Source organism: Leopardus geoffroyi, chromosome X (genome assembly GCF_018350155.1).
Source record: "Leopardus geoffroyi isolate Oge1 chromosome X, O.geoffroyi_Oge1_pat1.0, whole genome shotgun sequence".
In the NCBI taxonomy this organism is placed as follows: domain Eukaryota; kingdom Metazoa; phylum Chordata; class Mammalia; order Carnivora; family Felidae; genus Leopardus; species Leopardus geoffroyi.
Genome location: NC_059343.1, coordinates 126084005 through 126370982, shown reverse-complemented (window position 1 = coordinate 126370982; position 286978 = coordinate 126084005). Strand labels below are relative to the sequence as shown.

Sequence of the window (286978 nt, the reverse complement as noted above, 5' to 3'; positions counted from 1 at the left end):
CGGCCAGGAGGAGATCAAACTTTCACTCTTCGCAGATGACATGATACCCTATATGGAAAACCCAAAAGATTCCACCAAAAAACTGCTAGAACTGACCCATGAATTCAGCAAAGTTGCAGGATATAAAATCAATGCACAGAAATTGGTTGCATTCTTATACACCAACAATAGAGCAACAGAAAGAGAAATCAAGGAATTGATCCCATTTACAATTGCACCAAAAACCATAAAATACCTAGGAATAAATCTAACCAAATAGGTGAAAAATCTATACACTGAAAACTATAGAAAGCTTATGAAAGAAATTGAAGAAGACACCAAAAAATGGAAAAGGATTCCGTGCTCCGGGATAGGAAGAACAAATATTGTTAAAATGTCAATACTACCCAGAGCAATCTACATATTCAGTGCAATCCCTATCAAAATAACACCAGCATTCTTCACAGAGGTAGAACAAACAATCCTAAAATTTGTATGGAACCACAAAAGACCCCGAATAGCCAAAGATATCTTGAAAAAGAAAATGAAAGCAGGAAGCATCACAATCCCAGGCATCAAGCTACACTACAAAGCTGTAATCATCAAGACAGTATGGTACTCGCACAAGAACAGACACTAGATCAATGGAACAGAATAGAGAACTCAGAAATGTACCCACAAATGTATGGCCAACTCATCTTTGACAAAGCAGGAATGAATATCCAATGGAATAAAGACAGTCTCTTCAGCAAGTGGTGCTGGGAAAACTGGACAGCGACGTGCAGAAGAATGAACCTGGACCACTTTCTCACACCAGACACAAAAATAAACTCAAAATGGATGAAAGACCTCAATGTAAGACAGGAAGCCATCGAAATCCTCCAGAAGAAAGCGGGCAAAAACCTCTTTGCTCTTGGCCACAGCAATTTCTTACTCAACACATCTCCAGAGGCAAGGGAAAGAAAAGCAAAAATGAACTACTGGGACCTCACTGACAGAATGGGAGAATGTATTTGCAAATGACATATCTGATAAAGGGTTAGTATCCAACATCTATAAAGAACTTATAAAACTCAACACCCAAAAAACAAATAATACAGTGAAGAAATGGGCAAAAGACATGAATACACACTTCTCCAAAGAAGACACCAGATGGCCAACCGACACATGAAAAAATGCTCAACTTCACTCATCATCAGGGAAATACAAATCAAAACCACAGTGAGATACCACCTCACACATGTCAGAATGGCTAACATTAACAACTCAGGCAACAACTGATGTTGGCAAGGATGCAGAGAAAGAGGATCTCCTTTGCACTGCTGGTGGGAATGCAAACTGGTGCAGCCACTGTGGAAAACATTATGGAGGTGCCTCAAAATATTAAAAATAGAATTACCCTATGACCCAGCAATTGTACTACTAGGCATTTATCCAAGGGATACAGGTGTGCTGTTTCAAAGGGGCACATGCACCCCAATGTTTATAGCAGCAGTATCAACAATAGCCAAAGTATGGAAAGAGCCCAAATGTCCATTGATGGATGAATGGATAAAGAAGATGTGGTATCCATACACAATGGAGTACTACTCGGCAATCAAAAAGAATGAAATCTTGTCATTTGCAACTACATGGATAGAACTAGAGGATATTATGCTAAGCGAAATTAGTCAGAGAAACAAATATCATATGACTTCACTCATATGAAGACTTTAAGAGACAAAACAGATGAACATAAGGGAAGGGAAGCAAAAATAATATAAAAACAGAGAGGGGGAAAAACATAAGAGACTCTTAAATATGGAGAAGAGAGGATTACTGGAGAGGTTGTGGGAGGGGGAATGAGCTAAATGGGTAAAGGACATTAAGGAATCTACTCCTGAAATCATTGTTGCACTGTATGCTAACTTGTATGTAAATTTAAAAAATAAATTAAATAAAAAATTTTAAATAAATAAATAAATATGGCTTTGCTAATTTTCATCATAGTTTTTTATTTCATTTATTTCTGCTCTTATCACTATTATTTCCTTTTCTGAAACTTATTTTGGATTTACCTTGCTTCTTTTCTAGCTTCTTTAGATGAAGCATTAAGGCATTGATTTTATGCCTTTCTTCTTTTCTAATATAAACATTTAAAGCAATAAATCATCCTCTAATCACTTTGCTACCTGCCGGCCACTAATTTTGATGTTTTATTTTTATTGTTATTCTATATGAAATATTTTCTATGTTCCTTTGTGTTTCCTTCTTTGACCCATGGGTTTTTGTAGAAATGTAATGTGAAATCCAGATATTTGGAGATATATTATTGCTATTAATTTATAATAGAACTCCACTGGGGACTCAAATAACTTATTTTGTAAAATTTCAGATTTTCAGATTTGAGACTTGTTTTATGGCCCAGCATTTGCTATATCCAGGTGAATGTACAATGTGCCGATGTAAAGAATATATTCTGCTGTTGTTGGGTATGATGTTTTATAAATATCAATTAATTAAAGATGGTTAGTAATGTCATACAGATATTCTATATATTTAATTATTCCTTGTCTATCTATATCAACTGCTGAGGGAAGGGTGTTAAAATCTCCAAATATAATTTGGAAATATCGATTTCTCTCCCTGTTCTGTCAAATTTTACATATTTTGAAGCTCTGTTGTTGGGTACATACAAATTTATGAATTCTTTGTGGTTCTGATTGACCCTTATATTTTTGCCTTTTATCTCAGGTAATAATCTTTGTCTTTAATTCTACTTTGTCTAGTATTAATATAGTCATTATCACTTTTTATGCTTACTTGTTGCATGATATATCATTTTGCATCATCTTACTATCAACCATCTGTGTCTTATATTAAAATTGCATCTCTTGTAGACAACAATAGCCTTGCCCATTTATCTGTTCTAACAAGTTCTGCTTTTAAGTGTTTAGCCCATTTACACTGAATATAATTTTTGTATGGTTGGACCTAAATTGGTCCTTTTACTATATGTGCCCTCTATTTTGTTCCTACGTTCCCTCTTTCCTGCCTGAGTTAATCAAAATCTTTTTAGATTTCCATTCATCTGTTATATTTTTGGCTACACCTCCTTGCATGGTTTTCTAGTTGTTGCTCTAGATATTAATATATACCCTTAATTTTCACTATCTACTTAGAGCTAATATTGTACATAAATGTAAGAATCTTTCTACCAAACAGATTCAATTCCCCTTCTAATGCATCCTTTATGCTATAGTTGCCATATGTATTACATCTAAATATGTTATAAAACCTATAATGCACTATTACAGTTTTATTTTTAAAAGCCATATGTACTATAAAGAAATTAAGAGAAAACATTCCTTAATATTTACTCAAAATTTTGCTATTTCTGGTGTTCTTTATCTCTACCCAAAGATCAAGATTTCCTTCTACTATTATGTTTCTTCAAATTGAAAGACTCCCTTTAGCATTGCTGTTAGTGCAGGCTGTTGATTAATTCTCTTAGCTTTCACTTATCTCAAAATATTCTTATTTCACCTTCATTTCTGAAGAATATTTTTCTCAGATATAGAGTTCTGGGTTGAAAGTGGTTTTTTTTCTTTATTACTTTAAATATGTTGTTCCAAATAATCCTAAAATTTGTATGGAACCACAGAAGACCTTGAATAGCCAAAGTTATGTTGAAAAAGAAAACCAAAGCGGGAGGCATCACAATCCCAGACTTTAGCCTCTATTACAAAACCAAGAGAATATAGTATTGGCACAAAAACAGACATATAGACCAATGGAATAGAATAGAGAACCCAGAATTGGACCCATAAATGTATAACAAAGCAGGAAAGAGTGTCCAATGGAAAAACGACAGTCTCTTTAGCAAATGGTGCTAGGAGAACTGGACAGCAACATGCAGAAGAATGAAACTGGACCACTTTCTTACACCATACACAAAAATAAACTCAAAATGGATGAAATACCTAAATGTGAGACAGGAAACCATCAAAACCCTAGAGGAGAAAGCAGGATAAAACCTCTTTGACCTCAGCCGCAGCAATTTCTTGCTTGACACATCTCCAAAGGCAAGGGAAATAAAAGCAAAAATGAACTATTGGGACCTCATCAATATAAAAAGCTTCTGCATTGCAAAGAAAACAATCAACAAAACTAAAAGGCAACCGACGGAATGGGAAAAGATATTTGCAAATGACATATTGGATAAAGTATCCAAAATCTATAAAGAGCTCACCAAACTCCACACCCATAAAACAAATAATCCAGTGAAGAAATGGGCAGAAGACATGATTAGACACTTTTCCAAAGAAGACCTCTAGATGGCCAACAGACACACTAAAAGATGCTCAACATCGCTCATCATCAGGGAAATAAAAATCAAAACCACACTGAGATACCACCTCACACCAGTCAGAGTGGTTAAAATTAACAACTCAGGAAACAACAGATGCTGGCATGGCTGTGGAGAAATGGGAACCCTCTTGCACTGTTGGTGGGAATGAAAATTGGTGCAGCCACTCTGGAAAATGGTGTGGAGGTTCCTCAAAAAATTAAAAATAGAATTACCCTATGACCCAGCAATAGCACTACTAGGAATTTATCCAAAGAATACCGGAGCGCTGATTCATAGGGGCACATGTACCCCATTGTTTATAGCAGTGCTATCAACAATAGCCAAATTATGAAAAAAGCCTAAATGTCCATCAACTGATGAATGGATAAAGAAGATGTGGTTTATATGCACAATGGAATACTACTTGGCAATGAGGAAGAATGAAATCTTGCCATTTGCAGCAACGTGGATGGAACTGGAAGGTATTATGCTGAGTGAAATAAGTCAGGCAGAGAAAGAGAGATACCATATGTTTTCACTCATATGTGGATGTTGAGAAAGTTAACAGAAGACCATGGGGGAAGGGAAGGAAAAAAATAGTTACAAACAGAGAGGGAGGGAGGCAAACCATAAGATACTTTTAAATACAGAGAACAAACAGAGGGTTGATGTGGGGGCAGGGAAGGGAAAATGAGTGATGGGCATTGAGGAGGGCATTGAGGAGGGCATTTATTTAAATAAATAAAAATAAAAATAAAGATGTTGTTCCACTGTTTCCTGGCTTCAACTGTTTCTAAGGGCAGTGCTGAGAAAAGTCTTGTCAATGTACTCCCATATGTAATGCTTCATTTTACTCTGACTTCTATTAAGATTTCTGCCCTGGCCACACTGCCATAGTGATGGTCTGGGATTTAAGTCCTCTCACACTGTGACCCAGCTATTAGAAGTTATTAATATACATTGAGCTCTGGCTGTGCATATGCGTTCAGCAATTGAATGTGACCTCAAAACTCAGTTGTGTATGTCTGCCTTCATTGAAATAGAAAAGATTTTTCTGTTGTTTTCTGATGTATGCATGTGACTAGAAAACATGTTCAGACCCTGAGGCTCATGGAACCTGACCTTTCTGGCAGGATGCTTTAATTACTGGTTTTGATTTCCGGCTTAATTTTTAAAATCTATTTGGCAGTTTATGGCCCTTTTCTGACCCTTTGTAAAGATTTTATCATTTCTAATAAATATCTCATAAATCAATAAAAAAAGGTTTTTCTCATTAACCTTTGTTTTCAGTAGTTTGACTACAGTGTGCCTAGGTGTGGTTTTTCTTTGTATTTATCCTCCTTGGGGTTCATTGAACTTCTTAAACCTATAAATAATCTTTCTCCAAATTTTGGAAATTTTCACCTCTAATTCCTTCAAGTAGCTTTTCTTCTCCATTCTCTCCATCCTCTCCTGGGATTCTAAACACCCACGCGTTAGAACGTTTTTATTACTGCACAGATCACTGCTCTTTTTTTGATCTTTGTTCCTTTTGGTGTATCAGAATGAATCATTTCTATTGATATATCTTCAAGTTTGTGATTCTTCTGTCATCTGCAATCTGTTATTAAGACCATCCAGTGGGGCACCTGGGTGGCTCAGTTGGTTAAGCATCTAACTTAGGCTCAGGTCATGATCTCACTGCTGGTGAGTTCAAGCCCCACGTCAGGCTCTGTGCTGACAGCTCAGAGCCTGGAGCCTGCTTTGGATTCTGTCTCCCTCTCCCTATGCCCCTCTCCTGCTCACCCTCTGTCTCTCTCTCTCTCTCTCAAAAATGAATAAACGTTAAGAAAAATAAATTTTTTTAACGTTTATTCATTTTTGAGAGACAGAGCGCAAATGAGGGTTGGAGAGAGAGAGATGGAGATACAGAATCTGAAGCAGGCTCCAGGTTCTGAGCTGTCAGCACAGAGCCCAACTTGGGGCTTGAACTCACAAACTGTGAGATCATACATAACCTGAGCCGAAGTCAGGCACTTAACCTACTGAGCCACCCAGGTGCCCCAACATTAAAATTATTTTTTAAAAAAGAGCGTCCAGTGAATTTTTCACTTCAGACATTGTATTTTTCAATTCTAGAATTTACAGTCTGTTTTTTTTCAATAGTTTCTTTTTTGCCTGTTAAAATTTCCTATTTTATAAATTTGTTATTATTCCCTTGGAGCATGTATTTTTTGCATTTACATTTTTACATTTTACGTTTTTACATATTACACCATACATTTATATTTTACATTACACACTTGATTGTGTGTAAATTATAATAAACACAATAGCCAAAGTGTTAAGTAGTAGGGTTGGTACATATAATCCATTCATTTATTTATTCATGTATTCATCCATTCGAAAAGCATCTACTATGTACCTACTATGTCAGGCGTTGTTCTAATTCCTAAGAACTTGGAAACAAACTATAAATGGTCCCTGTTCCCAAGGAGCTCTCAGAATGGTAAGGAGAAGCAGGCATATAAATAAATTGGCTAATATGATATTATGGGTGGTGGTGGTAGGGTGCATACAGAGTATAACAGGGACACCAGGTGGGCCAGTCTACCTTGGGAGGGCAAGAAAAGCCCTTACATAGAAAGTGACCCTTGGGGCGCCTGGGTGGCGCAGTCGGTTAAGCGTCCGACTTCAGCCAGGTCACGATCTCGCGGTCCGTGAGTTCGAGCCCCGCATCAGGCTCTGGGCTGATGGCTCAGAGCCTGGAGCCTGTTTCCGATTCTGTGTCTCCCTCTCTCTCTGCCCCTCCCCCGTTCATGCTCTGTCTCTCTCTGTCCCAAAAATAAATAAACGTTGAAAAAAAAATTTATAAAAAAAAAAAAAAAAAAAAAGAAAGTGACCCTTGCATTGGCATAGAGGAGCTTGAAGAACATCGTAGGAAAGTGTCCAGTGTGCAAATGAACATTGGGATTTGAAAAGCAGAAGAGAATTTAGTCCTGGATACCCAGGTTTGGTAGTCCAAACTTTGAGCTTTGAGGTCGTTGTGTGAGGCTGAGGGAATGGCTGAGATTCCTCCAGATGGGATGACAAGCAGCCTAAGAAGATGAAGGTGAAATAGAGTTTGTCTGAGCCTTAGTCAATCAGGAGACCGAAGCAGATTGGGTTGGAACTGAGGACCAGTCTCCAAGCCTGAGATGCTCCGAGTATGTTTATCTTAATACTTTAAGAACACAGACTTTGGACTCAGACAGATCTGAGTTGTAATGTCAGCTGTGTGGCCTTAAAGAGATTGCTTAAACTCTATTTGCCTCAGTTTCTATGATAATAGAATGGGTATAACAACAGTACCTGCCTCAGGGTTGTTTAAGAATAAGATAAGATTTATAAACAGTGCTTGGCACATATCAAACAATCTTCAAATAGTAGCTGTTGTTATCAATTCATTAGTAAAATGGATGTGAAAGATAGGAACAAATTTTAATTTCTTTACAACTAGATTGGAACACAGATGCACTCATTTATTCAAGAAATATTTATTGAGTACCTACTGTATTCCAGGCATGGTTTTTTGCTGTACTTGGGGAAAAGAGTATCTGTGACCTTAAGATCTTAACCTGACATTAAGAACTCAAGGGATCTGAAACCTGAATGGGGGAACATGTATTATTTTTACTAAACTAACTAAAATTTAGCATTTCCTTCGATTATGAATGTAGACAACAAACCATGGTAGCATCACAATATATGTGACTTTGTCACCACCAGAAATATTTTCACATCACATTATAGTTATTGCAGATATCTAGAAATACTTACTAGAAATAGCATTACTTCAAAGTTGGGGAGTTGGTAGACCATTTTAGATATTGTTAATTTATCTTGTTAATGATGAAGTACATATATCACTGGAAAAATTTAATAATGAGTGTGCTTTATGTCCATAAGTGTATTTATAATAGCTTCTTTGAAAATATTGTCTGTGAATTACAACGTCAGGGTCATTTCAGGGTCAGTTTCCCTTGAACATTTTTTTTCTTAAGTATCACCACATTGTCTTATTTTTTTTTTCTAGTAATTAAGCATCATATCCCAGACGTTGTCAATAATGTTTTCTAGTGGCTCTGGCTTCTTGTTTTCTGCTATATTTCTACAGAGAGGTGTTGTTGTTGCTGCTGCTGCTGCTGCTGCTTTAGCATGCAGTTAACTTCGCTAAACTCAAGCTCCAAACTCTGTCTCTCCAGCGTTGGGCATCAACGGAAATTTCTGCTCCATTCTTTCCTTGGAGTCTGCCCTATTCATACACCCAAGGATCACCAAAGATTTGGGCAAAGCGTATATGCCAAATTTGGGTTCCCTGACTGTGGTTCTCTCCTCTCCAGGATTTTTTCTCTTGCTTTCCCTCTGAAATGGTCACCCTGAACTCTGTCCCCTGGATCTCTGAGTTTTAGCCACCCAGCTTGGCACCCTCTATGGCCTGCCCAGGAAACTCATATTCTACCAATTTTTAAAGGAAGAAATAATGCCAATACCACACAAACTCTTCCAGAAAAGTGAGGAGGAAAGAATACTTCCAACTTATTCAATAAGGTCGGCATTATCTTTACATCAAAACCATACAAAGACATGAAAAGAAAACTACAGACTGATATTCTTTATGAACATACTTGCAAAAATTCTAAACAAACTTTTAGCAAATTGAGTTCAATAAGATACAAAAATGATAATATAATATGACTAAGTAGCCTATCATGTGAAAGCAAGTTTGGTTTAAACATTTGAAACTTTATCAGTGTAATTTAGCATATTAATAAACTAAACAAACTAAAAATTTTTTAAAAACATGATTTATGTCTTAGTCCATTTGGGCTGGATACCACAAGCTGGGTGCCTTGTAAACAACAGAAATTTATTTCTCACAGTTTTGGAGACTGGAAGTCCAAAATCAAGGTACCAGCATGGTCACATTCTGGCGAGGGCTCTCTTCCTGGTTCATAGCCAGAAACTTCTTTTTATGTTCTCACATGGTGATGGAGCAAGGCATCTCTGGAGCCTCTTTTGTAAGGGCATTAATCCCACTGGGACCTCCTTACTTCTCAAAGCCTCCACTTCCTAATACCATCATCTTTGGGGGCTACGATCTCAACATGTGAGTTTTGGAAAGATACATTCAGACTCTAGCAATCTTCTCAATAGATGCAGAAAAAGGATCTGACAGAATCCAACATCCATTCCCGATTAAAAAAAAAAAAAAACTCGCAGAAAACTAGAAATAGAAGGGAACTTCCTCAACTTCATAAAGAACATCTACGAGCTGCAGCTAACGTCATCCTTGGTGCTGTTAAGACTGTGCTTTCCCCCCAAAATCAGAAATAAGACAGGATGTCCACTCTTACACTTTCTGTTCAACATCATGTTTGAGGGCTGAGCCTGGGAAATTAGACAAGGAAAAGAAACAAACAGCATCCAGCCTGGAAAAGAAGATATAAATTGTCTTTTTTCACCAAAGACAAGATTATCTATGTAGAAAATGCAATAGAATTATCAGGAGTTACTAGAATTAATATTTGAATTTAACAGGTTTCAGGAGATAATATCAAAATACAAAAATCAATTGTATTTCTATATACTAGCAATGAACAGTCAGAAATTTAAAAATTTTTAAATAACACTACTTAAAGTAGCATCACAACTATGCAATATTTAGGAATAAATCTGACAAAAGATATAAAAGACCTGAACACTGAAATCCAAGACCAAACTGAGAGAAAGAGACCTTGTTCAGGGATCAAAATATTCAATATTGTTAAGATGTCAATCTTCCCCAGAGTGCCTGGGTGGCTCAGTGAGTTAAGCTTTAGACTTTGGCTCAGGTCATGATCTCACAGCTCATGATTTCAAGCCCTGCAACAGGTTCTGTGCTAATAGCACAGAACCTGGAGCCTGCTTCGGTTTCTGTGTCTCCCTCTCTCTCTGCTCCTCCCCTGCTCACACTCTGTCTCTCTCTGTCTCTCAAAAATAAATAAATATTTAAAAAAAGATGTCAGTTCTCCCCAAACTAATCTACAGATTAGTCCTAATCCAGTCCTAATTAAAATCCCAGCAGACTTTTTATTTTTTTCTGGAAACTAACATGATTCTAAAATTTATATGGGAATGCAAAACACCTGGACTAGTTAAAACAACACTGAAAAATACAAAGTTGTAGAACTTAAATTACCTGATTTCAAAGATTATAAAACTATACAAATCGGGATGCCTGGGTGGCTCAGTCGGTTAAGCATCCAGCTTTGGCTCAGGTCATGATCTCACGGTTTGTGGGTTTGAGCCCCGCATAGGCTCTGTGCTGACACCTCAGAGCCTGAGGCCCGCTTTGGATTCTGTGTCTCCTTCTCTCTCTGCCCCTCCCCCACTCACACTCTGTCTCTCTTTCTCTCAAAAATAAATAAACATTAAAAAAAACACACAAATCAAAACTGTATGTCATTGTTGTAAAGATAGAAAATACAGCAACAGAACAGCAAAAAGAGTCTTGAATCCACACATTTACTGATATTTAATACCGGCACCAAAAAAAGACAGTACAGAAAGATAGTCTCTTCAACAAATGATGCTGGAATAATTGAATAACCACAGGCACAAAAATGAACTTTGACTCTTATCTCACACTACATACAAAAATTGACTCAAAATGGATGAGAAACCTAAATAAGTATACAACCTAAAACCATAAAACTTCTAAAAGAAAACAAGATCTTTATGACCTTGGGTTAAGTAAAGATATCTTAGGGGCACCTGGGATATCTTAGGGGCATCAGGTCATGATTTCACAGATTATGGGTTTGAGCCCCACGTAGGACTCTGTGCTGACAGCTTAGAGACGGGCCTGCTTTGGATTCTGTGTCTCCCTCTCTGCCCCTCCCCCACTTTGTGTGTGTGTGTGTGTGTGTGTGTGTGTGTGTGTGTGTGTATGCGCGCACGTGCGCATGCATGTGCTCTCTCTCTCCCACTCTCTCCCTCAAAAAAAAATTAAAATAATTTTAATAATAAATAAATAAATCTTAGATGTGACACCAAAAGCACAATCCATAAAAGAGCAGACTGATAAATTTAACCTCATCAAAATTAGAATTTCTGCTCTTCAAAAGACACTGTTAAGAAAATGAAGAGACAAGCCACAGACTGGGAGAAAAGGCTTGCAAAGCATATACCTGACAAAAGACTTGTATCTAGAATATATAAAGAACTGTTATAACTGAATAGTAAGAAAAGCCACCCAATAATAATAACAGAGCCAAAAGGTTTAAGCAGACATTTCACTAAAGAAGATGTATGATGGCCAATGAGGACATGAAAATATGCTCAACATCATTAGTCAGGAAAATCTAGATTAAAACCAGAATGAGATTATACTATACAGCTACTGGAATGGCTAAAATTCAGAAGACTGACCATACCAAGTACTGACAAGAATGTGGAACTGGAACTCTCCTACAGTACTAGTGGGAATGTAAAATGGTACAACCACTTTGGAAAACAATTGGTAATTTTTTAAAAAGCTAAGCATACCTCTACTGTATTATCCAGTCATACTATTGTTGGTAGTTATCCAAGGAAATATATGTATGTATAAAGGAATATACACAAATGTTTGTAGCAGCTTTATTTGTAGTTGCCCTAAACTGGAAACAACCCAAATGTCCATCAACCAATGAATGAATAAACCCATTATGGTACATCCAACAGAACATTGATTTTATGATTCCATTTATATAAAACCCTAGAAAATGCAAACTACCTTATAGTGACAGAAAGCAGATCAGTGGTTGCTTGAAGACAAGAGGGGCAAAGGAGCAAGAAGAGACAGGAGAGAGGGACTACAAGGGACACAGGAAACTGAGAGTAATGGATATGTTTATTGCTTTGATTGTGGTGATGGTTTCATGGAAATATATATGTCAAACCTCATCAGATAGTACAGTTTAAAGACGTCCGGTTATCTTATGTCAAATATACCTCAAAAGATCTGTTTAAAAAAAAAACACCTACAAGAGTAAATAATAAAAAGACAAATGACCCTATAAAAGTGGGAAGTCTATTTGAATAGACACTTTACAAAAGAAAATATAGAAATGGCCAGTAAGCACAGAAAAACATCATCCTCAACATGATTAGTCATCAGGGAGATGATAATTAAAATCACAATGAGTTGCCACTTCACACCCACTTAAATAGCTAAAAATAAAGGTTGACATCCCTAAACGTTAAGGAAGATTGGAAAGAAAAGGAACTCTTGTACATTTCTGGTAGGAACATAAATTGTACAACCACTTTACAGAATATTCTGGCAGTTTCTTATAAAACAACTATCATATGATGTGGCAATTCCCTTTCTAGGTACTTATCCAAGTAAAATGAAAGCAAATGTCCACACAAACTTGTAGACGAATGTTCAGAGCAGCCTTATTTATCATAGTCCAAAATGGAAACCGCCCAGATCATAAACTGGTGAATGAATAAACCAACTTGGATATATCCAGACAATGGAATACTACTCAGTAATAAAGGGAAAGAAGCAATAACACATTCAACAACATAGAAAAATCTCAACATCATACTGAATGAAAGAATCCAGACGCAAAATAGTACATACTGTATGATTCCATCCATATGAAGTCCTCAAATAGCAAAAGTTACCTATGCTGGAGAAAACTTAACACTGTGGTTGCCTTTGTGTGGGATTGTGGTGGTGACTGACTGGAAACGGGCACAAGGGAAATTTCTAGGATGTTGCATCTTCTGTATCTTGACAGGAGCTTGGAGTATGCATTTGTCAAAACTCACTACATGGGGCACTTACGATTTGTGTGTTTTTCTGTAGTAAATTTTACCTTCCCCAAAACAGTAAACAGGTATCCATCTCTAGTTAATGCTATGCATGCTGAGGTGTTTAGAGGTGAACCATACTGATGTGTGCAGCGTGCTCTGAAAGGTATCAGTAAATTAAGGATGACCTTACAATCAAACAAGTAGAGCATAAGGCTAATTGTAGAATATTGGTGATTGGTACCTGGGTACAGATCTTTGAATTGATCCATATGTTGCAAAGCTGTCATAATAAAATCTGAAGGAAAATAAGAAAAAAGTTGTTAACATCTAAAATGGTTACAAGAATATTTAAGAAGTCGGTTATCACTGGGGTGCCAGGGTGGCTCACTCGGTTAAGCATCTGACTCTTGATTTCGGCACCTGTCAGGTAAGTTCGAGCCCCGTGTAAGGGCTCTGACGGCACAGAGCCAGCTTGAGATTCTCTCTCTCCCTTTCTCTCTCTGCCCCTCCCCTTCTCTCTCTGTCTCCTTCTTAAAGTAAAAAAAATAAACCTTAAAAAGAAGTTGGTTATCATTATCACTAATAAAGCATTAAATGCTTATTAATAAGGAATAAAGAAAAATGTTAAATCGTGTCCTTCAGACTCAATTTCAAGTGCCCAGCTTCACCCCACCTGTGTGGCTCTTTCTTTCCCTTGGCTTACTACACTTCAGCATTTTCCTTTTGATCCTAGGATATACCCAATTTGTTCTTGACACATGGTCTTTGCGGTTGCTGTCCCTTTTGCCTGAAGATGTCCTTCCTCTCTTCCCATGGTTGAGTCCTTGTCATTGAAGCCTCATATCAATGGTAGCCTCACCCAATTCCTCCACCCATCACTCCCAAACGTCACCTTAAATGATGCTCTTTACGGTTCTTATCACTCTTACGCATTTTATGTTGATCCTTGTTAATTATAGTCTTCCTTAGGAAACAAGAGTCTTCAAGGAAGCACTAACGGGCTTAGCACACTGCAGGGCAGCAGCAGCTTCCTAGATTTCTAATGACTGGCAGCGAATTCTTCTGGAACTGGCTGTCACTACTTGCAGCCCCCCCCCCCACCCCCATCGAAGAATCCTGTTGGTTTTTCTTCATAGTATGACCTATTTTGAAATTAACTCAAATGCCTTTCCCCTCTACCCCTATTCCCACATGGGTGCGCGCCTACACACACACACACACACACACACACACACACACACACACACACACACGAGCTTTTGGCGCCAAATACGCACCCCCTGAGGGCAGGGATCCGGCCTGGTTTTGCTCACAGCTGTATTGTTACTGCCTGGCACAGTAAGGGCTCACAACGGCATTGGTGACTCAGTAAGGAGCTTTGACCCCTCACGTGAGACCTGGCTTTGCTCTGCTTCGCTTTCGGTTCCCGTCCCCCCACCGTCACTAGCATCCAGAAGGCGTCCGAGGGGGCAGGGTTCTTTCCATTGCTTCGTTCCTTCTTTCATGGGCTGGTTGCTTCGTTCGATCACTCATTCATTCATTCATTCATGCATTCATTCATTCACTCACTCGTTACCACATTCATTCCACTCCTCCCTCCTCCACTTAGGAATCAGGCCCGCAAGCGCAGATCCCCCACAGTCGCGCCCGCCCCTCCCCCTGGGTCTCAGCCCCGCCCCCGCCCCGCCCCGCCCCCTCTCCGGGCCAATTGGGGCTGGCTGACCGGGCGGGGCCGGGGCCGGGGCGGGCCTTGCTCCCCCACTACCCCCGGCTGCGCCCGCGGCTCCGGAAACGCGCCGCGGGGCTGCTGGGCTCAGCCGGGCGCGGGCGGCTCCGTGGCGTTTCCTGCCACGCCGGGCCTGCCTGGGCCGCGCCAACGCCGCTCCGCCGAGGTCCGCGCGTCGGCCGCCACGGGGCCGGGGTGAGCGTGAGGGCCACGGGAGGATGTGCGCAGGGCGCGGGAGGGTGTGCAGGATTGGGCTGATCGTTTGGGCCACGGGAGGATTCGCAGGGGGGCGGCCTGGGAGAGTGCGCGAAGCTAGGGTGAGTGTTCCGCAGAGTGTGCGGTGGGGGGCGGCCAAGCGTTTTTTGGGGGGCGCCTCGGGGCCCGCTCGGCCCTGAGGCCATCCAGAGTGAAGGACGAGTCTCATATGGCGGGTACGAGGAGGCCCGAAGGCCTTCTCGCGGGGGCCGGCGCTCGGAGCGGGAATCACGGATGTGCCGAGGCCTACGCTGCTTTTGAGGGGACACGAGGAAGTGGGAACTGGTCGTTATGGGAAGGAGGGGACCCCTGCGCCAGCGCAATGGAGGCTAAGGGGGAGGGGGCGTTGGGAAGGTTAAAGGGCTTTTACCCGGTCTGGGGGAGGGGCTGAGACGCAGTCAGGGGCGCTGGATGGATGAGCTGAGGACGGTTCCTGCTGATGGAGTTCCTCCTTTTCTTTTGGGTGGGGGTTGAGCCTCAGGGTGGCTGGGAGGGATGGGGGACTAGCCCAGAGTCCAAGAACTGTGAGGGAGCGCAAGGGGGGGCAGCCCTTGCTGGGTGAAGATGAGCTCCAGGCTCTGGGTCTGAACAGGGCTTTTTCTGTCACCCTTCTGGGGGGCCATATCTCCTGCTCCTGTGCCCCCCCCCCCTTAAACTCCTTTGCTGCCTCCTCTAGTCTATATTTGGGTGATTAATTACATGTTTTTTTCCATCCTACCCTCACAAACACACGCTTGCCTGCGGCCCAAAGCCCATGGTCCCATTCAAACACCACCGCCCCCCCCCCCCAAAATCCTGGCCCTCTTCCCGGAGGTCCCACCCTGTTCCAACTGACGCCCTCCAGCCAGCGTTGGCCTAGCCTGGCTGCCAACCCCCTCCGGTCTCTTTGGTCAGTGAAATATTTTCTCTTAAACCTCAGGCCCGACATTTTTCCTTTACCAAAGGATTTCAGATGAGATTGCCAGAACAGCACCCCCTCTGGGTACTAATGCTGCCTCACCCCATTCCCCATCCTCCCTCCCCCATTGAGCCTTTAAGTAGAAGCAGCTTGCACGGTGCCTTGCACAGTCCAGTCCATTCCCCAAAAATGTCCCTGGATCTATGTTTAGAATCCTGATGAGCAGTGATTTTCAGCCTTCTTTGGGTGAGAGACCCCTTGGAAAATCACTAGAAAGTGTGAATTCTCTTCCGAGAAGTCTGACAATCAGCAAAGACAGTGGGATCCCATACTGGAGGCTCACAGGCCAGAGTCCTGTCTTCTGAGTGCTGGAGGTGAGGAAGACTCCAGATTCTAGACAGGCCCAGACTAACAAAGCGCAGCTCCACATTCCAGTCCCAAGAGTGCTGGTTGAAAATGCAGATTCCTTGGCCCCACCCACACCTGCTACTCTGCCCTTTGAGTTCTTAGCAAACCCCAAGCCAGGGTTCTAACACACTGATCTAGCCCTGCTCCTAACCTGCCTGGGCTCCCCAAATGAGCAGCCCCCATACCCATGTAGAATCTCTCATATCCAGGGCAGTGTAACCTAAATGAATCTAAACTTCACAATTTATTTTGATTTTTAGTAAGATGCCGTGCGTCTTCTTGGGGAAAGGGCAACATAAACCTTTCCTCAGTTAAGTACAACAAACACTACAAAATCCCCTTCTGGTCTACCTTCTGGCTTTTTATAGAAGGAAAAGAAAACAGAAACCTAAACAGAGAGGGACAGGTGCCCAGGCAAAGTGAGAGAGGAAAACTGGAGAAGATGGAGACAGATGCCTCCCACCCACGCACACGGAAAAAGACACACACAGACACAAACATCCCAAGAGAAACAGACTTTCCTGGTGAAACACCCTCTCTTGGCCCTTTAGGATTCTGCCACTTCTAGCAACAGCGCGCTTGCACGGTACAGGCTGGGCCCAAACAAGGCCTTCATGGCCACATCCTGACGAGACAAGTTGAGAGCATGTGAAGGCCAGGCTCAGCTCCAGCCCAGAGGCTCGGGTCAGCGTCCTGGCCTTGCCTGGCCGGGGTGGATCAGGATCTCGGCAGTGTGTGTTGTCTCGGTCTGTCCTTTGGTTAAGTACTCATGACCCAAACAGACACGTTCTCGGAAGGTGCATCCAAGTCTGCTTCTGTCCCCCCAAATTATTTCAGTCTAACAGGTGGGACCTTTCCTGCCTGACTTATCGCTCAGAATTGTCCCAAGACACAATGAGCCATCCTTGTATGTCTCTTTTGGGTAAGTCTGGGTGTTTACAGACCACGTCTGCTGGCCTTAAAGCTCGTCATGCTGTTAGGGTGAGGATGCCCACGGTGAGGATGCAAGATGGTGTGAAATATTCTTTGCATTCTAGAAGTGCTTGTATTTTCATGTATGTCAGTGTCACTAAACCGTCTTTGCCCACAGACAATTCTCAGTCTAAGCAACAAGACTCAAAGGAAAACAGATCTCTAATAAGGAAAATTGGGAATCTAGGTAATCATTTGAATGGGACAGAAAGCTGCAGGCACCCATTTGCATTAGATGCTGAAGAGCGAGGTCTCTTGTCTGACCTATAAAGACACCCTCCAGGGCATTTTTGCTCTGGCCCAGAACTGAACTGAACACCATGAGCTACCTATTGTCTTCCAGGGCCTGAGGACATTCTGCTACAGGTCCTTATTTAGATGTTCCAGGGAGTCCAGGTATTTCTGGCACCCCTTAGAAGTTTCTAGAAGCTGCCAGATAGATCTAGTTTGGGTGGCCTTGCTACCTCACCCCTGCTCCACTGCGCAGGGAAAAACAGTACCTGCTAGGGAGGTTGCATGGCTGTTTGTGCCACGGACTTGGTCAAACACTGATCTTTTAGGCTCAGAAGCGACCCTTACTAGTAGCCAGACATCCTGAGGAGGGATTCTGAGCTCAAATGCAACCAGAAGACACCTAATTATTCACTACCTTTTTTTTTTTTTGACATGGGTTATTTTTTGTCTCTATTGAATTCACCTCTTAATTTCTGTTCTTTCATATCAGAGAGGAATGATTATTCTGGTTCTCTGAATGTTGCTGGTTCTATACAGAAAATTCTACATAAGTAAGTTGACTAAAATTTACATTGCCATCTAAAGTACATATCAGGGCTATTTCTGCACTCACATGAGCTCTCATGTTGTAGAATACATTATTCAGATTGTCAGGCACTGGATTAGCATTGAGAGGATTTCCCTGTGCTCATCAAGCAGCTGCATGCAGTGTCTAGGGTGGAATCTGCAGTCAACCTTTGATAGGGCCTTCACTCTCAGGGAGCATATAGTCATTAGACCACACTTCAGATCACACTTAAAGAAGAAAGATAATATTACTTATATTAAGAGGCAGAGATTTGCCCCATGTCAGGCTCAATGCTGACTGCGTGGAGCCTGCTTGGGATTCTCTCCATCTGTCCGTCTGCTACAGGTCCTTCGTTACGTTCAGTAACTGCCTGTTCTCTGGATACAGCCTGGTATTAGAAGGCTGCCTATTTCTTTTCTCTGGTGTGGCTCCAAAAGTCTTAAATCTTAGGAGCTGGACCTTAGGCAAGTTACTTAAGCTCTTGGATCTATGACTCTCTTCTGTGTAAAATGGAGGTGGTAATAACTATAGGTTGCAATAATGAAATTATGTGAAGGGAAGGAGAAGCACAGTAGCAAACACATAGTAGGTGCTCTGTAACTGAAGGTTTGCACCATTTAACATGCCCCTCCCCCCACAGTTTATCCTGTGTCCACTCAGTGCCAGGGGCTCCTAGAGATGCTGGGGATTCCAGGGGTGACCAAGAAAGAGCAGGTCTCTCTCCTGTGGGAGGTGACATTTCTCCTGGGGAGTCAGGTAAAAACAATTTCAGAGGATTTTTAGGTAGTGAAAAGTGTTATGAGTACATCATGATAGGGCTGGAGAGTGAAGACACTTTGAGGAGGTTGACACTTGAATGAGGCCTAAATTCTTAGAAGGAACCTCCTGTGGCATGTTAAGAGCCCTGAGGGGCATCACCTTGGCATATTTAGGACAGAATGAATGCCAGAGTGTCTGGAAGGAATGACTAAGATGCGGGATGAAGGATATGGGCCTGGTGGCCTGAGCCAGGGTCTTTTTAAGGAGTTAAGGCCTTAGGTCTTTGGCTTGAGGACAGTGAGACAAGTTTATAACAGGCCATCTTTCTCAGAAGGTAAATGTGAGCTATTCTGTCCATTCCACTTGTGAGCAAAAGCTCAATGTCAATGGAAGTGAACTTTTTCAATGAATTATATAAGTAATCTCTGACCAGTTTGTTTTGTATTGGAAGTCAAAGTCAAACCAGACATCAAATATATACCAGGAAGAATCCAACTGCCCAGAGGGGGCCCTACCCAGGTGACAGTGGGACATGGAGGGCTTGGCTGCTGGGTACCTAGGGCTTCACTCACACACCAAGGAACCACCCGTGCTGGGCAGTGGGTTAAAGATGGGAATGGGGCTTCTGTGGACATTTAGACCAAAGGAGGCCTTCTGCTCTCACCCGTGCGTGGCACTGAGAACCTGGGGAGATGAGCCCAGGAAGTCCCAATCCCATGGTCCTATCTCTAAGCTTTCTGGAACTGCCCACACATTCCTAGCAGCCCTTTCCCCTGTATCTACCTTGACCATGTCAGTATCTCAGGATGTTGCTCAGCTCCCAGGGCCATTCCCCATTGTCTCTCTGGCCTTAGCCCTGCCCTCTTGCATGCTTAGCATCTTTCTTATCTAAAGTCTACCCAAATCTTTTAAAATTGTTATTCTTTTCTGATTACCAAAGAAATACAGCTTGGTCACTAAAAATTCACATGTTGCAGAAACAGAAAGCAGAAGACCATTCTAAACCCAGACTCTTCTCCAGTGTGGCACATGTTACAGTATAGGTGTGCTCATTTCAGCTACAAGTCACTCTGTTTATTCCTTTTTTTCTCCTAAAATGCAAATATATACTTAGCAAGTCACTCCCCTTCCCTTACGCTCTTTGGAGTTTTTAATAAACAGTTACTGTCGGTCTACATCTTCTATGAAGGATTTGCATTTTTGTAATCTGCATGTCATCCATATTGGCCACCTGTTGATTTTTTTTTGCATTTTTTTTCTTGTTTTCTACCACTTGTTGATTTTATGTTCAAGATCTCCAGTTTTCTTCCTGCTCTGAGTTCTAGGACTCTTCAGTAAGGTCTCCTGAACACTGCACCACATTCACCATTCACCCTCTCTTCTTATTTTGGTCCTTGGGATTATTTACACCCATAGTATATTGTTTTCCATCGTTTTATTTTTCACCTATCTATGTCTTTACATTTAAGGCCTTTATATGTAAAGCTTCTTATAGACATCATAAAGTTGAGTATTGTTTTTTTAATGCAGTCTAATTAACCTCTGCCTTTCAATTGGAGTGTTTAGTCCATTTACATTTAACTTAATTATCCATGTGCTTGGATTTAAGTTTGCCATCCTGTTGTTTGTTTCTTTTTGTCCCATCTGTTCTTTTTCCTTTGTTTCTTTACCTTTCTTCTTTTGGATTTTTTTTTTTTTAGAATTGTATTTTATCTTCACTACTGGCTTATTAGCATGCATGAGAGTCTTGGAGGGCTTCCTAAAACACACAATCATATGTTTTACTTATACATATGTTATAAAACCCCACACTACCTTAATATTATTATTGTTTTAAATGGTCAGTTATTTTTTTTTAAAGATTTAAAAATAAAGTAGTGGGGGGTCCCTGGGTGACCCAGTCAGTTAAGCATCCAACTCTTGGTTTTGGTCAGGTCATGATCTCACAGTTCATGAGTTCAAGCCCTGCACTGGGTTCTGCACCAACAGTGCAGAGCCTGCTGGGAATTCTGTCTCTCCCCTCTCCTTCTGCCCCTGCCCTGCTTGCTTTCTTTCTCAAAATAAATAAACTTTTAAAGAGTAAATAAATATATATAAATAAAAACAAATGAGGTAGAAGTGTTTTCTACTTCCTCACATATTTACATTCCTGTTCTTCTTCATTCCTTTGAGTAGATCCAGGTTTCCATCTGGTATCATTTTCCTTCACCTGAACAACTTTCTTTAATGTGTCTCATAGTACAGGGGCGCCTGGGTGGCTCAGTCGGTTTAAGCACATGACTTCAGCTCAGGTCAAGATCTCATGGTTTGTGAGTTCAAGCCCCACATCGGGGTCTCTGCTGTCAGCACAGAGCCTGCTTCAGATCCTCTGTCCCCTCCCCACATCCCACACCCCTCACCCCTCACCCTCCACCCCCGCTTCTCTGCCCTTCCCCTGCTCACGTGCTCTCTCTCTCTCTCTCTCTCTCTCAAAATTAAATAAAAACATTTTTAAAAAATATGTCTCATAGTACAGGTCTGCTGGTGACCAATTCTCTCAGCGTTTTGTCTCAAAAGATTTTATTTGCCTTCATTTTTAAAGGGTATTTTCCATGAATATAGGATTCTAGGTTGGCAGGGTTTTTTTTTTTTTTTCCTTTAGCACTTTAAAAATGTCATTCAGTTGTTTGATGGCTTGCGAATTTTCTGATAAGAAGTTACTCTTTGTGCTTCTGTAAAGAACAGGTCGTCCCCACCCCCCACCCCCCACAGCTGCTCTAAGATTTTCGCTTTATCACACTAGTTTTCAGCAATTTCATTATGGTGTGTTTTGGTGTATGTGTGTGGTTTTTTTGGTTTTTTTGGTTTTGTTGTTTGTGTGTTTAGTCTGCATAGGGATTGGTTCTCATCAAATTTGAGGGAAAAATTCCAGCCATCATTTTTTCAACTATATTTTTATCCTTTTCCCTCTTTTCCTCATCTCAGATTCCAATCACATATGTGTTAGGTGCTTTTCTGTTATCCCAGGTCACTGAGACTGTTTTTTAAATATCTTTTTTTACTTTCTGATCTTCACTTGGGATAGTTCCTATTGCTATGTCCTCAAGTTTTCTAATATTGGAGGGGAGGGGATTCATTGTCTAATCTGCTGTTAATCACATCCAGTGAAATTTTTATTTTAACTATCATAGTTTTCACCTCCAGAAGTCCCATTTGGATCTTGTTTATATTGCCCATTTTTTTCACTATGTTTCTGTTTTTCTTTCAATACTTATCCATAGTTAAACTAGCTGTTATCCTTGTCTGTAAGTTTCATTTTTGAGTGTTTCCTATTGACATGATTTTCCTTGCCATGGGTCACATTTTCCTGCTTCTTGGCATTTCAGTAATTTTTTCTTGGATGTTGGACATCATAGAGATTATATTGTTGAGTGTCTAGATTTTGTTGTTTCACTTTGAGAAGTGTTGGACTTCCTTTTTGGGAGGTAGTTATTTATGGAACAGCTTCATCACGTTGAAGCTTATTTCTAAGCTTTTCTAGAGCAGGTTCAGGGTAGCTGTGACTCCAGGGGTCAGTCAGTCGTACTACAAGGCCTGGCCCCTCTGATTCTATACTGAATGCCCTCGGTGATCACGGAGGACTCTCTACCCTGGCTGGTTGGATACTGAACATCTCCCTACCTTTGTGTGTCCTGGAAATTGTTCAGCTTAAAGCTTCCTGGTCATTCTTTTCGTAGTCTTTGGGAGTTTTATTATGCACGCATGTTAGGAAAAGTTCAAGGGGAGCTTTCTGCTGATTTTTTGGAGCTCGTTTTTCCTGCATAGCTCCCTCCTTTCTGGAACTGTGTTCTGCAGCCTCTAGCTGCATCAGCTGCCCCAAATGCTAGTCTGTGTCTTGATGGAGCCACCAAGCTCTGTTTGAGTCCCCCCCTTCCCTACACTCTCAGTCTGGCAGTTGCCTCTAGGCAGAGCCGGGGCAATGATAAGGCTCATCTCCATTGTGTTTCTTCTGTTGGGATCATGATCCAGCACTTCCTGCTGTCCAGTGTCTGAAAACTTGTTTCACAGCTATTTTGTCCAGTTGTCTACTTGTTTATGGCAGGACATCATTTGTTCCTTGTTACTCTATCATGACCAGAAGTGGAAGTCTCTGTCTATCCCTTTTAATATAATATCTAATTTTATGCCAAAGTCTTTCTAGAGTATCTGGGTTTTCTACTCCGTGAGCTACTGGAAAAATGCCTCCTTCTCAGTCAGGTCTGGATTGAATTGAATTGACTTGATATCAGAACAGAAACCATAATCCTGTTTCTTTGAACTCACTGAAATGGGAGGCCTATGATGCATACACGTTTGTGGTATCTTAATTACAATATTTCACATATTTTGCAATCTGGGAGAAAAAGGTAAATTGTACATATCGTTCAGATCTTTTATTTAGCAGCTTGGTATTTGAAGATCTTTTCTTTGCAGCTTCTTTTTTTCCAGCAATTTTGTTCAACTTTTCATTTTGTCAGACATACCACAGAAATGGTCTGGTCTGCATCTCTCTCGCTGTCACCTGGTTCATTGTTTCAGTTGAATGGGGTATGGCCTCTAAAGGGCCTTGCTTCTGATCAAGAAGACATAGCTTCTCTTGCCTCCAGTGGCCCAATCTGGTTTTTCTGTTGCCCCTACAAAGTTGGAAAGGTCTCTCACTTCTCACTTAGTTAGTTCTTCTGATATTCTTTTGGGGAAGCTTCGTTCCTAGGCAGTGTGAGCACTGACCTCTTTGAGGCTGGCTGCTAAGGAAACCTGTGGCCGGCCTGTCTCTGAGAGTCAGTCTCGCTACCATTCGTTCTGCATCTGTGTCTATATTCTCTGGGCTGTTCCTGGGCCAACATTCATTCGTTTTGTTTGGGTTCTCTCTGGCCTGCCTGTATTCTCTGCTAGCCTGTTTTCTCCACTGTTTGGGGTCTGTTTTCTTAGGCATACCTGTGGCTCCAGCTTGTCACTCAGCTGCTGTGCAAGAGAAGACTGAATAAGATTTAAAACCAGGGAAGAGGAAATCACTAGTCTTGTCCTAGGTGAGCCAGAGACAGGGCTATTGTCACTCATGGCTCTTTTCACTTTCCTTAGCTCTGCCTGCCCCCCCAGGGTCTTGCCCTTCCCCAGGATGGAGCCCCAGGAAACCAGGTCCTGGCAGGCCCTCTTGAGATCCTTGAGGCCCAGGTGAGCTGTGCTTCCCCCTGCCTGGCTTGGGAAACTGTCACTGCTCCCTGAGTCTGCCTTAGCCTCTACCTCTTTTCCCAGCATGACACACTACAGGACTTGAACCCCTGCTGCTGCCTTCCATCCCTCTGCTGTCCTCCTCAGAGTCTACCAAGAAACGGGTACCTGCTGGGCTTGTAATTCCCATTACGCTGGTGCAGGAGCTGCATTTCAATCCAGGAAAGTGATTGAACTGGGGTCTCTTGGGAAGACAGTGGGAGGCCAAAGCGAAGGCCATGGCCCAGGTCTTCTGGTGCTTGGTTAGATTCTCTTTCCAGGATTTCTTGACGCTTGTGCTTAGATCTCCACGCTAGCGATGCACATCTACTCCAGACCCTCACCTCTTATCCCTGCTGTTACTAGTGCTGCCCCTGCCTCATTCTAGAATGCACAGAAGGACTGCTTATCCCTGGGAATTCTTACAGGATTCAGTGACATTTGATGACGTGGCCCAGTACCTCACAAAAAAGGAGTGCCTGAGACTGGACGCTGAGCAGAGGACACTGGCATACTACAGGAATGTGAACTCCGTGGGTAAGGATGCCCCTGGCCCTCCACCAGCTTCCCCACAGCTTCGTGGTCCTGTGCAGCCGAGTGAGGGTTGAGGAGCACCTGGATTACCCCTGCACAACCTTGCCTTCTGGGGGCTTATGCCCCCCTACCCTAGGGATCAGCTGTAAGAAAACGCAAAGGGTCTGCCAACCCTCACCATTTCAAATTGGCAGGGCCCCCTCCCAACTCCTAAGGGCATGGAAAGAAGCCTCCTCAGGTTTTTACTGGGAAAGAAATTAGAACAAGGTGGCCACTATCATTTGGAAAACTTTTTTTTTTTTTTAATCCTAAATTGCACAAAAACTGAATGGCCATTTTATTACAGTTTGTTGTTGAGAGAGAGATTGGCACGGCAAGGCCCTATGCCCTGTTGAGGGCTGCACATGGTGGGAGGGGCGAGACTGCTGAGTCAGTTTGGGAGTCGTGGAACAGTAGGACTTTCCATTTGCAGGCACTGAGGAGTGTGAACAGGCAGAAAGGGAGGACCAGCTCTTCACAAGTCCCTGGCACTCCACCCAGGTGGGCCCAGACTCTGCCTCATCCAGTCTCTGGCAGGAGCCAGCCCTTGGGAAAGGGCAGGGATGAATGAGTTGCCTGAGGGCACAACCAAGCTACGTATGCTTGGTGGATTAAAAGAGTTTCGACTTTGAAGGCCATGTGCCCCGCTCCCTCCCCCCCCACCCGGCTGTGTTCTGATGGCATCTTTGGCTGCCACCAAAACCCTTTTCCTTTTCCGCCAGCAGGAGTTCCTGTTTTGATTGCCGCCTGGCTCCTCACCTGATACAAGGCCACATGGTGCTGGCATCTGAGCCATCCCTGAACACAGACTGAGGTAAGCATTCTGCTGAGTGCAAAAGAACCCTGGAAAGTGCGAAGAAACTGTGGAGGAGGCCCCTGCCGAGCCTTTGGGGAGGGGGTGTGGCTGCTTCTCAGTCACAGGAGGGGAGACCTCCTCAGCACCCCTTTGGTAGGGGGCGTCCAGCAGTGACACCTTTCTGCCCCTTTTCCTCTGTAGTCCTTGCTTCTGGTTGGATGGGCACTGGCCACCTTGCTGCGTGGTCTCTGGGCCCTGTGCTCAGCAGCTGTCTCGGGAGGAAGGTGATTGTTGACCAAGGAAAGTAACCTCCTTCCCTCCTCCTCTGCAGAGTACAGTGTCTTGCGGTGCCCGTCTCCAAAAGCATCTTGGTGACACAACAGCAGAGAATGGGTGAAGACGCTCAGCCCCAGGAGATGGCGTCCACCAGCTCCCCGATGGCCGGTGCACCCAGCCCTGAGGTCAAACAGAGCAGAGACTTGGAGGGGAGTGGGGGGAGCCCCCAGAACCTGCCCATAGAACATCACTTTGCATGTAAGGAGTGTGGGGATGCCTTTCGGCTCAAGGTCCTCCTGGTGCAGCACCAGAGAATTCACAGCGAGGAGAAGGGCTGGGAGTGTGGCGATTGCGGGAGGGTCTTCAGGGGCGTCTCTGAGTTCAACGAGCACCGGAAGAGCCACGTGGCTGCAGAGCCCCAGCCGGGGCCCAGCCGAGCGCCGGAAGATGCCATGGAGGAAAGGGAGCAAATGGAGAGGGAGGCGAAGCCCTTCGAGTGTGAGGAATGTGGGAAGAGATTCAAGAAGAACGCGGGCCTCAGTCAGCACCTGCGCGTCCACAGCAGAGAGAAGCCGTTTGACTGCGAGGAGTGTGGGCGGTCCTTCAAGGTGAGCACCCACCTCTTTCGCCATCAGAAGCTCCACACTTCCGAAAAGCCGTTCGCCTGCAAGGCATGCGGCAGGGAGTTCCTGGATCGCCAGGAGCTCCTCAAGCACCAGCGCGTGCACACCGGCCACCTGCCCTTCGACTGTGACGACTGCGGCAAGTCCTTTCGGGGTGTCAACGGCCTGGCCGAACACCAGCGCATCCACAGCGGGGCCAAGCCCTATGGGTGTCCCCACTGCGGCAAGCTCTTCCGGAGGAGCTCGGAGCTCACCAAGCACCGCCGGATCCACACGGGCGAGAAGCCCTACGAGTGTGGCCAGTGCGGCAAGGCCTTCCGGCAGAGCTCCAGCCTCCTGGAGCACCAGCGCATCCACACCGGGGAGCGGCCCTACGGCTGTGGCGACTGCGGCAAGGCCTTCCGGGGGCCCTCCGACCTGATCAAGCACCGGCGGATCCACAGCGGACTGAAACCCTACGAGTGTGACAAATGCGGGAAGGCCTTCCGGCGGAGCTCCGGCCTGAGTCGCCACCGGAGGACCCACAGCGGAGCGAGACGCTGCGAGTGCAGCGAGTGTGGCCGCGTGTTCAAGAGGCGGGCGGCACTGCAGAAGCATCAGCCAACCCACCATGACTAGACGAGGCCCCGAGGCCCACGGCCCCACGGCCCCAAGGCCGGTGGCGGCTTCCCGCGGGGGGCGAGTCCCTAGAGGGGAGGGCAGAGTCAAAGGAGATGACCAGTTTTGTAGCACTTATGTCTGTTCTCGTCCGGAAGGTTGAGCCCAATTTATACCGTCACCAGCAATTTATAAGTGCACACGTTTCCCATTTTGCCTGTTGAGAGTTGCTTCTACGACATTCTAATTTATTTTGACTCGTTTAACTGGCAGGAAGTACCCTCAAGGTATTTGACACCCACGGGCCTTGAAGCAGGAGAAGGAGAGAAGAGACACCTGCCTGCGGGGGTGAAGGGGCTCGCAGGACCTCTTCTCCAGGCCGCTCCCTCAGGAGCGACTCAATGACGGCCTCCGTGTGACGGGACCCCAGCTCTCCTGGAGAGAACAAAGCCCCAGAGTCGTTTGGCCTACTTGAATTTATAAATTTTTAGGGATGTAAATAGAATACTCAAATGTCTTATAATATTTAATTTATTAATTCAGTTATACATGCATATTGTAAATCACATACTACATAGAATAATATATTAATTTAGAAAAGCCGCCTGTTTTCCCTCACTCCGTTCCACAAGATCATTTTATCCTAAAGCCTCACACGCAACTCTGACCTCACCATCTTCCCCAACCTCGCAGCCCCCTCTTGAGTCATCCAACAGTTTCAAAGCACATCCAATGGCTTCAACTCATCCAAGCTGTGTGCCATGTAGCACTGTGACAATCCCTGCACAAAGCTCTCGCTAGAAGTTTCCTCCCAAGCCATAAGTACCTGTTCACATAACATTAGGACGATTGTTGGTTTCTTCAATTTGTCCTGTAGCCCTACAACATAACCACTTGATGTGTTTGCCTTTTCAAATGACCTTTAAAAGACTTTTTTGAAGCATCTATAACTTGTCATTGTGAGGTCATACTCTTAGGAATAAGTACTGAATCTGGGTTACGTTTCTTTTGCATCCATTTTTCTTGAACCAGTTCATTCCAGTGACTTCCACGTGTGTCCAAAACTAGCATCGGTTGGGGTCTGTTCCAGGCTAATAGGTCTTGTCCTCAAGCAGCACTGTTTTCTTCAGAATTAAATAGCTGAGGGCACCCCCGTAACAGGGACGTCTCCAGGACTCAAGTATAAGGTGATGCCTCTTGTTCGGGAATGGTAGCCTCTCATACAGAGCCAGCCCTCTGTTTCGAGCTCTGTAAAACAGGGGCAATCCCAGGACTACCCCTAAGGTTATCATGGGAACTGTGATGCCACGCCTGGCCCGAAGGCACACACTCAGTGAAGGTCATCTCCTGTCATCACCATAATTATTGCCGTCATCCTGTGACTCATTAGTACCAGAACTGGGGATGGACCCAGGCCTCCTGACTCCTAGTCTCATCTTTCTCTCGTGCAATGACTTAAATACTGTTCCTGTTTCCTTGCATGCAAACCGTACGTTCATCTCCTTTGACCAGTTATCAAGTTACCTTTGGACATAATGACTTTATACAGCAGTCCTTTCTACATCGATTGTGATGGTCTCTTTTCCAGTTTTATTGCTTTGCTCTTTGGAGCAGTTTTATTACATTTTTGTTGTGCGAGCTCTTAATTTTTACATACCCGGGCATTCACTGTTGTCCGTGAAGCCGTAACTTTCATTGCTTCAGTAGTTAGATATGATGATGTTTTTTTCTAGAATTTTAATTACAAGTGAAAAGTTGAAAGCCCTGCCCCACCAGAAGGTGGATGCACCAGGTGGGCAGGCTGGATGGGAACGGGCCCTAGAAGCAGGCTCTCTCCTCATCCACGATGCGGACTCTGCATGTCTGTGGGCAGTACTTGACTATCCAACCTGGCCACTCAGACACGCGAGAGAAACTTCCATCTCGGATGGCCAGAACATTCTGACTCTTCCTCAGTATAGCCCTACCTGGCAGCAGCAGGGCTGGGCCTCAACTAGATCAATGGGGCGGTCCAAACGTGGTCTTGGCCACAGCTGGCTGTCCTCCAAGCTCCTGGGAGCTTTGGCCATGCCCAGCACGGATTCAGTGCCTGAGCAGCAGACCCACCAGAGACACATCTCCTCGAACACAAGAAGACTCACTTGACCGATGCTGTCATGTGGATTGCATCCTCCTCCTAGCGAGTGACTCTGGAACTAGAAAGAGGTCAGTTTGGTGGCTTTTGCTTTGGGCAACTAGGGGGAAATTCACCCACGTGTTCTGATGTTACCTCCTGCAGCCACACCCAAGGAGCAGCAGAGCAAAGGTTCGGAGAGGAACGGCGCCCCTCCGATGCCCGGTGTGGCCTGGTGATAGAAGCTGGCCACCACAGGCCTGAGCTGTGACTTGCAGCAGCCATGCCCGGGAGGGGTGACAAAAGAAGGGTTTGGAGGGCACCGATGCCCTTCTGACGGCCTGTGTGGCATAGAAATAGAAGCTGGTCGTCCCGGGGCCAGGCTGTGACTTCGACAGTCTCCCCCAGGGGGAACAGCAGCAAGGGCTGGCCAGAAACCTGGCCCCCGGTGGCCTGCAGAACCCGCAGGTAGAAGCCAGCCATGCTGGGGCTGTGGTGTGACTTCCCAGCAGCCGCGCTTGGGGGGCCTCTCGAGGGCCCACAGAGGAAGCATACGCTTCTGAGGGGCCTGCCCAGGCTGAGGCCGAGCTTCCTGGCAGGCACATCTGGAACAGCTCCTCAGGCCCCCATCCTGGGAAGCAGGGTCCCATGGCGACCCCTGTGACCTTAGCCAGAAGGTCCTCTGGAATGGCCCCCCGGGCCACAACGGTGGCTCTCTGTGACGTCTCCAGCCTGACCCTCAGGCTGGAGAGAAGCCAACAGCACCTGTTACATAGCAACTCCTTTTGCTCTGTGGGCTTCAGTTCTCGCAGTAGTTGTGAAACTGTGTCTGCCATCACCGCTTCCTTCGGCATCAGTTTTCTCTTTTCAAGCTGTCAGGACGTGTTTGACACCACTGTCATTCGGGAAAGAATTTGACATTCACGGGGGGCAAGTCTGGCAGCTTTCACTGGGAGTGCTCTGCCATTTCTTGCTTGTTCGCTAGCCATATGTCAGGTTTTATGAAGGATCCAGATACAGTATTAACTCAGAACCTAGTATTGTCGTCACTGCTCCCTCTCTCCCAAGCCAGGACACGGCATCTTGGCATCCTGGCCACCTGTCCTGCCCTCCTTGACTTTTTTCCATTCCCCGTTCTATACTTTTCTCCCAAACCCTCTTCTAGAGTTAACACTAAAGACCGCATCTTCTCTGTCACTGTGTTTGCGGGTGAAGTCTGTGCTCTCTCCGGCGCAAGCAGTCTGTGGCTTTAACGTGTGTCCTGTAGTTGTGCCAAGTTCAGTTTTTGCCTCTGGTAACTTGGGGGTGGATTTCCTTGGCTTCTGTAGGTATACTGCTACATCAGATGCAAAATGTGATCAAGCTTCCTATTGTGTGGGTTCGTCTATGCATTTGTGTATCTACCTCATTTCACTTTTTCTTTCTAATCACCCGTATTTCTTTTGCAAGGGAAATGAAGAGCAGTTGGGTTACATAGAATGCCGACTCGCATTAGAAATATATCCTTTTCTTATATTCTGAAAGAAACCTTCCATTGCTTTTATTAAAGTTTTGAATACTTGCTGAAATTTTTAAATGAAAGTTCCTGTTTACCATTTTTGCTGCTTATTAAGATTAACTGTGTTGATTAGTTGTGTCTTACCCACTTCTGCATTTCCAGAATGAGCCCCACCCAATCACAGAGGGTACCTTTGTCTCACAGTGTTGGCATTCCACGTGCTCTGGGCTTCAGCCCTGTTGTGTGCCCTGTGGCCCTCACTCCCCTTCCAGGCCACACTAATCAAACCAGAACTGAACACTTGACTCAAGGGCAGCACCTGGTCATCAGAGCTGGCTGGCAACGACAGGCTGGGCCTTTCGGGTTCTCTGTGAAGTGCAAACAAGAAAAACGAGAGAGAATCTTCTCGTTGGTATTGGAAAGAAGAGGGAGCCACGCAGCATTTAGGGGAGTTGATCCGATAGGTGGCACCAGCTTGAAGATCCTGCTAAGCACTCCAGAGCTATCTCCCTGAGGCAGTCCACACCCCATCATGTTCTTGGATTTCTGGCAACTGCCCTCATGAGTTCATTTGTGTCCCCACCAGAGACTCCCTTGACCTGAGCCAGCCTGATTGGGTCTCTGCTTTTTGCAATCTGTCAAGAGTCAATTGCCTTTTACCAGTTGGCTGCTTCCTGAGAAGAATCACATGGCTGGTTTCCCTCATGTTCTACCCGACTCGAGTTCCTGGCCCGAGTCCCACCTGACTGTTGTAGACACCTGTTTAAATGTGGTACTCTGTTCACTCAGATGGGGAAAACCTATGCCTTTTAGTCTCAATGAGTTTGACCAATGCCTCTGTCCGGGTGTTCCTGTCCGGATCCCATGTGTGCCCCATGAAATGAGTTAAGTCAACACCCACCCTGTTCTTTATTTTGGAAGTGTCTCGCTACTTCCAGAAAATCTGTGAGATTGGGGAATTGAGAATTTCTCTATTACTAGTATACTTACATTCTGTACTTCTCCTCATGGTATCAGTTTAGCTGTTTACTTTGGAAACTAGAAATGGTCTCTTTTAACTTGGCCTTTAATGTTATTTGCATATCTAAGAAGAGTAGCTGTGTCCGCCCCAGTCCACGGTTCATTTGTTGGCGCTTTTTTCTCATCCCTCCCTGATCTCCTTAACTTGTCTGTTTTATGGCACTTACTATAATCAGCCTTGCACTAGAGCTTCGCCCTCCCCACCCTCTCCCACCTGTTAGATTGTGAGCTCTTATAAGACAGGGGTGACCCTTCATGTCTGATTCCCCTACCAGATCTAGCACAGTGCCTTGCATCAAGTAGATTTCAATAAATATATGTTAAATGGCATTGGTCTTCCTTGACTTATTTTGTCAGAGTTTCGGTTAACAGCTCTTCCCTTGCTCCTTTCTCTGCCCTCTAAAGTTCTTGCCCCACCCCCCACCCCCACTTACTGGATGCCTGGAGGGGACAGGAGGTGCCCTGATGAGGAAGGGCTGGTTTCCCTGGACATTTGAGCTGTCCCTTGGCAGAAGAGGCCTGTCATTCAGCCAGGTCCCTTCTCCCACCCTGGCTCGGGCTCTCCTCAGAGTCTGAATTCCGGGCGGGAACAGAACACCAGGCTGGACCCTGAGCTCCTCCCTTAGGGACCAGAAATAGAGTGATGGAAGTGGCTACTAGGACTTGAGGATCGGCCAGCCTCTCTGGTCTAGGTGAGGGTGGGAGTGAGGAGGTCAGTCCTCTTGACCAGTGGCTGGCCCTCTCTCCAATGATCATTGCCTCCAGAAAGGCAGGTAGTGAGGACAGGCCCCTGGCTTCCTGACCCCCCATCACCTGCCAAATACAAACAAGGCTCACCTGTGGAGTCAGCTGCCCAGTCCCAGAAGGGCAAGCACCCAGGAGCCCCACGAGCACTTGGGTTGGGATCTCAAGGGCCATGGTGTGCTGTAACAGCAAGGAGAAACTGTTGGAAAGGAACACGCCTTCCCCCGCCATCCCAATCTCCCTGGAGGTGCCCAGGCAAGACCCATGTCATCTTTCCCCCAGGGTCCCATCCTCATCACTCTATCAATTAATTTTCCACCCCAAATGCAGCTTCTTGGCAGGTGGTGGTGATACGACCACACCCCACTGCCATCCCAGCCATCTCTGCTCACAAGCCAGTTGTTTGGAGAGAACCATTCATCTGCTTTGCTGGTTTCATGATGTACTTGCCACTGAGAAGTCCATCTATGTTTCCCTCAAACATGTGCAAGGTCTGTTCAGGCAAACTTCAGTTATGCAAAAGCCAAGGCCACAGATCTGTTTGGACAACTAACACTGGGCCCAGAGGGTAGGGGATATCCTGGGGCTTCTTGTAGGGGGTTGAGAATCTTCCTTTCTGACCCTCTCCTAGGGCCCCCTGACTTCTGGAGCCCTGTAGCCTCTCCAACAACACCCTCCTCTGAGACCCCCAATAACTCTTTTGCTTACCTGAGAGTTGACAGTCCCCAGACGCCCACCTCCCGGGCCAGGCTCCTGCCCACGACCATCTGCCCCAACCCACTTCTATCCAGCTCACATCCCACCTGGGAGGGGCCGCTAGCCTTGTTGTAGTCTGTTTAGGCTGCTATCACCAAAATGCCATCAAGGTGGCTTATAAAACAACACTCATTTATTGCTCACAGTTCGGGATGCTGGGAAATCCAAGACCAAGATGCTGGCAGAGCCAGCATCAGGCGAAGACCTGCTTCCTGCTTCATAGATGGCTGTCATCTGGCTGTGTCTTTACATGGCGGAAGGGTGAGCAAGGTGCCTAAGGCCTCTTTTATAAGAGTGCTAAACCCATTCATGGGGACTCTGCCCTCATGACCCAATCACCTCCTAGAGGCCCCACCAACTGATGGGGTGACATTGGGGGATAGGATCTTAATGTATGAATTTTGGGGGACACAGACATTCAGAGGAGAGGGTACTTGGGCTTCTCATGGTTTCATGCACTTATTAGTTTGATTTATACATTTGGTGAGCTGTTTCGATTTCTTCCCACTGAGCCCATAATATTGCTCACATATTTTAAATATTGCTCATACATTTTAAAATATATAATAAAAAGGACCCATCGGGGCTGGACCGGCCCCGGCTCCCCGGGGCCCCGGCCTCCCAGTCCATGGCGGTGCCCATGATGCTGCTCAACCTCGTGGACCAGCTGGGGGAGGCGGACGAGGAGCTGGCGGGCAACTACGCGGAGCTGGGGGACTGGTGTGCCCAGAGGATCCTGCAGCACGTCCAGGTTTGGGGACGCGTCCGGGGGACGGGAGGCGGATGCTGGCCGCCAGGACGGGTCTCGGGGGGCTGGGGAGCGGGGGACCCCCGCTCCCCACCCCCTGCAGCACCTCCTTGGCTCACGCCCCACCACCGCCACCCCAGCTGGGCGCCGATGGTCCCCTTTACGGATGGGGAGACACGGAGGCCGGGGAAGCGCAGGACCCTACACCCTGGGGAAGGAGGAGGGCCCAGGGGAGCTGGGGGGGGGGGAGAGAGACGCCAAGGGCAGGAGGGAGGGTGCCGGAGTCCCTGGTGTGTTAGAGGGAGCAGGAGACCCGGCCAGATCCAAGTCTTCCCAGGCCTCTGTGTGTTCCAGGACAGCCACTTTGGTGGTGGTAGCAGGATATCCTGCTTGGAGATGGTCGGACTTGGCAGGTGCCTGGAGGATGAACTTCAGGAAGGTGTGGGAGATGCATTTGGCCAACTGTCACTATCAGGGAGTGAACTTCTAAAATTCAAGAAGAATTTGGAACTCTGTCTCCGAATGCTACTGTTGTTATAATTTTGTCGTCCACTTTCACCCTCCGACTGTCAGGGTCGGCCTTCCGCGACAGGGGCCATGGTCTCAGCTGCCGGCACCTGTTTCTCGGGTTCCCGCGCCATGTGCTGTCAGGCTTTACGCCGGCAGCTGCATGATGCCTAACGCTTTTCAAGCAGCCCACCGGACTTGGGAAGAAAAGTTTCAGTAGCATGTTTTCCAGAAGGAACTTTGTGCCTAGGATAAACAGTTTGGTCAAATCTCAGAAAATCTTTGTGTTTAGTGACTATAGCAGTCCTTGTGACAGCAACTAGTTCCCTAAAGCACGTTATAAAGTCTGGTGTGAAGCGTGTTTAGTCGAGATCAAAAGTGTTTTAAGAGCCTTGTTTTTCCCTGAAACTTGGTTCCTTTCTTCATGTGTTACATTCTTTATTATTTCAAGATCAGAGATGATTTATCAAAGAAACAGTTGTATACAAGTTGGGAGATAGTTCCTCCTGGAAGTTCTGCTTTATTTCATCCTGGCAAAAATGAGAATTCTCCATAGGACTTTTTCCGAAAACACTCGTGGCCTACGTGGAATCAAACAGCTGAATGAGGCATCCCATTCTGAAAGTCGTTCCACTCAGTGCTACGATGGGGTCCTCAGGGAAGTGGAGGGTCCCGGAGCAGCTGAGTGAAACTGAGGGCGGGAGCGAGGGGGCCAGAAACCGAGGGCACGTTAAAAAGCAGGAAACCCAAACCACTATGCGAGTCTACCAAACCAGCGAGTGAGGAATTATTCTGTGTCATATTATTATTAACAACACATAAACACTCTCTATTTTATATGCTTTTAAGTTTATTGTTAAATACGCAAGCAAAACGTGAATATAATTCTCATTTTAAAACATTAAACAAATAGGAATAAAACAAAAGCTCCTTTTAGCCATTCTCTAGGCCCCTCTCAATTCCCCCTTTCCCGGAAGATCCTTCCCGACATTTCCTGCATGTTTACATGCATATATGTACGGACACACTGGAGAGTTTCTCATACTATATGCTTATTCTGCAACTCGCTCTCTCTCCCAATTCCCCCTTTCCCAGAAGATCCACAAGGAAGCGTGCCTGGGAGAGAGTTTTTAATTATAGCTCTGTACTCCACAGCATGGATAGAGCAGACTTTGTTCCCAGCTTCCCCTCCTCGATGCACATTTAGGGGTCCTGCGGGGTTTCGCTGATGGGCACAATGCCGCATGGACACTCTTGCCCCATCACACACACACACACACACACACACACACACACACGAACACTGCTGTAAGATTGAGTCAGGGAGGGCAGCGCTAGATGGCTCCAACCAAGAGACCACCAATGACGCAGCTAGTGGCTTAGAGAAGACTGAACATTGTTACTCGCTCTCATAAGGGTCAGCCGAGCACTCCAGGTTGAAGGGACATCTCTGTTCCACGCCGTCCCTCAGGAAGCCCGGTGCTTCTCAGACCATTTGTGGTGAAAGACCAGTTTATGTCCACCCACCCCCCCAATCCATTTTGCCCAAGGCTTTTGTAAAATGCAATAAAGATATCATGGTGATGTTGAGTTGCTATAAAAGCTTCACAACACTTCCTCCTGATGGACTCGCCTCATCCTGGACCCTAAGGGCACCTTGTGGCTGAGCAGTGGTCCAGGAACCACGCCCAGGAGCTCAGCTCGAGGGCATTGCCTTGACTGCTGGGTCAGCTCCTGCACAGGTGTATCTGTGCTCTGGATCCTGGGAAGCGCAGGGAGGACAACGGTGCGCATCCAGGGTGAGCACTTGTCCCCTGAGCAGGTGACGGAGAAGTTGGACACATCACCCCTCACTCTTGCATTCCGTTGGTGAATTCTTACCCCCATGGCCACCATACCTGCCCCCAAGGGAGCCTGGGAAACAGTCTAGCTGAGCCACCCAGCACCCGGGAAGAACAGCCTTGCACAGAGACAATGAACAGTCTCCCCCACAGATACCCAGAAGTGGGTTCAAATGGTACAGGCATTTGAAAAATACATACTGTCAAACTTCTCTCCAAAAGGGTGTGTACCAAGCATGTACGAGAGTTCCCATCCCCCCCCCCCCCCACACACACACAGTAGCCAATAGTGATTGCCAGAAATTATATCTCCTTGTCATCATTGGCATTTTTCATGATTACTAGTGTAGTTGGGGTGGCCATCTTTTCAAATATTTATCGTTCATCCATACACTTCCGCAAACTGCTTGTTCTTATTCTTTGTCAGTTTTCATATTGACTTGTAGGGATTTTTATATGCTTGACATGAACCCTTCATTTGTTATACATGTTGCATATGCTTTCCTCCACACTGTCACTTATTTTTAACTTAATTTATAGTGCTTTTATTGCGATGCAAACGTTGTAGTTTTCCTCTTCATGCTGTCAAATGTCTCGCGTTTTTCTTCTATGGTGTCTGCTCGCTTCAGCATCTTCTTTATCCGAAGAGTAGAAAGATATATTTCTCTAGTTTTTTTTAAATAATTTTTTATAGTTTTATTGTCACAGTTCTTCTCATGTTTAGATTTTTTAATCCCTTAGGAATCTCTTTTCATCTATGGGATCTGTTTAGAATCTACTGTTTTGCCCAACGCCATCCTTTCCCCCTGTTAACTAAAATGCCAAATTAATTATGTAGAATATAAGCGCCACACTTTTATGAGAACAAAGGCTTTGTTTTATCTACCCCTGAAACAGTATCTGCCACATCCTAGACAATCACTGTTCGTCAAATGAATTAAGGGATGGATGGATGGATGGATGGACACTAAAGTGCCAAATTTTCTTCAGTGTATTTCTAGAATTTCTGTCATTCCATCAATTAGTATGCTGATTCTTGCATCAATGCTATTTCAATTACTCTAACATTGTAATATGTTTTGATACCTTTCTTTCAAATTTTAGGGCCTAGCTTGTGCATTTCTCTTCAGAGTGGATTTACAAACCAGCTTATCAGTTTCCATTAAAATCTTCTTGGGATTTTTATTAGGGTGCATTGAAGTTATAGCTTAATTTCAGAGGAACTGACATCTCTCAAAGTTGAGTCTTTCTTTCCAAGAACATGATATATCTCGTCTTTTATTGAGGCTTGCTTTTATGTCCTATAGTGAGTTTTTGTATTGTTCTTCACATCTGTCTTAGACATTTTAATACATTTTAGTCCAAAGCATTCAATAGTTTGTGTTGCTCATGGGATCAGGAGGTTTTTTGTGGTTTTTTTTGGTTTTGTTTTGTTTTTGTTTTTGTTTTTGTTTTTGTTTTTTTGTTTTTTATTTTTGTGTTTTTGTTTTTGTTTTTGTTTTTGTTTTTGTATAACATATTTGTCAGTTGCTAATTGCTGGGAAGGTAGAGCTTGTGAAAAGCTCGCGTATGATTCCCAGGTCCTTCTTGAAGATTCTCTAGACAAATGAGCATAACATCTCTAAATAATTAGGTTTTTCTCCTCCAATACATTCATCCTGTATTTCTTTCTTGTTTCACAGTAATCAGGACGACTCCTTTACGGAAGAGTAGCAAGGATACTATGAATTGGTGTTGAATTTTATCAAAAGTTTTTCCTACATCAATTGAGATAATACATTTATGTTTCCTCTTTAACCAGTAATAAGGTGAATTACGTTAACAACTCTGTCAGTATTAATTTAGCATTGCATTCCCGGGGAAAACCCTACTTGGGCATGATAAGGGATATGAGTTAGTGTCTTTTCATAAGAAAGATTGGTCTACACAGAACTTTTACTCTGCTAGCTCCGTCCAATTGGTAGTCAGAGTTATGATAGCCTCAAAGAATGTGTTGGATGCTTTCCATATTTTCCAGTGCAGACAAGGGTTTGGGCAATATGATTACCTGTCCTTTTAGGTTTTACTAGAATTTAACAAAACCACCTGGGCCTGATGACGTTTTTAAAGGATAGATCTTTGACTATCTTTAAATTTCTTCTGTGGATATTGGTTTATTCTGACCTTACACCTCTTGACCTATTATTATTATCATTTCTATTTTCCCTCAAGGTACCCATCTTATCTACATTTTCCAGTTCATTTATATAAAGCTGTATACATATGTGTTCTTTTCCAATTGTTTAGAAACCTTGTATCTGCCTCTAAAGGTATAGCCCACCCTGTTTCTTACGATACTTATTCATTTCTTCACATTCTTTTCTCTTGACCAAAATTACCATAAGTTTGTGCGTTTTTAAACTTTGCTTGCTTAACTATTCTCTAGCTTTTTGCAGTGTATTTGTTTCATTAGTCATTATTTTCAGGGTCAGTGGCTTTCCTTTGGTCAAGAGCTTCTAACTTTAATGTTTTGGATTCAATTAATATGATTTCTGCTTCTGAACTTGTTGGGATTTTCTTTGTGACTAAATACATAATCACTCTTGGATAATGTTCCATATACCTCTGAGAAGCATCTGTATTATCTGATTCTAAGGGCGGTTATATATACACCGTATATCTCTTACATGGAGCTCATGACTTCTGTTACTCAAATCTTCCATATTCTTACTTGTATTTCGTCTCCTTGGTCTGTTAATTCCTGATAGGAGTACAGTAAGTCTTTTCTGCCCTGATGACGTCCAGTTCTTTTTGAATTTCTTTCAGTTTTTTGCTTCCTATGTTATGGAGCCATGTTGGGCACTAACGTTTGTCCCTGTCATAACTTCTTTGGCCTTATGTCTTTTCTTTACAAGAATATTTATATTTGTCTATTTGGAAGAATTTTGCTTTGGATTCTATTTTACAGGATAGTATTGCTCTACCTGCTTTTTTCTGTCAGTATTTTTCTAGCATTTTTTAATCTATTTATTTTGACCCTTCTCATGATTTCTTTTTTAACAAGACTCTCAGTTTGTTGGGGGTAACAATGTGCCGAGTTTCCAAACGACATTTCCCAGCCTCCCTTCTAGATAGGGACGACCAATGAAATGAGAGCGGAAGTCGTTGGGTAAGGGTTCTGGAAAGTTTCTTACAGTGATCTGAATTAGTGGGAACTTCCCCCTTGTGGTCCTCTTTTGCCCCTTTTTCTTTCCCCAACCTGCATATACATATTCGATGGCTGGAGCTTCAGCAACTCTCTTGTTACAGTACGGAAAATACTAAAAGAATCATAAAGACTTCTTTTGAGGCTCTTGAGGAACTAACCAAAGCCAGTCTACTTTCAAACATCTCAATACATGAGAAAAATAAACTCTGTGTTGAAACAACCACTGTGGCCTGTCTGTTATTCCATCATCACTGTTCCCGTGTTTTAATGCCTGTGGAGGTAACCAGTGTTATTAGTTTCTTGTGTACCCTTCTAGAGATAGTCTTTTTATTTTTGTTATTCTAAGTGTACTTTTTACTTTACGTTATGAACATTTTCAGACATACACATAAACAGCACATAGTATAACTTGGTACCTCCATGTACCCATCACCCAGCTTCAACCACTATCCATCAATATTCTATGCATCAACCCGCTTCAACAACTATCCATCAATATTCTATGCACACACACACACACACACACACACACAGACACACACACATTCTTGTTTTATACAAATGCCAGCACATTATTCACATTCTCCATTGCCTTCTTTTTTATGTTTTTTTTTTTCTTTGTGAGAGAGAAACAGACAGGACGTGAGCAGGGGGAGGGGCAGAGAGAGAGGGAGACACAGAATCCGAAGCAGGCTCCAGTCTCCGAGCTGTCAGCACAGAGCCCGACGCAGGGCTCGAACCCACGAACTGTGAGATTATGACCTGAGCTGAAGTCAGGCGTTTGACTGACTGAGCCACCCAGGTGCCCCACCGTTGCCTTCCTTTTTAAAATTAACATGTATGATGGAGATGGTTCCATATCAGTACATAGTTTCTTCATTCTCTTTAGTGTCTATCAACATTTCTTTATCATTTCCCGTGTATCCGATTATATCTGTAGAACAAATTCCCAGATGTGGAGTTGCTGGGGCCAAAGGTGTATGTATTTGTCATTTTGATGGATGTCGCCAAAGTACCTGCATAGAAGTTGTGCCACAGCTCCAACCCCAATTAGCAGTGCAAGAGAATGCCTGCTCTCTTTGCCCACACCTTTGTCAATCATGTATACGTGCAAACGGCTCTACTTTTGCCAACCTGATAAATGAAAAAGGGATATCTCATTGTGGTCTTAATTTTGATTTCTCTTATTTAGAAGTCATTTGTATTTCTTTCCTGTGAGCTGCATTCACAGCTTTTGCCCATTTTTCTCTCGAGTTGTTGGCATTTTTCTTACTATTTTGTAGGAGCTATTTATATCATAGAGAACTTAGCCCCCTTGTCTCTGATATGAGTTGCAAATAACTTTCCTGATTTATCGTTTTCTTTGGCCTTTGTAACAGCAATCTTTGTATTAAAGAAGCTTTTTTGTTTTTGTGCATTGAATGAACCGAGCTTTGCTCCTTTGGTCTTCTGAGGTCTGAATGGTACTTTATATTTTTTAATGTTTATTTATTCTGGGGAGGGGGCAGGGGGGAGGGGCAGAGACAGGGAGACGCAGAATCCGAAGCAGGCTCCAGGCTCTGAGCTGTCAGCACAGAGCCCGACGCAGGGCTCGCACCCACGAACCGTGAGATCATGACCTGAGCCCAAGTCGGCGCTTAACCGACTGAGGCACCCAGGTGCCCCTAAATTGTACTTTAAAAAGTCTTTCCTCCTCCCACATCATATTTTAAATCTCACATGGTTTCTCCTAGTATTTTTATCGTTTCACTTTTTTAATCTTTAAGTCTGATTTATCTGAAATTTAGTGTGCTGTATATCGCGAATAGGGATCCAACTGTACACTTCGCCAGGTGACCACCCACCTGTCCCAACGCCATTTACTGAGAATCCATCTCCCCCCCCCCCAGGGAACTGAAATAACATTTTACCATATACTAAATTCCTGTCTGTATTTATGCGTATTTTAGAGTATCTATTTTTTTCTATTTTTCTGTCATTTGATTCCTACACCGGTACCACACTGTTTTCTAATTACTGTCCCTTTATTATGTTTTAATATCTGATTGGACCAGTGCTTCTCTCATAGTCTTCCTTTAAGAACATCTCTGGCTATCTTCACGCCTTTAGTTTTCTATATTAATGTTAGAAGCATCTTGAAAAGTTCCAAACAACTCTGTTGTCATAAAATGTTTTAGATCATATCTCATTTATAGCTTGATGTTGGGAGATTTTCCACCTTTATAAAGCTACAATTCTCTAAGAACAGAGTAGACTTTTGCATTAATTTAGGCCTTTTTATGTCTCTGAGGAACATTTTAATGTTTCTGTACGTAGATCCTGCATAGTTCTTAAATTTGTTTCTACATACTTTATTTTCCTTTTTGTTAAGCAGGGACTTTTCTTTTATTATGCCTTCTAACTTGTCCTTTGTCTCAATGATTTTGTCCTGGCCCACTTACTGTATTCCTCTCACAAGTCCTTGTAACATTTTTTAAGAGCAGATTCTCTTGGATTTTCCGGATATAGAAGACATATCATCTGCAAATAGCCATCATTTTAATTCTGCTTTTTCATGTTTTAACCTGTCAGATTGTGAGGTACAGCACAGACGCAGAGACAGGTGTAAATCCTATATGGTTTGCATGCATTTCCTGTACTTTACATAAAAGAACACACTCTTGTAACCATCCCCAGATCAAGAACTAGAGCCCCACTCTCCAGCCCCAGCGTGTCTCCCCACAATCGACTCCCTAACTTCTATGGTAACCCTTTCCTTCTTTTCATCAGAGTTTTGCCACGTAAACATCCATCCATCCATAAATAATATGGTTTACTTTTTGCCTGTTTTTAAACTTTACATAAATGCAATTCTAATACACGTATCCTTCTGTGTCTTGTTCCTTTCACTCAGTGGTATGTCCTTAAAATTTAAACATGCTGTAGTGTATAGGGAGTTTATTCCTTTGTATTCTAATAGAGTATTCCATGGCATAACTTTACCATAGTGTTATTTATCTATTCTATCCCTGATGGATATCTGGGCTGTTTTCGGCACACAAATTCTGTGGCAAGCCATTGTATTAGTTTCCTGTGGCTGCCATAACAAAGCACCACAAACATGGTGGTTTACAAGAACAGAAATTCATTGTCTCGGTTCTGGAGGCCACAAGTCCAAGATCAAAGTGTCAGGAGGGCTGTGCTCCCCCTGAAAGATCTAGGGGAAAATCCCTCCTTGCCTCTTCCAGTTTCTGGTGGCCGTGGGAGTCAGTCCTGGGTGGTGAAGTCACATCACTTCCATCTCTGCCTGTCCGATCACATAGCCTTCTCCTCTTCTGTCTATCTCTAATTTCCCTTTGCCTTTCTCTTGTGAGGTATCCACTTGTCACTGGATTTAGGGCTTACCCACATATCCTAAGATAATCTCGTCTCAAGATCCTTAAATTAATCGCAACTGCAAAGACCCTTTTTCCAAATAAGATCACATTAACAGGGTCTGGGGGTTAGAATGCACACATATCTTTTGGGAGGCCACTGTTGAACCCGTCGCAACCATTTACACTTGCTTCTTGGTGCCAGGGTACACAAGTTTCTCCAGAATTTGTACACTTGGTATTGAAATGCTGGCTCCTCGAAGAAGCACGCCTTCATTTTTTCTACAAAACGCCAGCCAGTTTCCCAACACACACTCCCATCAGCAGTATGTGAAAGCTTGCCTGTTCCATGGCCTTGCCAACTCTTAGAATCATCAGACTTTTTAGTTTCCACCAATCTGGTGGGTGTGTACTATCTCCCGGTAGCATTAAGCTCTGTAATGATAAATGAAGTTGAGCGCTTATATTTGTACACCATTTGGGTTTCTTCTACTGTAAAAAAAAAAAAAAAAAGTCTGTCCAAGCCTTTGATCCATTTGTTATATCGTGCTGTTTGTATTGGTCTTGTTATTTTGTTCCTTCAATCTTCTCCTTATTAGAACGTTCTCAGTTACATGCATTTCCCTTCTCTTCTCCAAACCTTCCATCAGAATCTCTCCTATGGCCCACCTGAACCGAAACCTGGACGAAAGGGAATTCTGGGAAGTGTAGTTCAGTTGACACATTACAAAGCCATCCCAACCCCTTTATGTGACTCTCCTCAAATTACTTAGCTTGCGTGTGCCGTGTGCTTCCTGTCAGACCGCTTACTGATTCATGTGTGTAGTAATGTTTTAATCATTCCATAAACTATTTCCTAATTTCCGTCATGTTGTTGTCTTTGAACCATAGGTTATTTAAACATTTATTTCTTCCTTTCTAAACATGTGAGGGTTTTTCTCGTTATCTTTTTGTTACGAGTGTCAATTCTCTGCTGCCAAAGACCCCTGGGGAACCCGTCCGTAGGTGAACACGTTGGGCCAATTACTCTGCACTGAGGGAGAGCACACCATGCAGAACCGAGGGGTATCCCAGAAAGAGTGTATCAGACAGAACCTACTGTACCATCTGGGCTTTGTGTGATCTTGGGGAGAGTCCAAGGAGGCAAGGGTTTGCTCCAGATGCTGTCAGAAAGCAAAGGCAATTCTGTGATCGAAGCTCTCAATAAATCTCCTTTACCGGGAGGGCAGACTATAGCAAGGCTAAAGCTGTGAATGGGACACCAGCGGCAGGCAGCCATATTAGCCAAGCAGGAGGGAGGTGTTTGGTATTTGTGGGGTGCACATTGACCTTGGCTTTATCTGTGCTGAGAAAAATGTACGAAGTAGCCTTGCTTCATCTCTTTTCATCATGATCTCAGAGCAACCTTGTCTGAGGTTCGGTATTCTGTGAGACTGTTGATGTCCAGTACGAGAACAACATCGCCTGGCTGTGAGCGCTCGGCCAGCGTGTAAATGTCAGAAGCTGCTGTTTTGTTCTTTTTCCCCCCTTGCTCATGGGTTTCCAGCTCAATTACACTGTGGTCAGAGGTCATGCTCTGAGTAATCGTGATCCTTTGAAACATCTGGGGACTTGCTTCAGGTCCCAGCACATGGTCAGTTTTGTGTAAAGTTTCCGTGTGTGCCCAAAAGAATGTGCAGTCTGCAGTTGGGTGCAATGTTCTGTACTTGCTCATTAGATTAAGCTACCGATGGTTCAAACTTACACCCTTACCGACATTTTGTGTGCTTCATCTGCCAATTACTCAGAGAGGTACGTAAAGGTCTCCCAATTCCACATATGAATTGGTATTGCTACAGAAAAAAAAATATATATATATATATATATAGAGAGAGAGAGAGAGAGAGAGAGAGAACCCAAATATGATCAGCCCTCTGATTCCAACTACTAATTTACAAGAAATATGAAGTTCAGAGGAACTCTGCGTGCACAGAGATGCATTCAGCAACATTCAGACCGTGGAAACTCTATAGTCCAAACAAAACGACTTTCTCAACAAATAAGTTGCAAGAAAAAGGTAGAGCCAGAAGGAGAACGTGCAGATTAAAAGACACTTAAAATCATCTCGTTCCACATACGGACCCCAATTGGTTCCTCATGCACACAAACAAAGGAGAAAGGGAAAAAATGTGACCACGTGCGGGATATAAAACCAATACACAGATTTCTGTATATTTCTATACGCTAACAAAGAAGAAGCAGAAAAAGAAATTAAGGAAACAATCCATTTGCAATTGTGCCAAACATAATAAAATACCTAGGAATAAACTTAAGCAGGGAGGTGAAAGACCTATACTCTGAAAACTGTAAAACACTGATGAAACAAATTGGAGATGACACAAAGGGATGGAAGGATATTCTAGTCCATGGATTGGAAGAACAAATACTGTTAAAATGGCTGTATTACTCAAAGCAACCTACAGATTTAACGCAATTTCTATTCAAGTACCAGTAGCGTTTTTCAGAATAAAGAACTCAGATATAAGCCCCCGATTATATGGTCAATTCGTCTTTGACAAAGCAGGAAAGAATATCCAATGGACAAAAGACGGTCTTTTCAACAAATGGTGTTGGAAAAACTGGTCAGCTACAGCAAAAGAATGAAACTGGACCGCTTTCTATCACCAGCCACAAAAACAAACTCAGAATGGATTAAAGATCTAAATGTGAGACCTGAAACCATAAAGCTCCTAGGAGAGAGCAGCGCAGGCAGTAACTTCTCTGACAGCGGCCACAGCAACTTCTTTCTAGGTGTCTCCTGAGGCAAGGGACACAAAAGCAAAAATAAGCATTCACGTATTCGTTTATCTCTTGACTATTGGTTTGCACTCAGAAGTTCCCATTTTTCAATGGTTTGTAATCCGTTACTGTCCTTTATTATCCGAGGCTCAAACTGTCCCAGATTTAGCCAGTGTAAGCTCATTGAAGCTACTTCCAGTGTCCCCTTTACACACCACTATCATTTTTTGAGCCCTTCCGTACTTTCTGCCCCAGTTCTGAGATTAGCCACTTTTCTGAGGATCCCTGGTTTCTTCCAGTGAGGAGTAGTAATAGGGACCAAGATGGGATTGCTTGGGTGGGCCTTTTCAGCGGCAGGAGCGGAGAAATGTATGCATGTACCTCAAAGTATACACACATACATTACTTACATTTACACATACATATGCACATATCCACACATACACGTCTATCCCTTCATTCCAAAGCCCTCCCCACAGGCGTTTTCTTGTTTTCAAGTTTTTCTTTCAATTCTAGTTGGTTAACATGTATGTCCACAGGCTTCTTTCTTGTCTTCCTCCATTTCATATTTGTATCTCCATTCTTCCCCCGTGAGAACCCTGGCTCCCAACATTTACTCACTTGCCCAATCCTACAATACATCAGAGATAGTTTCAAAATTGCTTCAAACTCCCCAGTGCCAAAAACAAACCCACTAAGAGCTTGGAATCTCTGGGCAGTCCCTCTTGCCTCTGCAACCTTACCCAAGACTGAGAGTAGATCATCAAATAAGCTTTAAAAAGAGTTTGGGGGGGCGCCTGGGTGGCGCAGTCGGTTAAGCGTCCGACTTCAGCCAGGTCACGATCTCGCGGTCCGTGAGTTCGAGCCCCGCGTCGGGCTCTGGGCTGATGGCTCAGAGCCTGGAGCCTGTTTCCGATTCTGTGTCTCCCTCTCTCTCAGCCCCTCCCCCGTTCATGCTCTGTCTCTCTCTGTCCCAAAAATAAATAAACGTTGAAAAAAAAATTTAAAAAGAGTTTGGGGTGCCTGGGGGGCTCAGTCATTCAAGCGTCCGACTCTTGGTTTCGGCTCAGGTCATGATCTCACGGTTCGTGAGTTTGAGCCCTGCATTGGGCTTTTCGCTGTCAGCACAGAGCCCGCTATGGATCCTCTGTCTCACTCTCTCTCTCTCTCACTCTCTCTCTCTGCCCCTCTCCCCTCTCAAAAATAAATAAACATTAAGAAAAGAGTTTTCAAAAGTAGCTTTTACGAGTTGCTTGGTGTTTTCTTTCCCTTTCAATGTGATTATAGTTTGCACTCGATAGACAATTAGGTTCATTTGCTTGCAGTTTTAAGCTTTTTCCCCTTCCCATTCCCATTGATTTTTCTGCCTGAATATGAAGAACATTCACATGCTCACAAAAGTCGAAACGAATCAAAAAGGTATACTCGGAGAAATACAACTCCCTCTTGTACTCCTGCTCCATTTTCCCCATCCCTTGTAGGTAACCAACTTCTTTGTTTTCTGGGTTATCCTTTCCGTGTTTCTTTTTGTAATGACTAGCAGATGTGTGTGTTTCTCCTTACTTCCCCGTCTTTATGACACAAAGGACACCACACTATAGATGATCTTTCCACTTTGCCCTTTCCACTCAACGATGACCCCTATAAAACCACTCCATATCAATTCACAGAGAACTTCCTCATTCTTGCTTATAGCTGCTCAGTCTTCTATTGCATGTGTATACCATAGCCTGTTCAATCGCTCTTCCATATTTAGACATGGGGGTAGTTTCCAACTTTCCAATATTTTTCAAGTACAAACAAAGCTGCAATAAGTAACATTGTGTGTATGTCTTTTCATATCGCTAAATGCCTATCTTAAGAGTACATCCTTAGAAGTGGGATTGCTGCTTTGAAAGATAAACTTACCACGCTCTGATAATCTATACATACATGTTCATTGTCTGCCTCCTTCCTTCAGAGTATCCGCTCCATGAGGACACAGACTTTATTTTACTCACTGACTGGAATACACTTGAACGAATGGATCTCTGTGCAGCATTTCATCATATAATTAAAACATGTCTTATTCATCTATTCTCTTCCAGACGGATGTTTAGATTGTTTCCAATTTCGCCCTATTATTTTAAAAATGCCTCAGTGCAAATCCATGCATATGTCTCCATGTGTAAATGGACAAGAGTTTCTCAAGTGTGTATCATAGCATTTGCTCTTATCTTACTTTTTATTGTCAAATTGTTCTCCAGAATGGTTCTATCAATTTACATCCTCCCTCAGAAATGTAGGAAAATACCATCTTCCATGCACTCGGCCAGCATTTGACATTTCTTTCGGCGGGGTACCTGGGTGGCTCAGTTGGTTAAGTGGCAGACTCTTTTTTTTTTTTTTTTTTTAATTTACATCCAAGGTAGTTAGCATACAGTGCAACGGTGATTTCAGGAGTAGATTCCTTAACGCCCATTACACATTTGGCCCATCTCCCCTCCCACAACCCCTCCAGTAACCCTCTGTTCTCCATATTTAAGACTCTTGATTTCAACTCGGGTCCTGATCTCGCAGTCTGTGAAATCAAGCCCTGCATAGGGCTTGGGCTGATAGCGCAAGGAGCCTGCTTCTGATTCTCTCTCTCTCTCTCTCTCTCTCTCTCTCTGTCACAATCTGTCTGGCCTTCTCCCACTTGTGCTTACTCTCTCTCAATATATGTAAATAAACTTAAAATTTGAAAACAAGAAACTTATGTGGTCAACTTAGTGAATACAAATGGTAACTTGTTCATATTTTAACTTATATTCCTATGATAGCTAATCATGTCTAATATCTTTTCACAGATGTATTGGCTATTTTCATTTCTTCTTCAGTGACTTTTCTGCTTAGATCTTAGCCTATTTTTTCCATTGTATGGTTTGTCACTTTCCTCCTGATCTGTAGGAGTTCTTCATTCAGGCTTGAAATGAATCCTTTGTCTGGTGTATACTTTAGTCATGTCTTCTTCCAGTCTGTCATTTGGTTATAAGCCATGTTAATGGTGACTTTCATCAATACGATTTTTAATTTTGACATAGTGAAATGTATCTCTTTGCCTCTGTGCTTCTTATGTCTCATTTAAGAACGTTTCAGAAAATTTCCTACTACAAGGCCATCTGTCTTGTATTTTATTTCAATGGTATTGCAATTTTGGTTTTCACCTGTACATATTTAACTCCTCTGGAAGTGATTTTTGACAATAGAGTAAGATAAGAATGTGTTTTATTTTTTGTCCGTGTGGAGCACTGAATTGTCCCATCATCGTTTATTGAGGACACTCTCCTTCCCTACTTACTCTTGATGCCTCCTCTGTCATATACGAGGTATGGAAACGTCTCTTCCTTTTTCTGAGCCAATACCAGGCTGCTTTAATTACTCGAGCTGAGAAAGTTCTTACTATCTGGTAAGGCAAATAGTCTTCTTCATTCTTTTGAAAAACATTCTGTACGATCTTTACCACTTTACTCATCCATATAAATTTTAGGATCTGTTTGTTGGCTTCCCACAAATCTATTGAATTTATATTTAATTCAGAGATCAATGTGGATAAAAATTGTCATGTTTGCAATGCCAAGCTTCCTCTTTCGTGAGTATAGTATGTCTCTTCAAATATTTACTTAGGCGGACTTTTACATCCTTCACTTAATTTTGATAATTACCTCCATGAAGGTGTTGCACATTTTCTGTTAGGTTGACTCCCAGATACCTTGTCATTGGTATCGCTCTTGTGAATTGTATCTCCTTTGTCTCTGTCTCATTTTCTACTAGGTGATTGGTAGTATTTAAGAAGATGAATGATTTATCTTATGCTCAATGAAACAACTCAGTCAGAGAAAGACCTCTACCATATGATTTCACTCATATGTGGAATTTAAGAGGCAAAGCAGATGAACACGTGGGAAGGGGAGGGGAAGAAAAGAAAGGGAAACAAAGCAAGTAGGGATAGGAGGATCATACCTCGATCATAAAAGCCATAGATGAAAGACCCAATGCTAATATCATCCTCAGTGGGGAAAAACTGACAGCTTTCCCCCCCAAGGTCAGGAACAAGACAGGGGTGCCCACTCTCACCACAGTTATTCAACATAGTATTGGAAGTCTTAGCCTCTGCAATAAGACAACACAAAGAAATAAAAGGCATCCAAATTGGCCGGGAGGAGGTCAAACTTTCACTCTTCGCAGATGACATGATACTCTATATGGAAAACCCAAAGGATTCCGCCAAAAAAACTGCTAGAACTGATTCATGAATTCAGCAGTTCTAGGATATGAAATCGATGCGCAGAAATCGGTTGCATTCCTATACACCCACAATGAAGCAACAGAAAGAGAAATCAAGGAATTGATCCCATTTACAATTGCACCACAAAACACAAAATACCTAGGAATAAATCTAGCCAAAGAAATCTAACCAAAATCTATCCACTGAAAACTATAGAAAGCGTATGAAAGAAATTGAAGAAGACACCAAATAATGGAAAAAGATTCCATGCTCTGGGATAGGAAGAACAAATATTGTTAAAATGTCAATACTACCCAAAGCAATCTACGTACTCAGTGCAATCCCTATCAAAATAACACCAGCATTCTTCACAGAGCTAGAACAAACAATCCTAAAATTTGTATGGAACCACAAAAGACCCCGAATAGCCAAAGATATCTTGAAAAAGAAAACCAAAGCAGGAGCCAACACAATCCCAGACTTCCAGCTGTATTACAAAGCTGTAATCATCAAGACAGTATGGTACTGGCACAAAAACAGACACGCAGATCGGTGGAACAGAATAGAGAACGCAGAAAGGGACCCACAAACATGTGGCCAGCTCATCTTTGACAAAGCAGGAAAGAATATCCGATGGAATAAAGACAGTCTCTTCAGCAAGCGGTGCTGGAAAAACTGGACAGCGACATGCAGAAAAAAAAATGAACCTGGACCACTTTCTTACACCAGACGCAAAAAATAAACTCAAAATGGATGAAAGACCTAAATGTGAGACAAGAAGCCATCAAAATCCTCGAGGAGGAAGCAGGCAAAAACCTCTTTGATCCTGGCCACAAGAGACTTTTGATGACAGAGAACAATGTGAGGGTTGATGGAGGGAGGTGGGTGGGAGATCTCGGGCTAGATGGGTGACGGGCATTAAGGAGCACATGTGTTGTGATGAGCCCCGGGTGTTGTATGTAAGTGATGAATCACTGAATTCTACCCCTGAAACCAATATTGCTGTATGTTAACTAAGTGAAATTGAAATTAAAAAAAAAAAAAAAGAATACTAATGATGTATATATGCTGATCTTCTATCTGGCTACCTTGGTGCAGTTGTTATTAATTTTAACAAGTTGTTGATTGATTCTCTTCTGTCTTTTTTGTAATATAGACTCCATAATTCAATAGTTTTCAAATGCTGGTAATTTAGTCTCCTTTTGTAAAATCTCCATCCTGCTCATTTCTTTTTCTCATTGCATTGGTACTTCCAGTGCAAAGGCAAACAGCAGTGGTGGTAGCAGACAGAGGGAATTTATTCTCTAACAGGTACGATGCTGCGGTCGGCTTTTTGGTAGCTAATCTTTATTAGGTTAAGGAAGGTGTCTCCATTCTTAGTTTGATGAGACTTTTCATCAGGTATAAGTATTGTTTTATATCGAATCCCTTTTCTGGATCTATTGAGATGGTAATATGATTTTTCTCTTTTAATTTGATATTCATTGAATGACAACGATATATTTTTTTTCTGACGCTGAACCATCGTTGTGTTCGTGGGATATATCTTATTCAGTTGTAATGTGTGTGTGTGTGTGTGTGTGTGTGTGCAATGTGTGTGTGTGTGTGTGTGCGCGCGCGTGTGTGTACTTAATATACTTCTGGATTCAATGTTTTCAAAATTTTTTTTTCAACGTTTTTTATTTTTGGGACAGAGAGAGACAGAGCATGAACATAGGGTAGAGAGGGAGGGAGACACAGAATCGGAAACAGGCTCCAGGTTCTGAGCCATCAGCCCAGAGCCCGACTCGAAATCACGGACCGCGAGATCGTGACCTGGCTGAAGTCGGACACTTAACCGACTGCGCCACCCAGGCTGGATTCAATGTTTTCATAGCAACTTTATTGAGATATAATTCATACACCAAACAAGTCATCCTTCTAAAATGTACAAACCAGTGGTTTGGGTTGCTGAATTCAAGTTGCTAATAATTTCTTTAGCATTTTTTTACCTATAAATTCCTACACTTCCTATACTTTTTATGTTATACTATATTCATCAAAATACATTTTGGGAGGCACCTGGGTGGCTCCGTCCATTATAAGCATCCGACTCCGGCTCGGGTCATGATCTCACGGCTCATGGGTTGGAGCCCCGCGTCAGGCTCTGTGCTGACAGCTCCAAGCCTGGAGCTTGCTTCAGATTCTGTTTCTGTCTCTCTGCCCGTCCTGTGCTCTCTCTCACTCTCTCTCTCTCTCTCGGTCTCTCAAATATAAAATAAAACATAAAGAATTGGTAGATTTTCCTCATTTTCTTGTAGCTTGAACAGTTTGTACAAGTTAGGAAATCCTTGAAATCTTGGGCATTTTTTTTTTTTAATACCTGGAGCCTATTTTTTTCTGGGAAACGTTTGAATACTTACTGCTTTAGGTTCTTTAATGGTGATTTTTTTAAAACTTCAGACTTCCTTCCATCCATCCTTACTTAGGGGCTGCTTCCAGGAGCACTGAGCCTGCACATTCACATGAGAACACGGCCAGCCAGCAGGTGGATCACAGCCTGATGGCATCCTGAGCAGAGGACCAGGTACACCCACACTTATACGCCGGGGAGACCGGGAGATAGTGAATGTGTGCTGTTTTAAGCCACTAAGCTTTGGGTCATTTGTCATGCAGATCAGAAAACTCACACACCTGTTACAGAGTTGAAGGGTGGTTCCCCCAAAGACGTGTCCACGCGGAAGCTGTGTATGTGAGCTTACTTGAGCATACGGTCTTTACAGATGTGATTAAGTAAAGGATATCAATACGTGGTCACTCTGGATTAGGGTGGACCGTCAACCCAATGACCAGTGTCCACATAAGATGTAGAAGAGGAGAAAGACACACACAGAAACGCAGGAGAAGACCGTGCGAAAGCGGGGGCAAGAGAGTTGAGTTAAATGGCCACAAACCAAAGAACGCCTAGGATTGCCGCTACCACCCAAACAGGGAGAAGCAGACTCTCCCTCAAAGTTCTCAGAAAGAGCCAACCCTGCCCACATGTCAATCTCAGACTCCTGGCCTCCAGAGCTGGGGAGTTGGGGCCAGTCCTACTGCCAGCCTTGGCCTCTCTGCTGGCGGCAGCAAGGGGCTACCGGGCAGCTTTAAGCGTGAGGGCAAGATGCGGCTCACACTCGTCAAGGACCTCTTTGCTTCTGGGCGGCGAGGGCTTGGAGGGAGACTGACCTTGGAGGCTAGGCAAGCCAGAGGAGACCGTCACAGTGGTCCGGGGGACAGAGGGGGGACATGGGAGCAAAGTGAGATGGAGAGGGTGACACACGGGAAAGTTGAATCAGCCAAACAGCAAGAGGAAAGGAGGTAGGAGAAAAGACCCTCAAGCCTTGAACCAGGGTGACAGAGAGAACCTGAAGCTGACAGCGGGGACAAACTGTAGAGGGTGCACAGAGCCCTTTTGAGATCAAAAAGGGGCCTCCGTTTTGGTACCCAAGTAGACATTGCTTAATGCTTACTAACCCAAGGAAGCAGGAAAAGCAACTTAAACAGGTAATAAGCCGGCTACGAGAGGCCTCCCCCAAGCCTGTCAGAGCCCCTAAGCCGTCCCCAGTGGACTGATCCGTTCACCAACTTCATCCCTGTTAGGTGACTGCAGTGGCCTTTCCTTCCACGGAATGTGATTCTGAGGCCGTTGGATTCCAGCTGGGCCAGGGCCTTCCCAATCCTTCCCTATTCCCAAATATGCGTAATTAACTTCTAGGTACATGGGGCTCAGCTGTTACAGGGATTAAATCTTGTCGGCCTGTTCCCCAATTCTTACATTCCTTTTGGATTGTGCTGTAAATCCTGGCAGAGAGCAGAATTTTCCAGAGGGGGCAGGCTCTGCCCTGGCCATGCGCCCAAGCTTCCGTCCCTCCTGTACGCTCAGGGCCCATGTGGCCAAGGCCAGTAAACATGTGGTAGCTCCTCCCCTCCGCCCAGCCAGAAATCCTCATGTTCTAATCCCTGGAACCTGTGAATGTGACCTTAGATGGCAACACAAGCAAACAAACACACAAACAAACAAAAAAGCACTAAAGATGTGATTGAATTAAGGACTTGAGATGGGGAGGTGATCCTGGATCATCTAGGTGGGCCCGAACTGCAACCATGTGGATCACCTTAGAAGACGGTGATTTGAAAGACAGAAGTAAGAAGGCAACGTGATGGAAGCAGAGAGAGATTTGAATATGCTCTGCTGCTGGCTTGGATAATGGAAGAAGGAGCCACGAGCCAAGGAATGTGGCTCCAGAAGCTGGAAAAGACCGGAAAATAGATTCTCTGCTAGAGGCTCCTGAGGGAACATGGCCACGCCAACACCCGGATCTTGGCCTAGTCAGGCTGAACGCCTACTACCTCCACTGCTGACTGTCTAAGCTCCAGGTGCTGAGATGGGCCCTAACAATTTCATCGCTATAATTTTACATTCTTTTTCTTACAGAAGGCCCTCCGAACTGCATAAGCTTTAGACCCCACAAACCATGCATCCACCCATGCCCATGCCTAAACCACCCACTGGCACACCAAATGAGACCCTCACGAGTAGTTTCCTGTGTCAGTGACATTCCAAATGGCCCTGACAGAATGGCTAAAATTAACGACACAGGAAACCACAGATGTTGGCAAGGATGTGGAGAAAGGAGAACCCGTTTGCCCTGTTGGTGGGAATGCAAACCAGTGCAGCCACTCTACAGAACAGTATGGAGGTTCCTCAAAAAAACTAAAAATAGAACTACTCTATGATGCGGCAATTGCGCCATTAGGTATGTGCCAAAAGGCTACAAAAGTACAAAACACAAATCATGATTTGGCCCCTGGCTAGAGACAGCTGAGCACATGGCTCCAGCAGGCTAACCCTCAAAAGATGGGGGCGCTTCTCCTCCCCTTTCTGCGGGTCGTAGCACAAAGGTCACTTCCTCAGCATCCCTTTTTCGCCTCCCTCTTCTCCCAGGCTACATCTGGGCTCTTTTCTAATCTCAGGTGCCTGGCATGTTCCTACACAGCAGCTATCACCCTTTTTAACCATACACGTAACTGTGGGCTTACTTTTCAATGTCTAGATTATGACATCCACGAGGGCAGGGAGCTGATCGATCCCGGGTCCCCGCTGTATCCCAACAGCGAGCAGAACACCTGGCACACAGTTGGTGCTCAATACCTGGGATGAATGACCAGGCGCATGGGAGGCAGAGATGCTGAGGAGGTCGTCAGAGAAGCAACCCTGGAATCCCAGGCAGTGAAGAAAGGGAGCCTGGAAAGCGCTGGGCAAAGGTGGGTGGAGGCAGGGACCGGCACTGTCTCGCATCAAGGTCAAGGGATTGTAGAGGAGCAAGGGTGGGTGGGAGGGTGGAAGGAGGAGGTATGGGCCCAGAGAAGGCACCTAGGCAGAAGAGGTTGGGGTGTGGGGGAAGGGTGGTAGGCCCAGGGCTGTGCCCTTTGCAGCAGGGAAGCAAGGCAGCTGTCGAGGCAAGGAGAGGCCAGACACACACGACAGGGACACTCGAGATGGATTTCACTAGATGAGGTGAGCCTAGAAGGGCCAGATTTCACACGTGGGTGGAGGAACGCAGGGACAGGAAGTAACACTGTAGGGCAAAGAGGGTACCAGCCCTTTCTTTTGCCCCCATGGTACGTGGGGCAAGAGATGGAGCGTAAGGTGGTGGCCCCTCAGTTGAGGCAGGAGGCGGAGGAGAAGGAAGTCCGAAGGCCAAGGGCAATCGGCACAGCAGAAGGCCCGGGGAGGACAAGAGCAATGGAGGTGATGCAGGTCCAGTGCAGAGAGGGAGTGGGGAAAGGATGGATGCCCAGCATCTCAGTGCCAACCGACACGAGTCAGGGGTGAGTCTGATACAGTCAACTGCAGGCAAGATTTCCCAATGGACCTCTGTAGTCGCTGAGAGAGTCCTTCTCTCCCACCAAACTCCGAGCACCACGTCTATGCCCCCAAACCCCTAGCCCGGGCTGGCCAAAGCGGATGCCCCACCAACGTCAGTGTCTTTGAACGATACTTACTATGCGAGCCAGCCTGAGGACGCAAACGGCTAGGAGCTGGGGGTGCCTTAGGCAGCCATGCATTCCCTGCCTTCGCCGAGCTTACACTCGCAAAAGTAAACGGGGCGTCTCTCCAGGAAGACAGTGGGGTCATGAAGTAACGATGCTGGCGACAGAAGCTCTGAGCAGAGCAGGACTCTGTCACAAAATCCAACACAGCAGAGCCACTCCCTGATGGTGCCGTCTCGGGCACAGCATTCACCGACGTGAGCCTCAGCTTCCTAACACATTCCTCATGTCGGCCCCGCGTGTGTAACCCATGAGGCTTTGGCACGCGCATCCCAATTCTACGGGATCCTCTCCTGCCCCTGCTATTCATCCTTCAGGCTTCAGATTCAAGGTCAACTGCTCAGAGGCCTTCTCTAAGCCCCACCCACAGGCAGAATCAGTAAAGGGAGGGCTTGGAAAAGTGAAATGTGGAAAAGTGCTGCAAAGGGCTTTCGGTATTTCCTTGAACCGTGAGATCTGAACGGAATGTAACTTTCGGAAAGTTGGTAACCAAAGCAATGGAGCTGAGAGGGTTTCTCAGCAGGGTGGCTTTAATCACTTGACCGTGTGGCCACAGAAGCTGCCTCTGGCCCTTCCTGGGCCACCCTGGCCTGAGTCACGGGACTTTCTAGGTTAGAACATATGTTTCCATCAGCCAAGCTGCTGATCAAAGATCTTGTCACCAGTGGCCACTCTCCCACCCGCTACCTTTGGAACTGTGCTCACTGACTGAGAGCCAGTTCTCCACCTTGAAGCCTCGGGGTCCTGAAATAGAAACCCCCAAGGCAAGGCTTCTGAAAATGGTGCCTCCAGGTGGAAGAGAGATTACCTGGGCTCTGAGGAGCTCCCAAGGAGGTTAAGGACAGCGAGTGAGACACAGGGGGCCCACGATGTTGCGGGCAGTAACAGAGGCAAGGCGGGAGACACTTGGAGAGGGTGTCTGTGGCAGAAGGGGTCCCAAACGTGGGAAAGTGACCCAGCCTGAGGAGGCAAGGGCACCGGTGGCCAGTGGGGCTGCCAGCCTGCTGGGCTGTGTGATTATGCTGACAAAATATGCCAGCTACCTCCTCTGGGCCACCTTCTTTCCAGTTGGGGCACTTGGAGATGCAAAGAGAAGGCAGCCACGCCTCTTATCACTTCTCTGCCTCCAAAGGTCCCTCAGATACCCCGTCACCTGCCCTTGCCTGGAGGGGGTACTTAAAACTGGCCTTCAAGGCCCCAGGCAAGAGCCAGGGCCCCCGGAGCCCTGAGAAGATAGCCCTCACAATCCCCCTTTCTTGGACGCTGCAGCGTGGGAGCCCTGCTACCCTCTCCATTTCACTTCATCTTCAGGTAGTACAGTTTTGAGAAACGTGCCATGCCTTAGGCACCAAAGAAATGGCTTTCCTCCATCCCTCAGATCCTAACTGGAATCAGGGCCAAGGGACACCCACCCTGATACCTGTGGATTGTCATGCGCATGTATTTTTGAGGGCTCGCTAATTCAACATGGCTACCTGAGCCTTTTCATTGGCCACAATAGATGCGGGTGGGGGGTGGGGGTCTTTAAGCAAATGCCACTGCTGGAGCGCCTGGGTAGCTCAGTCGGTTGAGCATCCGACTTTGGCTCAGGTAATGATCTCGTGGTTCATGAGTTTGAGTCCCGCATCGGGCTCACTGCTGTCAGCACAGAGCTCGCTTTGGATCCTCTGTCGCTCTCTTCTCTCTGCCCTTTCCCCACTCACGCTGTCTCTCTCAAAAATAAATAAACCATTTTGAAAGAAAGAAAGACAGACAGAAAGAAAGATTGAAAGAAAGAAAGAAAGAAAAAGAAAGAGAGAGAGAGAGAGAGAGAGAGAAAGAAGAAAGAAAGAAAGAGAGAAGAAAGAAAGAAAGAAAGAAAGAAAGAAAATGCCACTGCCATAGGACCCCATTATAGTTCAAAAGTCTGGAGTGCCTTGGGACAGACAGGAGAAGTGACGGAGAATTGCTGTCCTTAGTTCTAATATCAGCGACATCGAGAGTACATAAAGCCACTCACTTCCTCCACCAGATTCCCCAACATGCAACACACACAGGCACATCAACCATAGTCCCCAAGTCCTCATCTCTAGCATGGCCAGCCTCATGCCCAGGTGGCCCTCCTTCCCGCCCATGTTCTCTTTTCAGCCTTTACTCCTAGGGCAGGGGAGGGAGATCTCCTCATTGGGGTGGGGGTGGGTTTGAGGCATATCCACAGGAGACCATTCTAGGTGATATTTGTGACTCCACAGGCCTGTGGGACTCCCCGGCTCGTCCTTGTCTCCCCCATCCAAGCAGGTGGCCCACAGACTGCATAGTGGCCCCAGACCCACACTTACCAAAACAAAGAACACACTGCCAGAGAAGAGAAGTGCGGGCTAGGTGGTGACTGACAATTGGCCTTGGGCCCAGACATTAGGAGCGAGATCAAATCTTAAGCTACGACGTTTTGTTCTAGAACCACTGTCTGTCAGAACTCATTCGTCTGAGACCCACAAAGGGCGGGTGCCTTTAGTCCCACCGTGAACTGGTGTTAGAGTTGATCAAATGCTTAACTTGACCGGGAGCAGCGCAGGCTTGTTTACAAAGGGCAAGGTGACTTGTATGAATCTTCAGATGGAGCTAAACGCCTAAAGCCAGGTCAGGTAGGATGGCTCCTGTTGTGACATGTCGGTTACCAGTGGCACCGTCTGCCTGGCTGGCTCTCTCGGGCAAATTACTTCCGTTGAACTTATAAAGGATTCTGTGCCGTTTAAGGCTGTGGATTCCAGATTCCACCGGACTAAAGCCTATTGCGTGGTGCAGACTCACCGTACCTAAAGGCGAGGTCACTTGGCTGGGAAGCAGCACTCTGCATGTGGTTTTTCCCTTGCAAATCCCATCACCCATGTCACAGGAGCAGTCTGCTGTCGCCGTGGTGAATTAGTGTTGTACTGCGACCTTGATTCTGAGCAGAAATGTACGTTGCCTTGACCATGATTACACAAAACGCGTTGTCTAGGAAACAGAACAGGAAGGGCTAGATCATTCTTGGCTTTGACTAAAAGCCACACAAGGCTACCTTGTACCCAGTGGGGTCTCAGCTTTCCTCCAGGGTCTCTAGGCTTTGTGTTTCTGTGTGTGTGTGTGTGTGTGTGTGTGGCAGAGAGAGAGACTGACAGACAGACAGACAGACAGGAAAGGGAAGAGCGCTAGCTTCCCTCTGCACACGTTGGGAAGTTTCAAGCCAAGCCAAGCTTGTGCAGCTGTGGTTTGGAAGCAGAGGGGGCTTGCAGAGCCCTCTCCCGTCTCTTACTGGGAGGCTGCTGGGGAATGGAGCAATAACAACTCTGGCCTCCTGCGTGTTCTGTCACCCAATGCAGTTCCAGAGCTGATGAGGTGTGACACTGTGGGAGGGCCCCACCGGGCTCTGGAAAGTGCTGGTTTCCCATAGAGAGTGCCTGGATCCATCTATGGGAAGCTCCCACACACTCTCCTCTCCCCCTCTTCTCTCCCCCTCTTCTCTCTCCCTCTTCTCTCTCCCTCTTCTCTCTCCCTCTTCTCTCTCTCTCTCTCTCTCTGTCTCTCTCTCTCTGTCTGTCTTTCTCTGTCTCTCTAACACACACACACACACACCCCAAGTGCAGATTGACACAAGAGTAGCTTGTTGAGACTCCAATCTCTTTCTTTCCTCACAGAAATCATGTGCTCCTTCAGGGCTGGTTTCCCAGGCCAGCCACAAAAGCCACCTTGATCTAGAAAAGAGCCTACAAAGACGGACCCGATGAGCCTGTGGCCACACGTGCCGGTGTGGTGGCAGAGGCCATTTCCAGCAGGGCACGCTGAGTAAGGCATTGTTTGACTTCTGGCCCAATGGCTTCCTGGTGCCCCTAGCCCAGGGCCCTTCCTTCTCCCAACTTGAGAAAAGCCCAGGTTAGGAGCACATCCACTCCTCTCTCTCCCCCAACCACAAGCTCACGTCCCTCACCAATCTATCAGGAAGTGCTGTTATTTCAGCACCTTGGCGGACTCCCAGTCCAGCCACCTACCCCTCTCCATTCTCCCTGCTTCTTACTGTGTCCCAGGCCCTGTCCTCATTCAGGTGACAAGTGCATATAGAAGGGATACGGGAAATAGTTCCCAGAGAAATAAGCAAGAGACAGAGATCACCACGAGGCAACTAGCAAGGAGAGGAAACAAGAGGTTACGTTCATGGCGGAACAAGTCAAGCGTTCCAGAAAAGTCCAGAGAGGAGATCGAATCCAGCCCAAATCCCGGCACCCAGAAATTCCCATCATTAACACTGCCCCAGATGTGCAATGATAGAAAGATGCACAGATGCATGAAGAGGTAGGGGAGACAAAACTATTTCCCCAAAATAGGATCACCCAGTATATTCTGTGAGAGAAGCCAGGCTCAAAAGCCACATGGCGTATGATGCCATTGATAGGAAGTGTCCAGAACAGGCAAATCCACAGTGCCAAAAGTAGATCAGTAAGTTCCAGGGGCTGGGACAGCAGGGAATGGGGAGCGCCGGGTAATGGTCACAGAGTCTCCTCTTAGAACAATGGAAGTGTCCTGGGAGTCAAGGGAGATAATGTCCATACAGCTTTGGGAATATACAGCACTAAATACACTGAATTGTACACTCAAAGGGTAAGTGTATTATATCTCGGTAAAAATGGAGTCATGACACATGCACTGTTTCATATGAAGTATTACACACAAGGGGCCCCTGGATGGCTCAGTCGGTTGAGCGTCCGACTCTTGATTTCGGCTCAGGTCACGATCCCAGGGTCATGGGATGGAGCTCCGTGTCAGGCTCCACACTCAGCCTGGAGCCTGCTTAAGATTCTCTGTCTTTCCCTCCCTCTCCCTCTCCCCCCTCTCTTCCTCTCTCCCTCTCCGTCTCCCTCTCCCTCCCCCTCTCCCTCTCTCCCGCTCAAGCACTCTCTCTCTCTCTCTCTCTCTCTCTCCTCTCTGTAAAATATAAATACATAGGGGTACCTGGGTGGCCGACTTGGTGAAGCGTCCGAATTTGGCTCAGGTCATGATCTCATGGTTTATGAGTTCAAGCCCCAAATCCGGTTCTGTGCTGACAGCTCAGAGCCTGGAGCCTGCTTCAGATCCTGTGTGTGTGTGTGTGTGTGTGTGTGTGTGTGTGTGTGTGTGTGTCCCTCTCTCTGCCCCTCCACCTTCTGTCTCTCTTTCTCCCTCTCAAGGATAAATAAACAATAAAAAATTTTTTAAATTAAATACAAATACATTTATAAATAAATAAATAAATAAATAAATATGTTACACACAAATACACAAGCGTTTGTGAACAAAGGAAAAAACAGAAACTGAAAAGAATGGCTGAAATTGTAATAAATGTTTCTTTACCAGAAGTCTTAGCTCCTAAAAGGTCTCACAAAAGTTACGGAATGAAACTATGGAAAACACTAAGCTTTTTGAAATACTGGAAACATTATGCTTGATTTCATGTTCCAGCACAGTATCCAGTGACTCTGCTCTAACACATAAAGAAATCATCCCACCCCTCAGTTGCCTACCTCCGGTTTGTGCTACATGATGACTTTTATATTGTCAAGAATTCTCAGATTTGCATCGTGTCTCTTTATTGTTCTCTTTTATAGAAACACCAATTTTTTGTCTGTGTGTATGTATACACACACACACACACACACACACACACACACACACACGTATATTTCCTTGCCTAGCTTCTCTCCAAGCCTCTGCTCTCATTTTGTACAAGACAAATCTGTCTCCAGGTGGCCACTGTGTATGTGGTCTCCTTGGTTGTATTTACTCCAAGTGCGAATTGCTCTTAGTGTGGCCTTTATCTCAGTAATATTTGTATTTCCCTCTTCCAATTCTTTTCTGAGTACTGCTACCTTCCTCTCATTTCCTTCTATTTTCTCATCATTTCTTTAAATTCTCTTTTCTGGGGCGGCTGAGTGGCTCAGCTGGCTAAGCGTTCCTCTCTTGATTTCGGCTCAGGTCATGATCCCAGGGTCTTGGGATCTAGCCCCACATCAGGGAGCTCTGTGCTGACAGCACGGAGCCTACTTGGGATTCTCTCTCTCCCGCTCTCTCTCTTCCTCTCTCTCTCTCTCTCTCTCTCTCTCTCTCTCTCTCTCTGTCTCTGTCTCAAAATAAGTAAACTGAGAATGATTTCTTTTGAGAAATCATCTTTTCTGGAATTGCTTTGCACCTGTGGAGGTTTTTTTGTGTTTTGTGTTGTCTCGAGTCTTCCTGTACGTTTTGTGCAATTTCCCCTTGTGATGTGCCTTTCATCTGCTGTTTGCTTCTGTTCCTTTCCTCCTCTTACTATGTGTGTAACTGTTGCTGTTGCCAGTTCACGTATAGGACCCACGATGGGTTGTGAACACGCTTGATTTTGCCAACACGTCCACACCGTCTCTAGCTTCCACATTACCTGACTGGGTCTCCGCAGTGACGCTCCACACTCCTGCGGCCTGTCCCTCAGTTTCATCACTCGAACCAGAGATTCGTTTTCTATTTTTCTATGACGTTGCAGACTGTGATCCCTGACTCGCGAGCAGTCTGATTCGCGCTCCCTTCCTGAGGAGGCATCGCTGACCCAGCTGGCTCCCTACCCCGTCCAGACATAGCAGTGCCGCAAGAGCGGCAACTTCACACGACGACGAGGGAAGCTGGCCACCACGGGAACAGGCGTGCGCTGCGTCTCAGCCCTAAACCTTCGAAAAGACGGCTCTGGGGCCTGCGACGTGGCCACTGGGCACAGGCTCGCCGAGGTCTCCCTCAAGCCACCCTCAGCCCAGATCCCCGCATACCCAGAAGTTGTTGGCTCCCTGGGCACCTGGCTGCCAGGACGGTCTCTGGAGCCCCGCCCCGGTGGACTCGTCCCCTGACGTCGTGTGGCCACCAGAACGTGTGCGCAGAGCAAGACTCAGCCCCCCGCGCCAAGCCGCTGTTGGGGAGCTGCTCAAGGCCAGCTCCTGAGTGCCCTCCAGGGGCACAAAGCCGCGCCCCCCCACCCCCCACTCAAGCAGCCAGCAGGCTTCCCTCTGTTTCATTGCTCAGGGCACTCCATAGTGGGGTCTTACTGGTCCTTTGCTGAATACAGTCACCCCCTGTACAGACAGGAGCTGGGCTGGGACTGGAATAGGCAAGGGGGCCAGGTGGGGGTGTCAGCAGCGTCTGCACTAGGCTTCAGGGAGGGCAGTCCTCTCTCCAAGCTGCCACCCCTTAGCCAACTGTCAGCCATGGATCTGCCTGGAAGATCCTGGAAAGGGTGTGACCGGTGGGGCAGAGGAACCCCCCCCCCACCCCCCGCACTCCTCAGGACTCTACCAGCCGCCCCAGAGTACAGGCAGGGACAGGAAGGGGCTAGACCGACACGGACTTGCACTGTGGGCCGGACAGAGGGCACAGGAAGGAAACTGAGAAGGAAACGTGGAAGATGTTAGCGAGGCCTGTGAGGATGTCCCCGACCACCCCATCTGGGACACGAGTGAAGCGCCGGAAGCTCCGGGGAACTGGGGTCAGGAGTTCCCCCGAGCAACCGGGCTGCTCGGCCCCCTCAGCTGGCTGCTGTCAGCCAATGGAGTCTTCCTCTAATTCACACACAAACTTCACCTGGGCCTGGGAGGGGTTCTCAGGCAGGGACGTGTGCCCTCACCCCAAACCGGGGGCTCCCCGCTCCCCACCAGGCTGGCTCCCCCTCGGACGTCAGCTGTAGCACTCAGCCCCCAGGCACAAGAGGCCAAGGCCCACCCACGCTGTCCCATACCCCGGGGGCCAACACCTGGAGCTCCCCCACCCTGCTTACCCCCAACCTGCCCCGGAGGCACGAGACACGGCCCCAACTGCCAGCTGCCCAGCAGGAACTGCAATACAAATACCCACTGCTGTGCGGACACTGGATGCTCTTCTCGCAGGTGTCGTCGGGGGCTCCCGTACCACGCGGAGTCTTTGGCAATCGCATCTCACTGCAGCCGATGGCAGCACAAATTAGCTGAATAGCAGGCGTCTCGCGGCTGTTTGGGGAGGGCTGGAAAGCCAGGCTTGGGGGCTTTGCAGAGAGGAACAAGGGTCTGAGTCGCACTGCTGTGCCGCGCTGAAGGCACGCCTATGGCAGTGGGCACAGACCCTGTGACCTGCGGCCCTGATGCCGGACGTGGAGGCCGCCATGAGACCTACGGCTGTGGCTGCTCCTCAGGAGGAGACAGGTCTCACTGCCCCTACTGCCACCAGCCCGCCTGAGACCAATCTGGGGGGCCCCGACTCTTTCCCGTCTCTGGCCCCAGATTCATCTGATTGATGGGTCCTGCTCGTGTGCCCAGGCCCTAGCTGTAAGGGAGGCTGGAAGAGTGCCAACCTGGCATTTTCTGCTCCTTTCACAGCTGGCACAGCAAGTGGCAGATTCCTGGGACACCGGGCTCACCCAAATGGTCTGACGGCTTCCCACTGCCCTTAGTGTGAAACCCAACTACCCGCCCTCCCCCATCCTTGAACATGACCCCTGCAGACAGCAAGCCTTCCCCGCCCGCAGCTAGTGTGGGGCCTCCTTCATGGTGCATCCCAGCGGCCCCAACTTTCTCTTTGCCTTGAGAGCAAGTCTGTTTGCAGGTGGAGGGGGTAGGAAAATGTACCCGTTTTCCAGAAACCCCACAAGTGTCTAATCGGTTGCTCAGTAAGTATCGTCAATGTTGTCGCATGCTGAGATTTTCACATTTACAATACCTCAAATTAAAATACATTTGGGTTTCTTTTTTTTTTTTTTCTTTTCCAAAAATCCTATCACTTTTTAATGCTGGCACTCTCACCAAGGATGCTATAGGCTTTGGAAGCACGACAGCTCTTGGTCGCATGGCCCCACTCCATGCATCACACACCTTAAGCAATATTCAATCCCAGCAACTGGATGCCAGTGACCCCTTTAGCATAGTCAAGGGAAGAAAAAGCATGACTACTCCCGCTCAATTTCAAAGGTGACAGGATCATCCCAAGATGAAGACCAACGGGACCGCAAAACTTTGTAATTCACCCGTAAAATAGAACGGCCCTCAAAAACATCCTATTTTTCCTGTCAAAGTGCCTACCCTACCCTGTCACTGGAGAAGCCTCCCATGGGTGCCGAACAAGAATATTTTCTCTGGCTCCCTCTCCCAACCCCAGGTGACCCTTTCCTCGACTGCCCACAGCAGAGGCAGCACTCAGCTGAAACATTCAATGAACTTTATTGAACAGAAACATTTGCTGAAACCATTGAAGAGAAGGAGTGACAACACGGAGAGGAACGCCGAACAGCCGCTACAGCCCACAGGTCACAGCCCCCCTCCTCTTGGGGTCCCAAATGAGGTGCCCCTGTTCCCCCCAACACCGTGGCCCCCCCCCGCCATAGCCTCCCTTCCTGAGGGCCCCACGATCGGCCTCTGGCCAGGATGATGGACGCTGGCCATGGCCCCTCGCTCCAGGGCACTCTCCCCTCTGGCCGACATGCTGGGGCCTGGCCCAGCCCTATGGCCTGCACAGGACAGTCACAGGACGCTGCAAAACGCAGCATGGGGCACTCGGACAAGCCAAAGAAACTCAGTCACAAGTAACAAGAGAGTGGCACATCACAGCACGGTTTCCACGGAGACTCCCGCAGGCCACCTCTGTCCTTGGTCCAGTGCCTCCTTCCTGAGGTCGCGGGGTCAGCACCAGCCATGCCTTCTTCTGTCCTTCCCGCCATCTCCTGGGACTGGGCTTCGACAGGTCTCCGGGGCGGGGTGGGGGCGGCTGCTCAGATAAGAACACACACACATCTCCACAAGAACAAGCAGCAGTTGGCCTAAACCTACAGCGAGGAAGCAGGGGCTGAGCTCACGACACCGCACGACAGCGAGCAGAGCCCGGGCTCGCACTGAAGCTCGGGCCACACACCGGGGGGGCTGAGAGGTGGCTGCTGCGTCAGGCCAGGACACCCGCCGCGGGCTCCTGCACACCTCAGGGCTCTGCACGGGAATGGTAACTAGGGTGCGTGTAGGGGGAGCTGGGGGTGCCACTCGACACGGGGGGTCAGTAAGGGGCCTACAGAGGCACAAGTGGGCTTCTCAGAGCGTGGAGTGACGTGCTCCACGGGTCAGTGCATGAGGGTCCCCCTCTTGGGCGGCCCGAGGGGCCGGCACCCTTGAAACGGCCCCTAACATCTCCCAGGCCAGTGTGGGTGGCACACATTTTCAGGTGCCCCTCACCTAGGCTAGGGCCAGCCACTCAGGGGTGCTTCCCAGGCTGGCTGCCTGGACTGGCAGGGTTTCGGGCTGGGGCTGGGGCTGGGGCTGGGGCTGGGGCGGAGCTGCCATGGGAGGGGGCACCTCTCCCTGCCCCACTCTGCATCAAGTATGGTCGTCCTGGTCCGTTGGAAGGGCTGATGGTGGTGGCCAGGGTGCCTTGGAAAGATGGGGTCCTGGAAATTTGGGCTGGGTGGGTTGTTGCCTCCATGTGGGGAGAGGCTGCTGCCCTGGCGTGGCCTCCCCCTGCCTCCAGAGCGCTGCTGCCTGAGAGGAGAGGGGGCCTCTGGGCCTTCTGGGCCTATTTGCCCCAGGAGGACTTGGGGGGCCTCACCTCCCCAGCCCCGTCCTCGTTTCCCGACTCCTCTGGGATGGGCTTGGGCCCCTCCTCCAGGGGCTCCCCAGCCTCCTGGTCTCCTGCCTGGGCGAGGCCCTCCGGCTCACAGCCAGGACCTCCCGGGCCCTCCCTGGAAGCGCTGCCCATCTGGGCAGGGGTGGGGCCCCCAGGGGCCTCTGAGGGCCTTGCCTGATCTAGGCCCGCAGAGGCGGGAGCATTTTCATCTTCCTGCGTGGCAGGGAAGATCTTGGGGGCCTCCTCAGGGACGAGGGCTGCCCTGGCGGCATCACGGGCTTCAGGAGCGGCCGTATCAGCTTCGGCACTGCCAGGAACGGCCTCACTGGCCCCTAGGTTGGCCAGGGCAGCCTGGGAAGCATCCTCCCTGGCTGGGGAGGCTTCGGCAACCTCTCCACTGGCCCGGGCAGCGGCCAGGCCTCCGGTGCCCACACGGGCCCCCTCTTCCACTTGCCAGTGCTCGCTCCTAGCTGCGGTGGCCTCCCATGCCTCGGTCTCCTGAACGAGCCGCAGCATCCCCAGGAAGCCAGGCGGTCTCCTGTCCAGCCGCATCCTCCTCAGCTTGTCCTCGAGCATCTCGTTGGGGCGGGCCCGCATCAGCACCTGCTGGGCGCGTAACTGGTCCGCAAGGCTGGGAGGGATGGCCCCCTTCTCCACGGCCGACTGCAGCAGGCCTTCCAGGCGAATCACATAGACGAAGAGAGTCTCCTGGAGCCGCTGGCCACAGGTCAGGAACTTCAGCCGTGCGGTCGTGGGGGTGTCCTTCCTCCCAAACACCTGGACCAGCGCGGCCAGGCAATCCTGTGCAGGGACGTCAGGGTCTTCTGCCGGGAGGCCGCACACGAGATCCAGTGCGGGGCCACCCAAGCTCTCCATCAGCCGCCTCCTCCTCTCCCTTTCTGTGATGTGGCACCACAGGTACAGCATGCCGCTGGCGTGATCCAGCCAGCTCTCAAAGGACTCTTCTTCTCGGTGTGGCTCTTCCACTCCAGGAAAGGTTCTCAGTTTCATAGAGGCCCTGTTTTCCAGCACAGGCTGCCAGGCCGGGCTCCAAGGCTGGGTCTGGGATCTTCCCGCACCTAAGGCTCCTGCCACACCCACAGCTCCTTCCTCACCTGGAGGTCCCGCCTCACCTGCAGCTCCTGCCACACTCACAGATCCTAACAAACCTGCAATTCCTGCGTCCCCAGCGGCTCCCTCCTCATCTGACTCTCCTGCTTCCTCTTCAGGCCCTGCCTGGCCCACAGCGGCTGCCCCGCCTCCAGCTCCTGCCTTGGCTCCAGCTCCTGCCCTGCCTCCAGCCGCTGCCTCGCCTCCAGTCACTTCCTCACCTCCAGCTCCTGCCTCACCTCCTGCCTGGCCTCCAGCTTCTGCCTGGCCTCCTTCCTCACCTCCAGCTGCTGCCCCGCCTCCAGACGCTGCCCAGCCTCCATCTCCTTCCTCACCTCCAGCTGCTGCCCCGCCTCCAGCTGCTGCCCCGCCTCCAGCCCCTTCCTTGCCTCCAGAAGCTGCCTTGCCTCCAGCTCCTGCCCCATCCCCAGCTCCTGCCTCGCCTGCCAGGGCAACCCCTGCTTGCCTCCGGGTCTGTGCAAGGAAATTGAGTGTATCCTCTGACTCTGATTCCGGGGCCTGGGGCAGGAAGACCACAGTCCAGGGTCCTCCCATGCCTGGTATTTGTCGGGGGATCACACTTCGGTTTAAATACTGAGCCATCTCCACCAAGGCGACCTTGGATCTCAACTCCTTTCTGAACACCATGCCCAGCACTCGGTATCTGCCCAGGGGGTGGAGGGCAGCCTGCACGGCCTCCTGGAATTCCTGGTCCTCACAGTCGTCGGGAATGCCCAGGATGAGCAGCGAGCGCTGCTCATTCGCGCCCATCCACCTGCACCAGTCACGCAGCACTGCCAGTGCCATCGCCACTGCTCACGACCTGAGGGTGGAGAGAAATGACTGGAGAGGGGCCCAGACTGTCGCAGCGTGAGCCCCAGCCTGTGAGTGCAAAGGGGCGAAGGGTGTGTCCAGAGCACACAGCCCCCCCCCCCCCACCGCACAGCCAAGCCCATCCTCCTCACACTGGTGGCCCCCTTCCGCCTCTCCTCCTGTTTTGTTTGATTTTTCAAAAACTTTTTTGATACTATACTAATTGATTTACTAGATACAGAGCTAGTCACCTTTTCTTTCTTTTTTTTTTTTTCTGGCATCACCTTTAGGAATTGCTGTTTCTCCCGAGGAATATGTCAAGGTTTCAAATTTTTTATGTACATTTTTCCGTAATATTCTCTCCCTTCTCTTTGTGATGTCTGTCTGATCTATAGGGATAGCCCTCTTTCATTCCTGATACTGGTAGTGTTCCCTTCCTTTTTTCTTGATTACACTCAACAGGGCTTTACCACTTTTGTTTCTCTTTTAAAAAAAAATTTGGGGGGGGGGGCACCTGGGTGGCTCAGTCAGTTAAGCCTCCGACTTCGACTCAGGTCACGATCTCATGGTTTATGAGTTCAACCCCATGTCGGGCTCTGTGCTGACAGATAGCTCAGAGGTGGGAGCCTGCTTCAGATTCTGTGTCTTCCTTGCTCTCTGCCCCTCCCCCATCCCTTCTCTCTCTCTCTCTCTCTCTCTCTCTCTCTCTCTCTCTCTCTCTCTCCCTCTTTCTCTCTCTCAAAAAAAAATTCTTTTTTTAATTTTCTTTAGGTTTGGGGCACCTGGGTGGCTCAGTCGGTTAAGCGTCCAACTTCAGCTCGGGTCATGATCTCCTGGTTCACGAGTTTGAGCCCGGCGTCAGGCTCTGTGCTGACAGCTCTGGCCTGGAGCCTGCTTCAGACTCTGTGTCTCCCTCTCTCTCTGCCTCTCCCCTGCTTGCGCTCAGTTTCCCTCCCTCTCTCTCTCTCTCAAATGAAAACATTAAATTATTTTTAAGTTTATTTACTAATTTTCGAGAAAGAGAGAGCTAGGGAGTGTCAGAGAGAGAGGGAGAGAGAGAATCCCAGGCAGGCTCTGCACTGTCAGCACAGAGCCCATTGTGGGGCTTCAACTCACAAACCGTGTGATCATGACCTGAGCCAAAACCAAGAGTCGGACACTTAACCAGTGAGCCACCCAGGCTCCCCTTGTGTCTCTCTTAAAAACAGAAGCCGACATATGGCTTTGTTAAATGTCTCGATAATTTGCTTTCTAGTACTGATTTCTTTTCTTAGTTACAGCATTTTTTCAGCCAGCTAATTTTGCATTTACTTTATTCTTTTTATAGTTTCTTTGAATGCACCATTAGGTCATTGACTTTATGCCTTTCTTCTTTTCTAATATAAACATTTAGAACAATACATTTTCTTCTCATTGCTTCTTTAGCTGCCTCCCAATAATTTCAGTAAGTCGTGGGTTTATTATTCAGTTTGAAATATTTTCCAAGTTCCTTCGTGCTTTCTTCTTTGAGCCACGAGTTTCCAAATATTTAAAAATATGTTACCGTTCCTAATTTTCAATAAAAGTCCCCTGTGACCAGAGAACTTATTATGTAAAAACACAATCCTTTAAAACTCATAGAGACTTTTTTATGGCCCAACATAGGATGTATCTGGGTGAATGTGCAAAGCACTTTTGTAAAGAATCTGTATCTTCTGTGGAGGGCAAGGTCTTCCCCTCCCACGGCTAGAATCCTTATTCCATCTCCCATCTCCGAGGCGACCCAGAGCCCCCCCCCCCGGTACCCCCCCCAGAACCCCTCCCCCACGCACCCTGGGCCAGTCAGTGCAGTACCTTCCAGCCCATCCCCCTCCCGGCACCCAGGCTCACAGCAGGGTGGCAGCACCCATCTAGTCCCTGGAAGCAGGGCTCCCCGACACGCTTAGACATTAGCCTTCCTCTCCCACCTCCTCACCACCGGAGCTCTCCGTCCCCCCTCCCAACCGTTACCCCTCGCTCCCTTGCTCTCCACACCCTCAGCCAGTCACCCTCCCTTGTGGCCCTCCGAGTCGCGCACCCACCTTAGCCCTCCCCTCTAGCCTCCCCACACCGAGGAGTCCTCCCACCAGCGCCTGCCAGCAGGGGCCCTTCCCCCCCCCCCCCACACACACACCCTGAGCGGGCGCCCCCTTCTTGCCAGGGGCAGTTGGCGCCCTTCTTTCCCCGCTCCCCCTTCCGCCCCGCACAGCCCAGTAGCTTCCCCCCCCCCACGCCTCCCCAGTCCTAGGCTCCTCCCCCTCCCCCCCACCTCAGCAGGGCGCTCTTCCCCCTCCCCCTCTGCCACTCCCAGTAGCCATTAGTCCTCCCACCCAGTCTGAGCGCCCGGCACCCTTCCTCTCCCGCACCCCCGACACCACTGGTCAGGAGCTCTCTCCCCCTAGCCCCCGAAGCTAGCCGCCACCGCCCAGCGGCCAGCCCTGCCCTCTCACCACCCCACCAGGGAATCGTCCCCGCCACCTTCCTCCCCAGCGGTGCTCCCCTCAGGCCTCCAGCCTCTGGCACCAGGGAGCCCTCCTTACCTGCTCCTCACAAGCTTAGATATTAGCCCCACTGGAGCGCCCAACCAGACGCCCCTCAGCCAGCAGGCCTCCTCTCTCTCGGGCCTCCGACACTGTGGAATCTTTCCTTCCCTCGGCTGCCCCCGCCCCGCTCCCACACCGCCACGGGCGTCCGCGTTAGTTCTCCCCTCACCCGGAAGCATGCCCACCGTCCCCCCAACCCCCACAGCGAGGCCTCCATTCGTGCCACGAGGCCTCTATTCCGGCCACCGCCCCCCGCCCCGGACCACGAGCCCTCTACTCTGGCCACCGGGCACCCCCACGAGCCCTCTATTCAGGGGACTGCCCCCCCACGAGCCCTCTATTCGGGCCACGAGGCCTCTATTCCGCCCAACGCCCCCCCACGAGCCCTCTATTCGGCCACTAGACCTCTATTCCGGCCACAGCCCCCACACAAGGCCGCTATTCCGGACACCAGCGCCCCCCCCCCCCGCGAGTTCTCTATTCCGGCTACCGCCCCCCCCCCAACCACGAGCCCTCTACTATGGCCACGGGCCCCCCCCCCAACGAGCCCTCTCTTCAGGCGACTGCCCCCCCCCCACGAGCCCTCTATTCGGGCCACGAGGCCTCTATTCCGCCCAACGCCCCCCCCCCACGAGCCCTCTATTCGGCCACTAGACCTCTATTCCGGCCACAGCCCCCACAAAAGGCCGCTATTCCAGACACCAGCGCCCCCCCCCCCCCGCGAGTTCTCTATTCCGGCTACCGCCCCCCCCCAACCACGAGCCCTCTACTATGGCCACGGGCCCCCCCCCCAACGAGCCCTCTCTTCAGGCGACTGCCCCCCCCCACGAGCCCTCTATTCGGGCCACGAGGCCTCTATTCCGCCCAACGCCCCCCCCCCACGAGCCCTCTATTCGGCCACTAGACCTCTATTCCGGCCACAGCCCCCACACAAGGCCGCTATTCCGGACACCAGCGCCCCCCCCCCCGCGAGTTCTCTATTCCGGCTACCGCCCCCCCCCAACCACGAGCCCTCTACTATGGCCACGGCCCCCCCCCAACGAGCCCTCTATTCAGGCGACTGCCCCCCCCCCACGAGCCCTCTATTCGGGCCACAGCCCCCCCCCACGAGCCCTCTATCCGTACCATCGGCCCCCCCCAAGAGGCCTCTATTCAGGCGACCGCCCCCCACACAAGCCCTCTATTCAGGCCACGGGCCCCCCTCACGAGCCCTCTATTACGGCCACCGGCCCCCTCCACGAGTTCTCTTTTCCGGCCACCGCCCCCCACCCACGAGCCCTCTTTCCGGCCACGAGGCCTCTATTCCGGCCCCCGCCCTCCCATGAGCCCTCTATTCGTAACACCGGCCCCCCCCCACAAGGCCTCTATTCAGGCGACCGCCCCCCCCACGAGCCCTCTACTCCGGCCACCGCCCCCCCCCAACCACGAGCTCTCTACTCCAGCCACCGCCCCCCCCCCACGAGCTCTCTACTCCAGCCACCGCCCCCCCCCCCAACCACGAGCTCTCTACTCCGGCCACCGGCGCCGCCCCACGAGCCCTCTACTCCGGCCACCGCCCCCCCCCCCAACCACGAGCTCTCTACTCCAGCCACCGCCCCCCCCCCAACCACGAGCCCTCTACTCCGGCCACCGCCCCCCCCCCAACCACGAGCTCTCTACTCCAGCCACCGCCCCCCCCCAACCACGAGCTCTCTACTCCAGCCACCGCCCCCCCCCCCCAACCACGAGCTCTCTACTCCGGCCACCGGCGCCACCCCACGAGCCCTCTACTCCGGCCACCGCCCCCCTCCCCCCCACGAGCCCTCTATTCGGGCCACGAGGCCTCTATTCGGGGCACCCCCCCACCACGAGCCTTCTATTCCGGCCATCCTCACCCACCTCGGCTCCCCGCCCGGGCACCCGCGCCCGACGCAGCCGGGAACTCCGAAGCCCCGGCGCTAACACGGCCCGCGCCCACCCTCTTACCTTCTCCAGCTGGGGGACCGACCCCACGCTCCCACTCACAAGGGTCTGAAGAACTCGCGTCAGCCGCACAGCCGGGAACTGCGTGGCCGCCTCTCCCAAGCACTCGGTGCGAAGGCCACGCGGGCTTCCAGCTCTCCCAGAAGCCCCCAGGCCGAGAAGCTAGAAAGTTCTCGGCGAAGCGCTCTTTACGGAGCAAATGATTGGACCAGGAGAGCACGTGAGGAGGCAAAATGTTACTGTAGCGACTGGGCCGCGCGAGCCGTGGGGGCTCCAGGTTCCAAGGCTCGGAGCCTGCAGAAGGCTCCCCGCCTTCACTTTGCACCCCTACGACGGCCTACCGACAAGGCGGCGGCATCGGAGGGACAGACCTGGGGCTCATCGTGGCGAATCGGGCAGAGTTCCTTCAGAGGTGGCTTTCTATGGTGGTTGGTAAGGTCACAAACATATTCTCTATTTCTATTGATTTCGGATCTAGCTGTTGCAACTGCTGGGGCACACATGTTAAAATCTCCACCTATACTTGTGGGAAAGTCTGCTTTTCTCTGGATTCTGTCAACTTTTGTTTCATGTATTTGGCAGCCCTTTTATTGGCTGCAAGGACGTCTGTCAGTTCTGTGTTCCTGAGTAGTTGATGCTTACATCATCATTACCTGTTATGTCGGGTGATAGTCTTTGCCTTTAAATAGGTTTTGTCTAATTTAATACAGCCATTCCCACTTTCTTAGGCTTACTATTTGCATGCTATATAATGTGGGATTCTCTCACTAGCAACATAGCGGAGTCTTTATTTAAAAAAATTTTTTTAATGTTTGTTTATTTTTGAGACAGAGACAGAGCATGAACGGGGGAGGGGCGGGGAGAGAGGGAGACGCAGAATCCGAAGCAGGCTCCAGGCTCGGAGCTGCCAGCACAGAGCCCGATGCGGGGCTCGAACTCACGGACGGCGAGATCATGACCTGAGCCGAAGTCGGACGCCCAACCGAATGAGCCACCCAGGCGCCCCATATTTTCAAATTGCATCTCTTGTAGACAGCAAAATCCTCGCTCCTTCTTCCTTCTGACAGTCTGTGCCTTGCAATTGCAGTGTTTAACCCGTTAACTTTGACTATACCTTCTGAACGGTTGGGTTTAGGTGTGTCTTCTTACTGTCCGTCTCAGTCTGCTCATCAGGCTGCTATGACAAAATATCACAGACTGGGTGCCTTATAAACAACAAAATATTTCTTTCTCACAGCTCTGGAGTCTAGAAAGGCCACGATCAAGGTCCTGGCAAATTCTGTGTCGGGTGAGAGCCCGCTTTCCCAGTTAACACACAGCCATCTTCCGCCCATGTCCACAGAAGTGGGTGAGGGACCTCTCCGGAGTCTCTCTTATGATGGATGGCACTAACCCCATTCAAGGGCTCCTCCCCACGACCTGATCACCTCCCAAAGTCACCTCCTAACTCGCCGCGATTGGGATTTAACATGTGAATTGGGGGGAGGACACGAACATTCAGTCTGTAGCACTGTCTGTCCATCTAGTTTTGTTCCTACGTTCCCCTTTTCCTGCCTGAGATAATGAATTATTTAAAATCCCACCGTAACTTATCTACGGCTTTTTTAGGCAGTTATCATTTTGCATCGTTTTTACAGCGGTTCCTCTACAGACTACAACGTATACCCTTAACGGTTCACTTGTCTACCTGAGGTTAATGTTGTACCACTTTACGTAAATGTAAGAACCTTCCCACCATGTAGATTCATTCGCCCTCTACCTCATCCCTCATGCTGTAGTTGCCATATGTGTTACGTCTACCTCTATTATAAAGCCTACAATACGCTAGTATGGTTTTTCCTTGACACGGTCACACGTATGATAAAGATATTGAGAGCAAATAAGTATTCTTTAATAGTTGCCTACATGTTTACCGTTTCTGGCGTTCTTCATCTCTGACCAAAAAAATCAAATTTTCCCTCCACTGTCATGTTTCTTTAGAAAGACTCCCTGGGGTGTCTGGGTGGCTCAGTCGGTTGGGCGTCCGACTTCAGCTCAGGTCATGATCTCACGGTTTCTGAGTTCAAGCCCCAAGTTCAAGGTGAACAAGGCACACATCCTCAATTTTGGGCCTTTCTCATGGGGATTCCACTCACTGTGGCTGGGGACTCAGGGAGAGCACCAGCCTGGGTAGAAAAGCGTGAGTTGCATTTTGGACCTGTGAGTTGCGCGCATCCAAGTGGAGATGTCTAGAATGCAGCTGGATAGAAGGGGCAGGGACTCTGAGGAGACGTCTGGGCTAGGGAAAGAGTGGGGCATTATGGAAAGCTCCAGGTGGCCCGGGGATGAGTCCACCTACAGACGTGTCTCACCTGCCCCTCCTCCCAAGTGTACACATAGGCCTGGGGACGGGCCCCTAGTGGGAACAGGCCGTGGGGGGCGAGGTGCAGCTGGCTGCGGGTCGACCTCAGGCTGAGCAGCTGCCCTAGGCTGCTGGAAGGTGAGCCTCCCGTCCGCCAGGACACCTCGGAAAAGCTGGATAGCTCTCGCAGGTCCCTGTGATTGGTGACCCTTCTGGCCACAGCCCCTGCCGCCCAAAGGAATGCCTGGAGACAGGACACCGCTGGCTGCTCTCCCAGCAGCCATTCGCCCTTACTTCGTTGCTCTGAGGACCCCCTTTTTTGTTTCAGTGTCTGTCCCTCCCTCACACAGCTCAGGGCATGATAACCCCCGATCCCCAAATCCAGAGGCAGGTCTGATTGGTCCACGGCCAGCGGCGCATGGCATTCCTAGGGCAACTATTAGTGATCTGGGCAGCCCACCACCCAAAAGGCCCAGCAGGGTGGGAGGAGAGGACTCACATCCTGCGTGAGGAGGAGGGCTTCTCTTTCTTCGGGCAGGGTCAAGGAAGCACGTGGTCCCAACTGCTGCTCACAGACCTTCCCCACAACACAGAGAGCAGCCTGACTCCGGAGCCAAGACTCGATGCTACAAGGAGGCTGGGTCGGGGCGCCTGGGGGGGCTCAGTCGGTTGCGCGTCCGACTTCAGCTCAGGTCATGATCTCGTGGTGCACGAGTTCGAGCCCCGCGTCGGCCTCTGTGCTGACAGCTCGGAGCCTGGAGCCTGCTTCGGATTCTGTGTCTCATTCTCTCTCTGCCCCTCGCCCACTTGTGCTCTGTCTCCCTCTGTCCCTGAAAAATATATGTAAACAAAAAAAAAATTAAGAAGGAGGCTAGCTCTTGGGGCAGTGTAGCACCTAAGGACACAGAGGGGGGGGGGACATCAAGGGACAGTGGTAGGCACATTGGGAGGGTCAGTGAAGGGACGGGGTGGCCATACTGGAAGGGACCGTTGAGGGACAGTGGTGGCCACACTGAGGAAGGACAGCAAAGGAAAAGTGTTGGCTCCCCTCTGGGAGATTCAGCGGCCAGAGCAGCAATGCCGTCATCGGCAAAGCCCCAGCTCCAGCCTGAGCTTCAAGCCCACAAAGGCCAAGGTGGGCTGTTTGGAAGGGAGGGTTTTGCTCCCTCCTGGCACCCAAGCCCGACGCCACTGCCCCCACCATCCTCGCTACGAGCGCCCCATCAAAGCTCAGGGACCCCGAGGGTATGAGGACTGGCCCCCCATGTGACATAACATCTCCCCCCGCACGAGCCACTCAGTGTTCTGACCCTCGCGCCGGGTAAGGAGCAGCCTCCGTGACCCGGCACACTGACTGCCACGCGCATTCCCAGCTACCGCACACCCCAGGGCCCCCCCTCCCCCCCTCCCCCCCCCCCCCCTCTCCCAGCAGGACGGTTTGGACCGCCCCCTCCTCCACCCGCAGGCTCCGCTCCATCCATGCCACCTTCACCACAGGGGTGCGCAGGTGCGGGGACCTGCATAGAAACAGCTTGTGCTGTCCATCTGTCCACAAACCAGCTCGCCTCCCATGTCAATCCCGGGCTCTGTCTGTCACCCTCAGTTGGTGTGAAGGCTCTGCACGGGCCCCGGACCGCCTTCCTCCATGGGAGGAACGGGCTGGCAGGGCAGGTCGGCCACAGCGTAGGTGGCATGGGGGGCAGGGGTGGCGTCCTCCCGCAGGCACCACCCCAGGCCAGCCACCTGCGACTTTGTCCCACGGCCTCCTCGGGCCTGGCCTCCCTGCACCTGGCTCAGACCCCACCCTCCCCAGCGAGAGGTTCACTCACTTCCACTGATGACTCAGACTCCCCTGGACTCCTTCTTCAGTCCCCTTCCCCACTGGGGTCCCTGGGACCTGCTGCCCTCAGGGCACCATCCCCCGCCTGCAGTGGGTGAGGCTGCCTCTCTCCAGGAAGGTTCAGCCTCCTCCCACAATGAGGGGAGGCACACGGGAGGAGAGAGGGAACAGGACGGCCCCGTGCCGGTCACTGTTGGAGCCGACCGGGGCGTCCACAGACTTCTGGCATATTACGCTCTCCGGGCTTGGCGTGTGTTTGAAAGTCTTGGGAATGAAAAACTTGAAAAAAGGCTAGAAGGGAAATTGTCCTCCTGCGACAACGGTGGGCTTATCCGCTTCTCTTCGTAGGTCTATCACCTCTGCTTTAGGCATTCTGACGCCGTCCAGGCTAAGTGTAGTAATGCCACCACCGCCGACGTGAGAAGCCCAAACGGCCGCACACAATGACACATCGTCTCTCTTTTCTTTGTTTTCACAGCCAGCCCTGTGACAACCCTTCCACAGTGGGTGCTGGCACGCACTCCTAGAACCTGCTCCTGGCCTGCGGCTCTCACGCCCATCCTTCCATAAAGGTTGAATGTTCCAGGCCAAAGGGGCTACCTTCCCTGAGTCTGTCCCACCCTCCGCCATCCAATGACTGCCAGCTGATGTGGGGCGGAAAGGCCCAGTCCCTTTCCCTCAGCAGGCTCAGCCCATTCCCTGGGATGTGGGTTTTCTGGGGCTGCTGCCGAGAGTTCCCACAAGCCAGGTGGCTTAAACCTCTAGGAGTGCGCGCCCTCGTGGCTCTGGGGGCCGGAAGGCCAAACTTAAGGGTGTTAACAGGGCTGCGCTCCTTCCAAAAGCTGGGAGCAGGGGAGCGTCTTTCTTGCCTCTCCCGGTCTCGCGGGGCTCTCAGCATTCCCGGACCGGTGGCCGCACGCCTCCATCCTCTGTCTACGCCTCCGTGCGGGCTTCTCTCCGTGCGTCTCTTCTGTCTCTCACAAGGACCCGTGTCATTGGATTTAGGGCACACCTGGAGAACCCAGGATGACCTCCAGATTCTTAACTCCATCACACCTGCAAAGACCCTTTTTCCAAAAAAGGTCACAGTCACAGGTTCCAGGAGTTAGGATGTGACACATCTTTTCAGGGGCCACCGTACACCCGCCGAGACCTCAAGAGCCCAGGCCCAGGCCTGCCCAGCCAGTCTCCCCGGGGGAGGGTCAGAGCCCGCAGCGAAGGACCACAGGGGACTCTTCTGCCTCTGTTCCGGGGAAGGGCCCCCAAAGCTGTGTTGCCCTTGGCCTCCTGCGAGGCCTGCTCCCTGCAGCCAGAAGTACCCTGAGTGAGAAGTACCCAGCTCTCCCGCTGAGCCAGGGGCAAGTAGCTGAAGGCCTCTGGCTGCAGACCAAGGCTCTCCTGGCCAGGGCCTAGGGCCATTTGAAAACAAGAGATGCCCGAGCTCTGCTTTTGTGAGGAGGGGTACAGCTCAGAGGCAGAAAGGGTGCCCACCTCATACTCACTTCCCAGCCCCCCGCCCCGCCCCGGCCGGGGGGGGGGTGGGGGGGTGATGGGGGTGCTGGGTGGGTGAGACACGCAGTTCGCCGGTTCTTGCTCGTTGCTTTACTTTGCCAGCCTCTTTCATAGTCCTGACCTCAAGTAACCCATTGTCAGTGGAGCATGCGTCCCGAGTCAGCCCTGGATTGCAATCCTGGCTCTGCCACATGGACGGTGACCTGTCAGAAAATGGAGACCCCGGTGCCCAACCTGCAGCCCAGCTCAATGGTCACGAAAAGGTCTGGGGGGCAGGGGCGGCAGATGGAAAACGGGTGCGGCTCTTTCCTTCATCTGTCTGCGCACGGACTTCCCCAAGGCCCCCCCTCGGTGCACCCCGTTTTCTCCTCTTTGCCCTCCTGGCTTAAGTGCGTTGGTCTCTTACTGGGTGCCCCCACAGCGTCCCATGGATCCCAGATGGATGAACAGATGACTGGATGGACGCAAAACCCCCGGGGTCTGACCCACGGGAGGTGCTCGGCCAATGCCGCCCCTCCCCTGGCCCTTTGGCGGCGGGGGGGGGGGGGCGCACACGGCGGGCCGGCCACTGCTACTCAAGTCCTGGAAGCAGCCCAGATGGGAAGCAGAAGTGCCCCGGGGTGCCCTGGCAATCAGGCCAGATCCCCCGTGGGGCGCGCTGGGACCAGCACGGGGGCCCAGCCGCCCTCCCGCTGCGACGCGCATGCTCCATGCCCCCCCCCCCCCCCCCCCCCCGCCGCGCCTGGTTCCCACGCCGCCGCCGCCGCCGCCGCCGCCGCAGCCGCCCCGGCCCCGCCCGCTCCCCGCCCACCTCCTGCCCTGCTCCTGGCTCTAGACAGAGGAGGATGGACAGCCTCGCAGAACGCGCCTCCTGAGAGCGGCGCGCCCAGGGACCAGGTCGAGACCGGGCGGGGAATCCCGCCATCTCCTGGGGCCGCTGTCCCCGAGGGCTTCTCGGAGGCGGCAGCCTTGGCCTTGGGCCTGCCGGGGGCGGGGGGCAGGGGGTGGGGGTTAGGACCCACAGCCCGGCAGCGGCCCGCGGAACCCCAGTATGCCGACCTGGCAGGGCTGTGGCGGCCCAGAGCGGGACCCTGTGGAGGGGAGGGGGGGGGGGCGTCTCGGCAGGCAGGTGGCCATGGGGCGAGGGAGAGGGCCCCTGGAAAGCAGCTTATGTTTATTGACTGCGATTGGCCTCTGAACCTGGAGCTGGCAAGGGAGCCCCCGGCGGGTAAGTTTGGATTTTGCGCCCGTGTGTGTGGGTGCGCTGGGCAGGCCGGCAATTCGAGGTGGCGGCACTCCTGCTCAGGGGCACCTGGCGAACTCAGCAGGCACAGGCCGTAAGGGTCCCAGACGTGTCCTGGCGGCTAGCTATCAAGGGGGTAGGGGGCGGGGGGGCGGTGGTGCCCCCCTTTGGGGAGACCGTTGGTGGTGAGGAGCTCCCCAGAAGAAGGTGTAGGAAGAGGAAGCCAGGGGTGGGATGGAGGGCCGGCAAGATCAAGAGAGGGAGGGAGCGAGCTGAGCGGGGAAGGAGCTCCGGCAGTCCTCCAGTCCCACAGATGTGTGCCTGGCAGCCCCCGCGGGCCAGGCCCCTGCAGGCATTGGCGATATGGCAGGGAAGAAAATGGCAAAAGTCGCCCCACGTGGGTCCAGGCCTAGCGGCAGGGCGCACACGACAGGACAGCAAACATCTGAAATGAAGGATGCGAGAGTGTGTTCATCGGTGGTAAGTGCCCTGGGGAAACTAGAGCAGAGGGAAGGAGGTGAGGGGCTGGGTCCCAAGCCTGAGTAGATGAGGGTATTTCAGAAAACCTTGAAGGAGGTGAGAGTGTGTACCGGGCGGCGGGAACAACCAGTGCAAAGGGCCTGAGGTATGAGGGGACTGGTGTGTGGAAGGGAATGCGCAGAGGACGGCGTGGCAGGAGCAGAGGGAGCGAGCAGGTGGGAGGGGGGCAGGGCGAGGCCAGGAGGGGCCACACGGGTCTACTCTGAGTCAGATGGGCACCCCGGGGAGGGCCGTGAGCAGGCAAGGCCAGAACCCCATTAGGAGGTGGCCCTGTTTACCATCAGTTCAGCCTCTGCCCCTCCCCCGCCCCCCACCGCCCAGGACAGGGGAGACCCCAGTTGCAAGGCTGATCCTTAGATGATCCCTAGAGGGCTTTGTTGGGTGGAGCAGCGTGGAAGGCCCTGGGGTGACCTGCGGCCTCCCTAGGCCCAGGGCCCTGGGGCCGACCCACCCAGCGGGCTGCAAGCCCTGAGGTCCCCAGGGAAGGCTGCCGGAGCCAGGAGGAGGCAGCCGGGGTCTGGAAGTGCCAGGCCTCAGAGGAAGTCCGCCAGGAAGGAAGAAGCCTGACTGCAAGAGGCCTGGCGCCACTCCTCCTCACAGATGAAGAAGCCCCAGTTCCTGATCCCAGTTCCTGTGTGGGGTCGCCTCCTGCCTTTCCTGGGGTTTGTTTTCTGTGTTCTTTTCCTGGGGAAATAGCCCCATCTCCTGGTCTTCTGTAGGCACCAGCACAGAAGCCCACTGGCTGCCTCTTTTTTTTTTTTTTCCCCCCTTTAATTTTGTTTAAATCTTTCTCTGTTTTTGAGAGGGACAGAGAGCCACAGAGCGCAAGCAGGGGAGGGACACAGAGAGAGGGAGGCACAGAATCCCAAGCAGGCTCCTGGCTCCGAGCTGTCAGCACAGAGCCCGAGGCGGGGCTCGAACTCACGAACCGTGAGATCATGCCCTGAGCCCAAGTCGGAGGCTTCACCCACTGAGCCACCCGGGTGCCCCTCCCTTTTCATTTTGAACACCGGCAAGCAAACAGACGAAATCGAGAGGACAGTCTAAGGCAGCCCAGGTGCCCACCCCCCGGGGCTAGCGGCGGCCTCCAGCTTGCCTTGTTTGCTTGTTTCTCTCTTTCTCGGTTTCTCCCTCCCTTGGTCCTTCTATCCTTCGCTCCCTGCTTTTCTCGCTCTCTCGCTCTCTCTTTCTCTCTCTCCTCTTCCCTTTCCTTTGTTTTTGCTGAAACCGTTTACAGGAAGCGTGCGTACCATTTTCTCCCTACGTGCTTCAAGAAGGAAGGACATTTCCTCCCATGACCCAGTGCCGTTATCCATCCAACCCATGCCCGGCGCGGGCTCCTGCTGTCGTCTGAGAGCCGCTGCACAGTCACCCTCCAGGCCCCCACTGCCTTTGACTCCTCTTTCCTTCACGCCAGCATCTCATCGAGGATTTCGTTACACTTGACCATTGGCCGTCTGGTTTATCTTTTCATCTGAAGCAGCCTCTCTCCCCGGCCTCGTCTTTTCCCCCCGGCGCTGAGACACGCAGGAGACCGGGGACAGCCCACCTTCTAGATTGGGCCGGTGGCTCCCTTGTAGCTAGTGTCTTTAAGTGGTCCCTCTGTCCCCAGTATCCTTTATAAACCGGTGCGGGGGCACAAGGCTGCACTAGAATTGGGTCAAGCTTTGGCAAGAGCCTTGTGTCCTCCCTGGGGTGGCATCGTCACGGCAGGCGTGTCCGACCTCTGTCCAGCAGCCGTTCGCTCAGCTTTCTGTCTCGGGACCAGCGGTAAGCAGGGGAAGACATCTTGACATCGTGCGGCTATCCACGCCTCCTGGGTCTGTCACCCGGCGGATTTCGCGTCCACTCCGCCTTAAGGGATTCTTTCTATCTGATTAACGTCAACGGCTTCGTCGGACACATGAGTTTATTTCTTCGGGGCTAGTGTTGGTGGACAGCTCGTCACTGGCGATAAGGGACCTTGCGGCAATGTAAATGCTCCGGGACCCCGTCCCCCCATCCTCTCTCCTGTAGCATGAGTAAGCTGGAGTCACCCACGCAGCAAAAGCATCCTGGGCCCGCTCCCCACCAGCCACTGCCTGGCTCTTCCGCTTCCCCACCGGGGAATGGCACATTCTGGCCTCCAGCTGGGTGCGGAGCACATCCTTGGAGCAAACTTTCTTTGGCCCCGCTGTTTCCTGGCACTGAGAACCGATGCGGAGGAATCAGACGCTGCCCACTCTGTCCCTGACAGACTCTTCCTGCCCTTGGTGCGAGCCCCCGCTGCCTCCTGTCCCCAAGGCGCACACGTGGTCTCTCCCCTTTCGCACCCCCACCCCGGCCCCAGTCTCAGCCCCGGGACCGCCCGGCTTGGGCCCACCCAAGGGCCAGATATGAGCCATGCCCTTAGCCTGCTACTCTCTTTGCTCCCCCGCAGCCTTCGGCTCTCGGCCTGAGCGTGACTCCTTCCGAGAGCACCCCTCCCCTAGCTATTGTGGCTCCCTCCATAGTGCGTTTCGCTAGCCTGGTCTTCCTCTGTTCCTTGACAGTGAGGTTGTTTACAGGTGGAGTGGCGTGTGTGTGTTGGGAGCTTTTCTGTAAGGACCCTGACCTGAGAGGAAAAGGGGTCAGCCGTGGAGCTTCCGGGGATGGCTGGAAAGTCGGGGTGCAGGGGCCCTGCCCCCATGGGAAGAAAGGAATGAGAAAGAGGAAGCCAAGGCTCGCCGGAGGTGGGCAGGACTCCCTGTCTGGCGGCCCACCGCCCAGGTGAGGGGAGAGGGCGGCAGCTCGGTCTGGGAAAGGGTTATGGGTTGGATCGTGTCCCCCAAGAAAGATGTGTTCGAGTCTTGCCCGCCAGCAGCTGTGACTGGGACCTAACCTGGATGAGGTGGTGCTGGACGAGGGCGGGCCTCATCTCGCACTTGGCTTTTGCCGATCCCCTTAGCTTGTTTGTACCCCCGCGATGGCAGCCATTCTCTTGAAGGCCGGACCCAAGGTGAGCGGGGCTCCCTCACCGTCTCCGTCCGCCCCCTCATCATGCCCCAGCCTCACAGCTCTGGCAACCCCGAGTCTCCCCTTAGCTGCTGAGTTCTCTGAGTCCCCACCCCCACCCCCACCCCATGTTTGGTTGCCGCCCGCCCATCCTGCGACCCATGGGGCTGAATTCCCCTGCAGCCCCGGGAATGTCTCATTTTAGGTGCCGGCATCGTTTGCAGACGTGCCCGTGTACTTCATCAAGACGGGACCGAAGCTTCTGGACCTCAGTCAAAGGATCCTCTACAAGAGAGTGTTGCTGGAGAACTACTGCCATTCGGTGTCACTGGGTAAGGACCTCACACCCACGTCCAGTCGCCACAGCTACTGGATCTCTGAACGGAATCGCTTGTTGGTTACTGTAAGCCCGAGAATACGTGCATTGACCCGAAGTGGTAACCCCAAGGGCCCCCATCGTAGTACTTTTGCATAGAAAGTCGTGGGTTGACTAGACCTCTTCTACCCAAAAGGTGGACGCACGTTATCCTTGAATGTGTGTGTGCGCTCTCTGAGACTTCATTTATTTTTATCAAGGCTGACCTGTACAGAGTTTAGCAGTTTCTGTTCCTTGAGCCAAGCCAGGCGAAGAGGCCCAGGAGAAGAAAAGCGTTTGGTTTTGCAGCCTGAATCAATCCAGAAAGGAGCTGGGGTGCCCCCCCCCCCCACTGCGACTCACTGAGACCCACTGCCTGCGGGGCTGCAGGGGGCCCGTTTCCTCCATTTCTTCTCTCCAGATTTAACCTCTACAATCTAACCACACACAGGGAGACTACTTTCTTCCCCTTGGTTCTTTCTGACCCTCACTGGGCAGATGCAGGGTTCGCGGCGCAGCTCCGGAATCGTCAGTCGATGCCACATGTCCCAGCAGCCTCCTGACCTCCCTGCAGGCCAAGGAAGAACACCGTTATCCTGCTGGCCCCAATCACCACCTCCTTGGGGCTCCCCGTGCCCGCCTGGCCCCCATGCATCCAAAGTCCATGCATCCAGAGTCCATGGCGGTGCCCATGATGCTGCTCAACCTCGTGGACCAGCTGGGGGAGGCGGACGAGGAGCTGGCGGGCAACTACGCGGAGCTGGGGGACTGGTGCGCCCAGAGGATCCTGCAGCACGTCCAGGTTGGGGACGCGTCCGGGGGACGGGAGGCGGACGCTGGCCGCCAGGACGGGTCTCGGGGGGCTGGGGAGCGGGGGACCCCCGCTCCCCACCCCCTGCAGCACCTCCTGGCTCACGCCCCACCACCGCCACCCCAGCTGGGCGCCGATGGTCCCCTTTACGGATGGGGAGACACGGAGGCCGGGGAAGCGCAGGACCCTACACCCTGGGGAAGGAGGAGGGCCCAGGGGAGCTGGGGAGGGGGGGAGAGAGACGCCAAGGGCAGGAGGGAGGGTGCCGGAGACCCTGGTGTGTTACAGGGAGCAGGAGACCCGGCCAGATCCAAGTCTTCCCAGGCCTCTGTGTGTTCCAGGACAGCCACTTTGGTGGTGGTAGCAGGATATCCTGCTTGGAGATGGTCGGACTTGGCAGGTGCCTGGAGGATGAACTTCAGGAAGGTGTGGGAGATGCATTTGGCCAACTGTCACTATCAGGGAGTGAACTTCTAAAATTCAAGAAGAATTTGGAACTCTGTCTCCGAATGCTACTGTTGTTATAATTTTGTCGTCCACTCTCACCCTCCGACTGTCAGGGTCGGCCTTCCGCGACAGGGGCCATGGTCTCAGCTGCCGGCACCTGTTTCTCGGGTTCCCGCGCCATGTGCTGTCAGGCTTTACGCCGGCAGCTGCATGATGCCTAACGCTTTTCAAGCAGCCCACCGGACTTGGGAAGAAAAGTTTCAGTAGCATGTTTTCCAGAAGGAACTTTGTGCCTAGGATAAACAGTTTGGTCAAATCTCAGAAAATCTTTGTGTTTAGTGACTATAGCAGTCCTTGTGACAGCAACTAGTTCCCTAAAGCAGGTTATAAAGTCTGGTGTGAAGCGTGTTTAGTCGGATGGATGGATGGATGGGTGGATGGACACTAAAGTGCCAAATTTTCTTCAGTGTATTTCTAGAATTTCTGTCATTCCATCAATTAGTATGCTGATTCTTGCATCAATGCTATTTCAATTACTCTAACATTGTAATATGTTTTGATACCTTTCTTTCAAATTTTAGGGCCTAGCTTGTGCATTTCTCTTCAGAGTGGATTTACAAACCAGCTTATCAGTTTCCATTAAAATCTTCTTGGGATTTTTATTGGGGTGCATTGGAGTTATAGCTTAATTTCAGAGGAACTGACATCTCTCAAAGTTGAGTCTTTCTTTCCAAGAACATGATATATCTCGTCTTTCATTGAGGCTTGCTTTTATGTCCTATAGTGAGTTTTTGTATTGTTCTTCACATCTGTCTTAGACATTTTAATACATTTTAGTCCAAAGCATTCAATAGTTTGTGTTGCTCATGGGATCAGGAGGTTTTTTGTGTTTTGTTTTGTTTTGTTTTTGTTTTTGTTTTGTTTTTTGTTTTTTATTTTTGTTTTTTTGTTTTTGTTTTTGTTTTTGTATAACATATTTGTCAGTTGCTAATTGCTGGGAAGGTAGAGCTTGTGAAAAGCTCGCGTATGATTCCCAGGTCCTTCTTGAAGATTCTCTAGACAAATGAGCATAACATCTCTAAATAATTAGGTTTTTCTCCACCAATACATTCATCCTGTATTTCTTTCTCGTTTCACAGTAATCAGGACGACTCCTTTACGGAAGAGTAGCAAGGATACTATGAATTGGTGTTGAATTTTATCAAAAGTTTTTCCTACATCAATTGAGATAATACATTTATGTTTCCTCTTTAACCAGTAATAAGGTGAATTACGTTAACAACTCTGTCAGTATTGATTTAGCATTGCATTCCCGGGGAAAACCCTACTTGGGCATGATAAGGGATATGAGTTAGTGTCTTTTCATAAGAAAGATTGGTCTACACAGAACTTTTACTCTGCTAGCTCCGTCCAATTGGTAGTCAGAGTTATGATAGCCTCAAAGAATGTGTTGGATGCTTTCCATATTTTCCAGTGCAGACAAGGGTTTGGGCAATATGATTACCTGTTCTTTTAGGTTTTACTAGAATTTAACAAAACCACCTGGGCCTGATGACGTGTTTAAAGGATAGATCTTTGACTATCTTTAAATTTCTTCTGTGGATATTGGTTTATTCTGATCTTACACCTCTTGACCTATTATTATTATCATTTCTATTTTCCCTCAAGGTACCCATCTTATCTACATTTTCCAGTTCATCTATATAAAGCTGTATGCATATGTGTTCTTTTCCAATTGTTTAGAAAACTTGTATCTGCCTCTAAAGTTATAGCCCACCCTGTTTCTTACGATACTTATTCATTTCTTCACATTCTTTTCTCTTGACCAAAATTACCATAAGTTTGTGCGTTTTTAAACTTTGCTTGCTTAACTATTCTCTAGCTTTTTGCAGTGTATTTGTTTCATTAGTCATTATTTTCAGGGTCAGTGGCTTTCCTTTGGTCAAGAGCTTCTAACTTTAATGTGTTTTGGATTCAATTAATATGATTTCTGCTTCTGAACTTGTTGGGATTTTCTTTGTGACTAAATACATAATCACTCTTGGATAATGTGCCATATACCTCTGAGAAGCATCTGTATTATCTGATTCTAAGGGCGGTTCTATATACACCGTATATCTCTTACATGGAGCTCATGACTTCTGTTACTCAAATCTTCCATATTCTTACTTGTATTTCGTCTCCTTGGTCTGTTAATTCCTGATAGGAGTACAGTAAGTCTTTTCTGCCCTGATGACGTCCAGTTCTTTTTGAATTTCTTTCAGTTTTTTGCTTCCTATGTTATGGAGCCATGTTGGGCACAAACGTTTGTCCCTGTCATAACTTCTTTGGCCTTATGTCTTTTCTTTACAAGAATATTTATATTTGTCTATTTGGAAGAATTTTGCTTTGGATTCTATGTTACAGGATAGTATTGCTCTACCTGCTTTTTTCTGTCAGTATTTTTCTAGCATTTTTTAATCTATTTATTTTGACCCTTCTCATGATTTCTTTTTTAACAAGACTCTCAGTTTGTTGGGGGTAACAATGTGCCGAGTTTCCAAACGACATTTCCCAGCCTCCCTTCTAGATAGGGACGACCAATGAAATGAGAGCGGAAGTCGTTGGGTAAGGGTTCTGGAAAGTTTCTTACAGTGATCTGAATTAGTGGGAACTTCCCCCTTGTGGTCCTCTTTTGCCCCTTTTTCTTTCCCCAACCTGCATATACATATTCGATGGCTGGAGCTTCAGCAACTCTCTTGTTACAGTACGGAAAATACTAAAAGAATCATAAAGACTTCTTTTGAGGCTCTTGAGGAACTAACCAAAGCCAGTCTACTTTCAAACATCTCAATACATGAGAAAAATAAACTCTGTGTTGAAACAACCACTGTGGCCTGTCTGTTATTCCATCATCACTGTTCCCGTGTTTTAATGCCTGTGGAGGTAACCAGTGTTATTAGTTTCTTGTGTACCCTTCTAGAGATAGTCTTTTTATTTTTGTTATTCTAAGTGTACTTTTTACTTTACGTTATGAACATTTTCAGACATACACATAAACAGCACATAGTATAACTTGGTACCGCCATGTACCCATCACCCAGCTTCAACCACTATCCATCAATATTCTATGCATCAACCCGCTTCAACAACTATCCATCAATATTCTATGCACACACACACACACACACACACACACAGAGACACACACATTCTTGTTTTATACAAATGCCAGCACATTATTCACATTCTCCATTGCCTTCTTTTTTATGTTTTTTTTTTCTTTGTGAGAGAGAAACAGACAGGACGTGAGCAGGGGGAGGGGCAGAGAGAGAGGGAGACACAGAATCCGAAGCAGGCTCCAGTCTCCGAGCTGTCAGCACAGAGCCCGACGCAGGGCTCGAACCCACGAACTGTGAGATTATGACCTGAGCTGAAGTCAGGCGTTTGACTGACTGAGCCACCCAGGTGCCCCACCGTTGCCTTCCTTTTTAAAATTAACATGTATGATGGAGATGGTTCCATATCAGTACATAGTTTCTTCATTCTCTTTAGTGTCTATCAACATTTCTTTATCATTTCCCATGTATCCGATTATATCTGTAGAACAAATTCCCAGATGTGGAGTTGCTGGGGCCAAAGGTGTATGTATTTGTCATTTTGATGGATGTCGCCAAAGTACCTGCATAGAAGTTGTGCCACAGCTCCAACCCCAATTAGCAGTGCAAGAGAATGCCTGCTCTCTTTGCCCACACCTTTGTCAATCATGTATACGTGCAAACGGCTCTACTTTTGCCAACCTGATAAATGAAAAAGGGATATCTCATTGTGGTCTTAATTTTGATTTCTCTTATTTAGAAGTCATTTGTATTTCTTTCCTGTGAGCTGCATTCACAGCTTTTGCCCATTTTTCTCTCGAGTTGTTGGCATTTTTCTTACTATTTTGTAGGAGCTATTTATATCTTAGAGAACTTAGCCTCCTTGTCTCTGATATGAGTTGCAAATAACTTTCCTGATTTATCGTTTTCTTTGGCCTTTGTAACAGCAATCTTTGTATTAAAGAAGCTTTTTTGTTTTTGTGCATTGAATGAACCGAGCTTTGCTCCTTTGGTCTTCTGAGGTCTGAATGGTACTTTATATTTTTTAATGTTTATTTATTCTGGGGAGGGGGCAGGGGGGAGGGGCAGAGACAGGGAGACGCAGAATCCGAAGCAGGCTCCAGGCTCTGAGCTGTCAGCACAGAGCCCGACGCAGGGCTCGCACCCACGAACCGTGAGATCATGACCTGAGCCCAAGTCGGCGCTTAACCGACTGAGGCACCCAGGTGCCCCTAAATTGTACTTTAAAAAGTCTTTCCTCCTCCCACATCATATTTTAAATCTCACATGGTTTCTCCTAGTATTTTTATCGTTTCACTTTTTTAATCTTTAAGTCTGATTTATCTGAAATTTAGTGTGCTGTATATCGCGAATAGGGATCCAACTGTATACTTCGTCAGGTGACCACCCACCTGTCCCAACGCCATTTACTGAGAATCCATCTCCCCCCCCCCCCAGGGAACTGAAATAACATTTTACCATATACTAAATTCCTGTCTGTATTTATGCGTATTTTAGAGTATCTATTTTTTTCTATTTTTCTGTCATTTGATTCCTACACCGGTACCACACTGTTTTCTAATTACTGTCCCTTTATTATGTTTTAATATCTGATTGGACCAGTGCTTCTCTCATAGTCTTCCTTTAAGAACATCTCTGGCTATCTTCACGCCTTTAGTTTTCTATATTAATGTTAGAAGCATCTTGAAAAGTTCCAAACAACTCTGTTGTCATAAAATGTTTTAGATCATATCTCATTTATAGCTTGATGTTGGGAGATTTTCCACCTTTATAAAGCTACAATTCTCTAAGAACAGAGTAGACTTTTGCATTAATTTAGGCCTTTTTATGTCTCTGAGGAACATTTTAATGTTTCTGTACGTAGATCCTGCATAGTTCTTAAATTTGTTTCTACATACTTTATTTTCCTTTTTGTTAAGCAGGGACTTTTCTTTTATTATGCCTTCTAACTTGTCCTTTGTCTCAATGATTTTGTCCTGGCCCACTTACTGTATTCCTCTCACAAGTCCTTGTAACATTTTTTAAGAGCAGATTCTCTTGGATTTTCCGGATATAGAAGACATATCATCTGCAAATAGCCATCATTTTAATTCTGCTTTTTCATGTTTTAACCTGTCAGATTGTGAGGTACAGCACAGACGCAGAGACAGGTGTAAATCCTATATGGTTTGCATGCATTTCCTGTACTTTACATAAAAGAACACACTCTTGTAACCATCCCCAGATCAAGAACTAGAGCCCCACTCTCCAGCCCCAGCGTGTCTCCCCACAATCGACTCCCTAACTTCTATGGTAACCCTTTCCTTCTTTTCATCAGAGTTTTGCCACGTAAACATCCATCCATCCATAAATAATATGGTTTACTTTTTGCCTGTTTTTAAACTTTACATAAATGCAATTCTAATACACGTATCCTTCTGTGTCTTGTTCCTTTCACTCAGTGGTATGTCCTTAAAATTTAAACATGCTGTAGTGTATAGGGAGTTTATTCCTTTGTGTTCTAATAGAGTATTCCATGGCATAACTTTACCATAGTGTTATTTATCTATTCTATCCCTGATGGATATCTGGGCTGTTTTCGGCACACAAATTCTGTGGCAAGCCATTGTATTAGTTTCCTGTGGCTGCCATAACAAAGCACCACAAACATGGTGGTTTACAAGAACAGAAATTCATTGTCTCGGTTCTGGAGGCCACAAGTCCAAGATCAAAGTGTCAGGAGGGCTGTGCTCCCCCTGAAAGATCTAGGGGAAAATCCCTCCTTGCCTCTTCCAGTTTCTGGTGGCCGTGGGAGTCAGTCCTGGGTGGTGAAGTCACATCACTTCCATCTCTGCCTGTCCGATCACATAGCCTTTTCCTCTTCTGTCTATCTCTAATTTCCCTTTGCCTTTCTCTTGTGAGGTATCCACTTGTCACTGGATTTAGGGCTTACCCACATATCCTAAGATAATCTCGTCTCAAGATCCTTAAATTAATCGCAACTGCAAAGACCCTTTTTCCAAATAAGATCACATTAACAGGGTCTGGGGGTTAGAATGCGCACATATCTTTTGGGAGGCCACTGTTGAACCCGTCGCAACCATTTACACTTGCTTCTTGGTGCCAGGGTACACAAGTTTCTCCAGAATTTGTACACTTGGTATTGAAATGCTGGCTCCTCGAAGAAGCACGCCTTCATTTTTTCTACAAAACGCCAGCCAGTTTCCCAACACACACTCCCATCAGCAGTATGTGAAAGCTTGCCTGTTCCATGGCCTTGCCAACTCTTAGAATCATCAGACTTTTTAGTTTCCACCAATCTGGTGGGTGTGTACTATCTCCCGGTAGCATTAAGCTCTGTAATGATAAATGAAGTTGAGCGCTTATATTTGTACACCATTTGGGTTTCTTCTACTGTAAAAAAAAAAAAAAAAAGTCTGTCCAAGCCTTTGATCCATTTGTTATATCGTGCTATTTGTATTGGTCTTGTTATTTTGTTCCTTCAATCTTCTCCTTATTAGAACGTTCTCAGTTACATGCATTTCCCTTCTCTTCTCCAAACCTTCCATCAGAATCTCTCCTATGGCCCACCTGAACCGAAACCTGGACGAAAGGGAATTCTGGGAAGTTTAGTTCAGTTGACACATTACAAAGCCATCCCAACCCCTTTATGTGACTCTCCTCAAATTACTTAGCTGGCGTGTGCCGTGTGCTTCCTGTCAGACCGCTTACTGATTCATGTGTGTAGTAATGTTTTAATCATTCCATAAACTATTTCCTAATTTCCGTCATGTTGTTGTCTTTGAACCATAGGTTATTTAAACATTTATTTCTTCCTTTCTAAACATGTGAGGGTTTTTCTCGTTATCTTTTTGTTACGAGTGTCAATTCTCTGCTGCCAAAGACCCCTGGGGAACCCGTCCGTAGGTGAACACGTTGGGCCAATTACTCTGCACTGAGGGAGAGCACACCATGCAGAACCGAGGGGTATCCCAGAAAGAGTGTATCAGACAGAACCTACTGTACCATCTGGGCTTTGTGTGATCTTGGGGAGAGTCCAAGGAGGCAAGGGTTTGCTCCAGATGCTGTCAGAAAGCAAAGGCAATTCTGTGATCGAAGCTCGCAATAAATCTCCTTTACCGGGAGGGCAGACTATAGCAAGGCTAAAGCTGTGAATGGGACACCAGCGGCAGGCAGCCATATTAGCCAAGCAGGAGGGAGGTGTTTGGTATTTGTGGGGTGCACATTGACCTTGGCTTTATCTGTGCTGAGAAAAATGTACGAAGTAGCCTTGCTTCATCTCTTTTCATCATGATCTCAGAGCAACCTTGTCTGAGGTTCGGTATTCTGTGAGACTGTTTGTGTCCAGTACGAGAACAACATCGCCTGGCTGTGAGCGCTCGGCCAGCGTGCAAATGTCAGAAGCTGCTGTTCTGTTCTTTTTCCCCCCTTGCTCATGGGTTTCCAGCTCAATTACACTGTGGTCAGAGGTCATGCTCTGAGTAATCGTGATCCTTTGAAACATCTGGGGACTTGCTTCAGGTCCCAGCACATGGTCAGTTTTGTGTAAAGTTTCCGTGTGTGCCCAAAAGAATGTGCAGTCTGCAGTTGGGTGCAATGTTCTGTACTTGCTCATTAGATTAAGCTACCGATGGTTCAAACTCACACCCTTACCGACATTTTGTGTGCTTCATCTGCCAATTACTCAGAGAGGTACGTAAAGGTCTCCCAATTCCACATATGAATTGGTATTGCTACAGAAAAAAAAAAATATATATATATATAGAGAGAGAGAGAGAACCCAAATATGATCAGCCCTCTGATTCCAACTAGTAATTTACAAGAAATATGAAGTTCAGAGGAACTCTGCGTGCACAGAGATGCATTCAGCAACATTCAGACCGTGGAAACTCTATAGTCCAAACAAAACGACTTTCTCAACAAATAAGTTGCAAGAAAAAGGTAGAGCCAGAAGGAGAACGTGCAGATTAAAAGACACTTAAAATCATCTCGTTCCACATACGGACCCCAATTGGTTCCTCATGCACACAAACAAAGGAGAAAGGGAAAAAATGTGACCACGTGCGGGATATAAAACCAATACACAGATTTCTGTATATTTCTATACGCTAACAAAGAAGAAGCAGAAAAAGAAATTAAGGAAACAATCCATTTGCAATTGTGCCAAACATAATAAAATACCTAGGAATAAACTTAAGCAGGGAGGTGAAAGACCTATACTCTGAAAACTGTAAAACACTGATGAAAGAAATTGGAGATGACACAAAGGGATGGAAGGATATTCTAGTCCATGGATTGGAAGAACAAATACTGTTAAAATGGCTGTATTACTCAAAGCAACCTACAGATTTAACGCAATTTCTATTCAAGTACCAGTAGCGTTTTTCAGAATAAAGAACTCAGATATAAGCCCCCGATTATATGGTCAATTCGTCTTTGACAAAGCAGGAAAGAATATCCAATGGACAAAAGACGGTCTTTTCAACAAATGGTGTTGGAAAAACTGGTCAGCTACAGCAAAAGAATGAAACTGGACCGCTTTCTATCACCAGCCACAAAAACAAACTCAGAATGGATTAAAGATCTAAATGTGAGACCTGAAACCATAAAGCTCCTAGGAGAGAGCAGCGCAGGCAGTAACTTCTCTGACAGCGGCCACAGCAACTTCTTTCTAGGTGTCTCCTGAGGCAAGGGACACAAAAGCAAAAATAAGCATTCACGTATTCGTTTATCTCTTGACTATTGGTTTGCACTCAGAAGTTCCCATTTTTCAATGGTTTGTAATCCGTTACTGTCCTTTATTATCCGAGGCTCAAACTGTCCCAGATTTAGCCAGTGTAAGCTCATTGAAGCTACTTCCAGTGTCCCCTTTACACACCACTATCATTTTTTGAGCCCTTCCGTACTTTCTGCCCCAGTTCTGAGATTAGCCACTTTTCTGAGGATCCCTGGTTTCTTCCAGTGAGGAGTAGTAATAGGGACCAAGATGGGATTGCTTGGGTGGGCCTTTTCAGCGGCAGGAGCGGAGAAATGTATGCCTGTACCTCAAAGTATACACACATACATTACTTACATTTACACATACATATGCACATATCCACACATACACGTCTATCCCTTCATTCCAAAGCCCTCCCCACAGGCGTTTTCTTGTTTTCAAGTTTTTCTTTCAATTCTAGTTGGTTAACATGTATGTCCACAGGCTTCTTTCTTGTCTTCCTCCATTTCATATTTGTATCTCCATTCTTCCCCCGTGAGAACCCTGGCTCCCAACATTTACTCACTTGCCCAATCCTACAATACATCAGAGATAGTTTCAAAACTGCTTCAAACTCCCCAGTGCCAAAAACAAACCCACTAAGAGCTTGGAATCTCTGGGCAGTCCCCCTTGCCTCTGCAACCTTACCCAAGACTGAGAGTAGATCATCAAATAAGCTTTAAAAAGAGTTTGGGGTGCCTGGGGGGCTCAGTCATTCAAGCGTCCGACTCTTGGTTTCGGCTCAGGTCATGATCTCACGGTTCGTGAGTTTGAGCCCTGCATTGGGCTTTTCGCTGTCAGCACAGAGCCCGCTATGGATCCTCTGTCTCACTCTCTCTCTCTCTCACTCTCTCTCTCTGCCCCTCTCCCCTCTCAAAAATAAATAAACATTAAGAAAAGAGTTTTCAAAAGTAGCTTTTACGAGTTGCTTGGTGTTTTCTTTCCCTTTCAATGTGATTATAGTTTGCACTCGATAGACAGTTAGGTTCATTTGCTTGCAGTTTTAAGCTTTTTCCCCTTCCCATTCCCATTGATTTTTCTGCCTGAATATGAAGAACATTCACATGCTCACAAAAGTCGAAACGAATCAAAAAGGCATACTCGGAGAAATACAACTCCCTCTTGTACTCCTGCTCCATTTTCCCCATCCCTTGTAGGTAACCAACTTCTTTGTTTTCTGGGTTATCCTTTCCGTGTTTCTTTTTGTAATGACTAGCAGATGTGTGTGTTTTTCCTTACTTCCCCGTCTGGCTGCCCTGCCTCCAGCTCCTTCCTCGCCTCCAGCCACTGCCTCGCCTCCAGTTCCTTCGTCACCTCCAGCCACTGCCTCGCCTCCAGTTCCTTCCTCACCTCCAGCTTCTGCCTCCCCTCCTTCCTCACCTCCAGCTGCTGCCCCGCCTCCAGACTCTGCCAGGCTTCCAGCTGCTGCCCCGCCTCCAGCTCCTTCCTCGCCTCCAGCCGCTGCCCCGCCTCCAGCTTTTGCCTTTCCTCCAGCTCATGCCCCGCCTCCAGACTCTGCCCCGCCTCCAGCCACTGCCTTGCCTCCAGTTCCTGCCTTGCCTCCAGTTCCTTCCTCACTTCCAGCTCCTTCTGCGCCTCCAGCTGCTGCCCTGCCTCCAGCCGCTGCCCCGCCTCCAGCTCCTGCCTAGCCTCTAGCTCCTGCCCCGCCTCCAGCCGCTGCCTCGCTTCCAGTTCCTTCCTCACCTCCAGCTCCTGCCTCACCTCCTTCCTCACCTCCAGCTCCTTCCTCGCCTCCAGCTGCTGCCCCGCCTCCAGCTCCTTCCTGGCCTCTAGCTCCTGCCCCGCCTCCCGCTGCTGCCCCGCCTCCAGCCGCTGCCCCGCCTCCAGCTCCTGCCCCGCCTCCAGTTCCTTCCTCACCTTCAGCTCCTGCCTCACTTCCTGCCTCGCCTCCAGCTTCTGCCTCGCTTCCTTCCTCACCTCCAGCTCCTGCCCCGCCTCCAGCCGCTGCCCCGCCTCCATCTCCCTCCTCGCCTCTAGTTCCTGCCCCGCCTCCTGCTGCTGCCCCGCCTCCAGACGCTGCCCGCCTCCAGCCCCTTCCTTGCCTCCAGAAGCTGCCTTGCCTCCAGCTCCTGCCCCATCCCCAGCTCCTGCCTCGCCTGCCAGGGCAACCCCTGCTTGCCTCCGGGTCTGTGCAAGGAAATTGAGTGTATCCTCTGACTCTGATTCCGGGGCCTGGGGCAGGAAGACCACAGTCCAGGGTCCTCCCATGCCTGGTATTTGTCGGGGGATCACACTTCGGTTTAAATACTGAGCCATCTCCACCAAGGCGACCTTGGATCTCAACTCCTTTTGAACACCTTGCCCAGCACTCGGTATCTTCCCAGGGGCTGGAGGGCAGCCTGCGCGGCCTCCTGGAATTCCTGGTCCTCACAGTCGTGGGGAATGCCCAGGATGAGCAGCGAGCGCTGAGCATCCACGCCCATCCACCTGCACCAGCCACGAAGCATAGCCAGTGCCATCGCGGATACCTGCGGGGGAGGGGCGCGATCGCACAGGGGCGCGCAGACTGTCGCAGGCTCTGCAGTGGAGGCCTGTGGGTGCAAAGGGGAGAGAGGGACACTGGTGCCAGACAGCCCACCGCACCGCCCCCCACACCGACCTGGATCTCCTCCCTGGCCAGTTCACGTCTTCCAGGCCACGACTCAGAACCCCCACCATGCAGCCCTTCACCTCTGCAAGGAGAAGGTCCCCTTTCGTCTTGTCCGACACCCCTGCTGGGGCCACTGCAGCCGGAGCCCCTCCCACCATCGTCTGCAACCCCGCAGCAGCCGGGAGCCCTCCCTTCCTGATCCCCACAGCCAGGAGCCCTCCCATCCTCTCTTTCTTAGGGCTGGACCCAGGGCACCCCTGCTCTGCCTGGGCAACCTAGACACCGGGTCCCGCCCTCTCCCACCAGCACCTGCCCCTCTGCAACTGGAGCCGCCCTCCGCAGTCAGGAGCTCTTCCCACCCCTCCCCTCCAGCGCCGACTGGGTTCCGCCTCCTGCCCCCACTGCCTGCCTTGGCAGAGATCCAGCCCTTACCCAAGGCGCTCGGTACTTCCAGGGTCCCGTTGGAGCAAAGCCCCTGGTCTCCAGCTCACTTTCTCTGACTCTGCAGGCGCTGCTGGGCAGGGACACGCCACCTGCGAGCTGTGGGGCGACTCTGGAGGCCACCTCAAAGCCCTGGAGCGACAGGATCAGAAGAATGCACCTCAGCTGCACTGCCCAGGACTGCACAGTCCAGCAGGTCTCCCAAGTCCTCGGTACTAAGGCCACGTGGGCTTCCCGGTGTTCCCAGAATCCCCAGGTGGATGAGGGAACAAGATCTCGGTATCTCAGTGCAGGGCAAATGCCAGGATCAGGAGAGCAGGAGAAGAGGCATCCGTGTTGCCGTGACAACGGGACCTGCTTGGTTAGGGCTTGATGTGACAAGCCTTGGAGCCTCCAGAAGCAACAGGCACACCCTTTGGCCCTCCAGCTACAAAATGGTTTAATAGGGGTGTGGGAAGGTAAGGTTGGGTGAAGCTAGTAGAGAGAAAATTCAATGGTTGTGAATGGGGCCTGGAAAATGGGAGTGGGTGGTTAGCTGGGTGCCAATGTCCCTAGTGCCACTTTGCATTCACAGGTTAACCCCATCATGCCAGAAACATCAATAACAGACACAGGCTGGCTGTTCCTAACTCAAAGGCCTAATTACAGCTTCTTATGCTGCAAAACCAGCTCTCACCTCTTAGGCAGGCCCTGAATTGGAGATTGTGGGGTTTGGAATCAGGCAAAGCTGGATTCACCTAGTGGCTGTGTGGCCTTGCACAAATTACTGAGAATTTCTTTCCATCATCTGTAAATTGGACAATAAGAACACTCTTCAGGGGCACCTCGGTGGCTCTGTCAGTTAAGCGTCTGACTCTTGGTTTCAGCTGAGGTCATGATCTCACGGTTTCATGAATTCAATCCCTGCATCATGCCACAGCACAGAGCCTGCTTGGGATTTTCTCTCTCCCTCTTTCTCTTCCCCTCCCCAACTCACACTGACTCTGTCTGTCTTAAATAAACAAACTTTAAAAACTAAAGAACACTCTTCTTCCAGCATATTCATGGAGCTTTACCTCAGACTGGACACATGGTAATCTTCCAGTAGTGGACACAATGATGTAGGAATAGAAGGATGTGGTGAGGCAAGCATTGGTGTGGGTATTGAAGGCTGGTTGTTACAGCCACCTCAGTGGTCCCAAGTCTGAGCCCTGAGGAAAAAGGGGATGTGAAGGGAAACACTGGAACTGTTTTCCTGAGGAACACAAGGATCGACTGAGATGACAGAGTGTAACTCTCTGCTTTTATAGACTTAACTCCAACTCTCTCCCCCACCCCTAATTCTGGTAGAGACATTAATTTGCCATATTACTTATATCACTATATATTTAAAAAACCTACTGGGAGAATCCATAGATTGGGAGAACTAGCTATGCATTTGGGGCTTGTTCAGATTTCAATCTGTCTATCCAGGTCACACAGTCATTGCCAGATCCTCATCCTAGCAGTTTTTTAAGCCCATGACTGACCCAATTCTCTCACTTCCAAGCCAATTCTTGCCAGAGAGGACAATGGCCACTGGTATGTGCTTGCCTCTCTTTGGAATTTAGTTACTTTAGACTTCATTACACCCAGAACTCTAAATGTCCTTTAAAAATATGTGACTTTCTTTGACCATCTGATTTCTTGTAGTTGTTACAGTGGGATCAATGTTCTGTCATGATGTACAGTCTAACCAGAAGACAGAACGAGCTTATTCCAGATCCATGAAGAAGGTACTTCTTTCTCTGGAGACATTTTAAATAATTTCTCTTTTAATACTAGAACTGCTTAAGGTAGTTGGGGTATCCAGTGTGTGTGACTTTTTGACACGAGACGGAAGGGGACCCTGATGGATTTATAATTTCCCAAAAGTCCATTTCTGTTGAATTATGGATATTAGTAATAGGGGCTTCCTTTTGTTCCCTGGCTATGCTAGTCGCAAGTATACATAATTCTGCACCAGATTTATCAATGGAAAAGATATCCACTGGCTATTTTTCTGAGACTCTTATTAGCCTATCACCTAGATAAGTGTCAAAGTCTTCATTTTTCCACCCCACACTTCTTATTCACAGTCTTCTCAATTTTTACATTTTTTAATGTTTATTATTTTTGAGAGAGAGAGAGACTGAGCACAAGTGGGGGAGGGGCAGGGAGAGAGTAAGACACAGAATCTGAAGCAGGCTCCAGGTTCTGAGCTGTCAGCACAGAGCCTGATGTGGGGCTCGAACTCATGGACCAAGAGATCATGACCTGAGCTGAGGTTAGACTCTAAACCAACTGAGCCACCCAGGTGCCCCAACAGTTTTCTCAAATTTTTATGTAGAATGCTAGAACAATGGGACATTGTAAAGCCAGACTTGAGAACCTAATGCTGGTTCACTAGACAAGGTGAAATTGAGTGTTTAACAAATGACTATTCTCTTCTAAGGCAAAAAGGAATTTTGTATCCATATTTATTATACGAATTGTTCACAACATTTCTATCAGTCTCTCCTGGATGTATCACATGATGATAGACCAGCATCACTGTGAGATATTTATGTTCACAAAAACATTTTGTGTTTTATCCTAGGATCATTTGGGGGAATGTTCTGTAGTGCCATCACAGCTTACATGGGATGTTTTGAGATGGCATGTGGGAAAAAGTAATAAAAACAATTGATAGAAATAGGAAACACAGTGGATAGCGATATAATAACAAAAATAAGTAGATGTAGTAACTCAGTATAGTCACATGGATTCTCACAGTTTACCCATGGCAAATAGTAAATATAAGTTTCCTAGAGCTAGAAATTCACCACAGCAGTCCTCAAAAGGAAATGCCCCATGGCTGTCTCTTGGGGGTTGTACAAAAAGGCAGATCATTTGGCTGCTAATGTTGCCCCTGTTGAGACTAGTGGCAAAAGTGCAGCTCTTCCTGGGCTAAGGCAAAGATGTTCCTCCAGACTCCAGACTGCCCGAAGAATATCTGCCTTTGTCCTTCACTGGCTGCTGCCATCAGCACATACAGTATCCTTAGAGGATGTGTGTTCTTTGATGCACAAAAGTTTTAAACTTTGATTAAGTGCAGTTTATCTATTTTTCCCTTGGTTGCTTGTGCTTTTGGTGTCATTTCTAAGGAAACATTGCCTAATCAAAGGCCACAAGGTTTATACCTATTTTTCTTTCTGTTTTATAATTTTAGCTCTTACATTTAGGTGTTTGGTGCATTTTGAGTTAATTTTTGTATAAGAGGTGAGATAGGTGTCCAAATTCATTATTTTACATGAGGCTATCCAGTCATCTCAGTACGATTTGTGGAAAAGACTATTATTTTCTAATGGAAGGTCTTGGCACCCTTGTGAGAATCAATTGACCACAGACATATAAGTTTATTTATTGACTCTAAATTCTATTCCATTTATATGTCTACCCTTATGCCAGTACTACACAGTCTTGATGACTCTAAATTTGTATTAAGTTTAGAAGTCAGGAAGTGTTGAGTCTTCTTTGTTCATATTTTTAAAGATTATTTGAGCTATTTGAGGTCCCTTGAAGTTCTATACAAACTTGAAGATTAGTGTCTCCATTTCTGAAAAAAAAAGCCAGTGGGATTTTTATAGGGAATACATTTAATCTTTGGATCAATTTGGATAATATTATCAACAATATTAAGTCTTCTAATCTATGAGCACAGGATGTATTTCTATTTATGTAGATCTTTAACTCCTTTCAACTATGTTTTATAGTTTTCAGGGTTCAGGTCTTTCACTTCTTTGATTAAATTTATTGCTGAGTATTTTATTCTTTTTGATGCTACTATAAATAAAAGTGTTTCCTTCAGTTCATTTCATATTGTTTATTGCTAGTGTATAAAAATATAACTGATTTTTATATATTGATGTAGCCTACAACTTTGCTGAATTTATTTATGAGCTCTATTAGTTTTTTTTGTATTCCTTATATAAGATTATGTCATAAACATGTAGAGATAGTTTTATTTCTTCATTTCCAATCTGGATATATTTTATTTCATTTTGTGTCTAATTTCACTGGTTAGAACCATCAGAGCAATGTTGACTGGAAGTTATGAGAGCAAATATCCTTGCCTTGTTCCAGGATATTGGAGAAAAAGCCTTCAGTTTTTCACCATTGAGTATGAAGTAAGCTGTGGGTTTTTTCCTAGATGTTCCATATTGGATTGAGGAAGTTCTCTTCAATTTCTAGTTTGTGTGTGTATGTGTGTTTTACTGTTTTTATCATGACATGGTTTTGGACTTTTTCAAATGATTTTCATGTATCTATTAAGGTGATTATATAGGCTTTTCCTTTTATTCTATTAATATGGCGCATTACATTAATTGATTTTTGTATGTTGAACCAACCTTGCATTCTTGAAATAAATCCCAGTTGGTCATGTATTATCTTTTTGTATTCTGCTAGATTCAGTTTGCTAGTATTTTGTTGGGGATATTTTCATATATATATTCATTAGGGAAATTGGCCTGTAGCTTTTCTTTCTTTCTTTCTTTCTTTCTTCTTTCTTTTTCTTCTGATGTCTGTGTCTGGTTTTGGTATCAGGATAATGGTGACTTCATAAAATGAGTTAGGAAGTGTTCTTTCCTATTTTTGTGGAAGGATTTGAAAAGGTTGTCATTTTAATTATTCTTTAATTGTTAGAATTCATCAGTCAGGCCATCTGGTTCTGGGCTTTATTTTTGTGGGAAGTTTTTTGATTACTAACTCAATCTCCAGTTATAATTCTGTTCATATTTTTAATACCTTATTGAATCAGTTTTGGCAGTTTGTGTCTTTCTAGGAATTTTTCAATTTCATCTAGCTTATCTAATTTGTTGGCATATAATTTTTCACCAGTATTCCCTATGATCCTTTTTATTTTTGCAGGGTTGCTAGTAATGTTTCTTCCATTCCTGATACTAGTATTTTGAGACTTCTCTATTTTTTTCTTGGCCAGTCTCACTAAAGGTTGTCAATATTGTTGATCTTTTCAAAGAAACAGCTTTTGGTTTTGCTCATTTTCTTTGTTGTTTTCCTATTCCTTATTTTATTTATTTCTCTCTATTTTTTTTTTATTTCCTTCTTTCCAGTATATTTGGGTTTAGTTTGCTCTTCCTTTTATAGTTTCTTAAGGTGGAAGTTTAGGTTATTATTTGAAATCCTTTTCTTTTTTAATATATGTGTTTACTGCTATAATTTCCCTCTGATCACTTGTTTGCTGCATCACATAGATTTCAATATATTGTACTTTCATTTTTATTTACTTTGCTGTATTTTGTAATTTCTCTGTGATTTCTTCTTTGAGTTGTGATGTAGGAATGTGTTGTTTAATTTCCACATATTTGTGAATTTTCCACTTGTACTTCTGGTATCAATTTCTAATTTCATTCCATTGTGGTTGAAGAGCATACTTGGTGTGATTACATCATTTTTTCAAGTATAATTAACATACAGGGTTATATTAGTTTCAGGTGTACAATATAATGATTCCACAATTCTATACATTACTCAGTGCTCAACATGATAAATATACTCTTAATCTCCTTCACCTATTTCACCCATCCCCCCCCACCTCCCCTCTGGTTACAATCAGTTTGTTCTCTATAGTTAAGAGTCTGATTCTTGGTTTCTCTCTTTCTCTTTTTTCCTTTGTTTGTTTTTTTTTTTGTTTGTTTGTTTCTTAAATTCCACATATGAGTGAAATCATAAGGTATTTGTCTTTCTCTGACTGACTTATTTCATGTAGCATTATACTCTCTATATCCATACATGTTGTTGCAAATGGAAAGGTTTAATTATTTCTATGACTAATATTTCATTGTATGTGTGTGTATTATATCTTCTTTACCCATTCATCTATGGGTGGACACTTGGGTTGCTTTCATATCATGGCTGTTGTAAATAATGCTATAGTAAACATAGGGGTACATACATCTTTTCAAATTAGTGTTTTAATTTAATTTGGATAAATACCCAATAGTGGAATTACTGCATAATACAGTAATTCTGTTTTCTTTCTTTCTTCTTTCTTTCTTTCTTTCTTTCTTTCTTTCTTTCTTTCGAGTCTATATACTATTTTCCACAATGGCTGCACCAGTTTGCATTCTACCAACAGTACATGAGGGTTCCTTTTTCTTCACATCCTCACCAACATTTGTTATTTCTTGTGTTTGTGATTTTAGCCATTCTGACAGGTGTGAGGTGGTATCTTGTTGTTTTGATTTGTATTTGCCTGATGATTAGTGATGCTGAACACCTTTTCATGTGTCTGTTGCCCATCTGTATATCTTCTTTGGAGAAATGTCTATTCATGTCTTCTGCCTTTTTTAATCAGATTATTTTGAGGGGGTGTTGAATTCTATAAGTTCTTTATATATTTTGGATATTAACCAACTTATCAGATATATAACATGCAAATATCTTCTCTCATTCATTAGGTTGCCCTTTTGTTTTGTTGATCGTTTCCTTCACTGTGCAAAAGCTTTTTGTTTTGGTGTAGTCCCAATAATTTAATTTTGCTTTTGTTTGCCTTGTCTTAGGAGACATATCTCGAAAAAATGTTGCTAGGGCTTATGTCAAAGAGATGACTGCCTATGTTTTCTTATAGGATTTTATGGTTTAAGGTCTCACATTTAGGTCTTTAGTCCATTTTGGGTTTATTTTTGTATATTGTGTAAGAATATGGTTCAGTTTCTTTCTTTTGCGTGTAGCTATCCAGTTTTCCTAACACCATTTGTTGAAGAGATTATCTTTTTCTCCATTGTATATTTTTGCCTTCTTTGTCATAGATTAATTGACTATAAAAGTGCGGATTTATTTCTGGACTCTCTGTTCTGTTCCATCGATCTATGTGTCTATTTTTGTGCTAATACCATACTGCCTTGATTACTATGGCTTTGTAGTATATCTTGAGTACTGGGATTGTAATATCTCCAGTTTTGTTCTTCTTTTTAAAGATTGCTTTTGCTGTTCAGGGTCTTTTATGGTTCCATACAAATTTTAGTATTATTTGTTGAAGTTCTATGGAAAATACTGTTGCTATTTTGATGGGGATTGCATTGCATGTATAGATTGCTTTGGGTAGTGTAGACATTTTAACAGTATTTGTTCTTCCAATCTGTTGGCATGAAATGTCTTTCCATTTCTTTGTGTTGTCTTCAATTTCTTTGATCAGTGTTTTATAGTTTTCAGAGTACAGGTCTTTCACCTCTTTGGTTAGGTTTATTCCTGGGTATCTTATTATTTTGAGTGCAATTGTAAATGGGATTGTTTTCTTAATTTCTCTTTCTGCTACTTCATTATCAGTGTATAAAGATGAAACAGATTTCTGTATGTTAATTTTTTATCCTGTGACTTTAGTGAATTCATTTTTCAGTTCTAGTAGTTTTTTGGTGATGTCTTTAAAGTTTTCTATATATCATATCATATCATCTGTAAATAGTGAAAGTTTTACTTCTTCCTTACCAATTTGGATTCATTTTATTTTTTTCTCATCTGATTGCTGTGTCTGGAACTTCCTGTGCTATGTTCAATGAAAGTAGCAAGAGTGGACATCCTCATCCTATTCCTGATCTTAGAAGAAAAATTCTCAGTTTTTCACCCTCAGTTACGGGTTTTTCATATATGACCATTATTATGTTCAGGTATGTTCCCCCTAAGCCTACTTTGTTGAGAGATTTTTTAAATCATGAATGGATGTTGTACTTTGTCAAATGCTTTTTCTGCATCTTGAAGTGATTATATGAGCTTTATCCCTTCTCTTGCTAATGTAATGTATCATGTTGATTGCTTTGCAAATATAGAACCACCTTGCATTATTGGAATAAATCTCATTTGTTGTGACTTTTAAAGTGTATTGTTGAATTTGGTTTGCTCATATTTTGTTAAGAATTTTTGTGTCTATGTCCATCAGAGATATTGGCCTGTAGTTTTCTTTTTTGTAGTGCCTTTATCTAGTTTTGGTATCAGGGTAATGCTGGCCTTGTAGAATGAATTTGAAATATTTTCTTCCTCTTCCATTTTTTGAAATAGTTTGAGGAAAATAGGCATTACGTTTTCTTGAAATGTTTGGTATAATTCACCTGTGAATCCATCTGGTTCTGGACCTTTGTTTGTTGGGAGTTTTTTGATTACTGAGTCAATTTAACTACTAGCAACTAGTCTGTTAAAATTTTCTACTTCTTCTTGATTCAGCTTTGGAAGGTTGAATGTTTGTAGCAATTTATCTACTTTTTCCTAGGTTGTCCAATTTGTTGGTATATACTTTTTCACAATATTCTCTTATAATCCTTTATATTTCTGCAATGTTGGTTGTTATTTCACCTCCTTCATTTCGGATTTTATTTATTTGAATCCTCCCTCTTTGTAAAAAAAAAAAAAAGATTAGTTTAGCTAAAGGTTTATCAATTTTATTCATCTTTTCAAATAACCAGATCCTGCCTTCATTGATCTGTTCTGTTTTTTTTTTTTTTTTTAGTCTCTATTTCATTTATACATGTTCTGATCTTTATGATTTCCTTCCTTCTACTAGCTTTGTGCTTTATTTGTTCTTTTTCTAGCCCCTTTAGGTGTAAGGTTAGTGGTTTATTTGAGATTTTTCTTGCTTCTTGAAGTAGGCCTGTATTGTGGTAATCTTCCCTCTTAGAACAGCTTTTTGTGTATCCCAAAGATTTTGGACTATTGTTTTTATTTTCATTTTTCACCATGTATTTTTTAATGTCCTGTTTGATTTCTTGGTTGAACCATTTACTGTTAAGTAGAATGATATTTAGCTTCCATTTATTTGTGGTCTTTCTAGAATTTTTCTTATGATTGATTTTAGTTTAATACTGTTGTGGTTGGAAAAGATACATGAAATGACTTCAATCTTTTTGAATTTGTTGAGACTTGTTTTGTGGCCTAACATGATCTATTCTGTAGAATGTTTCATGTGCACATGAAAATAACATGTATTCCACTGTTTTTGGATGGAATGTTCTGAATATATCTGTTAGATCCATCTGGTCCAATGTGTCATTCAAAACCACTGTTTCCTTGTTGGTTTTCTGCCTGGATGATTTATCCTTTGATGTAAGTGGGGTGTTAAAGTCCCCTACTTCTGTTGTATTACTATCACTTTCTTCCTTTATGTCTGTTAATAGTTGCTGTGTGTATTTGGGTGCTTTCATGTTGGGTGCATACATATTTACAATTGTTATATCTTCTTGTTGGATTGTTCCCTTGATCATTAAGTAGTGTCCTTCTCTGTCTCTTGTTACAGTCTTTATTTTAAACTCTATTTTGTCCAACATAGATATTGCTACCCCAGCTTTCTTTTCGCTTCCATCTCATGAATAAAATTTTGGTTCAGCTTCTCTCCTTTCTCCAGTTCCCTGAACTTTGGCCTTCCCCCAGCCTAAGCGCCTACTGAGAATAGACTGGCCTCAGGGGAAAATATTCTCTGGTATACTATGTGATCATACCACCTTTCCAGCCCACTTTTCCACATTTGATTCTTTCTAGCCTTGCTTACTCTTCTTATACAGAAAAACACTTTTTGCATAACTCTTCAGATGTTTGAAGAGTTTATGGTCACAGCACAGCATTCTCCCTATTGCAATAGCCCCTTTTCCCTCTTGTAATAATTCTTCTGAATAAAAGTCTCTTCTTACTAAATCTGTATTTGTTTGTTTTATTTGAAAATACTTAACATACAATAAAACACAGCTGTTTTAGTTGTACAGGCCCATGAGTTTTGATAAATGTATGCATTTAAATAATCACCATTGCAATCAAGATTCAGAATGTTTCCATCACTCCATCAAAGAGTGCATACTGTATGATTCCACTTATATAAGACTCTTAAGAAAGCAAACTAATCCATAGTGACAGAAAATAGATTGCTGACTTCAGGGTGGAAGGATTACAAAAAGGCACAAGGAAAGTAGATGCATATGTTCACTATTTTAATGGGTGATGGGTCCACAGATGTATATATGTCTGAAACTAAACACGTACGGTTTAAATATGTGCCATTTCTTATTGTTAAATATATATTAACAAAGCTGTTAAAGGGGCACCTGGTGGCTCAGTTGGTTAAGTGTCTGACTTCAGCTCAGGTCATGATCTTCCGGTTTGTGAGTTCGAGCTCTGCGTCGGACTCTGTGCTGACAGCTCAGAGCCTGGAGCCTGTTTCAGATTCTGTGTCTCCCTCTCTCTGCCCCTCCCCTCCTCATGCTCTATCTCTATCAAAAGTGAACATTTAAAATTTTTTTAAAAGTAAAGCTGTTAAAAATATGAATGTACAAAAACATTTACAAATTAAAATGCCCTGTAGTTATCTCTCACAGCCAGAGAAAACTTCACAGAGAGACACACATATTTCCAACCAGAAAGTAGGTGCAGAAGGCACCCAGAGGAAGAAATTGTGCTGATCACATTATGTAGAATGCAGCAGACAAAAGTAGTTCCTGAGCAGTGGGAGGGAGGGGGGGACTGGGGTCACAGGCAGCATTCATAGGCAGGGCCCAGTGTTCATATGACATTCAGAGAGAAAGGAATCCTTCAGATAAAGTTAGATAACAGGCCTGGCATACAAATTGCTCCCTAGGAGACAGCACTGTGCAGAAAGTGTTCAATAACAGTGTACAGTGAAGAGGGTCTGAAGCATGGGTCTTTCGCAGAGCAGATGGTGTGATAGAAAACATTCACAGGCACAGTGCATGTTGCAGAGGCCATTCATAGAAGGCTGGGTGGAAACAGTGTTAACAAGGAAGCCCATCAGGAAAGCAGTGCCAGTCTTTCTCAAGCAGGAAGAGTTGAGAACAGGGACTCCGTGGTTTACACCATCAACAGAAGGCTAGAGCAACAAAGATCAGGGAGGCTGCCACTAGAACATAAGGAAAAAACCCCAATGATTCCAGCTTCCAAAAGGACTGTCATGATCCTCAGGTTCTCCAGAGGCCACTGAAAAAACACGTGTACCTTATTTTTGACAACCCATAGTGTTCAGTGTTGCTGCCAGAGAATAAGGGCTTCTTTTATGCCTTCCAAATCCTGTATAATTACCTCTTAGAATACTCAAGTACCTGCAGAACTGATCCCAGAAACACTTTGACGATTGATTCCGGGACCTGTAGTTTCGAGTATTCTCCCTTATATAGGGGAGAGAATGCACAAAGAGGCAAGCATGCTGCCTAGTTGCTAACAGGCAATCCAGCATGGGCCACCTCTTTGACCACTCATCACCCATAATACTCTTCTATCCATATTTTTCTCCCAAATTCAATAGCAATACTATGTTTCTGCTTAGCATAATGCAAGCATTCTTCATATAGGGGAATGTGCCTTCATCTTCTCCAAGAAGCAGTGTCAAAAATCCCATTAGACACATCCTCATTCTCTGGGGGATGTCTGTTCCTTTTCTAGTTCTGTCACAATTACACTTTGATATGCTGTAATCCACAGACTATAAGATTAAGCACCACCCACACAATTTAAATTGAGGTTAATAAATGAGAGAAGGAAAATTGGGCTAATAGATTCAAATATATAACAACAAAGCAAGACAACATATGCATAGTTTCTATAGCTCTTATTTCTGAAGCTGGTCATGAGGTCATAGTATTTATAATTTCCTTCTTCCACCAGTATTTCAAGTTCTCTATGACCTCATTCAGGTGGCTGGGTTGTTTACCTGGTGGGAAGATACAAATCTTCATTTCTGACTAAGGGCTCAAGTATGAGCCCTTAGTGGTCCTGCCTGCATGGGTCACTATAGTTTTCCATTAACTTGTATTATTGGACATGGGAACACTAAGAAACACTCTCAGAGGATCAATCTCCTAGGTTGCAAACGTCCTTCCTGCCCCCACTATGTAACAGCAACCGTGTTTCCCCTTGATAATCAGAAGCAATCAACCAGCCACTAACCCTCTTCTTTGTTGTTTCAGTGGCATGAGGGACCCCCACATGGCCATGTGGCAGTCTCAACTTTCAGTTCAATGGAACCATTGTTGGTTCCCCTGGTGAAAGCTTTCCTCCCTTGGGGCCTCCGCAGGGAGAAGATATTGTACAAAGAAGCATCACAAGAGGAATGTGTTCTTTGGAGACCTACAGGTTGAAGACATTCATAAGCAGAGTCCTTAGAGGACACCACATGAGGGTTCATGGGTTGGGGGCCTTCATGGGTTAGATCTATGGGGGAGGTGGGGGAGGAATAGAGGGTATGTTCTGGGATCAACCTTCTTGGTGGAAACATGATATGCTAAGTGATTTTTCAAAATAACACTACCGTATTTTCCTTTTAGGTATTTGTGTCATATACTGTCATCAACAGAGTCCTGGAAATATCTGGTTAGGAGCTACTGCTGTAGTCCTTATCCTCTGAAGTAACAAAACCTCTTCTTCCATTCCCAATTGTACTCATGTAGCCAAGATGGTGACTGAGGTTGGGGTGATAAAGTAGCTCCAGGGACACTAGCTCAATAGCTATTGAACATTGGGTTCCAAGGTCCCTGCTCACTAGTGGAAGGATTCCTCTGTCATGTCTTTTATCTTTGGACTTTTGATCACCTTTTTTTTATCCCTGGGCTAGATTAAGACATATACAGTAAGAAAATTGTATTTTGGGATATAAAACTCAGAAGTGTGGGTCACTTGATAGGCAGCACAATGATTCAACAGGATTCTGTAGCACTGACTTTAATAGGAAAGATGAAAGTCTTGACTACTGGTACACTTCTGGAGGAATGGGTTCAGATGGTGTGTGGGCACCTTTGAGAAGGATATTTGAGAGATACATATTTAGAATTATTGTCAACGAAGAGTTTATGGGACCAAGGTTGTTTAGATGGGAGAAGAGTTGATGAGGGAGAACCCAATAAGCATCTTTATTACTTTACGGGCTGGCATATGGGCAAGGGAGGATATATTACCAGTGGGTGACAGTTAAAAGGAAAAGATTCTAACTCAACTGAACAACGCATTTTCTGAAACTGGACCTGTCCACAGAGTGGGCTTGTACGGGACTGAGCTGATCATTGCAAGTGTACAATAAGGACTAGATGGTCATCTGTATGCAATGGTAATAAAGGGGAGGATGGACCCAAAAGAATAAAATATTCTTTGTTAAGATCTCATCAGTCTAGGGACACCTGGATGGCTCAGTCTGTTAAGCATCTGACTTCGGCTCAGGTCATGGTGTCATTGTTCACAAGTTTGAGCCCTGCATCAGGCTCTGTGCTCTCAGCACAGAGCCCACATCGGATCCTTGGTCTCCCTCTCTCTCTGCCCGTCTCCCACTTGTGCACTTGCTCTCTCTCTCAAAATAAATAAATAAACTTAAAAAAAAACAAAAATATCTGACTAGTCTAAAATGCTATGCTTCCTGTGCATGCATGATTTCTAGATTTTGCTATTTTTTGCCTCTTTAGATTTGATACTTCTTGAAGTATTTATTTGCTTTTATAGAGAATGGCTTCAGGTAATATTAGAAAATAAATTACACAGCCAATACACCAAGTTATTACACTTAAAAAAAAAAGGAAACTTTAACATTGACTACATTGACATATTTAATATCTCAATATTTATTATAATTGAGTACATTAATTTGGGTTAAGCAAATGTGATTAAAAACACTAGACAATTAAAAAGAAGCAAAAGTATAATGCAACCACCTCTCTTAAGTCTGCAGAATTTTGTGCCTTTTTAGACATGAAAGTGTCTGTTTTGAATAGAAATCAATATTGATCTTACAAGCTTTCCATCAATTTCTTGCATATTGGTTCTAAAACTCCCTTAAAGGCACAGTGTATCTTAAAGGTGGAGAAGACAGCCTATCTTGGATCTCTTTATCCTGTACTCGATCAACTAGGCTATACTGACTCAGGGTTGGTACCTCCAACACAAAGGAGCAGCCTTTCCCTTTTATTCATTCATTTAGCACCTATGTGTCAGTGTCTATCATGTGCCAAATCCCTCGCTGTGGGCTATACCTGGGGAATACCAGCTCATATTTAGTGGTACATGACCTATTGTATCACTTTTCCCCTCCAGAGCAAATCTGATGCACATCTATGCAAATAAATGGAATGTTCCTCTCTGATCATTTGACAGGAAGACAAGTCCACCAGCCAATGTGCGTAGGAGTCAGAAACTGGAGAGAGATGGAGACATTTTCTAATTAAATTAAGGGAACAGACCCTCAGTTTTCATCAGAAAACTTTCAGGTTGTCCTTCCTCTCAAGGACCTTACACAGTGATCCTGGTCCCAAAGGCAGATGAGCTTAGTTGAACCTGAGTAGAGTATCAGCTGACCACATGGATGGGCCTGCAATTTGTTTAGACAGTCAACAGGTTTCTCTGTTCCAAGTACTTGGGACTCCAGTAGTTGCTGATATCCTGGCTAGCTCAGATCGGGTAGCTCACTGTGGCTTTCCCTGGGTTGACAAGCTCTTCTTTGGGAAGGTCTGTGAGTCAAGTCTCTACCCAGCAGAGAAATCTAAGTTTGGAAGAGTATCTCAGTTCAAAATTATTTTCATAGAAAGAGGAGGAGAGGGAAGGAGGGCACTTTGACTTTTGTGGTACTTCATAGGGAGACCTAGGATGCCCAGAGGAGGAACATGATTTTATACTTTCCTCTCTTTGTAAGAGTATGCCTCAGGGGAGACCTATGGAGGGCAATGTTACTTGGTAAAATGAGGTAACCTCCGCACAGACCTTGGCACACGACACTAAATCAATGCTTGGTAATGTGGTTACTGTTACTGAGAACATGGGTTCTGGAGAGAGACAGCAATGGTTCCACACGATGTAGTGACCACCTTCTGAGCCTTGATAGTCCCATCTATAAATTGGGGACAAGAATAACCTCTGCATAGGATTAGTATGAGGATTGATGCCATCACTTTGTGATAATGCCTGATAGGTAGTAAGGCCTTGAGAAATGTTAACTGTTTTTCTCCCTTCTTAATCCTGCTGGAGTCTATACAACCTGAAACCTACTTTTGAAGATTTTTGTGTAACTATTGGAATTGAGGGAAAAGGTATTAATCAGCTATCAAGATTCAGAGACGGATGTTCCTTTGGTCAGTGGCCTCTTAAGAATCACACCCCATGGAATGTAATCTTATCTGTGTAGACTTTCAAATGCATGCCCACAAGCTTTCAGGAAAAAAAAACCTCAATTATAGTGAAAAGTGGGAAGAAGATAATTAAAATCTGCTATATAACTCAATAAAAAGCAATTAACTATTTTTAAATGTGTATGGAAAGTTAAATATATAAATGTATGTATATATATATGTATACATACATACACACATATATATGGCAACTATAACAGACAAGCTAAATATTAGCCTAAGCCAATCCCTAGCATTCAATGTCTGCAATTTACCCACCAGAGATTTACCCACCTGGTCCCTCAGAAGCTTCAGGGGACCTCTTGTTTTCAAGCCCCAAAGATACACTTAGAGCTGTAACCTAGAATGTGGGGTTGCTCTCTGTCCCAAAAGTCAGGACACACTGAAACTCATGCTCCTGCCTATCGTACCAGACCATCTAAACTCATCAGGAAGCCAACCTATCTTAAGAAAGCCAAGATGGAATTCTTGTTCAATCTTTTTTTTTTCTTGAGCCTGAAATAAGATCATAGATGTAAAGTGCTTGCTAAGCTATTAAAAGCTACACACACACGTTATTGTCATCATTAAGATACTCTACTAGATGCAATCAGTTCAACTTGAGAAGGGCAAAAGTCTGAAGAAATCAAATGGGGAGGAGGAAAGTGAGGGAAGAGGAGCTAGCAACTTGGGGCAACTGGGGACAGCCAAACTTGTCCAGGAGTCATCAACTTCTTCTCAGCCTAGAAGAGCTAAAAGAAAATAGTAGTAGCCATTAGATTAGAAATGCACATCCAATCCAATAACCAGTCAGAGGTTCTTGGGGTGGCTGATGTCTCCAGGCATTAGGTAAAATAGTCCAGGTCAAGTGTCTTCTAGAGAGAAGGCAGGACAGGCTTATAGCTGGTGCAGAGCCTGGTTGCTACCCATTTCCATTGTCTTCAAGGTGGATACTCTGCTCTGTGTTTCTAGTTGAGGAGGTGCTAAGGAGAAGGGGCTCCCAGAATTTGGAAAGGCAGTGTCCTATAGGCACCAGGTCCCATGCAGCCCAGACACTGAGTCTGGGTCAGTTCTGGCTTTTAGCATGCAAACCTGTCTTCAGGCAGTGTTGGGGATGTGGTCCAGAGGCTACTCAAGCAGCCCTTCCTGGTTGGGCCAGCCCCAGGATGGCACCATCCCCTCCCACATATGACCATTTATCCTGGCCTTTAACTACTGCTGGTCCCCCACCTGATTCTAGTTTCACTGAGCACCTTGCTTTTTGAGTCCTGATTTTATGCTATATAAGCAATGGTGGAAGTGATCCAATGGTGGAATTTAGAAGAGAGCCTTGGATTTGAATTAGAAGTTCTGGGTTGAGATCCTGATTCTGCCATCCACTAGCTAGTTGTTTCTTTTTAGGTCTTCATTTGCTTGTTCTCAAATGAGGCTAACAACACAGGCCTGGCCAGCATCCCAGGGAAGCTAGAGAGCTCAGATAAGATGCTGCGTGAAAGGTACTTATTGAGAGGAAGATGCTATAACTCCTGCAACTTGGGAGGGTCTTTATCTGTACCACCTAAAACTTCAAAGCCTCAAGGCTAAGAGAGATAGTAGCATTCTGGTTTGAGACTCAGGAAGAGACCCGGGCACATTTCTTCTCCCAAATAAGTTTCCTGGCTGCTTGGTACCCACCTAGAAGAGCTTCTCATAGCATTTCCCACAGTGGATGGTGTCATGGTGAATGAAGATCTGATCCAGGAGCTCACCCATTGGTTTACTGCAAATCCCACACTGAAAGAGAAAGCAAGCTAGAGGTCAACATGCAAGTGAAGCAACATAAATTAGTGAAGTGTGGAGGGTGCACCTGAGCAGACACTGACTTGATGGCACATCCTGGACTTTGAAGCAGAGAACAAAAGTTGGTAGAAAACAGAGACAAAACTCAAACAAACAAACCCACACAAATTAGCAGGCATGATGATCACATAGTAGTTAGGAGCCCAGGTTTCAGAACTGTGCCTGGATTTGAGCCCTAAATCCACTGTTTATTAGCGGGGTGATCTTGGGCAAGTTACTGAGGTTCTCTGAGACTCTATTTCCTGATATATAAAGTGGGTACACTGGCAGGTTACCATAAGGGTATGGTGAGGTAGCCCATAAAGTACACTGAACCTGGGGTCATATGTAAAGTAAGCCATTGCTGTTGTAGGAGGGCTGAGGGACTTTAATTGTGATATTTAAGGTCCAAAGGAAGGTGATATGAAAACCTAATGAAAGGGGAGGCTATTACAACAGTGTAGCTCTGCTGTCCTCAGGACTCTCACACCTGCCACTCTAGTGGATATCTGAAGGACAAAGTGGCCAGTCATCTACAGTGGACCTTCCTGCAGACAGTCTTGAATAAGAGGGGTCATGAGTTCCTAGGTGTCTAGGTCTCCAACCATCTGCATGGCTGCCCTGGGCTCATCAGGCATTCTGGCTTCCAGTTTGCAAAAGATGCTGAGCACCGTGGAAATGACTGCTGGCATCCTCAACTCCATCCACTCGTTCAGTTCCCACTTCTCCCAAGCCTCTGGCATGGAGCACAATCACACAGAGATCAAGCCTTCTTTCTAGTCTTTGATCCACAAGGCTCCCTAAGTCTGGACGATGTTAGCAGCACCACCCTTCTTCCTTACCTTAAAGCAATAATCATGGCAGCAGATGCCAAGATGCTCTAGGGTAATCTTTGGACAGTCTCTGATCTCCTGGTTGCAGTAAGTACAGATCCCTCCAGTTGTTCTGTGAGATGAAAAACAAGAATCTGGCAATCAGGCTGGCATGCAGGCTACTGATACGATGAAGCCAGACCCTCTGATTTGACACAAACAGCCCTATGTGCCTGTATTCTCAGCCTGCCATCTTTTTCTGCAGTGTGAAATTGGTTACATATCCCTTGGCTGGGCCTCAGTTTACTATACACCCTCATGATATTTCCAGAAATTGGTCATGTATCTTCACCGTACTCACAATCATATGTGTGGACCCCTTGGTTTGATTCTTATTCCAGGCAGCTTACCTCTCCCTGACCCCTTGCCTGGCATGCTGGGGGCACTACTCTCCTCTAGAACAGGAAGACCCATGCCTTCTTCTATAGGACATGTGCCCTTGTCTTCCCTACCTGGCCCCCTGTCTTCACGATGCTTCCCTTCATGCCTGGGGCCACTAAGCCCTGCCTCTCAGACCCTACACTCTTGGACCCACCCTGTCCCGTGATACTCCAATGACCATCCCAAAGACAGTCTGGCTGTAGATTCTGATGGGACATCATGTTGGAATTCTAGATACCGACTTCTAGGTTGAGTATCTTCCCACTTTGAGGGTCCCTGCTTTTGTTTCTGAGAGTCACCACTGCTTTTCCTCCTCAGAGGGAACCTGCTCAAAGTGCCTGCCCGCCATGATTCTTCAGGCATAAATTGGGAGTGCTTTCTTTCAGAGATTTGGATATGCTTCTGACAGAAGCCAGAGGTGGTGCTACCAACCTGGACCCACACAGGATCCTTCTTTCAAGGGCCCAGAATTACCATGATCATCTCAGTTTTGGTCCCTCCATCATGTAGGGCTCAGTCTCTTAACAGTGTTGCTAAAAACTCCTGCCTTAATCAAAATCCTGTTCCTCACCCCACCCCCCCATGTATTTTACCATCACCAGTTTCAGCTCACAGTTAGTCAGATAACACAGTAGAAATACCCCTGACCTGGGAGTAGTCATGGACCTGGGATTTAGTCCTGGCTCTGCCACTAACTCCCTGTGTAACATAAGGTACATTATTTATTCTTTTCAGGCTTGTTCCCTTCACTGTGACCTGAGTGAACTGCATCTCTAAGACTCCTTTCTCTTTTATTTCAAGAATTTAAAAATATGACTTCTTTATCATTAAGACCATCCTGTGGCCACTGTCATCTAGTGACAGCTTTAAAAACTGCTGAATGAAGCAATGTCTGCACCTTCATTGAATTCACATGAATGGCTCTCTCTGGCTTCTTGATGATAGCAGCCCATTTTTCCTCACTTTCCACCTATTGCTGTCTTTTGTAGTTTAGTTTTTTTTTTTCTTTCTGGTCATATTTACAGGTTAATTAAGTGATCATTTAGGTTCTAATTCCAAGGGCCTCTCCTGCTAACTTGAGCTCCCTGGGCCTTCAGACATCATAATTTCCCTTCTCAGTAGCCTTTTGAGTTTTCCCTCTTTGTCTTAGCTGGGTCCAAAGGCTTTAGTTGCCACAAGTGTGACATCCCAAGGACAGATCTGCAAGTGGATCAGAAGCAGCCAAATGGAAGACAAAAGCAAACAGACTTAGTGTGGAAATGTCTCTCAGCTGTTTCTTCTCTGTAGACCTGAGAGCTCCCTGGAAAGATAGTAGACTTACCTCTCAGAGTACAGAGAGCTGTCACATGCAGGTTTCTTCTCCACATCACATGAGTCTTCAATGCTTCTAATGCTGCAGAGAGTGTGATGGGGAAGAAGAGGGCACAAGATGGGAACCAGATGACTACCACACTCATGAGCGGAAATGCTTTTATAATATTTTTAATCCTGTGGCCACAAGCTGAGACATGGTTCTGCATGGCCAGCCATCATCTGTTATGCTGAAGGGCAGTGGAAGCTTTGAAATTGGTGCCAGGGAGGCATAATTTTCTTGGAGAAGGGCTCTTGCATGGGGGCAAAGAATACCTGCCATGCTGAGGAAGATGACAAGGGCGGTGGCCACGATTCTTAAGGCTGTGTATTCCAGGAGGCACCCTCCCAGATTCACTGACCAGTAGGAAAGGATCATGGCTCTTCTCCCCACATATGCGTCTGGGTTATAATGTGAGTCACTAAGAGCCCACTCACAGCAGAAATCAGACGTTAGGAATGGGAGCAAACAAAAGAAGGAAAGATTCTGACATATTACCTGTGTTTGAGTTACAGGGGGAATTGGGTTGAAGTTTTTTTTTTTTCCGTTTCGCATCTTCATTTTCAATATGACTTTTGATAATAAACACAAATGATTAAAAAAAAAAAAAACCTATTGTCAGGAAAGTGTGACCAGCTACAAGCCATGGGATACACTTTAGTGAAGCTGCCATTCTCACAGGAGCCATGTGGTGGCCATGAGAGGTAGCCAGAAAAACTGCTGCTCCGAGGTTAAGTGATTTGCCTAAGGTCATGCTTGGAGTAAGGAGTGAGCTAGAATTTCAGTCCAGGTTCTGGTTTTTCTTTGTGTGTGTGTGTGTGTGTTTCTCAGCATTAAGCTTATCTCTAAGCTTCCTGGAAGGTAAAGAAAAAGGGGGAAACACAATACACTACACAATCCTCCAATAGAGAAACTCTGCTTTTTTCACAAAACATAACATTTTAACTGAATGTAAACTTCAATTTTAAAATAAATTTAGATAGGGTGCCTAGGTGGCTCAGTCGGTTAAGCGTCTGACTTCGGCTCAGGTCATGATCTCACAACTCGTGAGTTTGAGCCTCGTGTTGGGCTCTGTGCTGACTGCTCTGAGCCTGGAGCCTGCTTCAGATTCTGTGTCTCCTTCTTTCTCTTTGCCCCTCCCCTGCTCATTCTCTCTCTCTCTCTCTCAAAAATAAACATTAAAATTTTTTCAAATAAATGTAGTTGCCATATGGTAAGAATTAAAGTTTACAGAGGAGTGGGAATGACAGAAGAAAACCCAGGAGACAGAGTTCAGTCAAGTAACACTCCTAGAGGCAAATGCTGGATGGCAGGGACAGCTCCCTCGGGGGTGCTGGGGTTTTTGCATATATTATTTCTAATCTCAAAACCTCCCTAAAAAAAAGCTATAGAGTCAGAAAACAGATCAGTGGTGGCCAGGGGATGTGGCTGGTGGTGTGGGAGACTGCTAATGGTTATGGGGTTTCCTTTTGGGATGATGAAAATTGGATTGTATTGTGGTGATGGCTGCACACATGATGAATGTACTAAACGCCCCTGAATTGCACACTTTAAAGAGGGAAGTTTATGACATGTGAATTATATCTCAATAAAGTTACTCACAAAAACCACCCTTAGGAGTTACAGGTGAAGAAACTGAGGCTCAGAAAGGTTGAGAATCTTGTGAAAAATGACCCAACCAATGGGGGCCAAGCTACGGCTTGAACTTGACGTCCATGTCCATTATCCAACAACACCCATGAAAGCTGGTCCAGAATCCCCAGAGGCCCAATCATGAAATAAGGCCAGGAAGCTCCTCTCTGTAACTAAAATCCTCATTCTAGGCATGAGATGATGTGCCATAAAAAAAGATTCCTGGGAGAATGGTATGTCAGTGCAGATTACTTTTTAACTGAGGTGGCATGAAGGTATCCTTCCATGTGGCATCAGGAAACAAGCAGATATAGAGATGATGAGTGAAAAGTTAAGTATATATCAGGAACTGTAGTCAAATGTGTGCTCAAATGTGTGCAATTCATGGCCATACAGTGGCCATACAGCAATTAAATGTGAGGAACCCTGGCATGCTGGAAAGGGCATGGGAGCTTAAGAGATGGTAGGGATGGGATTAACTAGATAAAAGAGATTGGAACAGGATGGAATTAACTAGATAAAAAGTCCTTAAGGGCTTTGCCAGCTCTGTAAAGAGGAATGCTCTTAGAATTTCACTAAAGAAAGCTTGTGGTCTACCAAGAAAAAAAGTTAGGCAGAAGGGCATGGCACTGGAAGTAGGATGTAGGATGAATTAACAATAAAGGGGAACACAAAGGTACCAACTTAGGTAGAACAGCTTGAAATCATGTCTGTGGGCAATTATATCATTTATCCATTCAATAAATGATTACACAGAAACAATTCTGGGCCAAGTCCTGGATGAGGTATGGGGGATTCAGGATCATGGAAGGATCTGAGACTTGCTCTTACCTGTCATAGCGTGAAGACACTGGCTTCCCAGAGGATACCTCACTAGCATTCATGTATTCCTTCATGAAGAGAATCCCTTTGCTGTAAAAGAAGCACAGTGAAACAGAAAGAGGTATACTGAAAGATTCCAGGGCACTGGGTCTTGCCCAAAGGAGGGTCCCAAGGCTGGGAGGAAGTGAAGGAGCTTATGGTAAGCCCTGGAGGTAGAGGCACTGATGGGCTCTAACTGCCACCAGGCAAGGAAAATGGCAAACAGGAGCTGCTGCACTGTTGAGTGTACTATTGACTGGGCTGAAATTGGAGGCTGTGGGTTCAGCTTGCTGTGTACAAATGTGAGAGCCCTAGAAAAAGTCTCCCTGCAATCAATGTCAACATGCTTTCCTTCATGAAGATCTCTATACTATGGGAGGCTTGTCCCCCACCTCCCCAGACTGCAGTAAAGTGAACTTCCTATCTTCCTCTCTGACTGCATTCTTTCCCTTTTGCCCTGGCTCCGGATAGTTTCCAAACTGCAGCTGTAGACTGTTGGTCCTCGCCACTCTGTGTGAATCTCTAGCAACAATAAAATCTCTCCCTTCTCAATCCTAGATAGGCCTGTGGCAAAACTGGAAGTCAGCATCATGTTTGGCTTACCATGGCCCTGAATTTGACCTTTATCAAGCTGCCTTGATGTTACCAGAGAGTGCTCTGATCTCCTTGCCCTCCCCATACACACACATCACTCAGCCTTCCTGCAATAGCTAATACTGCAGGTGAGGCCAGGAGTGTAGGTGAAGCAGTAAATAATGTGAGAGAGACAGACATAGGCCCTGGCCTCAGTGGGCTTTCTCTGGCCTTACCACATGTTTCTCAAGAGATATTATTAGCAAGGTCCTACAGATGGCAGAGCACCAGGAATTGATATTGGGATAGGGGGAAGGGGATACAATGAGACTCTGTCCAGGCTTACAAACAGGACTTTAAATTGGGGAGATCTGGACTACACTATGTGGTCCCTTAACCAATGGGATTCTGGGAATTGGGGGTGGCACTAGAGCTAATATTAGGGAAGTGACATGGGGCAAAAACCAAGTCGTTTAGCTCTTGGGGGGATATAGCCCAGAGAACACCTCCCAGGTTGTCTCTTATTACCTGGTTGAAATGGAGTCCAATTCACTTGGGGAGGCTGGGATGTAAACATGAGGCTGCTCAGTAGAAGGAGTAACGGTAACAGTGACCATACAGCTCGAGGGGTTTTTCACCCTGAAGGAAGTAAATGGAGGGGGGAGTGTGTCAACACTGAGAGCTGACATCTGCCAAGGTCAAATAGGGTTTGGGGGCCTACTCCTGAGACTGCCACTTGAAGGACTTTAAAAATATGCCAATGTTTTTAAAACAACCCACACAAATCACGGAGCTTATACAAGTTATACAAGTCTCCTGAGATCAGTGGGTAGAACCACTTACTTTATAGATAAGAAAATCCAGGTTAAGCGACCCAGGTAACACTGAGTCAGTGGCAAGACCTTAATCTTACAGATCCTCCCAGAACTCCCCAGTACAGCCAAAGGCCTTGGCCTGTGACTCACTTGATTTGAGCAGAGCCATTGGGCTGACAGGGACTTGATAGAACAACTCGACTCACCTCCTCACTGGATGGGACAGCCCCTTCCTAGGATCAGCTCTATCCCCCATCCTCCAGAGAACTCTCTGGAGAATAGAAGGCCAAGGAAAAGAGGGACAAATGAATTTAGGCATCACCAAAGAAGAGACTTGGATGTACCTCATTCTGGAAGGCATTTGCCACAAGCAGAGGCAAGAAACTGACACATATGATGGTTTTTCTGAATCTCCACCATTTGACTGTACACACAGTCCTTGGCCTAGAATCTGACCTCCTAGCTGGCTTGCAAAGTTTTTCTCTGGCCAGGCCCTTACTTGCTTTCACTCTGCCTGCTCCTGGGTCACCAGTCCCATACCCAAAGCTGCCATAGCTGCTTGCTGCCATCGAAGGCACTCTGTTGGGCACCACCACTGCCCCCCCCCACAACTTGTGCCATCCCCTTTACATCTACCCACTCTCCAGTGGCCTTGGGACAGCTCTATAGGCATACATTGTCTTGGGATGAATTTGGCTTCTCTCCAACATGTTGCTGCTCAGATCAAGTTCTGGATGTGGCCGTCTCAACCTGACCCGGGTTCTGGGGTATCACTCCCTTGTTACAGAATCCAGTGTTCAAGACCTCAACTAGTTTAACAGTGGGCAGGGGCGAGAACAATCATGATCTTGTACTGCCTAGCTCCCCAGCTTCATCTTCTCAAACTATTTCATACACACACACACACACACACACACACACACACACACACACACCTGAATCTCTAGCCACACTAACTGCCCTAATACCTTTGCACATAACACCACCTTCTCCTTTCAGAAACCCTTCTGGAGTACTTGTTCTATCACCTCAGAGAAGTACCTTGCTTTGGGCAAAATACCCTGCTTTTATGTGCCCAGTGATCCTATGCCTATTCCTATGTCACCCTATGATATAGGAATGAACCATGGAAACTAGAAGAGGTGGACTGACTGGGAAGGGAGGCCCCATGGGAAAGACAGATGGGGGATAAAATACAGAGCCAGAGTATGAGGAGAAACTGAATGCATGAGGAAGGAACAACTAGCAAGTGTCTGGCATTCTGTGGTCCACACTTAGCACAATAATTGAAGGGACAATAGAGCTGAAGGGGCAAGGTAAAAAAAAAATCCCGTGGGGATCCTTCTAGGACTGCAATGTGAGCAATAGAAGACCCCCACCAGGAAGGCTCTTATTCCTGGTCAGGTAACATCCCACCTCCCTCCCATAGTCTCCTCCTCCTAATCTAAGATCCAGCCCTGGCCCTGCCCACCTGGTCTCCTTTCCCCCTCCTCACTTTACCCTCCATCCACATAACCCTTCATTTATTCTCTTCTCAGCTCCCTCTCCCATCGTGGTCTCTGTACATGCTGCCCATGTTGTGTCTTTCCAGGTTGTTTTCCAGTCTGGTTCCTCCTTGTGCTTCAGGCCTCAACTTAATTGTATCCTTCTTAGCAGAAAAGCTTTCCCCAACAATCTGAGCTACAACACTCCTTGTCCCAGCCTCTCTCCATCAGAGGACCCAGTTTCCTTCTTTTCTGGGCTTATCACAAATGGAGAAGCACAAACAGAGCACAATCATTAGCAGCACAGGCTCTGGACTCTGTCTGGGTACTGATCCCTGTTAGACCACTGCCTGGCCAAATGACTGTTGGCAAGCTATTTAACCTCCCTCTGCTTTAGTCTCTGCTCTGTAGATCTGAGATAATAGCACCTCCCCTATAGGGTTGGTGTGAGAATGAGACAAGTACACATAAGGCACAAGAACAGTGCCTGCACATTTTCAGTACACAGCAGACACTAATGGTTATCATTATGGTATTGTTGCTATAGTGTTTATTCATTGGTACACCATGCAGTCCCTGAGGGTGAGTGCTCAGGGGCCTGGCCCTCTTGCTTAATGTGGGTGATACCTACAACTGGTTCATAGAAGGTACTTATATATTGTCTCTAGGCCCATGGCTCTTGCTTACTTCCAAACTCATGGTTGCTTTGGGGAAAGATCTCCAGAGAGCAAAGAGAACACCCAAATGTTGCCATGCAAGGCCACCCTTGTAGGGGTGGCAGTGGAAGAGTTCATCCAACATCCTTTATCTCTGATAGGAGCTCCTGTTCACACCAGGGTACACCTTCCTCAGAGATCTTCCATCTCCATTAATGGCAAAGGCATTGCACATCCCTCTCCTGACCCAGATCTTCATGCTCCAGAAGGCTGCCAGAAAACATGGTACTCTGTTCACCTTCTCTGTTCCAGGATTGGTCTAAAAGATTTGATGCTATGGCTTCAAACTGAAGCCCATGAGGACCTACCCCTCCGCACTCATTGCTGGTCACCTTTCCACTGCTTCCTGGCCACTTATATCTGCAGAGAAGATTGCCTAACATGTTAGGGTTTGTTCTGGATGGTGGCTCATGAAAAGAAACCTGGGCTATAGCAGGAGCCCAGCACAGTGTAATGCTTACCTGCTGGTGTGGCTTCCCAGTTCCACAAGCTCCTCTGGTCTTCTGGGGCTGCTCTGCTGCTCTGGGGTTCTGGGGGCTGCAGGCTGCTGGAAGGGTGCAGCTGGGTCCCCGTGGCCACCTCTCAGGACTGCAGGCCTCTCCTGCCAGGTCTCTCCCACTTTGGCAGGCACATTCTTGTCTTCAGAATCAGCCAAGGTGCTGAGGAACAGTGAACACCTTTACGGAATGAGTCTTTGGGACCAGTCCTTCTTCACCCACTGCATGCTGATGTCACCTATTGTGGCCATAATGGGCTCCTCTCCCAGAGGGTGGGGAAGAGAGGAGCCCAGTACGGCCCCCACCCCAGGGAGAGTCTATCTCCCTTTTGGGGGTATCCCAGCACTACTGCTCCCTTCCTACTGACAAAGACAGTCTCCAAGAACACATGATGACTTCAATGAGGTTTTAAAAGACAGTCTTCTTCTAGTTGGAAACAGTGGCATTCCTGTCCCCTTCTTCCATTGGCATTTTTTTTTTTTTTGCAAGGCTTCCCTGTCCCAGTCCATCTGTCCTGTCTAAAAAGCCTCAAGCCATCTGGTCTCTTCCCCAAGCAGTAGTGTTCAGACGACTTATGAACACAGCCAGTCCTGCCAGTGCCCAGCTGTCTGGGAAGGAGCATCTCCCCTAGGCTCCCCTGGCAGGCTGGGTGAAGGTGAAAAAAGGGAAACAGACCATAATGCTCATTGGGTTTTCAAAGGGGCTAATGACCCCAAAATTGGTCACCAATACCCAAAGACTCGGCCGGGCCAGAAATATGTGCCTTGGCCCATTTGTGATCCTCAAGCGCCATCTGGTGGCTGGTATGGGCAAGACTGCAGCATAAGCCCTGCCCAGTACATCCATTTTCCTTATAGATGGTCACATTTCCCAGCAGGCACCGCGGTCAGAGCGCTTGGCTGCAGGAAATGGTGGTGCTCCCGGTGCGCACACACTGAAATGCGTAGGAGCCTGGCGCACACACAGGCAGGTGCATACGTATTGTTATGGCAGCCTTATTTTCACAGCTAGGAGTATGTGTCTTCTTTATTGCTAAGTAGTCCTTGCTATTATTACGAGGTAATAGTATTTTCATCCTCTTTTTACGTTGAACAATCTGGGGTGAGGGTCCCTTTGCAGGTCATAAATGGCAGTCAGAATGGAACTTCAGCCTCCCTCCCTGGGAGATGAAAATGGAATGGAAGCAGAAGCAAGAGCTCATCACTTAAATGTCCGCGATAAGAGATAAGCATACAAACAAAAGTTTGAAAAACCTTAGTTTCTTCCCCCACAACAGCCAAACATTATGAAAGAGCTGTCTACACTTACTCTTGTGACTTCTTGACTCATTTTTCCTTGTCAACTCTCCACTGAAGCTACTATTGCTTCCCAATATCCCAAATTATCTGTGCCTAGTACCAATATCTGGTCTTTTAGCCCCTGCCCCCACTGGGGACTCTCCAGAATCTCAGGGACCCCAAAAGCAATCATCTGAAGCTGAAAAACTTAATTTGAAATGCCCTGGATATTTTATCCAGGTAGATGAGCCTTGGAGACAACCCAAGGGCTGTTTCTCTTGCTCCCTCACTCCTCGCTTAGATACAGTCTCCATAAGATTACTATCAAGGCAAAAAAAAATTCTTAAAACCCTCCTCTACAAATAGTAGTAGGAACCTTTAGCCTTCATGTGGAGCAGGTAACCTCAATTTACCCATCCACCAGAAACACAATTCTCATAAAAAATAAAGTGGGGCAAAGACAAGAGCTAACTCATAAAACCAGTGAATTTGTGTGTGTGTTTATACCTACTCATGGCTGAAAATTTAGAATTAAAGCCATGAGATCTCTTCTTATGTTTGTCTATATGTTTATGTATATATGTTTGTGTATATATGTATGTTATATATGTATAATATTTTCTTATCTCTGGAGAGTATACCAAATTAATTTATAAAATCCCTTATCTTCTATTCCAAATAACTTAGAGATAAATAAGCACTTACACAAATTAAACATTCCTAAAACTTTCATAAATTAAAGAAACAATTTCTAATACTTTGTAAAAAAAAACAGTATTCTTATAAAAACTAACACAAATGGCTAAAATTAACAACACTGGAAACAACAGATATTGGTGGGGATGTGGAGAAAGTTGGTGGGAATGCAAACTGGTGCAGCCACTATGAAAATAGTATGGAATTCCCTCAAAAAGTTAAAAATAGAACTATCCTACCATTCAGCAATTTCACTATTTGGTATTTATCCAAAGGATATAAAAATATTGATTCAAAGGGGCATATGAACACTGATGTTTATAGCAGCATTATCAACTATAGCCAAACTATGGAAAGAACCCATATGTGCATTGACTGATGAATGGATAAAGAAAATGTTGTGTGTGTGTGCACTTATATTACTCAACCATTGAAAAGAATGAATTTTTTCCATTAGCAACAACATTGATGAAGGTAGACTGTATTATGCTAAACGAAAAAAGTCTGTCAGAGAAAGACAAATTTCATATGATTTCACTCATATGTGGAATTTAAGAAACAAAAGAGATGAAGATAGGTGAAGATAAAAAGAGAGAGAGAGGAGAAAACCATAAGAGATTCTTAATTTTAGAGAACAAACTGTGGGTTGATAGAGCACTGTGGGTGGGTGATGGGCTAAAAGGGTGACAAGTATCAAGGAGGGCACTTGTGATGATCATTGTGTGTTATATGTAAGTGATGAATCACTAAATTCTACACTTGAGACCAATTTTGCCATATATGTTAACTCACTAGGTTTTAAATAAAAACTTAAAAAAGAAAACAAAAACCCAAATATTTTAAAAATTCTAGTTCAAAAACTTAGCTAAATCTTTGGCAAACAAGACTAGTTTAATATTCCTAATTTAATGAAAACAGCTGTCTTGTGAGTTATCAACCTTACATATAATAGAAGCATATATTTTAATTTTTTAATATTTATTTTTTTCGGAGAGTGCAGGTGCATGAATGGGAGATGGGGCAGAGAGAAAGGGAGACACAGAATCAGAAGCAGGCTCCAGGCTCTGAACTGTCAGCACAGCCCGATGCGGGGCTCAAAACCATGAACTGCGAGATGGTGACCTGAGCGGGAGTCAGATATTTAACCGACTGAGCCACCCAAGCGCCCCACACGTATTTTTATTATACTTGAGTATAATCTTCATAAACTTAAACGGTTTAACTAGCCACGTAAGCTAGTATTACATCTACTAGATGTAATATAGTATTATATTATAAAATATATTATTTTACATTTTATATATATAATCTATGTATAGATTATAAAAATATAAATTTGCTTTTAATCAAACTGAGGTATTATTCTGACAAACTCTATTTCAGCAGTAATTATGTTTTATAACATGTCAGCTTAAAGACAGTTTCCAAGATCTTTTCGGAAATTTAAAACCTTAGATTGATGCTAAATTAAATTAACAGATATTTACTAAGTACCTAGATCATTTCTAAGTAAGATAAAATACTGAAATATTAGTTACTAAGCCTAAGTTTAAGTTTATATACTTTTTGCTTCTTATTTTTTATAGTACAGAGAGGTTGTACATACATTTGTTAATAAATGTGTTCATTTGTGCACACTGAAAAATTATACTATAAAAAAGTGTATAACTATAAAGTTTTATAAGATATATATTCATAAGCTTTACTAGTCTACTGCAAAATGCTGGTATATGACAGATAATTCAAAATGATCTACATCTATTTTTCTCTGTAAAATAAAAGGTACTAACAGTTTAAAATTATAATCAATATGTATAAATGAGACTACTAAAAGTAATAAGGCAAAGGAGAACAACTTTGTATGCAAGGTATGAAAATATGTTTTTGTTAAGGAAAAAGAATAAGTTTGTCCTAAATTAAAATAGTGGTTCCAAAAATTTTGTAAGATGAAATGTAAGTAGATTTAAAATTATAAAATGTTTACAGAAAAGAAATTTTATTTGCCGTGTTCAAAATTTACTAAAATTTAGTGAGATTATTTATAGTATTTTCTTTTTTTTTTTTTTAATTTTTTCTTAACGTTTGTTTTTGAGACAGGGAGAGACAGAGCATGAACAGGGGAGGGTCAGAGAGAGAGGGAGTCACAGAATCTGAAACAGGCTCCAGGCTCTGAGCGGTCAGCACAGAGCCCGATGTGGGGCTTGAACTCATGGACCGCGAGATCATGACCTGAGCCGAAGTCGGACGGTTAACCGACTGAGCCACCCAGGTGCCCCGAGATTATTTATAGTCTTTTCAAAAAGAGCTCTGGTATCAAGTATTGTACTGATAAAAAACTAAAATTTGGCTTTCTCTCTGTTAAAATAGTAAGAGTTTCTTGGCTCACTGGCGTGCTCTTAATAAAAGGTAATGATAGTTCTTTTTTCCCCAGTAATCTATTGTGAAAATGAATAAAGGAAAACCTCACTAAAATGGAGTCAGGAGGCCAGAAGTGGGAGCTCTCATGCCCTATCACTCCTTGGTGTCCTTTGCAAAACTAACAGGAAGAAGCCTAAATTTTACTATTCCAGCAGGAGGAAGATTTTCTCCTTGCCCAGCAATAGCCCAGCTCATGAGAGACTGTAACAACTCAGCCAAGGAAAAGCCGCTACACTTCAAAGTCCCAGTTCACTCCAATGGACTTTTTGTTTTATAACAAGCCCTCCCAATGTTTCTCCTTTTTCTGTAATAGAGTGTTCCTCTTCTTTGCTCTTGGACTTGCTTTTGCTGTAGCTTGTGTGTCCTGAATTGCAATTCTCTGCTATTCCTGAATAAACCCATTTTGCTGATAAAATAACTGCCTTTTTATTTTTAAGGTGAACACTATCTAAAGAGAAAAGTTTTTATGTCTTATCAAACTAATATCCTATTCTTTATGTTGACTTTATCATGTCAATTATTTTTAAAAGACCTTAATTTTAAAGGAGCTAATAGTCTTTGGGCGCCTGGGTGGCTCAGTTGGTTAAGTGTCCGACTTTTACTCAGGTCATGATCCCACAGTTCGTGAGTTCGAACCCCATGTCGGGCTCTGTGCTGACAGCTCAGAGCCTGGAGCCCACTTTGGGATTCTGTGTCTCTCTTGCTCTCTGCCCCTCCCCAGCTCATGCTCTGTCTCTCTCTCTCTCCTTCAAAAATAAATAAACATTTAAAAAAGACATTTTAAAGGCTCTAACAGTGTTTACAACCATTTTATCTCCTATGTTTAATTTTTTCTTACACTTTGATTTAATAGATAACGAAGTAGTATTTCTCACTATCCCATAATCGTTATCAAATCCTCAAACCTTCTGATAACATTTGACATTTTGACTTCCCCAAATCAAATCTGAAATATCTTTTACACCTAAAACTGACACTGAGATTTCCCAGAGGGCCCAAAGGATTTATTTGTTCTTTCACCTTGCAACAAGAGCAGTACTAAAACTATTCATATTTATTTAATATTGTATACATTTTATGGGAAGCAGTGTCAAATCCAAAAATAATAATGCTGAGCCTTTCCTAAGTTAAATTTTAAGGGGTAAAATTTTAATTATACAAATATTTCAGAAATTATATAAAATTCCTAGCGATCTGTCAGTGCCCTCACTGTCTTGGTGCTGCCTTGCCAAATATTAAAACAACAGCACAATGTTATCAGTCATAATTTTAATTATTTTTAAAATGTAACTTAAATATGTTCTTACTACCATATGTCTGTCTTTCACTAGCTTGAAACGTTCCCTTTTAAAAGGGTCATTGCCACTACTGTTGCTTAACCTTTGTGAGAACAAGTACACCCACGTGGGGAATTCTGGCTCCTTCAAGTGACTGAGGAATCCATTTCACCAGTTAAGTCATCTAAGAAATCCAACAGGTTCTTCTCCTTCCCCCAATTACATTGTTCTTATCATTGTCGGTCATCTGAGATAACAGATCTAATGAACTATAAAAATTAAAGTTTGCTAAACTGATGGAAGAACTCAATCTCCCATGGCCTAAGGTTTTATCCTTGGCACTGATCATCCTCTGATCCTCTCCTGATGGGTCACACCAACTGTCCCCATGTGAAATAATATCTGGACCACCCATGAGAAATCCCTATTCTGTCTGGGCTCTGGAAGAGTTTAACCTGGTCAATTCATACATTCTAAAATACCCACAGGGATTTTTCCAATCCTCTGTCCACTCTCCCTCACAATTCTGCTGTTATCATTGCCTACATCCCTGCAGGTCTCACTCTACTTCCCTCTGTACTTCCTGGAATCCTAGGCTAGTCAAGTCTTGTCCATTAGGAGGTTTGCACTGACTGGCTTTCCTCCTGGTGCATACCCAGAATGGGGCTAAGGGTCTCCTTGCTACTTTGGACTATTAGCAGTAGTGGTCTTTAATCCTCTGGCCCAAAGACTCCAAATGTCACCTTTGCTGATGAGCCTAGTCTACCGAGATGCCATGCCAGTGACCTGACCCAAAGACTAGAAATGGAAGACCTAGACGGTTCTAGAAAAAAGACTTTTCCACAACCACACCCAGCATGCTTGGGGATTTGGACTACTAGGAGGAAGAAAGGAAGGACAGTTGCAAGGTGTTGCTGCCCACCTTAGAAACAGAACAGTATTGCCAGGGCAATTCATCCAGGCTGGCCCAGGCAGAGCCTCTGTCTGAAAGTCAGAGCCTTGCCTCAGGTGCCCTTGTCTGCCAATCTGTTTGAGTGTGCCGCTTTGTCTTGGTGTCTCCATGGACTGGGCATTTGCTCAATTGGCTCCAGGCAGTTAGAAAATAGCTTGGAGATACTCTGCCCACAACCTGGGCCAGAAGGGGTCACACACTCCACTCTTCCACTTGAGCCACAAAGATGACTTTCTGACTTAACACTTCTCTTTCCCTTACTGCTCCCCCAAGTCTTATCAGCTGCCCAATTCTGGGTCCATTTTACTTCCTTAAGAGTTCTATTTCCATATCCACAGCTACCACCCTAGCTGGGGCCCCATCATCTCTTACTTAGTGGACTGGAACCTCTTTGTAGCTCTTCTCCCTGCCTCCACTCTTCCCACGTCCAGTTCATTCTTCACACTGCCACCATAGAAATAAGTCTAAAGCACAACTCTGACCATTTTACTTCCCTGCTTAAAACTTTTCTGGCTCTGGGGGTGCCTGGGTGACTCAGTCAGTTAAGCGTCTGACTTCGGCTCAGGTCATGATCTCGCGGTCTGGGAGTTCAAGCCCCACATTAGGCTGTGTGCTGACAGCTCGGAGCCTGGAGCCTGCTTTGGATTCTGTGTCTCCCTCTCTCTGCTCCTCCCCCACTCATTCTCTCTCTCTCTCTCTCTCTCTCTCTCTCTCTCTCTCTGTCGTTCTCTCTCTCTCAGAAATAAAGAAACTTTAAAGAAATTAAAAAAAAAACTTTTCTGGCTCTGTATGTGGGAATGTAAAATGGTAGAAAACAGCCACTGTGGAAAATAGTATGGCAGTTCCTCAAAAAATTTAAACATAAAATTACTATATGATCCAGCAATTCCACTTCTGGATATATACCCAAAAGTACTGAAAGCAGGATCTCAAAGAAATACTTCTACACCCATGTTTATTACAGTATTATTCAAATTTGCCAAAAGGAGGAAGCAGCTCAAGTATCTCTTGACACTTGAATGCATAAACAAAATGCAGTATGTCTATATTATGGAATATTATTCAGCCTTAAAAAGGAAGGAAATACTGACATATGCTACAACATGGATGAACCTTGAAGACATTATGCTAAATGAAAGATGCTAGTTACAAAAGGACAAATACTGCATGATTCCACTTCTATGAGAAACCTAGAGTAGTCAACTTTATAAAAACAGAAAGTAGAATGATGGGTGCCAGGGGCTGGGGAGAAGGGGATGGGAGTTGTTTCATAGAGAAGGAGTTTTAGATTTGCAAGACAGAAAGAGTTCTGGAAATTGGTTGCATAACAACATGAATGTACTTAATGCCACTGCCTTTATACTTTAAAATGGTTAAGATGGTAATTTTTATGTTTTGTGAATTTTACAACAATTAAAAAAAAACTTTCCTAACTCTTCTTTGTCCTCTGGAGAAAGTCCAAGCCCTTGTTAAGGCATAAAGATCAGACTCTGCGCATTTGTGTCTGTGATCATGCGGCTTTTGTCCTTTATTAGATTGATATGGTGTGTAGGTGACCCTAAGACCACCACCAGGGTCCATGATTCACTAGGAGCACTCCCAAGACTCAGCATATAGTCATCCTCAAGGCTAAGATTTATGACCATAGAAGGATACCAAGCAAAATCGGTGAAAGAAAAAGGTGATATTTTCATTCACGACCCAAGATTATTACTGGAGACTGGTCACATAGGAACTTTCTGCCTGGCACGAACCAAAACTCCCAACTCCCAGGAGGCAAGCAGACACTCGGCATAAAGCACGTTGTTTGTACAAGTGATCCAGGTGGTCACCCTTAACTCTCATCATTTAGGGAAATTTTCATATCAGTGTAGAGAACTGTTTACCTCTTCAAGTTCCTGGAGGCCAGCCAAGGGCACATCTTGCAAGCAGCCCTTTCTTTCTTTTTTTTTTTTTTTTTAATTTTTTTAATGTGTATTTATTTTTGACAGAGAGAGACCGAGCATGGGCGGGGGAGGGGCAGAGAGAGAGGGAGACACAGAATCCGAAGCAGGCTCCAGGCTCTGAGCTGTCAGCACAGAGCCCGACACGGGGCTTGAACTCACAGACTGCGAGATCATGACCTGAGCCGATGTCGGACACTCAACTGACTGAGCCACCCAAGCACCCCACAAGCAGCCCTTTCTAAAGAGAGTAGCCTCAGGCTTGCTAGGTTAACTCTTGTCTGCCCAACGTCAACTTTTCAACGGCTTTCTCATCATAAACCACAGTCATATCAAACCACAGGGTGCTGCGAAGCATGCAACACTGCCATCTACCCTTCAGCACAGGATTACCCTTACTCCTGGGCCCCTCCTTCACCTCCTTACAAAGTGCTTCAAGAGGAACATCAACTGTCACCTCTGTAAAGCCTTCTCTGATTCCATGCAGCCAGCCAAGTCACATACTCCTACTATGCTGCCATTATAACCTATCCACGCCTTCTTGAGGTCAGTATCTCCAGTGCTTAGGACATGGCTTGGCATGGGCTAGTCATTAAGTAAAATATTGTTTAATTTTACAATGTGTGGCTCATTAACTCACAGAAAAAATCAAGGAGCCCACATTACTCTGTGTATTCCTTCCCCTGCCCTCCAACCTACGTTTGCACTCATCCTTCCCTCCTGTTTCAAAAACAGAGTCCTCTACTTCCTTCCCAAGACTCTAGAACCCCACCCTAAGCCCACCATAAATTCAGTGACTATTAACCTTTGGATTTGCTCATTCTTTATTCAAATATCAAACTGTCTTTACCAACAGTGTACTTCCTTCCCTGGGAACATAGGCATGCACTCTAGAAAGCACTTCCTATCATCCTGTAGCTGTATTTATCTAATCACCCATCAAATTTCCATCACTTGCTGGCCAACATTTTAGAAAGAGTTGTATACCTCCACCAACTGCACCACCTCACCTCCAAATTCTTCCTCAATTGCTATAAGTCAACCAAACCTTTCTGCCTCCCTGACCTGCCCTCCATTTAAGGCAGCCATAAACTCCATTCTACCAAATCCTGTGGTCTTATTTAAAGGTCCACAGCATACTGGAAAGTTAGCTCAGCCTAGCTTGGTTTCCATGACAGTACTCTTTCCAAGTTCTTCCATTTATCCAAAACTTTCTTTCTCAGTATCCCCTTTCAGATCCTCTTCTGCTACAAGACCTTTCAATATTATTTGCCAGAATTCTGACCCAATATGCCTTTGTAGCTCTTATTTTTATCTTTTTTCATTGTATGGACTCAGAGTTTTAGGGGGCCAATAATTAACACCTCTTTTTAGACAAAAGAACAGAAAATGGAGATAAAGGTCCACTGATGAAGCTGATGGCTTTACACATAGAGCCAAAAAGGAGGGCACCCCTTACATCCTTGAACCACAGGGCCTTACTCACCCAGCCAAGAGCCTGGCTGGACAAATGACCCCAGGGCCTTGTAGACAAAAGCAAAGAATCCAGGGGGAACCTTCTTGGCTGTACATATGAAGCCATTTTCTTCCAAAGACAAGGAGGATTGGTGGCCAAGTTGGATCCATGCAGTTTCTGTTCCCAATGTGGCAACCAATTAGCCATTCCTGCCCAAGAGAAAAAGAGGAGGAAGGGAGGCCAGCAGTATAAACAAGAGACCAGGGAAACTCCACATCCATTAAACAACAACAAAACTGGCATTAATAACATTAATGCTATATTAATCATGAACAGATCAGACATGACTTGTAGGAAGATTCGCTCCAGCTGCCATGTGGAGAATCAGGCCAGGCATTATAAAGTAAGATGATGCAGGAGACCAGTTAGGAAACTATTTGCTCAGTCAAGAGAGAAATGATAAGGCCACAAGTCTTATTGCCTTATAAAATGTAAAGTTGAAGGAAAGTGGTAGCCAAGGCTTTTCCAAGAATTGGTCAACTGAGTGGATGGTGATGGTCGCAAGCTGTGGAAAGAATGAGCTGAGATATAGCAAGGAAGTTGGGGAGAGGTGCTGTGCAGAGATATGATAAGGTCATTTGAGTTATGCTGAATGTAAAGTGCCTACAGGGAATCTGGACAATAATGTCCAGTAGGTCTGGAGTTGAGTAAAGATTATACTAGGGGCTGCAGAGTAGATGAGGTTGTCTGAAGAATGTTCTCTCTCTCTCTCTCTCTCTCTCTCTCTCTCTCTCTCTCTCACACACACACACACACACACACACACAGTGCCATTTTACACACACAAATAGTCCTCTTCCTACTTATGACCCCCATCTTGGGAGACCTCCTTCCTGGTCCACATGTCAGAAATTAGCCAGGGCTTCTTACCTCTGCATACATACACCAGCTCCTATCCCAGCCCTATCCCAACTACTTGTGCTATAGGAAGCCCCTAAACACTGCTTTGCACCCAGGGAGTCACTATCCCAATCCCACTCATGGAGCAGGAGTTTGAACACCTTGGTGTGTGATGTGCCAGGCACTGGCATGAACATGGGGTAAGAGTGGGTCTCACTTGGGTCATGGCCCCTGACAACTCTCCAGCTCAGGTAGGCAGGGACCCAGCACAGTTTAATACTTACCTGCTGGCCTGGCTGTCCAGTTCCACAAGCTGCTCTGGTCTTCTGGGGATGCTCTGCTGCTCTGGGGTCCTGGGGGCTGCAGACTGCTGGGAGGGTGCAGCTGGGTCCCCATGGCCACCTCTCAGGACTGCAGGCCTTTCCTGCCAGGTCTCTCCCACCTTGGCAGCCACATTCTTGTCTTCAGAATCAGCCAAGGTGCTGAGGAAGAGTGAACACCTTTATGGAATGAGACTTTGGGACCAGTTCTTCTTCACCCACTGCATGCTGATGTCACCTCCTGTGGCCATAACAGGCTCCTCTCCCAGAGGGTAGGGAAGAGAGGAGCCCAAAGGCAGTCCCCACTTGTACCAGAGAAAGCATGAGCCTCTGATGATTTTGCCATACCCTCAATCTAGCAATGAGGAAGCGGATTCTCAGCTGTCTAGGCATCAAGGGAGATCTTTTTTCCTCCCTGGAATCACATCATGCCTACACTTGCACACCCTTCCATCCCCATCTGAGGTGCTTCCAATGGTCTCATTCTTTCTCCTGGTGCTTCCTCCTTAACTCTAGTGTGATGGTGCTGCTGCCTGGAGGCCTCAAAGATGTTATATGACCACTAGGCCAGGGACACAGAGTCAGGCTAAACTCAACTCTCCCAACATCAGCAGCCTGCCTCCAATCACTGGTGAGGCTCCCCTGGAACAAGAAGAGCACACTACCAGCTACCTCCAGCCCTAGGATCTTTTATTCATAGAAGTTAATCCCATAGTAGGCATGCTCCCTGCCTTCATTCTTCAAGTGGAGCAGTGACCATACTTTTTGCAAAGTATGCCCTGAAAGCAATGCGACTCTTCAGCCTCAGGTGAGAGGAACAAAAATATCCCAGCAGAGACAATAAACTTATTACCACTTCCAGCTGCCCAGGCAGATCTGCAGGCAAGTGGGTGTTGTGTCTCCCTGTGCTGCTTCTACCCTAATGGTCTGCTGCAGCCCAGCCAGATACCAAAAGTGGTCTGCTCAGATAATGCCAGTCCCTTAGTCAGCAAGATACCCTGACACACCCACTCCACCCTTATCTGTGACATACATGCTTGAGCCAAAAACAAACGTAGAAGCCCAACGAGCTTGTTTCCTGCCTCTGTAAGCCCGGAGCTAGCTTTGCCATGGACTTAATCAGAGTGCTGTCCCATCTCCTATCTGTTATAGAATTACAGTAACAGAGATTGTCCTTATGAAGTTTGTGAATCAAGTCAAGATTTCTGCAAAGAGTAATTTTGGGGTCTACTGCAACACAGTGGCAAGTGGGTGAATAAGGTTCCTTTGCCCTAGGCCTCAGAGCAAAGCCACTATGATTATAGGAGTTTTAATCCACCTGACCTATAAAAAGTAAATCTTACTAAAACAGTCACAGGCAGTCTTGCTGAGCAATGTAATATCCCAGAGATCTCCCATGCCCCTAATGAACTGCCTGGAAGTCACGTGCTTAGAGATACGCCTGTAACTAGATCAAAGATCCAGTAGCCTAACACAGCTACTGCCAATTCCTGACACAATCAGACTCTCCACATGGAAGATAACAATACCGTCCATTCTTAAACTACCCCCAAAAGACTCCTCTGCTGGTTGTCAATGGTTCTTCACAGTGAATACATGTGCTTAAAGTTCACATGCTTCTCATGCAGAAAGAACATAAACCTGAAAATCTGAGACTTGCAACATAACAAAGAGGAAAACAGCCTATGTTTTAGATGTAAAGTCTAATAACAAAAGTTTGCTGGGGAAGAAATGAACTACTCTGTCTTATTAAATGAAATCAGGCCAATAAGCTGGTAAAAGGAAGCAGAGGCCAGTTTTCCCAGTGTTTTTTTGAGGTGGAAGGAGGCATTCCTCTGGGGCTGCTTTATTTAGCTTGAAGTGTTTTATAAAAGGAGAGTTTGACATAGTACTTTGTGCCAGGAAATGTTCTACATGGTTTTGACAAACTCACTTGACCCTCAGAACAACACTGTGTGATAGGAACTATTATTACCACTATTCTACAGTAAGGAAATACAAACACAGAGTGTAAGAGGAAGAAACTTAGCATGTCTGACTCCATATTGCTTCTATTTCCCTTGCTACTGTGACCTATAGCTTAGAAACTTCTGTTTAGCCCTGCATGTAGGCATGCTACAGCTAAGATTTTCAAAAACCACTCTTTACCCAAAACTTACTTCACCCAAGGGGATAAGGAAGTATGCACAGAAATGACTATGCTATGTTTAAGATTTACAGGAACAACATGACCAAATTCCTGCAAACAAAGATAAACTGACCAAGGACAGAGAAATTACACAACCTTCCTGGGATGTCTACAGATGTCAGTCATCTTTTAACTCCACTCCCTCCTGATTCCTCCTTTTGCTAAGTTTCTTTTGCTTCTTTTATAAAGCTCAAATTTCATGCCAAGGGGAGATAACTCCTTAGGACAACAGTCCACCATCTCCTTGGTTTGCTGGCTGTCTGGATAAAGTCGCTTTCCTTACCCCAGTGTCTTGCCTTTCCACTTACTGGCTTGTCTTGCAGTGAGCAAAATGAGCTTGGACTCGGTTAGAAGAGATTAAAATGATACCCAAGGTCAAATAGCGAGTGACAGAGCTTAAGCATAAGACCATGCACAGGAATACATGCTCCTGATTACCATACTATACCAATTCTTCCTGTACATGTGATGAAGCAAGACCAAGTTAGACTAGGGAAGAGTTCATCAACTTTGGAGCAGTTTGACTACTCCGCAGGATAGCCTTGCCCCCTGCCCCCATCACCCTTCCTCGCCCAACTCTTGGGAATTAAGCTGCCTCTTCACAGAACCCCAGAGCCCTGCCCAGGCAGATCTGCCCAGGAGGTCCCTCATGGGTGGAGGATCCGCTGCCCTCCCCGTATGTCCACAGCCCCTGCCCCTGGGCAGCTCTGAAGATCAGTGGCCAGTGGCCAGAAACGACCGAGAGGCCAGGGCACCCTGCCAAACAGGCGGGGACCACAGGAGCCCTGTTCAGCTCCTTACGGGCACCCAGCTCGCTCTCTCTTTCTCGCCTCTGCCTGGACTGTGGCGATGGTCCGTCCACACGTGGTCAGAGGGGCTGCTTCAACCCCAAGGTCGGTGGCACCACCAGAGCCCACTGGGCCAGCAGGGCAAGGGCAGCGAGAGCCCAGGGAGTCTCCCAGACGTCAGGCCTAGCCCATTTGTGATCCTCGCGCACCATCTAGCGGCAGGAACCAGCACGGCAGCAAGAAAAGCTACACTGAGGCCGTTCTCCCCCAGGGCAGCCATTTCGCTCGGTGAACTGTCGCATTTCCCGATGGGCGCTGCGACTCGAGCTTCCGGTTGCAAGGAAATGGCGGTGCGCGCAGGCGCACACTAGCTTCAGCGCTCTCGCTCCAGCGCGCAGGCACACAGAAGACGGTGTCGCGCCCCACTAGGAGCGCGGCCACAGGGATGCGCCAATCAGGAGCGCACGCGCGAAACCGGACTTGTGTCCCGGCTGCTCAGACTCCTGGAGGAGTGCTGGGATCTCAACCATTTTTCTTTCCAATCCAGCATCTGGTGGCTTTCCACAGACATCGTGAAGGCTCTAGAGCAAGGCTTGTCAACCTCGTCATTATTGACATTTTAACTGGATTACTCTATGGTGGATGCTGGTCTGTGTATTGTATGTATGGTCTGTGTAGCATCCTTGGTCTCCACCCATTATTTGCCAATAGCAACCTCCTCCCCATTGTGACAATAGTGTCTCCAGCCATTGCCAAGTGATCCCTAGGGGTTCAGGAGGTGGGGAAGCTGCCCCTGGTTCAGAACCACTACCCTAGAACAAAGATTTTCAAGCTAGACTGCGCATGAAAATAAACTGGGAGTTTTAAAAAAGACAATGATGGTGTAAGCCACCTCACAACAATTAAATCTAAGTCTCTGCATAGGGCTCAGGAAGCTTTTTTGTTTTTAAAATATTTTCCTGTTGATTCTCAAGTGCGGCCTGAGTTTTCTCCACTGCCCTATCGCATAAGAAGCTAGATCCTGTCCCAGTTCAGGGAATATTAGATGAGATCATGCAGGCAGAGTGCTTTACACCTTAACCAGCTGAGAGTTACTGGTTCTGGATCTTAAGAATAGGTTCCAAACAACAGACTTCATAAACTAGCTTTTTAAAGTTTTTCCTGAAGGTTTTTTTTTTTTTTTTTTTTTTTTTTTTTTTAGAGGCTCTTGTGTTGGGACTCAGTTTTACCACTTGTAAGCCCTTGAGCAAGTCACTTAACCTTTCTGTGCCCCAGTTTCCCCATCTTATTCATTTCACAGAGTTGCTTGAAAGATTGTAAAGCATCCAGCAGAGCACACTATAGGTGTCAGTTACTGTTTTCACTCTGTTAACTGTCAGTGCAGTCTGAAACCAAAAAGTCACAAAATAGGGCCTCATACCTCATAGCTTACCAAAGCCCTACTCCATCTATCATCCCTGTCACTGGTTAGGCTCTAGCCACTCTGTGCTTTGGAACATGCTGGTGTGTTCCCACGGCAGTGTTTTTAGGTCTGCAGCTCTTTTCTCTTTTCTGGAATTGGTTCCTTCTCCTTATGGGAGCTTGCCTGAGTTGCCCCATGTATTAGCCCTCCTCACTGCCACCACTCTATCTTAGCCCTCTGGGTATTTCTTTCAGAGCACTGTTCTTCCCAGAAGGCACAGAGACTTAGGTTTCACACCTTTGTTCTTCATTCCTACTGGGTGCAAACCTCACAGGATTGTGGGGAGCACTGTATGGGACACAGTGAGTAGAGTGGAGTGCACACAGTAGGTGACCCAAAGTTAAGTAGCTATTGTGGTCATTAACAATATCCAGTATTAAAGAATCAGCCCTTTCATACCTCAATAGGCCTTCTATTCCACCACTCCTCCACAAGGACCCTCAGTACTAGCCACACTCAACTGCATACAGTGCTCAGGAAATACCAGGTTGTTTGGAGTCCAAGCCTGGTCTGGGTTCAGGACTTTGTGTCTATATGTGTACTTCCTCCCAAAGGGATGGATTCTATCCCCAACAGATGATGAGAACTGAAGGACTACTCGAACAGATGCTCAGGGCACAGTACTCACTTAGATCACACAGCTGCCTGACACTGGGCCACCGTGTCCTTGTGGTTAAGTGTAGGCTCCCTGCAGGCACATTGCCTGGATTCAAATCAGTACTTTGCTACCTCTCAGGTGTGTGACCTTGGGCACATCACCTGAAATGGGGATGATAATTGTGTCTGCCTCATAAGTTTTCTGAGGAGAGTAAATGGGATAATAGATGCTAAGTACTTAGAATAATGCCTGGGCCCTAACATGTGCTAAATTGTTCCTGTTTTTATTACTGGGGCCTGTGGACATTTATAAAAGCAGCATCCCTTTGTAGTCTATCTGTATCCATCAACTTGATACAGATTGAGTGACTGGGTGCTGTCTTACCCAGTATTTCCAGGGGTAGGTTGCATTCTTTGTCTCTGTAAATCAGGCAGGTTGATGTTCACAGCAAGCTGAGCAGTCACAGCTCACAGAGCACCTCATTGCCCATGCAAGCCTGCACTTGAGTAACACACTCACTAAGATTCCTCATGTTTGTTCCCACATCCATTTATCCCAGTTGTACTTGCAACCATAATTACTAAATTCAATTATTAAACTCATAAAAGTGAATGGAAAAGGAGTGGTTGCTTTTTGCATAAGAAACATTTTATGGGGCACCTGGCTGGCTCAGTCGGTAGAACGTGCAACTCTTGATCCCGAGGTTATAAAGTCAAGCCCCACATTGGGTGGAGAGATTAGTTAAAAATAAAATCTTAAAAAAAGAAACATTTTCCTTGGAAATATAATAAAGGTAAGTTTCTTAAAAATCATTGCCAAAATATGTACAGTTAAGACGATGTAAAAAACTAGGTTAAGTCTTTAGACTGTTTTGCAAGTTAATTTCATGTTTGGCTTAATTTTAAAGAAACTGAAAGCAGAAAGCAAAGACTTTGTTTTAGGAGGGTGTGTTAGCAAGAATGATCTGGATGAATATTCAAAGAAAAAGCAGTCAAGAACTTTACCCAATCACACTGGACCAGAGGTCTACAACAGCAACAGTTAATCTGCACAACTGTGCTGGCCAGGACACAGTGAGGCAGGCTGCAAGTGCTGGCCTTTCAGACAGTGGTTTCCACTAGTGGCAGCTCGAAGAGCCAAGGCCCCAACCCAGTGGCCTTTCTTTGCACCTGCTGAAGCAGAGTGGTAGGGCAGGTGTGCCGGCTGGCAGCATGCCCTTGTGGCTCTCTGCAGACACTGGCTTCGTCCATCTGCTCTGAACCATAAAGGCACTAGCACAACTTGGAGCTGAACTATCTGTGCCAACATCAGCATACCTATACTTTGTCCCCAAGGATGACTCATGCTTGGTTTGCAGCCACTTAGGGACATGTGGGACCTTGGGAACCACTCCCTGAATCACCTGAGAAAGTGGACCCTGACTCCACCCAGATCCAGGAACTTAGAGCCCAGCCAGACATGTTTATCTTCTCAGTGGGGCCACTGCTTTTCCTCTCACTGAACCACAGAGCATAGCTGTCCAGAGGAGGTGGGCAGGACAGGAAAAGGAGCTTAAGGATTTGTGGAAGGAAAAGAGGAAAGCAGAGATGAAGGACCTCCTTCTAGCTTGTCCTCGGAGCTCAGCCAAGAAGAGAGAAGGCACTGATTAACCCATCATTTGGTCATTCATTTGTCCCTTCACTCATTCCGTACATATTCATTCTACTTCCTGGTGCCTGCCCAGGCAGGGCTGAACCTCCAGCTGCAAGTGGACCCTTGCGCCTGCACTGGAGGATCTTGAGAGCAAGTGGCAGAGGGCAGGAGAAGGAGCAAGATTCAAGCATAGGCAATTCTGATAAGTGGAAAGCACAGGGACAAAGGATGTGGTGGGAGCAACTGGAGAAGCAAGCTGTAGACAGGACTATGGGAAATGACCAGTGTTCAGTCCCCCGTAACCCAGGCAGTTTTGGCAGCTTGACCCTGGCCTGTCACCAGGGACATGAGAGAATCAGTAACCTGGGGCCATCTGCCTCCTCCAGGCAGCTTACCCTCCTCTCCCAGAGTCAATGTCTGCTTCAATCAAGCCTTCAGGTGGGAAGCCCATGGCTCTGGATCCCACATTGCCATCACTTGACTGTGCACTTGACCTGTTATGGGAAGAGAAACATTTGCTGACTCTGATTAGGTTTTGATCTAATATAACTAAGATGTCCTGAGAGCCAGCCTCAAGGACTAGAAGCCCAGGCTCCCAGTTGCCACCCTGCGCTGCTCCAACTAGAGCCAACTGGACATCAGCAAGTATTTCTGCTTTTCTTCCAAACCTGATGGAGTGGGAGCAAGAGTGGAGCCAAAAAACAGAGCAAAGTGGCAACTTGGGAGGAAGCTAGCACAACGTGGGGAAGCCAATGGTCAAAAAAACAAAGGGCAAAGCATTTGGGGCCACTAATAAATAATAGAGCCCAAGGCAGAAACAAGCTCCCCCAGACATCCCAGGTCCCCTTCCCTCATTTCATGACTGAGTCCCCATTGGGGGTCCAGAACCCCACACTGATAAAATGGAGGCAGACAGGCAAGGCTGTGGGCTCTTATCCATTACTGGTTACCAACTTCCCATTGAAGAAACACTCAACTCTCAGCCGTTGCTCACCACACCCAGGCTTCCTTGGTCTAGCATGAAGGACAGCTCAATGAGATAGTCATAGGATGGCTGGGCACAACCATCCCTTCTGGACTCATCATCCACCACTGGCTCTGCCTCCCATCCTTGCCAGCACCTGCCATGTCTCCCTTTATCCACAGTTCATCCTGGAAGTCTATGCTAGATGCTCTGTTGAGGTCAATGCATCCTTTGGTCATTGACTTCCCTAAACTTCTGACTTGGCAGGCTTGCTTGCCCTGGCCATCAGCAGGACTGCTTTCAGTGGGGGCAAAGGCACAGTGAACTTGGGCCAAGGGCTGGGTGGGGGTGGTCTGGCCTGGAGTTTTGTCCTCCTCTGCAACTGGCTTTCTGAGGGATCTTGGCAGGGGCCTGCCCCTCTCCAAACCTCATACATTCCTTCATTTATTCTTTCAAAAGATATTCACTGAGGACTTGCACTGCCCCAGGCACTGGGGACACAGTGGGGGAACTGGACAGTCCTGGTCCCAGCTCTATCCATGGACCTTACACCATAGGCCACATGGGCTCTATGTCCCTGCACTGAGTTACCTTAGGTCTAGATTGGGGCCCTTGCAGGCCTCTTCACCAGCCAAGTCTTCCTTGGCCTCTCTAGGGCTGGGGTCCTCCTTGTATTTGGAGCCCAGGGAAGACCTATGGAGGAAAGAAACATAAGTTAACCATCCAACCACACTCAGATGAAGGCATTTATCTCATACTCAGATGCCAACTGTCTCCAAGGAACTTAAAAGCTGATATTGCAGGACTAGCCAATTCTCAAAATATCATTACTAATAGCTACTATTGATTTAGGGTCAGACTCCATTCTCATGGTTTTGCATGCATTAACCCTCCACATAAACCCCAGGATATGGGCACTATATTTATCCCTGCCTACTTTCTAGATGAGTGAATGGGAGCACAGACAGCCCAAGCAACTTGCCCCAAGGTTCCCAAGGGGAAGAGCTAGGATTTGAACCCAGTCTGATTTCAGAGTTCTGTACTATAATCCTCCATGGTGTTGAGACTTCTCCTAAGCTGCTAATTCAACCTCCCTATGTTCTCTCTGAGGTCATCGGGGAGCCTCATGGTGTCCAACGCAACAGATACACTCCTTTCATCATCACCATTCAGGACCACTGACCCAGTGGGCCACTCCTGTCTTCTTTCCCCAATTCATCTGTCATGACTGTGACACCATCTCCTACCTCTCTTGCCATACCTTCCCAGTCTCCTTCACCATTCCCTCCTCTTCTGCCCCTTAATGTTGGTGTTATCAGCATTCCTTTCCATCTGCATGCTCCACCTCTTTGCCCACCTCCTCCTCCTTGACATCAACTGCTACCCTCAAACCAATGACTTCCACATGTTTGCACATCTCTGTGCTCCTGACCCATACCTCCAATGCCTTTCAGACTGTCCCTCGGTCAGCTCACCCTCGACATGGCTAGAATTGACTGCCATTCCCAGCTGCCCTTGGGGGGATGACCAGGCAGCTGCCACCTCCACACTGGGCTCTGTGCCCAGCCTGCTAGCCCCTCTCTCAATTCCCTTGATATTGTACTTCATGTAAACACTGACATTGAATCCCATTATTTCAGCTTTCATCTGTCTGCATATAACATGTAAATTTCTTGAACCCTGACCTCTCTCCCAAACCTCAACTACAAACCCTCAAATGCCTCCCAGCAATTTGTATTTGGTTGCCCACAAGTAAATTCATTATATATTCATTTAAAAATACTAAGTATTTATATCACCCCTCCTTGTCCCTTGCCCCTGGTCCTCAGTAGTGTGGTGAGTTATGGAGCAAAAGGTGCAGAGTGGGAGTCAGGCAGCCTGAGTGGAGTCCTGGATCTGTCTGCTCTTGGCCATGTAACCTTGAGCAAATTACTTGACCATTCAGGGTCTCAGTTTCCTCATCTCTAAAATAGACATAGTGACTGCATCTGCATCATGCATGAGGATACCTGCTAGGCTGTTGAGGCAGGGCAGGGCTTGGTGAATTCTAGCTTTCTCTCTTTCTTCTTTCCCCAAATTGATTCTCTGGAAAGTGGGAGAGGAGAACCCCCATGGGATTTCAATGGTTGTAGCTTTGCCACTCCCAGACAAAGTACCAGAAGCCTTGTGGGTTCTGGAGACAGGAGGCACAGCAGGGATCTTCACTGGAGGCAGCCTGGCTTCCTCCTGCATCTCTTGGGGTTACTTGGACCCTGTTTCTCAAAGACTTGTCACCTTAGGAAAATCAGTGAAGCAGCTTCCAATGTTACCTTATTAAAGATGTTGTCACACTGGATGATCCTCAATCATTCCAGCAATAAACACTCTCACATTTCTGTTCTGGGCCAGAGGGAATGTAATGAACATTTAGCTGCAGCCCCTGCCCTCCAGGCTCTCAGAGTTCTTAAGGAATATTGATCCAGGAGTGGACAACTGTGCATAGGCACCACATAGAGACCTGGGAGGCTGGAGACAAGGGCCCAAGGAGGGAGAGGTATACGAGGAGTACTGAGTTCAGGCTGCAGAGCCCAATCAGGGTGGGGGGCATTGCAGGGTTCTCCCAGGGGGCTGGAATGACTACTTCTGCCTTTTAGAAATCTCACCCAGGTAGAGATGTGGAGGGTCTAGGGATGGGGCAATAGGAGAATAAGAATAGGAAATATCTCTAAAATAGAATGGGTAGGACTCAGTGCCAGACTGGGGTGGGAGTGTGAAGAAGAAGGCGCCAAAGAGGAGTGTAAAGGTACCTAGAGATCCATCAGGACTCATCTTGGATGACACTTCCTCCAGGAAGCCTTCCCTAACCAACCCACCCGTATGCTAGTGAGAGGCCCCTTTGGAGCTCCTACTGCTCCAGTGGGCATACACTCTGGCCTCCCTCCCCAGACTCTGGGATTCATGAGGAAGAGTCTCAGTCCGGCTGCTTCACAGCTGCCTTCTAGGCCCTGGCGCAGGGGTCAGGTGTGCATCGGGGGCTCAGTAAATGTTAGTTGAGTGAATAGCTAAATGAGATTAGGAGAGAGAGTGCTGCAGGATCCCTCCCACTACTTGTCCCTCCAAAGAGAATTGGCCCCTCCATGCTCAGATCTCCCCTTGTCCCCACCCCAGCTCCTAGCAATCCACCCCCCATCCTGTCTGCCTGTTGCATGGCTCTCTGCCTCCTATCTTGAGGCAGGGGCTGGGCCCTCTGTGCTCCTTGTAGTCCTCCTGTCCCTCACCCTCTCCAGAACCAGGTGTGGTGGCATCATGAGCTGTCAAGGCTGACCTGGTGACCCTACCCTGTTCCCAATAGTCCTGTCACACAAGCAGAGCAACTGCCCCAGCGGCTTCAGGGCGCTTTGCAGAGCCCATGTCTCAACCCAGCACAGCTGTCCTGTCTTGTTCTCAGTGCTTGGCAGGGCTGAGCCCTCACAGCTTGCTGGTGTCTGCGTCTGTCTCCCCTACCAGGCAGATGGTCAGCATCTCTGGCCAGGGGACAGTCATCTCTGGCTTGCCAGGGCCAGGTTTGCCTCACATGAACCAAGTACTTGCCCCTAAAGAGGTGTGGGGTGAAAGCATGAATGGAGGCAGAGAACCTAGGTTGACCATGTCTCTTACCAACCAGCCCCTGGGCCTAATCATTTGCATCCCTTCCTTGCTTATCCCATCTCTAAAATGGTGTGGAAGGAGCCCAGCAGGGCCTCCATACCTCATTCCTTCCAGGTCTGGGGTCATCAGGCGGAGTCCTGCCCCAGGTGTCGTGATCTGCAGGTGGACAACTTCCTCACCTCTTGTACTGCAGCCAAGAAAGATAGCCAGGGAGTTGCTGGTAAGGAAAGCCTCCCCCTTTTCCCATCTGTGCCAGGGGTCCAAGGGCATTCTCCTTCAGAGATCTCCTGGGTAATGCAGTGGGACACCCAGAACCATTGTCTTTTTTTTCTCTTGTCTCCTCTTTGGCCTTTAGCTTTCTTGGTGCTACAGCTGAGCTTGACCCACTGACTTCCAGGTCGCAGAGGAAGGAGAGTGAAACACCCCTTTACCAGTCTCCCACCCTTGAGCCCAGCCCCCTTTAAGCATAGCAAGTGGATTCTGGATGGAAATGGGACTGCCCAGCCCCAATGCCCTGTTTGTAGCTGCTGTCATGATGCTGTCACCCACTTGCAGAGATGAGCCCGGGCTATGGTTCCACTGGAATGCCCAAAGTGGCTATTTGTGAAGCCAGTGAGAGTTCTGGGTATATAGGCTGATGGGGACTGATGACAAACAAGATAATCAGGAAACCTACAGGCCAAAGTTGGAGAGCCAGTGGGAGTAGGATATCAGAGACTTGGGGGATGAAGGAAAGTGACCAGTTGCCTGTGACCTGGAGTCCACAGAGAATCAGACATTCTCAGCACTCAGAGGATGCTGAGGATTCCCTTTGAGGATTCCCTTTGAGGATTCCCGTGCTCAGAGCCTGGCCCACAGCTGACCACATACATCCTGCCAAGTCTGATTCCACTGCAGGACCTGACCCCCAGCAGGCTTGGGCCATGGTGATGGCCAGAGCCAGAGGCAATCTAGAGCTCTCTGGCTTTGTGGGAGTACTCTTCACTCAAGACCATACCTTTTTAGGTCCACAAAGTAAGGCCTAAGCCATCCTTTAAGACCCAAACCACTTACAGCCACTCCCTCCTTTCTTCAGCTGCCTGTGGACACTGGGTTGGGTCCTGGGTTATAGATGGGGGTGAGTCCCAGGCCAGGTGAAACCCCCAGCCTAGTGTGTATGGGGGGGGGCAAAACAGGGACAGAGTAGCATGGCTCCTGACTCTACTAAAGTGTAAGACTGTGCACAAATTCAGCCCCAAGGGCGCCTGAGAAGCTTCATGGAGATGTGGCCTCGCTGGGGGCCAGCTGGAGGCAGGCAGGTGGGAGAGGAAGAGATGGAGGCTGGCAGGGGCCTTAAATGATGAAACCAGATCTGGTGTGGCAAAGGGATGCCATGGGATGGGCTTAAAGTGGGGGGTGAAGAGCTTCACATGATCAGACTGGCACTTTAGAAAGGCCCCTTTGGGTCCACGACAGGGAAGGAGGGGCCAGGGTGAAGGCAGAGAAACAGGTATTCTTCACTTTGGGTGAGCCGGTGTGACTTGGCTGCTCTCCTTGGAAAGTCACCTTGGAGTTGATCCTGACGTCCGGCTCCAAGCTAAACTAGGAGGCCATAGAGGATCGGGTCAGTGGGCTGCCTGTGTATGTCCTTCCTGGGATTTGGCTGAGAGGTCGCACATTAGAGATGACAGGGGGAAATGGAAGGGCTTCCAGGGACAGGGGGCCTGGTGCACAGGGGCAGCTCTGATCTGTGCATGTCTCCTCCCATGATAGCAATGATGACAGCATAAAGCACCTGGCCAGGACACACCCCACTTGGGAACATCACAGGCAAGTAAAACATACTTCCTCACTGGTGTTTCTGGTTATGTGGCAGAGGAAATAGGAACAAAGTGTCACCCCAACCTGCCCAAGCTGGCACCTCTCCCTCAATGCCTTCTTCCTTTTTTGTCACTCCATTTAGCAATCCCTTCTTGAAGACCCAGCTCAAGTGGCACCTCTTCCAGAGGGGCTGTTATGAGTTGCACTGTGTCCCCTTAAAAGATATACTGGAGTCCTAACCCCTGGTATCTATGAATGTGCCCTTATTTGGAAATAGGGCCATTGCAGATACAATAAACTTAAGATAAACTCATACTGGAGGAGAGTGTCCTAATCCAGTGTGACTGGTGTCCTTATACAAAGGGGGCATTTGTACACAGACACACAGAAGGAGTATGGCCATGTGAAGACAGGGGCAGAGAGTGGAGTGATACATCTACAAACTGAGAGCTGCCAAGGATTGCCAGCAATACCAGAAGCTAAGAGAAAGACCTGGAACAAATCCTCCCCCAGACCATTTGAAAGGAACATATAGCCCTGCTGACACCTTGATTTAGGACTTCTGGCCTCCAGGTGTGAGAGGACACATTTCTGATGTTTTATCCACCGAGTTTGTGTTAACTTGTGACAGCAGCTCCAGCAAACTCATACAGGGGCCTTCCGGTGTCTCTTCTCCTGCAGCAGCCCACCAGCCCCTCTCACCAGACCTTCAACCACAGATGGCTCTAGTCCAATCTTAAATTGTCAGCTAGGCTGAGAGCCGACGGAGACTGGGAGCACTCTTCCAGTGTGGACCCAGCTGCCTATGGGAGTACCTCCTTCTCCGCACCCACAACCGCATTTCCCTCAGAGGCCAGCAAGATGGCGATATTGGTCTCTTCATTTGCCCTGCAAATCAGCAAGCCTATAACTGGGAGCACCCAGGCACTGTGCCAAGGATTTCATATGTATTACCCCTTTTAGTATTTGAGAAGGCCTCAGGAGGTAGGTATCACTACTCACTATTGTATACATGAGGAAACTGAGGCATAGAGAGGTAAAGTGGCTTGCACAAGGCCAGTATAAGGCAATGCCAGGGTTTGCCTTGTGCCAAAAGCTGTGCTTTTACTCAGTGCTCTCCAGCTTACTCTGTCAGACAGCATGCTGGGGCACAGCCTGCAGGCCTCACCATGGTCGAATGAGGCAGAAAGCCAAGGAAGCTTGACCAGTGCTGTGACAGGGACAGCAACCAGGCCTGGGGGCCTTTGTGCATACCAGTTTCTCTGGAAGAGGGTATCTGAATAAGTTCAGTCCAGAAGGTATATAGGAGTTGTTCCACAACTAGAGGGTTAAAAACAAGATGAACCCAAGAAAACAAGTTTTGGGGTGCATGGAGGGAAGGCCCCCTCCACTGTTGAGCAGGGGGTGGGAGTGATGGTAGAGACAAGTAATTCAGATATAAGCACTTGGAGCTGAGGGACCTTTGAGATGCCAGGCAGGTCCGGCATCTGATGGAAGGGAAATGACAGCTGGACAGCCCAGAGGACACAGCCTGTAGGTGTTCTTGTGGTGCATTCCTATTCCAAACTTTCAGCCCTCCCTGAAGTCCCTGAAGGGTTTGGCACCTAAGACAAGGGCTTTACTCCTGGTTGGCCTGCTGGGTGAGATGAGGAAGTTACATCAGACTTGAGCCAAGGAGGATATTGCAAGGACAGACTTGGGGAAGAGGCAGCCTCTTCAGAGCCATACCTGGAAACAAGGCTGTGATATTTTCCTGCCCCACTCTGCCATAAACCAGCTTTTTCTGAGTCAATACAGCACCCAGAGTTTGGTTGAGTCACTGCTCCCCATAGAGCTGCACTTCTTCAAGGGCACAATCCAGCCTGGAGTTCTCAGATAACCAGGCAGAGAGAGGCTGGGTATGGGGAACTGATGGTGGTTGCCTGACCTGACCAGTGCAAGACCTGTCTGGTACAGTGGAGTCAGAAAAGAAGGCCACCCAGGACCAGGCAGTGGCTCACCTGGAAGCTGCCTGGCAGGGTTCCAGATATTTTGTGACTGCACAATCTGAGGGAAGAAGCACTATGAGAAGTATCAAAGTAAGCCTCCCTGACCAGCCCCTGTTGCACACTTCTGATGAGAACTCTTTCCTTCCTATTGGAGGCTTCCCCATTGTGAAACATCTCTGGTATCTAGAACTTTCTGTAATCTGGTCCCAATTCTGTTTCCTGGGGCCTCACAGGCAAGATTGATCTTGGACTTTTGGCCTTCACAACTGCGAGGCAGTATATTTCTGTTGTTTGAATCACCAGTTTGGGGTACTCTCTTACTGCTGCCCTAACAAACCACTATAGCCACCTTGCTATGACAGCAGATGAAGGGTATTAAACATCCAAAAGATATGTTAAAATGCCTCTCAAATACATAATACAGCACAACCTAATTTTCCTAAGTTCTCTTTTAAAAAGCATCTGAAACCATTCACTGCTCTTCTTTTTCTGCACAAAGGACAAGGAGAAATCAGAGATGTGCACTGTTTGGGGCTGAATTATGTCCCCTCCAAATTCATATGTTGCAGTCCTAACCCTGGTACCTCATGGTACATTTATTTGGAAATAGGGTCACTACAGATGGAATTAGTTAAGATGAGGTTATACTGAGGTAGGGTGGGCCCCTAATCTAACATGACTGATGTCCTTGTAAGAAGAGGAGATTAGAACACAGACACACACACATGGAAGAGCATGTGAGGACACACTGGGAAAGGTGGCCATCTACAAATCAAGGAGAGGCCTCCCTCCCAGCCCTCAGAAAGAACCAACCCTGCTGACACTTAAATCTCAGACTTCCAGCCTCTAGAACTGTGAGACAATACATTTCAGTTATTTGAGTCACCCCATCTGTGGTTACAGTTGCCCTAGCAAACTAAGACAGCCCCTATGCCCCATCAATCCCCAAGTCCCATCAGTGCTGCCTTGTGAAGAGCTCTGAAATATTTCCACTTGTTTAAAAGTTCTCACCGACAGGGGCACCTGGATGGCTCAGTCGGTTAAGTGTCCGACTCTTGATTTCGGCTTAGGTCATGATCTCAGGGTTTTGTGAGTTCCAGCCCTGCTTCGGGCTCTGTGCTGATGGCTCAGAGCCTGCTTGGGATTCTCTCTCTCCCTCTCTTTCTCTGCCCCTCCCCCACTCACAATGTCTCTGTCTCTCTCAAAATAAATCAACTTGAAAAAAATAAATAAAAATTCTAATGGACAAAAGTTTAGACAAACAGGGAGAATCACGACATGGAGGCAGTGAAGAAGAGGGGCAGTGGTGCTGCTGGAGCCATGGCCTCAGGATGGCCTCACACTCCTGGCTCCCTCTAGGAAAGAAGGTCTGCAGCCTTGCTCTCCACCAGTCTATGCTATGGCAGGTGGCCCTATCTCCCTCCTGGCACAGAGGAGGGAGCCCTGAGGGACCATGGTCACATACAAATTTTTGTGGGACTTGAACTAGGGAGGAAAGTAGGGGCTCGCAGTGGCGTTACAAGAGCTGGAAAATCCCCTGGGGTCCCTAAAAGTGACCTGTAGACAAAGGTGCTCTGCCCCTCTGGTTTCAGAGTCTTCCAAGGGTGCCATGGAGGCATACCACTTAGCAGACTTGGATTTGGACAAAGCTCCCAGTCCTGGCAGGAGCTTTAAACAGCAGCAACAACAGGGAAGTGGTGCTCTGAACAGGACTTACCTTGATTCACTGAAAAGTACAAGGAGGTATTGATTGCTCTTCATTTGCAGACAAGAGAGCACCATTATTTGCCCAGACACTCAGGGCTCAGAAATCAGACCAAATCCGGACCCTGTCTGTAGTGAGATTACCAGCACTCAGTCTGCCCCCTGCCCTCTCACCCCAGTCCCAGGCTGTCCCATCTGACCAGCTTACAGGCCAAAGCCAGGTCATGGCACCCACTTGGGCTCCCAGCTCCTGGCAGGGCTGGGCAGAGTCAGCATGTGCTCAATCCAAATCCCCTGAGACACTTTGGCTCTGTCTCCATCCACACTGGCAAAGAAGGCAGCTGTGAGTGGGGCTGGGGGCTGTAGAGCCTCCTTCCCCAGCAGAGGGCAGAGGACATAGCTGGCAGGCTGAACTTGGACAATTTACAATAGAGCTATTAACAAGCCCAAGAATGGCAGGGCTAGCACTCTGATGGTAGGCCCTCTCAAACCCTATGGCTAGTACTTTTTCCTAGGATGCTGTGGCCACAAGTGGGATAAGATGACACAGATAACATTAAAAAGACAAGAGTGATGTACTCTTTCCCTGGAGGTCAGGCTGTTTTGCTCCTTTTAGCCCTAGGACATCCAGCCAAAAAGCTGTTATTGATTTCTGTGCCCTGTCTTGACACTGAGCACATGGGGACACTGACCCTGAGGCTTTGCAAGGAGATGACCTAGCAGAGGTTCCACAGTAACAGTGGCAGGCAAGCCTGGAAGCCACCAGCCCCAGACAGAGATGAGTAATTGATTACCTGCTCGAGCCAGGAGAGGATCTTCCTAGAGCAGGTGGGTCCTGGCTCTTCTCAGAAGGCCTGGTCTCATCCACCACCTCAACCCTTTAGGTAAGACGAGAAACAGATGCACCACTTGTCCCCAGGGCACCTGTGGCCTGCTCAGCCGCCCTACAGCTTGCTGTTCCTAAAGGACATGATTTCCTTCTGTGCTGTCTATGGCCATGAAGTGGCCCAGCCTGGAGGCTCAGCAACTCCAGTTTGGGATAAAGGACAGCATATCAGGTTGAATAGTATCCCTTCAAAATCCATGTCTGCCTGGAACTTGTGAGTGTGACCTTATTTGGAAATAAGGTCTTCGCAGATATAGTCAACATAAGATCGGGTCACACTGGAACAGGGTGAGTTCTAAATCCAATGACCAGTGTCCTTATAAGAAGAGGGAAATTTGGACACAGACACACAGACAAAAGGTCATAGGACAATAGAGGCAGAGACTGGAGTGATGTGTCTACAAGCCAAGGATTGTGAAGGGTTGCCTGCTGCCACCAGAAGCTGGGAGAGAAGCCAGAGACAGTTTCTCTTTCACAGCCTCCAAAAGGAACCAATCCCGCTAACACCCGGATCTTGGACTTAAAGCCTCCAGAACAGGAGACAGTACATTTCTCGGGTCTTTGCCACCCAGTTTGTGGTACTTTCTTATACTAGCCCTGGCAACCTAATACAGCCAGTAAAAGCACATCATTATCTGTCACTTCCTTTATGCTGCCATCACCCTTTCCTGACTATATTCCAGTCTTCAGCTCACTATGCAACCTTGTCATGGATGCTTTCCTTGTTTACCTCATGGAATGTCCCTAAAATTCAACTTTCTGGAAGTCTCTTCCCTATACTCCCCAAATATTCTCTCCCAGAAGATATTCTGTCTCAACTGATGGGGACACTCCTCTCTCACTCAACTGGAGTGTCCTAATGTCCTGATAATTTCGTATTGAATTCTGTTCACCCTTTAGGGCCCATCTCCAATGTTATGGTCACTTCCAAGGGCCTGGCCAGGCAGAGGCTCCCAATGATAAGCCTCTGGACCCCAGCCCAATAATCCCTCCTGCTGAGGCATTGTCCAGCCTGTCCCTGGTAGAGTGGGAGGGAGGGCAGGGGAACAACTCCTTTTTAGCCTGGTAGCTACTTTTGCTTCAAACCCCAGAAGCCCTTGGAAACACTAAGGCTCTATTGGGGATCAGGGGCCTAGCTCTGTTACCAAATGGAAGTTTCCAGCCACAAGCTACGTTCTGTCAGCCAGATCTTGCCTACACAGAACTGCCTGCTGAGGCCACAAGTGCCACCATACCCACCTACTTGCTCATCTGGCCTCCAGACAAAAGCCACTAGGCCCTCACAACTTCCCTTGCTCAGGGACAGAGGCCCCTTCCCACTCTGCACCTGCTTTCCATGGTGATCATACTCCACCTCTGCTGGCAGGAGGCCTTCTCTGCAGCCAGCAAGAGGCTTGCAAAGATTCCCTTGCTGACATTTACCTCTTTGCAATGAACGGAGCCTGCATCTCCTGGGCAGGGCTGCTGCAAAGGAAGCAGAAAGGCAATGTGTTGGACAGAACCCATGGACAAGTGACATCATGACCACTTTGCTTTATAGGGTCCTGGGCCTCTCTCTCACTCCCAGTACCTCATTAGCCCTGATGGCTGGAGCCAGACCTCTCAGTTTTCCAGAAAGAGCATCTGAGAATCCTGGAAGGTCTAGCCAGGAGGAAAGGAGGGGAGCCAGTTGGTAGCTGAGCTGGCCCAGAAGCCAGGCCCTGCTGTGTCTCCTGTCATGTAACTCACCTGGTGCTCTTCTTGGCTGCTGACAGAACGTAGGAGTGCTCCCGGGAGGCTGTCTTCCTCACCACACTGCTTGCAGCCTCTGACCTGCGGTGGCACAGAGAGAAGGTATCTAATGGCATAAGGCAGGACTCACTCTGCCAGCATAGCCCAGCAGCTACCCAGGATGGCTCAGGGCCACCCCAGGGAGGCAAGTGCACAAAGCCAAATTAGTGCCTGCTCCCAGAACTATTCAAAGGAAACAGAGACCATGCAGCCCACATTTATCAAGCATAAATTGTGGGCCTGGCCCTGTGCTGCATGCTGCAAATCCATACTGGCTCATTGAGTCCTTACAACTTAGGAAAGTAGGTGCTAGTATCACCCACAATTTACAGATGAAGAAACTGAGGCATGGGAAACTTTAGTGACTTGTGTGAGACCACACACTTAGCTGATGGCAAAGTGGGCAGTCAATGCTCAGCAGCCTGGCTCCTGAACTTCTGGCTCTTCCCTTGTACCTCCCAGGTCCGGGGGCCACTGTCACTGCAGACTCTGGCCTTAGGATTGTCCACCTGCCAGACCTTCAGCACAGGAGCTTTGCTGTGTTTCTTAAGGCGCAGAGGGCCCAACAGACACTGGCAGTGGGGGCAGGCTCAGCCTGGGGGGGGGCAGTTATTTCCTCAGAGCCTAGCTGCTGCCCAAGTACCTGAGCCTCATTTTGAGGTGAGGGGCACTGGCACTTCCAGAGCGTAGCTCTGCCACCCAGCCATGCAGGCCCTGCCCAGCATAAAGCATACACAGCATCCGCACAGCACACACGGCATACACACAGAGGGCTCCTCCTAGGAGGATGGCTGATTTTGGTTCAATTTGCTCAGGACCCTTTTTAGCAAATTGATATAAAGTCCTGAAGCACCTCCCTCTGTACACTCTGTCCACCCAGGGGAGGCTTCCCCCAGCCCTCATTACCTAGGTTCTGCTCCATGAAAGTTTCATAAAGGGTCCCCTGAGCTGGCCCAACACTGAGTGGGTGGTTCTGGGATTCAATGAATGACACCTGTTGCTGGAAGCCACTCCTCCAGCAAACAAGCCAGCACTGATATTGTACATGTTGTGCATTTTGTCACTGCAACTGGCACCATTCCTATATTACTGGTCCACAGAAACTTGGGCCCCTGCCCTGACTGTGGGATGCTCAGCGGGCACCATTACCTCCGTTTCTGCTCATCAGATGAGAAGAGAACCTCCTCCTCTTCAGCATCCCCTGATGCTGAGCTGCGTCTGACATTGTAGGGTGCCCTGGGGGAGGGGAGAGGGTGTGAGGATGCTGTTGGTTGTGGCCCCTCCTCCCCCATCTCTGCCCCTGTTCCCTGTCACAGGCTGCCACCCTCAGCAGTTTGGCTTCCTGACTTACAACAATAATAGCACATGTTGGCATTGCTGCCTCTGAGTCTTTGCTCATGTCACTTCTTCCTCCTCAAGAGCCAGCCCTCTCCTCTCTCCTTATTCCAACCCTAACTGTCCTCCAAGACCCAGTTCAAGCCTCTCCCCTTCTCCAGAAAGATTTCCTACCTGGTCCATGTCACTGGATGGTTGTGACAAGGGATATAAAGCAATATAAAGATGTGGGGCCCTTGGGAACTGCAGATTCAACCCACACTTCTGTCCAGAAACCCCCTCCTTGGCCACATAGTGGGGGGCGTATTTGATAGGGGCCAGAAGGGGAGCCCCAAAGATTTATATCCAAGAAGCAGTTCAGATTTCAGCACAAAATGCCAATTACTTGGCTGCCAGGGCTATCATCATGCTCAGGATCATCAGGCCCCAGCGCGGCCTGGCCTACACCCCAGAGGGGTGCAGAGGCATGTCCAGGAAACAGAGTCAGCCAACATCAGCCCCAGAGATATGACCCATGACCCTTCCTCCAGACTCACCGGCCCCTTCTATAAGCTTCTTAGAGCCCCTGCTTCGCCACAGATCAGAAGAGCAATGTGCTCCAGGTCACAGTGGCAACTGGTAGGAATGTCAGGCCTGCTGTTTGGGCTTGTCCTTGAAGGAGGGGACTGAACTGGGTCTGCCATTGCATACTTACAGCTTCTTGTAATCCTCAGTGGTCATCTTATAGCCGGAGGAGGAGGGCCGAGGAAGCCCACTGGGAGCTGTTCTCAGCAGACCAGCAGCACTGGAGAGGAAAGGAGTTTCCATGTGCCCACTCCCAAGCCCCCTCTTGCTTCTAAATTTGTCTACATGCCCCAGCAGGAATGTGGCTGGTGGCCTTTCTTCTTTTCTTTCAGCCCTGCCACACACCCATCCCATCTGTGCCACCCTGAGCAGGGCAGCCCTCCTGCCATAGGTTGACCCAGGCCCCTTGACCCTGCCTTTATGATGGAGCCCAGGTTCAACCTGACACCAAGGCACTTTGATGACATGCCACCTCAGCCTTCTGGGAAGAAGGTAAAGTAAAGCACACAGCTGCTGGGAAACAGGACTGCCCAATCTGGGTCATACATCCACCTGGGGCTTTGTGTCCCAGCACTACTCTCCAGGGCCCTGCCCTACACAGGAGAGCTACCATCCACCACCCCTCCCCACCCGTGACAGATAGAGTAATCTCTCTGCCATAAGCCTGACCTAGGCCCTCATGCCTGGTGCTTGGCCTAGGCCCTCACCCCAAGGACACACACCTTTTTGGATCTCCATTGGCCTTGGGGAACTGCCGCTGTGGCTGACACGAGCTGTCTATGGGCTTGGTGAACACTCCCCTATAAGAAAGCCCAGAAGAAGTAGCCCTGTGAGCTCCCCTGTGAGAATCCAGGGAGCAGTGGTGTGCAGGCATGTGGAGGCAGGCAGGGTCCTATGGTTACCTACCGGATGATATAGCCAGTGGGAGCCCTTGTGCTTGGAGGCCTGCCGAGGGAAAAGAAGGTATGAGGTGAAGCAAGGACGCCCTATTTCCCCTGCACCCAATGCCAGCAAAGTGGATTGGCTGGTGGGTGCCCCAGTGTGGTCAGAATGAGGGGAACAAGAGTGGCTGGCCATTTCTCAAGAGAGCCAGCTACCCCTTCACCCAAAGCCAGGCTTCCTATTCTGCTCCCTCATGCTCCCCAGGAAAAGTACTGGGACCAGCCCAGGATGGCCCTGGATCACAGTAAGTGCCCAGGAAGATGTGTTCCATGGCTAAACATTTGTTGCAGAGGGGTCTCCTCCAAACTCAAGTTTTTCTCTCACCTTCCAGGCCCCAGTACTCCCCTGAACAAGAAGTCTTCTGGGATTGATGACAGCGCTCCCACTCTCTACTCTCACAACTGGAGGCTGCATGGTCAGAGGCCTGGGGTTGAGGCATGGCAGGGAGAGCCCAGGGTCCCGGACCTAACCACACAGCCTCCTTTGGGAAGGCTCATGAGGGACCAAGGGGTAGAACCAAAGGCAGCTTCCCCACCCTTTCTGCTCCTTTGGGGCCTCTCTCCTCCAGCTCCTGAGATGCCCACATCACAGACTTGATGAAAGTTTGGGACTGGAGGGCATAGCTGGAAAACAGACTGCACATGCTGGGTGTCTCCTGCTTGGGAGCAACTGAGCGGGTTCAGAGGGCCAGTAGTGGTAGGCAGCAAAGAGCTGTGAGTTTGGGGTGCAGGGGCAGGAGACAAGGATTCAGCAGATGGCCTTTCTTTCTAGGAAGACAGTAGCTTAAGGGCTGGAGAACAGGGGAAGTGGGTCTAAAGGAACCCCACAGAAGCAGGTGAGAAGGGCAGCACAGAGCCACAGTGTTCTGCATCATGGCAGACCCTGTCCTTAATAGAGACAGCAGCCTGCAGGTGACAAATTTGCAAGCACACTTGGGGTGGGGCCTGAGAAAGAAAGGCCATTTCCCCCCATCTAGCCACACAAACATTTTTGGCCTGGGGAGGCTAGGCCATGATCACTGGCTGTCCCTTGGATCCACTTCTTTCCCCAAGAGAAAAGGAGAGCCGAAGTTTATGTAGACTTCCAGGTATCCCTGCTCTAAGCCCTGAGTCACAGTGCCCTGGGATGTGCTTTCTAAACATAGCCCCAAACAGAAGCCCAGGGTGAGAACCGTACCACCCAAAGTAAACTAGCCCCCTAGTGAGTAGACTGTCTTTAAACCGTCCTCAGGCCTTCACCAACTTTGCCAACTGCAATAATCACAATCCATAATTCTCTCTTTTATGTTCACCTCTCTATTTGGTTCATGCCTGTGTTCCCTGCTAAGATGTTAGTTCCCCAAGGAGAGAGCACAGGACCTGGCTGGTAGTGGATGCCGAGTCAGGGAAGGGTGGTGATGGGCAAGTCCATAGTTGTTAGAGGCAGCCCCAGAGACTTAGCAGTGAACTTGGATCCCTCCCTTCAAGCTGCTGCCACTGCCTCTATCACCACCTGAGAAAGATCCTGGCACTGCCTTCACTGCCAACTGCCAGTGAACTGTAGCAAGACTAAAGCCTGAGGTTTGCATTCCCACCACTCACTGACTTGGCAGTGCTTTGGAGCACCCCTAGACACCGATAGGCAAAAGTCTTCAAAATGCAGACGGGATGGGCTGTTCCCTTTGGCCACATGTCAGAATATGTCATCCTGAATTTGGGAGACCATTGGAACAAATGTGTCCATCTCCTTGACACCCTGATTCCTTCCTAAAATTCACCTGTACACCCCAGAGAGCTATGCAAAGGCTGTAAATCAAACTGTGGGCAGTTCTTTGGTTCCGCAGTGCACTCAGCAATCAGGGCTACCTACAAGAGAGTCATGTGTGACTCTCAACACTGTGTAAATCACCTCAGATATGTTGTCTCACCCTTTACAGAGACTTCCCAATGTCCACTAGGCAGCTGGAACCATGGAGGCCCATTAGGTAGCCAGCCTCAAGGTCACACAGCAAGGCCAGGGATCTGAACCCAGTGACACCTGCACTCCCTTTCCCAAGAGGAAGCAGAGTAGAAAAGCCTGTCTCTCCTGTGGATTTGAAATGATTCACTGCAGACCCTAACATCTATTTTGAATTTGGGCTCCTCCTTATCCCCTGAAGACTGCGGCATGAGGCCCACCCACTGGCCTTCAGGCATCACCTCTTACCTGGTCTTCGGGACTTCCCCAGCTGATGAAAAGGATGTGGCTCGACTCCGACCAGGAGGCAGCTCTCTGGAGAAAAAGGGATCCTGAAAGAGTGGCTCTCTGGCATCAGCCACCTTGCAGCCTCCATCCTAGAGGCTGTCTGCTGAGCCCCAAAGCAGGTGAGGTGGGGTGAAGTGCATGCACCACAAGAACTTGGCTCACCATTCCCGTCTCACCTTCTCCTTCCCTGGCCTTTCTCCACATTCCACAGGCAAGTATGTACATGCCCACTCGGCGTCAAGGGCTTTCCCACCTTGTAACTTTGGTTGAGTCTTGCCCTCAACTGGATTGCTTTCCCGTGCTCTGCCCTCCCCAGCTTGCCTGTGGCCACATGTCCCCACTGAAGTCTGAATGGTGGAAGTCCCTCAGCATCCCCAGGCATCGACGGGCCTTTGTGGATTACAGCCCTACCCCACCTCATTGTTGCTGGCCTCCTAGCCTCCTGGACTTACAGGGTGTGGCCTTCTGATTCATCCTGCTTGGTGATCCAGCTCTTGTCCCCCTTCAGCGTGGTCCGAACCTTCATCTGCTTGAGGACATTATTGCGTTCCTCCTCACCTGGTAGTAGTGGTTTCCCTGGAGGGGCAAGGCCAGGCAGCCTCAGAAGGGGAACCCAGCCCCAGGACACTGATGCCTCCCTGCCAGTCCTCCCAATATGCTGCTCTCTGCTGCCGTGCTTGTAGCCCTTGCAGGGCAGGCCACACACCAAGCCTGGGAGAAGAGGGAGTGCAGTCCTCACCTTTGGTGCTGCCTCCAAGAGCTGAGATACTCATGGCGCTTGCTCTGCAGATCCCTTCTCAGTTGATTCAACAGTGCTCCTGAGGACAAAGGCAAGCACATGGCTTGTCACTTCATGCATTTATAATGGCTTGCAGGTCATCATGTGGTCCCTGACTGCCCTTTGGGTATAAGGAGGCAAGAGTTGTTGGAGTTTGGGTGGTGGGCAGAGGCCAGGGAGTGAGCACACACTGGACCTGTCATTGTCTGATAGTAAAACCACCTGTCTGCCCAGAGCTGCTCACATGGGGAATGGGCTGCTATGGAGCTGTCTATTCAACAGATAGCTTATAAGGGCAAACCACAACCCCCCTAGAGAGTTCTGATGGCCAGATTCCAGGCCCAGATGAGTGTAGGGGAGAGAGGGGAAGCAGTGGAACCTCCACAGGGTAGGCTTCCTGAGGGCTGGCACTAGTGGGCTCAGAAAGAGGGACTAAAGGAAGGGTGGGGGCTGGGAGACCAGTTCCTTTGGGGTTAGATTATCTTTCTCACTCTTTAGTAGCTGTCTGACAGACCTTTGGCAGGTCAGCTAATGTGTCCAGTCTGCCTCACTGTCCTCATTTGTAACATGGGATTTTAAAAACTCTACCCTTCAGGACTGCCATGAAGGCAGAATGCACCAATGTTCTTGAAAATGCCTGGCACCACCTGGGCACAGCAAAGATCGCAGAGCAGTTGGACAGGAGCCAAGGAGCAATTGAGTTTCAACCTGTCTTCACTGGGACAGGGGACTGTCAGCTGTCCTCAATCAAAACAACCAAGCCTGAGAGTGTGCAGCCCTGTGTTGCTCACGGGTTTGCTTCATCTCCAGTGGGGAAAGCCCAGGGCCCCCCTGCCAACTTCTAGTAGTGCTCAGGGACCAGGTGAGGGTTGGGATCTGGTAAGGAATTGCTGTTGTGCTCTGCTTTCTCTTCCTCTCTCTATTCTTGCCCTGCTCTCCTTCCTTGTCTTTTCTCTGCCCTTTAGCCATGTGTTTCCCTCCTGTAGCCAGTGAAAGGTGGACTACAGTGACCTCCAGAGCCTCACAGCACTGTGAAGATGTTTGTCTCAGAAGAGGCTGGGGTGAGGAAGCCAACTGTCCAGGCTGGGAACGGCCCAATGCTAAAGGCAGATGGAAGGCCCATATCGTGGATCTAATCCCAGCTCTGGCCTGCCACAACTAGCCCTGTGGGCCTCAATAGAAGGACTAGGGGTTCCGGCAAGTGGACATGATGGGAATGAGGGGCCCTGGCCCTGCTGGCATAGTCCTGAGGCAGAGCAGCCTCTCCCTTAGGAGCCTGTTACCCGCTGCCCACCCCCCCCCCCACCCCGCTGCCAGCTGGCAAGGCCTGGACATGTTTCTTTAGAGGTCAAGGGCACACTAAAATGGCTAAGGCAGGGGCCAAGATCAAACCAAATTTGCCATGTTAGCAAGAGCTGGCTTTCCCATAAATTGCACTGAATGAGCAGCCCAGGAGGCCCAAGCCTGATGCGTGCCAGGAATGGCACCTCATCACAGCAAATGGCAGCCCCGCTGTTCAGCCCCTCCACCAAGGCTGCCACATCAGAGTTATATTGAGCAGAACTCATTCCATAAGCAATCTTTAGACCACATACATCCAACTGTCCCATCCCAGCAGCCCATGGAGTAGCCCCACTGGGCAGGACACACAGACACACTTGCTACCTAGGATCTTGGCCCCTCAGTCTCCTGGTGCTGCTGACTGACTGTGAGACCTTGGGCCAGTACCTCACCTCTGGGCCTCAGCTCAGGGCCTCCTACTGCTGAGTGTTTAAGTTCCTTCAGGAACTTGACAAACCTGTTGACCACATTGCCTAGAAGTTTCCTGCCAAATCAGAACCAAATAAGCCACTTCCAAAATCAGGATAGACTCACACACATGCAGAATGACAGAGGCAGAGGGACCACTGGGAACTCCCTGGCCAAAGGGGCAAGGATACATGTAAGAGCCCACAGCAAGGGAAGGTGGAGTTGCCTTAGGTCCCATCCACACAACTAAGACCCCAGTCAGAAGACTCAAGGCTTATGCCCCACCTCACCAGGCAAAGAGCAGGGCTGATGCTACATCTCAGAAGTCAAATGTCCCCTTTTGATGGGACAGTAAATCTGAAAAAGTCAAGAAGTAGAGTCTTCCCATGGGCTTGAAGAAGGCAGCTCTTTGGAAAAAGGAGCCTTTAAAGTGATGTGCCCCAGCCAGACAGATGGACACATGAGGTATGAATCAATGTCCCAGCTGCAAAGTTGGCTTTTCCCTCCACTTCACTGGTCCTTCCTCTCCCTGCACCTGCTTTCATCTGTGCCTCATTCCCGCAGCTTGGCCCACATCAGCCCTCACTTTTCACTCAGCTTCTGCTGGCTGTCCATTGTCTCTAAGCCTTGGGGCAAACTCTCCAGTGTCCAGACCCAGTTACTTTTCTCACAAATGACCTTCAATGTTGACATTGTGCTCCAAGAAGACCATGTACTTCAACATCCGTAGAAGGTGGCCCTACCACAGTAATTCTCATGCCTTTGTTTATGCTGGTTCCTCCCACCTGGGATGCCATTCAACTCCTCCTGCTGAGCTAAGCCCTACCTCTACCTCAGGGGCCCACCTGTCTTGCCTGCTCCTGCTCCTGGGGACTCTCCCTTCATCTGACCTGCATGCCTTGGTACTGTTGATCAAAGTCTTCCCAGACAAGACCTGCTCCCTCTACCAGCCTCAGCAAGAACAAAACCGAAGCATCCCCTCACACACCCAACACATACCCTGCACTGATTTTCTGCACTGAAGGCTGGCAGGAGCCATGCTTTTGACTAACCATACATTGCCACCTCTCCTTGGACCCAAGTCTCTTCTCAGACCCACCATCCCCTTCATCCCCAATCAATGGACAGCTGGGAAAACCCTCACTAGAGACAGGAACAGCTCTGAAGAATGGGATGCAGACCACTCAGGAGTATGTTTCCCAGGCAGCACTCACATACTATTGGTGGGCAGATCAAAGGACTCATCTTTTCAGAAGACAAATCTCTATATGTTTTGAAAGCCTTGAGAGGGTAAGACCATTGGTCCAAAAGCTCCCCTCACAGCAATCTCTCCTATGGAGACAAATGAGTAAGCAGAACAAAGTATACAAGAGGGGTGGTGTCCCAGTGTTGAGTATAATGGTGAAAATTAGGCAATAATGTAAATTCCCAACAGTGATATTTAAACATACTATGATACATGATTCCAGCAAATACTATGCACTTATTACAAATGATATGGATATATGATGTAATTTAACAAGTTTCATGTGTATGGTTTCCATATATCATTAAGTGAAAGAAAGCTTTTAAACAAAAAGATGTGTAGGATGGTGCTATTTACTTAAAAGACTAAACAAGCAGTCATTTAACCAAATGAAATGGGAGCTGGGGCTGCTTGGATAGGTAATGATGGATCTCCAAAGTTGACGCAAGGTGAAAAGTGCCAAGGAAGGACTGGGAAGTGAGGAGAGCCAATGGATGCATGGGGAATTCTCTCCTTCCTCTGGGGTAGACATCCTGGGGAAGGTGCCCTGTGCCTCTAGGGTCCCTCTGGGCTGCTCTGAGCAGAGCCTTGCTGCCTGTGGGCACACACACAGCCTCCTCCAGGATCCTGGGTCTTCTCTGCACACAGCTTGGGTGGGAGGGAGAACAGGTATGCATTTTGGGGGGTATCTCCCACCTTACTTCTAGTCTTACTCTTCCTTGGGGCACTTGGGTTTCTTGCACAGCCTCCTAGGCCTCCCTGGCACATCAGGAAGGGCCACCTGGATTGACAGCTGACATCTTTGCTCCTCATCCCTAAGTGGCTTCACATGGCTGTGACACTGTCCCACTGCCTGGACCTCAATCTCATCTGTAAAGTGGTGCCAAGCCACCAAGCCCATGGACTTGCTCGCTGGGTCTCCTCCTGACAGGGTATTCCCAAGCCACAGCATGTGCCACTGACTAGAATTTGGTACCAGTTATTTTCCATCCCATAGTTTAGGTGTCATGATGTTGGTGGGTGTCTTCATCTTCCAAATGGCCCGTGTGAGTGCATTTCTAGTTTGGATAGCCTCTCTGTGTACACTTTCAGTAGTACAGCTCCTGTTTCTACCTTGATAGGAAATCTTTTGGTACCTTAGGAATGGTCATATTGCCCTGCTTAGGGGCCTGGCTTAGACCACCAAAGGAACAGGTGGCTTATCAGCCACTTTCCACCCTAGCTATCCTTCATAGGGCAACTCCTTGTGCCAAGTCCAAACAAGGGTATATATGCAGACTACACCAGCCTGTCCCATGGCAGCTCAGGACCAAGTCTAAGTCCTCCTGAGCAGTCCAGGCCACCTCAGACACTAAATGGGTGCCCAGCCCACCCTCCTTGCCCTTCATACCCTTATTCCTCCTTCTTCCATTAGCCTGCAGATGCCTCTTGGGGTAGGCAGGGGGGAGCATCCTTAGCAAGGATGACTGGGGGGAGATGGGGACAGGCACTCCTGATGCAGATGGTCTCTGAATGCACCTTCCTCCCAACTGCTGAAGCCTCTCAAGGCTTTCCAGCAACCTCCCAGGGAAGGGGCCTCTGGCCCTGAATGGATAGAGAGAAGGAAAGAGCCAATGAGGGAGTGCAAGGAGCCTGTTTTCCCCAGGCCACAGCAAGCCTGGTGTGGTCAGGGAGTGGAGTTGGAGCTGATGCAGGCAGATTAGCAGGAGAGAGGGAGCCAGGGAGTTGGAAGACAGTGACGCAAATGCTTGGCTGATGCATGAGGAGACAGAGATGGAGAGAGAAGCAGCAGGAGAAGAGCCTCTGCCCCACAAGGACGTGCTCTGCCTCCAAGATGAGAAGACTAATTCAGAGAAAATTTTCTAGAATTGCCACCCAGATTGACTCTCCATGTTGTGCACACCCTTTTTCTCAAGCAGGCTTCTGTTTCTTTGCCCTTGCAGCTACCTCTTTGCCAAATGGCCTAGAGCCTCAGCCCAGGAAGCATGTCCCAGAGGAGCCATCAAGTCCCACAGCCCCTTGGCTAATCCCATTCTCGGTCACACTGCACTAAAAATGTCTGCATTTCCCAATAACCTGGAAGGAAAAGGAAACCATAGGAGAGGAAGAAGGAATAGGGGCAGAGTCCACCTCAGGCAGACACCACAGCAGGCTGGACCTGGACAGGCATCTGCCCTTGTGGCTGTCTCCAGCCCCTGAGTGTCACCCATCCTGGAGTCCTCAGTCTGGTGCTGCTGCTGCCCTCATGCTAGCCTGCCTCAGGACTGAAATGCCCTTCCTCACCTCCCCCATCACAGTTGGGACAAGCTGGCTTCTTACAGACAACTGGGTGAACACCAACGAGCAGGTGAAGTGGCTAGGCCTGTGAACACAAACAGCCTGGACATCTATCCCATGGGCCCACCCCAGCCCCAGTGACCCTGGCCTGGGATCTTTGTACCAAGGGCTTGTGTGAAAAGAGACAAGTTGAGCCTAGTGGGTAGCTGGGGAATGAGGGAATGCTGAATGCCAGGCAGGGATCTCCAAGGCAAACTGGGAGGGAAAAGGAACAAAACACCCTTAGCTTTGCACACCAAGGAGCTGCAGCCAAAGGACACAGGTGTTGGGACTTGTCTGAATGTGTGTGTGCTGGGCGCTGGCCACAGTGAGCAATCATGAGTGGGCACACCACAGACAGAAGAGTAAGAGGTGGGACTCCTTACCCAGAGGTGAGTTTTGACAATGTGCACCCAGAAGGCTGAGAGGGAGCCTGGCTGTGTTTCCCTATGTGTACCAACTTTCTGTGGACCCCATCCCCGTCCAGCAGGGATCACATGCAGTTGTGTCTTTTGGAACCTGAGCCTGCAGCTCAACTCTGGGTTGACCCCTTAGGTGTGAGTCAGGAGTTGGCTGAGGAAGCCAGTGGGACAGGACAAGAAGACACAACCCCAAGCATGGCCCATGTGGCCAAGCCCAGTGACAAAATATGGATGTGGTAAGTGACATATACATGAAAGCTACAAGGCCTTGGGCTGCCCGGTGCATGGGCCAGTTGCTGGGCCAACCTCAGGCCACGTTTGAGTAAAGGTTTGTCTGTGAGCATTTTTTTTAAAACAATTTTTAAAAAATGTTTATTTTTGAGAGAGAGAGACAGAGTATGAGTGGGGAGGGACAGAGAGAGAGAGGGAGACACAGAATCCGAAGCAGGCTCCAGGTTCCGAGCTGTCAGCACAGAGCCCGATGTGGGGCTCGAACTGATGAACCATGAAATCATGATCTAAGCTGAAGTCAGCCACTTAACTGACTGAGCCACCCAGGCGCCCCTGTCTGTGAGCATTTTCATGGGACTCCAAAGCAGGGAGCCCTAAGAGAGGCAGAGCCCCAGAATCACTTCAGCAAAAACATAAGTGCTCCTATCTGGGTCATGAGAGAAGAGGTGAAGTAATGAAAAGTCCCTTGTCTCTCAACAACTTGTTTCTAAGATGAGTAAATCCAGCCACTTCTGATCCTTCCACTGGGCACTGTCAGGCGGTCTCAGAGAAGACAGCTGGACTGACAGGAAGGACACTCCTTTTTTGCATGGGACCTTGGCTCCCCATCATTGGGTGAGGGTATCAATGACTAAACAGTGGAAAGACACAGCCTGCAAGGATGACTCCAGCTGTCATACCTGTTCCTTCTTGCCTTACTATAACAGCCTAAGTTGGGCTCTACAACACCAAGGCTCTAGTTCTACTGGCCAGAATCCCTCCATACCTCCCTTCTGGCCCAACTGGTAATGGGGGATTCTGACCATGGGGATGAGGGTCCTGTTCATTCTCACTGTAAACACTCCCTTTGAACATAGAGCCATCAGTGGTCCCAGGATGGAGGGAAAGTCTCAAAGAAAAGACCCTGTGCCTTAGATCCACCTTCTGGAATGCACATCTAGGTCCTCTTTGGGTGTGTTCCAAGCAAGTGCCTTTGAGCTTCAAGATTAGAGTCCTCCCTTGTGCATAAATACCCATGAGAGGCCCCTATTAAGCCCCTTCAGGGTAATGAACTATACTAGGATTGGGGTGGTCTGGGTTACCAGGGGAAGGGTAACACCAAGGTAGTCAAGCCTGCCTGCTAGAGGACTCTGCCTCTTACCTTTTCCCTCTAAGCACCAGAAACAGAAGCAAGAAGGGGGTAGGAGACCATGCTTGTTCAGATAGCTGTAGAGCCAAGCCAGCTGGGTTCATTATCTGTCATTTCATGGGAGAGGCACACTCATGCTGCTAGAGATGTGGAGAACTTGGCCAAGGCCAAGAAGCCACACATCTGTGATGTCTGTTCAAACTCGGGTACAAATGAAAGAGCACTAGACAAGGGGTCCAAGTCCTAGTTCTGTCAAAACAAGTCACTGGACATGTCACTTACTCTCTCTGGGTGAAGAAGAAGTCCCTAGTCATAGGAGGAAGGCATGCGTCTCAGTGCAGCCTGTCTGCTCATCAGCAAGTCCATGGGACCCCATGCAGTGCTGTTTTCAGCGAGCTTCCCTCCCTGTCCTGTCCTCCCTCTGCAACATCCCATGGAGGACAAATTCTTAAGACACTGGGCAGGCCATGGGACAGGCTCTCCCAGGAGGCTGCAGCAGGAAGTGCAAGAATGGGCTGGCATGCACTCCACATGCCAGGCTGAGAAAGGCCTGGACAAAGAGATGAATGGAGTGAGGCCACAGGCAGGATATAGCATGGAGTGTGAAAGAGCTGGGGATGCCAAAAGTCAGGGAGTGTGACCTCCACCCCCAGCTTGGGTGCCCTCACCCAGTCTTTTCTGAAGGCATTTGGCCTAATGTCTAGGTTTGGACCCAGGCCAATACTCAGGCAGCCAAGTGCTAGAATGATCAAATGTGTTATGAAGCGGTCTCCTGTGGCCAGGTCTCATGACTGAGGACATTCTGATTCCCAGTCTCAGCATCTGGCAAGAGGACGATCAGCAGACAGGTTGCTTTCCTCCTGGAAGGGGCCCTTCAGAGGCCTGCCAGAGCGATGGCAGAGCAGCTGGGTCATGTCAGAGACCCCCAGTCTGCTACTCAGCACACAGCTCCCAGGAGCCCCAGTGGAGCAGAGCACCTTGACCTGCATGTGATGCTCCAGTCCTAGGGACTCCCATGTGGAGGCTAATGAGGCAGAAGGAAGGAGGTGCACCACGTGGAAAAAAGAGCTGGAGGAGATTTGGATTACAGAGGGAAAAATGTAATATGGAAAAAGAATGCCTGGGGGGGGGGTAGTATTTGTAAATGTGCTTTACAGGTAAATGAGTTCTACATGAGAGTCTGGAATTTCACCTTCCCCCAGCCCACCCCCAACATCCCAGAATCTAGACTTCTTGGCGTCAGTGCTGGAGGGCCCTGGAAGGCAGCTATCTGAGGGTCTGACACAGGCCAACTCTCTCCAGAGGCAGTGTAGAGTTCAAGCCCCAAGGGGGTAAAGGGAGCCATGGCTGCCTGTCACTCTTGAGGAGCCAGGATTCCTTCTGGCTGTCCTGTGCCCACTTTCTAGTTTTCCACAGGCTGGATACAAGTGACTGCTTGGGGTGACTGGTCCATTTCAGAGGTAGCTTGGCCTCAGGGACCAGCAAGGGCTTCTTGGCAGTGTCCTCTGAGATACTTTGTGGAGGCCGGGGGTCTGGGCAGGGTTAAAACGATGGGGATAGCAGGGCCCATGAACCCTTACCCCAAACAGAGCCCCTTGCCAGAGCCATCTATATGAATTATTCCCAGTGTTTCCAGGGCCTCCGCCTCTCATGCTGTAGCATGAGAAGAGGCCCAGAGGAACCCTGGGAGCTCTCTTTCAAGGCCTGGGCTGGCTTGGTTCCTCACCCCCTGGACCTAAGAACCAAGGTGGTCTTAAGCTCATCCCAGTAGGGCAGAGATGCTATTCCCATCAGCACACAGACAGCCAAAGGGGTTGAAAGGGATTCAGGGGTCATAGATCCCACCCCCCACCTTAACCAACTCCCTCCTCAAGAATACCCCTGTACCCTCAATGTTGCCACCTATTCCGCCTTTGCCAAAGCAGGCCTGGTGACACACAAGTCCCTGCTCCCCCACTTGCCCCTGACTAACACTGGCCAAAGAATTCCTTTTGTCCTAGTTACAGGTGATTGTGAGTAAAGCTCAAGAGGAAAAGAGGAATGAGCCCCCTCTCCCCACCCAACAATACCTCCCACCCCAGCTGATCTTGGACAGGCCTCCTCCCAGCTACTTTCTCCCCTTCCTGTCCACCCCGGACCCAGAGTGTCCTGAGCTCCACCCTTACCTATTATCACTGTCCCCATTTTTTTTATAAGAATATGGAGACTCAGAGAGGAGAAAGAATTTGCCTAAGGCCACACTTTCATTTATTCAACAAGCATTTATGGAGACCTGACAGCCAGGCTGGGTACTGGGCAGACAGACAGATGGACAGGAGCCTATAGCAGCCCTTCTAGGGCACTGCCAGAGTGCTGCATTTCCCAAGGAAGTGCCCTTGGCTCAGGCCGTCCCAAAAGAATGAAAGAATAAGTGGGAGCTCACCGGGCAGAAGTGGTGAGACAAATCCTGGGTTTTTGTTTTGTTTTGTTTTGTTTTTAGTCTAAACCAGGCACTGCCTGGTGTAAGCATTTTCACTCATTCTTATGATTGGAACCCTTGCCACATCAAGCTCTCTGGAAAACTGACCTAGTCATCAGAAAATGGTGTGCTGAGCCAATTATCACAGGAACCAGACTACAGGGTAAAGGTCAGGACCACCATCAACAGCCTGCAGCAGCATGAGGCCTGCCCACCACTGGTCCCAGTGGCCAGGTCTCCTCCAGTGGCTCCAGTTCTTGGTTTCCTCTTGCAGTTGGAAATGAGCACACTCCCCACAGGAAAAACCTAGACAGTGGTTCTGAAAGTGGCCTCTAGGTCCCTCTAGAATACAAAACCCCTGGGACATGTGCTTAAGCTGTAAGTTCCTGACTCCCCACATTAGAGTTTGACAATGACATCCATAGGGCCTCTTGACTTTCATTTTTCAGCCCCTTCTCCACCCATACCTGTCCCTCCTGCTTTCCTTCCCCTACCCTTCTCAGTTCTCATTCACTGCTGTGCCCCAGTGCCCAACACAGGCAAGTAATCAGAAAACACTCACCAAACACGTACATTATCTGTGAGACAAAGTAACCTGGCTCCATTCTTAATCCTCAAGTGAGTCTTGAATGGGTACCTCTCTGTGCCTCAGTTTCCCTTTTGGAAAAAAGAACTGATGCGAGCCCTGTCCACTCCCTGACCCCTCCATGGCCACTCCTCAATGAACATTACTGTCACACAAGTGCTCCCATGTCAACTTCCCCGTTCCTAACGAAAATTATCAGAAAAGTTAACAGCAGGGAATCCAGATGAGACTTTGAGGGAGTTCTTTGTATCATTCTCACAACTTTTCTGTGCGTTTTAAATCAATCCAAGATAAACAGTTAAAAATGAAAACAGTAGACATTATTAAAAAAAGGAAGCAAATCAGATTTTAGTAGGCATCCAGAAGTGAATTTAAGAATTAAATGTTCTGTGGCAAATATTTAACTGTGGGTAGACACCATATGCCTCACTGGTACAGACTGGTAGTGATTTTTAAATCATTTTTCTTTAGATGCGGAACCCACATTCCTCCCAAGCTGGGCCCACCCTCAGCCCTGGCCATCACAGTCGCTGGAGGAGGACATTGTGCAGCAGGTGTTCCTGGCTTCAGCCTCCCTTCTGCACAGGTGACAAAACCGAGGCCTCTGGAGGTTGTGTGGTCTGCTCGGGTTTGCACAACTAGATGGTGGCTGAGCTGGGGTTTGAACCCAATCTGACCTCTGAGCTGCTCTCTTACCACTAGGCTGTAAAGACACCTCCCTGGTACATTACACACTCTACTACTGTTCATCTCTCTGTTCCACTTCATTAGTCTCCTGCCAGCTTGCTGACCCTCAGAAGCAATGATGCCAACCTCTCCTGAACATCACTCTCAGGCATGTGGGTCCCCTAGGTGCACTGCCCCTGTCCTGGCATCAGCCAGCTCTCTGCAGACACAGTGGAAATGAATACAGAGTCCCTGATGGATCCTAATCACAGGAGCCAAAGGCCTGGGGCACCATGTGGGTTGCTGCTCACAGCTCTGAAGCCATGGAAAATGGCCCTCCTCTTCTCCAGCCATGATTCTGTCCCATGCCAGGAGGGCCTGGCAGTGGGGCAGCCTCAGGACTCAGCAAGCAGAAAGAAAGCTGGTGTTATGCATGAGCTGGCATCTTATGGGCTGTGGCTTGAAGCAAGATCCAGACCAAAGGGATCAGTCACCCGTGGAGGCTGAGTGGGAAAGGAAGAAGGCAGGCTTCCAGCTTCCAGAGTACATTGAGTCAGATTTGGGATTTTTCTTGCCATGTAACTGAGGACAGTTCAGGGACTAGCTGCTGATGCCTATCTGCCCTGCTAGATCTCAGGAGGCTACATGGGCACTAGGCAGAAACACAAAGAGCGCCAGGCATGCTGAGGGAAGCTGAGGTGAAACACTAGCCACCCCTGGGGTCACTGTCTTCAGTGGCTGAAATCTGGACTCTAGTTGAGAAGGAAGTGAGGTGGACAAATTCGATGCTGGTCATTGCTCCCTACTGAGTGGCTGTCCATCTCCCCAGCTAGCCTGTCACTCCTTGGTGAAAAGCCTGCCTGTGATTTCCCTCCAGGCCCCCACTGTCCAGCTCTGGGTAGAACATGTAGGGGCTTAGGAAGAACTGGCTTTGGTCTTTCAGGAACATGGGGGAGGCTAGACCCATGCAGCCCCAGTGGATATATAGGCCTTGCCCTGGCAGCTGCCAAGCTCCTTCCCTTACTTCCAAGCCCTCCTCTTCCAGGAAGCCTTCCCTGATACTCCCAGTGAGGGCTGCTCCCCTGCTTCAGGCTCCCATGGCCCCTTGTGTTTATGCTACTCAAAGCTGCAGCACCCAGTATGGAAATGGGGCACCTCTGTCACTGACTTGTGATGTCCAAAAAGTGGAAATGAACAGATGTGAAGCACCTGCTGTGTGCTGCTCTGTGTACCTTCCATCAGCTTACAATAGTTGAGTATAGGGACTCCAGGCAGGCCAGGGCATCTGAAGTCCAGGCCAGGAAGGCACAAGGGCTGGGGCTGATAATTGATGGAAGTGGGTAGGGCAAGTGAGGTGGGTCTTCTCCTTCCCATCCTATGGCCCAGGGGTAATGAAACAAATAGCACAGGCACCAAGACCAGCCAGCAAGCTGGCCCTGGTCTGTACATCTATGTCCTAGCTAGTTGCTTCTAAGCAGCAACCAGGGCCTTTGAGCTGGCCTCTGGGCTGCCCCTGATTTTTCAGATGAGGCAGTGGAGACCCTGGGAAGGTAGGTACATCTCCTGTTTCCCCTTTCTCCCAGACTTGCCCAGTATTATGTGAGCTGGTGAGGAATGCAGAGCCTTTCCCCACTGCCTAGGCAGAAACACAAAGAGCACCAGGCATGCTGGGTGGGACCCAGCTCATGGGACCCTGCTTTCAGTCCCCAGCCAGGTACCATGACCAAAAATCTAAAGGGCCATGAGACCAAAGCAAGACTGGCTCTACTGCTTGATGGGGTGTGAGGGCATGTCTCTCTCAGGGTTCACAGAGTATGATCCTGAGATGCTTTGCCATCTACAATGTCAAATCTAAGTGCAAACAGCTCAGTGAGAACACAATTCCTACCACATCTCAGATGTTCCAGAGCCCAGGCCCACTCACACTGACCTCATCTGAACCCCCAACAGCCTTGGGTGGGAGGAGGCCTGGTGTGTTACCCCTTGGACTGATGGAGCTGCCCAAATGCCCCCAAGCTCGGAAGTAGCAGAGCAGACAGAGATGCTGAGCATTCAGTCTTCCTGAGGCCAGGTATCACTCTGCCTTTCCAAAGAGGACAAGGCTCTTGGCTCCCCTACCCCCATCCAAACAATTCAGCCACAGAGCCCGTTTGCTGCAGATCCTGTTGATAACACTCAGTGACACTTGATTCGGCGCCTTCTGTCTGGGCAGCTACCTTTCTGGTAGCCCTGCAGGAGACTGCCCTGTGCCCAGCACATGCTCATCACAAGCAATCCTCGAGCCCCCTGCTCTGGGCTCCAGGGTGAGCCAGCCTCTGGGTCTCAGTGTTCTTATCTATAAAATGGACACAGGGTGAACTAGCTGATCTGAGATGCCCTGATTCCTTTGCTTGCAGTCAACTCTTACAGCACCTTGGCCCCAGGCCATTCACTAACAATCAAATCATTTTTCCAGAAAGGGTGAGAATAGAGGGACCAGGCCAGCCTTCTCTGCCTCTCTAGTTTACTCTCTTTGCTTACAGGGAAAACCAGAAAACCAAGTTCACTGCCTCCTTGGTGGAAGTCCAGGAGGAATGCTTGGAGCGGGTGAGGATCATGGAAGGGGGAACTGAGGCCCTGAGCTGTCCCCGCCACCTGACTGGGTATGGGCGGGGCGTCCCCCACCCCCACCCCGTTGCCTGTCCACCGGGCCGCGCCAACGGCGACTCGACAGCCCTACCTGGCACAGGTGCCCGGCTCGCGGGGTGGGCCGAGGAGCGGGCGGACACGGGGCGCGGGCTCCCTCGGGTGGACAGCGCCCAACCGGGCCAGGCCAGGCCGGGCCCGGGGCGGCGGTTGTGGGACGGCGGGAGCCTGGTGCAGCGAAGAGCGTGCAGGGCAGCGAGGAGGCGCGGACTGGGCTCCACCCGCAGGAGAACAAACAGGTTTTCACCGGCGCCCAGTGCCTCGCCCCTCGCCCCTCCCCTCGGCCGGCCCCCTTCCTCTGCCCTCTCTTGGGGTAGGTAGATGCGCCTGGCACATTCCGCACATTCTCCCGCCAGTGTCCTCGGCCCTCCCGCTCCTTCCCAGCCCCGCCCCTCGGGGCTACTGGAGAAATCAAGGCCGGGGCACCCCGAGGCGAGCACAGAGCAAGCTCCAGAAGGCTCTGCCACGGTGGAAAACTTCCAGGCAAATTCCTTTGGGCTCCCGGCTCCGGACCGGGAGGTCTCCGCCACATGAACGCCCCGGCTGCCTACTTGCGCCCCTGCCCACACCCGACGCGATCTGGCCCCGGTTCAAGGCCAATGACTTCCACAGATGCTTTGGGTTAATTCTGTGGAGAACTACTGTTCCTAGATCCATTTTACAGATGAAGATCCCAGACAGGGGCGGGGAGGGGGGAAGGGGGCCAGAGGCTGAGATCATACAGGAAATCCCAGAGGCTGGGAAGAAGAAGAAAGTGAGGGAGCCCGGCTCACCAGCAACACTAGAGAAGTTCTCACCCTGGAAGGCCATGCTGGGAGCACCTTGTCAGCAAGCCGGGCCACCTCACAGGTGACACATCCAGACCCCTAGGACCAGTGCAGTTTGATAAGTGTCATTCATTTGTGCTTTTTGAGTACTTGTGTCATTGAATCATGCTTAGTGAGTACTTGCTATGTGCAAGGCACCGGGTTGGGGACTAGGAAGGAGGGAGCTTCAAAAGAAGCCCCAACCCTGCCTGTGGGTCCAGGGAATGCCTCTTATGTGAGGAACTTAACTGCCGTCGAACAGACAGCATAGGGTTGGCTAAAAGTTGGCCTATCAAATGATGGGATCAAAAGGATGGACCAACAGTTCCTCCTTCATCAAGCTCTGTCAAGTCTATGTCCCAAATGGCCTTCCAATCCATAGACTTCTGTCCATGCCCACTGCCACCACCCTAGTGCAGGCCTGGGCTATAGGACCAGCCTCCTTGCTGGTTTCCCTGCCTCTGGTTTTGCCTTCCTTCCCACCCTGTCTCACACACAAGTCAGTTTAATAGTTTATATGCGTGCAACTCTTTGATGGCTTCCCGTTGCTCTCAGGATAAAAGCCAAACTTTAAGGGGCCCCAAGAATTTGTGGCACCAACCTCTCTCTGCACATCCAGCCACACTCCCCTGCTTCTGCCTTCTGAATATCACAAGTCCTATCTCCTTGGGGTATTTGCTCCTGGCACTCAGACTCCCTACAATGTCCTTTGTCCCCTTGTCTTAGTTGTTCTCCAAACCTTCACTCAAGTGGCTGTAGATCCTTCTCTGACTGCATGTGCCACCCAGGCAAGTAGATTGCCTCCTTCTGTGTGCTCCCCCAGTTCCCTCTGATGACATAGTTCTAGCATAGTGGCCATCACCTCTATTATTCTACATGGTGAACTCCAAGAGGGCAGGGCCACATCTGAGTCATCGCTGGGACACAAAGACAAGCACAAGGGGTTGGAGGGGATTTGCAGAAGGAGGGAATTGAGGGGTGATTGAGACTCTAGAAATAATTCTCATCATTCTCTTCCTGGGCTTTATCAAGTAGGGAGGAAGTGACCCTGTGTCTACGTGACTATGTGTATAGGGAGTGGGGATGGGGGGATTGTATATAAAGTCACTTCAGTTCATCTGTCTCTTGCCAACCAGCATTTTTCTGCTTCCACTCTGGTGGCCAGTATCTAATGCCTTCCCATCCTCTGCTTGGGTTGCTGGTGGCCATGGATTTGGCTTGGCCTCCTAGCTCCTAAATATACTCACTATATGACCTAGGGTGTATCACATCCCCTTTCCTTTCAAGAAACTTCAGATGTAGAGGGCACAGTGATGGGTTAGATATAAGGGTGAGGAAGAAGGTGGTACTTGCCTCCAAAAGCCTCCAGTGGGAAGGGGAAAGCTTGCTCCAGAGCCTTAAGTGTGGGTGGGTCAGCTACAGAACACAAGACTGGGGTCCAAAGCCACCAATGACCAGTCAGTGAAGGCTGCCCTGGGTTGGGCTTCCCTGGAGCCTCAAGCTCTTCCCATGTCCCAGGTGATTCAGCCCTTGCCCAGGCCAGATATGCCATGACAGTGTCAGCCTAAGAGACCAGCCTTTCTTCAACTCCTCCCTCCCTCCCAGGCTGCCAGGCCCTGCAGCTGATCTCACCTAAAACGGGTTTGACTCGAATGGTAACTGCTTTGCCCTACCCTGCCCTGCCTTGCCCACCTGTTCACTGTCTCAACAGAAACCCCCACTCCTACCAGGGCCACCCCCAGCCACCTCAGCCAGACTTCAAGGTCCCTGCCAACTTCATCAGGCTCTTCTTTGACTCCTTGTTCTCAGGCACCTGGGCCCAGACACACCAAGTGCTTTCATACCACTGACCCCTGCACAAGATGTCCCCTTGGTGGTGACCTTTTGCCCACTCTCAACCACAACATTGGCTCATTCACAAACTTTGCCTTGGCCTAGAACTTGGAGGACAAGATTTTAGTGACTGTTGGCTGCCCCCAGACTTGGCTCTACCCCTGCCTGGCCTGAGCTTGGCCCTGTCCCTCTCTATTCTCTGCTCAAGTCTCTAACTAAGGTGAGCTGCATGGTGGGGACAGGCTGGGCTGTTTGGGTAGACAAAAGGCCTGGAAGGTAGAGACAGGAGTGGGCAGGTGACAACCCCCCCCCAAAGGGGAAGGGGGTCCACAGCTCATGAGTAGGCAAGAAGACAGATTCTCTGGGAGACCAGGTTGAAGTAAGCAGATGAGTAGGGGGATAAGTGGCTGTTTGGAAAGAACTGGCCAGCAGTGCTCTGAAGAGTTCCCAGGTTAGGGAGGGAGATAATGGGTGGGGTTCTGAAAGCTGTCAGGCCTCAAAGCCAACCCAGGCAAGAGTGTCCTCATATTGAAGACCACTGGAGAAAAAGCACTGACCCAAACTCTGCCATTGTACAAATGGGGAAATGGGCCCAGACAGGTATGGCATCTAGCTGAGGCCACACAACCAGTCTGAGGGAGAGCTAGGACGAAAACCAGGTCTCCAGTTACTCTGGATGGAGCCCCTGCCCAGCTAGGGTGCTCAGGTTCACATGTCTGGAGGGCTGGGCTCCTGTCTGCACCCTAATCCGCTTCTTCCCTCCCTCCTTCCAGGGCTCACCCTGCTGCCTCATCCTCCTAAGCTCTTCAACCAGTTTTCACTTGCTGGGTGACTCTGCTGGCTCCAAGCAGGGTGGGTCCACTCAGGGCAGGGGTCCCCAGGCATGGTTGCACCCCCAGTGGCCCCTATGGAGCTCTGAACTTGCAGGGCCAGACCTCTGAGTCTGTAACCAGCTCTCCAGGTTGCTGGGAGCTGGTCCAGTCTGTCAGCACATGGGATGAGACCCTACCTGCCCAGTCTTGCCTTTGGGGGGCCCCCACCCTGCCCTGAGCCTGTACTCCAAGCTAAGGGACTGGTCCATTTACCTGGCACAAATATATACTCTCACTCACCAAGTGCCCCCTTTGGGCCTCCTGTTCCCCACCACACTGCCACACCCTCCACCCACTTAGAGACCAGTCAGACCCAGTCCTGGCTTGGAGCAATTCCCAGTCTGATGGGAATGGCAGACCAGTGCAGCTCCAAGGGGCGGAATCCATGCCTTGGGATTTCTTGCTCTGTGGACAGTGGCCTCCCTGGGATCAGGGAGGTCAGGTCACGCAGGCGGGCCTCCCCAGGTCATGTTGACATCTCCCATCCCTACAGCCTGGACTCTCCACTGCTTTTTGAATCTACCATTTTGAATAACTTCACGAAACACTCTGCCATTGGTTCTGGCCTGTGTGACCTGATGCCCCAAAATGCAGACTGTCTCTTGTCTCTGGCTCTGAAGCAGCCCCAGGCCAGGCCTCCAGAGCACGAGTGCACAAGCTGAGCCAAGGCCTCGCTGGCAGATAAATCCCCGCATGCCCTGAAGAATGGATTTTTGCTGCTTTAAGAATCATCCACAGATCGGAAAAAGAATGTTCTAATTGGAAAACCTCCCCGCCATGGTTTTCCGGAGTTTTAGTACAGTTGGCCGGCAAGGAGACTCCTGGGATGAGGAGGAAGGGAAGTCATGAGGAGGAGACAGTGGGCTCCCTGCCCAGCGCCCCCTCATCCCTGAGCTCAGCCACTCTGGGCAAAGGGCCACGCTGAGGGTCTCAGTGACAGGGGAATCTGGAAGCTGTCTGGCCGTGCTGGGAGTCCCTCCCCCAAGTTAGTCCCAAGCCCTGCTCCCTGGATGCCCTGTGTGGCGGGGGGGGGGGGGGGTGGGTGAGGGTGGGGTGGTGGGGGTGGTGGGGTGGTGACAGAAGCAGCTCAGACTCCCAGAACCCTCTTGAAAGATTGATTCCCACTGTGCACTGTGAGGACTGGCCCAGAAGAGACAAGGTGTGGAAGCTACCACCTGCTCAAAAAACAGGAAGGCCAGAGTGTTGGGGTGTGTGTAACTGCCTCTGACCTGACTAGCACCCTGAGGTGGAAGACCTGGCAGGGGGATACAGGCTGCAAGGGAAAACTGACTTTGTAATAGTTAGATCTGTCTGGTAAGGGTGGGACCTCTCACTCAGGGACCCTGCTAAGCCTGGCCTGGCTAAACCACTGGCCAGTAGAGATGAGGCTATAGCAACCTGAGGGTCTGTCCAGCTCCAAGAGTTTCTGATTTGTTCTTTTTAGCTAAGCATTGCCCTTGCACTTGGGAAATGCCCACCTGGGAAGGGGAAATGCAGTGGATCCCCGAGACTCTTTTACACTGGAGAACCCGGTTACTGTGACTCACTTCTTGTAGGATGTATGCTTCTCTGTTAGTCTCTGGAAACTTTCCTGGGTGCTTAGCTGCCTTAAGCTCCTCAAGGGAAACAGCCTTTGAGAGATTGGAGGGAACAGTTCAGAGGCTGCCTCTTCATCCATCTGAGCGGGACCAAGGAGCTGCTGGCCAAAGTCCCCTTTGGCGGAAACTCACATCTTGTGAGCATGGAAGGAAGGGTCTAGCTCTCATCACAAGGGATCAGAAAAGCCAGGATGTGGGGCACACCTGTTCCCTGTCCATTCCACTTGGCCCCAGTAACCTATACATGTACCTTGACCAATTGCTTTTAGGCTCACTGGCAATGTGTCCTGTGCCCTTCCCTTCCTCCCCAGGCTGCCCAGCTGTGATGTTGAGGACTGCAGCTCCCTAACCAGCACATTTCTGTAGAGCTCTACTAGCCAGTACAGTTGCCACTGGCTGCATGTGGCTATTTAAATTTAATTACTTGCAATTAGATAAAATTGAAAATTCAGTTCCTCAGTCACAATAGCCAGATTTCAAGTGCTCAATAGCCCCATGTGGTTAGCAGATCCTGTATAGATAATGTTTTCATCATGGCAGAAAGTTCTATTGGACAGTGTCACTCTATCTGCTCCAATTCTCCTTAGAGGGAAACTCTCCATTTCATCCTTAACTGACAAGTCCTCCTGCAGCTCCACTCTGTAAGCCTCTTCCTTCTACTATACCCCATCTATCTCTGGATAGACTAGTTTGCCCTTGGTTGAAAACCTTTCTTCTTCAGCAGCTCAGGCCAACTGCTTAATACACCATCCAACATTCAGGCAAGTCTTTGTATCTGGCTCATCCTGCTTTTCCACCCAGATCATATGGATGTGAGAAAGTGACTGGGAGGTGGAATAATAAGTGTGTGACTTCAGCATCCATGCCTGTAGACCATTTGCCACCACCCTTCAGGCCTCCCAGGTCTTTGACCCTGACATCTCTGAAGATCCTGTCAATTCCACTGCAACCTCCTCTTCCAACAGGCAGTCTGCATCCTGTCACCTCTGGAATCTCACTGCAGCCCTTACATGTTTTGACCCCTACCTCCTCTTTTTCTAGCAGGCTTGTTCATTGACCTTCTATGAAAGATAGCAACAACTATTTTTCCAGGTCATGGGGACTTCCCACGCATTTGCTCCTCTACTTTCCTCCCATCCATTAACCCTTTTCTCTGTTCACTTCTCGCCCTATACAGCTTAGAGACAATGGCCCATCACTTCAACAACTCTCTTGTCAACATCTGAATCTCCTTTATTGCACTGTCTGTCACCTCCACCTGACATGGCATCAAATCTGGACAAATCCAAACATCTGCTTTCTTCATGCCTGCCCCAAGGCAATGATAGTACTGGCACAGGTCACAGAACTATGCAAAATAGTATCAATATAAATTTCTGGATCCTACCCCTTCTCACATTCACAAGAACTCCCTTCTTAGTAATTATCCCTTTCTATTTTGCATCATTTGGAGCATTCCCATCAACATTAACAAAATAAAAGAAGAATTTCACTTAACCCACTCCCACCTCCAGTTAGTGTCCCATTTCTCTGCTGCTCTACTGAGCAAAACTCTATGAAAGAGGTATCTAGACTCACTATCTCTACTTCTTCCCCCATTCTTCATAAACCCATTTCCGTTAGGATTTCAACCCTAACACTCACTAAAGTGTTGTCAAGGTTACAAATGATCTCCATGTTGCCAAGCCCAGTGGTCACATCTCTGCCCTTACTTATTAACCTCTTAACCATAGTTGATCACTCCTTAATTATAGAAAAACATGCTTCTCTTGGTCTCTATGACACCCTACTTATCTGGAGGTGTTGAAGGTTAGGAGCACAGCCTCTGGAAATGGACTGTCTGGGTGAAAATCCTGGCTGTGCCAATAAATAGCAGTGTGACCTTGGGCAAGTTACTTGTCCTCTCTGGGTTTCCACTTCTCACCTGTACAACAGAGGTAAGAATACCAGCATCTGCCTCATTGTAAAGGTTATATGGACAGTACTAAGAATAGAGCTTGTTACATAGAGAGATGCTCAATGAAATCACCATATGGCTGTTGATGGGCTTTAGGACATGCTACCCCAAAACATGGTACCATGGTATATTGAATATTTTAAGATGAAGGAGTTTGACAAAACAGCATAAGCAGGAAGGTTTCCGACCTTCCCTCTGCTCCGCCCCTCCCCCCCACAGCAGATCATAAGACCCTCATGTAAGAAGTGCTCTCCCTATACTCTTAGGAAAAGAACATCCAAGGGGGAGGGAAATGCCAAGAAGTATCTGAACAAACAGGCTTTGCTAAGTTCCCCCCAGTTTATTACACTTAGCTCAAACTCTTTACCCTGTCATATCTTTTCACAACTCTCCACTCTTCACCAAACCTAGCATGAAAACACTCAGGTTTAACCATTTTTTCAGGTCTTCATTTCCTTAGAGGGCTCCCATATCACATAAAACTTATATTAAATAAATGTGTATGCTTCTCTCTTGTTAATCTGTCTCTGTCAGTCTAGTTTTAAGACCCAACCAAAGACCCTAAGAGGGTTCAGGACATCTTTTTCCTCCCTTTCAATGTATAAAGGTCCACTCAAACTAAACATGTCCAAACAAAACTCCATCCCATCCAAATCTCTCTTCTCTAGGTCTCCCTAATCTCCATCAGTGGCACCTCCCAGATGTGCAAGTCAAAGGCTAACTTGATTTTTCTTTCTTCCCTCATCTCCACATATAACCAATCAATAAGTCCTGATTGCTGCTCTACTTTCTAAATATACCCAGATCCTGAGCACTTCTAACCACTTCTACTGCCATGACCAGGCTAGTCCTAGCCAGTGTCTTCATTCACCTCATCAACGTCTCCTAGCTTCCAGTCTTGCCCTGCTGCATGTACTGACCACAAGTCAGCCAGAGCCATGATCCTCTATGCTCTCGGTCTGAGTAATAAGGTAACTCCATTCACCCAGGTGTCCAAACTGGAAACTGAGGTGCCATTTGATACTACTCTTTCCCTCTCCCACTCCAAAACCCAGTTAAGTGTCTCTTCCTGGGCTGCCCTTCTGCCCCAGCACTCACTACTCTGCAAAGTCACTGTCTCCTGTCTCACTCCTTCCTTCCTCCTGGATACAGTAAGAAACACATCTCATGCTTGCCCACTCACCCAAGCACTTGGTACAGTGCCTGAGTGGCTACACAAAAAATATTTGCCAAATAAATGAAGGAAAGGATAAAGGTTCATTTCAAATGCAGTGTGTATGATCAAGGTGGCATTTCATATCAGCGGATTAAAGGTGTATCATTCAATAGATGATATTGGAACAACTGGCCATTTGGAAAAACAAGCTGGATTTCCTACCTCACACTCCACACTGAAATAAACTCCAGATGGCTCAGAAATTTAATGTAAAAAAATTGAAACCATAAAAGTACTAGAAGGAATCCTGGGGTGTGGACTGTCTTTCTAAGTATGTCATGAAAACCAGAAATCATAAAATAAAAGAGAAATTGAAAACTTCTGCATGGCAAAACCCACTGTAACTGTCATTAGACAAATGACAAACGAGGAAGAGTTATTTGCTATTTGCACCACATATGACAGGGAAAGTCTTAATCATCCTAAAATAAAAAAGGGCTCCTTTCAAAGCAAGCAAATAGGAAAATAGGCAGCAAAGAAGGGAACAAACAATTCACAAAAGAAGTTCATTAACCTATGAAGGAAATGTAAATGTAGTCAGAAATTCCTATCCCTCTCTCAGATATGGAAAAGTGAAAATGGGTATCCTAGGGGTGAGAGTATTAATTGTTGTAACATTTCTGGAAGGGTCATCTAGAAATATATAACAAAATGAAAGAGGAAGACTCCCTTTGACCCAGCAATACCAACATTTAAAAATTCCCTTTATCTCTGGGCTGATGGCTCAGAGCCTGGAGCCTGTTTCCGATTCTGTGTCTCCCTATCTCTCTGCCCCTCCCCCGTTCATGCTCTGTCTCTCTCTGTCCCAAAAATAAATAAACGTTGAAAAAAAAATTTTAAAAATTCCCTTTATTATATATATATACATACACACACACACACACACACACACACATACACACACACATAATGGTATATATGTAAATTATATAAAATGTGATGCAGGTAAACATGTACCCACTAGCCAGCATCATTGTCTAAGCCTTTTGTCCTGAGTCCTGGTACTCAGGATGACCTGTCCTGGCTTGGGATGAACGACCAATGTCTCTACTTGTGCTCTTGATCCCATCTCCTGCCACTTACTCAGGAACATCCCACTAACATTTTGCCCTTTCTCTTGGGTCATCAATTATTTCCTCTTGGTTGGATCATTCTGATCAACATGCAAATGTGTTATAATTTTTCCCACCATAAAAAAGTTTTTTCTTTTGTTTAATGTTTATTTTTCAAGGCCATTTAACGTTTATTTATTTTTGAGACAGAGAGAGACAGAGCATGAACTGGGGAGGGGCAGAGAGAGAGGGAGACACAGAATCGGAAGCATGCTCCAGGCTCTGAGCCATCAGCCCAGATCCCGACGTGGGGCTCGAACTCTCGGACCGTGAGATCGTGACCTGAGCTGAAGTCGGACGCTTAACCGACTGAGCCACCCAGGCGCCCCTAATGTTTATTTTTGAGAGAGAGACAGAGAGTGCAAGCGGGGAAAGGGCAGACAGAGAGGGAGACAGAGGATCCAAAGTGGGCCTCAGGCCTCGGCACCGACAGCAAAGAGCCCAATGTGGGCCTTGAACTTGGAAACCACAAAATCATGACCTAAATCAAAGTTGGACGCTTAAGCAACTGAGCCACCCAGGCGCCCCAAAAAGTTTTTTCTTGATCACATCTTTCTCTTTAGCTGTTCTCCATTTATTTCCCTTCTCCCCTTCTCAGTAACAATCCTGGAGAGAACCCTCCACACTCCCTGTGACTGATTCTGTTCTGTCTCATTCCGCAGAGATGGTTCTTATCAAAGCTACCACTGCTTTCCATGTTGCTAAATTGAACGGTCAGTTTCTAGTTCTCATTTTACCAGATATGTCAGCAGCTTTTGACATAGGAAACATTCCTTCTGGAAACACTTTTCTCCTGGCTTCCAGGACACCTTACTCTCCTGACTTCCCTTAGACCTTACCAGCTCCTTTTAAGTTTCCTTTGACCTCTTCTCTTCACTCCTACCCTGTCTAACTTAACTTTGGAATAACCCAGAACTCTCATGTCTTTAAATACCATATGAAAGCTGATGAATCCATGTTTTCATCTCCAACTCAGGCCTTTCCCCTGAATTCCAGATTCCTGTATCACAAGACCTATTCAATATCTCCACTTGTATATCTATTAGGCATTGTATTTGGTGTCCAAACCAAACTCCTTATCAGCCTTTTCTTCCAGACTCATTCTTCCCATAGCTGTCCCTACAAAGTTGGTGGTCACACTATCCTTCCAGTGGCTTGGGCTGAAAACCTTGGTGTGATCTTTGACTCCTCACTTTCTCTCACTCCTTACATCTAATCCATTAGGAAATCCTTCAGCCCCACCTTCCCAATAGATGCAGAAATCTGGCCACTTCTCCCCATCTCTACCATTTGGTGAGTTTATAGTTGTTTTGTTGTTAGGAACAACATGGCTCTGAAAATTCCCTTATACATCTAATCACACAGGCAAGAGATTCCGCAGATGAGCAGTTCTCAAACTTTGGTGAATATCAGAATCCTCTGGAGGGCTTGTTAAAACCCAGAGTGCTGGACCTCGTCCCCAGAGTTCTTGATTTGGTTTGGAATCCATCCGAATTTCTAAGAAGATGCCAGGTGATGCTGATGTTACTAGTGCAGAAATTACACTCGGAGATCCATAGCTCTAGGGTATATTATACCCAGGAGTGGAAATGCTGGGTCATAGGATTCACGCGTGTTCTATCTGACAACAGAACACTGATTCCTATTCCTTTCAGTACTGCTTGAGAGTTCCCAGTGATCCACATCCCTGCCAACCCTTGATGTTGTCAGACCTGTTGTATTAACAACATAGTACATACAAAATGTTAGCTCATTGTGGTTTTGAGTTGTATTTATCTTCAGGTGGCAAATACATGGGATATGGGGTGGGGGACATAAGTACAAGTATACTCATTGTAACGTTGTTTATGACATTTAAAAACTGGTAACAATCTAGGTTTCCATCAATAGGTACTTTCAAAATTTACAACAGGATACTATGTGAGTGATGAGGATGATGATTATAGGTCTCTAGTTATGGATATGGAAAATGCCTATAATATATTGTTAAACAAGAGGGGAAAAGAAGTTTACCTAAGATACATGACAGCATGTAGAGTGTGATTTCGTTTCTGTAAAATTGTTCAAAGGAATTGAGAAACACCTTGGATAATGTTAATACTTGTTATCTTTAGGAGATGTATTCAGGGTTACCTTTACTTTCTTTTTTAAAATTTTCCGTAATGTCAATTCTTTTTAAGTGTGCATATCTCCTTTTTCTTTAAAAGAGTGATTTTCAAAAAATACATTCTGATATTTATGTTTGTATATAATAGAAAGTATCTGGAAGGTTTCACATGAAACTGGTCAGAATGGCTGCTTCTAGGCAATGGGTTTGTGTGGGCTGAGTGGGAAGGTACTTTGAGTTTTCTCTTTATTCCATTCCGTACTCTTTGATTTTTATGACAGTGCGTTACTTTCATAATAAAAAAAAACACACTAATAAAAACAAAAAAGAAAAGAGAGTTATTCTTAACACCCAAGCCAGCCCTGCCAGCCCCTGCTGTTGCCAGGCCAGCCCGGCCCACCTAGCTGTGCTGAGGCTCCAGAGACTTCACAAGGAACCCACTTAAGTTGTGCCAGACCTCCTCTGGCCAGGGAGCTTTCAAGCTTTGGAGCCAAGGCCAGTCATTGGGTTGCCCAAGAAAGAGTTCCTCCTGCTTCTGGGTGGTGCCTTGAGCCAAAAGCAATGTGTCACCCCCATAAAGCCTGTGCCTGTGGGCTCCTGCACCCTCTGTGGTGGAAGGAGAGGCCAGCTCCCCAGAGGGCACAGAGAGAAACCATTAACACAGCCAAGGAGCTGACTGTCAGAGGCGGGCAAGCTCCAATAATGAAAATCAGTGTCTCTAACAAAGCACTTTTAAGTCTATAAAGATCAGAGGTAGGAAGAAATAAATTCTACAAAATCAGAAGGTTGTAGAGATGATGAATGTGAAGTCATCTATGACACACTTGGATGCTAGAATCAGAAATCTCCCCCAACTGAGAAAGAATTAATTTGATCTAAAACAAAGACTTCACACAGCATGAACTGGATGTACAATGGGACTGTGTACAGTTGTAGTTTCTCAAAAGGCACCAGAGGGAGAGATGCTTCCTCTTCACAGCAGCCCCTCTGAGCTCTGAGTGACTACCACATCAACACATGTAGCTAGCTCAGTCTCTTCGTGGAGTGTATCATGTGGTCATCATTCATTTTCCTTTGTCTCCCCCACAGCTCACAAGTTCCAGAAGACAGAAACTGGCCCCCATTCCTCTCCTGCCTCTTCCTAACAGGCATGAGGCTTAGCACACACTAAGTACTCAGCAAGTGTTAGGACAATGGAATGGGATCATCTCAATATAGAAAGAAAACAAAGATGCTATTTTGCAAATGCCCATGTTTCAAAATTGAAAGTAGACAGTCATAGCTGGATACCTCCTGGCATTACTGCCCAATCTGCTAGGGCCCAGTATGCCCATCAAGCCAGTAACACACAGAGCTTGGCTCACACTGTTGAGTTCAGCCTCCTTGGACAAGTGGGTCCCTCTCTAGGAACTGGCTTGGAAGAGGTGACAGTCTTTTGAATGTATACTTTCTCCTTAATAAAACTGCCATAAAAGGGGTGTCTGGGTGGCTCAGTTGGTAAAGTGTCTGACTTTGGCTCAGGTCACAATCTTGTTCACAAGTAGGAGCCCAGTAAATACTCGGTGTGTTTTTAAAACAGGTTAAATTCTGCTTTTTAAAGCTTTTTAAAAAAATTCATGTATATTTGCTCTAAAACATCACAATTGTATAGGATTGTATGAAGTCATTCCAGAAGGTGCTCCCTGAGCTCCATTCCTTGCTTCTCTCCCTGTGATACAGACAGAGGGAAATGACATCCAGAGGCGGGCTTCAGGTGGTCACACATGTTCTGGGTGTCTGCCTTGAGCCAGGCCTTGGTCCCACGTAGCTCTGTCTGGTAGGGGATACAAAAGTGCCTAAGAGGCTTAAAAAGTCACTGAGTCCTGAGGCAAGACCAGCCACTGGGATGTGGTGGGAGTCAGTGGGTAGAGACAGAATGATATTGGGGGAAAAATGGAAAGAGTTGGTGGTGGAAAGAATAGCCTGGAGGGGAGCCTGAATATGGCAGAGACCATACCCATTTAGAGCTTCAGGCCTCAAGGAAGGAGGAGGCAGAGGTGGAAAGTGGAAGTCATGTCTTCTTGGGGTAGCTGAGAGCTCTTTCAGGTCACAGGTCTCAGCCCCTGGCTATGCCCACAGGGGATACGGGCTGCTCTGTCAATGCTTGCAAAAAAGGAGAAGGATGGAGGGAGAGAGGGAAGGAAGGAGAGAATGTCCTGTGAGTGAAATGCCACCATCAATCAAGTTTCTTTACAGCTCATTCCATATGCGTAAAAGCTGGATTCACAGAAGTTTTTTTTTCGAGATGAATAAATCTTTATTCATTTATTATATTTCTCCAGGGAAAAAAGCAGGGTAGAGAGAGAAGGTCAGCATGTGCTTCAAGATAATAGAAGGAAGAAACAAATAATGGAAAAGATAAGAATCTAAAATGCCAACCCTGAACGGGGGTGAGGGAAGGAGTGGGCTTCCTGCTCCATGAGCTTGGGAAGAAGAGGAAGGGATCAGGAAACTGGCAAAGGCAGAGCCCCACCCTATGAAGTCAGGACTCCACATAAAGCTAAGTAAATGTGGATTCACATTTGTCTGTCTTCTATTAGCTCATTTGTGGCCCCTTTGATGCAAGTTTCTTGCGCCAGCAGAAACATTCCTATATGGCTGGGATATACTTTCATCTCCCCTTTCCCTGGCCACCACTCCCAGGTTCCACAGGCAGTACCCCACTAGCCCTCATGTCCCTTGGTCTGGAGGGGTTAAACTGGCCCGTGCACAAATAGGACAAGGGTTTGGTGTTCATTAGAACAAGGAATGGGCTTAACCTGGAGGGAGTTTGGGCTAGGAATGAGAAAGAGAGAGGGTGCCTACTTGCTTCAGTTACTTGGACAAATCTTTTACTCGGGAATTAGATCTTTTCATGTGAAATAATTGAGGAAGGGAATGGAGTAGGAATTTAGTCTTCAGGACTGCCATTCTGAGGGGCAGGTAATGAAACTGGTTTGGGAGAGAGTGAGACTGAAGAGCCCATGTGACATCCAAGTGGAGAAGATGAGCCGACAGCAGGATATTATAGGGCTGGGCCTCAAAAGGACTTTCCAGAATGGAGACCAAGTGTGTTGGGGTAAAGGCAATTTTCAATGACCCCTGGAGGCCACAGAGGACATGGCATCACCTAAGCATTATGGTAAGAGTTGAGTGCATGTAGAATATTAAGGAAGGTCAGGGAGGAGCCCTGCCCAGCTCCACCAAAAAGAATCCCCAATGAGGAAGGAGCCTGAGAAGAAAAGGTCAGAGATCAGGCATCAGGAGTCACATTTGCCAAGACTCATTCTGTTGCAAGGAGCAGAGGAAGTGAGCATGGCATAGAGGGAACAGGATGCCCACCAGGTTTGAACTGCTTGCTCCCAAATGATTTGTTCCCTCTAAGAGCCAAAGACTACTATAGCCACCAGCTAAAAATGCCCAGGATGTACAAAAGATGGCAACAGAGACCTTACCATTGTCACTAGCCACTGTTGCCACCCCTTGCCACTCCCACACCTCCCCCTACCAGGGAAGGAAGGAGAGTAGGAGCTGGTTTGTGTATGGCAGGGGATTGACAGTGGAGAGATTCCCAAAAAACCCTCAAGAATTCAAAACTCTCCCATGAGTTAGTGTCCGTTAATTTTCTTGAAGAGGGTGTGGTGGTGTGAGGGCCTCAAGGAGGCTGTACTAGGGGAAGGGAGAGTTAAATCAAGTCTGAGATTGACATTTTAATCTGCTCTCTATTTCAATAACCAAGCTTCTAAAACCTGCCCAAGATGCTATTAATGAATGGGCATGCCTTGCTTGACGTGGCTCAACTGAAGAGAGTGATTAGAGATACCTAAATAGCTGATGGGTTTTAATGCCTTCTATGTTGGACCCTGTGCCCAGAGCTTTATAGAAATCATCTCAGTCCACCCCTACAGCAGCCCTCTGAGGGAAACACTAGGACTATCCCCATTTTACATATGAGGAGACAAAGGCCCAAGGTCACACAGCTAACAAGTGGAGCTGGACTCCTAACCTCCACTGTTATTAGCTCAATTATTCAGTACATGTGGAACCGGGTTGGGGGCATTTGTGGCAGCTACACTAGTCTCACCAATGGCAAAGCTAATACTTATTAAAAGGTTACTATATGCCAGACATATTGCTAACAGCCTCTGTTAGTAGATGTCTTGGGAAAATTCTCTTGAGGGACTTGCACTACACTAACACTTCCTAAGGAGACTTTCTTTTTTTGGTCAAAATTAAATTACTAGAATTGTGCAGGCCTTAAATAGAAGAGAGGCTGATGCAACTTGCTGCTTATGTCAGAGTTTAAACACCTGTACAGAATGTCACATTTGAAAGAAAGCATGTAATTGGCTTTTAGCAAGATATTTCTAGAAAGATCAGAGAATGACTTGTATTTGGGCAGCCTAACCTTGACTATCTGACTGCTTGAAAGGAGAGAGAGAGAACTACACATGGTCCAGATTAGGACACTGAAACTCAGAGCAATGAGGTCATTTGCCCAAGGCCACTCCACTCAGGAGTGGCTGAGTCTGGAGAGCAATCTGAGGCAGCCAGAGACCTTCAGAAAAATCTCTCTGCTGGGTACCACTAAATTCCCCCAGGAGACTCAGTTTGCTGGTTCTGAAAGCCCTAGAAGGGATAGTACACACATGTGGATGCATACCTCCAGTGTGGATGGGGTGCTGAGGGACTTTATATTTGACAGATTCTACTTCCTCTGCCAGGCTGGAGGTCAAAGCTCACCTTGAGAGGAATCTTCCTGAAGGTGCAGGTCAGGAGGGGAAGGGACAACCTTTGAAACATACACATGTCCAGGCTTTACCCCTAGAGCTCCTAATTCTTTGAGATAAAGTCTGACAATTCACATTTTTAACAAATGTCCCTGGAGATTCAGATGTACTCCAAAGATTAAGGACTGTGGCTCTTGAGTAAGGCATGCAGGGTGGGGTGGGGAGTTTCAGGAGAGTAAAGCAGGGGTGGAGCTGGAAAAATTGTGTGGCCAGGAAACTTCCTCAACCTGGTTTGTCAGCCTTGGGTCCAAGGGCATGAAGGTATTAAGGATACCAAAGATATGAAGGTAACTGAAGGATGTTCACATTTATTTAAAATGCATTTTGGGGGGTGCCTGGGTGGCTCAGTTGGTTAAGCTTCTGGCTTCGGCTCAGGTGATGATCTCACAGTTAGTGATTTAGAGCCCCACATTGGACTCTGTGCTGACAGCTCAGAGCCTCAAGCCTGCTTCAGATTCTGTGTCTCCCTCTCTCTCTGCCCCTCCTCAGCTTGCACTCTGTCTCTTTCTCTCTCTCAAGAATAAATAAAACATTTAAAAAACTAAAAAAAAAATTAAAATACATTTTGGGGGCACCTGGGTGGCTCAGTCGGTTAAGTGGCAGACTTTTGATGTCAGCTCAGGTCTTGATCTCAGGGTCATGAGTTCAAGCCTCATGTTGGACTCCACGCTGGGCATGAAGCCTCCTTAAAAAAATGCATTTCAGGGGCGCCTGGGTGGCGCAGTCGGTTAAGCGTCCGACTTCAGCCAGGTCACGATCTCGCGGTCCGTGAGTTCGAGCCCCGCGTCGGGCTCTGGGCTGATGGCTCAGAGCCTGGAGCCTGTTTCCGATTCTGTGTCTCCCTCTCTCTCTGACCCTCCCCTGTTCATGCTCTGTCTCTCTCTGTCCCAAAAATAAATAAACGTTGAAAAAAAAATTAAAAAAAAAATGCATTTCATTAGAAAGTTTGACTACTGGTGTGTTATTGTTCTCAAACTGAATTTTATCATTTACATTAATATGAATTGATGCTGCAAGATTTGGTTTGCAATTGAAGGATAATCTAGAAGTTTGAAATAAAATACAAATTCATAGAAAAAAATGCAACTTAGAAAAGTCCAAATAGTTTTATAACCCTTTAAAAATTGAATCAGCAATTAAAAGTCTCCTGTCCCATAATAGTCGATTTTATATGTCAACTTGACTAAGCTACCCTCCCCATTTACTCAATCAGACACTCTTCTAGGTGTTGCTGTGAAGGCATTTCATTGATGTGATTAAACCCTTATAATCAATTGGCTTTCTTTTTTTTTTTTTTTTTTGGTAAGGGACTTAACATTTTTTTTGAAGATACATTTTAAAATAATAGATTATAGATATCAAATATGAGGCATTTTGAAAGCCTCCATCAAATTTCCATTTATTATTCATTGCTGCTTATCTTTTTTTTTCCATTTAGAAACCAACTATTTATTTTGAGAGAGAGAGTGAGCGCACGAGCAGGGGAGGGGCAGAGAAAGAGAAGAGAGAGAATCCCAAGAAAGCGCAGGGCTTGCAACATGGGGTTCCATCTCACAAACCATGAGATCATGACCTGAACCAAAATGAAGAGTTGGATGCTTAACCAACTAAGCCACCCAGGTGCCCTTGTGATCAATTGACTTTAAGGGAAATTACCTTGGATAATCTGGGTGGGTGTGATTCAATCCATTGAAAGGCCTTAAGAACAGAGCTGGAACTCTCTCACAGGAGCTAAAGTTGCCATTCCCAGGAGGCCTGCCCTTCTTCCTAGTCTGTTCTATGGCTTCCTGGTCAGCCCCCAGCATAATGTAAGCCACTTCCTGGTAATAAACTTGTTTATATAACTATTATTGATTTTTTTGGTTGACCCTGATTGATACACCTCCCCTCAAACAAAATTTTTATGTGTATTATTTTCCTTATTAAAATATTGAAAATAGGGGCACTTGGGTACTTCAGTCAGTTAAGCGTTCGACTTCAGCTCAGGTCATGATCTCGTGGTTTGTGGGTTCAAGTCCCGCATCATGTTCTGTGCTGACAGCTCAGAGCCTGGAGCCTGTTTCAGATTCTGTGTCTCCCTCTCTCACTGCCCCTCTTTTGCTCGTGCTCTGTCTCTCTCTGTCTCAAAAATAAACATTAATTTTTTTTAATATTGAAAATATTTTCAACTTTCCAGTATGATTTTTTGACCTATAGTTATTTAGAAGTATGCTGCCTAATTTCCAAACATGCTAAAATTTCCAGCTGCTTTTATTATCAATTTGTAGCTTAATTGCATTATTATCAGAGAGTACACTCTATATGATTTCAATCCTGTTCCCTGTAGATATCTTTTGAGTTTTTAATTCATTTCCTTAAACACAGTAAACGTAGTTCATTTATAGTATGTGTCTGATAAGGACGGTTGCCACAGGTGAGCTCAGGAAAGTGACTGAGAGTTGAACTATGGAGCTAGTGTCTCCCTGTGGATCTAGGACATGTTACTGGGAGTCAGTATTGTCCACACTTTAGTTACTTGCATGCTATCTTCACCAATTTTTGCCATATCTAAGTACCACATATACAATTATTTACTTAAAATGTGTTCTTTAAATTGACTCATTCTTCCAAAGTCATACATATTTACATAAAAGGTAAATTTTATATTACTATTCCAAATGGAAAACTAGTCATTTGCCATAAATAGAGGGGAGCCATAAAAAGAAACATTACAATAAAAAGGGAATAATATGACATATTAACTAAAATATTGTGGTTTTATGAATGGTTTAAGACTGAGGCCTGTTCTCTTATTGTTAAAGTAGAAAATTTACCAAGTGTTTGAGGATCTAATGAAATGCTATCAGTATAGTGCAGGGCAGTAGGCAAAGGATGGACTTTCCAATACACATTATCTGTAACATAACATTAAAAAAACACTTTTCTCAACATTTTGCAATCACCATTGCAAAAAAATCATCAATGGATGCTAAGTCTATGGGAGGGGGCAAGTTACATGAAAATTATTTGCATGGGGGGAATGTAACTATACAGGGGAGAACTTGGCTATCACTTTGGGTAATCAAAATTAACATCATCTACTGAGAAACTTAACAGAAGTCCATGGGGGAGGGGAAGAAGAAGAAAAAAAGAGGTTAGAGAGGGAGAGAGCCGAAGCATAAGAGACTCTTAAAAACTGAGAACAAACTGAGGGTTGATGGGGGGGGTGGGAGGGAGGGGGAGGGTGGGTGATGGGTATTGAGAAGGGCACTTTTTGGGATGAGCACTGGGTGTTGTATGGAAACCAATTTGACAATAAATTTCATATTTAAAAAAATTAAAAAAATAAATAATTAACATCATCTATGGACTTCAAGCTGTATTACAAAGGTATAATCATCAAGACAGTATGGTACTGCCACAAAAACAGACACTCAGATCAATGGAACAGAATAAAGAACCCAGAAATGGAACCACAAACATATGGCCAACTCATCTTTGACAAAGCAGGAAAGAATATCCAGTGGAATAAAGACAGTCTCTTCAGCAAGTGTTGCTGGGAAAACTGGACATGGAGAAAAATGAACCTGGACCACATTCTTACACCATATACAAAAATAAATTCAAAATGGATGAAAGACTTAAATGTAAGACAGGAAGCCATCAAAATCCTCAAGGAGAAAGCAGGCAAAAACCTCTTTGATATTGGCCACAGCAACTTGTTACTCAACACGTCTCTGGAGGCAAGGGAATCAAAAGCAAAAATGAACTATTGGGACCTCATCAAAATACAAAGCTTCTGCACAGTGAAGGAAACAATCAGCAAAACTAAAAGTCAACCAACAGAATGGGAGAAGATATTTACAAACGACATATCAGATAAAGGGTTAGTATCCAAAATCTATAAAGAACTTATCAAACTCAACACCCAAAAAACAAATAATCCAGTGAAGAAATGGGCAAGGACATGAATAGACACTTCTCCAAAGAAGACATCCAGATGGCCAACCAACACATGAAAAAATGCTCCACATCATTCATCATCAGGGAAATACAAACCAAAACCACAATGAGATACCACCTGACACCTGTCAGAATGGTTAACATTAACAACTCGGGCAACAACAGATGTTGGTGAGGATGTGGAGAAAGAGGATCTCTTTTGCACTGCTGGTGGGAAAGCAAGCTGGTGCAGCCACTCTGGAAAACAGTATGGAGGTTCCTGAAAAAATTGAAAAAACAGAACTACCCTACAACCCAGCAATTACACTGCTAGGTATTTATCCAAAGGATACAGGTATGCTGTTTCAAAGGGGCACATGCACCCCAATGTTTATAGCAGCACTATCAACAATAGCCAAAGTATGGGAAGAGCCCAAATGTCCATCGATGGATGAATGGATAAAGAAAGTGTGGTATATACCTACAATGGTGTATTACTCCGCAATCAAAAAGAATGAAATCTTGCCATTTGCAACTACGTGGATGGAACTAGAGGGCATTATGCTAAGCGAAGTTAGTCAGTCAGAGAAAGACAAATATCATATGACTTCACTCATATGAAGACTTTAAGACACAGAACAGATGAACACAAGGGAAGGGAAACAAAAATAATATAAAAACAGGGAGGGGAACAACACAGAAGAGACTCTTAAATATGGAGAACAGAGGGTTACTGGAGGGGTTGTGGGAGGGGGGATGGGCTAAATGGGTAAGGGACATTAAGGAATCTACCCCTGAAATCATTGTTGCACTATATGCTAACTAACTTGGATGTAAATTAAAAAAATTTAAAAAAATTAATATCATCTAGATGATACCCTTACAAGGACACAACATCATTTCATTGGGTACTCATGTGGGAAAAAAATGTCCTTGGATCCTACTGTATATGATACAAAAAATTAGTTTCAGACAGACTGCAGGTCTAAATATGAAAGGTAAAACAACAAAGCTTCTAAAAGAAAAACAAGAGAATATCTTCGTGAACTTTGAGTGGTGAAAAATTTCTCAACCATGACACAAAAAGTACTAAATATCAAATAAACATTTGATAAGTGGAATAAATGAAAACGAAGAACTTCTGTTCATGAAAACATACTGTTGAAATGAAAATCCACCCCAAACATGAGAGGAGATCTTCACAATACAGAAATCTAACAGAATACTCATCCACAATATATCAAAGAAACAAACAAATAAACAACTATAAATCAACACTATGGGTAGGTGAGCTAATAGGAAAGCAGGTAAAGATCAGAACAGGTACTCCGTCTCAGTAGTTCTCAGGAAAATGCACATTAAGGCCATAAGATGTCACATTTAAAAGAAAGAACACCAAGTGTTGGCAAGGATATAGGGGCAACTAGAACACTCGCAGATTGCAGATGGGAGGGTAATTTGGTACAACCACTTTGGAAAATTCTTTGTCTTTATCTATTAAAGCTAAATATATGAGTTCTCTGACCCAATAACCCCGTTATTGTTATAAGTTGAATTGTGTCCTTCCAAAATTCATATATTGAATTCTTCTACCCTGCCCTGTACCTCAGAATGTAACTGTGTTTAGAACTAGGGTATTTCAGGAGTCATTCAGTAAAAATGAAGTCATTAGAGTCCCACTTGGAACAGAGTGGGCCTTAGGCCAATATGACTTCTTATAATGAGAGGAGATTAGAACACAGACATGCACGGAGGGAGCATGTGAAAACACAGGGAGAAGAGAAGTCTGCAAGCCAAGGACAGAGGCTGCAGAAGAAAGTGAAGCTGCTGACATCTTGATCTTGGACTTCTAGTCTCCAGAACTGTAAGAAACTAAATTTTGGTTGTTTAAGCTACCCCATCTGTGGTACTTTTTCATGGGAGTCTGAGCAAACTAAAACAGGTATATAGTCAACACAATTGCATATACATGTTCGACAAAAGGCATACAAAAGGAATATCCATAGCAGCATTATTTATAATAACCAAGAGCAACCCCAATGCCCATCAAAGTAGAAAGAACAAGTCAGTCATGCCATGTCCACAACAGTGGAGCATGAACTCCAACTGCAAACATATGGATGAGGCTCTCATACATAACGTGGAGGGGCAGAAGCCAGATGTGTAAGAGCACATACAGTGTGGTTCCATTTATGTAAAATATAAAAATGGGCAAACCTAATCTCTGCTGCTAGATGTCTAGGATAGTGGTTAGCCACAGACACATAGTGAGTAGGGGGGGACCAAGAGAAGGGGCTTCTGGTGTGCTTGGTCATATTATGTTTCTTGATCTGAGTGCTTTTATACAGACATGCTGTCTTTGTGAGCTGTCTTCAAGCTGTACACTTATATATGATATGCATGATATGCATATTCTTTTGTGTCTATTTTGTTTCAATACAGTTTAAAAACACAAGAGCACCAAATTTGGAGGGCTCCCCCTGCCCCCAGTAGTCTGCAGGATTGGAAGAGAATTGAACAGGAATGGCCTTTCTTTATTTGTTACAAGTACCATTGACAATGTTCCAGCCTATGTGCTGGGACACACGGGGTGAGGGAAATGAGCAGCTTTTGCCTGGCGTTTAGTGGGGACTGGCAAGAGCAGACTGCCTGGCTCATGGAGACCCTGGCTGCTGGGGGGAAGACAAAGGCAGGTGCAAATAGAGTCAGGAGACCTGGGACGAGGCTGTTGACATCATCCATGTTATCAGTGGCATAGTTGAAGACAGGACGCCAAACCAGTCCCCTGACTCTGTGCACCATAGCACATCTACTATCTACCCACGGGGGACCCTGGTATGGTAAGGACAGCTGCAGCCCTGCCCCTCCCCACCATGCCTCATGATCCTTGTGGTCTAAATGTCTCCCCACTCTAACTTGGAATAGGCTCCTGCCTCCAGGCATTGCAAACAGCTATTTGCCCAGCTCAAGTACTGTTCATCTGCTGGGGTCCTGAATAGAAAGAGTAAGGGGATTCTTCTCCTTTGTTCCACAAGGGGGGTACACAGGCTCTGAGGGTGAAAGAGCCCCACAGGGCTATTTCTGGGATATCTGAAGATACATCTGAGTTTTTGTAGTCTTTTGTTTAAAAATTCCAGTAAGAGCATCTCAGTGATGTGGAACAGGGCAGGGGTGTGTAGATCAGACACAGACACACATAGCCACAGAACCATTTGTGTCATGTGTATTTTATTGGCCAAGAGTGCCCATAGCTGGTCATTTTCTAAAGCCTGTGGAGTGGAGGAGGGTAGAGGGCCCTCCCAGATCAGTGTTCTGTGGGACGGTTGCAAAAGGCACAACATGTTACCACAAGACAGGCTCACAGCCCAGCAGTCACCAGACTGCCTGTGGCTAGATCTGGGCACAGAATGGAAATGATGTCACTAGAGCTTCACGTTATTTCATCCAATTAACTGAGAGTTAATTACTATGTCCAAAGTGCTTTGAAGCTGAGAAGCACTGTTTATTCACAATTAAGGTGGAAGTGGTAAGCTCAGAGAGGCTGCACAAGGGGTGCTGGCATTAGAATGGGAAGATGGGCAAGGATTCTGCTTCTGTCTTGCTGTGAGGAGCTAGGGGACATTTGTGCAAGTGTCTGTAGGAGTGTCCTGGGGCTGCTGCAATCAAGTGCCACACATCGGTGGTGGCGGGGGGTGGGGGTGGGGGAAACTAAAACAACAGGCATTTATCCTTTCACAGTTCTGGAGGCCAGAAGTTTGAAATCAAGCTGTGGGCAGGGCCATGCTCCCTCCAGGGGGGAAGATCCTTCCTACCTCCTCCAGCCTCCAGCTTCTGGCATTACCCCAGGCATTCATTCCTTGGCTCAGGGCCACATCACTCCAATCTCTGCCTCTGTCCTCCACATAGCTGTCTTCCCTGTGTCCGTGTCTCTATTTCCTCTTCTCATAAAGGCCATCATATTGCATTAGGGCCCACCTGAATGACCCCATATTAATGTAAATGATAAAATTCATTTTGAGAACAGTGGCACACCTAGAGTCTTCAGTCCCACTTCTTCTAGAAGCTTTGGCTCTCTCAGTCACCCCCACGTTCCAGCGCTGAGGAAAGAGTGAGGGAGGGAAACTCTTAGGAATGAAGCACTCATTGGGCACTGGAGATCAGATGGGTCCTGTTATGGGTTGCATTATGTCCCCCCAAAAGATATGTTGATGTCCTAATTCCCAGTGCCTGTAAATGTGACTGGATTTGAAAATGGGTCATTACTGTTTTCTCATTGTTGCAGGGTTCTCTCTGGCTCTGTGGAGCACTCCTGCTGGGGTGGAGAGAGGTAGGCCCCAGAGTGCCAATGCCTGTGCTGGCCTTGGAGGGATCACAGGGATCACAGGTAGGCCCTGCCTTGAAGTACTTCTTAGTGTGGAGGGAGGCAGGTACATAAGCCAGGAGTCTTGGGCTAGAGTCATGGGTGGAAGAAGCCCCAGGCAGGCACAGTGGGAGCCTGGGAGAGAGTACAGCAGGAGCTTCACCTGGCCTGGCTGCCAGCCCAGTAGAGACTTGTAGGAGTCAGCCAGGCAAGGACAGCAGAAGGCATTCTGGGGAGAGGCCCCCATGTGCTGCCATTAGCAATGGGCTTCCTAGTCCAGTGGGAGTCCCTTTAAAGCTCCAGATCAGACTGCCTGCAGAGTCCCTGGTTTAGAGGGGCCATAGATGTCAAAGGTTATCTTGGGCTCAACACTGAAGGCAGCTTTTTAGCATTCAGTGGCCTGGCCAGAACTGACTTTGATGAAGGGAGCAATCAGACAATTGACTGTGAATAGGACAAGGACGTCAGGACCTTTGGTTCTGCGGTACCTCGATGCAGCCTGTCCTGTACAGCCTACAGTGCCTTGGGGCCTCACATCTAGGCCCAGTCTCTGCAGGCTTGCTCTCAGCACCACCTGGGCCCGTATTAGAGCCCTTTTGGCTGGCTATGGCTAGATGGTCTTCAGGTGGCCTTAGCTTAGCCTGTGCTTCACTTCCCTAAACACTAATCCCAGCCCCAAATATAGCACAAAGAGGCATGTCCAAATCCTAGTTCCTCTCCTGCCAGGACATGAGAACCAGTCCCAGGCCTTGAGGCAGTGCTGAGACCTAACACTTGCTCACCTGGGCCACTGGATTCTTAGGCCTTTCCAAACCCGCCCTGCAGATCCACCCACATTTCTCAGCACCTTCTAAACCTGCACCATCATATTAGTGACCTCTGTACAGGATTTGCAATCATCAGTCAGTGCCAAACTAGCCCAGTGAGTTATTTGAATAGTATTTGGCAGACAGGGCTGCAGGGATCCAGCAGTTTGTTTGAAGCCCATGGCCTGTCAGGAGGTTGGAGCATTGGCCCTTTACCCAGGGACCTACCTCTGTCACCTTGGTGAGGGGACGACTTTCCCTAGATTCATGGCTGCTGAGCCTGTTGGGACTTGTCTGTCCTTTGGCTCCCTTCCAGCTGGAGGCTGTACCTTACTGGCCACTGTGGTAGATTGAGTAATTGCCCCCCCAAAATGTCCACCCCTTGAGATGTATTGATGGAAGTGGAGATGGGAGCGATGCACTCTGAAGATGGATGAAGGGGCCACAAGCCACCGCTTACAGTGGTGTGTGCCTCTGGTCCCCCTTGCACTCTTTTCATCATATAAACACAAAGGCCACCATGTCACTCTTCAGTGGGCAATCAAGTCCAAGTTCCTTGACCCTTGCAAACTCACGTCCTACCATTTCCAGGCACAGACCACAGTGTTTCCCTTGGCCTGGAAACTAGGCCATTCCTTCTCTTTTCCAGCTGGCCAAAGTGGGCTTGCCCTATATGTATGTATTTATTTATTTATTTTTTTTTTAGTGTAAAAATATTTGATGAATAAGAGGTCAATAATTTTTAATATTCCTAAATGGAGTATGTTTATAAAACAGGTTAAAATATATTCTATAACTTTCAGATTTACAGTGCTTTGTATTTTTTTTAATTTATGTATTTTATTTTTTTAAATACAATTTATTGTCAAATTGGTTTCCATACAACCCCCAGTGTTCATCCCAACAAGTGCCCTCCTCCCTGCCCATCACCCACTTTCCCCTCTTCCCCACCCCCCATCTACCCTTAGTTTGTTCTCAATCCTTAAGAGTCTCTTATGATTTGCCTCCCTCCCTCTCTGTAACTTTTTCCCCCCTTCCCCTCCCCCATGGTTTTCTGTTAAGTTCCTCAAGATCCACATATGAGTGAAAACATATGGTATCTGTCTTTCTCTGCCTGGCTTAAAAGTAGCCATTCTAATGGGTGTGAGGTGGTATCTCATTATGGTTTTGATATGTGCATTTCTCTAACCACTAGAGATGTTGAGAGCATCTTTTCAAGTACCTGTTGGCCTATTAGTCACTCTTAAGCGGAGGTTGGCAAACTTTCTGTAAGGGGGAAGACAGTAAATATTTTAGGCTTTGTGGGTTACAGATCTCTGTCATAACTGGTCAACTCTGCCGTTGTAGCATGGATGCACCCACAGACATGTCAGCAAATGGATGTGGTTGTATGCCAATAAAATTTTACTGACTAAACACAAACAGGATTCAACCCCAAGTTCAGTTTGTGGACCTTTGCTCTTAAGGGAAAGAGCACTTGGGATATTACTTTCTCTGTGGGACTCTCTGAGGGTAAGTGCTCTATCTTGGTCACTTCTGCATCCCTTTGGACTTAGCAGGTGCTCAGTTAATATTTTCTGAATTGATGGTCCCCACCCCTCCCCACAGAGAACAAAGCCAGTGGTGTGTATGTCTACCAGTACCTACTAGAGAAGGTGTCTCCCAAGAGTTGCAGTACAGGGCAAGGGCTGAGAGGCTTTCACCCTCTTCCCTCTCTTTCTCCCCTACCCAGTTCATGCTAGAAAGTTTTCTGGGCTGAAGGATATAATGTGAACAAACCTTCTGGGGCTCAGTGGGTGAAAGAGCTGGCAAAGCGCAGGCTCTAATTTGGGTCCATTATCATTTGAAGTCTTCCACAATTGACAACTAGGCAGTGCTGGGGTAAAGAGGTGCATGCTGCTGATGGAAGGTTCTAGTGTTTCTCCACATGCCTCTTTTTGGTCTCCATTCCTCTTATTTGTGCCTTTTGAGCCCTTCATGTTGCAAAGCCTCAGATTAGAGCCTGTGCCCCTTCCTCCCCAGATGGGCACCTTTGCTGTGTAAACTGCCTGAATCTTGGTGGATAATGTGGGGTGCACTAACCTAGGGGATTCAGAGCTTGTGGTTTAGCCCTGGCTCTGCTAATTGCCTGAGTGCCCTACGCCATGGCGTCTTCTCTCTGGGGCTCCCCCAGCTGGTCAAAGTGGGTGTTAGTAGCTTTGTCCTCTAAATTCCCTTTCAGTCTGGTCCCAGGAGCAGCCACTGCACAGGACTTCAGAGGCAGAGAAACAAATCCAAAGTCCCTGGACCTTGAGGAGTGTAGCGGCTTGTAGGAGACCCGGGCAGCTGAGCCAATGACTGATGGCAGTGCAGGCTGGGCTTTGTAGGAAGCCAGGAGAGAGAGACTGTAGGGCAAAAGCTGTGAGGAGTGAATGATGTTGGAAAGAAAGTTTGAAAGAACAGGCTGCTTGCCCAGCAGGACCAGATACCCTGAGGTGAGCTATGCAGAGCAGAATGGAGCTGAGGAGCCATGAGGAGCTTATAGGCTAGCTTGCTGGTGCTGGGTGGAGAGAGGGAAGGCAAGGGGAATTGCAGAGAGGTATTTCAGTTCAGCAGAAGGGAGAACTTTCTACCAGCAAGGGCTGTTATCACACAGCAAGGCAAGGATATCCTAGTCAGTGGATAGAAATGCACACCAGCACTTGAAGAGCTGTGGCCAGAGGCCTAATGCATTTCTGTCCCATCTGACAAGTCCACTTCTAGCTTGCTTCCAGTCCTCTATCTTGAAGTCATGGACCTACAGGCAGAGCAGCTGGCCACAGCCACCTCTCGGTCCATGGACACTGCCAGATGGAGATGCTAATGAGGCCTGGGAGCTCCACTCTGGCCTCTTCCCTGTCAACTTGTCTTTCTTGGACCCTTCCTCAAAAGCAGGCTTCCCTACAGCTGCTGGCACCCATCCCACCAGCTTGGATTTTGTATTGGGCCATAGTCATCTTTGAAAAGCTGACAGCTCCGTGCCCTCTGCTGACAAAAGACACATACTCACAGATGTCCCAAAGGTTGTGGCCAATTCATAGAATTCACAGACCTCCCAATTCCACGCATGAATGCCAGGCCTGGAACCCCTGCTCCAACCAGTCCCACTGGCTGTTTCCTTCTGTTGCTGCAGTTACTCTAGGATTTCAAGCCAGGCAGGTAATAACCCCCATTTCTTGAGCACCCACTTGGTGCTGTGGGGATGTTGGTTGGCTCTGCCCTCAAGGAGCTCCTAGCCTGGTAGGGGTGGGAGGAAGTACACCGAGGGAATACATTAAATAAAGCGAAGATTGAGAGCTACAGGCTGGGAGTCCCGAGCAAGTGGATGATTTCCAATTGGGAGAAAGAGGGTAGGCTTTTTGCAGGGAAGGGATCTGCTATTTCGGATTTGGGGACATAACAGGGAGAGGACAGGACAGGCAGCCAGGGCAATGTGAGCAAGGGGATGTCTGACAAGGCATGAGGAGTTTGGCTGGAGTGCAGTAGGTGTGAAGCCCAGTGGAAAAGGCTGGAAAGGCAGGCTGAGCACAGGTTGTGAAAAACTGGCTGCAGAATGTGTTCCAGAGAAAGTTGGGACCCACTGAAGTGTTTTTGACAGAGGAGGGACAAATCTAGGTCTCTTTTAGGAAGGATGACCTGGAGATACATAAAGTCTGGATCGGGGAGGCAGACAGATCATCTTGGCTGTCCCAGTACACCCGATCCAGGTGCAGAGAGGGCCAGGTGCTGAACTAGGTCAGTATCAACAGGGAGGGAGGAGGGACTGAAATGAGAGACCTCCCCAATGAACATGCAGAACTGGGCATGGACTTTCAGCTGTCCTCAAGCTGGGAGAGAACTGCCTTCCCTCCAGCGTGATTTTACAGATGGATATGCCATGGGGGAGAGGCGCAGGCCTAGGTTGGTTCTCTAGGATGTTAATTTAGGGAGGTGTACTGCAAGGCTATCAGCCATCAGGAAAGGGACAGATTGGGGTGGCCCAGGGACTCGGGCTGGTTAGGAAGACAAGTTCAGTCTTGCAATAACTGAAGCAAGGTTCTAGCTGGACTTGGTGACCTGGTGGGAGTCTCCTTCAGTGGTGGGGAACCATGCGTGGAGCCCGTAAGCAGAGTGGCAGGCTCACAGAGTCTCTGCTCAGTAAGTCTGAGGTGGGGCCCCATCATTTCTAACAAGCTCCCCATGGGGGTGCCAAGGCTAGCCTTCCCGGGCAGTTGGACTTTCTCCAAACGGATGGGGGTGGGGGTGGGGAGTGATGTAGGTCTGAGTCAGGAATACAGGGCAGAGCAAGGAGTCATAAAAGCCCTCTGCGGCAGGGAGGGTAGCTCCACTGCAATGTCAGCTCCAGGTTGTACCTGTTTCATTCACCACTGAAGCCCAGGCAGTGCCCAAAAAACGTGTACAATGAATGGGTGAACAAAACAAGTGAGCAGACCAGAGGTTCCCTGAGGCAGTAGATACAGATGGACAGGACGTACGAACTCTGGACAGTTCGGTGAGGGACACCTTTTGTAGGGGCAGCTGGTAGCATTTTCCCAAGAAAGCTGGGAGGACAAAGCCGTGGGCACTTTGGTCTGCCAGTCTCCTTCTTCTAGGCCTGAGAGTCTCCTCCTCACAGCTCTGAAAGCAGAGTCCATCAGTTCTATGCCATGGCCTCCTCCTCCCTCCCACTCCGCCTAAGAAATCAGGCAGCAAGCGGAGTCCTTTCCAGGTGCTCCCACTAAGGCTTCATTTCTATTTCCATGGCTACAGCATTGCTCAGACTTTTGTTACTTCCTATTTGATCTCCCAGGCCCCACACAGGGTGGTGATATAAGCTTCTTGATTTTTGCCCTCCACTGTGTAAACCCTGAACAGTTTCCCATGCATACAGGACAAAGTTTAAGGCCTCTTGCCTTGGCATCCTCAGCCCTACTTATCTCTTCAACCAAACCAACCTCCCACTGCTCCACGCCACCCCCCCCGCCCCAAGCCAGTCTGGTCACTTCTGTACTTCACTGAATCTGAGAAAGACAACACACTACTAATGAACTTATGACAAGTCATTGCTTATGAACCTGGCCTTTCAGCCTGAAATGCCACCTAGGGGTCTACACCTATGGACCCTTTATCCATCCTTCGAGGTCCAACTCAATGCTGTCGCCTCCTCGTTGGAAGCCTTTTTGATGGTCTTGCCTGGAAACCATGTCTCCTTCCCCTGAAATTACACCACCTTGTCTCCCAGGCACCCCGGCTTGTGAACATATATCAAGCTCCTCTATTCTAAGTGCCTCCGGGGCAAAGACCCTGTCTTATTTCTGCTTGTGCTCCCCTGCCCCATCAGCTTCGTACAGTCTACCCCCAGGCGGGGGTGACGTTCCTATCACACATACCTCATGGCATGTACAAGACCTTCACTTTACTCCAGTCTCTCCTGCTGCCTCTCCACCCCTGGACAAAGGCAGAGAAGAAAGCAGAAATCTTTAACATTACATTTCAATGAGTCTGGGAAGAAAGCAGGTTCTGTAAGCAGAATATCACCAGAAAATAGAGAGCACTGAAACATATGTGCTTTGCCTTTTGGAAACTGGCTGAAGGGTTCTATGAACGTGAGCTGCAGAGAAACAGCCCTTTCTGCATCATCTCGTGGAGTTTCTGCCCAAACTCCAAGCAGATTTTCTCTGACCTCTTCAGTGGCAGACTGTCAAGTGGCCCCACGTCCCATGTTAGAACAGGAACTACACAGCTGAAATGGCAGGCTGCTGGGGCACACTACCACCTTGCAACTAAAATGGACAATGGGGCTCTGCTGCTAAAGAGACATGTGTCCATGAAAGAACATTTTATGAAAAAACAATGCAGGCAGGCACACCAGCTACACCTGACAGAGAACCTGGACGTATATATGGAGGTGACCAACAAGCGGTCTCTTCCCTCTGGAGATTGCTGGTGGTGGGGTGACAATTATTTAAAATTTTTAAAAGTTTTTGCTCTAACTTCTGTGTGTATTTGAAATGTACATTTGAAGTTTCACCATGTGTTTATAACTTCTGCTCTTCTTCTAGTATATCTGTATTATGTGGCTCCCCGAACAGTTTGTGGCTTCTCCTCTAGTATCAGTTCACATGGAAGAAAATGTACTTTCTCATCATCAATTAGCAAATGGGTTGTTTCTTCCCTATAGCTTCCTTGATTATGCACAAGCACACTGGAATGATAAGTAACCCAGGACTCAGGAGGGGTGGCAGAGAGGAAAAGGGAAAGAACGAGAACACCACACAGCAGAATATGAAGCTGCCTGCTTTAAGAAATTCAAATCCAATCCTACAAAGGGAGAAATGTCTGTTGCTTTCTCCACCCTTGTGGTCGCAGAAGAGCTGGGTGTGGTCTCATCTAAATGGCAGGAGGAGACCTAAGCTCAGAGAAAACTCACTTGAAGGAGGTTAGTTTATTGATCCACAGGGGACAGTTAGTGGGTGGGGAATGCACTGAGAGGGCCCAGTATCCGGGGTGCCTCACTTGACCTTCCGCAGGTGGTGAAAGCCCTGTATAGTCCTTTCTATGGCATCATCCATGGTGACCAGGGGCCGGTAGCCCATGACCTGTTTGGCTCTCTCACAGCTGTAATAGTGGAATGTGCCGGCCAGTGCAACCCGCATTGGTGTGAAAGTGGGCTGGACACAGATGATAGGACTGATCACCATCACCAGGAGGGACAGCAGAAGAGCCAGGTAGTAGGCCACCCAGTACGGGATGTGGTACTTGGGGGCCTCATAGTTGAGGCCTGTCAGGATACGAGACAGGAATGTCCAGAAAGGGATGGGCTCGTCATTGGTGATGTGAAATGCCTGGAGAGAGAACAAGAAGTTAGAAAATGCTCCCCAGCTGCAGAGGTGAGAAGACCACACTTGGAATTTGGGAGCTCAGCCACACGCTGCTGGCTCAGCCTGGGACCAGTATTTTAGGAAGCTAGTGGCTCTCCCTGCCTGCCCACCTAGTGTCTCCAATCTACCAATATCAGACTGCGGCAGAGGGGCTTTTTTGGTTTGCAGCTACGGGCAGGTAGCCTTAAAGTCGAGAGGGAAGGTGAGGAGTTTTACCTATGGGCCAGGATTTTTAAGTGAAGCTTAGATTGAATTCAGGAAAGTATGTTTGTTAATTGCACTTAATTTAATAATAATGTTCTTCATGGTAAAACTCTTTATCTTCAGATGCAACAAACAGGTTATATTACATTTCTCAAATGTGATGTGTTTCATCTAAACCAAAAGCCATACACTTACCCTAGTCCTGCCACCGTAAGTGTTACAGCAGTGGGAAAACAGCAGAGGTCCAGGAGAAAAATGAGGCCCAAAGAGGGACTTCCAAAGGTAGTGGTGAGAAACAGGAAGATGGAGGCCCAATGAGTGGGAGGAGAGGGTGAGGAGGCCCTAATGTGCTCTCCCCTCTCTGCGTGAGGGCTCACCTCCCCTGACATGTCCATCCTGCCCACCAGGTGCCAAATGCCAGGACATTTAGGTATATCTACCCCTCTGGAGCGGTGAGAGGCATGGGCATGGGTGGGCAATGGGGGAGAAATGGAGAAATTTCCAGAATAAGCAGGAGAAAAGATGAATAGGAAGCACCCCATCAAATGTACGTGGGACCCTGCTGGGAGCAGTCAAGTCCACTGTGTGTATCCAGGTCATGTAACATGGAGAACCAGGTCCTGAATGTTTATTCAATTCCAGCTCATTGGCCCCAGATTTGGGCTGTTTGGAGCTGTGTGGCACTGCAATGTCACCCCACCACCTACCATAGGGGATCAACCTCAGACCAGATCGGCCGGGACACGGGAACATGAAGGCAATTTGCCAACAAATCCAATCATGGGGAGACACAATCCGAAGATAGGCAAACACACATGGGGCAGGAGGAGCAGGAGCCTTACCTTCCCACTGATGGCCGCATCTCGGGAGAGGTGCTCTGCAGCCAGGATGTGTCCATGCACCACATTCTCCACGAAGGTGAAGTCCACCAGGTTCTCCCCATTTCTGTGGGCATGCCGGGAATGGTTCCACAGTTAGAGATGTGCTGGGGCCAACGTTCCTGGGGCCCTCAGAGGTGGGATATGTAAGGGCCAAGCAATGAGTCTGAGAGCCCAGTGCCCAGCCTGCCCTATCCTGGCAAGGCCAACCCCGATATTATCTGCTCTGGGCTTCTATTTGGGTAGTGGCTCTTCAACTCCCCCTGGGACACTCTGGGCTAATGGCTTACTCTGGCCTCACACTTTTCTACCATCTCTTTCTAATCCCTCAAAGCAAGAACACAGGGCAGCAAGGAAGCAAAGCAAGAGGCAGAGAAGCAAGGTGCCAGGACACAGGAATAAGAGGAGGAAAGAAAGAAAAAGAAAGGAAGGAAGCCAAGGTGTACTGGGGAAACAGCCACACTCTGTCACCACCTGCAAGGGTCTTACCACCTGCACTTTCCTTGATGAGGAATGCGAACACCTCTACCTGCCTTCCTAGATGCAAGGAGAGCTGAAGGCCTGGCCCTTGACCTTGTGCCACTCTTTTCCCCCTTGAGCCTATTTCCTCAATTTCCCAACAGGGACACAAATATTTTCCCAGGCTACCTGACAGTGTACTAGGTTGAACACTGTCCTCCCCAAATTCATGTCTCCCTGGAACTTTTGGATGTGACCTTATTTGGAATTAGAGTCTCTGAAGGTGTAATCAAGTTAAGATGAGGACATATTGGGGTAGGATGGACTCTAAATCCAGTGGCTGGCATCCCTTTAAAAGGGAAATTGGGATAGAGACACACAGAAAAGATGCTCATGTGAATGTGGAGGCAGAGATTAGAGTGATTTGTCACAAGCTAAGTAACACCAAGGACTGCTGGCCACCACCAGAAGCTGAGAGAAAGGCCTGGAAAAGATTCTCCCTCAGTTTCCAGAAGGACCAACCCTGCCAATGCCTTGATTTCGGACTTCTGGCCTCCAGAACTGGGAGAGAATTAATCTCTGTTGTTTTAAGGCCCTCAGTTTGTGGTCACTTGTGGCAGCCCCAGGAGACAAACAGAGAGGGTGGCAGAAAAGGCCACATTGGAAGAGAGCTACACAAACTTGACTGATACTTGTCAAGGGGTCATGAAGAAGACCAATTGTGGGCCAACTTACCCAATCACAAACTTCATCTTGCCTTTCTTGGCTGCCTCAATGAGGATGGGGACCAACTGGGGGTCCTTTGGGCCAAAAATGCCATGAGGGCGGATGGCTATGGTTAAAAAATTCCTCTCAGGATCATTGGCGTCCAGGACTGCCTGTAAAGAGCAGAAAGGGCAGGTCAGTAGCACGACTCACAGGAGACATGGAGGCTGGCCTCTGCTCTGGTATAATTTGAAGCTACTTCTCTATCCCATCCACCCATGCCACCCAAATTTGAAAACACAGGAGAGGTAGCTGGGTCAAAACCAGTATGATCAAGGTCACCTGACTGGCTCAGTCAATGGAACATGCGACTCAGGGTTGTGAATTAAAGCCCTATGTGGGGTGTGGAGCCTACTTAAACAACAACAACAACAACAACAACAACGACGACCACAGTATGATTAAAGAGAAAGGCCTACTAAATGTCCATCAACTGATGAATGGATAAAGAAATTGTGGTTTATATACACAATGGAGTACTACAGGGCAATGAGAAAGAACGAAATATGGCCCTTTGTAGCAACGTGGATGGAACTGGAGAGTGTGATGCTAAGTGAAATAAGCCATACAGAGAAAGACAGATACCATATGTTTTCACTCTTATGTGGATCCTGAGAAACTTGACAGAAACCCAGGGGGGAGGGGAAGAAAAAAAAAAAAAAAGAGGTTAGAGTGGGAGAGAGCCAAAGCATAAAAGACTGTTAAAAACTGAGAACAAACTGAGGGTTGATGGGGGGTGGGAGGGAGGGGAGGGTGGGTGATGGGTATTGAGGAGGGCACCTTTTGGGATGAGCACTGGGTGTTGTATGGAAACCATTTTGACAATAAATTTCATATATTGAAAAAAAAATAAAAATATAGTAGCAGATGGAAAAAAAAAAAAAAAAAAGAGAAAGGCCTAAAATGCACAACTGCAGCCAGGGGAAGATGAGCCTTGGCCGCAGTTTGTGGAAAAAATCTTGAGGGTTCTAGTTAGCAAGTTAGCCTTTAGCCTCCTGCCTTAAGCTCCACGTGCTTGTTTCCACCAGTCACAGGCCGCTCTGGTCAGTTCTAAGAACGACCTCCTGGGAAGGGTCTCTGATGAACCCAAGTGGGCCACGAAGAAGGGACTGAGAAGGTAATGGGTCTGGGAGAAACAGTGCAGTGACTGGGTAGCTAAAGAGATGATCCAACACAGGTAAAGTCTAGAGCAGTGCCTAGTACCTAGTAAGCACTCAAGAAGTGGCAGCCGTTATTTCTGTCATCCACTGTCAGAAAAGATATGTTTCGCGTGGCTTAGTGGACAAACTAGAACTTAAGGACTTGAAGTACAGAGAAACAGGTTTTGCTTCAAAAGTGACAAAACATCCCGAATGATTTGCTATGTTATTGGTAAAAATGTGGACCACGACAGCTCCTACCCGGATGGGAGGACCAAATGAGGTGACCCACGTCAACTGTTTCGGTATGTGCCTGGTATGTGTACTTATTGTACCACCTCACCTAGGATTTCTACTCTATGGTGGCAAAATTCTTGCACATGTTTTCCTCCTGGTGAGTTTACGCTGACTTTGAGTTCACTGAGTTTATCCTCAGTTGAGAGGTCTGAAAATCAACAGCGAGATGTGTGCCAACAGGGGCTGACATGGGGCTCCAGGAAGGTCACTGTTGCAGGCATTTATAGGCTTTGCTTACTTCTAATTGAGCAGCCAAAAGTCAACGCAAGTGAGGCACTGATGGTCTGAGGCACGGCTGCCACTTACAGCTCCTGAGGGTAGACAGGGGGAGTCCCAGTGCCTTAGATGAGAGTGCTTCTTGGTTCAAGTCCTAGCAGGTGGGAGCTCTGTGAGGCTCTCCATGCTCCAAGGAGAGGGTGGCAGAAGCTGGAGACAGGACTGCAGCTTACAAAAAGCCAGGCTTCCACCCCCTAGATTGGGGATGCCCTTGTGTCTCCCTGCAGAGGAGTTATTCAGGAACTTTTTGAGTTGGAGGAATACCAAACAGATGGGAGGCAGCTGGCTCTCAGCACAGTGGGATGCATGCCAAGCCAGCACTAAGCTCTAGTTTGCTGGCTGTGAAATGCAACCTCAGTGGGTATGATATGCTGCAAACACCTGGGAGAGGTAAGGTCACAGCTTCCCCCGCTAAGGCAAGCTGTCTGTGCTCAATGAGCATTTATGGCCTTCGAGTTAAGTATGCCCTTAGGGTAATATTTTCTCTGGACATTAGTCCTGGAGCTAGCTGCTGTCAGGGTCCCTGTAGCCCTGGAGTCCAAAGGCTTACTGGCCCTGTTACTCAACTCGGACTGCTGCTAAAACCAGGCGCTCCTGGGCGAAGCTAGTTTGCCAAGTGGAAACCAGTGCCTTGCCACGTACTTTTCCTTAAAATAAAGCAAGATCCTTTCATTGTTTAAGAATAAGGGAAGGGGGTAAGAGTGCCACTAGGAAGGTGTGTTCAAATGAAAACACTTGTGTGTCAAGCCCAAGTTCTGTTTGCGTGCTTGGGATCATCACAAATTGCCTCTGATTTCTATGGCAACTGAGTAACCTTGCATAGCGTAGAGGTTGAGTGCATGGGGTTAGCCACCCACTAGTTGCAGAGTCTCAAGAAGAAAGTGAATCTCTGTGCATCAACTGTCCTCATCTGTAACCTGGTGATGATAATAATATCCACCTTATAGGGTCATTGTGAAGTTTAAATGAGAAAGTTCCTGTAAAACACTCACATTAAGCTATTGTTATTATTTTTTAAATCGAATTTCATCCACGAATTTTACTTCCCAAGTTAGGTATTCAGGCCTGAGAACACTAACTTCATAAATATTTTTCTTAAAAATCTAAACCTTACAGATGTTCATGGAACTCGCTTGTCACTCAACGAGTTCTCAGGTACATACTCTCTCCTGTAAGATTTTTGTCTCCGTGTAATAGTCAATGGGTTTCATAGCATAAGGGAGGTCTTCAGTTCCATTCTTGATGTTGACACCCTCAAAGACGACACTAGCACTGCTGGTTAAAATGAGTTTCTGGCAGAGGAGAAAGGAAGGTTAAAAAAAATAAAAGTAAGAAATGATCATTATTTAAACAATCTGATGGTCATGCATGAAAGAGAATCAAACAACATGTTCACAACCCTCACAGGCAAGGCACCGTACAAATTATTTACTGCAATGCTTTGCTATCCAGGTATTTTTAAAATAATTCAAAGATCAGCATCTTTGGTTAGCTACGTGGATTCGAGATACATTCTATAGCATTCTAAAACAGTGGATTTCACGTTTTTTTCTCTATCACTACTGAGAGATGGAACAGGTATCTCACTGTGGGAATGATTCCTCAAGGGAGAAGGATAGCCCCCAAACTTAGAGGGAGATGTCTGTCTGAAAAAGATGCCTGGTGCTTCTGGTACCAACCCTGGCATGTCAGCACAGGTACACAAGCACATGTGCACCATACCCACTTGAGAAGTGCTATTGGAAAGGAAATGCTTTCTTACAAGGGTCCCAGCTTCCAGCCCTCTGGTTAAAGGCAGCACGTCAAAAACTAAACACCAATAGCTCGAATCGTATCTTTACCGCTCTTATTCAACATTGTACTGGAAGTCCTAGCAAGTGTAGTGGGTTAAGACAAACAATAAGGAATAATTTGAAAAGAAGAAACAAAACTATTACCATTCACAGATGTTGGAAATGTCTACACAGAAAACATTATGAACATACAGAAAATATTATAGTTACAGTTCAGCAGAGTTGGTGAGTCCAAAATCAATATACAAAAATTGTGTTTGTCATTAGCAATTAAAAATATGAAAGATATTATTTTAATAACCCAAAATTAAGAAACAGGGATAAGTTTAACAAAAGATGTACAAAATCTTTCTAAAGTAAAGGATAAAACTCTATTAAAAGGCATTAAAGAGAGAGATAGAGATGTTATTATGTATTTATGGATACAAAGACTGAGTATTGGAAAGATATCGATTCTCTCCCAAACTGCCTTTAAATTTGATGCAATGACAATAACAACTCCAACAGCCTTTATCAAGGAACTCGAGAAGTTGATTCTAAAATTTATATGGATGAGCAAAGGGCTAAGGACAGCCACGCAAATTCTGAAGAACATGGCTAGGGGGTGAGTTGTTCTAGCACATACTGAGATTGACCTTAAGCCTTGCTTACTGAAGGCAGAGCACAGTAGTATGGGCACAGGCGTAAGCCAATGAAGCAGAAGAAAGCTGGGAAGAGACCCGTGGAAGGCACCTACATCTGAGATGTGCTGGAGGGGGCGCTGAAGAGCAGATAAGGGATGGGTCACATGATAAATGATGCTGAACAACAAAAATTCAATCGCTACCTCAGACCACATACAAACTTAAACTGTTGGTGGGTTAAAGATTTGAATGTGCAAAATAACACTTTAAACCTTTGGGGAGAAAACCCACATTAAACAGTCTCTTGATTCCAGTGTTAGGAATGTTTCCTAAATATAATATGAAAAGCCATTTTCTGCACTGCAGCCACTAAGCTACTCTGCCACTTCAGTGAATATACTCCATATACATATATTGAGATGGAAAAATCTCAAAAAACATGTTGGGAGAAAAAGCAAGTTGCAGGAAGATATATTCACTATATCATTTCTATAAAGTTTTTAACATGCAAACTGATAACTTATATTGGTTGCACATGGAGCAAAGAGCAATGATAAACCCAAGTTCAGGACAGTCATTCTCCATGGGTGGGGAAGGACAGCAATGGCATTGAGGATGGAAACACACAGGGCTTCAACTTCACCAGTAGTGTTACTTATACTCTGTGATGATTATATGAGTACTGTATTATTCTTATTTGTTTATTCCGTGAAAAAAAAAAAAAAAACAGCAGCAGTGAAATTCACAGAGCTCAAGCATGGTATAGACTAAGGAGTCTGGGATTTGGCATTACAGGGTCTGATTTTAATCCCACCTCTTTCATTACTGGCAAAGAGATATCATTTAGCCTTCCAAATCTGGTTCCTCACCTATTAAGAGACATTAGTAGCTCCTGGTTACCTACTGAGAAGCAAATCAGGTGACAACTACAGGGCAAAATGTCTTATCATTTGCAAAGTATAAGGGGTCACTATTACTATGATCCAACCTTTCCAGGCACTGACCTCTGAAGAGCTCCTTACCCACTTGTTCTTTTCTTTTAATGTTTTATTTTATTTTTTTTTATTTATTGGTGTTTATTTATTTTGAGAGAGATAGAGGGAGAGAGCATGAGTGATTGTGTGCATGAGCTGGGGAGGTACAAAGGAGGGAGAGAGAGATTCCCAAGCAGGCTTCATGCTATCAGTGCAGAGCCTGACATGGGTCTTGATCCCACGAACCGTGAGATTATGACCTGAGCCTAAATCAAGAGTCGGATGCTCAACCGACTGAGCCACCAGGCACCCACTTGTTCTTGCTGGGTCAGCTGATGATGCTGGGTGGCCCATAAGGGTGATGATCCTGAGAACCAAGATTTATAACAAAGCAGCAAGCTATGACATGGTGGAAATTCATATGCCCTCAGATCTGAATTATAACAGGTTTCTATTGGTAAAAAGTAAACAGCTAATTTTTCTTTGAAAATGTAAGCAAGGTCTGGAAAATAGTATGGCAGTTCCTTAAAAGGTTAAACATAGAATTAGTGTATGATCCAGGAATTCCACTTCTGGGTATTTACCCAAAAGAACTGAAAGCAGAGACTGGAGCAGATATTTATACACCTACATCTCTAGCAGCATGATTCAAAATAGTCAAACATGTAAGCAACAGGTGTCCACTGATGAATGAATGGCTACACAAAATGTGGCCTATCCACACAACGGAATGTTTTTAAGTGGTTAAAAAAAAAAAAAAAAAAAAGACATTCTGACACAGGCTACAATATGGATGAACCTAGAAGACCTTATGCTGAGTGAAAGAAGCTAGATATAAAGTCCACTTCTATGCGGTCTCTAGATTCATGGAAACAGAATGTAGGATGGTGGGTGCCAAGGGCTTGGATAGGAGGGGGAGGGGCGCTATTGTTTAATGGGGATAGAGTTTCAGTTTGGGAAGATGAAAGTAGAGATGGGTTGTGGGGATGTTTGCCGAGCAATGTGAATGTACTTGATGCCACTGAACTGTAAATTAAAAAATGGATAAAATGGTAAATTTTATGACATCATAATAAAAAATATAAGCAATAGACATTTTACAGCTCTTTAACCAGAGACTGATAAGCCTTAGCATCCTCAGATGGTCTACTGAGATGCAGTTAGAGTATTATAGCTCAAATTGGCCCAGCAGCTCCTAGGGTTGATTCTAGGATCTTCACAATATTTTAGGAAGCAAGCCTGGCTAGACCCAGGAAGAGAGCAAGAACCCTGGCTCCCACACACTTAGAAGGGGCCACGACATGCTCCTGATAGCACTCACTCCAGCTTTCCCCTTACCTGAACCCCAGCCTCTTTGCAAGTTTCAATGACATTCTTGGTGCCAATGTAATTCACTCTATAAAAGAGTTCCTTGTTGTTACTGGATGGTGGGGGTGATGCACAGTGGAAAACCGTGCTTACACCTTTCAGAGCTGGGTAGAGATCCTAGAAAAGCAAACAGAGACCAAAGAAATTATTCCTGCTTTAGACAAGTAAACAGCCTCCTCACATTTCCACTCTCCAATCTATGGCATGTAGGTGTTTTGCCCTTTCATAAGTCTAATTAACATGGAAATACATCTCATTGTAAAAGATTCAAATAATACAGAAGTACATAGGATAGAAACCATGTTGTCCTTTCAATCGCCCCTCCCCATTGACTGGTCCCCAGGAAAAACTGGTTTAGGGCATAAGAAAGAAGCCTGTGGGGTCCAGACAAAGGCAGTATCTGTGCCTCTGTGTACCATGGGGGGTATGTATGCATGTGTGTGACAATTCAGGGCACCTGAGGGTAAAACTCCTGGGAAAACCAGCTCATAGATACAAATTATGAATAATATGAAAAAGTCCCACACCATGAAAGGCAGTGCAAACAGCCAATACACAGGAGTAGTCCCTTCTGTGAAAATAGATATGGAACAGCAAGAGCTGAAAGGAAATAAAAACAGGTATGCTTAATTTACTGCTAAAAGGAACCAGAGCTCCTGAGAGCAATGGCTGATTATAGATCTGGGGCAGGAAATAGATAAGATGAGTCAGGAACACCTTGTTGAGCCAGAAAGTAAGGAAGCTAGCTAGCCAAGACTCCTGGGGTCCTGTTAAAAGGACTCAAGCGTCATCTTGAAGAGGCTCTCACTGGCCAAAGAAGGGGCAATTTGATCACCAGTAAGAATACGAATTCCTTCTATAAACTAATAAAGGAAACAAACAGTCAAACATTTAATCTGCATAAGGTACAAAGAATTGAATTAAGAAAGAAAGAGAGAATGATAGCATGTCGCCATTTTACAAAACCTTCATTAAGTAATAAGATCTAGGAATGATCATCAACAGACGAACATCACTAAAACAAAGACAATCATGAGTTATGTGCCTAGATCCACTGATTATTAATATTTTGCCAAAATTTTCTTTGTAGGTACACACACACAAGATCTTTTTTTTTTTTTTTTGAAACCACTTAAGAGTAAGTTGAGACGTTGTGCCACTTTGCCTCTAAACTCTTCATTAGGTATTTTCTAAGAATAAAGACATCCTCCTAAATACCACTAAATAATGATCACACACAATAAATGTAACAGGACGGGACACTCTTATCCAATAATTAGTCTATATCCAAATTTCTCCCATTGTCCCAGTAATGTCCTTTAAAGGCATTTTTATATTTGGATCCAGGATCCAATCATGGATCATATTGTATTTAGTCCTCATGTCTCTTCTGTCTCTTTCAATCTTGAACATTCAGTGATGATTCTTGCCTGGAACACTTATTAACACATTATTGCAAAATGGTAAAAATCCTAATTCTAGCATTTGTTTTACTTTTATTAGTTGGCATTCCTCTGTAATGTAGATGTTCCCCCTCCTTTATACTAGTTTTTTTTTTAAAGCTTATTTATTTATTTATTTTGAGAGAAGCGAGTAGGGGAGGGGCAGAGAGAAAGAGGGAGACAGAGAGAATCCCAAGCAGGCTCCATGCTGTCAGCCTAGAGCCTGACACAGGGCTCGAACCCACGAGCTGTGAGATCGTGATCTCAACTAAAATCAAGAGTTGGAAGCATAACTGACTAAGCCACCCAGGTGCCCCCTAATTTTTCTTTTTATCATTTTCAGGGACACATGGATTCTTATTTTATTCAATGCATTACTATCCACTATTACCTTTTGTGAGGTTTAAGTGTCCCAAATTTGGCCAGTGGAAGCTCTTCAAGTTGGTTCATATCCTTCTTTTTTAAAAATTTTAAAGTTTATTTATTTATTGAAATATATATATATATATATATATATATATATATATATATATACACACACACACACACATCGAGAGAGAGAGAGAGAGAGAGAGAGAGAGAGAGAGAGAGAGAGAGATTGGGGGGGAGGGCACATGGGATGGGCAAAGAGAGGCAGAGAATCCTGAGCAGGCTCCAAACCTGCCAGAGCAGAGCCTGGCGTAGGGCTCAAACTCTCAAACTCACAAACTGTGAGATCATGACCTGAGCCGAAGTCAAGAGTTAGACACTTCACCGACTGAACCACATAGGCACCCCAGGTTCCTGTGTCCTTTTGACATATTCGTATTAGGTTTTGAGCACTTTCTTAATTTTGTCCTAAGAAAATGTCTCAGGCTCACTGTACTAACCCTGCTCAGAGTCCTGAATAAGCTATATTCCCAAGGAACCCTGGTCCTTTTATGGGCAGTAGCATACAGAAATCAAAATCTGAGCACTAGATGTGCATGTTGCTATTGGTGCCCCAGAGGAAAAAACTGAACCAGAATCAGATCCAGCTTTTAGTCCACTAGAAATATAAGGCAGAGATCTGACTTTAAACTTTGTAGTACTCACATCAAAAAAGTAAAAATAAATGGATGAAAATAATTATAATGTATTTTAATATATCCAAAATACTATCATTTCAATATGTAATCCAGATAAAAATTATTAATGAATTATGTATATTCCCTTTTTCCGTACTACATCTGCTTTACTGGACAGTGCAGTCCCAGACCTACCAGTTTAGAAACCCTAGAGAACAGAGGGACATGTCAAACAAAACCATGGGAATGCAATCTGCAAAATCCAGTCCATGGGAAATGCTACAGGACAATAAATACAGTTCTAAATAAATATCAGTTATTCAACAAATGAAATGTGAAGGGGAACTTTTATAAGAGACTTAACTAGTTCAATCAACTTCAGTATCTTAACCTTCTTGGTTCATTATTTGGAAAGAAATCTTCTTGGTTCGTTATTTGGAAAGAAATCTTCTTGGTTCATTACTTGGAAAGAACTCTATTTAAAAGCACTTATGAGACATTTAGGGGTATTTGAACACAGGCTGGAACTTAAGGAATTGTCACCATGTTTTAGATGTAGTTATGGAACTGTGTTTTTAAAAAGGCTCCTTATCTTTTAGTGACAAATACTGAAATATTTATAGGAATAAAAATGATAATGGTGTTTAGGATTGGCTTCAAAACAATGAGGGTGGGGTGGGGATATAGGTGAAACAAGACTGTGAGTGGATATGATACAGAGGAAATCTATGAAATATTACAAAGACAGAACTTGAAAGAACACATGAAGGAGAAACTAACAGACATATAGAATATAATTAAGGACTCCACCTTCCCTCCATATATGTCTGGTAAGGCTTCCGGAAAGAAAAGAGAATGGAAGTAGAGTCAGTATTTGAAGAATTTTCCAGAAATGAGGACAGAATTCCATCCTCAGAGTCCAACGGCCCACTAGGTGTTGAGTAGGATTTAAATACAAAACGAAAAGTCAGACCTAGACATGCTTTCCATAGAGTATACAGGATAAAAAAGAAAATCCTAAAAGGCATGAGATTAAAACCCAGCTGACCCCCCAAAGGAATAATCAGATTGAGTGTTGGAAGGAATAGTTATGAACCTACAATTCCACCCCCAGCAAATAAGCACTTATGAGAAAGGGTGACATAACAACATTTTCAAGCATACAAGGGCCATAGAAAGTTTTCTGCCCACATATTCACTGAAGGATGCTAAAGGAAACACTTCAGGAAGAGGAAGGAACCTAGAAGAAAGAAATGGGAGAGAAGTACTGATGAACGAATTCAAGAATACGGCACAAAACCTAAGTAGTGACTTTCAAACCCATTTTAAACCCCTTCACCCTTTTCACATCCTCTTTAGCTTGGACTTCTTGATCCATCACTGCAATCTTGACCTTGCCTATGTCTGTCTTTATCAAGTTGGTCTGGCAAACTGCAGCCCTGGTTAAATGCAACTCTCTCCTTCTCCCTGCTGGTGCCTGAGTAGCTGAGTGTAGCTGGAGAATACACCATGCTGGCGGGTCTTGCTTTAAGTTTGTGCTTAAAAAAAAAACTTCGTAAATAAAAGACTAGCAACCATATCACAGGAGTAGTAGATACTTGAGAGGGCAGTTTGGAAGGAAGCTGAAGTTTGCTAAGGAGTCTCATCTCCTTTGAGAGTACACAGCATTGATCAAGAGAGACAATATCCCTGCCTTCATGGAACTTCCTTTCTCCAGGGATGGTGGGCAGATAAACAAGTAGATACAGAGTATATCAGCTAGTATCAAGTGTTATACAGAAATATAATACAGAGTAAAGGAGATCTAGAGTGGCTTGTGGCTTAGCATAAGTTGGTCGGAGACTTAAATTTAGGGAGCAAGGTTGGTGGTTCACAAAGAGCATTCCTGGTAGAAAGAGCAGTGAGTACAAAGGTCCTGAGGCAGAAACTCGGTGAGTCTGAGGAGTGGTAAAGACACCAGTGTGCCTGGAGCAGAGCAATGAGCAGAGCAATACAAGAGAGGGTTAGGCCAGAGAGGTAGTGAGGGCAAATCATGCAGGACCTCATAGGTGACTATAAGGGCTTACATGTTTGCTCTAAACAGAACTGGATCACTGGAGACTTCTGAACAGACGGGTATCAAGATTTGATTTATGCATTAAAAGGGTGGTGGCTTCGAGAAGCATGGTAACAAATGAAGGAATAAGAAGTTGGTGAATTGGGGATCTATTCGGAGAGTGCAGTCAAAAAGATCTGATGATGAATGGGATGAAGGGTACAAGAGAAAGGAATCAAAGGTAAATGTACGGTGTTTGGCCAAAGCAACTGGAAAGACAGAGTGGGTCATTTATTGAGAGGGAAAGGACTTTAGTAGGCTTGCTGTAGTGGGAGAGGGGGCCTGTAGCAGGGAACCAGGAGCTGAATTTTGGATATGGCAAGTCTAAAATGTCTATTATGTATCTAAATAGAGATATCTGCCTGCTGGACAGATACAGTCCAGGAGAGCTACAGGCTGGAGATATCAAGCTGGGAGCTCATCAGCTCCTAGACTGTATTTCATCGGTGAACCAGGGGAGGGGGGATTCACGTGGACACTGAGTGTGCTCAGAGAAGAAAAGAGATCTAAGCAATAAGCTCTGGAGCCTGCCACATTTAAAAACTATAGAGATAAGGAGAACAAGAACCAGAAAAAAGAAATTATAGAGATGAGACAGAATGGCAAGAGGAGAAATGGGCAAGTGGGGTGTCCTAGGCTTGGCCACTGGATCTGGTTTCCTCTAGGCCCCCGATGGCTGTGACAGAGGACTGTTGGTGACAACCTAGCTGGAGTACTTGTAAGAGACAATGGAATGAAGCAATCAGACGCGACAAGTGCAAATGGTTCTTTGAGCTCCCCCTATGACACGAGAGAGACAAGTGGGGCAATGGCTGGAGTGGGATCTCCCATCAGGGCGTTTTGCTTTCTTACGATGGGTGAGCCTGCAATATGTCTGTGTGCTGATGGCTATGATTGGGCAGACAGGGATCAATTGCTGATGCAGGAGAGAAAGGCCAGAATCCCTAGCTGAATCACTGGGTAGGAAGAGAGGGGCTCCAGCTGGCACAGATGAGGCACCTGCAGAGCGTGGATGCGGTCACAGGCACGTCAGTGTTATGTGATGCCATGAGGTACCATGGGACCAGTTTGAAGGCCATGGCCATGAAGAACAAGGCAAAAAACCTTGTATTTTCTTCGTCGGCCCTGTTCAGTGCCCAGAGGCCCCGAGGGAAGAGGGAGAATCAGATTTAACCAGGACTGGGGTTATACCTGGGAAGTACAACCTGATGTAGAAGTTTATGTGTCCACTTGGTGAGGCTCCAGTCCCATCATTCCATCAAATACCTGTCTAGGTGTTGCCATAAAGGTATTTTATGACTGTGGTTAACATCTATAATCAGCTGACTTTAAGTACAGGAGATTATCCTCCATACTCTGTGTGGGCTTCATCCAATTACTTGAAAGGCCTTAAGAGCAAACCCTGAGGTTTCTGTAAGAAATTCTGCCTCAGGACTGCAGCATCAGCTCCTGCATGAGTTTCCAGCCGGCTGGCCTGCCCTGCAAATTTCAATCTTGCCAGCCCCACAATCCCATGAGCCAATTTATTTAATTAAATCTTATTCTATCCCTTTCTCCATCTCTCTCTCCCTCTTCCTCTTTATCTACACACACACACACACGTTAGTGGTTGTTTGTCTGGAGAACCCTGACTGATACAGACAAGAAGAAAGAGGCAAGGGGGATAAGTGTTATGCAAGAGAGTAAGTCAGCCATGGACTCAAAGGCAGTGAGGACACAAACTGGGTGATGGAGAGTGGAAAAGAGCCAGAAATATGGGTGTGGTTTAAGAATTGGTAGGTGAAGGTATTAGGTTATGAACTAGAAAGATAGGATAGGAGGTGGTGCAGAGTGGGGGGCCTGTAAGTGAGATCATGTTGAGGACACATTTAGTAACGATAACAGGCTCTGGGGCGGAGGATGACAACAGGCCTGGAAGCCAAGAGGCTGAGTGACAGAAGGCCAAGGAGAGGTGAGGTGAGGGTATTGGCAGGGTCATTTGTGTGATTACTGAACTTATCGACAGTTATGATGAGGCTGACCTCGGCCAGGAGCTAAAATCACTAAGAAATGAGATGGAGTCCCCTGGGAAAGGGAACACATGGCTGTGGATGACTGTCCCAAGGAAGGCACTGGGGTATGTACAGTCTGCTGGCACCATCTGCACAGCCAGAGGGATCTTAGGGCAGTGAGAAAGTGGCAATGACAAACAAGGAAGACTTCTACCCCATCTCCAGGCTCAGAGGTGTGGGCAGGATGGGAGAGAAGACAGCCTGCGAGGGAAGCTGTGTCCTTAAAATTCAAAGTAAAACAACCATGGCAAATGACGCCAAAGTCAAGAATATGAGCCCACGGACAGGCTGAAGGAAGCTGTCTGTGATAGAGCATTCTAAATCCATAAGAGAAATAAGGTAAGCCAAAGACAAATGGACAAAGGTTGTTGACAGGCACTTCACAGAGGATCAACAAAGAGCACAGAGTCTGGCCTCCTGAATAGGGAGGGCACATGACTCTAAGCCTCACCAAACTACCATTCCACATTCTTTGGAATGGCGATACCAAAAAGTCTAAGTACACTGAGTGTTGGCAAAGACGTAGAACGATGCGGATCCTACCAACCACACTGCTGGTGTGAACAGAAAACTGATATAGCAGCTTTGTTCAGCAATTTGGCAGCATCTAATAAAACTCAAAATATTAATACCCTTATGACGCAAGTAAAGCCTGCAAGCATGCTCAGTGAAAGAAGCCAGTCATAAAAGGACATAGATTATTGCATGATTCCACTTATATGAAATGCCCAGAGCAGGCACATCTACAGAGACAGGAGACGAGTGGGTTGCCAAGGGCTGGGAGGGCAGGAGAGCAAAGGGGGAACAACTGCTAATGGGTCTGGGATTTTCTGCTGGGATGATGAAAATGTTCTGGAATGAGACCAAGGTGATGGTCACACAACTTTTTAACTACACAAACAACCACTGAATTGTACACTTTAAAAATATGAAGTTTATGGAATGTGAAACATATCAATAAAAAAACCCTGAAAACCAGCGACTGCACTTTGGGGTACATAGGTGACCTTTGAACAACACGGATTTGAACTGCATGGGCCCACTTATATGTGGTTTTGAGGTAAATACAGTACAGGACCATGAATGTATTTTCTCTTCTTGTGGTTTTCTTTTTTTAATGCTTATTTATTTTTGAGAGAGCACAAGAGGGACAGGGGCAGAGAGAGGGGGACAGAGGATCCAAAGTGGGCTCTGCACTGACAGCAGCAAGCCCAAAGTGGGGTTCAAACTTGCGAACTGTGAGATCATGAGCTAAGCCAAAGTCAGATGCTCAAGTGACTGAGCCACCCATGTGCCCTACTCCTTATGGTTTACTTAACAACATTTCCTTTTTTGTAGCTTACTTTATTGTAAGAATATTGTATATAATACATACAACATACAAAATGTGTGTTAAGTGACTGTTTATATTACCGGTAAGGCCAACAGTAGGCTACTAGCAGTAAAGCTTTTGGGGAGTCAAAAGTTATACACGGAGGGTCGGTGTCTCTGACCCATGTTGTTCCAAGATCAACTGAATACTCTGGAACAGTAGTCGGCACAGTACAGCCTGTGGACAACATTGTAAATAAAGTTTTATTGGCACACAGCTGCACCCATTCCTTTATGTACTGACCATGGCTGCTTTTGCACTACCATGGTAGAGTGCAGTTGTACTGACGAAATGAGGGTATGTGTTAAATTCTTTCGTGTAACTTTAAATTTTTTCAAAAAAATTTTTTTTGAAACAATTTGGCTGACCTCTGAGCAGGGTAAGCCTGGTAGTTTCCCTTTGGGGGCCTGTGGAAAACTGGCAAGGCCGGGTGGTCCATCATTACCTGTTGGTTGCAGAGGTCACCCAGAAAGAAGTGCACCTGGGGATTGTCAAACCCTTGCCGTATATCAAATACATTGACAGCGTAGCCTCTTGCCAGCAACTGCTCCACCATGTGCTGCCCCAGGAATCCAGAGCCTCCAATCACTGTGCACTTACTGGCCTGCAGAAAGAGAGGGATGGGCAGGGGGTATATGAGAATTTGAAGCTATAAAGAACTTTGACTCACATGTTCATGAGCAAGTCCATCTGTTTGTTTGAAATTCTTTTTGAGTCAAGTTGGAAGCTTTACAGAATTCTGGTGTTCTATCGCCAGTGGCACCCTGCTCTCCAGAGATAAGTAAGGAGGAAAGAGAGATAGCAGATGATACTGAGATAGACTTTGGCTGGATTGGATGATCTGATACATGCATGCTGTGTGTTTAACGAAAGGAGCAGGAAACACCTCTGGAAAAAATGAAACTATGTATGATCAAAACTGGACAATACAAAAAACCCCAAAGTCACACCTTCTTGCTCCTAATAACAGAGCCCTGGGCACTTCTAGAACAGACAGAAACAAAATAAAACACAACACAACATGCCACCCACTCAACTGACAATGTCGACTTAAAATATCAGTAAGAAGAAAGCAAAGTCTATATGCTCGCAGGAGAAAGTCAGCCTCTTTTCCTCAAACTGACCATTATAGGGCTGTGCTGTGTGACTTTGGACTTGTCACCTAATCCCTTCCCACCTTAGTATATCCAAGACTGTTGCTGTCTGATGGGATCTCCTGGAGGGGTTGCAGGGAGGATCAGTAAACTGTTAATCAGCCAGGCCCTAGGCTTTGCTTTCCCTTCTCTGAGCTCTGAGCAAACCGACGAATCAGGGAAGAGCTATGGTGCTTACATTTCACCTTCTGCAACATGTGAACTTTCTGGGCTAAATTCCAAATCTGGCAACTGGGGATAATGGAAGGACAGAGCACCAGATGCAGGCACTTCAATATTCTGATGCCAGGGAGAATAAAACTGTCTGTTGCACACTGATTAAGCTGGCCCCAACAGTCTCCAAAGGAGGACCAGTGATATCCATCCTCCCTGGGGTCTTTCTAAAACCGTATCTGGGCTTTCTGAAAATGACAAACACCCATTTTCCCTAAGCTCATGTACAGTAAATCAAAGTTGGGAGTGTGGAAACTAAAGATATTAAAGAAATTCTGATCCTGATTAGAAAAAACAAACAAACAACCCCTCTATCCCTTAAATATCTATACAATTGAGTTACGCAGGAGACTTCAGAGGTGTCAGGGCCCCTACTACAGACTCGCCCCTCCCAACCTAGTATCCCACGGACTGGCATTTTTACTGGAGTCCACTGGGCCACCCAGAGATGGCTCTGGAGCTTAAGCATCATTTGTTCAGGCACGTGTAACCTACTGATGTAATCAGCTTCACTATTCCACACCGCACCCCACCCCCAACAAAATGATCTCTTCAACCCATTTTTGTCTAGGTTTTGTTTGATTACTCTCATATACATATAATCACACCATGCTAAATAATTTGTACCTTGACTGGAATTTCTAAGATATTCCCAGGACATAGGCAAATTAAATACACAAATTCCATTTGATCCTCATTTTGGCTATACCTTCTCCTTCCCTCAAGTCAGCTGTATAGGTAAATGTAGGTTGTTTAGAATAACTCTGAGCCTGCTCCCCAAACTGATTTTTCTTGGTTTGCTAAAAGCTTGCCTTAGTTCAAAGAGGTTCAAACTAGACATGTTTTGATAGTATCCCAAAGGATTTCAGATTCTCTTGTTATCTAGCATCTCTAGTTACAATTGTTTCATAGTTTGATGGTCTATTTTAAAAAATCAAATAACCTTTCTATTATGTCCAGTGCAATTTCCTTTCATGATTTTATTTATATTGAGAGAGAGAGAGCACGAGCATGAGTGGGGAAGGAGCAGAGAGAGGGAGAGACACAATCCCAAGCAAGCTCTGCACTGTCAGTGCAGGGCCTAATGTGGGGCTTGAACTCATGAACCACGAGATCATGACCTGAGCCAGAATCAAGACTGAGCCACCCAGGCGCCCCTGGTTTTTTTTTTTTTATCATTATTATTATTTTGAAATGTGGCACCAATATTGCTTGGAACGAGTGGGCCAATGGCTATTCCACAGAGAGTTGTGTAGTGATGAGAACTGAACTGACATTTACCCCAGAAAAGTCAGGTGTGTGATGGGCCAACGTCTTTAATCACACCTATAACACCACATGGTTAGAGATCATATGAAATAACCACTTACGTTTTATGGCCATGAAAGATGATGCAGAGGAAGTGGGCACAGTGGACAAGAAGGAACATGTACTAACAAGAATAAAACTCTGGACTGTAAACAGGTAATGAGACTCAAGAATGGGTTACTGAGAGAAGTTATAAAATCAACATCTTGGAGAGAGTTTTAAGAATAGAAAAGAAAGCCATCTAAATGATTTTAATTGCAATATGACCTTGAGGTAAGAGAATGATCTAGGCCCCTGGGTTTCTTTTAACCTGTTCTGTTTTCCTTTGTCTCTAGCAGTGGGCCTCTTTTCAGAGAAGTCTTACACAGAACATATATATAAGGTAAGATGAAAGTGTTCTTTTTAAATTTTTAACTTATACTTCTTATAAAGGCAACCAGTGAGAAAGAACACCATGACACAACCATTGAAATCTAATTTTTTTGGTTGCTGAGTATCAATAAAATCCTAATTTATACAAACAAGGAACTAGATGGCAAGGGACTCTGATGGTTCATCTGAACATTAGAATCTCACATTAACCTTCTATTATAGAGGCACAGAGGAGGCTTTATTCTGAGCTACCCACCAAGACAAGTGTGATCTAGTGGGGAAACTCCTGGGCATCTTTAATTTACTAACATTTGATCTAAACACATTTTATCTTGACGTGATTTCATTTCTGAAACGTTAGCATTCATCAAAAATGAATCAAACCAAACCTATGCAGACCTGCACGAAGAACCTCCAGGAGCCCTGACAATTCCTTAAAGTCCTTTCTGATACTTGCAATGCTAGATCTTAGGAGTCCTTGCTACTGCCAGTGTGGTTGCTAGGGAAGCCTTCTGCCATTCCAACCAAAAGCCTAGTCTAGCCTGTTGAAGGCCACATGAAGGCAAACTGAGGCACCCAGCCAATGCCAGCAGTTACTGCCAGGGATGTGAGTGAGGCCACTTGGAACTCACACCTCGGGGGGGGGGGTCCCCTTGACAGCAGGTGGGTGGGTAAACCCAGAGGAAACCAGCCAAGGACTCCCAAGTGGGGCCAGCCTGAATCACAGAATCAAGAACAAAGAAATGGGTATGGTATTGTTTTAAACCACTATGTTCTAACACTGTTACACAGCAATAAGTAACTGAAACCTTGAATATATATGTATATATGTGTGTGTATGTGTATAAACTCAACATTAATTGATTTGATAAATGTACCAAATACAATTTTTAATCCACAGGTAATATCAGTGGCTTCCTGGTATATATGTGCTCGACTTTCCCCTTATCTGGTTTTGGTTAACCTTTTTTTTTGTGTGTCAGTACTCACATTTGGAATGTCTTCTGTCAAATGTGTCCGTGTGACCTGGTCTCTCATTGGCTCACCAAATGCTTGTTCCATTTCAGCTCCAAATAACGTTATGTTTGCGATGAAGTTTTCTCTTCATAAAGACATATTTAGAGACAGACATTTATATAATATCAACTGAAACATTTTTTAGGCATTAGTGTTTTTGTGTGGATGCCATTCCCCTGTCAAGTTTCCACAAAGAGCTGAACCACAGTGGTAGCTATTAAATGAAGCCCTCTGCTTAATATTCCTGTGACAGGCTTCTCTCTGAGGAAAAGGTGTAACTGGGCCCATAACTCACTGCATTCTTGGATTAGAGGCAAAATGGGAAGCCAGTTAAATGGCCTCTCTCGTCATTTACAACAAAAGGAGCATCTTTGGCATTGCAGCTTTTTCCATGGCACTCACACATTTCAATTATTCTTGATTTTCCTTGTGTTGATCATTACATTGTGGGAGTGCAGTGGGAAAATGCACAGACCCAGGGAGTGCTGGGTTCTGGTGCCAGCCCTACCACAAACTAGGTAAATCCACTCCAGTCCTGTCTTTCTGCTGCAGCTGAGTTTCCCCGTGAATAAAAGGGACTATGTGCTGCTCATCCCCATGATGCTAGGGCAGGGGGTGCTGGGAGTGGAACAGTAGTACAGAAGACAGAGCTCTTCTTGGTGAAATTAAAGCCACCCTGACTATGTGTGGAAGAACTCAGTGTCTGGGGCTGTCAGAAGCCTTCAGGAAGTGCTCAGAGTATGGTGGGGACTGAGCACTTCACAACCAAGACACAATGAAGCATACCAGCTGATGAAAGAACCATAACACCACTCAGACAAGTAGTTTATAAGACCAGCTTTTGTGACAGCCCTTAGGATATGCTCCTCTCTTCATTCACCCATAATACTGACTCGCAAACAAAGAGAAGCATTCAATTTTGGGTTAGATGTATTTGGTCTTACGTCTGTTTTCTTGGTAGTGGTCAATTTACTTAAGCCATGGATCTCCTAACATCTGGAGACGGTGAAATCTGTGACAAAGAAAACAGTCCAATTGCGTGCAAAAAGCTAGATTCACAGAACACTTATCAGTGAGAAGGTGGCTGCCAGGCAGCCAACACCAGGGTCTCAAACACCATGACTGCTCTGATCCAATTCCACACCTCTAGTCTCTCTCTCTCTCTCTCACTCACACACACACACACACACACACACACACACACACACACACGTTCTTGTAGGAAATGATTTTGTGGCTGGATGAAATGGCCTTGAAATGGGTATTATGAACCTCTGTGTCTGATGGGGCCATTTTACGGAAACATGTTTCTGAAATCATAATGGAAGTTATCGGGAAAATACATTTTAAAACTTCACTTTTCACATAATATATTATGCTAAATGAAATCAGCCAGGCACAAATACCATATGATCCTTTTTTATATGAGATATGTATAGTAGTCAAACTCATATATGTAGAAACAATGGTGGGTGCCAGGGGCTGGGAGGAGGGGGAATTGGGGACTTAGCGATTACTAGGTAGAGTTTCAGTTCTACAAGAGGCAGACTTCTGGCGATGGATGGTGGGGATGGTTGCACAACAATGTGAAATGAATGCCACTGACCGTACTCTTAAAAGTGGGCTCAGAATAGCTCTGAATGGGAAAATAAGACCCTAAAGAGCAACATTCAGGGGGCTGGGATTGTTAAGGTTCACACATCAGAAGCCTCAAGTCTTTCTCCTGTAAAATGTTAGTTCTTTGAATCCATTAAAAACCAGTATATTCATACTGAGACAAAGCTTTGAACTAAAAAAAAACAAACTAGGAAGAGATCCACCTTCTACTGGTGAAATCTAAGTGCCTTGCTCAACTTCTGGGCAAGGGGAGAAAGGCTGCTGACAGGATTATATAAGAAGACAAGCAAGTGAGCCTAATCTCCTTCTTGCTGGGGAAAGTCCCCAAAAACTAAGTCCTAGAGGCAAAAGGAAGGGACAGTCTGTCCACCTCAAACCAGATAGAAAGAAAAAGTATTCCCTCCTTTGAAAACATGGGAGATCAGCTTCTTTGTAAAGGGGTAATGCAGAGCAATTCAGAGGGGGTGTGTTAGGGTGTGTGGGGGTAGTCGGGGCCCGGCCTGCTGTCTTCCATGGAGTCAGTGCAGGAAGGGAAGATGTAGCTACCATAAGCTCACCGGTCTAGTCTGTGGACAGACAACGTCTGTGTATGCAAGAAAACTGCAAACAGGAGTCAAGGCAAAACACACTTCCCCAAAGGACTCAATCAGCTAAATCTTGTCCTTTCATAGACCTGAGGCGTCTGGTTGTTTCTGTTAGTCATTCGTCTCTCTGATTGTCTATTTTTAGGACACAGAAAGACCCTAGCTTTGGATTTGTAGTGGCCCCCAAGAAACCCATCAGCATGCCTGCGAGCTTGAGCTTATGCTATCCCCTCCACCTAGAATACCTTCCCTCTCCTTGGTGAGTTCCTCCTTATCCTTCAAGGCCTAGCTCAACTGTCACTACTGTGAACCTCCTCTCCCTCCCTGGGGACAGTCAGCTCCTTCCTTGTCTGCTCCCGTTCTAATACTCAGCACGCTCAATTATACCTTTTTTTTCCTACTTGGTTGTGAGCCCCCTGAGGGCCAGCAAAGAGCCTGGAACAGAGCAGGGGTTGTATTGTTCTCCTGCAGCTGCTCCCAGAGGTCTCTTCTGCAGAGCAGTGATCCTCCCTGCTGACCTCAGAGCTGCTATGGGGCTCAAACAAGGCTCAGGGATAAAAGTGGAGCTGCAACTTGTGAAAGAGCAAGCACCCAGGTTTTGGCTCACTCACCCAATGCTGGCCACTGCCAGGCAGAACCCGCGTTAAGACACAGCACCAACCTCCAGGGAGCCCACGATCTAGTGTGAGAGACAGACTTAGTGGACAATTGTGGAATGCTTCTGAGTTCTCATGAAGGTAAACCCAGAACGGGGAGGCTGGCCCAAGAAGGCGATCCCTGAGCCAAGTTCTCAAGGCCATGGAGGAGTGAGTCAAACAGGGGTGGGTGTCCTAAAAGCCTTTCCATGGCCAGGGGTGGGAAGGACAGGTGATAGCACAGAGCCAGCATGTTCTGGCAACTGTGACAAGTTGTGTCATAGTGAGTATGAAGCAAGATTGGGAGCAAAGTTGAGAATATGAAGGGACTGTGTGTCAAGTTAAGGTTACACTAAGAGGAGAGGGAGAAGTCCTGGGAAGTTGTAAGCAGGGTGAGTGTTAAGATCAGAAGGATCACTCGGGCTGCAGTGCGGAGAAGGGATTTTACCCAAGTCTAAAGTTTTGGACATGTGGGGTAGGGGAGATAACAAGAGCAAATCAGAGAAAAGAAATAATATTGCTCGAAAAACTGCCAAATGCCAGGTCTTTTTACATCTAAGTATATTACACCATTAAGATCCCTAAAGCACCCAGTTAGGTCTCAGTCAACAAAAGAAAAACTCAGGCACAGAGGTCGAGTGACTTGCACCACACAGATTTTACACAGCCAAGGCAGAACTTTGTGGCTGTTCTTTCTACTCTGCCAGGCTGTCTGTCACCCTGCAGACCAGGAAGTAGGGTATGGAAAACAAGACATATAAGGACCAGCAGAGGCAAAACTGGGCAGGGGGCTCAGATGCCAGGTTGGGACTTTACTCTGTAGTCATGGGAAGCCTCTGAAGGTTTAATAGCAGGGGGGATGACCGGACCAGAGTGTTCACCAGGAAGACAAACCTGGCAGAGCAGGTAGACTAGGCAGGTGAGAAGCAGGCACAGGGACATTATTCACCAGTCATTCAAACAAGCTTTACTGAGTACCTAATATGTGCCCTTCACTGTTCCAGGTACTGGAGTACCAGCAGTGAACAAAACAAAGATGCCTACCCTCATAGAGCTTACCTTCTAGTGGGTGGACAATAAAGAACAAAATAAGCAAGTACCAGGGGAAAACAGTAGAGCAAGACATGGGGCTCAAGCATGCTGGGGGCTGCAGTGCTAAACAAATAGGGTGCTTAGGGTGGGTCACTGAGAAAGAAGGTGATAGTGGAGCAAAGACCTGGAGGAGGGAAAGAAGTGGAGCAAGCGGGCAGAAGGGCCAGCTGGAGCCAAGCTTCTGAGGATTGTGCCTGTGTGTTTGAGGCCCAACAAGGAACCTAGTGTCCCAGCTGGAATGAGCCTGGAGAAAGGAGAGGGCATAATATGCCAGGCCCTGCAGACCACGGTGAGAATTCTGGCTGGTAGGAGTTGGGAGACTGCTGACAAAGAGAAAAGGAATGGCCTTTAAGTGGGAGAACGGATAGAACCTGGAGGCTGGTTAATGCGGAGGGAACAGGAAAAGAGTCAAATATGACTGAATGGTTTTGGACCTGGTTCATGCTGAAAAAGGAAGGGAAAAAAGGGAAGAAGGTCAGCAAAGACGTTAATTTAAGGGATGCTAATGTATCTCATGTCTTTCTCAGCCTAAGAAGCTTATGCTCTGTGCCCTGCCTCCCTAAATAATGCCCCAATGCCCAGAGGGGAAGCATGTAAGGACTGAGAGCCCTCTTACACTGGGCTAGCTGTGGAGGGCAGATCCTGGACCTCCAGCTCCAATGCTTCAGCCCATACCCTTGCACACACACCCTTATAATTCTCCAAGCACGCATGAAACCAGGAGCTGGTTCTTTGAAAAGATCAACAAAATTGGTAAACCTCTAGCAAGAATCATCAAAAAAGAGAGAGAGAGAGGACTCAACTAAACAAAATAACTAATGAAAGAGGAGAAATAACCAACACCAGAGAAATACAAAAAATTGTGACAGAATATTATGAAAACTTATATGCCAACAAATTGGACAACTTAGAAGAAATGGATACATTCCTAGAAACATAAAACCTACCAAAACTAAAGCAGGAAGAAATAGAAAATTGAACAGACGAATTACCAGCAAAGAAATTGAAGCAGTAATCAAAAAACTCCCAAAAAACAAAACTCCAGCACTAGACGGCTTCACAAATTCTACCAAACATTTTAAGAAGAGTTAATACCTATTCTTCTCAAACTATTCCAAAAAATACAAGAAGAAAGAAAACTCCTAAATTCATTCTATGAGTCAGTGTCACCCTGATACCAAACCAGATAAAGACACCACAAAAAAAAAGAGAACCACAGGCCAATATCTCTCAAGAATACAGATGCAAAAATCCTCAACATATTAGCAAACCAAATCTAACCATACATTCAAAAAAATCATTCACCACAGTCAAGTGGGATTTATTCCTGCGATGCAAGGCTGGTTCCATATTCACAAATCAATCAACGTAATATATCACATCAATAAGAGAAAGGATAAGAACCATATAATCATTTCACTAGATGCAGAAAAGCATTTGGCAAAATACAACATCCATTCATGATAAAAACCGTCAACAAAGTAGGTCTAGAGGGAACATACCTCAACATAGTAAAGGCCTTGTATGGAAAACCCACAGCCAACATCATACTCAACGGCGAAAAACTGAAAGCTTTTCCGCTAAGATCAAGAACAGGACAATGTTGTCTACTCTTGCCACTTTATTCAACATAGTACTGGAAGTCCTAGCCACAGCAATCAGACAACATAAAGAAATAAAAGGCATCCACACTGGTAAGGAAGAAGTAAAACTCTATTTGTAGATGACATAATACTATATATAGAAAACCCTAAAAACTCCACCAAGAAACTACTGGAACTGATAAATGAACTAAGTAATGTCGCAAAATACAGTATCAATGTACAGAAATCTGTTACATTCCTATACACTAATAATAAAGCAGCAGAAAGTGAAATTAAGAAAACAATTCCATTTACAACCGCACCAAAAACGACAGAATATTTAGGAATATACTTAACCAAAGAGGTCAACGACCTGTACTCTGAAAACTATAAAACAATGATGAAAGAAATCCAAGATAAGGCAAAGAAATGGAAAGGCATCCCATGCTTATGAGTTGGAAGAACAAATATTTTAAAAATGTCCATACTACGCAAAGCAATCTACAGATTTACTGCAACCCCTATGAAAAGTACCAGCAGCATTTTTCACAGAACTGGAACAATTCTAAAATATTTATGGAATCACAAAAGACCTTGATTCGCCAAAGCAATCCTGAAAAATAAAAACAAAACAGGAGGTATCACAATTCCAGATTTCAATTATATTACAAAGCGTAGCAATTAAAACAGTAAGGTACTGGTATAAAAATAGTCACATAGATTAATAGAACAGAATAGAAAAGCTAGAAATAAGCCCACAACTATATGGTCAATTAATCTTTGACAAAGCAGGAAATAACATGCAATGGGAAAAAGATGGTCTCTTCAACAAATGATGTTGGGAAAGCTGGACAACCACATGCAAAAGAATGAAACTTGACCATTTTCTTACACTATACAAAAAAATAAACTCAAAATTTGGATTAAAGACCTAGATGTGAGACCTGAAACCCTAAAAATCCTTGAAGAGAGCACAGGCAGTAATCTCTCTGATGTTGGCTGTAGCAACTTTTTTTTCTGGATGTGTGTCTTGAAGCAAGGGAAATAAAAGCAAAAATAAACTATTGGGACTACATCAAAATAAAAAGCTTCTGCCCAGCGAAGGAAACAATCAATAAAACTGAAAGGCAACCTATTGAATGGGAGAATATATTTGCATATGACATATCTGAAAAGGGGTTAGTATCCAAATTTATAAAGAACTGATACAGGGGCGCCTGGGTGGCGCAGTCGGTTAAGCGTCCGACTTCAGCCAGGTCATGATCTCGCGGTCCGTGAGTTCGAGCCCCGCGTCGGGCTCTGTGCTGGCAGCTCAGAGCCTGGAGCCTGCTTCCGATTCTGTGTCTCCCTCTCTCTGACCCTCCCCCGTTCATGCTCTATCTCTCTCTGTCCCAAAAATAAATAAACGTTGAAAAAAAAAAAAAAAAGAACTGATACAACTCAATACCCCCAAAACAAATAATCTAATTAAAAAATGGGCAGAAGACATGAATAGACATTTCTCCAAAGAAGACCTCTAGATGCCCAACAGACACACTAAAAGATGCTCAACATCGCTCATCATCAGGGAAATAAAAATAAAAACCACACTGACATACCACCTCACACCAGTCAGAGTGGTTAAAATTAACAACTCAGGAAACAACAGATGCTGGCAAGGATGCAGAGAAAGGGGAACCCTCTTGCACTGTTGGTGGGAATGTAAACTGTTGCAGCGCCTCTGGAAAACACTACGGAGGTTCCTCAAAAAATTAAAAATGATCCAGTAATTGCACTAATGGGTATTACCCAAAGGATACAAAAATACTAATTCAAAGGGATCCATGCACACCAATGTTTATAGCAGCATTATTTACAATAGCCAAGATATGGGAGTAGTCCATATTTTGATGGATGGATGAACTGAGAAAGAAGATGTGGTATAAATATACAATGGAATGTTACTCAGCCATTAAAAAAAAAGAAATGTTGTCATTTGCAATGACATGGATGGAGCTACAGAGTATAATGCTAAGTGAAATAAGTCAGTCAGAGAATGACAAATACTATATGATTTCACTCATATGTGGAATTTAAGAAACAAAACAAATGAGCAAAGCGAAAACGAGAGGCAAACCAAGAAATAGACTCTCAACTATAGAGAACAAACTGATCCTTACCAGAGGGGAAATAGGTGGGGAGATGAGTTACATAGGTGATGGGGATTAAAGACTACACTTATCATGATAAAAACAAACTGAATAAAAGAAAATCTAAAACCACACTCTCCAAGCACCCCTCACACTTCAAAGTCCTCCGTGACTTTGCTCATGGCAATGTCTCGGCCTGGAATGCTCCCCCCTATCCGCCTGAGTGACTATCAAAAAAGTCTATTTTGACGACCTCTCCCCTCATGCTCGCTCATATCTCCTTCACTTCCTTCAAAGTCCGTTCCCAGGCTCCCACCTCATCTCCTTGGCTGCTTTTAGCCAGGAGAGAACCAAAGTGATCCACTCTTAAAATCAGTTGCGGGCAGGGCGGGGGGGAGGGGGGGGGAGGCGGTGCTATAGAATGGACACTCTCGAAGAAATAGCCTCAGCGGGACACGGTTTCTAAGTCCCAGCCGTCCAAACCTCTGCAACATTCCCCTTCACTTCTCTGGGTCTCAGTTGCTCCTTGTGTAGTCTCCGCTGTAACACGCAAGGTCACGGTCTTCTCTGGCCCTTCTGACCCTAATTTTGTCTTAGGCCAGACCAGAAACCTCCCGACCAGACCGCCTCACCCAGCCCCTTGCCCTCCTGCCTTGTAGCCGATAGAAGGCAGCCTCCCAGGGCGAGGTCGTAACCCTTACCGTCCGTAGGTGATCCCCTGGCCAGCCTCAGCGCTCCCCAAGCTAGCACTCAAAGACCTGCAGCCGCCGGCGGGCACCGGTTTCTCCACGCCCGCGTGAGCAGAGGATCTGCCGAGACTCCTCCGCCAACGGGATTGGCTTAGTTTAGCGCTAGTTCAGCCAATCGGTGCTTATAACGTGATCCTGCCCAATGAGGCCAGGTCTTAGCTGTGAGTGCACAGCCCCCAGGCCCTGGGCCAGGCCTTTGTCCGATTAGCCCCACCCACCACAGCCCTGCGCCAATGGGGAGCGGCGGCGGCTAGTGGGCCGCCAATGGGGAGCAGGGCCGCGCGCGTGGGGAGGTGGGAAAGGCGCCGAGTCAGTGTATACGTCGGTTGCCGTAACAACGGGCGGCGGAGTTGGTCGGCAATGGTGAGTGCAGGCCGTCCTTTGGTGCCCCGCGCCCAGAGGCTGAGCCCTTCCAAGATTTCGTCTGGCCCTGCCAGCTCTCCTGCGCCGTTCTCGATTTTGGCGTGTCCCTCCTTCCTCTGAGTTCTTTCCCGGAAGCGTAGTGTAGAGACGCCTGCCGCCCAGCTGGGCCTGTGATTCGCTGCTGCTCCCCTTCACCCACAGTCTGCGCTGCGCCCACCCATCCCTTAGGCTCCCCTGATCTTCCCCTGCCGGCCCCCTCGGTGACCGCCCCTGGACAAAGAAAACTGACGTTACCCGCAGGCCCTGACTTCTCAGATCCTGACCTGGCCGCCTCGCTCTACCAAAGTTTACCCATAGAACTGGGGAGGAGGTTTATTATGTTTGATTGGTAACATGCATCCTAAAATTTAAGTACAGGGATATTCGGGACATGTTTTGAGCTCCTTGCAGGAGGGACAGATGTGCCAAGTGGATTGAGTTTTATTGTTTAATATTGGCAGAACATACATTTTAGCAACCTAGTAATATTTGGCCAAATCTGGAAGCGTGGTTACTTCTTAAAGTCGGACTGCATAGAGGGAAGCGGAGTACCGCGAGTGGGTGTTGTAAGGACATTTCTAGATAATTATTAGGATCCCCAAAATCAAGGTCACCTGGTTATCTGTACATTTATGCAGTCATCTCCTTGGCTAGATCTCTTTTAGGATGATTTTCAATCAGAGGTGTCCAACCGAACAAGGGGTCTCCTTGCTTCTAGAAACAGTAGTAAATAAAGAAGAGGGAGGGATAGAGGTGCATGGAAGGATTCACTGTTCTTTCCAGTAAACCCTGTTATCTCTTCTGTTAAGCAAAGCTTCGGAATTGGTTGGTGTAAACAATTTTAAAATAATTTGTTGTCTGTAACTATTTTACGTAAAATATAGATTATATTACATAATACTGTGCTTCTGTGTTTGTAAAACGTCTAAAGGCCTCTAACTTTAAGAAGGCAAGCATGGCAACATCTGCCCAGCGAAAAAGGATGAGTCCTAAGCCTGAGCTTACTGAAGAGCAGAAACAGGAAATCCGGGAAGCTTTTGATCTCTTTGATGCTGATGGAACTGGAACCATAGATGTTAAGGAACTTAAGGTAAGCCATTTACATTCCAACTCCCCAGCCTTGCCTTTCCTCTACATCTTTTTGTTTCCCTGTCACCACTGTACCTCTTTTTTCCTCATCTCTCTGCAAGAAGTAACAGGGGAGGATGCACTGTGTTCTGTTTTCCTATCTTTTCTTTACCTCAAGTGTTATTAAATAAAATGGAACACAAATATCAATCTGCATAATGTTCTAGTGTTTCCCAATCATTAAAAAAATTTTTTTAATGTTTATTTATTTTTGAGAAACAGCGCGGGTGGGGGAGGGGCAGAGAGAGAGACACACACAGAATCTGAAGCAGCCTCCAGGCTCTGAGCTGTCAGCAAAGAGCCCAATGCAGGGCTCAAAACTCATGAACTACGATCATGACCTGAGCCAAAGTCAGACTGAACCACCCAGGCGCCCCTCCCAATCATTTTAATGAAATTGTGTCAGATGCTGGCTTAATACTCTCAATGCTGTCATTTTTGTTCCTGTTAACGGTTTAGATGTGCATATTGAGATGATCCTGTTTTCATTGTAGGTGGCAATGAGAGCACTGGGCTTTGAACCCAAGAAAGAAGAGATCAAGAAAATGATAAGCGAAATTGATAAGGAAGGGACAGGAAAAATGAACTTTAGTGACTTTTTGACTGTGATGACTCAGAAAATGGTAAGTTAGCTGGAATAATCAGCATATTTTCCACCCATAATGGTGAACAAATTTGAATCTAGATATGAAAATGTCTTCACTGAAGAAAAGTTAATACAAACTGGAGGGTTCAGCTGATAAAGGATGGTATTTATGACTGAAAATTAGAATGCTTAGGTTCTTCTTGGCTTTCTTCAAGGCCACACAAATCACAGGAAAAGTCGGTTTACCCTCTGTAAAGTCGTAAAAGTACTACTGCTGTCACTCTTTTGTGATTATTTTTCTCAACTGATTTGTCAATATGATAACCACAAGCAGTAAAACCTGTAAACACCAGCAATATTACAGTGCCTGACAAGATGAAATGCCTATACTTTAAAGGTCAAAATTCTTTTCTCTCTCATTTGTTATTCTGGGCAGCCTTAGCCTGAGGGCAGGTTACTTCCAACAGCCTGGCTTTTCACTGCCCTGGGAATTTGGTCTTTTAGCATTTTCAAGGTTGAATGTACCCATTCTCTAGTCCCTCAGGTGTCACCATTTTAACGGGCCCAGGGGGTCAAGAAAGACGTGTCACCTGACCAATCCACCTCACTCCCCTGAGTGTCATCCCACCCAGGATGTATGTTGATGTTCCCATTGGGAACTCTAATAATTCTGTGGCTTTGAAATCATCTAATGATACCTGCATTTTTCTTTGTGTACTAATTTAAGTGATCAGGAAGCTTAACCTTCTGTAACCACCTAGTAAAGCTGTCCCACCTTAAAGGTGGGTTCCGAAATTGCTCTTATTAGAGAGGTTCTGTCTATCTTTAGCTACCTTTCAGGAATTTCTGGAGTTTGAGCTGTTGGGGGATTTTCCTCTCTTCCTCTTTTGGAGTACTTGGGATCCCAGTAACTCTCTGTTATCTCATAACAAGTTAAATAGCCCTCGCTTTCCTCCCTGCACCCCCCTTCCCCCACCGAGAGGACCCCTCTTCTGCCAGCTCAAGCACTATATTTCCTCTAGTTTTAACTCTATCCTCTATTCCTGTTTCTCTCTGCTTTGTATAGAAAGAATATTTTAAGTCAGTCCTTTATATTTCCTTTTTAGCCTGTTTATAATAATGTCATTGAGTTTGTCCTCTTCTACCCTGGATGACGTTTGATCTCCTGTGAGCTAGGACCTATGTCATGAAAGCCATCACCAAGACCACGTAGAGGGGTTAGGTGCCGGTGAGCTGCTGCATGAGTAACTGCTTCTGTGTTATCTGTTTTACTTGCTAAGTCTGAGAAAGATACCAAAGAAGAAATTCTGAAAGCTTTCAAGCTCTTCGATGATGATGAAACTGGGAAGATATCATTCAAAAATCTAAAGCGTGTGGCCAAGGAGTTGGGTGAGAACCTCACTGATGAGGAGCTGCAGGTTTGTAAGGCATCGGACTTGAGCTTAGCTCCTGCTTGGAGCCCCTGTGTGACTTTTCTGAATAACATTTTCTCTGATGTGAGCCCCACTTTGAAGGAAAACTAATGTTCTCTTGTCCCTCTCTTGACCGCTTAATTTCTCCTTTAATAGTGTGACAAGCCTATGGGCCTTGCTCCCAGAAAAATGCGCACGTAAAATTTTACCTCCTATTTTAGGTTTTAAGAATCCCTCTAGTCAGGATGATTTTCAGGCTCTCTTCTGGATATGTATGACAAAGTATTGCTTGATTTTCAAATAACTTTTTGGGAACCAAGCTATTCTAAAAAGCAGCACATTTGCAATGGGTGGACCACAACTGTCTATTCATGTAACCTTATGAAAGCCATTGCTCAGTCATTTTAATTCATTTATGAATGAATCTAAGTTGAATCCTTATTGTTCTACAGGAGATGATCGATGAGGCTGATCGAGATGGAGATGGAGAAGTCAATGAGCAAGAGTTCCTGCGCATCATGAAAAAGACCAGCCTTTACTAAGATCAGTGTCTTCTTTTCATATTGTGTGAAACCTGGGTTTTGAGAACACAAACTATTTTCCCCCACTGACCTCCCTGTATAACTTTAGTAACAACCTTGAATCTCTTTTAGGTATTTGAAAGTGTTCTTAGACATTAAAGTTCTTTGTAAGGTGACCTGCTGGTTACTTTAGTTCCCCAAAGCAAAATGAGAGCATATTAGAGTGGAGAAAAGGGTCTTAAAGCTTTCACCCACCTGCAGTTCTGCCTTGTATCGCCTCACTCTTGTCATGCATTTCCACATTGATGCCACCACAGAATGACTTCTTGGACTAGCACATGTTGTACCCATGTCACCAGAAGCAGGGGGCCTCTCTTTGAGGTTTCCAGTTATAATTGACACCTGAGTGCAGCTTTCTCTTTTATAAAACCCAGTGAAGTTATTCACTTGCATTTGGATGTGTGTTTGTGCTATTTTTTTGTCTTAAAAATAAAGCCTTTTTTATTTTGAGCTTTTGTTCTCTAAGGGTGAGTTCTTTAACCTTGAATATGAGTTCATCTTCTAAACCACTGTGTTGAAGACAGCCTGGTAGATCCCCAACTCCTTCCCAGCCGATGGACAGAAAATTAATCCTTTACTACTGACTTGAATTGTTTGTTTCTTTGGGAATCCATCAGTGTGTAAAACTAGTAGAATTTCCATTTCACCTAAGCCTAAATGATGCCTTAAAAATAGTTTGGGCGCAGTTAGTCTGAGAGTCTTATTGGTAATTTGTGCTTGGACAAATTGGGGAAAGGCAAGTTATTATGACAGTAGGTTGAATTCAGCCAACCTCTGGTCAGTTTATTTGCTGGATGGTGTCTCAGAATCTCTGTGTCAGATTGGGCTGAATGACCTTGTCTAGCCCCCTCTTCACCCTACATAGGATGACCTATAAGAGAAGCCATGGCAGATAATATTAAAGTCTTTGCCCCAGGCTGAGGGTGGGGAACAAGAAAGGCGGAGGGGAAATGGAAAATGAACAACAGTGATAGAATGCTCATTCACCCACACGTGGAGGGGAAGAGAATGGGTTTCAAACTTCTGGGGGCATCCTAATCCCAGGATAGGGTTGCCTCAGCTAATAAAGAGAACACCTAGGTCAATTTTAATTTTAGACAATTTTTTTTTTTTTAGTACAAGTATGTCCCATTTGGACTTTGTGTTGTTTATTCACTGTTGATCTGAAATTTAACTTTGCTTGGGTTTCCTGTATTTCAAGTGGTAACCCTACATGGAGAACATGTAAAGAGGCATGACCCTGGGCCTCATCCCTGGACACTGGCATCCTGAACAACTTGGTGACCCACTCCCAGACAAGTCTACAGGGGCATAACTCTGAGAAACACTGGGGGGATGTGGTGGGGGAACCCAGAGTAGCTTCAGACCTGGGTTCTCTCATGGGCTCCACCAGTTTCTGGCTGGGTAATTTGGGACAAGCTCCCTCTCCAAGTGCCTCAGGTTCCTTGTCTGTGTAGTGGGGAGAAGAGTTGTGCTTAAGTCTGAGTCTCTGAGGGCACAATGCAGACTCACACAAAGGGCCAAGAGGGCATTTCAGAACTGTTTGTTCTCAATGTCATTTCCTTGGTGTGATTGTCACATAGCTTTGTTAGATGTGCCTCCATGAAGTTTTTAATGTATACTGTCCTCCAAAGTCGAGTTGACAGCATTTACTGGGAGGATTTGACCTTTGTCATATTTCTGTTTTCTAATAAGAGGCATGTGATCTGATAAAAGACATACGATAATGGAAAGGAGCGGGAAGACTGGGTCCTACTTCCCATTTTACTGTTAACTGTCACCCTGGAAACATTCTTATCTCCTCCTTCTTAATGTTCTCATAAATGAAATATAATCAGGAATCTTGGGGGAAGGGAGAGTGGTACGTAACATATTATCCTTAAGGATAAAAACAAGCACGAGGTACTCACTATATTGGTGCCTGCCAGCCATTTTAAAATAGGTTTGTGGAGGGGATGGGGACAGAGGGAGCAGCATGAATCAGTGGGTGTGAGACTGGAACAGAGAGTCACATGAGGGTCAGGAATATGAGGACAGAGAGGCAGCTGGGACCACTTCATGCGAAGGCAGAAAAGAGGACTACAAGGGGGTGGGGGAATGTGGATGGAGGGAGGACTGCAGTCAGTTTATATAGGGCTGGACCAGGTAGTTGAAGGGAATGGATGGGATGGGGAAGAAATTGTAGGAGAGGTCAGTGCAGCTGCAGGTGATGCAGAGTTGTAGAGTGGGTGGAGAGTGATGGTGACAGAGGGGGGGCAGAGTCAGCTTAGGTGGGGCTGAACCAAGAGATGTAGGGGAGATGGCAGAGGGTGGGGATAGAGAAGTAGAAGCTAGTTTTTGTGAAGCTGGATCAGGGAAATGTAGGAAGAGTAGTTAGGTAAGACTTGGGGGGTGTAGGGTAGATGGGGAGGGAGAGGCAGCATAGGACAGTTCACAGGAAGGGTCTACAGAGTTGGAGGGGAATGAAGGAAGATAGGAAGGGAGATAAAGGGAACAGGAACCAACGAGGGAGATGTATGGAGAGTAGGGTAGGGTGGAGTGGGAGAGGTAGGAGAGGTCAGTTCAATTGGGGATGAATTAGAAAGATCCTGAGGAGAGGTGGCTGGGAAGTAGAGGGCCCAAAGTCAGTCTATGAGGGCAGGAAAGAGTGATTCAGGTAGGGGGAGGAGGAAAGGGGAGAGAAAGGGAGCAAGAATTAGTTTCTATGTAGATGGCCCAGCCCATAGTTTCTATGTAGGGGCTTGGGGGTGATGGGGAGAGCAGAGGTCTGTTCATGTGGAGCTGGACCAGGGAGCTGTAGAGGAGTGGGGTGGGATTTGACATAGCACAGAGATTTGTTCATGAGAGTTGGGACGGGGAGGTGGGGGCGAGATTCCTTCATGTGGAGCTGAGGGGAATGAGAGCAGAGGTTAGTTCATGTTAGGGGGTAGTAGAAAAATGTAGGGGTGTAGTAGGATGGAGAGCAAGGGAGGGCATTTCATGTTGAGCTAGGTATTGGAAAGGAGAGGGAGCTGAATTTGGTTGATGTAAGATGGACAAGAGAGAGTCATAGGGAGATGGCAGGCATGTAGATAAAGAGGGATCAGAAGTATCTTCATATGGAGCTGGAGCAGAGAGGTGGAGGGAGGTGGAGGGGTGAGGATAGAGAGGGAGCTGGGGTCACTTCCTACGAGAATCCAGCAGAGAGATCCAGGGAGATGGTGGGAATGGGGGCTTTGGGGTGGGGGGAGATGGGTGGGATAAAAAAAAAGCCAGTTCCTGTTGGGCCTTGTGGGCCTCCGTACTAACTGAGGGATATACTGGATTTCCTTGAAGGAACTTTCCAGTGGAATAGTGTTTTCTTTGCTCCAAAGCATTACAACTGCTAGGAACAGCTGTCTTAATCAATAGCCATACTCAGGCTTGATATAAGTAAAATCTATCTCAGAAAGTTGTTTAAAGAAAGGAGGTAGCTCAGTCCCCGTCTTTCAGACATGGAAGAGCTGCTGGATCCAGGATGCTGATGGGACATCAAAGGGCAGAAATGTACATTGGCTGCCTGGGGGCATCTTCTGGGGTCTGTTCACCTCCTATCAGATTTTAAATGCTTGTTTTGGCCACACTTTCAAATACTGAGTTTTGGCAGCACACTCGAAGGGAGTAATACACTCAAAGCAGCACTTTACCAACAATTACAACTCTGTCACATCTCCACAGCCATCCCACTATGCATTGATATATTGCTTTGACTAGAACTGCTTGCTCCCTGATGATGCTCCCTCACGAAGCCAAGTTCGCCCACAGTCTAGGTGCTATGTGTTTCTGAGCCCTCCATGGCCATTGTGATAAGTGTCTTGTAGCAAGTGGCTCCCTCGTCCACTCCATGTCTCAGAACCTGCCCTGCTCAACATCCTATATTCTAATTAATTTTTTTTTAATTTTTTGAATGTTTATTTATTTTTGAGAGAGAGAGAGAGTGCGCGCGCACATGAGCAGGGGAGGGGCAGAGAAAGAGGGAGACACAGAATCCGAAGCAGGCTCCAGGCTCTGAGCTGTCAGCACAGAGCCTGATGTGGAGCTTGAACTCACAAGCCTTGAGATCATGACCTGAGGCGAAGTCGGATGCTCAACCGACAGAACCACCCAGGCGCCCCCTGTATTCTAGAAGCCACTGTATTCTAGTGGCTGTATTCTAGAAGCCACTGGACTACTGCACATCTTCAGCTGTAGCAAAAGTAATCACTCTGCGTTGATCACAGCTGTGAAGCAGTGACATCATTCTAGTGTGCCATGCTGTGACATATCAGACATATTTAGTGACCCAAATCTCCATCAGTGGCCCCTAAGACTCTCACAGAAGCTCCAAGCCCATTTCTAAAATATTACGACCAGAACTTGTCTTTTCTAGCTTTTCCCTGCTGACTGCCAGTCATCTCTTCTAAGCCTCCTAGTAACCACTGCCTTTCTCCTTTTGATTCTGGTTGCTAGTTACCATTTAGAGGCTTGTGATTTTCATTTCCTTTCTCCTCTTTGCCCCAAAAGTCTATTATGTCACCAACATTTCCCTGTAGTAGTCATTGTGATGCACCCCTTTCTTTTTCATTTCTGAAACTACCACCTCAACCCAAATTTGGATTGCTATAATAACCTTTCTTCCTTGTCACTGTGGGACCTGCGATCTCTACAATGCTATATCTGCCCCTGTTTAGACTTCCTGGCAACTAATCACTCCTTGGATCCAGCAACCTCATCACTCACCTGGACTTTCTGCGATCTTCCCTCCCTTCCCTCCAGTCTTTTTTAGCTTGAAAAATCAATCTTCTTCAAGGAATATGCCAACAAAAGAGGATTTATTTTCTTTCAGAAAGTTGCTTTTTTTCTTACTTGCACTGACTAAAAGGCTGTTTACTTATCTGTCTTCAGCAGTTTTTGAAACCTTCAATCCATTTTCAGCTTTAGCCTCCCTGAATTTTTTTTTTTTCTTTGGGATCCACATCATTGCTTTTTTTAAAAATCCATTATTAGAACTGTTCTCTTCTTTTGCATTTATTCATTCATTCATTCATTCATTCAGCAAATACTTAATGAGCACTCAGGCCTTGACCCAGGCTCTGAAGTGAAAAAGAAACACACAGTTGCTAGCTTCATGGGATTTACAGTCTATTTATTTATTTTATTTTTTTAATATTTATTCATTTTCTGAGAGACAGAGAAGACAGAGCAAGAGTGGGGGAGGGGCAGAGAGCGAGGGAGACACAGAATCCGAAGCAAACTGCAGGCTCTGAACTGACAGCACAGAGCCGGATGCGGGGCTCAAACCCACAAACCATGAGATAATGACCCAAGCCGAAGTCAGACGCCTAACTGACTGAGCCACCCAGGAGCCCCATGGGATTTACAATCTAGTGAAGGATTGAAGGGGTGCTATTTTAGACAGGGTAGACAGGACCTCCTTGTAGAGATGACATTCTAGAAAAGACCTGAAGCCATGTGGAGATCTGGGGAAAGAGTACCCAGGCAGAGGAAACACCGGATGCAAAGTCCCTGAGGCAGCAGTGAGCTGTTCCTCACTCACACCAAAGTGAAAAATGGCAAGTTGCAGAAGGAGGCAGCAGTTGGATAAGTTAAAGCCTTGTAAATCCCCAAAGTAAGGGTTATGTTCTGTGGGTGATGGGGGTGGTGGTCAGCACTGGGATCTGAGCAGGAAAGTAACATGCCTTACACTGGAGTCTCATGCTGGCAGCTGTGTTGAGAATTGCCTATGAGAGTATGTATCTTTTCACAGTATGAGCTCATTTAAAGGTCTCCCTGCATAGCTACATGGCTGACTTAGACATTTTTTTTTAATTTGGATTATTTGAGATTGAGAAATTTCTGGGGCAAGTTTTGCTATGGAATGTGAAGCGTTAGAGGCAGATTTCTCCTTTTTAGAATTCCCATCTTTCAGGAGCCACATTCCCTTCTAGAGTCTCTAGCAGTGGGATCACAGATTATACTCTGTGCTATTTAGCTTCCTGCCTGTTTCCTCCCAGAGTTTGCCTCCTCAGGTCCTCTAGTCTAAGCTTATAGCTAATGTCTACCCAAACGGGTTTATTATTATTATTATTATTATTATTATTATGAACTTCAAAATGTCATTATTATTTTCTCTCAAGTTCTGGTTATTTTCTCAGCCACAGTCAGTTCTCTCTTGCTGGTCAGGTTTAATAGATCATTCTAGGGAAAGTGGCTTATAACTCCCAGACCTAGGATTTCCCAAACTCTTTATGGTTTAGAAAGGACTTGATCTTTGTATTATCAGTGTTGCACAGTGATAATTATTACCCCATTTTACATATAAAGCAACTAAGGCTCAGGAAGGTTAAGCATGAAAGCCAAGACTGAAGCTCAAAGTTTGACTCTAAAGCTCATGCTCTTTCTACTCTATCACTCTGCTAAGTAAAACAATTTGATTCTTATTTCAAGGAGTTTAAATACTTTTAAGTGGAAGCTGGATGGTTTATCTCTTTCTCTCTGATTTGGCTTACACGATTTCTATCTTAATTTCTCACTTAGAATTCTGATTGCCTACAACACCCATCAGGGCAATTACTTAAATGCATTACAGCTTCCTGCTATGGGGTTAGGTCTCCAAAGACATTCACTTGGCTATTGCAGTGATCAAGTTTATGTAAAAACTTGACTGGGCTATGGGGTGTCAAACATTATTTTGAGTGTTTCTCTGATGGTGTTTTTGGATGAGATTAACATTTAAATCTATAGGCTGAGAAAAGCAGATTGCCCTTCCTAATGTGAGTGGGCTTCATCCAATCAGTAGAAGGCATGAATTTAATAAAAAGGCTGACCCTTCTCTTAGTAACAGAGAAAGAATTCCTCCGTTGAACTGGGGCATTGGCTTTTTCCCTGCCTTCTGACTCAAACTGAGATATCAGCTCTTCTTGGATCTTAAGCCTGCCAGCCTTCAGACTGGAATTGCACCATTGGTTCTGCTAGTTCTTAGACCTTCACACTCAGAAACTTACACCATTGGCTCTCTTGGGTCTTCAGTTTGCTGATTTATCCTGATGATCTTGACAGTTGTCAGTCTCCATAATCATGTGAGACAATTCCTTATAATCTACGCATGCATCCACCCATCCATCCATCAATCTCTCTCTGTGTCTCTCTGTTTCTGTCTAGATAGATAGATGATAGATAGATATAATATAATTAATTATATGTATATGTATATGTATAATCTGTTGGTTCCATTTCGCTGGAGAACTCTAACTAATACAGCCAGCAGAGGGCAATCTCCCATAAACACTGTCTGTTTCCCACTTGGAACTCTTAGACAATTGTTTTCTTTAAAAAGGAGAAAATCTAATTCTTTTTTTCCTTCCAGACAAAAGAAAGGTAACTTCAGAGGGAGAAAGGGGCATAAAGAGCTGTTGGTATATGTGATAGGAAATGGTCATCCCCAGAACAGGCTTATTACAGTGACAATGACATCATGATTTTTCTGCATGGGATAGACACCAAAGTTCTGCTGGAAATCAAAGACCACATTATAATCAGTGGGGTAAGCTATAGGGCCAGATTTCACAGGTGGAATTTCTCTAACAGAAAGAAAAAGGGAATGAATGGAAAGAAGGATGGAAAATGATATTACTGACATAGTTTATGTGTATACATTATGTATAATCTTACATTCATACCTATGTAAAATATAAATGCAGAGAATGAGGTCTGGAAAGATGCATACCAAACTTTTAATAGTGGTTTCCTCTGGAGAGAGGAAGGTGCTTCGTGGGCTATGGGAAATGGATTTCTTCCTCTTGTTCTGTTCTGGGTTTGAATTTCTTAAAACAAGATTGTATCGCAGTATGACTTATATTTTTAAAATGTTATTAAATAACACTTCACACATATTAGGATGGTATAACAAAAAAGCCAGAAAATAATAAGTGTTGGTGAGGATGTAGAGACATGGGAAACCTGATACATTGTTAGTGGAAATGTAAAATAGTGCAGCCACTTTGCCAAACAGTTTGGTGGTTTCTCAGGTTAAACATTAAACTACCATATGACCCAATAATTTCACTCTTTAATTTTTTTCACTGTTTATTTATATTTGAGAGAAAGAGAGAGAGAGAGAGAGAGAGAGAGACAGAGAGACAGAGCATGAGCAGGGGAGAGGCAGAGAGAGACAGGGACAGAATCCTAAGCAGGCTCCAGGCTCTGAGCTGTCAGCACAGAGCCCGACATGGGGCTCAAATCCATGAACCGTGAGATCATGACCTGAGCCAAAGTCCGACGCTTAACGAACTGAGTCAATCAGGTACCCCGCTTTAAAAAAAAAAATTTTTTTAAATGTAAGTGCATTTAAATGATCAGTTTTTTTCATTATGATTTCTGGATTGTGTGCCCCATGAAAACCTTAACCGACTGAGCCACCCAGGCGCCTCCCAGCATTTTCACTCTTAAATATGTTACCAAAAGAATTGAAGTTAGGGACTTGAAAAGATATTTGAACATCCATGTTCATAACAACATTATTCACTATGGTCAAAAGGTGGAAACTCAAGTGTCCATCCACAGATGAATTGATAAACACAATGTGGTATACATACCCAATGGAATATTATTTAGCTATAAAAAATAATTAAATTTTTATATATACTATAGTGTGGAAGGATCCTGAAAATATTATGCTTAGTGAAAAAAGGCAAGACACAGAAGGACAAATATTATACAGTTCCATTTACATGATATACCTAGGATAGGCCAATATATAGAGACAGAAAGTGAAGAAGAGGTTACCAGGGGCTGGGAGAAGAGGGAAGGAGAAGCTGTTATTTAATAAGTACAGAGTTTTTCTGGGGATGATAAAACGTTTTGAGTGTAGGTAGTGGTAATGGCTATACAACAGTGTGAATATATTTAATGTCACTAAGTTGTACACTTATGAATGGTTAAAATAATAAGTATTATGGTATATATATTTTACTACAGTAAAAAAAAAAACCTGAAGAATTCTTAAACAAAGAAAGAAACAAACAAAAAACAAGTGTTGCACTATTTAGATACACAAGGGATCTCCTTTCACAAAGGAGAGAAGAGTGGCTTCTAGGGACTACAGAGGGGTGGCCTCAGTTATATGGATGATGTGTTTGAAGCAGCAAGTGCTGAGCAAGTTTCTGACAGTTGGAATATAATAAGGAGATGTGGGAATTCGTTGTCAGCCACTTCATGCTAAACTCCATGAGAGTGGGGACTAAATTTATCTTTGCTCATCATTACAACCTTAGAGCCTCGCACAGTGTTTGGTGCACAGTAGGCACTCAGTAAATATGCATTGAATAAATGAATGAATATCTGTGACTTGCTAATAATCTACCTTAAAAAACATTTTCAGGGTGCCTGGGTGGCTCAGTCGGCTAAGTGTCCAACTTTGGCTCAGGTAAAGATCTCAAGGCTTGTGGGTTCGAGCTCCATGTCATGTTGGGCTCTGTGCGGACAGGTCAGAGCCTGGAGCCTGCTTCCGATTCTGTGTCTCCCTCTCTCTCTGCCCCTCACTTGCTCACGCTCTGTCTCTCTCACTCAAAAATAAATAAACATGTAAAAAAAATTTAAAAACATTTTTTGTCCTATCATTTTGGGCACCATTGTCAATTATTTTGTGTACAAAGAGAATTAGAAGCCTGGAATTCACATATTTGGTTATCATTAGCATAGAGATAGTGTATTCGTTGGGGCAGGCTAACTGCCATATCAAAGAATCTCGTGTCTCAGTGAGCCGACTCAATAAACTATTATTTTTCACTCATGTTGTAGTTCAAAATCAGTGGGGGGTGGGTGGAGTGGGGGTTGGGCTCTACTCTATGCAGGCTATTAGGGACCCAGCTTCCTTCTGACCAGTAGCTGCAGAGGCCCTAGGCACTCCAAGGCCTCCCCTGGCTTCTTTGCATCTGGCTGGCAGATGAGTGAAGAGAGAGATCTTGGAGGACCATGTGTGAGGCTTGAGTGGCCAGACCTGCAAATGTCATACATCTCTTTTTCCTATACCCATTGGTCAGAACTCAGTCACATAAGTACACTGAATCACAAAGGATTCTGGGAAATGTGGTCTAGGTACAAATAAAGGAGGAAAAGGTAATGGTGTTTGATGAACATGTAGCATCACCAATGTCATAAATAATATAAATGTGGGGAGCACTCCTGGGCAACTGTGTATCATGTGTGCTAAGGGAAAGTTGCCCAAAACCAAAGTCCCAGGAGCTTCAGTGTTTAAGAAATGGGAAGAGAAGGCGAGGGAAAGCAAAGACACTGAAAATAAGGAAGGTGACGGCAAGAATGTCACAGAAGCAAGGGAAAACTGTGAGAAGAGACAGATCTTAGAGCAATGTCTGTGGAAATCAGACTGTGGTGGCTTAGGAGTGGAATGTGGGTGAGAAAGTAGACTACTATAAAAGGGTAAGAGAGGAATAGTAGCTAGTGGTCATGCAGAAGTGGCATGGGGAGAATTGCTTTGCTTTGTTTTGATTTTTAATGGGAGAAACTTGAGAATGTTTGAATGTTTAAAGGGAAGGAACCACAGTAAATACAGTGTGGTGTAGGGTGAGGAACAAATAAATGATTATTGGAACAGAAGAAATGGTCTTGAATCAAATTTCAGTGTATATGGCGATTTGGTTTATGTCAGGAAAGGTGTGAAATGACAGACTGTCTCTGATGCACCTATGTATATGGTCATCTACGTGTATACCTTTCTTTTTTCAAGAAAGGACTTATGGCAGCTTGAAAATATACATTCTGGCAACAAAATAAAACAAATGTGTGAAGAGGAAGAAAATGACATGTTGGGACAATGACATGAAACATACATTTAGGTTTTCTAACTTTAAGCATCTCTTTAATACTGACTGCTTTAAATATCAGTGCTAAGCTGATTTGAGATGCCTTGATCAATTTGTGCTGTGATCCATCAGATAATTCCGTTTATGTAACTTGCTCTGCAAAGTCACTTTTCAGACAGAGGCTCAAATTTATTCTGGATGTTGCTAAGAGAATCACGCAGTCCCTGCTCCTTGCCCTGTATATTGTGCAATAGCCTTTGACCACAAGCAATAAAACCTGACATGAACATTAGACAGGCACTGACTGTTCTGGCCTCAGAAACAGTTTCTAAGTCAGACAAAAAGCTCAGTTTCATTTCTCTATAATCATATCTTGTTCCTGATGCCAGTGGCACCTTCTGAGCCATCCCATTTGGTCTGACTGTTTCTCCTAAGCTGTTTGATACCCCTAAGGCTTCACACATCCTTTTGTCTACAATGTCCTCTAATTTCTCCTCTACCCCCAGCAGATTCACTTTTAGCCTACAAGATCCAGCTTACTTGTCACATGCTTTAGGGGAGTTTTTTGTGACTGGCCCCAGGCTGGATCTATATTCCTCTCTGTGCTCCCCCAGCCCATGTCCTCTCCATCATAGCTCTGGTCCTGCTAGATTAGCAAGATCATCCACTCCACTGACCTTGTGCTTCAACTCTGCATCCTTGGGGCCCAATATCTACCATGGCCAGAGTTGACATACTATGTATGGAGACTTTGTAGCAGAGAGGTGGGGATTTATATTTAAAACCACAACTACCCGGGACACCTGGGTGGCTCAGTTCGTTGAGCATCCAACTTCGGTTCAGGTCATGATCTCATGGTTCACGAGTTCGAGCCCCATGTCAGGCTCTGTGCTGACAGCTTAGAGCCTGGAGCCTGCTTCTGTGTGTGTGTCTCTCTCTGCCCCTCCCCTGCTCGTACTCTGTCTCTCTCTGTCTCAAAAATAAATAAAACATTTAAAAAAATTAAAAAATATGTAAAAATAAAACCACAACTACCATTTTGAACTTGGTGATGATTACATGGAAGTGTATCCTTGTCAAATTTCTCATTGAACTTTTGCACTTACAATCTGGGCAGTTTATTAGATGTATATTATACCTTGATAAAACACTAATAACCTACAATTTTTTTTTGTACTTTAGAGAGAGAGACAGCACAAGCAGTGGAGAGGGGCAAAATGGAGAGAGACAAAGAGAGAGAGAGAGAGAGAGAGAGAGAGAGAGAGAGAGAATCTTAAGCAGGTTCCACGTTCAGCATGGAGCCTGTTGTGGGGCTCAATACCATGATCATGATGACCTCATGACCTGACCTGAAATCAAGAATTGGACGCTCAACCAACTGAGCCACCCAGGTACCCCTAGAAAATTTTTTTTAAAAAGAAAAAAAGAAGAAAAATCTCTTTAACTACCTGTAGTTGCTTTTGCTTTCTGGGAGAGTAACACAGTTTTGTCTTGGGGATGAGGGGAGAAATTCAAAGAGAGAACTTAATTGCTCCCCTATGTGAAGGCAGCAGAATCTGGGATTTCCTGATGCAGCCACTTTAACACTAAAGAAAGGTGTCCCCCTAGTACTGAAGGGCTTAAGGACTTCAGGCAGCTGCCACTTTACTTTGTAACACCTATCAAAGACCTTGCATATCCACTCAATTTATTGTTTGGTCTTCAGGACCAATGTCTATATAGCCTCAGAGTCTTTCTGTGAAAGGAACCAGCCTGGGTGATGATCTCAGCCTGGGGCATGGGTGCCAACCACCGGGAAGCTTTGAGACACTGGAATGCTAAGCAGAAATATGCTAGTCATGGGCAATAGGGCAGGAGAACTATGCCAGAAGTCCTTGAGTCCACAGGACAGTAGAGGGACAGACATGCCCTGGGAAGTGCTCCAGATGTTCATAACTGGATGAGCTGGGGTGCAGTTCATCTAGGCCTGCTGAGTTGTAAACACAGGCTTGGGGGGCAAACTTAGCTGAGTCCAAGTCCTGGCATGACAGCCTGGTAGCTTGGGTGATGCTGAGCAAGATATTTAACCCCTGAGTTTTGGGTCCCTTCTCTGTGAGATAGTCATAGTCCTTGTTTCACAGGAGTGGAACTGAAGGATACTGTATTAGTCTGCTTGGGCTGCCATAACCAGGTACCATAGACTGAGGGCTTAAACAACAGAAACATATTGTCTCCCAGTTTTTGGAGGCTGGAAATCTGAGATCCAAGTGTCAGCAGAGTTGATTCCTTCCGAGGCCTTTCTCCTTGGCTCATAGATGGTCCTCTTTTCCCTGTGCCCTCACAGAATCTTTCTTTTGTGTGTCTGTGTCTTAATCTCTTCTTATAAGGACACCAATCAGATTGGATTAGGGACCACCCATAGGACCTCATTTAACTTTAATTACCTACTTAAAGACCCTGTATCTAAATATAGTCACATTCTGGCATTCCTGGGTAGCTCAGGTGGTTAAGTATCTGACAACTTCCACTCAAGTCATGATCTCACAGTTCATGGGTTCCAGCCCCATATCGGACTCTGTGCTGACAGCTCAGAGCCTAGAGCCTGCTTCGGATTCTGTGTCTCCCTCTCTCTCTGCCTCTCTCTCTTTCTCTCTCTAAAATAAACCTTAAAAAATAAATATAGTTACATTCTGAGGTACTGTTGTTGAGACTTCAGCATGTGAATTTTGGGAGGACACAATTCAGCTGAGAACAGATATTATCCCAGAGTCTGGCATGCAGGAATCTCACTAAATATGTATATAATTTTGCATGGTTATTTTCCCATTGCCATAGAATTAGTGCCTATGGGACAAAGAGATGGGAAAAGTCCACTTTCTAAAGAATCCCAGGCAGTAGGAAGCAGACATACTCTTCAGGGCTTTCTAAGACATGAGCAGAACCAGTAACTGCTACAACCCTGCCACCCACTCACCCCTGCCAACAGACTTGCCACTGCCCCCGACCTTATTCCTATTATATCTCTTTAATGCTGGCAGTCTCCTGTACTAGACTGCAGCTCCCTGAAACTGTACTTTCTCCAGTTCTCTGTTCAACCCCCAGAACAACTGAGAGGACCATGACTCTGGTCGTTCTTATCTTCCTGCCATTGCAATCCCAGGAAAGCCTCCCCATGCTGAAAACCTGTTTGGGTTAAGCCCCTCCAGCTGCTGGTGTCTGAAAGCAGCTAAGGGCAGATACAGTCACCAGTAAGATGTGCTTTCTGACACATGAACTTGGGCTAATTATATCTGCTCCCTATCAGTCAGTTTTCTCCTTTGTAAAATGAGGGTTATAATTATGACTGGATACATAATTTGTGGATCCCAACACAAAATAAAAATCCAAGGCTTCTTGTTCAAAAATTGAATTTCAAGGTGACAACAGAGCATTATACCAACCATTCAGAGCCCTTTTAAGCAGGGGCTCTGTGGGACTGCCTAGGTTACACACCCATGAGGGAGGCTGGCATTAGTTCTAACCTTGGGCTTTCTCTTGAAACCAAACAGGTGTGTGCTGCATGATACTCTTAGGGAACGTGCTTTATAGACAGCCAAATGTTGGACTTGAAGACTAAAACGCTTCCCAAAGCCCACCATCTTCCACCTCCTGGTATCTATTGAGCTCATTTGGAATTTTCTAATTAGTTTGCTTATTGTACAGCACTCCCTCCTGATCCCCCTCTCAAGACCTCTCACCCGGTGTGCATCTCCCTTTCACTTGGCTATGGACCAGGATGACCTAAAATGATCGGAATCAAAAGGGATCATCTATTCCCTAGGAATAGACCCACAGCTGTGCTCACACCTCTGCCCTCGGGCTAGAGAAGTCTTGCTCAAGGGGCAACCTGGGAAATCCCAGCGTTCCCTAGCAACAAGGCAGAACCAGAGCTGTTGCTAGGGAAACCCTGGGATTTCCATAGCTACCGAGAGCGCAGTGAGCGTCTCTGCTTCCACAGCTGAATATATCTGGTGTCAGCAGAAAAGGGGGAAGGGCAGCTGATGTTTTGCTGCCAAGGGAGGCAGGGCTGGTTCCTCTGAATTTCATTATCTGTGCATAGGGGGGCAAACAGGTCACCAAGGACAAAACATCCTCAAGGCTGACAAGTGGATGGTCTCTCCTTTTTTTATTTTATCTTATTTTTTTAATTTAACTTAATTTTTTAAATTTGCATCCAAATTAGTTAGCATATAGTGCAACAATGATTTCAGGAGTAGATTCCTTAGTGCCCCTTACCCATTTAGCCCATCTCCCCTCCCCAAATCCCTCCAGTAACCCTCAGTTTGTTCTCCATATTTATGAGTCTCTTATGCTTTGTTCCCCTCCCTGTTTTTATATTATTTTTGTTCCCCTTCCCTTATGTTCATCTGTTTTGTCTCTTAAAGTCCTCTTATGAGTGAAGTCATATGATATTTGTTTTTCTCTGACTGACTAATTTCACTTAGGGCATAATACCCTCCAGTTCCATCTACGTAGTTGCAAATGGCAAGATTTCATTCTTCTTGGTTGCCGAGTAATACTCCATTGTATATATATACCACATCTTCTTTATCCATTCATCCATCGATGGACATTTGGGTTCTTCCCATATTTTGGCTATTGTTGATAGTGCTGCTATAAACATTGGGGTGCATGTGTCCCTTCAAAACAGCACACTTGTATCCTGTGGATAAATGCTTAGTAGTGCAATTGCTGGATCATAGGGTAGTTCTATTTTTAGCTTTTTTGAGGAACCTCCATACTGTTTTCCAGAGTGGCTGCACCAGCTTGCATTGCCACCAGCAGTGCAAAAGAGATCCTCTTTCTCCGCATCCTCGCTGACATCTGTTGTTGCCTGAGTTGTTAATGTTCGCCATTCTGACAGGTGTGAGGTGGTATCTCATGGTGGTTTTGATTTGTATTTGCCTGATGATGAGTGATGTTGAGCATTTTTTCATGTGTCGGTTGGCCATCTGGATGTCTTCTTTGGAGAAGTGTCTATTCGTGTCTTTTGCCCATTTTTTCACTGGATTATTTGAACAGATTAACACTAGGGAAGGGAAACAAAAATAATATAAAAACAGAGAGTGGGACAAAACATAAGAGACTTAAATATGGAGAACAGAGGGTTACTGGAGGGGTTGTGGGAGGGGGGATGGGCTAAATGGGTAAGGGGCATTAAGGAATCTACTCCTGAAATCATTGTTGTACTATATGCTAACTAATTTGGATGTAAATTAAAAAAATAAAATTAAAATTAAAAAATAAAAATAAAATAAAAAGCAAAAAAAAAGTGAAGGTGAAATTTACTTTTCAGAAATTGTGCTATTGGGCATTTATCACAGAAATAGGAACTTAAGGAGATTTAACCTCAGTACTCAGTCTTTATCCAGTCCTTGTACCCAATGTCTGGCTAACTGGACCTAAAAGTCTGACCCCAACCCTGCAGAACCCACCTTCTTCCCTTCTCACATACCTGCTTCTTCCTGTCCCCCCTCCCCACCATCAAAAACTTGCAGAGACACACATCTTCTCACAACACTTTGATTTTATTTTAGTCATTACTGTTGGTGTACCCTATTGGTGTAAATTTTGATGTCTATACAGTTCATCATTTCTCAGAAGCCAGATCCCAGAGACTTTGTAGATAGTTCTGAGGCCTCAGTCACCATTCCAAAGTTACTGGTTGCTCAGGTTGTCACTTGAAGTAGTGGGATTCTCCATGCTCTCTTGGTCCTGGTATGGCTCATTTTTATTCAGCCTATGATAGTGGCCTAGTAGTGTTGATACTCTAGGTTTCTTAGACTTTATGGAAGGGGTGGGAATTTTTGGAGAGGATTTTTTCCCCTAAAACTCCTTTAAAGGAATCTTTTTACCCCCATGGTTGTCTTTGCCACCTGGAAGGACAATAGGATGAGCATAGAAAGGCACTGGTTTGGGGGAACAGGGTGAGGGGTGGATGAAAATATCAGCTTCAGGAGAAGGGGTGCACTCTTCTTGTGAGGAGGGGATGTGTGCCACACAAAGACAGGAGAGTAGTCTTGTTGAGGGTGTTAATGGAGAAGAGGAGGAAGAGCTTGGGTGTGCTCACCTTACCTTAACACTGCATCTGGACATGGGTTGACAAGGCATCTTCCTCTTCTTCATCCCTTTGGTGCCTGGAGTAGGTTGTTCCATAAATGTGCTAGGAGTTTGAGGTTTCCTGGTCACCTTTGCCATGTCACCACTTCCCAGTGGTCTACTCCAGATTTCTTGAACTCCTTATATGTATATACCCTTCCCCCAGACAATGAGGGGGCTACACCTTTCAGCTTTGATTGGTCAGCAAGGCACTCCCCCAGTCAATGGTAGTCCTTAGAGCAGCTTAGCTATCACAAACACCCTCTTGACATTCCCATAGTGGGAGAGGAGATGCTGGGGAAGCCAAGATGCAGCTTACACATCTCACAATGCATCACCCTGACCCCTGGCTGAGGGAGGGATGACGGAGAGCCTAAATATTCTGGTTGGAGAAAGCGAGTATTTTTAGCACCCCTAAAGGGGCCTTCCAACTGACCTTCCACCCCCTTATCATCTTCCCATGTTTAATCCTGGTGAGCCACATGGCAGGGAGAAGGAAATACTTTTCCCCCTGGTCACCCTATTCAGTGGTTCACTGTGTTCTCTCCCACCCATCATTACCTAGTGTTTGTATGGTTTACCTAAAATTACTCCAAAGCATTGTGGATGTATTTAAGTCTTTGTGGAGATGTGAATCATCCCACTTCCCACTTTCAAACTGCTCTTATGTACCATGAAAACCATCCACTTTTTGGCTACACCAGGGAATTTTTCTAACCATCTCATTTTCTCAGTGTCCATGTCCCACTCTCCTAATTTGCTCAGTCCAAAACAACTGATTTTGGCTGTCAAGACCTCAGTGAATAAACTTGTTCCACTGAATATCTTGTATCAAATTAAGTCTTGTTTCAAATCTGGCGATCATGTTCATCTCAGTAGGTGTAGTATCCAGTCTTGGGTTTTAACAGTGTAGGGGCTATAAAGGAAATATTTCCATATGGATGTTGTGCAGGATGTTTTCATGTAGAAAACTAAAGCCTAAAACTAATGATATCACAGTGTGGGGGTGAGGAGGGGGTTAACACTGTACTTGAAGTTCTGTCTAGTACAAGGGGGAAAAAGACCTCCTGATTGAAAGAGAAGAGTAAAACTGTCTTTATTTAAAGACCACAAGACAGCATAAAATTCTATCAATCTAAAAAAAATGCTTTTAGAGCTAATAATTGGGTTTAGCAAAATTGCAGCATACAAGATCGATATGAAAGATCAATTGTATTTTGTTATTTTAGCAATGAATATTTGGAAATTGAAATAAACAACAGTGCAATTTAAAATATTTTTAGAAAATATAGGATATTTAGAAATAAATCTCAAAAATATATGTAGAGGTTTGTACACCGAATACTATAAAACATTGCAGAGATAAATTAATTAAAACCTAAATATATGGAAATAGATATCTTGTTCAAGGGATTGAAGACTGAGTATTATTAAGATATCAATTCTTTCCAAGTTTATTGATAGGTTTAATGCAATCCCAACTAAAATCCAGAAAACTTTTTAGTAGAAATTGGCAGTTAGATTCTAACACTCATATGGACACTGGATAGGACCTACATAACTAAAAGAACTGTACATAGGGGAACAAAGATGGAGGGGTTACACTAATTGATTTTAAGGCATATTATAAAGTGGGAATAATCAGTACAGTATGATATTGGCATAATGACAGAAATATATCAATGGAACAGAATAGAGAGTGCAGAAATAGACTCAAACATATCCACATATACAGACAATTGATTTTATTTTTAAATTGTTTTTTAAAATGTTTATTTATTTATTTTTGAGAGAGAGAGAGAGAGAGAGAGAGAGAGAGCACAAGCTGGGGAGGGGCAGAGAGAGAGGGAGACACAGAATATGAAGCAGGCTCTAGGCTCTGAGCTGTCAGCACAGAGCCCAACACGGGGTTCGAACCCACAAACTGTAAGATCATGACCTGAGCTGGAGCCGGACGCTTAACTTACTGAACCACCCAGGTGCCCCAAACAATTGATTTTAAATAGGGATGCAAAGAAAGATTAGAGAGGGAGAAATTGTCTTTTCTTGTGTGTGTGTGTTTCCACAACGTTTGATTTATTGTTTTTTTTTTAAGTTTATTTATTTAGAGAGAGACAGAGAAAGAGAGTGGGAAAAGAGCAGAGAGAGAGGGAGAGACAGAATCCCAAGCAGACTCCGCACTGTCAGCACTGAGCTCAATGAAGGGCTAGAACTCAAGAACAATGAGATCATGACCTGACCAACCAGGTGCCCCTCCTTTTCAAATTTAGATTCAAGTTAGTTAACATATTGTGTAGTATTGATTTCAGGAGTAGAATTTAGTGATTCATCACTTACATATAACACCCAGTGCTCATCACAAGTACCCTCCTTAATGTCTATCACCCATCTAGCCCATCATCCATTCACCTCCCTCCATCAACTCTCAGTTTGTTCTCTATTGTTAAAAGTCTCTTGTGGGTTGTTTTCCTGTCTTCTCTTACACTCTTCCCATATGTTCATCTGTTTTATTTCTGAAATTCCACATATGAGTGAAATCATATGATACTTATTTTTCTGACTTACTTTGTTTAGCATAATACACTCTAGTTCCATCCACGTTGTTGCAAATGGCAAGATTTCATTCTCTTTAATCTCTCAGTAATATTTCATTGTATATATATATGTGTGTGTGTGTGTGTGTGTGTGTGTATTATACACACACACACACAAACGCAAACACACACCATTCCATTGTGTGTGTGTGTGTGTGTGTGTGTGTATACCACATCTCCTTTATCTATTCATCAGTCAATGGACATTTGGGCTCTTTCCATAATTTGGCTATTGTTGATAGTGCTTCTATAAATATTGGGGTGCATGTGCCCCTTCAAATCAGCATTTTTTAATCCTTTGGATAAATACCTAGTAGTGCAATTGCTGGGTCATAGGCTAGTTCTATTTTTAATTTTTTGAGGAACCTCCATACTGTTTTACAGAGTGGCTGCACCAGTTTGCATTCCCATCAATAGTGCAAAAGTGTTTCCCTTCCTCTGCATGTATGATTCCATTTATATGAATAGACAAACTTGTAGAAACAGAAAGTAGACTAATTAAAGTGTCTATGGCTGGGAGTGTGGGATTGGGAGGAAATGAAAGTGAACACTAGTGGTACAGGATTTCTTATTGGGTTGATGGAAATGTTCTAAGTTTGTGGTGATGGTTGCATAACTGTGAACATACTAAAAATCACTGAATTGTATACTTTAAGTGGGCGAATTTTATGGTATGTGAATTATATCTCAATAATGTTTGTTTGTTTTTTTTTGGGACAGAGAGAGACAGAGCATGAACGGGGGAGGGGCAGAGAGAGAGGGAGACACAGAATCGGAAACAGGCTCCAGGCTCTGAGCCATCAGCCCAGAGCCCGACGCGGGGCTCGAACTCCCGGACCGCCAGATCGTGACCTGGCTGAGGTCGGACGCTCAACCGACTGCGCAACCCAGGCGCCCCAATAATGCTGTTTTTAAGAAAGAAAGTTGCAGTATAATGTGAGCAATATGATGAAATTTATGTAAATTAATGGATGGTTGGGAATATTGGAAACCTCTCATAAACAGCTGACATTTGTACTTTCTGAATCAATTACTAATTTGAGTAAATATTATATATCCCCATTGACAGCCTAATTCTGTGTTAGCTGGTCTGCTTTTCTCCCATGACAACAGGCCATGCAGGAAACTTGGTGGCATCTCTAAGTCTCCACATACCCCCAGTGACAGAAGAGACAGACCCAGAGAAGGGATTACACTTGTAACTTAGTAAATCAGTGGCAGAGCAGTGACTAGAATGTGAATTCCCTAAAAATCCCTGTCCTAGGTTTTTACCACTGGACAGTTTTTCATTAACCGTTTTTTACTTCCCTTTGCTTCCCCTTCTTTTCTGCTCTCCCAACAACTCCCTCCAGATCAGCCCTTTCAATTATTTGCTTCATGAATTCATAAATAATTTTCCTTTCCTCCTTCCCTCTCTCTCTCTTTCCTTTCCTCCCTTTTCTCCTTCCTCCCTACCTCCTTTTCTTCCTTCCTTCCTCCCTTTCCTTCCTGTTTTAAAAAACAAAGTTACTATTTTCTCAGGGAGCAATTTTACCTGGTTCTATATAGTCTACTGTAATCAAGGCCACACTTTCCCTTTAATCCTCATCATTCTTCAAAGTTTCAAGTTCATCCCTCTGAGGTTTGCTTTACAAGCACCATAGGCAGTGAGGATTGAAGACTTAGCAGGGGATGGGGGAAGGTCAGTCAAGAATGGGGGTGGGAGAGGGTTGGGGCAATCGCCATTCCACACAGGTCTGAGGCTGTGCAATTTCTAACTGAGTGTCTTGGTTTCTTAATCTTATTTCCTCCTCTCTTCAGTGCTGCTGAGTGTCTTTACATTCCAAGTGGGAAATATGCATTTAAATCATTCTGTCTGGTTCTTGGACCAAAGACTGTTATTTTTTTCTCCTTAATAGTCTGTCTTATATTTGCAGCCTTTGTTTCTGATTATTTAGAGGGTGACTCATGTCTAGCTGTTGGATGGAGGGAGAGAAGAAGCCTTCAGGAGCATGGTGTGGGTAGGGCGTGTGGAGAAACTCATCCATTAATGCCCGAAGTCTTGCTGCATTTCAGGTAGTCCTAAGAAGGCAAATGGGGCCTTAGGTAGGGGTGGGTGCTCTGCAGGTTGATATTGCCCCAACGATAGTGTTTTCCACAACTTGGTGGGGGGGGGGTGTTCTTTTCAGAGAACCAGGTCTGGACTGACTGCCCAGGTTTGGCTTTCCTGTTGTGTCTCTGATTTTCAAAGATCCTTACTTTCCCTTTCACAGCACCTTCAGAACACTATTAAATCAGATTTCTGTATTTAAAATATAACCACAGCAGACTATCGGCTTCTCTCTTACATACAAAGGGATTACTATTCATTTCCTTCCCCAATACTTGTGCATTGTTGGTCTATTTCTGCAGTCCTGATATTCAGCCGAGAGATCAGGTATACTCTTCCTTCCTCCTTTCTCTTACTATTTTTCTCTTTCCACTCTTTTGCTTGGAAACTGACTAGAGTGGAAGCTGTAGCTGCAGTGGGTCCAGAACGGGTGGGAGTGGAATACCCCAGGGATCTTGCCTTAGTCAAAGGGCAGGACTGACCCTGACTCCCCCAACTTCTAGAAGCTTTCTTAAGCACCATTCAGAATTTAGCATACAGTGGGTACTGGACACAACTGCCCTTAGTCTCCTTTCTGGTACAAAGAATGTATCATGACTCTAACCTCTACTTCTTAGGACCAAAGGGCTTAGGCTAAGTGGGTAGGCCTCTGGCTGGCCAGTCCATGGTCTTTTCAGTGGGTGAAGCACTTGGCATTGTGTCACCTTTACTAGTGAGGGTACAGCTTAGGAAGGCTTGGAACGCATCTGCTGGCTTGGCACTCTGTGGGCCTTTTCATATCAGACAGCCTGGGAGGGACGCAGAGACTATCACAAGGAAACTACAAGTTCAGCAAGGTTGCAGGATACAAGATCAATACACAAAATTAATTATATTTACACACATCTACAATTAAAAAATTGGAAACCCAAAATTAAAAACTTACCATTTCCAATAGCTACAAAAATGCAATACTTAGGTATAAATCTAATAAGACTTGCACAGGATCTGTATGCTGAAAACTACAAAACGTTGATAAAAAGAAATCAAGACCTAAATACATAGTAAATACAGAGACATACTGTGTTCATGGACTGGTAGACTCAACATAGTGAAGATGTCAGTTCTCACTAAATTGATCTATACATTCAAAGCAATCCAATCAAAATTCTAGCAGGATATTTTTTTTGGATATAAACTAGCTGATTCAACAAGTTTATGGAAAGGCAAAGGAACTAGAATAGCTAAAACAACTATGAAAAAGCAGAATAAAGTTGGAAGAATCACACTATTTGATTTTAAGACAAGGCTATAGTAATCAAGATGGTGTGATATTGGATAGAGGATACACATATAGATCAGTGGAACTGATTAGGGAGTCCAGAAATAGACCCACACAAATAAGACCAATGGAGTTTTTTTTACAAAGGAGTAAGACAATTCAATTGAGAAATGTTGGTCTTTTCAATAAACGGTAACAGAACAATTAGACACCCATATTAAATAAAAGAAACAAAACAAAAGAAAAAAGTATCTGTACTTAAACCTCACACTTTATGGTACAAAAATAAAATATATCACAGATCTAAATATTAGGTGAAAATTATAAAATTTTAAAAGAAAACATAGGAGAAAATCTCATGACCTGGATTTAGGCTTACTCAAAATTAAAAACTTTTGCTCTGAGAAAAAAAGAGTAAAACGTCAAGCTAAAGACTGTTAGAAAATATTTGCAAATCATATATTCAACAAAAGACTTGTATCCAGAATACATAAAAGTTTTTCAAAACTCAAAAATTGGGAAACAAATGACCCAATTTTAAAAATGGGCAAACAATCTTGATAGACACTTCACCAAAGTGGGCATATGGATGGCAAATATGCACATGGAAATTGTTCTACACTAATAAAGAGAAATGCAAATTAAAATCAAGATGAGGTAACACAACACACATTTGAGATGTGCTAGATGGGTGATGGGTATTAAGAAAGGCACTTGTGATGAGCACTGGGAATTGTATGTAAGTGATGAATCACTGAATTCTACTCCTGGAACCAATATCGCACTGTATGTTAACAAACTAAAATTTAAATTAAAAAAAAAGAAAAAAAGAGAGTGGCTAAAATTAAAAAAAAATTACTGACATTACTAAATGTTAGCAAGGATAAAGAACAACTTGAAATCTCATATATTACTGGTCAGAATGTAAAATGGTACAGCCTCTGTGGAAAACGATTTGGTAATTTCTTCTAAACATACAGACCCTACATGACTTAGAAATGCCACTCTTGGAAGAAATAAAAACTCACGTTCACACAAAAACCTACTCATGAATGTTTATAATAGCTCTATTCATATTTGCCAAAATCTGTTCATATTTATTTAAATGTCCTTCCATGGGTGAATGGATAAACAAACTGTGGTGTATCCATACAATGGGGTACTACTCAACAACAAAAAAGTAATGAGCTATTGATACACACAACAACTTGAATGAACCTCAAATGCAATTTCCTGAGTGAAAGAAACCAGTCTTAATAAATTACATGCTCTGTTCTTCCATATCTATAACATTTTTAAAAAGACAAAACTACAGTGATAGAAAACAGAAGAGTGGTTACCAAGGTTAGGTTTTGGGGAAAAGTATGATTATAAATAAATAGCATATGAGAGTTTTTTTTTTTTTTTTGGAAGGAGCATGAGGAAACAATTTTGTGTTATGGTTGTGGCTACATAAATCTATACATCACTTTTAGCTGAACACCAAAAGAAAAAACTAATTTTACTCTTTGAAAATTTAAAAATAAGAAATATAGGAATCTAGAGTGACTATATTAATATCAGAAAAAGTTGACTTTATAAGAAGGAAATGTACCATGGACAAAAAGGAACATCACAGGGGCGCCTGGGTGGCTCAGTTGGTTAAGTGTCTGACTTTGGCTCAGGTCATGATCTCACGGTGTGTGAATTCGAGCCCTGCGTCGAGCTCTGTGCTGAAGCTCAGAGCCTGGAGTCTGCTTCAGGTTCCATGTCTCCCTCTCTCTCTGCCTCTCCACCGCTCACACTCTGTCTCTCTCTCTCTGTCTAAAAAATAAATCAATAAACATTTACAAAAGGAACATCACATAATGATAAAAGAGTCAATTCGCCAAGAAGACATAACAATCCTAAGTGTGTATACACCTAAAAGCAGAGCTTCAAAATATAAGAAACAAAGTTTGATTGAACTGAAAGAATAGTCACATCTACAGTTAAATTTGGAGACTAAACACTCCTCTCATAGAAGTAAACAAAATGTTTTTGCAATGTTCTGGGGAAGCAGAGGCAATAGATGTAAATAAAATGAGCCAAGCTCCACACTCTTGTTGAAGGTGCTTGAACTTGATCTGAGGATACTTTTAAAAGAAGGAAACATGGGTAAGAAGGTAAAGAAGGCCCATAATGTTTCTTGGGGCTGAGAGCTAGCAGGTAAAGCACAAGTAGGAGCCTCTTTTATTTCTTTTTTTTTAAATTATTTTTTGAAGTTTATTTATTTTGAGAGAGACACAATATGAGTGGGGGGAGGGGCACAGAGAGAGGGAGACAGAGAATCCCAAGCAGGCTCCATGCCATCAGTGCAGAACCCAATGTGGGGCTCAAACTCACAAAACTGTGAGATCATGACCTGAGCCGAAACCAAGAATCAGATGCTTCACTACTGAGCCACCTAGGCACTCATAGAAGCCTCTTTTCAAATTAGAATTTAAGGCAGGTCTGGAAAGAAAAAACAGGGATGGCGGGTTGGAGGGAGGGTAGCCAATTCTGTTCTGACAGTAGAGAATAGTAGAAAGATAATGTATGCTTATGTGTGTCTGGATTGAGGTGGGGGGGGGGCAATGGGCAATAAGGAGTTTGGAAAATAAATGGGATTATAACGTATGTTGAACACACAGAGTTTAGGGCACCATTTGCTTTTGGCAGTGCTGGAAAACCCAACAGCAAAATTAGAAGTCAGTGCATTGGGCGCATTGGAGTCCACACAGATAGGGGTCTATGCAGGAGCATGAGGAAGTCCATGTCTGAAGAAGGGCCTTGTAGCACACAGCTTTCACATCTATGCTCAGCAAGACCCTAGAGTCTGTGGCTGAGTGTCAGGGTCCACTTCTTTAAGGCTTAGGTAGGACTTTAGGATTATAGTCCTCATTTCAACAGTTCAACCAGAGTTCTCTGCCTTGCTCATGTATATGGAGTGGATTTCTGTGGAAGGCTTCAGTTGAAATAAGAGGTCCTACATCTAAAATTTTGATGTCCACTAAATGACCCATCATGGGTCTAGCCTCTAGATACTTGAGTCCAAGGGTGTCCTCCAGGCCCCTAGTCTGTTTGTAATGAGCAACTTCTGTTACTGAAGAGCTGCCAACTGCCTAAAATGCACACACTAGGTTTGAAAAGATACTGTCTGGATATTGAAGGAAACAGAGAGAGAGTGTAAGCTTAGTTTTGCCAAAGGCTATCAAGAGTAAAGTCCTTAAAAGTGATCCAACACAGCAGATGTGAAATTGAAAGGTCATTAGTGTAACTGTACGTGAGCCACAAATGCAAGAATATATATGTATATATATATATATATATATATATATATATATATGTACATATACTATAAAAACTTTCTGTAATTATATTTTCTGGTTCTTTTCTCCCATTAAAATCTTTCCTAAATTTAATATGTGACTTTAGTTTCCAACTGTGTTTGCTAACACAGCCTAACAATGTCCAGTCCAAGCTCCTCTCCTGTTAGACCCATGTTTCCTACTACCCACTGGATAGACCCACCTGGACAACCAGCAGAAGTTCACCACCCACATGGCTCATACTGACTGCATTCTCCATATTTTCCTCATCAACTCACCACTACCTCTTCCTCTCTCATCCTCAATCTGAGATGAGAGCAAAAGCTCCAGCAAAGTGAGAAACCTCAGAATTCTGGGTCATTATACACTCTCCCCACCATCTCACAGTTCCTAAAACTCTTTTACATCACATCTCTCACCATCCTCCCACTCAGGCTGAATTAAGTGCTTTGTCATGTTATTTGGCTTTGTTTGCTTAATATTCTTTCTCAGCATATGTTCAGTAAATGTTTGCTGTATGAGTGAGTGAATCAACCAAATTACTGGAGAGTGCCATTCACTGACTCAAAATGTGGAGCCTGCCCCCTGCCTGAGCCTTCCACTTCCATAGATGAAACCTACAGTTCTCCAATGGCTCATGAACTTCAGAATTCCCATAGGAAATTATTTTTGAGGGTGTCCATGGTGCTTCCTTCCTAGGAAACATAGTCTATCAGAAGGTCTCCCCAGCCCATTCATGTTCCTTGTCCTGCATTGGGGCCCACACCTCCTCATCAGTTGAACAAGAAAAAGTGCCATCTTTACAGGTTTTCCATCCACCTTGCAAACATCTGCGCCTTGGGCCAGTCCTGTATCCCAGACAGAATCTGATGGCAACACAGGCCAGTCATCATGGCCACAGGACATCCGCTCCTTCTATGCCAAGGCCTCAGAAGCCCTGGAAGGCAGTCCGAGCCAGGGACACCATTTGGACAACGTTCAAGTGTGTCCATGCCCAGCCCTTTATCTGCAGAGTCTGAGATGATTAGTCCCAGGGCTTTCTCCTTCTGATTTCGCCCTCCTTGCCACTGCACACTTCCTTCCACTGCTCTTGGATGTTCCTGGCCCTTCTCAGCCATCATTCCTCGGCTCACTAACCCCTCACTCACATAGCCCCGCCCTTTATGTGGGGTTGCACTGCACCCAGAGGGAAAGTCCCCAGCCTCCAGCAGGCATCCTGACAGCTTCCAGTCCCAGGACCCTGGCAAGGATGCACTAGATAATGCTATAATGCTAGAGTAATCCAGAGATGTCGCTCACCTGAATGACGCAGGGAGCCAAGTGTACTCTTCCTGACAGAGGTAGGGGGGACTCTAAGGCAGCGGGGTGTCTGGCATGGTGCTGGTCCATTCATCCAATAGACCTGCCCTGTCAGACCACCCTGAAACTTCCAGCTAGTGATAAGGATTCAGAGATTTCCCCAGCCTGTTCATGTTTTTTGTCCTGGGTCCCTCTACCTCCCCACCTTCTCTCCTTCTGGCCCCTTTGCCCCTAAGCTAGACTCTAGATTCAGAGCCCCAACTGCCAGCCTGCCTGGGGGCTCCCTGGACTTGGTTTTGTACCCCCTTTCTCTCATGGACTGTGGCAATCGCTTTCCGCTGGATGTTCTCAATGCCCCTCACTAGCTGAGGGTGTCCTGTCTGGTTCCCTCCCCTGGCTCCTGGTCACTCTGGCCAAATCCTTCTTTCTCAAAGTAAAGGGGAAATATCTTGTTGGTATTGCATAATCTCAAATCATTTGCAATTTTTATGAGAATACAAATCTGTATAGCATTTTTGGAATAAAATTTCAGACGTATTTATAAAATGTTAAACTGTCCACACCCTTTCCACTTTAACCCGATGTCTATGTTAGTATGTATATATCATTAGAAAACAATGTTTTCTAATGTTTACCCAGCCATTCGTATTCAAAGATGTTGTTTTCACTTCATTAATCATAGGACACAGGGAAAACCACTTACATCTCCACCAGGAAAAAAAAATGTTTATGTTATTGTGGTATATACATACTTTAACACTCCAGGGAGTAGTTTCAAAAGTGAGGTGGATCTGTATGTGCTGTCACGGGAATATCCTGCGTCCATTTTATTAAGTAACAAAAGCTAGTGGCAGAACAATATGTCCACTCTTACCTATTATGTTGAAGAAAAACGATATATTCTGACAGCATACTATTGAAAACCGTAGTCACCTTTAAATAACACACACTAGATTGTTAGTCGTGGGGACTTCTGAGGAGAAGGCTGAACTGTGGCAGATCTTTGAAAAGGGAACATCGTGACTTACCTGTATTTTTAGAGTTTTTTGGAAGCAGGAAGATATGCACTACTACCTTTGTACTTGAAATTTCCATGTAAGTCTAACAACAGAAAAGCAGCCATGTCAAAGTAACTGCTAACTGATGCAACAGACAAACCCTGACACTTGAAGGGCTAGCACAACAAAAGTGCATGCTGGTGCACGTAAATTCTGATACAGCTTGGCAGGGGCCCTCCGCTTTTCCTAGACCCTGGAGAGCCAGGTTGCTTTCATCTTGTGGCTCCCCTATCTCAACATGGGGTGGCCATGGTGAATCAAGGGAGACAGCAAGGAGCTGACATACTGACATACTGACATACTGGCTCTGAGATGCCTGGATGTGACGAACGATGCTTCTGCTCACGTCTCCGTGGCAAAGGTCATCACATGACCCTTCCCAACTACAAGTGGACTGGAAATGCAGGGTCCCCTGTGTCCAGGAAGGAAAGCAAAGACAAGGTATGGATGAGCATTGAAATTTCTCCCACATATCGCTACACAGTAGGTGTCAACCAAAGGCAACTATCATAATTTGTTAGGACAACCGACTTTATTGCTCGGAGGAGTAATCTGAGGTCAGATTTGCCTTCGTTTTCTTTGAATTTTCAAGTGCCTACCACATGACAGATACTTCCAAATAGAGAACCACATCGAATGTTAAGAGGATCCTGTACCTCTCAGCAGGAAGTGTTCACCTTCTTCACTCAATAGTACTTTTCTGCATTGCCTGCAGAAAATCCCTGCATTGCCATCTGTAATCACAATAGGCGAGGATTTCCTCCTTCTTTTTGAAACATGGGTAAAGTCTGAACCTGTGAGTCTCTGCTACCCTCCACGTGACTAAACTTGCCTGAAGGCCTTACCTGCACAGGTGCCATTAGGCTCACTGGCCGCCAGGGCTTTTCCGTGGGGCAGGTACCAGACAAGAGGCAGTGGGAGGATGGTTCTTCCTTTCCGGTTCAATTTGGCCTAATATGTCCACCGAGGAACCATTTTTTACCACCCAGGAGCATTCCAGGGATTTTAGGAATTTGACTTCAGTGGATGTTTGCTCATCTACCACTTGTGATGAAGCATTACTATCTGACCACCTAAATAAGCTCCTTCATCTGAATATGTGTTCCGTTCCCAGCTTCAAATAAGAAAATCATTGAAGTCCTACTGCAAACACCGGGGTGGCTTCAAATATCCGCTGTGTAACATCGGGGTTAACCCCCAAGTCCCTGTAGGTTATAGGTGCAATGAGACATTCCTCACAGCCCATTGGGAAAACAGAGAGTGTATGGAAGACTCCCTGGGGAGGGATGAACAGATGTCTTAAGGTCACAGTCCAAGTCCCGCTTCCCATCAAAAGGGCTTTAGCTATCAGAGGGGTTGGAGGGTAAGCTCCAGGAGAGCCAGGGAACCTGGGCAGGGAGGAGGCATGCTCTGTGTCATGGGAGGGCATGAAGCCCTTGTGCAGCCAGGAGAGGAGGCGGTGGTGATGAGCTGGCCAGCAGGCCAGGTTCCAGAGTTGGACAGGAGGGCACATGTGGGAAGACCAGGGGCTGTCATGGGGGAAAGTGTTGGGACTGGAAAGAAACGGCGGCACCTAGCAGAGTCTGCTCTGGACGAGACTCGGAAAATCCCCAAGTTGTGTTTGATTCTTCTTGTCACCTTTCTTCCTTAGGCCTGTTTTTACTACCTGGGCCTCGGGGTCCTACTTTATGTCACCTGGGAAACACCATGGGAGCGAGAAGAGAAACGTAGGAGTCAGACGGTCAGCCACAGGCTGGGGTGGGTGGGAACAGCGTGGGCTCTCCATGAATTCAGACCAGGGGTCCGGTTTCTGCCCTGTCACTTACTAGCCGTGTGATCCTGGGAAAACGACCAAGCCCTGTGGGACTCAGGTTCTTCATCTGTGAAGTAAGTGGGTTTCATAAGCCCCATCTTGCAGGACTGCAGGGATGTATGTGATGTATGGAAAGCACCTCGCACTGTGCCAGGCACATATCGGAACTGTGATGAACGGCAGTTGTTTCTAATGTTGTTTTGATCCCAGGCCCTTCTACTCTCTCCTCTGGGATATTTTTTGTTTTCCAGGTCATGCTAGAGAATATGCAGCTCAACAGAACATGGAACAGCTAATAAGCCAAAGAGGGTGCTTCATAAATAAAACTCAGTCCATTTTCTTTTTTTAATTTTTAAAACATGTTTTATTTATTTTTGAGAGAGAGGGACAGAGCACGAGCAGGGGAGGGCCAGAGAGGAAGGAGACACAGAAACTGAAGCAGGCCCCAGGCTCTGAGCTGTCATCAGATGCTTAACCGACTGAGCCGCCCAGGGTCCCCACAGTCCATTTTCTAAATAGGGGATATATGTGGGATATACGAGAATATGTGTGGAGTGTAGGCGTGGGGGAGTCGTCCCAGCTGGATACAGCGCAAAGCTGCTAGAATTTGAATCAAAGGCCAACTTCCTCCCTCCTTCCACATGCTCTTCCATCCAAACCACGACTTTCATTCATTTCTCCCACACCAAAACCTAGACCTGGCTTACAGCTGTCTAAGGACACTCAAGATAATCAAATGAAAACATCTTTATAATGCACTCGGTTCTGGTTTTCCATGGCCAGGAACAACAGTGTCCGTCTAGAGCCTTCTGGGCTCGACTTTAAAGGAATATTATTGCATTTCTCCAGAAATCCTTGCAGATGATGGGTAGAAAACACCTAGTCCGTGCACTGTGCTCAACTACACCGGGACAAGAGTGCAGGACACTTTCACTTCCTGACCCAGGAGGAGATTTCTTTGGTTTGTCCATGATCCAAAAGGAACTTCTCAGAGCAATTATCTATTTGAGATTTTGCTCTCACCCTTAAGGGACACCATCTGTGGGCCTGGCCACTGTCAACATCCAGTTTCATTGTGATCAGCTGCCCAGAAGGCATCACACTGACCAGAGACACCAAGCCAGCCTGGCTCAGGATGTCTCCACTGTAGGGCTCCCCCTGGAGCCACACTGCCTCACCCTCCTTTGATTTGTTCTGCTCCTCTTAGGGGACCCTTCCCTGCCTTCCCACTGGGACTGTCGCTGCTAGACAGTCACCTATGGGTGGGACGCGTCCTGCCTCTCCTAGTGTCCTCACTGCCAACACAGGGCCCTTCCGAGAGTGAGCAGAGCTCAGCGAATGTCCGGCCACAAATGTCCCGGTGAGCTGGGGACCTCTGCTCAGATCGAGTGTCTCCTCCTTTCTTGGAGACCCAAGCAAAGGCAGGCACACATCTCTATGTCCCTTGTCCAGAATGACAGATGACAAGGGACAAGAAGCAAGAACGAACATCTTTTATTTCTCCATGTCCTGACACCATCCGTTTACTGCCAAGGTCTTCACGTTGGCAAGACATCCCTGTCTGTGCCCAGCCCAGGCACCGCGATTCCCTTCTGGATCCCGAACGAGGACGGAAGGGTTCCCAGCTCGTTGCACCAAACGGCAAAACGCTGACTCTTGAACGCCTGTGGCGTGGGTGCCACTCCCACACTGAGCCCGAAGCTCACGAAACCTTCTATGACAAGGAACAACATCTGAAAACTTCCTCGAGGAAACAAAGATCGATTTCCGAGGCCACGTAGACAGAGAACAAGAACCCACCCAAACGTGCGCTTGGCCCCGCTTTGCCCCAAGCCGCCCTGGCCCTCCACTACTCACAACGCCCAGCGCCCGCTCTGCTCGCACTCGCAGGGGAGAAGTGGCCTGGCTTCGTGCCCCGCAGGAGAAGCTGCTCGACCCCAGGTGGGAACGGGCCCGGCTGCCCCTCGGGCTCAGGCCCGCTCTTCCTCATGGCTCACAGCCTCTTCGGACAGACACGGAGACCCGGGCTGCCTGCTGTTGACCGCGAGGATGTGCTGCAGCACTTGCACGCCGCTGGTTTCTGCGTGGGCCCTGGGACCCCACAGGAACTCGTAGCGTGCGGGCTCGCTGCCGGGCACCTGCCGGTACTCCAGGTACCCTTCCTGCACCCAGACTTCGGTCAGCAGCTCCCTGGGCTCCCCATAGAATACGTGCTCCCTGCCGGCATACACCCCCATGATCCCCAGCGCTTCCCACACCGCCTCCTCAGGGGCACGGTCGTCCTCCAGGAGGATCACCCACAGGACCAGCACCAGGAGGCCGGTCTTGGGCATGCCGTCCCTACCACTCGGCGTCCCATCGCAGCTGAGGCCCAGGATGCTGACCAGGACGTAGGAGTGCTCGCGGGGGTCCACTTCCTTCACGTCGACTCCAAAGACCAGCTGCAGATACTCGCAGGCTCGGCGGAAGATCACGGGGAAGCGGTCCTGGTCATCTTGGCTAACCGCCGCCAGCATCTCCGCCCGCGTGGTCGGCTGCTTGGTGCGATACTTGAGGAGCAGAAGCAGCACCAGGGCGGCCACCTTCACGCGGAGCGCATCTGGGAGCGAGGCCTGGGCCCCTGCCGGGGCCCCCCAGGTGCTCGACCCCTCCTCATCGGGGCTGCTGGAGCCCTGGTGGGACTGGCTCCCCGGAGCGCCTGCCATGGCACTGGGGGAGGGGCAGGTGCTCCGAGGGCTCTGGGGAGGACTCGGGGACCCGGCACCAGCAGACCCCTCCTCCAGGGGGACCACAATGAGGACAGAGCAGGAGGAGGACGGGGAGGAAGAGGAGGAGGAGGAGGGAGATGGGTAACCCCCCTCCTCCTCCTCTGCTTTCTCCTCCTCCAACTCCACCTCCTCCTCCAACTCCTCCTCTTCCTCCGACTCCACCTCCTCCACCTCCAACTCCACCTCCAACTCCTCTTCCTCCGACTCCAACTCCTCCTCCTCCGACTCCAACTCCTCCACCGCCTCCTCCTCCAAATCCACCTCCTCCTCCTCCAACTCCACCTCCTCCACCTCCCTGTCCTCAGGCTCTGGCAGCAGTGCATCCCATGGCAGCGGGACCTCTCTTGGCTCCTCCTTAAGCTTGCAGAACACACTCCTCTCACCCAGGGACATGATGGTCGCCAGACCCTGAAGACAGAAGAGGGGTGGCTCCTCACGGGGAGGCCCAGCCCACCCAGAGCCCGACCTCCCAGGCCTGAGAGCGGGGCCGCATGGGGGTTGGGGGCCGAGGGGTCCCCTCTGGGGTGGGATGGGCGAGCCCCCGGTCCCACGCGTGGAGCACGCACCTCGCCTGGACAACCGACTGGCACGCGGCCGCGCCTCCTCTGCTCTGTGACCTCAGGACTCCTGCCTCAGACCAAGGCCTCAACTGCAGAGCTCGCAGAGCCCCTGGAAGAGGGAGGGATGGAGGGAGGGAGGGAGGGAGGGAGGGAGGGAGGGAGGGGGCGCCTCAGGGTCTCAGGGTGGGTGCCGACCTCGAGCATCGCCCCGGGCCCCCACCCCCCACCCCCCATCCAGCCTGGGCCTGCCCTTTCTGGGCCTCCGGTGACAGCCAGAGCGGACCCGAGCGGCAGGGCAGGCCTGGGCCCTACGCAGGTGTCCTGGGCTGGGAGGCAGCGCCTCCTCTCTCCCCTGCACCCCGGCCAGGGCCCGGGATCCCGCCTCGGCTGACCGGGGTCCAGCCCCGCACACCAAGGCCCTCCCGTCGCCCAGACCCACCGCGGGGGCGGCTTTCCGAGGGCGGCCCCGGGGCTGGGGTCCAAGGGGCCTCCGGCCGTCCTCCCGCAGGGCTCTCCCGGGGAGCCCCGGGCCCGCTGCCTCCCACCAGAACCCTCACGGCCCGGCGAGGTCCGGGCCAAGGCGGCTGGCGTCGCACGAGGCGACCAAGTCCGGGGAGGCCCGGGGCCGATGGCGGGGGGCTCACATGGCTTCCTTGGGGTCCCTCAGCCCTATCCTCTCGTCCCCATCCGGACTCCCTGGGCGGCCTGGGCCTCGGCCTCTGCCGCCTGACGCCGGCTCCTCGCGCGCAACCAGCTCTCAGTCGGGCTGGGACGCAGAGCCCGAGTCCGCCCACGCCTCACGCCCTGGTCACAGTCGTCGTGGTCGCGCCACCCTGCGGCCTCCACCGCCGCCCCCACCGCCGGACTCATTCCCCTCTGGGTCCCGGCTCCCTCGCTCCTCCCTCTGGGCCTCACCTCGAAGCCCACGAGGCTCTGCGCCCTTCCCGCGCCTGACGGGATTCGAGGCGCGGCCGGAAGACGCCGAAGCCAACGCCGACGCCGACGCCGACGCTGACGCCAACGCTGACGCCGACGCGAGGCCCCCTCGCCTCGCCCCGCCCCGCCCCGCCCCGCCCCGCCAGTCTCTTGAGACCCGGATGCGATGCGGAAGTCCAGACACCCCGCGGGGCCTCATTCCCACTAGGGGCTTCCCTAGGCTGCCGCTAGGGGTCGCCTTCAGGCCCGGGGCCTGCCTTCTGGGGGCCAGAGTCCCTCCCTCGGTGTTCGCTCCGTGGCCTCCTGTACCCCGGGGATGGCCTGTGCGCGTGGCCGCTGACGATGGGAACTCGTGCCCCTCAGACCGGGGTCCGAAGGTCTCTGGACACACCGTCCAGGCTCAGCGACGGGGCGCCCGCCACCTCTGGCCACCCGATGCAGGGGCTCCCCGGGCCTGTGGCAGGGACTGACTTCGTAGCTGGGGTATAACTTGACTCCTGACAGCACCTGGGCCCTCTTCACCTCTGCCCACCTGAGCGGCTGCTCCCGACAGACAGAGGGTCCCCTGTCCTCCCCAGCTCACTGATCCTTCCCCCTGTTCTGCCCTCTCCCACCCCACTCCGTGGCCCTGGCTACCTGAGACCCGGATGCACGAATCCAGTCTTGCCCAGTGTCTCCATCCCGCCTGGGGGCCTTACCGGACTGATTCTGATGTTGGGTCCAGGCTCCATCCGTCCTCTGCATCCTCACCAGGAATCGCCGCAGGACCTGGGCCCTGCCCTCTGAGAAACTGAGGTGTCGAGCCGCCCCCCCCCCCCCACTACTCTGCCCCGTGTCTCTGAGACCAGGCTGTGGAAGTCTGGCCCGACTCTCCTCCAGGAGTCCCCATCCCGCCCAGGGCCCTTACTGGAAGGATGCCAGGGCCCAAACTCTGGGAGGTCCCCTCTGTGTGTCCTGGGGTCCTGAGCCCCTTGGCCCTGGCCCGGCCCGTGTCCCTGCCCTCTCCTAACTGGGATCTTGCCCCTCACCCCAAGTTCCTCAGCTCCCTCGGATTTCTGAGGTGCAGTTGGCTGGATGCAGCCTGCAGCCACCCTCTCCATGGACCCCAGGGCCGCTGCAGGGGCTGAGAGCCTGTCGCCGGGGTGGAGTGGGCCCCACGGTTGTCCCTCAGGTCCCAACACCTGCTCCATGAAAAGCCGGGGCCCGTCCCTCTGGGGCCCCGTGTACACAGCCCTGCTGGGAGAGGGGCTCCGCCTGACGACCCTGCCGGGGTCTCTCTGGGCTGCCGGCGGGGCTGACCTGGATTCCTGGCTGCGGTGGCCCGCTGTGCTCCCTCACAGGTCGACGTATATGCCTGTTTGCCGGGTCTGGGCCCCTTCCCTTGGCTGACCTGAATCGAGCCTTCTGGACCGAGACCCCCACCTCTGTCACCCCTGTCTGCAGGGAGGACGTCGGCGGATGTCACATCTGGACCCCATGGCCACCGGTCCCCAGGCATTGATAATATCCCTCAGAGGTGGGTTTCGGAGGCTGGCGGAGGTTGGTGGGGGGCGAATCTTCCCTCCTCTCTGGGATCCTCACCTTGACTCTGGCAGGCTTGGGTCAGAGCCTCACTTTTACTTTGGCACGGGCAGGTCAGAGCCTCAGACCCAGGCTCTCACTCCCTATCTTTCCTGAAGACATGAGGGAACGTTTTTGAGGGTTGTGCCCAGCCTTTTGCCCTGGCTTGAGGTCTCTCATAGCTGCCAACAGGGGCACAGGTGGGCTAAGTAGCCCCCAGTATTCTGAGTCGTGTGCCATTTTCAATCCTCACCCAGGAGGCTCTCATCAACACTTAGGGAATGCACGCAGTTGCAGGACAAATGCCTGAAGTGGAGCTTTAGTGCCCATAAACCTGGGCAAGGGTCAGAGAAGATGCACTGCTTCCCATGTGGTCCCTTTGCCAGCACCCAGACTTCAGAAATATGTTCAAGATTTAATTTACTGAGGAGGCTGAGGAGCTCCAAGGGTTTTGGGGGATGATCCTACGATTTTATGGTTATCTAATATTGCAGGGTCCACTGCAGTGAGTTTTCCTTTGTCATGCTCATCCATAGTAAGAAGTACATTGTCCAACTCTACCTAGTGTGTGTACTATATACATACATATGTATACACACATATATATGCATGCCTCTTTATGTTATTTATATGAGTGTGCATATATATGTGTGTATGTGTGTAGACTATACTTATTTGATGAAGACTAACTTGTCTTACTACATGTGATTTGCTTTGATATTCTCTATTCTAGTCTGTTCTTTATATTCTATTTACATAATAATTTTTGGAAAGGGTATTCCTCCCTGCTAAGATGATTTCAGATGGTTATTAGCACAGACTCTGGACTCAAATGCCTCAATCATCCCATCTTTCCTTCTGTCTTGGTATTACTCCAGGGCTACTGGCATGTGTGCTGCCAGAACCCGCCTCAGATTTGTGCCAGGATGTAGGGGCAGAAGTTTAAAATCATTTCTCCTATCCATCCTGTCATTTGCATCTATGCAGCCTACAGCACCTTCCCACATCCCTGTTGCTCTTCACACCCCAAGCCCAGACACAGGCACCAACTCACTACTCCCCATTCTCCCGAAGAACTTTCTCCTGTTTGTTGTTTATAATTTGTTGTTGATTCCCCTTCTCCCCTTCCTTCTATAGTCTTCCAGGTTTGGTATGGGGAGAAGTCAGCAGCCTGAGCTTGATAGTCATCTTGCCAACTACACGGTAGGGCACTAAATCTGTAAATCATTTAAACAGAATTCTGTGTTTGCAATATTCTGGAACAATATATACTGGTTCATTTATTTGGGACTTCTTTTACCTGAATCTATCAGTAAACCTGTGTACTTGTATACTTAACTATATTTATAAAGATATATAAAGCTATGTGTCATATATATGTATAATTTATATGATTATGTATAGGCTTTTTTTTGAGAGAGAGAGAGGGCGCAAGTGAGCAGGGGTGGGGGAGAGAGAGAGAGAGAGAGAGAGAGAGAGAGAGAGAGAGAAGCAGGGGTCACCCAAAGCGGGTCTTGAGCTCACCCGAAGTGGGACTTGAATTCACAAACTGTGAGATCATGACCTGAGCCGAAGTCAGATGCTTCACCGACTGAGCCACTCAGGTGCCCTAGTTACATAGTTTTCTGTATAGTTACATAGATCTTGTTGTTTTTGCTGGGCTTCTTTATAGGTAATTTTTGAATTTTGTTGTCATTGTGAATGGAGTATATTCTATTACATGTTCTAATTTGTTAATAATTTTGTGTGGCAGAGCTAGGTAGTTTGCTATAAGGATCTTTCATACACTATCTGAAGTCTCATCCCCTTGAATATCGCGTGTGCCTATTCCTTTGACTTTTCAAAATAAGTGAAGAGATTGTTATTAAACACTATCTCTTTATTTTCAATGTGCATACTATTATTTATGTGACACCCATAGGTCTGGCTTTGTGTTCCAGTACAGGTATGAATGGTGAAGGTGAGAGTATCTACCTAAATGTAGTTCCTGTCTTTAATGGGAATGCCTCTAACATTTGATTTAATTTTTTTTTTCAACGTTTATTTATTTTTGGGACAGAGAGAGACAGAGCATGAACGGGGGAGGGGCAGAGAGAGAGGGAGACACAGAATCGGAAACAGGCTCCAGGCTCTGAGCCATCAGCCCAGAGCCTGACGCGGGGCTCGAACTCACGGACCGCGAGATCGTGACCTGGCTGAAGTCGGACGCTTAACCGACTGCGCCACCCAGGCGCCCCAAACATTTGACATTTAAATATGTTCACTATTTTAGGAAATGGAAGTTCTTCTCATCTTAGTTTGCTAAAACTTTTTACTATGAATTCATCTTGAATTTCTTTAAAATACTTTTTCTTTACTAACTGATGTGATCAAATGCTTTTTATTTCCTCTAATTTGTCAATGTAGGGAATTACAATTGAAATTATTTTTTTTTTAATTTTTTTTTCAACGTTTATTTATTTATTTTTGGGACAGAGAGAGACAGAGCATGAACAGGGGAGGGGCAGAGAGAGGGAGACACAGAATCGGAAACAGGCTCCAGGCTCTGAGCCATCAGCCCAGAGCCTGACGCGGGGCTCGAACTCACGGACCGCGAGATCGTGACCTGGCTGAAGTCGGACGCTTAACCGACTGTGCCACCCAGGCGCCCCTATTTTTTAATGTTAAGTCATATTTTCATCCCTTAGACACAGACTGCTCATTTAATTCACTGTTGGGTTGAATATGCTATTAATTTACTTAGGATATTTGCTGCTATATGAATGAACTTGGCACAAGTATTCTTTTTGTGGTATGTCCACATTTAATTTTTGAATAAAGAATAGCTAGGGGCACCTGGGTGGCTCAGTTGGTTGAGCATCAAACTCTTGATTTTGGCTCAGGTCATGATCCCAGGTTGTGGGATCAAGCCCCACATCAGGATCTGTGCTGAGTGTGGAGCCTGCTTAAGATTCATTCTCTCTCTCTCTCTCTCTCTCTCTGTCTCTCTCTCTTTCTCCATCCCTCCCTCCTCTTTCCCTCTCAAAAAAAAAAAAAAAAAAAAGAAGAAGAAGAATAGCTAGCTTGGGAGAATGAGTTGAACAGTTGCCCATCTTTCTATAGTTTTGGAAGAGTTGACATAAGATGGTGATTAGTTTTCCCTGATATTTTGTAGAATTGGCCCCAAAAACTGCCTGTCCTAGAACTTTTGAGGGTGACTTTAGTTTTGAAAACAGTTTCAGTTTGTATTGTTAAGGTTTTTTTTTTTTTTATTTCTGTATGGGCCAATTTGGACATTTTTTCCCCCTAAAAATGATCATTTTCACTTAGGATTTCAAATTTAATAAAATGATAATTATGATGAAATGTTTTCTTGTGGAAAGTTATAAATATATACAATAGTGGAGAGAATAGTATAATGAACTCAATATACCTGACCCTCATCATCAAAAACCTTAATTACATGGCCAATCTGGTTCCAATTATTTCTCCACCTACTTTGCGCCTCAGCTGCTGGAATAATTATTTTATGTCTAAATATTTCAACGTACATTTCTAAGCATGAAAAGTTAAATATCGAAAATATCCAGTTATTTTTCATATTTACCTGAGGGCCTTATACTTTTTCAAAAATTTGAATTTGTGTCCAAATATGGTTCACAGCTGTGATTATTCATTATGTTCCTTAAAATCTTTAAAAATCTATAAATTCCCCTCACATCACATCTTTTTCCGTACAATTTTTTTGTTGTTGGAAAAAAGAAAACAAACCAAGTCTTCTATTGTGACCTGTTTCTTGTAGTGTAGATTTTACTTAATGTAACAATTTGGTGTCCCGTAACATGTGTTTTAGCCCCTTGTGTTTCTTTTAATTAGTGGTTAGAAGTGTAAGCTTGATCAGATTAATTTGCTCGTGTGTTTGTTTTGTTTTATTGTTGTTATTGTTGTTTTGCAAGACCACTCCATAGGTGATGCTATGTACTTCCATTAGGCGTTACATATTGTCTGGTTGTCTTTGTGCTGATGCCAGCAGTCATTAATAATTACCACCTTTATCAGGGCGCCTGGGTGGCCCAGTCGGTTAAGCATCCGACTTTGGCTCGGGTCATGATCTCACAGTCTATGGGTTCGATGCCCCGCACCAGGCTCTGTGCTGACAGCTCAGAGCCTGGAGCCTGCTTCAGATTCTTTGTCTCTCTAGCCCTCTGCCCCTCCCCCACTCACACTGTCTCTGTCTCTCTCTCTCTCTCAAAAATAAACATTAAAAAAAAAAACAATTACCACCTTTATCTATTAATGCAGGATGGTAATTCTCTCATTTTCTCTTTCATAGTTTATTGGCTGAAATACTTCTATATGTTATGTTAACCTTAAAGATAAAACAGCCAAGTATTTTACCAGCAAAATGTCTTTTTTTTTTTTTTTTGTAATAAAAGAGAATTGCAATATTAGGACACACAAGCTACTGAAAAACCATAGGCAATGCTGGAGAACAAAGGAGGGGTTCTTTTATAGAGAAAAGGGGAAAGTTTGGAGGGCTCTTATGAGCAGAAAAACCTATGGGAGTAAACTGGGAGTTTGAAATATAGTGGCTTTCCATTGGCTAAATTGTGACCTTCTCTCATTGGCTGGGCTGTTGCTAGGGGATGAGGAAACCTTATTACCTTTGTTGGGATTATAAAGTAGTTGCTAAAGTAGAATCTACTTGCAAGGTGGGGCGCTTTCTGTTGGGTCTGCAATTGACCAAGAGTGGTAGTATGTGAGAGCTCCCCCTACTGGACTTCTGACTCCATTTTAACCAACGTTTCCTTAGTTTTCACAGTAGAGACATTTCCGTGTCCACATCCACCATTGGTTATACTGAGAAAAAGGTGTAACATATTTGTAGTGTTCTCTTATAATATTTAAATCTCCTGTGCACCTATATTTTGTCCAATTTTATTTATTTATTTATTTATTTATTTATTTATTTATTATGCTTTTAAAATATTTATTTTATTTATTTTTTTTTTCTATTCTGTATAATTCAATTTTTTTTTTATTATATGAAATTTATTGTCAAATTGGTTTCCATACAACACCCAGTGCTCATCCCAAAAGGTGCCCTCCTCAATACCCATCCCCCACCCTCTCCTCCCTCCTACCCCCCATCAACCCTCAGTTTGTTCTCAGTTTTTAACAGTCTCTTATGCTTTGGCTCTCTCCCACTCTAACCTCTTTTTTTTTTTTTTCCTTTTTTCCTCCCCCTCCCCCATGGGTTCCTGTTAAGTTTCTCAGGATCCACATAAGAGTGAAACCATATGGTATCTGTCTTTCTCTGTATGGCTTATTTCACTTAGCATCACACTCTCCAGTTCCATCCACGTTGCTACAAAAGGCCATATTTCATTTTTTCTCATTGCCACGTAGTATTCCATTGTGTATATAAACCACACTTTCTTTATCCATTCATCAATTGATGGACATTTAGGCTCTTTCCATAATTTGGCTATTGTTGAGAGTGCTGCTATGAACACTGGGGTACAAGTGCCCCTATGCAGCAGTACTCCTGTATCCCTTGGATAAATTCCTAGCAGTGCTATTGCTGGGTCATAGGGTAGGTCTATTTTTAATTTTCTGAGGAACCTCCACACTGCTTTCCAGAGCGGCTGCACCAATTTGCATTCCCACCACCAGTGCAAGAGGGTTCCCATTTCTCCACATCCTCTCCAGCATCTATACTCTCCTGATTTGTTCATTTTGGCCACTCTGACTGGCGTGAGGTAATACCTGAGTGTGGTTTTGATTTGTATTTCCCTGATAAGGAGCGACGCTGAACATCTTTTCATGTGCCTGTTGGCCATCCAGATGTCTTCTTTAGAGAAGTGTCTATTCATGTCTTCTGCCCATTTCTTCACTGGGTTATTTGTTTTTCGGGTGTGGAGTTTGGTGAGCTCTTTATAGATTTTGGATACTAGCCCTTTGTCCGATATGTCATTTGCGAATATCTTTTCCCATTCCGTTGGTTGCCTTTTAGTTTTGTTGGTTGTTTCCTTTGCTGTGCAGAAGCTTTTTATCTTCATAAGGTCCCACTAATTCACGTTTGCTTTTAATTCCCTTGCCTTTGGGGATGTGTCGAGTAAGAGATTGCTACGGCTGAGGTCAGAGAGGTCTTTTCCTGCTTTCTCCTCTAAGGTTTTGATGGTTTCCTGTCTCACATTCAGGTCCTTTATCCATTTTGAGTTTATTTTTGTGAATGGTGTGAGAAAGTGGTGTAGTTTCAACCTTCTGCATGTTGCTGTCCAGTTCTCCCAGCACCATTTGTTAAAGAGGCTGTCTTTTTTCCATTGGATGTTCTTTCCTGCTTTGTCAAAGATGAGTTGGCCATACGTTTGTGGGTCTAGTTCTGGGGTTTCTATTCTATTCCATTGGTCTATGTGTCTGTTTTTGTGCCAATACCATGCTGTCTTGATGATGACAGCTTTGTAGTAGAGGCTAAAGTCTGGGATTGTGATGCCTCCTGCTTTGGTCTTCTTCTTCAAAATTCCTTTGGCTATTCGGGGCCTTTTGTGGTTCCATATGAATTTTAGGATGGCTTGCTCTAGTTTCGAGAAGAATGCTGGTGCAATTTTGATTGGGATTGCATTGAATGTGTAGATAGCTTTGGGTAGTATTGACATTTTGACAATATTTATTTTTCCAACCCATGCGCAGGGAATGTCTTTCCATTTCTTTAAATCTTCTTTAATTTCCTTCATCAGCTTTCTATAGTTTTCAGCATACAGATCCTTTACATCTTTGGTTAGATTTATTCCTAGGTATTTTATGCTTCTTGGTGCAATTGTGAATGGAATCAGTTTCTTTATTTGTCTTTCTGTTGCTTCATTGTTAGTGTATAAGAATGCAACTGATTTGTGTACATTGATTTTGTATCCTGCAACTTTGCTGAATTCATGTATCAATTCTAGCAGACTTTTGGTGGAGTCTATAGGATTTTCCACGTATAATATCATGTCATCTGCAAAAAGCGAAAGCTTGATTTCATCTTTGCCAATTTTGATGCCTTTGATTTCCTTTTGTTGTCTGATTGCTGATGCTAGAACTTCCAGCACTATGTTAAACAACAGCAGTGAGAGTGGGCATCCCTGTCGTGTTCCTGATCTCAGGGAAAAAGCTCTCAGTTTTTCCCCATTGAGGATGATGTTAGCTGTGGGCTTTTCATAAATGGCTTTTATGATCTTTAAGTATGTTCCTTCTATCCCGACTCTCTCAAGGGTTTTTATTAAGAAAGGGTGCTGGATTTTGTCAAAGGCCTTTTCTGCATCGATTGATAGGATCATATGGTTCTTCTCTTTTTTTTTTTTTGTTAATGTGATGTATCACGTTGATTGATTTGCGAATGTTGAACCAGCCCTGCATCCCAGGAATGAATCCCACTTGATCATGGTGAATAATTCTTTTTATATGCCGTTGAATGCGATTTGCTAGTATCTTATTGAGAATTTTTGCATCCATATTCATCAGGGATATTGGCCTGTAGTTCTCTTTTTTTACTGGGTCTCTGTCTGGTTTAGGAATCAAAGTAATACTGGCTTCATAGAATGAGTCTGGAAGTTTTCCTTCCCTTTCTATTTCTTGGAATAGCTTGAGAAGGATAGGTATTATCTCTGCTTTAAACGTCTGGTAGAACTCCCCTGGGAAGCCATCTGGTCCTGGACTCTTATTTGTTGGGAGATTTTTGATAACTGATTCAATTTCTTCGCTGGTTATGGGTCTGTTCAAGCTTTCTATTTCCTCCTGATTGAGTTTTGGAAGAGTGTGGGTGTTCAGGAATTTGTCCATTTCTTCCAGGTTGTCCAATTTGTTGGCATATAATTTTTCATAGTATTCCCTGATAATTGTTTGTATCTCTGAAGGATTGGTTGTAATAATTCCATTTTCATTCATGATTTTATCTATTTGGGTCATCTCCCTTTTCTTTTTGAGAAGCCTGGCTAGAGGTTTGTCAATTTTGTTTATTTTTTCAAAAAACCAACTCTTGGTTTCGTTGATCTGCTCTACAGTTTTTTTAGACTCTATATTGTTTATTTCTGCTCTGATCTTTATTATTTCTCTTCTTCTGGTGGGTTTAGGCTGCCTTTGCTGTTCTGCTTCTATTTCCTTTAGGTGTGCTGTTAGATTTTGTATTTGGGATTTTTCTTGTTTCTTGAGATAGGCCTGGATTGCAATGTATTTTCCTCTCAGGACTGCCTTCGCTACGTCCCAAAGCATTTGGATTGTTGTATTTTCATTTTCGTTTGTTTCCATATATTTTTTAATTTCTTCTCTAATTGCCTGGTTGACCCACTCATTCGTTAGTAGGGTGTTCTTTAACCTCCATGCTTTTGGAGGTTTTCCAGACTTTTTCCTGTGGTTGATTTCAAGCTTCATAGCATTGTGGTCTGAAAGTATGCATGGTATGATCTCAATTCTTGTATACTTCTGAAGGGCTGTTTTGTGACCCAGTATATGATCTATCTTGGAGAATGTTCCATGTGCACTCGAGAAGAAAGTATATTCTGTCGCTTTGGGATGCAGAGTTCTAAATAGATCTGTCAAGTCCATCTGATCCAATGTCTCATTCAGGGCCCTTGTTTCTTTATTGACCGTGTGTCTAGATGATCTATCCATTTCTGTAAGTGGGGTGTTAAAGTCCCCTGCTATTACCACATTCTTATCAATAAGGTTGCTTATGTTTATGAGTAGTTGTTTTATATATTTGGGGGCTCCAGTATTCGGTGCATAGACATTTATAATTGTTAGCTCTTCCTGATGAATAGACCCTGTAACTATTATATAATGTCCTTCTTCATCTCTTGTTACAGCCTTTAATTTAAAGTCTAGTTTGTCTGATATAAGTATGGCTACTCCAGCTTTCTTTTGGCTTCCAGTAGCATGATAAATAGTTCTCCATCCCCTCACTCTCAATCTAAAGGTGTCCTTAGGTCTAAAATGAGTCTCTTGTAGACAGCAAATAGATGGGTCTTGTTTTTTTATCCATTCTGATACCCTATGTCTTTTGGTTGGCACATTTAATCCATTTACATTCAGTGTTATTATAGAAAGATACGGGTTTAGAGTCATTGTGATGTCTGTATGTTTTATGCTTGTAGTGTTGTCTCTGGTACTTTGTCTCACAGGGTCCCCCTTAGGATCTCTTGTAGGGCTGGTTTAGTGGTGACAAATTCCTTCAGTTTTTGTTTGTTTGGGAAGACCTTTATCTCTCCTTCTATTCTAAATGACAGACTTGCTGGATAAAGGATTCTCGGCTGCATATTTTTTCTGTCTAGCACACTGAAAATCTCGTGCCAATTCTTTCTGGCCTGCCAAGTTTCAAAAGAGAGATCAGTCACGAGTCTTATAGGTCTCCCTTTATATGTGAGGGCACATTTACCCCTTGCTGCTTTCAGAATTTTCTCTTTATCCTTGTATTTTGCCAGTTTCACTATGATACGTCGTGCAGAAGATCGATTCAAGTTCCGTCTGAAGGGAGTTCTCTGTGCCTCTTGGATTTCAATGCCTTTTTCCTTCCCCAGTTCAGGGAAGTTCTCAGCTATTATTTCTTCAACTACCCCTTCAGCACCTTTCCCTCTCTCTTCCTCCTCTGGGATACCAATTATGCGTATATTATTTCTTTTTTGCATATCACTTAGTTCTCTAATTTTCCCCTCATACTCCTGGATTTTTTTATCTCTCTTTTTCTCAGCTTCCTCTTTTTCCATAACTTTATCTTCTAGTTCACCTATTCTCTCCTCTGCCTCTTCAATCCGAGCCGTGGTGGTTTCCATTTTGTTTTGCATTTCATTTAAATCGTTTTTCAGCTCCTCGTGACTGTTCCTTAGTCCCTTGATCTCTGTAGCAAGAGATTCTCTGCTGTCCTCTATACTGTTTTCAAGCCCAGCGATTAATTTTATGACTATTATTCTAAATTCACTTTCTGTTATATTATTTAAATCCTTTTTGATCAGCCAATTTTATTTAATTTAATTTGTTTATTTGTGCTTTTTTTCAGTAATTGATCATATTTGCAAAAGTATTTTGTAAGTATTTTCAAAGAATGGCTTTTGTTATTTAGCTCAACTGTTATTTGTTTCATTATTTCTTTAAAATTTTTTTAATGTTAATTTTTTTTTTAATTTTTTTTTCAACGTTCGTTTATTTTTGGGACAGAGAGAGAGACAGAGCATGAACGGGGGAGGGGCAGAGAGAGAGGGAGACACAGAATCGGAAACAGGCTCCAGGCTCTGAGCTGTCAGCACAGAGCCCGACGCGGAGCTTGAACTCCCGGACCACGAGATCGTGACCTGGCTGAAGTCGGACGCTTAACCGACTGTGCCACCCAGGCGCCCCTAATGTTTATTTATTTTTGAGAGAGAGAAAGAGAGAGAGAGAGACAGAGTGTGAGCTGCTGAGGGGCAGAGAGAGAGGGAGACACAGTATCCGAAGCAGGCTCCAGGCTCTGAGCTGTCAGCACAAAGCCCGACAAGGGTCTTGAACCCATGAACTGTGAGATCATGACCTGAGCCAAAGTCGGGCGCTTAACCAACTGAGCCACCCAGGTGCCCCTTTAAAAAATTTTTTTTTAAAGTTTATTTATTTTTGAGAGAGAGAGAGAGAGTGTGTGAACTGGCACATTATTTCTGCATTTATATTCATTATGTCTAATTTTCTACTTCTTTAGGTTTGTTATAGTGTTCATTGCCTAGCTTCTTGAATTCCTTGGATGTTATAAATATTTCTTATTTTTTAATACATTCAAGGGTATATATTTCCTAACTAGTCTAAATGATACTTAGACTAGTATCCAGATAAGTATCATTTAGACAAAGGTAATATTGTATAGCTTTATGTGTATTACTTAAATATTTTACAAGTTGAATATATCACTCTATAACTTATGGTATTAGAAGTTTTTAGACATACATATACAAAAACTAGAGTGTAAAATTATTATTTTTATTTATTTATTTTTATTAAGACAATATTTTAGAACAGTTTAAGGGTCATAGCAAAATTAAGGGAAAGGTACAGAGATTTCTTATATACTCTCTGTCCCCACACATGCATACCCTCCTCCATTATCAACACCCCCCACTAGAGTGATAATTCCCTCTAATGTTTTTTAAATTTCAGTTATTGTATTATTCAACTTTGATGGGTTCTTCTCTATATTTTCTATGTCTTTAAAATTTTTTTAATCTTTATTTTTTTGAGAGAGAGAGAGACAGAGACAGAGTGCAAGCGGGAGAGGGATAGAGAAAGAGGGAGACACAGAATGTGAAGCAAACTCCAGGCTCTGAGCTGTCAGCACAGAGCTCGACATGGGGCTCGAACTCATGAACCACAAGATCATGACCTGAGCCAAAGTTGGACGCTTAACTGACTGAGCCACCGAGGCATCCCTCTATCTCTTTGTTGAAGTTCTCACTCATTTTTTTCTACTCTTCTCTCCAGCCTTGTGGGTATCTTTATGATCATTACTTTCTTTATCAGGCATATTATTTATCTGTTTACTTTAGTTCTTTTTTAGAGTTTTTTTTTTTTTCTTGTTCTCTCTTTTGGAACATATTCCTGCCTCCCCATTTTACTTGACTTTCTGTGTTTGTTTCTATGGATTAGGTGGAATAGCCACTTCTCCTCAGCTGGAAGGAATATATTTGTGTATCATCATCCCCTGTGTTAACTGTGTGTGCTTGGTAAATTTGCTGGCTGAGTGGAGCTGTGGCTGGCATGGGCTGAGGGTCCTGGAGCTTTCCACATAGCAGGTGCCCTGTCAGGACAGCTAAAGTGGATGCAGGCCAGGATGTCCCGGGGTTTCTATGTGCTGAAGGAACCCTAGAAGGACTGTAAAAGCTGAGATGGGTGCAAGATGGAGTGTCTCATGGTGCTCTGTGCAGAGGGTGCCTTGGCAGGGTGGCTGGAGCTGATGCAATGTATGGGCCCTAGTAAGTTCTCTATGCTGAGGGTGCTCTAGTAAGATTGCTGAAACTATAGTGGGTGAAAGCTGGGGGGACCCAAGGCTCTACAAACAGAGGGAACCTTGGCAGGAATACGTGAAGCAGATGTGGATGTAATCAGGGGTGTTTCTGGACTCTCTGCATAGAGGGTGCCCTAAAGTGGCAGCTGGAGCTAAGGTGAAGTACAGACTGGGAGGTCCTGGGGCACTCCAGGGG

At 46.3% G+C, this 286978-nt stretch overlaps 6 protein-coding genes, 3 long non-coding RNA genes and 1 pseudogene across 21 annotated transcripts; 4 read left to right on the top strand and 6 right to left on the bottom strand.

Annotated features, from left to right (window-relative positions):
- The first annotated feature begins 14924 nt into the window (after window positions 1-14924).
- ZNF275 (zinc finger protein 275) lies at window positions 14925-31989 on the top strand. Of its 7 annotated transcripts, XM_045473189.1 has the most exons (7): window positions 15023-15038; window positions 24035-24127; window positions 24209-24288; window positions 24592-24700; window positions 25170-25237; window positions 25462-25550; window positions 25864-31989. In XM_045473189.1, exon 7 carries the CDS (start codon window positions 25922-25924, stop codon window positions 27047-27049), a length of 1128 nt encoding a protein of 375 aa, XP_045329145.1. In that variant the 5' UTR covers window positions 15023-15038; window positions 24035-24127; window positions 24209-24288; window positions 24592-24700; window positions 25170-25237; window positions 25462-25550; window positions 25864-25921; the 3' UTR covers window positions 27050-31989. The 7 variants fall into 7 exon arrangements, with proteins under 7 accessions (XP_045329146.1, XP_045329145.1, XP_045329150.1 ...); XM_045473194.1 differs by lacking the exon at window positions 15023-15038 and having other exon boundaries at window positions 21410-24127; XM_045473191.1 differs by lacking the exon at window positions 15023-15038 and having other exon boundaries at window positions 21412-24127; window positions 25459-25550.
- A 33080-nt stretch (window positions 31990-65069) lies between these two features.
- On the bottom strand, window positions 65070-73123 carry LOC123594611 (paraneoplastic antigen Ma6F-like). The gene is made up of 3 exons (XM_045471454.1): window positions 72922-73123; window positions 67822-68405; window positions 65070-67737 (listed from the first exon to the last, which is right to left on the bottom strand). Exons 2-3 carry the CDS (start codon window positions 68387-68389, stop codon window positions 66422-66424), a joined length of 1884 nt encoding a protein of 627 aa, XP_045327410.1. The 5' UTR covers window positions 68390-68405; window positions 72922-73123; the 3' UTR covers window positions 65070-66421.
- An 8924-nt stretch (window positions 73124-82047) lies between these two features.
- On the top strand, window positions 82048-85396 carry LOC123594653. Its single transcript, XR_006710821.1, has 5 exons — window positions 82048-82646; window positions 82941-83371; window positions 83573-83699; window positions 83944-84524; window positions 84875-85396. It is a non-coding gene; the product is annotated as an uncharacterized LOC123594653 (long non-coding RNA).
- A 9720-nt stretch (window positions 85397-95116) lies between these two features.
- On the bottom strand, window positions 95117-97776 carry LOC123594266 (annotated as a pseudogene).
- Window positions 97777-110444: 12668 nt separating this feature from the next.
- Window positions 110445-173248, bottom strand: ZNF185 (zinc finger protein 185 with LIM domain). Its single transcript, XM_045471206.1, has 24 exons — window positions 173024-173248; window positions 159463-159541; window positions 159176-159299; window positions 158685-158750; window positions 156465-156503; window positions 156281-156358; window positions 155689-155778; window positions 154809-154895; window positions 153618-153701; window positions 153312-153353; window positions 151798-151881; window positions 151239-151328; window positions 145612-145698; window positions 142476-142577; window positions 141315-141414; window positions 137438-137595; window positions 134217-134414; window positions 122978-123175; window positions 120030-120140; window positions 118899-118979; window positions 116406-116477; window positions 114674-114776; window positions 113688-113786; window positions 110445-112765 (listed from the first exon to the last, which is right to left on the bottom strand). Exons 2-23 carry the CDS (start codon window positions 159494-159496, stop codon window positions 113688-113690), a joined length of 2127 nt encoding a protein of 708 aa, XP_045327162.1. The 5' UTR covers window positions 159497-159541; window positions 173024-173248; the 3' UTR covers window positions 110445-112765.
- A 31418-nt stretch (window positions 173249-204666) lies between these two features.
- Window positions 204667-234583, bottom strand: NSDHL (NAD(P) dependent steroid dehydrogenase-like). Of its 7 annotated transcripts, XM_045472457.1 has the most exons (9): window positions 234451-234573; window positions 227054-227121; window positions 226083-226194; window positions 222491-222649; window positions 214010-214156; window positions 210445-210573; window positions 207540-207682; window positions 206310-206412; window positions 204667-205227 (listed from the first exon to the last, which is right to left on the bottom strand). In XM_045472457.1, exons 3-9 carry the CDS (start codon window positions 226152-226154, stop codon window positions 204895-204897), a joined length of 1086 nt encoding a protein of 361 aa, XP_045328413.1. In that variant the 5' UTR covers window positions 226155-226194; window positions 227054-227121; window positions 234451-234573; the 3' UTR covers window positions 204667-204894. The 7 variants fall into 7 exon arrangements, with proteins under 7 accessions (XP_045328413.1, XP_045328412.1, XP_045328417.1 ...); XM_045472456.1 differs by lacking the exon at window positions 227054-227121 and having other exon boundaries at window positions 234451-234583; XM_045472461.1 differs by lacking the exon at window positions 210445-210573 and having other exon boundaries at window positions 234451-234577.
- On the top strand, window positions 211289-230477 carry LOC123595137. Its single transcript, XR_006711046.1, has 3 exons — window positions 211289-211299; window positions 226376-226381; window positions 230370-230477. It is a non-coding gene; the product is annotated as an uncharacterized LOC123595137 (long non-coding RNA).
- A 149-nt stretch (window positions 234584-234732) lies between the features above and the next one.
- CETN2 (centrin 2) lies at window positions 234733-239057 on the top strand. Its single transcript, XM_045472464.1, has 5 exons — window positions 234733-234861; window positions 235832-235990; window positions 236523-236651; window positions 237895-238032; window positions 238479-239057. The coding sequence occupies exons 1-5, from the start codon at window positions 234763-234765 to the stop codon at window positions 238566-238568; spliced, it is 615 nt and encodes a 204-aa protein (XP_045328420.1). The 5' UTR covers window positions 234733-234762; the 3' UTR covers window positions 238569-239057.
- Window positions 239058-270461: 31404 nt separating this feature from the next.
- Window positions 270462-271858, bottom strand: LOC123594829 (melanoma-associated antigen 9-like). Its single transcript, XM_045471803.1, has 2 exons — window positions 270842-271858; window positions 270462-270724 (listed from the first exon to the last, which is right to left on the bottom strand). Exon 1 carries the CDS (start codon window positions 271687-271689, stop codon window positions 270955-270957), a length of 735 nt encoding a protein of 244 aa, XP_045327759.1. The 5' UTR covers window positions 271690-271858; the 3' UTR covers window positions 270462-270724; window positions 270842-270954.
- A 155-nt stretch (window positions 271859-272013) lies between these two features.
- Window positions 272014-273313, bottom strand: LOC123594518. Its single transcript, XR_006710765.1, has 3 exons — window positions 273228-273313; window positions 272319-272421; window positions 272014-272160 (listed from the first exon to the last, which is right to left on the bottom strand). It is a non-coding gene; the product is annotated as an uncharacterized LOC123594518 (long non-coding RNA).
- Window positions 273314-286978: the final 13665 nt, after the last annotated feature.

Coding starts and splice junctions, on each gene's coding strand:
- ZNF275 (XM_045473190.1), top strand. CDS start 25,922: ATGGGTGAAGACGCTCAGCCCCAGGAGATGGCGTCCACCAGCTCCCCG.
- LOC123594611 (XM_045471454.1), bottom strand. CDS start 68,389: ATGGCACTGGCAGTGCTGCGTGACTGGTGCAGGTGGATGGGCGCGAAT. Junction 67,738..67,821: donor AGCTGGAGGCCAGGCAGGAG/GTGAGGCAGGAG, acceptor CCAAGGCAGGAG/CTGGAGGCGGGGCAGCCGCT.
- ZNF185 (XM_045471206.1), bottom strand. CDS start 159,496: ATGAGTATCTCAGCTCTTGGAGGCAGCACCAAAG. Junction 141,415..142,475: donor GGCCCCAATCTAGACCTAAG/GTAACTCAGTGC, acceptor TTCCCATAACAG/GTCAAGTGCACAGTCAAGTG. Junction 116,478..118,898: donor GTGTCTTCACGCTATGACAG/GTAAGAGCAAGT, acceptor CACTCTCTGCAG/CATTAGAAGCATTGAAGACT.
- NSDHL (XM_045472456.1), bottom strand. CDS start 226,154: ATGGAACAAGCATTTGGTGAGCCAATGAGAGACCAGGTCACACGGACA. Junction 214,157..222,490: donor GTGACCTCTGCAACCAACAG/GTAATGATGGAC, acceptor TTGCTTTTCTAG/GATCTCTACCCAGCTCTGAA. Junction 206,413..207,539: donor AAGATGAAGTTTGTGATTGG/GTAAGTTGGCCC, acceptor GCATGCCCACAG/AAATGGGGAGAACCTGGTGG.
- CETN2 (XM_045472464.1), top strand. CDS start 234,763: ATGGGGAGCAGGGCCGCGCGCGTGGGGAGGTGGGAAAGGCGCCGAGTC. Junction 235,991..236,522: donor TAGATGTTAAGGAACTTAAG/GTAAGCCATTTA, acceptor TTTTCATTGTAG/GTGGCAATGAGAGCACTGGG. Junction 238,033..238,478: donor TCACTGATGAGGAGCTGCAG/GTTTGTAAGGCA, acceptor ATTGTTCTACAG/GAGATGATCGATGAGGCTGA.
- LOC123594829 (XM_045471803.1), bottom strand. CDS start 271,689: ATGGCAGGCGCTCCGGGGAGCCAGTCCCACCAGGGCTCCAGCAGCCCC.